The sequence below is a fragment of the Pinus tabuliformis genome, chromosome 2_1 (genome assembly GCF_031772625.1).
Source record: "Pinus tabuliformis cultivar Carrire ecotype Pingquan chromosome 2_1, CPIR1, whole genome shotgun sequence".
In the NCBI taxonomy this organism is placed as follows: Eukaryota; Viridiplantae; Streptophyta; class Pinopsida; order Pinales; family Pinaceae; genus Pinus; species Pinus tabuliformis.
Window position 1 is genome coordinate 513113423 of NC_142299.1, and position 288358 is coordinate 513401780.

Genomic DNA, 288358 nt, shown 5'->3' on the forward strand with positions numbered 1-288358 from the left:
ACCATCTAGCATTCGATACACTTTGAGAATTTGGTACGACATTCAAGACAAGAGTAGTTGTGGACCGATATTCTTTTATGATTAGCTACCCAAGATAAGAATAGTCCAACGAGAGGCCATACTCTGGGAAGACCTATGTGGGTTATGTACTTTGGATAGACAATGATGATGGTGTCTACACATCATTTTTCTTGCCAACATTATGCTTTGATCTAGTGGAGAGATGGAGTTATTAGTCAAGGCCTTGCTATATGACAATATTGGTCATTACGATGCTAGACAGATGAGTTACCAATCTGACTCTTCTTATGAGATCTCTTCAAATTGAGAATGACCATCTACCTCCTATGAATACCCCCCTAGTTAAGAGGGAGTGTTGAAGAATGTGTAATTAGGTTCGATCTTCATTAGCATGAAATGTATTCTTGCATATATAAAATGAAAAAAAGAATTATTATTATTATTATTGAAGCATGGGTTTCATGCTCAAGTTCTTTTATTTTATAGGTCAAGCACCCATTGAGTGCTTATAGGGTTTCTCCTAGGTATAAGAGTCATTTTCATATATGAAAGACCCTATGGGAACATTGTGATTGTAAAAAGAAATTTTATTTTGTCTTGAAATTGTCAAAATACCTCCAAGATCAAGTCGCCCTACATGATTTGTCAAGTCGACCTAAGTGAAGAGACATGTCCACCCTTGAAGGAAGCCTATGTATAAGAGGAACTCATCCTCCATTTGAATCATAAACTCACTCATCTCTCACGTGAAGAAGGAAGCAACAAAAGGACAAATAATGAAGTACAAAGAAGAAGGACAAGAAAATTCAAAGTGTTTTAGGTCTCTCTAGCCCTAAGACTCAAATCAAGGCAAGCGAGATCAAGGGAAGAGCAGCAAGAGGGAGATTGAAGTCTCCTAGAGAAGAGAAAACAATTGCAACAATTGTTGGGGGCGGAATTTTGGATTTACTGGGAAGGTCGAAGATATTGCAGCAAGAGGCCGAGGAATAATTGATCTTGGAGGGTACTTGTCTGAGTCTAGGTCATGGTATTCGTCAATTGAAAGATCTGAAACATAAGAAGAGGGTTTTCCCCTCAAGAGGGGGGGGGGGGTGTTTGGCCCTGGCTTGCAGCCTACATATTGTGTCATTATTCTTATTGTTTTGGTAGTTGCTTGATGTATTGCACATTGGAATAAGAAAGATCAAAGATAATAAGTAAAAGGAAAACATAAGCAATTATCAAGTTAAGAGAATTAACATATACATTTCCCTATTGAATTCTCAACAGTTTGCCTCTCAAAGAGGCTATTTCTCAAGTTGTTGGCATATCTCTTATTCTATTTGTGAGTTGGTTGCATAACAAAGAGTTCGTGAAAGGTGTATCTACAACCATGTAAGATAAGGTAAGTGATCAACATCTGATAACAATAAGGATTAGCTATGAAATCTCGACAGAGAAGGTATGAAAATCCTGATATGTATGTTGGAGAAGGAGAACCTTATTAATGTATGTATTGGAGATGGATTCATACAGTATGTGAAATGATGTTGATATTCAAGAAGAAGACGTCATGACAAAGGGCCATCATAGAAAGGTAATGTTGATTTTATGTTCATTTCTTGATCTTTGAAAGAAAGCATCTAGTTGAGTTGTAACAGGGATATTGAAAGAGGATTGTAGAAGTTCCTCTACAACTAAGCTTGAATGGAAGAACCTGAAAGAAACATGACTTGGAAAAGGTAGCAGCATAAAGGATAGCTAGATGATGACAAGAAGGTCACTTTCTGATCAAGAGAAGGATGAAATGACTATAGGTTCAACACTATGTTTCATTGAAGGAAAGTGATGGAGAAGATGGTTGATTCCCTACGATTTAGTTATGAAAGATTATGGCTTCATGATGAAGACGTTGAAGTTCATCCATGACATGATGATGCAGAAAGGAAGAGTTCTATAAGCAGTTGATAGTACCATGATATCAACTAAAGAGCATATATTTGTTGTCATAAACAAGTCCCTAGTTAAGAGGGAGCTTGGGCAAGTCCATAAGTAAGAGTGAGCTTTGGTATATTCCTTTGATAGGAATGATTAGATCCTCCCTAGTTGAGAGGAAGAGATAAAAACATCATTCTAGTCTTCATTATGAAAAATGAATGGAGGATTGGGTAAGCATTTGAATTCTAATACTCTTTGAGGATAAGGTAGGCCATCCAATAGGCAAGAGTATTCAAAGTGGAAATTCCATGAGGATGTGTAAATCCAAGATGAGAATGGTCCTAAGAAGGAAATACCTTGTGAACATTCGGATGGGGCATGTTCCTTGAGAGAAAGATTAAATTTTCATTGGTCTCCCCAACATTTTGCTCTAATCTTGTGGAGAGATAGAGTTGTTATTCAACGCCTTGCTATGTGACAATGTTTGTTGATATGATGAGATGCATTGATATAAGATGATAAGATAGCTTATGAGGTGGCTTACAAATCTGACTCTTCTTATGAGAATTCTCCAGTATGAGAATGTCCATGTACCTTGTCTGTATTATGAATACCTCCTTAGTTAAGAGGGGTTTTTGAAATATGTAACTAGGTTCGATCTTCATAATCTATTATGTAATCATGATTTTATGTAAAAATAGAAATAGAAAAATTGATTATTGTTATTTTGTAGCATGGGTTTCATGCTCAATGTCATTTTATTTATAGGTCAAGCACCCATTGAGTGCTTCTAGGGCTTTTTCATAGAGTCAAATAAGTAAAAGAGTCATTGTCATAGGTAAAGACCCTATTGGGTATTTTTATTTAATGATTCAAACTCATGTGTAAATACCCTCCAAGATCAAGTCGTCCTACAAGAGGAAACAAGTTGTTCTCATGAAGGGCTATTCGACCCTCTCAAGAAGCCTATATATAAGAGGCACTCGAGCTCATTTGTGATTCATATGTAAAGCAAGAAGAAGTTTGTACAAGGACAAGAAATAGAGCAAGAGGAAGAGCGAAGAAGAGGAGAAGGAAGAGAAGATAAGACCAAAGTTTGAGAGGAATGTTGTGGGCTATTCCTACCACATGTGTGAAGATAATTAGGGAATATTCTAGTTTCAACAGGACCGAATTGCAGTCACATCAAAGAGCCAAATTTAGTTTCAAAGAGATCAAGTTTTGTAAGCCAAATTTCTAAGGAGGAAGCAACGATCCAAGCGGAGGAGAGAGAAGGATAATTTCACCATCCTTTCACACATGTGCGATTTAGGGTTTATGTAGTAGAGACCAGAAATTGCAAACTTGAAGCAGTGACTAAAAAATCTTAAGTAAGGGCCAAAAATCTGAAGTATTGAAGTAGTTTGACTAGTGTTGACTTTTTGGAAGAGAATTTAATCACAAGAGATGTTGACTTAGCCTTGTAGGGGTCTTTGTCAATGGTCTTAGGTATTGGAATTTGTCATTTGAAGATTATATAAGAAGAGAAAAATTCTTGTGTGTTTTCCTCTCAAGAGGATAGGTTTTGGCCCTAGCTAGCAACCCAAATTTTGTGTCCTCTTGTCTCATAGACATTCATATTTTGGTAACTATTTGATGATAAGAACACAATAATAATTAAGTAAAACAATAATTTAATTATGAGTACATCAAGTTAAGTAAAAATAACATCACAAGCAGTTATAAAAGTAAGAGAAATCACCATAATCTAGTTGCCCTTGGTTTATCAAAAAGAACTCCTCGTCTTCACTTGTTTGAACAGATCCAAACTTTCTTGAGTGTGTGACTTGAAATGCTCATTCTCGCGCCTATTTATAGTGCATTCAGGGTCTACACTAGGTTGAATTATCCACTAGTTGGGACGACTTATCCATTGGATGGACTAACTTGTGCAACTAGAAGAATGTATAATGAATATTTGAAAAAATCATTTCTCCTCAACAGTAAGGAGTTAGAGAGAGTGTCATATATTATTGGAAAGGTCTCGGAATAAGATTTCCAACCATATATGTTATGCTTTCATTTCAACTAGGTAAATGGAGTAAAAGTTCATTCAAATATAGGGCATACAAATGGGGCATCAAAAATCCAAAATCAATATTTCATAATTTGTTATTTAAAATGTAATTTTCACCTTCATTTGGAGAACCTTTAACATCGATGAAAACATCTTTCAACAATCTCCCACTTTTTAATTGATGGAAACCATCATATTCCCCCTATGACCATGTTCCCCCCTATCTTCATGTTTCTTGATAGTTCTCTCCCCCTTTGAAATCAATGGCAAAGGGAAAATTCCCATGGCATTGTCCCTCCCCTTTTCTTCCTTTGTTGAAGAATGTGTAAATAAATTTGGAGCAAAAATTATTTCCAATTTCTATCAGAGGTACTCAAATGCATCTTTGGCAAGTGGTTTGGTGAAGATGTCTACAATTTATTCCTTCATCCCAACATACACTATATTGATATTCTTTTTTATGACATGCTCCCTTCAAAAGTGAAACTTGAAAGGAATATGCTTGGTCTTGGAATGCATCACTGGATTCTTGGAGATTTTTATTGCAATCGTGTTGTCACAAAGTATCAAAATAGGCTCATCATATTTTACTAGCATGCCTTGCAAGGTTTCCTTCATCTAGAGGACTTGAGTACAACATGGTGTTTCTACAATATATTTTGCTTCTATTATAGATAAGGATTCTGAAGATTGTTTCTTGCTCAACTGAGATACTAAACAATTTTCCAAGTAGAAGGCTACTCCACTTGTACTTCTTCTACATCTATACTCCCTACCTAATCTACACCCATGTAAGCTATTAGTGTCAATTCCTTTCCTTTTAGATACCACAACCCATTTTTTGTTGTTTGTTAGAGATATCTAAATATCCTTTTCACTACTGGAACATAAGTTTCCTTCAGTGTTGCTTGAAATATTGCAACCTGTCCAACTGCTTGAATTACATCTGGCCTTGAAGTTGTCACGTAGTGTAGGCTACCAATCATTGATTTATAGTCTTTCATCCACTTCATTGGATTCATATTCTTTTCTCAAGTTTCATTTGGTGACCATAGGAGTGTTCATAGTTTTGCAATCTTCCATTTTCAACTTCTTCAACATTTCTTTGATGTACTTGTCTTGAGGGGTTAAAATGTCTCCATATAGATGAGAAATTTGGAGTCCCAGAAAGAAATTCAACTCCCCAAGCAAAGGAATTTCGAATTTATTCTACATGTCTTTTACAAAGTTATCACTTCCAAAGATGATGTCTTCAACCTATACTTCAATGATGATCATATTTTCTTGATATTCCTTTATGTAGAGAAAATTGTCTGCATTTCCCTTTCTAAATCCTTATTGTTGCAAATACCTTTCCAATATTCAGTACCAAGCTCTAGGGGCTTGCTTAAGTCCATACAGGGATTTCTTTAATCTAGAAACATAGTCTTCATCGTTTGATAATAGGAATTACATTGGTTGTTCTATGTATACTTCTTCCATCTCCCCATTAAGAAAGACTAATTTTACATCCATTTGATGCGCTTTGATTCTTTATGAAAATGCATAGGCCAAGATAAATTTTTTTTCTTCTATTCTGGCTATTGGAGCAAACATTTCTTCAAATTCTATCCCTTCAACTTGGGCATATCCTTTAAACACTAGCCTTGCTATGATTTATGCTCTTGTTTCCATCTTCATTTAGTTTATTTATGGAGACCCATATTGTACCAATCACATTTTGTTCTTGGGCCTTGGAAAAAGTTCCCATGTTTCATTCTTCTCAACTTGATTTAAGTATTCTTCCATGGCCTTGATCCAATGTTCATCATTTCTAACCTCCTCAAAGTTACTTGATTCAATTGTTGACAATAGTGATAGATTCCCTTGCTCCAATGTTTTTTCTTGTTTTCTTCTTCTGGTTTCTACTCCTGCACTCTTCTCCCCAATGATTTGTTCTAGTGGATAATTCTTCTGATACTAGCATTTAGGTGCCTTGGAAGGTGTCTGGAAATTTTGTTGATTGTCTGCTTCTTCTTGTTATGCTTATGGTTTCTTCTCTTCTTCTTTTTATTCCTCTTGATTTGGTTCTTCCTCTTCCTATTCTTCAAATATGTGTGGATTTTTTCTTTCCTTCTTGGTCTTCAACAAGTTTGTTTCATCAATTTTTACATTGATGCTTTCTACTATCTTGTTGAGTCTAAGATTGTAGCACTTGTATGCTTTTATTTTACATGTGTACCCAAAAAGTATTCCTTCATCTATATGGGAGTAAAACTTTCCTAACTTCTAGTCATCTCCCTTTATGTAACATTTTCTTTCAAAAATTCTAAAATGCTTGGCACAAGCTAGTCTTCCCTTCCATAATTCATATGGAGTATTTTCATTATTCCTTCGGAGCAATCCTCTTTTAAAAATGTGAACAGTTGTATGTATTACTTGTACCCAAAAGATATTACTTAGCTTGAATTAGTGTAACAAAGCTCTAGCCATCACTTCCACAATTATGTCTTTCTTTCAAACCACTCCATTTTATTGAGTTCTCACTTTTGAGAAGTGTTTTCTTATTCGATGTTCTTCACAATATTCATTGAATTCATTTGAAGTAAATTCCTCCATTATCTAATCTCGAGCATTTTATTTTTAAATTGGTTTCATTTTCCACAAGTTCCTTGAATATTTTGAAAATTCCAAAGCTTCTGACTTCTTTTTAAGAAAACAAACCCAAGTCATCATTATTTAGTCGTAACAAACAACATGAATTATTTTTCGCCATATAGCCCTTTTCTTCTTGTTGGCCCACATAAATTAGTATTTACAAGTTCTAGTGTTAGTGGAATCTTCCTTAGTTTTGAACTCAACTCTTGCTTGTTTTCCACGTTGATAATACTTGCACATAGTATTTGAAGGCTTTGTAATTTCAGGCATATCCCTTACAGCTTCCTTATTGTTGATCTTGACAAGACTGTCAAAAGTGTATGTGCTCCTATGCCAAATCCAACTTTCAGCTTCCTTTCCCATGCAACATCTTTCCTTTCCAAACTCATTTACAATGTATATGTTGTTTGGAGTTATTATCATTGTGCAACCAATTTCTTGGATCCTTCTTTCTTTATTTCATATTATTTTGAATTGAATAGAAGTGTGGGTCCCTGATCACACATTGGGTTAACACTTGGAAAAATATACTTCATATCTTCAAAAGTAAAACATTTTCTACCACCGCATCTTTTCTTCCAAGGCTAACTATGCCTTTCCCTAAATTTTGGCAAAGTTATCGTTCCTAAAAGTGAAAAATCATTCTTTTTCTTTCATCAATGTTACAAATATGTTTTTGTCTCCAATCATATGCTTTTAGAATCCACTATTAATATACCATTAGCTTCTTATGCTTTGGGCTTATAGAGCAAGCCTACATTCCTCAACCATGAAATCTTCTTGCTTCTTCTTCCAAGTTTTTGGTTGTTTGCCCATATGATGGTTAAGAATTTGCGTTGTTTCCCTTGAAAGAACTATCAAATTACTTGTAGGATTTTCGGTTGTGTCCAAAATTGTTGCATTTGTAACGTTCAGTTTCACAGCTAAGTACACCAAAACTGTTATAATTTCTGTTGCAAATTGTTAAGTTATGGTATGTTCTATGCTTAGATCAGTTTACTTATCTTTCTTATTATTATCCGCAGATTAGAAATCGCATGTGCATAAAATAAAGTGCAAATAGAACATTAAACGATCGACAAAAAACAAGCCAAGACAAGAGACACAAGATGTGGCAGCTAGTCAGGGACAAACCCCAATATGGGGAAACCCTTTGATAATTCTTTTATATTCAATAATTCAACAGAGAGAAATAGCACAAAAATTTAATTTACATCAGCAGCAACAAACCCTAGATCATCCCTCAACTAGGGAACAAAATATCTTGCAAACCGACCATCGGATCGGATTGATTCCTTCAACAAAAAATGCAACCTTCTGAGGAGATTCAATTCCACCTACAATGCAATTCTGAGAGAGAGAAAGATGGTCAACGCTGGTCAAAATTATGATCTGCAGTTGCAGCCCTAAATCTGCATCCTTCCTTCCACACGTGTGAGAGAAGAGTCCCTTTCTGCGCGGTAGGAGAAGAGCCTCTTTTCTGCGCAGGAGAGAGAGAGATGTGATGAGAGAGTGTGTCCAAATGAGGAAAAGAACTCATGTGTTTATATACAAACTTTGATGATTGAATAGATGCAACTATTGGGCTTCTGAGCCTACATGAGTTGCTAGTCGGCTTGATAATTATTCCATAATCAGAATAAATTCATATCTCCATAAATACTTATCGGAATCGGATGATCTTTAAATCAATCCTACACCTCTCGACGAGAGGAATCTAAGAAAAATATTATCATCCACGAATAATATGACCCACATGGAGTTTGGCCCTAGTTTCCAATTTTAACACTCCCTCTCAACTAGGGAGAACTCCATCTGCAATCCGTCTGCCGATCACTACTATTCATCCATCAAATGCACTGCCCTATACAGCTTGACCCATGTTCTGCTCTATACAGCCTGCTCCACTCTGTTCTGTTCTACCCTATTCTGATTTGCTCTGCTCTGATTTTCTCTACTCTGCTTTGTCTGAATTATCAAGAAGAAGAAATGATCAAGGATGTATCATACCATCCTCCACTGACTCAAAGTCAGTCTCAGAGTATGTACCACTGGTCCCAAACCAGTCCTCAACCGACCCGAAGTCGGTGTCAAAGTGGGTACAACTCCTACCACTGGTCCCAGACCAATATCATTGATCCTAGATCAATGAATGTCATCCTAGCATAGGGAGTACAATAGATACAACAATGCATCCATCGGTACTACTATGGTCCCTATCCTCATTTCCCTGCTCATTATCAGATGAGAGGTACTTCCCATGAGTCCCAGACTGCATGGGTAGGATTCCTCGACAGGAGAACTAATCACTGTCCACAGGAGAGCGAATCATCCTATCCCACAATTACTATGGAGAACACATCATCTAGGCCTCATAGGAGAACTAATCATCCTGCTACACAATCATCATGGAAAGCACATCATCCAAAACTCACAGGAGAACTAATCATCCTGCTACATAATCTTCATGGAGAACACATCATCCAAACCTCACAAGAGAACTAATCATCCTACTACATAGGCGCCACGGGGTGTCACAGGGAAAATTTTGATTCTTTTACCCTGTACACGTATACCACCAGGGGATGGTGAGTCACCCTGTGGTCATATGTCACTCCAAGAAGTACCTCGTGCCCCCCCGGAGCTCGCAAAGCTCATTACATCATACAGGACCCTCATCATAGGGTCTTTAAACGACACCAAGTCGTTCTCAGAAAGTCAGGAATTTGACCTTCCCTAGGGGTTTTGTCAGGATGTCGGCGACTTGTTCATCTGTACCAATATGTTGGAGCCTTATTGCTCCTCGCTGCACCATATCTCGAATATAATGGTACCTGATATTGATATGCTTGGAGCGATCATGAAATATGGGATTCTCTGAAAAACGAATCCCACTCTGGTTGTCACATAGGATCACGATGGTATCCAATGTAAATCCAAACAGCTCACTGAAGAGCTTTCGTAACCAAGTTGCCTCACAGGAGGCCATGCTAGTAGCAATATACTCTACTTTGGTGATGCTCAAAGCCACCGACTTCTACTTCCTGCTCATCCAGGATATTGAAGCAGATCCCAAGGAGAAACAACACCTTGAAGTGCTCTTATGGTCCACCACACTGCCCGCCCAATTAACATCAATGTATCTAAGTAGTCTCACATCTCCAGCAGTGTATCTCAACCCATAAGTAATTGTGCCACGAAGATATCTTAACAAATTCTTGGCACCAATCCAATGTATGTGGTGAGGTTCAACCATATGTTGACTTAATGTGTTGACTGCAAAGCATATACCTGGATGGGAGTTCACTAAGAACATTAATGCTCCGACAAGTTACCGATACTCGGTGGCATTTTGTAAAACAGGTCCAACAGCACTACCGCTTAACTTTTTGAAGTCAAGCTCCATCGGGGTAGTTATGGGCTTGCAGTCCACCACACCGAATCTTTCCAGAATCTTCACCGTATATTTTCCTTGAGATAGGAAAATTTCCCCTGGCTTCTACCAAACTTCAAGTCTTAGGAAATAGTGCATCAGTCCTAGGTCCTTCATTTCAAATTTAGAAGCCAACTCCTTCTTACATTTGTGAATGAGAGGATCTGCACCTATTAGAAAGAGGTCATCCACATACAACACCAACATGAGAGGTTTGTTATCTTCAACCTTAAAGTAAAGGTTAGGATCGGCTTCACTCCTAGTGAATCCTAGCTTCATCAAGTAGCTATCGATCCTCTCATACCATGCTCGGGGTGCTTGCTTCAACCAATAGAGAGCCTTCTTCAACCTGCATACATGAGATTTTCGATCATAAATCTCAAATCCTTCGGGTTGCTCCACGTAGACCTCTTCTTTGATCGAACCATGCAAGAACGTGGTCTTGACATCCATCTGATGTAGGTTCAATCCTTGTGAAGCCGCAATGGCTATGATCGAGCAGATGGTGGTATATCTGGCAACAGGTGCAAATATCTCATCATAGTCTATACCTTCCTTTTGGGAGAAGCCAGGAGTGACAAAACGAGCCTTATACTTTTCCGTACTTCCATCTGTTGCATGCTTTATCTTGTAAATCCATTTAGAAGTGACAATTGTCTTGTCCTGGGGTCTGGGAACTACTTCCCAGACATCATTCGTCATAATAGACTCATATTCGTCGGTCATAGCATCCCTCCATACTTGATGCTTGACAGCATCTAAGAATGATGAAGGCTCATTTTGTATGATCGTGCTCATGATGGTCAAGTATCCCTAATACCTGTCAGGTTTCTTACTTTCACGGAAGGTTCCTCGAGGTGCAGTGTGTCCGTTAGCATCATCGAGTAGCCCCCTAAGCCAAGAGGGCCTCTTCTTAGAAGAGGAAGGCTCAGGTGGATCAATAGGATCCATGGGTTCTTCCACATCAGGCATTGTTTCATCATCCTTTTCTTTCAGTTCCCTGGTGTCGGCTTCTTGAGAGCTCCTTAAAGTAGGAAGATTGTTCACCTTGCTGAGAGCCATATCTTCATCAAAGGTGACATCATGACTAATCACGACTTCCCTTTGACCAGCTACATAGATTCTATAGCCCTTAGTATTTTCACGATAGCCCACGAAGATTCCTTTCTTTCTAGATGCACCCAATTTATTCCTTTTCTCTTTCGACACACAAAAATATACAGGGTTTCCAAAAGTTCTAAAATGAGATACGTCAGGTTTCTTGCCGGTGAACATTCCTTCAGGAGTCTTGGAGCCCAATTCTTGATGAGGGCATCGGTTTTGTACATATGTGGCGATGTTTGCAACTTCGGCCCATAGAAACTTCGGAAGTCTTTGATCATGGAGCATGGCACGGACAGCTTCCACAATCGTACAGTTCTTCCTTTCCGCCACACCATTTTGTTCAGGAGTATATGGTGTAGTAGTCTCCCTCTTAATGCCAGCCTCTTTACAAAAGTCATGAAACTCGTTAGATTCATATTCAGTCTCATTATCAGTCCTTAAGATCTTGATCTTCTTTTCAGTTTGATTCTCGATCAAGGCTTTGAAGTGTCGAAACCAAGAGAACACTTCATCCTTCTATTTCAAGAAGTATATCCAAGTCTTACGAGAATAGTCATCTGTAAAAGTAAGGTAATATGAATATCATCCCAAGGAGTTCACAGGCATCATACCAGATATGTCTGAGTGAACCAACTATAATATATCGGAGGTCTTGCTTTGGCTTGAGGGGAATGGTCCCCTTTTGAGCTTTCCTTCCGCACATCCCGGACATACACCTTCTTTCTCTACTCGGAATTCGGACATCCCTGTCACCATTTGTCTTACATTGGGTAGAGCTTTATAATGAAGGTGGGAAAACCTCCGATGCTAAAGTTCGGATTGAAGAGATGTGTCACAAGACATGACACCTAGCGGACTTCCACCAACCTGATATAATGAATCAACTCGAAACCCAAGAGTAAAGGCATCTTTAACATTGTTTTTCCATACACATACTTTTCCATCGTTGAAGGTCACCTTGTAGCCTTTTTCCTCCATTGCTAAGATGTAAACCAGTTCTTTTTTAGGTCAGGTACATATAATACATCTTGTAAGTGGATAGTATTACCTTAATTCAATTTAAGAGAGACATTGCCTACAACTTTCACGGGATATTTCATATTATCTCCAAGGACAATTTCCAAGTTAGTTTCTTTCTCTATCAGATTATGGAGAGCTTCTTTGTAACCAGTGAAGTGCCTTGAGGCACCACTATCAATAAGCCAAATTCCTAGCGAGTCTGCAGGAGCACAGGTAGATAGAGCAGCTAGTAGATAATATTCATCCTGCTTATTGTCAACAATGTTAGATTCATACCTGGAATTTCTAGCCTTCTTGAATGGTTGTCCTCTTCCTTGATTTCCAACACTCCTTTTACCTTTGCTATTAGATTTTCCATTCCTTTGATTTTCAAGAGAGGGATTTTGATCATCGTCTCGGTGTGAGTCTCTTCTATCAGGGAATTCTCTTGCATAGTGACCTGCTTTATCGCAAGTGTAACATCGTCCTTTTCTTCCACCCTTAGGTCTGGCCTTTCTTTTTTATTTAGTCCCAGAATTATTTCTTTTCTTAGCACGAGAAGAAAAGGCAGCAGGAGGACCTTTAGGCATGAGCATTTCTTGCTCTTCTATCCTTATTTCTTCTTGAATACATCTTGCCATTAATTCCTCGAATCCAGGAATAATGTTATTGTTGAGAAGAGTAGTCCTGAACATGTACCATTCGGATGGTAATCCTCCAAGAGTCGTGAGTGTCATTTCCCTATCAGTAATAATCTCCCCAATAGATAGGAGATCATTCTTGATCTCGGTGATTCTTAAGAAATATGCTTGCATGCTCCCATCTTTGCCCTTCTTAATTTCCTTTAGCTTATTTCTAAGAAACAAAACTTGATTTGCATCATTAACTTTAAATAAACTCACCAGTCTATCGTAGATTTCCTTGGAGGTGTTCAGGTTGGAGATGTAGGCTACCAAACGCTTGTCAATAGAGTCCCCGATGATCTTCTTTATTTTGACTTCACTGGTTTTCCATTTGTTCCTGGCAACAATGGGAGCATTTGATGGAGGCTCAACAATAATTGCCTCTCACATGGTCCAACACTCCTTGATCTTCTAAGGTTAGATTGAGAGACATCTTCCATCCGTGATAGTCAAACTTCTCACGAAGCTTTTCTTCGGCAGGGAAGAGTGTTGAGAACCCCATAGTTCTTTTAGGATAGCCTTACCAATCTTCTGTTCGGTGATTGCTCTTGCTCTTGCTTGGGCTTTTTCTTCACCTCAGCTTTGATACCATGTTAAGTTATGGTATGTTCTATGCTTAGATCAGTTTACTTATATTTCTTATTATTATCCACAGATTAGCAATCCCATGTACATAAAGTAAAGTGTAGATAGAACATTAAACTATCGACCGAAAACAAGCTTGGACAAGAGACACAAGATGTGGCGGCTAGCCAACGACAAACCCCAATATGGGGAAACCCTTTGATCAAATCTTCTTTTATCTTCAATAATTCAGCAGAGAGAAATAGTACATAACTCTGATTTACATCAGCAGCAACAAACCCTAAATCAACCCTCAACTAGGGCAGACAATATCTTGCAAACCGGATCAGCTTGATTCCTTCACCAAAAAATGCAGCCTTCTGAGGAGAGTCAATTCCACCTACAACACAGTTCTGAGAGAGAGAAATATGGTCAACGCTGGTCAAACTTCCGATCTGCAGTTGCAGCCCTAAATCTGCATCCTTCCTTCCACACGTGTGAGAGAAGAGTCTCTTTCTGCACAATAGGAGAAGAGCCTCTTTTCTGCGCAGGAGAGAGAGAGAGATGTGATGAGAGAGTGTGTCCAAATGAGGAAAAGACCTCCTGTATTTATATACAAATGTTGATGATTGAATATATGCGACTGTTGGGATTCTGAGCCTATATGAGTTGCTAGTCAACTTGATAATTATTCCATAGTTGAATTGAGGCTTTTGTGATCCATAACATTTATTAAGAAGAGTTTCGGCGTAAATCACATGAAGAAAACCTTTACGCCGAAACTCTTCTTAATGAATTATTCCATAATCAAAATAAATTCACATCTCCATAAATACTTATCGGAATCAGATGATCTTTGGATCAATCCTACAGCTCTCGACAAGAGGAATCTAATAAAAATATTGTCATCATGAATAAGATGACCCACATGAAGTTTGGCCCTAGTTGCCAATTTTAACAGAAACCTCATGGGGTTTTTTACCATAACTACCTTCATAGTAGTTCTTAGGATTTTCATAGTTATTTCTTGTATTTGTACCACTTGCATAGGCTCTATAGTTTATAGCCTTATGCCCAAAAGTACTACAAGAACAACACACTCCAAGAAAAATATTTTGGTACCTAAGTGTAGGTGGGCTTCGTGATGGTGTTGTCGATGTGAAAATTCCTAAGCCGAAATCCCTACTACAGCAAATTGATGTTACTTCTCCTACTTGATTAAACCATGCAAGTTATTTACTGTATTCTATGGTAAATATTGAATCAAATACATCTGAAGCGTTTAATTAATTTACATATATGCGAAAACAAAATATTGAGCAACAAAGAAAAGTACAACACATAGGACACAGTTACTTTTGGACAAATAGTCCCCGGAAAAACTGAATGTGGGAAAATCGGTGCAGCCGCTCTAAGGGTTTATTATTATTAAGCATTATTTATGAATTCAATTCCCTTCCGGCTATCCAACTACATAGAAAAAGACACTGGCAGAAAAATTAGTGAGATTACCTCACTTTACGCGGCAAATCCCTCTGATTCGGCAACTGAACTGACGATCCCTGACTACAACTGTTTTTCCCCTTCGTAGTAACTACGTGGGCCTTCATGGAGCTCTTTGAGGCTCTGCGTCAGCTTTGCGTTGGGTCTCACTGCCTCCTGGGGCTGTGACGTCAACCTTCTCAACTGATCCCATTGTTCCCCGGCTAGTTTCAGATTTCTGCAGGAGGACAACTCTTGCTCTGCGTTGGCTCTTCTGGGATTGTGTCAAGCACTGTGTGGGCCCTACTGGCCCTCCAATTGTGCATCTCTTCCTCTCTTCTGAGTATTAAAGGTTCTGGAGAAAATACTCCAGCCCAACTATCCCTGCCCCTCTACTGCAAGAGATCTCCTCAATTGATTTTTTCTCCTGAGAACTTCTCACTTCAAAAAAATCGATTTCTTGATCTCTCTATGTGTATATTTTCCAAATGACCCTCAATCCCCTTCTTATGTCTTCATGTTGGACAACCAATGGCCTAGATTACATCTTAATCAAAGTCTCAGATCATTTTGGCTTAATCTGTGGCTTTTTCTAGAAGTTTCACCCCTGATTAGATTAATACCCATTAATATTTTAATTTTCCTAAGTTTAGACTTAGGAACCCCATTACAAAACTTAATTATTTTAATAAAATCACTTTTTGTTGGAATTTCCCAAAACACTTTCTGGGTTCTTTGGGATACATGTGCCCAAGCCTTCCTACAAAATTTGATGCTTAGAGCACATCCGATGCTACCCCAAATCTACAATCCTTCTAAAGCCATGATCTTCTTGAATCTTCTTCATTGTTGGTCGTTGTACATCCTCCCTTAGTGGATTTTATTATTGCTTCTTGATAGGACCCTTGAGCACATCAATGTAACTTCATTTCTTTGCTTCATTTCCTTTCATAATAGAACTTGAACCTTTATCAACATTATTTTTATTTATACCCTTTTGATTGTTGATGATTTCATCCAATATTTTGGTACTATTGCCAAAGTTCTACCGAATGTCCTTGTTCCATAGTTCCTTCCTAAAGGAGATCATCTTAGCTTCTAGATTCTTGGTTATTCTCTCCTCTTGTAGTTGTCTCTTAAGCGATTCTCCAATCACTATGGATTCTTCTAATTGTACATTCAAATTTCTAATATTCCTCTTTGTCTCTTTAGAGTTCCTACTAGGACCTTGTAAACATTCTTTTAGTTTCTTTACCTCTTCCTTAAGTATGAGATTTTTCTTCCTTGCTCTTCTAATATCACTTAAGGAACTAATCAATTCTACCTCAAGATCCACTTCTTCTTCTTCGTGAGTGCCTTCATAGTTTTCAGGAATTTCATTCTGAGCATTTAATTCCATGAAGAACACTCTATTGAAATCATGGTCACTATCATTATCTTCATTAGATGAGCTACTATCTTCCCTTGAATCGATACTTTTCTTCTTGAAGAAAAGTCCCTTGTTCTTTCCCTCATTTCTTTTCTTTCTTATAACTTTCTTATTTATCACTATCCAACCCCTTTGTAAAAGGACATTTAGAAGCACAATGGCTAATTCTACCACATTGAAAACATTTTAAAGGAAACTTACCTTTATATTTTCCACTTACTCTTTTCAACTTTCTTAAAAAGTTGGCTTCTCTACATCATCTGAATCATCATTACAACTAGAGCTTGTTTTTCACTTTTGCTTGTTCTTCCTTGTCTTCTTCGAGACCTTAAAAGTTGCTTCCTTTTTAGATGGATTTTACTATTTTGTCCTCATTTCATATGTTATAAAAATTCTATGTAACTCATCCATACTCAATAGAACTAGATCTTGTCTTTCTTCTGAAGTTTAGATTTTATAATAAAATCTCATTGGGAGAGATCTTAATATATTTTGCATGATGATTGTATCTACGATCTTCTCTCCCGGTCCTCTCAGTATTCACGATCTCATCAACCTGGAGAAAATAAGCTACAATGTCTTCATTTTCCTTCATCTTGAGGTGCTCAAACTGTCCTCTAAAGTTTGAAACTTGGCCCCTTTAACTTTTTCATCTCCTCATACACATTCGTGAGCTTGTCCTGGATTTTCTTTGTTGATTCACAATGCTATCCCTTGACAAATTATGATCCTGACAACCCTCCTAAAATTGCATACATAGCCTTTGGATTGATTTCATATAGTCTTCTTCCAACTAGATTTGTTAGAGTAAAGGTTGGTACTATTGATTTTCTTAGTGCAATAGCGACTAGCACAATATTTCTGAAAATCTGATAATCACTTTTGATGTTGATATTCTTTATATTATTCCAATATATAATTCAACAATTATACTTCATAAATTCAACCACACAAGAACAATAAAACAATATAGATCAGATTGCAAAAAGGGAAGACGAGGTTTACCCTAGGAAAAACCCAACAACCTTTTCCAATAGAGAAATCATTTTGTTCAACAAGAGACACACCTAGACCTATGGTCAAACCTAGTCAACCAATGTCCAGCCTCCCAATCTGATCCAGAATTTTGCCTCCTACAAATCATGCAAACTTCCTGTGACTTATGCGCACTTCATGTTACTCATGAACTTCCTATTACACATGCACACTTTGTGTTCTTCACGCGGACTTCATGTTACACATACACACTTCTTATTCATCACGCATACTTATGTTACATGTGTGCACTTCATGTTCCTCGCATGGACTTCCAGTTACACATGTACACTTCCTGTTCCTCACACAAACTTCATGTTAACATGAACATTTTTGGTTCCTCACGCAAACTTCCCATTACACATGCACACTTCCTATTCCTCATATGCAAGCTAGAAGAGAGAGAGAGAGAGAGAGAGAGAGAGAGAGAGAGATGAATTTTTCCTTTTTCATCCTCCTGGTCCTTCTTGTCCTTCATTTGCTTGCCCAAAATATGCTTATGAGATTGAGATGCAAATTTCCCTTGTGGAGGAGGTCAAGTTGTCTTTATAAAATGTCTTTCTGGCTTGAATGGGTGTGGCCTTTGCCCTGGGCCAACTTAACTTGGATGGAGGTAGACTCGACAACATTTGGAGCCAAAAATTATAATTTCAAAATTCAAATTTTCTTATTTTTAGATGTCGCAATGGGACTTTGACTCAAAATAATTTTATTTTGGCTCTAGCATTTGAAATATGTTTTACAATAATTAATACAAGAACATCAAGTGGCCAAATATACATTATGACGATTGGCCATAGTTACAAATTCAACAAGAACCTTGTATTCGTTTAGAACAGCGTGCCAAACAACAACTCCTTATGCTTGTAAGAACAATCTCATCCTTGTGCTCCAGAAGACATAATTGTGTCCATTAAACAATGACAAACCATGTTTGGTGTATTTTACTTGCTTTTCCACGAGTCTTATTCATCTCTACCATTCAATGGTCAAATTGTTTTTGAAGGAACCCGCTCTTATATCAATTGATGGACTATTTAGCAATACTAAGAGGGTGTGGGGGCAAAGCACATATCTTATATAGAGAATAAATCACAAATATAAAGCAAAGCACATACATATATAGAGAATAAACATTTTTATGTGGAAGCCCAAAGCAGGGGAAAATGATGGAATGGTTTTCTTAATATATATTAAGAGTACATTCAAATTTATCAACACCAACTAAAAAGAAGCAACAATTTTTCGATTTATTAGCATTAATTAAAAGGAAGCACCAACTCGGTTTATCAACCCCAATTGAAAGGAAGCATGAACTCCCTATTTTATTAGCACCAAAGCTTATACAAGGTCAATATTAGTCAAAGAAATTTGTGCCTCTTATCTGCCCTCCTGGCAGTTGCACCTCTATACTTCACACAAGCACTCAATTTCCCAAACATAATTTTCTTTTCAAAAGAACTTCCCTCAAAAAATGATCCTTGAACTCAACCTCCTTATCAACATAACTCAACCTCAACAGGCCCCAAACTAGGACTGAAACTTGGAATTTAATGCACCTAAACTCATCCCTTAACAAATCAAAACATGGCTTCTAGAACTTTTCCTCATCAATAGAGAACAATGTTAGATAATCAAAATAGACCAAAAGCTTGCCTTTAAACACTCCAAGATTTGACCCTCAAAACATGCTCAAGTTTTGCCTTCTTTGTACCAAAACTTCGCCCTCAAAACATGCCTGAGATTAGCCTTATTTATACCAAAAATTCTCTCCTAAAATTTTGCCTCAAGAGGGGCAAGTGACTACTCTCAAGACAGACATGAAACTTGACCTTCCACACTGAAATTCGGCCCTCTACATAGATCTAAAATTCAGCCTTCTAGGCGGACAAAATTCAACCCTCGAGAATAAGTTCCTAATCAACCTTCTAACCAAGAACAAAAGCCTTCAAAAAGTGTGCCAAAAATCCTTCCATAATATACCAAAAAACCTTTCCAAAAAGCCAAAAAACTCTTCAAAAATGTGCCAACAATCCTTCCCAAAAAAGTCTCTCCAAATTAACTCCTTTTCACTTCTGGTTTATGGGGTATTAACCTTACAACTCCTTTTCTTCACTTGTTTGAACGGATCCTTGCGGCTATTTATAATGCACTTGAGGTCTAGACTAGGCTAACATGCCTACTAGTTGGGCCAACTTGTCCACTGGTTGAACTAGCTTGTTCAACTGGAAGAATGTATAATAAATATTAAAAAAAGCATTTCTCCTTAACTAAGGAGCTAGGAGTGTCATATATTATTGGAAAGTTCTGAGAATGAGCTTTCCAACCATATATGTTAAGCTTCCATTTGAGTTGGGTAAATGGAGTAAAAATGCATTCAAATATAAGGTATCCAAACGAGGCATCAAAAATCTAAAAACAATATTTTGAAATGTGTTATTGAATATATATCTTTCATTTGGGCAACCTTTGACATCAATGACAACTTCTTTCAATGGAAATTGAGAGTTATAGGAAACAAGAGAATAGTAAATTTAATTTCTTATTCACATAATTACCAATTTATTCTTATAATCTACATGCATTCCCACTTTGTGTTATGAATCTACACACGCACCATATGTTTCCCAATAGACACAATCAATTTTTATCTTCTCTCTATTTTTGAATGCCTTCCCAACTTCACGATATCTTCTACCCTGTTTTCTCTCCCTTCTCGACCTCGTTTGCTTTTTGTTCTTAAAGAACAATTTGGATGTTGAATATTCATAGTGGTTCAACTTCCTCATTTGTTTCCCAAACCAACCATTATTTGCTTGCATAGGTGGCCTAACAATTTTCCACGAAGTCCCATAAGCCAGATGGAATCACACAAGGCATGATCCATAATTTGTAGCAAACCGGAGACATTGTAACAAGAAGGCAAGGTCACAACACTATAACAACGAGATGGAGTTTCAACACTATGGTAGCATGGGGGAGTTGCAACACTATAACAAGGGAAAATCACAACATATAATGGCAAGGTGAAGTTGTAGCATTGTAGTGGTAATGTCGGAGTTGCAACACTATAAAAACAAGGTAGAGTCACAACATTGTAACAAGGGAAGTTCCAGTGGTGTAACATCAAGGCGGAGTCACAAAATTGTAACAATGAGATGGAGTTGCAACATTGTAACGAGGAGGCATAGTTACAACATTGTAACAAGGTAGAGTCACAACACTTATTTAATCCTCTAAACTACCAACTAAACTTGATTGATGTAGCTTGCTTAGACCAAGGATATTCTACATCATTAGTATTCATTTCACATCTCTAATGTTCTAAATTTGGAGTGGTCATGAACCACGAGATGTGATTCACTACATAACTCAAGACAAGTCTAGTGTAAGCAAGATATATCAAACTCCTTACTAGTAATAGATGGATTGGTACATTAGCTACTTTAACATCAATGTTCGCTAAAAGTTCAAGGCCTTTCTCCATAAGAGTAGATGATGTTTTGCAATTTACCATCTTAAACCTATCTAACAAACTTTTGGCATATTTTGTCAAAGATACAAAAATATGTTTATCTACTTTCTAAACTTCTACAGCGAATCAATCATGTAGGAAGATGAAGTCAATCATGTTAAACCCCACACAAATTGGATTTTAGCTTGTGAAATTACATTTACCTTACTACCCATGATGATGATGTCATCTACATATATCGCCAAAATAATTACAACTCCAATGCTTTTAACATAAAGGTTAGGATTTGAAAGACTAAATTAGCATCCTTGTTCACCCAAATATTTGGTAATATTGATGTACCATGCGATGGGCCCATACTTCAAGACAGAGAGCTTTCTTCAATGAACAAAATAATGTCTATTTCCTCAAAAGCCTAAAAAAGCTATGGCTAGTACATGTATATTTCTTCCTCCAAATCTCTATTAAGAATGACACTCTTCATATCCATCTAGTATAGTTTCCCACTAAATTGTGCTACCATGGCTATAACCAAATGAATCATGCTCATTTATTATGGGAATAAAGTTATCTTTATTATCAATTCCTTCTCTTTATGTGAAGCCTTTAGCAACCAATCATGACTTATGCTTGTTAAGTGTCACCTTCGCTTTGCATTTGAATTTAAACACCCATTTGCAACAAATGGGTTTCCTCCTTCAACGTAGACCTCATGTCTTATTTATCATTAAAGTCTCATGTTCAACATGTGTGACATTTTCCCATTTTGCTTTCCTTTCGCCTCTTCGTATTCTTGAGGTTCATGTAAATCTTAAAGGTTAACCATCAAAACACAATTAACTCTATTAGATTTATTGGCTCTTCTTGATCTTCCTTCTAACATTGTCTCCTGTCATCAAACATCTTCACTGGTGTAGTGCCTCAATTTTGGTCTCCTTTCCAGATCCTCTTCTTCCAAATGAACTTGCCATGGATTTCTTATTGGGAATTTCTAAAGGCCATCCTCATAATTCTCACCCCCTTTAGGTCATGGTTGTACAAGTTTCCTACTTGAGCTACTAGTCGAAATTTAGTTTGGTTCATTTCTATTTAGAGATCCATGCATATGCCATTGAACCCAAAATATTGTGTTGTCGTACTTGTGGCCTTCATCCCAACCATGCTTCCTCTGGAGTGTTCCTTTGCATTGTCTTTAATGGAGATCCATCAAGTGAATACACTAATGTGTGTACAATTAGTTCATCCCATTGTCCAATCCATACAATAGTACAATTATGCCTCTACCAATTCATTTTGCAATGGACTATAAGGTGTTCAAGTGCATCTTAAAATCTTAATGAGTACCAAAAGTTATTATATTCCTCACAAATATTCTCCACCATTATCAACCTTGAGAACTCTAATGCAACCCCCAAATTGTTTTTCCACCATTGCTTTAAACTTCATGAACTTGTCAAATGCTTCAAGTTTTAACCTTAAAAATTAGAGCTACATTTTTCTAGCAAAGTCATCTACAAGCAAGAAATAGCCAACATTGGACTATTGATATCTTCACAGGCCTACAAACATCCATATGAATCAACTAAAGGACCTCCTTGGCCCTCTTCAACCATGTAGCATGTATGGTTATTGAAAATAGCATGTAAATAGGGGCTACGCTTCATAAGTTTCCTTATTGAACACAAATTATGTTCCATACTTAGAACATTATAGACACTAAGGTTGGTTCAATTCTAGCCTCAAACCAATTGTATCTATTAGTGTAATGACATGTTACACGAAAAGATATATACCAAGGGAATTGCATTCCTTGATCTACTTTCTTAGCCATGAAAATGAGAAGTGCAGTCTCTTCATTGTGCTCTACAAGATGGACCCTCTTGTTTTTTTTTTTGTTGATGAGTGAATCCTGAAAATCACTCTTACCCTGTGGCTGAGAGGCCACAACTCAGGGGCATCTAAGCCGTCAAAATCACCCGGGGATCGCACCCGGCCTGAGCCGCACCAGCGGAAACCATGCTGGATTTTTTAGTATCAGCGAGACTAGAACCGGTGACCTATGCTTACGGAGCGCCTTAACAGCGCGCTCCTTCACCAACTGTTCTAAATCTCTTTGATAGATGGACCCTCTTGTTAAGATCCTTTGTAATTTTGTTTCTTATCCCACAACCACATTGCACAAAACTTCTTATGGTCCAACTTTCCACAATAATGACACATGAAAGTATTTTGTTTACTGTATTTATATATGTTGCCTTGACTATTTATTGCATCTTTATTTTTTGAAAGCTTGCCTTTGCCCCTTAAGTTTGTTGCAAATGCTAGTTTTAAACTTGTTATTTCACTTTCACTATCAAATTGTTTTTTGCACCTATCTTGTGACGAGGCTTATGCACATCACATCAAGTTTCAATTCTTTGTCAACAACAATAATATGACTTGTTTTAATAAAATAATTAAATGCAACTAGTAAACTTCTAAAAGTGATTACCATGATGTCTTCTTTCATCTTTTGCCCAAGGGAATTCAACATCTCACATTCTACATGTTTTTCGTCTTTTCTTTGTATGTGGTATGCTTGCATACTGCTTTTGTTCCAAATCCTTGTATATTCTACTTGTTAGAAATCAAAATAGTTTCATAGATACCACTATGTTTAACAAGGCCCACACTCCTAATATCACTAAAGGTGGGGAAGCTTAACCTTTAACTCCCTCAAATGTTCCAACAAATATACTCTTTAGGTCTATAATTTCCTTGCCATTTTTAAATGAATCAAACTCTCTTCATTTCTCCCTAAAGAGCGAAAATTATGTAAAGTAAAAAGAACATATATACACAACTTTGAGAAAACATAAAGAACAAAGAACAACAACATCAATAAGATAATGAGGATTTCATGAAATTCATTTGACTCATAATCATGTATGATGTATATGTATACATGTGATACATGCCTAGAATTGTTTACCTAGTGGTTGCAATGATTTAAAGCTATGCACATACAAAGGTCTTTCACTTTATGAAATTCATTCAACTCATATGAATATATATATGATGCATGGTATACAATTGTGACCTCCACTCTTGGTGATAATTAAAAGCAAGAGGTGTCATTTAATGTACATAGAGGTTAATGTACACCATCACTAGAGCCAACCTTTCACTCAGTTGTGGAACTTTTTAATTGGTACTTCCTTTCACAATCTTCATAAAGATGATATCCATTCAACATTATAAAAGTATCAAAATACTAACATGAAATGGTTATTCCACTATCCACAAGTATACATTTATAGACAACAAAAATGGGTACATGAAAAGCTCTAATATATTGATTAATATAGAGCTAAGTATGATTTACATAAAGAATACAAAAAAACTTTGTAGAAAATGACAACAAAGGATAAGCCCATAATCTAATTGAGTTTGATTTAACAATGCCAAAGGAAACATAAGGAAAATCTAAAACTAATGCGTCACTCTTTAAGTAACATACTTACTATTCAAAATGAGATCTTGTAAGAAAGACAAAATTGAAGTACATATGGGTGAGTTCATTAAAAATGTGGTAAGTGTTGAAATTTCTAAGTCTATCTGTTAGAAATTTAATCTGTATTCTTCTGATTTATTTCTTCTACTTGTTAATTTCAAACAAGTTATTTAAAACATATAAATAACGAAATAAACACAATACAGGCTCAAAATCTACAGATCAACAGTTGAAAGAAAACAAACACACAAGTGACACCGTTATTTTTGGACAAGTGGTCCCCGGAAAACCCAATGCGAGAAAACCAATGTAGTAATTCTGAGGGTTGATTATTATGCAGTATTTCCTTGAGTACAATCGGGTGCCAAACTGGCTCACCCAACAGACAAAAACAACCAACAGTAATACCTCTCTATTCGGAAACAGGTATTCAGAAAACTTGTCCCACAAAACCCCTCTCCAACAACTCTGAAGCATTGTGTTGTCCCTTCTGGCCTCTGCGTTGGCCTCAAACCTCTCTGCATCAGCCCTATGAGGCACTACACATCCTCTAGGACCCTCTGCGTCACTCTTGTTTCCCTCTGCATGGATAACGCGAGCCCTTTGGCCTCTACGTTGTCTCTGTTGGGCTCTGTGTGGCCTACTCTGGCTCCTGCGTCTGCCTCTCTGCTTTTGCACTGGTCTCTCGGCACTATCACTCCCTCTTTGTCCAATATTCACTACCCGTCACTATCGATCACTAATTCGAGTTTACTTAGCACACCCCGCTCTAGTAAATCGAATGATTGATCACTCTGGTGTATTCTCTAACTAGCCCTCAAGCATCCAGTAATCATTTTCATGTTGGTCCTTCAACGGCCGAGATTAAATCTCTAATCAACGGCTAAGATTAGATTTGTCTTGATCCATGTCTTTTGGAACCTTCTAACCCAGTTTTATATTAATACACATTAATATTTTATTTTTATTCCATTCAAAATATTAATTATTTTAATGTCTCCCCAAATCGGTTAGAATCTGCCCAAACCATTTCTGGGTCTTGGAGATCTCATGTGCTTTAGCCTCTCCACCAATTTTCATGGCTAGAGCACATCCGATGCTACCCCAAATCAATAGTAAACACCCAATAGAAAATTGCATTGATAGACAAATTGTTCAAAATGTGATCTTGTAAGAAAGACAAAATCGAAATACAGATAAGTGAGTTCATTAAAAATGTGGGAAACACCAAATAGAAAATTGCATCGATGGGTAGACAACTTTTATTTCAACATCATAGAAGGAAGCAACAAGCATTACAAGGAACTCTTAAAGTATGAAGATATTGAAAAAAGCAATGAAAAAATCTTCATGTAATTCAAAATAGTAATGTAAGTGTAATTATTCACATTATATGTGTAGTCATTTAATATAGTTTTTATAATTAATGAGTTCGTGAGATTTATTACTCAAGAGCAACTAACTAATATTTTAGTTTTTCATGATATAGTCTCATATTTTACAAGTCAAAAGAATTTAGTGTAAAGTGAGCACTAGTGAAGATTGATGGTTGTATACTCCTATTAAATACACTAAACTAAAAAAAACAATAATAGCGCAAGAAAAGAAAACAAGAGTGGATGATGCAGGTAAGAGCTATAGGTCATCTTAATTGGAAGAAGGCCAAATTGTCATACATGTAGATATCTTGACCGAAAACAAAATATTTAATGCAATGAATAGAGATGAGCAACAATGGAATAAATAGTGAATGCAATAATATATAAGAGAAGCACAACTCCTGTAATATATTGATGTTACACAACTCCTAAGAAATAGGAGAGTATCTCTCAATAACCCTAAGAGGTAAAATAACATATTATCATTTACAAATATTTTTGAACAAGTATGATAATGCTCATCCTACCATTTATACATACAAGAGGCCCCTTGCATTGCCTAGAAGGATCATACTAGGTGTCCTATCCCATTTGAAGCATATGACATTTGCTGAAATTACCAAGGATTTAAAAATAAATCAATAAAACAAGTTGGTTAAATAAATATAGGTTTAGTTTATGCACCCAAAAGATATTATGCGATGAACATATATTTGTTATCATCTAAGACATTTTATAAGTCTCAGTAACTATCAATACAAGGGGTTAGCTCAATTGGTTGTCACCAATGTTTCTAGGACTTTGGCTAGTTCCATGACAATAGGTGCTTAGTTCATATCCCCATAGGTTAGGCACACTAGTTTCTACCACCAAGTTTACTAAATGTAGAAAAACATTCCTTGAGTTTCTCAATGAGGAAAAAGATACTCTCAATGATATATTTTTTTATGGTTGACACAAATTGATCAAACACCCTAGGTGGATCTTTAATCCGCAGAAAGAAGAGAAAGAAGAGACCATGCAGTTTAGCTTATTTCCACAGCTGGAAAAACATTGCATCATATCATCACAGCTGGAAAAACATTGCATCATATCGTCACATTATAGTATAGATAATGAGCATCAACCCCAAGAATGTAATGAACATATATATTTGAAGTGTCACATCCTAACTAAAGAGATGACCTAACGAAAGCACATGACCCCAAAAATGTAATGAACATATATATTTGAAGTGTCACATCCTAACTAAAGAGATGACCTAATGAAAGCACATGACGCATCAACCTTGTGATCCTTCAATGTATATATATACACCATCATATAGGTCATTGTAAATGCCATATCATTCAATCTATCCTATTCGTTATTTTATATTACTTATATTACTTGTCCTACATGGGTGGTAGAATTTTTAAATATATTTGAAGTGTCACATCCTAACTAAAGAGATGACCTAATGAAAGCACATGATGCATCAACCTTGTGATCCTTCAATGTATATATATACACCATCATATAGGTCATTGTAAATGCCATATCATTCAATCTATCCTATTCGTTATTTTATATTACTTATATTACTTGTCCTACATGGGTGGTAGAATTTTTAAATTTCTTCTTCTATATACCTTTTAAATGCTTAATTGCATACATGAAAACAATTAACTCTGAAAATAGTTCTATAACGAAAATGCTGTGCAATATTTTGCATGGTGATGGATCAGAGATAATTATGAGAGATGCTCATCTATTTTCGTATTGCATTTACATATTGGTGAAAGGCAATATCTGGTTCCATTGGGCTAGACAGTTATAAAATATGCACCAGGGTTCCATCCTCATTTGTTCTGCCCCCACCTGAATGGCACCTTATAATACAAAGTGTTAAGGCTGAGTGGAAGCCCTGGTCTATTTTGACCAAATAGATACTCGTGAGACCCTAGGACGTAATAAAAAGGAACTAGTCTCATATAGAGCATCCCCTCGGAGCATATTTTTAAGAAACATTACATCATATCCTCACATTATAGTATAGATAATGAGTATCAACCCAAGAATGTAATGAACATATATATTTGAAGTGTCACATCCTAACTAAAGAGATGACCTAACGAAAGCACATGACGCATCAACCTTGTGATCCTTCAATGTGTATATATACACCATCATATAGGTCTGTAAATGCCATATCATTCAATCTATCCTATTCGTTAGTTTATATTACTTGTCCTACATGGGTGGTAGAATTTTTAAATTTCTTCTTCCATTTACCTTTTAAATGCTTAATTGCATACATGAAAACAATTAACTCTGAAATAGTTTTATAACGAAAATTCTGTGCAATATTTTGCATGGTGATGGATCAGACATAATTATGAGAGATGCTCATCTATTTTCATATTGCATTTATATATTGGTGAAAGGCAATATCTGGTTCCATTGGGTTAGACAGTTATAAAATATGCACCACGGTTCCATCCCCATTTGTTCTGCCCCCACCTGAATGGGACCTTATAATACAAAGTGTTAAGGCTGAGTGGAAGCACTGGTCTATTTTGACCAAATAGATACTCGTGAGACCCTAGGACGTAATAAAAAGGAACTAGTCTCATATAGAGCATCCCCTCGGGGCATATTTTTAAGAAACAGCCTGCCCCCTCTCTCTCTATATATATAGAGTACGTGAAGCGAAATCTCATAAGAATCAATGAAGAGGATGTAAAGGGCCAACTTTGATGCAAAGACTAAAGACTACCCAAAAACTTACGAAATTACACTGAACATTACTACTAAATTAAGCAAAATTATCTGAATTTCGGACAGCCATTGTGTATGTGTATATTGAAAAGAGAGTATATGAAGCAACTCATAAAGAATCTTCTGGTGAGGATGTGAAAGACCTGTAACTTCAATATAAAGATTAACCTAAAAATTAACGAGATTGCACTAAACTTTACTACTGAATTTAACGAAAAACTTGGACATCGATCATCCAGATAATTTAACAAAAGTCCACAATATTTTGAGAAGTGAGCATGGTTGAAACCAAGAGGAAATTGTACATAACATTAGACCCCGTATTTGGAAGTTCAAAAGATTCATCGAGGCAATGCAGGTTGATACAAGAAGCACTGGCACAAATACAAAAGCTTCAATAGCCAATAGTTGAAGGAAAATGTAACAAGCATCCAAGGATGTCAAATGGTAGTTGTTCTATTACATTAGTTCTGCAACCCGACACCTTTTCTAATTCCCAACTGTTAATATGCACCTTCGACACTAATTCATGCCAAACTATTAATATGCATCTCCTACATCAATATTTGTAACAAAAAGTGAACTCACTCTTTCTAAAATATAACGGCTAGTGTTCCCATGCTGTTGTCATGTGTGGATTTTTCATAGCTTGCCTGTAATCAGCCTCTAAAAGCTATGAGTAGTAGTAGCCAGGACTAGAAAACCCAAAACTGTAACAACTCACTATCGCCCATACCTATCATGCCGCCTGCAGTTGAAACCGTATGAGATCAAATCAAACTTGTCAATTACATAATGGAATGCCTTCTTACACAGTTCCAAATTCAGAAATACCATATACCTATAGTGGTCGCTCCTGTCCCTTGAGGACCTTTCTCGATCTCTCAAGCGTTCTCCTGATATTTCCCTTGAACGTGAACGAGACCTTTCCAAAAGCAAAATCCGGAAACAGAACAATGTATAATATCTGATGGAAGCTATTTGCCAAATGCATCAAAGACCAACAAAATCTAAAAGCAAGTACTAAAGACATGGCAAAACACCCTCAATCACCCTCTACTGCTGGCAATTTCAAAGGTACTCATTACACAAATCACACAATTAGTGAACAGCATTACCTCTTGTGACTCCTAGAGTTATCCCGTTCTCTGTTACGGTCTCTATCATATCCACGTTCTCTTTCTCTGCTTCTGCGATCACGGTCTCTTTCTTTGCTTCTATGGTCACGGTCTCTTTCTCTGCTTCTGCTGTCACGATCTCTCTCTCTTTCCTTTTCAACTTCTCTTTCTCGGTCCCTGCTGGATGTTCTATCGTGCGGTCTGCATTCAAAATTTCACTTCTTAAAATAATAACAAGAATTCACTGTAAAATAAACCATACAAGACAAAAAGAAACAAAACTTATCACCAAGCCAATTGTCCCAACTATATACGCCATTCAAATCCAAGTAGCAATAAGCAATACTTTTAGAAAAATGCCACATTCTCCTCTTTTTCGATGCTAAGTTGGGTTTCAATTTGAGTTGAACCACAAGAGCCTGTTGGTCTCCTAGCACGAATACAAACATTAAGAAAACAAACCGACTATGAACACTAAAAGACAAAACCCAAAAAACCATGTGAATTATTTACCCTTTCGGATTTGTTTAATGAAAGGTCACAGATGCTTAAAATCATGGAATATGTGTCCAGGCAACTATCACTTTGTCCTTTTAATATCATTTTTTAAGCAAGTGGTGCTAATAATAACTTACAGCTGTCCTTTGGCTAATAAGCTGCATCGCTGAGGGGCATTTCTATGCCGTCAAAATCAACCAAATGACCCAGGTTACAATACCCTCCAAATCGTGCTCTTGATATCTTATGTCTTGGGCTTGTATAAATTTACCCAGTTTTTTCCATAATTCTCATTTTTTTTTGTAAGTTTGGTAGGCTCTCTGATTTTCGAGTTTTACATGTCCATTATTCACCCCGCCACGGGGGGAGGGTAGCACAAGATTCGAACCCAAGATCTCTGGTTCGCTGAGACTTCATTCCACGGCTATCGCCACTTAAGCTACCCCAGGCAGACCATAATTCTCATTTTTGAACGCAATCATTACTGTGATTCAATATTAAAGTTCACAAGAAATATGAAGTAATGAAGATAAAGAGACAAGTATTGGCTAATGATGACAAGAAAACAGATAGAGAATTTAGTAGTTACCTTTCAACATCTGCAACGCGATCAAGTTTTCGCAATTTATTTCTCTCTTCCTGCAAAACAGAACGAACGTGAACTTGGTGATACCAGTATTTTCAAGCAACTAGATCAAACAATTGATGCTCTTTAGAATTACAAGCAAACCACATTTTTAATCAGAAAGTCACCATATGCCAACAATTATAAAGCACGACATACAAGCACTGCAAGAGAGATATATAAAAGTTTGAAGACATGTTTCAATATTAAAATAGTATAAATAAAAAGGGGTGGCAGGAGTGGCGGGGGGGGTATTCTCTGCCCTGATGAAACAATTGAATTAACATTTTCGTTGAACCAAAAATCATGCCGAGGAACAAGCTATCCTAGTCTTTAGATCATTGGCGATTCTCAACTCATCATTCAAAACCTGATTAAGGAAAATCTGCCAAAAGACATGATTTTAAAGGCAGACCTGAAGAAGGTCTGGGGGATACTAAAGAGCATCAACACTTCTGAGATCCATCATATTTCGAGACAAAATAACAAATTAGTTGATTCTTTGGCTAAATCAAGCACCTCATTAGCCCAATGAATAATCAGGATTAATGACAAGCAAACAATTACAACCATACCATCATCTGATGGTTAATAAATCGAAGATTAATTGTAGAAGGCATGTGGACTCAAGGTGGAAGTCATGTCATGCAAAAGAAATTATAATTCAAGGTGGATTGTTCAGTGTTGAGAGACTCATGTCCATGTTGTTATTACTCCAAGTGTGTGGGGCATACAAGACTACTGTGTGTATGCAGCATCTCCAGTCCTCTCATGCAGGAATGTGGAGAATGAACGTGCCAAAGGCCATCTCGCATGAGGAATTTGAGATACAAAGGTCCTCCCTTCACTGGATTTTGGTTTTGGGCAGTAATTGTTACACGCACTTGGCCCTTGGGTACAATATTTGTGGTCTGCGTCCATTTGAGAGACGTTGTGCTGATGTGTTACAGAGCACGGAAATGAAGCTGGATATGCAGGAGGGGCATCATAACAATCATGAGGGGCATCATCACAATCATGAGGGACATCCTCAGATAAGGATAGCGCTCCAAAATTATTGGAAGGAAAAGAGGTGGTTCACAAGGTCTGATCCAAAAATTGACAATTTGAATGGTAGCTGGTGGGGCAAGTGTGGTTATGCATGCCTTTTCCCTTTGCTGACTTTCTGTTTTGCTCCACTATGCAGTGTGGTTCTGAACATTGTATGGCTCAACTTGCGATTTGGAAGGCTAGCTTGGGAGAATTGGGTAGAGATTGGTTCTGCATTCGCCTCCTGACATAATCTGGTCTTTTCTTTGTGTGGGTTGGGAGGGGTGAGGACAACTAGAGATAAAGGGTCTACAAAACTCACTCTGTGATTTATAGCAGTTATAGGTGCAAAAGGTTTTTATTGCTATGTCGAGTTGGCCATATGTTTCTGGTCTGAGAGTTCATCGGTGAACAGGACATCAAATGAACAGCAGCATCTTCCAAGTGTAAAATTACTCTTGTTTCATCAGCCATTTCCCTTTGTGCCAACTCTAAACGTAAAAATAGCACCTGCTCCTATATGGCAGCATTGGTTCAATCAGGTGCCTGATCTGCTTCAGGGAACGCTCTCCCTACAATTATTGGTTCTCTATTTGCGCATTATGCTCAGAAGCCTATTTGGAATGGGAAAGGGCAGGTCTTAAGCCAGTCCTGGCAGCCTCACTCCCTCCATGCCACTGTAAGGGATTATAACCAACTTTTAAGTCTATGAAACAAGACATTTTCTTTTCACTCCAACAAATTAAACAGAGGGAACCACGGGAGTGAAGTGAATATGTTGCATCTCCCCATCAAGGAATATAGGCAGCTAATGGAGAAGATATCTCACCTTCAGGAAGATATCCTCAATTTGCATATTTGGTTCAATCAGATGGTTGCAAGTGTAACTACATCCATGGAATCGCTAACTGACCATAGAACTATTATGCAGAGAACCAAAGATAAAGAGTCGAGTCTCTGTCAACAAATTGAACCACAATTCTCCATCAGCAAGACTTCTCTGCAGCACACTTCATCCAGCAACTCCAGTGCACACAAGCTGTCAGATTTAAATGCTCCACACCCTCTTACCAGTTTGGGTGTTCAGGGCTTGGGAATGCCATACCTCCACCTTACAACAATTTGTTTTGCAAATTTTGTAAATTTTTTAATGTATTTTGCAGTATCTAGTCTTATTGACATAATAGCTTAAGATTAGATATCATAGATGTTGGAGAAAGTAACTAGTTTCGGTCTTCATAATTTGTGTAAAAACAAAAGAAAAGAAAAAGAAAAATATCATTATTTTCTAGATAAGCATGTTCTTCGTGCTTCTAGGTTTTTGAGTTAAAGAGTCAAAGTCTTATTTGGGACCTATTGTAAAAAAAATGGAAAAGAAATTTTAAATGTAAATTTTGGGACAGAAACCGCCCTAGATGCCAAGTCAGCCTTGCCCCAATTGACATGTCTATTCACCCCCTCCAAACTGTATAAATAGAGGATGGATGGAGCTCATTTGGACCAATGTTACCAGACTCGGAATGGGCAATAAATCAGCAAGGCAAAAGAGCGAAGAGTTTTAACTAAATCGCGAAAAAAATCGGGAAAAAAACAGTAAATTCAATAAATAAAGATATACACATATATTGAATTTGAAAAAAAAAAACATTTTTCATTGATATTCAATAAAGCCATGTCCAAACAATGCATAATATCAATAGATGTCCAAAATATCATGAATGAATAAGTATCTCATATATGTTGTAAGTCCAAACATGATCCAAAGAACTGAGCACTGACTCCTAACCAATGACTACATAGAACCAGAAGCATCTGCTTCTAAAAGTTTATAAAATACTGCATACTAATCAGTACAAAAGTGGTAACTGAAATCTCTTGATTGCTGCTAAAATCACACGATAATGTTTTGCTATTGAAATCTATGACAGAGCACACACAGAAGCTAACGCTGGAGCACATCACACACTACATCTTTATTAAACTACACCTCTATTACGTGAAGTAAACTGAAATTGAAACCATGCCTCTATTACCTTCTCGGCATATGAGTTGTCGGGTCTGAGCAGTGAGAAGTGAGTTATGGACCGACGTCTAATTTTTAACCTAACAAAACCACACGGCAAACAATGTGGCAACGCTAAAAGTTAAAACATGTGCTCGCCAATTTGAGGGCTGAAAATCATCTTAATCGCTTAAATCGCAATTAATCGGTGAGTTGTGAGTCAAACCCTTGTTGAACATGAGTCAAACTCGGTCAACACGAGTTTGACTTGGCCAGAGTTTGAGGGAAGAGCAGAGTTTGACTCGCGATTAATCACGAGTGATCGGAGATTCATGTTTGGAAATATACTTGGATGGATTTTTGGTCTGAAATATTGCAGAGAAGAGCAGAGACAAAGTAGAGGGCTAAAATCTGGAAGAGAGGATTTCTATTTGAGGCTAGGGTTTGTGGAGGACCTATCTTGGTTTGCCTCTTGTTGTTGATCTCTTGCTAATGAATCTATTGCAAGGAAGGTTTGACTTGACATCTAGAGGTGGGAATTTTTGTGGTCATGGGTCTTGGATATCTCATTTGATTTGATTCTATACAAAGAGAATTTTCCGGGTTTCCCCTTGGAGGGGTTTTGCCCTAGCTGGGAGCCTATATCTTGTGTTCTAATGTCTTCTATGATCTTCATGTTGTTGGAATTTCTAACTCTAACCCGTTAGAAACCCTTCATGTACTTTACTAATTTATTCCTACCTACTTGTTATGTAAATTAACAAGTTATTTACCATGTAAATATTGGAAATAAATACAAGTAAATGTTCAACACATTACAGATCATCAACTGAAGGAAACAGAAACAAGCACACAAGTGACACCATTGTTTTTGGACTAATGTCCCTAGAAAAACCCAATGCGGGAAAACCGGTGCAGCTATCTGAGGGTTTGATTTATTAAGCAGTTTCAGAATAAAATCTGGGTGCCAAATCCGGCTCACCCAACAGAGAAAAATCTCGGCAATAGTACCTCTCTCCTCGTAACTAGATATTCCGGCTGAAACCCCCATAAACACTCTGGCAGCTCCACAGTTCAAATCTACCCCACAAAACCCCAGCGTCAGCCTCTAGGGATTGTGTCAGTGTCTCTTTGGCCCAGCGTTAGCCTAGCATCACTCTAGCTTGGCCTGCGTCAACCTCTGGAGGCACTGCGTCAGTCCTCTAGCCCTCTGCATCACCCACGCTGGCCCTCTGAGACACTGCACAACTCCTGGTTGTCTCTGCATGAGCCTTGGCTGGCTCTACGTGAACCCTTGCTGCTTTTGTGTCCCTCTCTCTGGCTACTGCGTTGATCCTCCTGGTGCCATCTTTGCCTCTCTCCTTTTGTATTCACTGCCCTTTAGGTGCAACTCTGAACACTCTCTCAACTTTCTCAGCAAACCCAGCCCCAAAAAGTCGAAATCTTGATCTCTTGGTGTTTTCTCCAAGTGACCCTCAAGCCTCCTCTTATACTTTTCTCGTTGACAAATCAACGGTCGAGATTAAGTCCCTAATAAATGGCTAAGACTAGATCTGGCTTGATCCATGATTTTTGGACCATTCTAACACAGTTTTATATTAATTCACATTAATATTTTATTTTCCCTAAGTTTAGACTTGGGGACTCCATTAAAAATATTAATTATTTTAATATCTCCCCTGTGAGCATCACCCGATGCAATGAATGCTAAGTGGACTATTCAAAAATCATGAGAAATTAGTCAGTTACAACTACCTCTCATGGAAATGGTCATAGATGAATTGCTTAATGCACTTGAATCCCAAAACATGATATCTATTTTAATATCTCTGAAGCAGAAACTTCTCGATATACAGAAGATATATATATATATATATATAATATTTTATTAATAATGAATAGACAGATCATGCTGTTTACAATGGGGTTTCCTGGCTTATATACTGCAATGGGCACCCTTTGGGGAAAGGGCATGATCTTATGATCGCTTTAGTGTGATCTTGGAAAATCAAAAACATTGAGGAAAATATCTAGTTTCCAGCTAAAGTTAACTTCACGCTGCAATTTTTTTTTTATATGTCCATGTTGGGTTTTATGTTTTGCAGGCAAAAAAGAGCTTTCTCAAGTAAGCACGCACCACAAAGCTTCAGTGACTCCAAAAAAAAACCCCCTTCCTCTTTTCCAAAAATTACTAACCTTTTAATCTAGCTCACTTGGTCCAAAGCTACTTTATGAGAATAGAGGTCTTGAGTTCAAGTCTTTCTTTTTGTTGAGCTAATTAGATTAAGCTTGGAAAGGGGGCGGATTTTTTTTAAATATAACATTATCATTCATTTTCGCACATTCCCGCACTTCATCGACATCTTCAACAACTTTTCTTCAAAAAGCCATAACTTCTTCATCTGGAAGCCGTTTTTAGAGCCATTTTTTTTAATCAACCTTATTTTTCGAGATCTTTCCATCGGAACACTTATTTTCAGCATTAACAGCTTCAGTTTCTGTTAAAATGGAAAGTCCACGCCATGTTATTCTTGACAGCACCAACTTCTTCCAATGGTGGTCCTACATTGCGGATTTACTTAGAAGTAAAGGTCCTTACAGAATAGCCTCATGCCAAGAAACCAAACCGAAAGATGAAGATAAGGCAGCCAAATGGGAAAATAGGGAAGATCAAGCATGTGGGTTGATAGGGATGTCTGTTTCTCCAGACCTTAGATTCCATATCGCAGAACTTGATACTCCTAATGAAGCAATGAAACTGATCACTAAAGTTTTTGGAATTAAAAATGAACTTAGAGCCCATCAACTCGAAAATTAGTTGCTTACAATGGACCCCACTAATTTTTCTTCCATTGAAGATTTTTTGTCCAAGTTCAAGAACCTTAGACTTCTCTTGGAAGGTGTTAAGGTTAAGAAAGAAGATGGTAACCTTATCTACTCCATTCTTGCTAAGTTGGGACCAGCCTACTCTATGTTTGTTTCCACCTTTCATTCTACAAGAGAAGCCTTCATTTCTCAAGGACAACACTACAAGTCCCCTTCCTTTGATTCCTTTTGTGATTCTTTAATAAGAGAACAAGAAAAACTCTTACACCTTGGTATTCTTAATCTTGGAAACTCTTCTAAGAAAGCCTTAGCTGCCCAGCAGCAACCAAATTCAAAGAATCCTAAGAAGTCGTATCCTAAAAAGAATGGTCCTAAACCAAACAAGGGTCCTAAGCAATTTCAGCCTCAAAATGAAAAATCATTTCAACAAAATGATAAGGCAAATAAAACAAAGGGAAGAAGGCTAAGAGACATTGCCACTTTTGTCATCGAGATGGCCACTTAGAATCCAAATGCTTTAAGAAGATGGAAGCCTTGGAAGCAACAATGAAGAAGCATAACATCCATTTGGAGCACTCTTCAACTTCAACTTCATCTTCAGGAATAGCACTTTCTGCATGTGGTTGTCAAACATCTCAGTTTGGATATGCACTAAATGTATCTTCTTCTTCTAATTCTCATGAGTGGCTCATTGATCTTAGAGCTTCTTATCACATGGCCAAAAACAAAGCCATGTTTTCTTCTTTAAATGACTGTAACACCAAAAATATATATGTTAGTGATGATAGATCTCTTAGTGTTGTAGGGACTGGAACTGTTCATATAAACAATGGTCAATTTAATGATAATTGTTCCAACTTTATCCTGCAACCTTCTATCTGTATATCAGATAACTCATTCAGGTGAAGGTAAAATAGTTGAATTTTCACCTCACGATGTTGTAATTAAGGACTTAAGAGATCCTAGACAGATTTTAGCTACTAGCATTGCTAATGATTCTACAAGGTTGTATAAGTTTAACAACTTTGGGTCATCAAATCTTCCCTCGGTATTTGTTGCTCATAATGATGAAGTGAGCAAACTTTGGCATGAGCAATTTGGTCACTTAAACTATCACTCCCTTCAAAATCTATGTAAAGAAAATATGGTGATAAGTCTTCCAATGGTATCTTGCAGAGATGGTGTTTGTTCTGGATGTGTACTCGGAAAACATCATCGGGATAGTTTTGAAAAACGTGCTTCTTGGCACGCCTTAGCGCCTTTACAGCTGTGCATAGTGATTTATGTGGTCCATTTCCAGTGGTTTTATTCTCTGGCTACAAGTACTTCTTAACTTTCATGGATGATTTCTCCAAACGCACTTGGGTATACTTCTTAAAACTCAAGAGTCAGGTATTTAACATATTCTTGGCCTTTAAGGCCTTTGTTGAAAAACAATCTGGACATCAAATTCTTAAGCTAAGATTTGATAATGGCAAAGAATATGTTAACAACAAATTCATCAACTTTTGCACTAAGAATGGAATTCAAATGCAACATACTATTCCATATACTCCACAACAAAATGGTGTAGCTGAAAGGAAGAATCGCACCTTAAAGGAAATGGCTAATTGTATGCTTTAATATAAAGGACTTAATCTTAATTTTTGGGCAGAAGCAATTAACTGTTACATAATAAATCGCACTCCTACTAAGGTTTTAAAGAAAATCACTCCAGAAGAAGCATGGAGATCAATTAAACCAGATGTAAGTCACTTTCGTGTTTTTAGAAGTGAAGCATGGGCCCATATCCCAGATGAGAAACATAAAGCTTTAGAACCTAAGAGTGAAAATTGTATTTTTGTCAGATATTCTGAAGATGTCAAAGGATATAGACTTATTCCACTTAAGTCCAAAAATGTTATCATTAGAAGAGATGTAAAGTTTGTTGAAAATATATCAGCCTACGAGCCTAGTTCGGCGAATGTTCCACCTCTCCCTATCTCTTCTACTTTTGAAAATATTTCTTCTTCCAATGATGAAAGCAACGATGACAATCCTCCCCCACCTTCTCAAGATCCTCCTTCAGCTCCTCAGCTTCCAAAATGGGTTCGTGCTACTCGGGATGCAGCTGGCGCTCTTGCCGGTGATCCTACAGATCAGCGACGTACACGTTCTCAGTTCAATAGAGCCTCTTCTTTACTAGCTCAAGCTTCAGCGAATTATGATCCTGACACCTTTGCAGAAGCTTTAGGCCATCCAAATTGGGACACAACTATGAATGAAGAATATCGTTCATTATTGGCAAATGATACATGGGATCCTGTTCCTCTACCAAAGGGACGAAAACTTGTTAGATGCAAATCGGTTTACAGACCAAGTATGGAGCAGATGGAAAAGTTGATAAACATAAAACTCGTGTTGTTGCTAAGGGTTTTTCACAAGTTGAAGGCATTTACTATACTGAAACCTTCTCCCCTATTGCCAAAATGAGCTCTATTCAACATGTTCTTTCCCTTGTTGCCTCTTTCAAATGGGAAGTCCATCAAATGGATGTTAAATCTGCCTTCTTGCAATGGGACTTGCATGAAGAAATCTATATGGAACAACCTACTGGCTTTATACAAACAAACTCCAGCCTTGTATGTCGGCTTAAGAAATCCCTTTATGGTCTCAAGCAAGCTCCTTGGGCTTGGTATGCCAAATTGGATAGCTCTCTTTTAGAAACTGGCTTTTCCAGGTGTCATTCTGACAATACTGTCTACGCCAAGAAAGTGGGCAAGTCTCTTATCATTCTTGTTCTTTATGTTGATGATCTTATCCTTACTGGTAGTGATCCCAACCTTATAAACCATGTGAAGTCCAACCTTAAAAAGAAGTTTGAAATGACAGACTTAGGACACTTACATTATTTTCTTGGTTTTCAAGACTTGCAATCCAAGGAAGGTATTTCCCTTTCACAGTCCAAGTATGCCTATGATCTTCTACGCCATTTTCACATGGAAGACTATAAGCCAGCCCCTTCTCCCTTTCAGTCTAGAGCAAAACTTTCAATCACTTGTACTTCCCCTGAAGTTGATGCTACCTTATACCGTCAACTTGTAAGAAAACTTTTGTATTTGACACATACTCGTCCTGACCTTTCCTTTGTTGTTGGCCTTATTGCTCGGTTTATGCAAAACCCACATGAAAGTCATTGGAAAGCAACTGAAAGAATACTTCGTTATGTTCAAGGTACATCTCATTTTGGGATACATTATAGTGCAGAAGCATCTCCTCTATTGGTTGGTTTCACTGATTCTGATTGGGCTAGTGACCCTGATGATCGGAAGTCTACTGCAGGTTATGTGTTCACTCTTGGTTCAGGACCTATTACATGGGCTTGCAAGAAACAAAGTGCCATTTCTCTTTCTTCAACAGAAGCAGAGTATCGTGGTGCAGTAGAAGCTAGTAAGGAAGCCCTATGGCTTCGTCAGATCCTGTCAAAGTTTGGTTTTCAGCAGCAGCATCCGACTATACTTTGGTGTGATAATCAAAATGCCACTCAACTATGCAAAGATCCAGTCCAGCATCAGCGCAGCAAACACATTGAACTGCACATGCACTTCATCAAAAAGCTCATTCAAAACCATGTTCTTGAAGTGCAATATTGTTCAACAGATGATCAAGTTGCAGACATCATTACAACGGCTCTCACAGAGGCAAAGTTTACTAAACTTCGATTTATGGTTGGAGTTCAGGAAGTTGTCACTAAGAGGGGATAAGCTCTAATGCATCCTTCCTTCTCCTATTGTGTCATATTTGTACATCCTTCAATCCTATCCCAAGTTGTTCTTAAGGGCGGATGTTAGGATATTCCAACACATAGGAAATAGTTAAGTATAACTTGGTCTAGTGTAGAGTTAGGTAAGGTGTGTTTCTTTACTATGTCCTTTTGTAACTTACAATCCGACGGTCATGATATGTAGTGATCTGACGATTCATTCTCTCCTCGATATTACCCACACTTGATCCATGGCTTAACACCCGATTGGTCCATGATCTCTATTTAAAGAGCATGGAGGGTCATTTGTAGGGTAACCGTTTCATGAGAGAAGCTTATGTAAATTTTCATTCTTTTATTAATAAATTGCATGAAGTGGTTGTGTTGGCTCAAGCCGTGGATTGTTTACCTCTTTGATGGTTTTAACCACGTCAACAATATTGGTGTATTGATCTGTGATTTGTTTGTGAGCGGCGTTCTTTGGTGTTCTGTCTGAGGAACTTACCCTGTAAATTCCTACATAATATTATGCAATTTTTGAATACAACTAGGGTGCCAAAAATGGCTCACCCTTCAGAGATTATCCTTGGCAAAAGTACCTCTCCTCGGAGACAAATATTCTGGTTGATCAGCAACCAGATGATGAACCCTACAGTGACTTCAACTGTTCCTCAGTTGGACAACAAAAGTTGCTCCAAGCTTTCTTCCGAAACCGCGTCACCCTCTACTACTCTGCGTCTGCCTCTCAGCTCTCAGTCTACTCCACAAAAATTCCTCATCGTTGCCTCTTCAGCCCCGTGTCATCTCTGCAACCCTCTGTGTTGCTTACGTCAGCCTCTGCGCCACCTGTGTTGGCCTCCTTAGCCCTGTGTCAGTCCTGGCTACCTCTGCATCAGCCTTCCAAGCCTCTGCGCTGTCTCTGCGGAACTTTCTCTGCCTCTTTGATAATGTATTCTCGGCCTCCTGTCGAACTGCTCCTCGCTACAACAGATCACTAACTCGATTTCTCAGCAAACCCTGCCCCAGAAAATCGAATCCTTGATCAACTTGGTGTATCTCCAACTGACCCTCAAGCCTCCTCTTGTACTTTTCCTGGTGACGATTCAATGTTTGAGATTAAGTCCCTAATCAACGGCTACAGTTAGATTTGGCTTGATCCTCGTTATTTAGAATTTTCTCACCCATATTATATTAATACACATTAAAATTTTAATTTTCCTAAGTTTAGACTTAGGAGCCCCATTAAAAATATTAATTATTTTAAGATCTCTCCATCCGGGTGGAATTTCACCAAACGATTTCTGGGTCTTGGAGATCTCATGTGCCTTAGCCTCTCCACCATTTTCAATGCTAGAGCACATCCGATGCTACCAAATATCAACAGATAGTAATACTCAATATCGCTTCGCTTTTTTCGGTAAAAGTCAATCTCTTATGCTCTCCCTGTGGTCAGGGCAGGGATAACATCCAAAATAAATCAATCCCACTTTCATCCTGCAGCTTCCAGCAACAAACCAAATGAGACCTCTCTTCCGGGCTCCGCAGGGCACTTCAAGAATCAGAAGAAATACCTCCCTTTGGAAACAACCAGTACTAAAGCCCACTTCGTAGGGTTAAGCGAGCATAAGTATGACTAACTTTTGTAGTATGGGCCTCTGCGTCCACTAATATGTATATATAGATTCTCTTTTTCTAATGAGTGAAGCATGAATGCAATACACATAGCTTTGTAATGGCCACCCAGGTGTATGTATAGATTCTGAACTAGCCATAAGGAGCTCCTTGCCTTAGATGCAGCTTGCCCCTATGGATACTTCCTTTTGTTTAGTGGACCCTGCCTCAATACGACTAATTTTGTTGTATATGCCTCTTTGTTGCAACCACCAAGATGTGCGTCGCTATGATAAGTTGCCCACTGCTACTAACCCGGCATGAGGCGTCCACCAAGGAGATCCTTGCCTTGGATGCAGTCGGCCCCACTACTAGGGAGAGGTGGGACACTCATTTGTGGAAAGGCTTAAAAAGGCTCTACTCTTATATAATAGAATAGCACGGTGAGGTCTTGTGGGCTATGGATATAGCGTAGCTTTCTCAGTGTCAAAAAGCTTATGAAAAGGGAATCCTCAGTCGGTCGTTGGGTCACTACGCGTTGTATAAACCCTCGGCTAGGTTGAGCACCAACCAGAGGAGATTGCGTAGGGAACAGTCAGCAAAGGTAAGGCAAACTAATGCATCTTCAAGGGAATTCTTTCTATAATAGAAAGCACGATAAGGTTTGATCTATTATTGATCCTTTTTCCTAGCCAAAATCGCTATAGAAGTATGAAAACATCAAATATTTCCCTAATATAGATCTATCCCCGAACTGCTAGCGAATGTCCCTTTCCTCATATTTCCCTCCTAGCGATGGTGGGTGTGGGATGCAGCAGTGAGAGTGTTATCATTAGTGTGCATAGGTAAGATCGTGTGACAGTTCTAGTTCAATGGATATCTATTCATTGGATGTCTTACGGGGGAAGGTTACTCAACGTAAGAAAGTATGGGTGGAAGGGATTTCTTTACTTTCGATGCTCATAGTGGGAGGGATAACGGAAGTCTGAGTGGAAGGTAGGAACCTGCTAAAGATATCATTCGTGGAAGGAATGGCTTGCAAGAGATATAGCATTAGGGGGATAGGGACTATAATAGAGGAAGTATAACAGTGTAAGGGACGGCTTGCAATAGAAGCATTAGTGGGTAGGATAGCATGAGGTAGTGTTAATCTGTTAAAGTGGTTATTCAGGAAGTGGTAATTGTTTGAAGTGGTTAATGTCAGCGGTAATCAGTTAAAGGGTTAATCAGGCAGTGTTGGTTAATCATTTGAAGTTCTTCATCCAATGGAAGTGGGTGTGAGTATGCCTAGCTTTATGGATGGAAAGGTCAAGGAACGTTGAAAGACTAATCCTTGGGTGGGTAACTATGAACCTGACCTTGTGCCGCTACTCCTGCTAGCTGTTAGGCCTCACAATAACTCATGCTTCTATCTATCTAACCTTCCAAGCAACCTTACCTGCCTACTTTGACTACTTCTACTGACCGAACCAAGCAATCTCACCATCTCTATAGTATATAGCCATCGAATCTAGCAATCTCACCTTCCACCTTCTCTCGTCTCGTCTACCAACCATCGGGGCTTAAGAAAAAACCAAAGAAAATCTATTCCTTCCCTCCCACTCATCCTGAATGTCGAGTGAGATAAATGTCAATTGGACAGGGGAGAAGAATAAGATTAACCCGCAGCCGAAAATAACCTCGAATAAGCAAATGTGATAGACAACAACAAACTGGAAAATCGACTTCAAGCGGGTGTGTCTCTTAGTAACACAGCCTATCAAAGTATCTGATTCACACAGATGCATTCAACGTTGCAAAGCGGATTCCAATTTGAGTGCCATAACCAACTCTATATAAGATGTGGATCCTACAATCGACCCCATTTATTCATAACTACCAAGAGCAAAGGCATTACCCGTAGCTCAATCTCGATCATGAAGAGATGTTGGCTAGTGAGGTGGTGTATATAGTTTGAATCCTTCCTTTCCTATGGCTGGTGAATCCACTGGGATTGTTGCTTGGTAGACAAGGTCCACTTCACTTGTCGCTAGTGAATTTTCTTGCTATGAATCTGCTAGGTCAACGAGTGAACTTGGTAAAATGATTCAATAAATCAAGTAGATTGGCTTGGCTACAGGGATGAAAAGAGTAAGCGTTCGTAACTTGTTATTCTGTCTCGAGCAGGCACAGCAGAGCCAATTCAAAGAGTGCACCTTGCGTAAGGTACAATCCGAACTAAATATTGGACTATATAGCATGAATGGTGCAGTGCCTAGAAGACAACCAATAAAAAGCACAACATACCCCAACCTATTTTGTATCGTTAGCAGTTGTTTTCATCAATTGTTCTTAGTGCTAGTTTCTCATTTGTCCCTGGTTGTATGGATTGCTAGGTTCTATCTCTATTCAAAGGTTCGTGATCGAGACCCCGATTGTGGCTTTAGTGATCCTACCTATGTTCCAGATGCTCCGTATGCTGTTACAAATAGAGACCTAGTTGCGGATAGAGATCCAACTTCTGTTCCATTTCCATATAAAAACCCAAAGTGAGCGTACCTCCCATCTATTAGATATCAAGGACCATTAGTAGACCCATTACCAACAATATCAGTAGCTTATCCACTACAAATGACAAGGGAACTACAGATGTACTGCCTAGTCTATAGGTTCCTTAGTAAATAGTGTACTTATCTTCATGTCTAATTCAGGGTTAGTTCGTTGGTTCAACCTCCCATGTTTCAGTTGTTTGATAAGTGAATTGAGAATGTGCAAGCAAGCTCAACCAATGGGTGCAGTGGTCATTCCTATTCTGTAATATCCACTAACTGCACCTCGATATGCTTACTCCAATGGTTTGTATCGATCTTCTCTTGGCACTCAATCAATTGGTTATGAATCAATAGGGTGAAAAGTGTAAACTGCTCGCTTTGATGGTGCATGCTCTGCCCCTGCCTAAGATGCTAGCTCTCGATCTCAAATTGGTTTTATGGTCCAGTTGTTGCCTTCAGTTGTAGCTCGTGCGGGTGCTATTGGTGCCACTGATGATACTCCAACTACATCTTTGTAACTGCATTTAGATGGGTGGAAAATCGACCCTTGAGTGCAAGCTTGAACCCTGCTTGAGAGGGCAGTACCCAGCTAAAGAAATTGCATTAGTTGGGTTGAAAATCAACACTTGAGTGCAATTCAGTGTTGACCAACCCCCCATCCCCCCCATTATTTGCCCATTCATGGACACCTGGTTTGGACCAACTCATAGACTCCATCAAAGCAAAAGAGCTGCAACAATTTTGAATCATGTTTTTCTGCTGCTACAGTTAATGCTTGATGTTTTATGGATTACAGCTTGAATGGTTAGATAACTCTATCAATGTACCTTCTGTACCAGTCATACACTAAGCACCTATTTATCGCCATTATCAAAATATATCAACAGAAAAGTCTGAGCAGAGATAATATTGCAATAATTTCTGGTTATTGAAATTTTTGCACAACAATTTCAATAATTATCATGGTAATATGGAGCTGATCACTGTTTACATCAATATCTCCTTGTAAGTTGTAACTGGATTCTTGGTCTTTTATCCCTCAGTTTGCAAAAGTGGGTCAGCAGATTGAACTCTGAGGATACTGTGATGATGTTCCATTTTCATTGCCATGATTCACCTCACGAGATACAATAATTTTTGTTTTTATATGGTTTTTCATCATCCTGTCAAGACTTATGACTCAGGAAAAAAATCATGTTTCAGTATCAATAAGCGATGTACCACTCGACATCTTACAGATCTTCTATCAGTTTTATTTTCATATTCATATAACAATCTGTTTGTTTGATGTTGTTGCTTTAGATGTTTACAATTTTGAAGCAAATATATATATATCTATATATATTATTTTTTGAAGTTTCCCAATATTTTCCTCAATATTGCTGCTAAATTATATTCTGGATCCTCAGCGATAAACTCGCCAAGCAAATAAATGTAACATTGCTCTGTACTGAGCCTAAGTTAGTTATGACTGCTTTATTTTGTATTTGTAACGAGGGAAAAAAATGTGCATAGGTAACACCCTCCTCGAGAGGGCTGTTATAACATTTTAGAATAACCAAAACTTCAGGCAAACTATCAAATCAATAAAAATATATTTCTACCCTTTTTCACAGCACATAATACATAATTGACAAATTATGTCATCCTAGACTAGCACATTTAAAAACTGAAAAATAATCACCATATAGATGCACTCCATAAACAACCTGCGCATTACTAATAAGAATCAAAACCACTGCTAAAAGAAGAAATGAACATACGATCATTTCTATCAGAAACCAGATCTATTTTCAGAAACATGAACTAGATTTAATTAAAAAAATGTGTCATGATCTTCTCAACATGCTGCTCATCTATATATATGCTGTCATTTTGAAGGCAACAATTTGGTATCAGTGCAAGAAAATAACTGCAAATATTCATGAAGGGAGAATTACCCGAAGATCGGTTAACTTTTGACGAATTTGCATGTATCCCAAATGCAGTTTCCCTCCAAAATGATCAGCCAATCGTCGATCACTGAAAATTAAATTACAGGTTAAACAAGCATAAAATTATCCTACAGCATTCAAGCAGACAGGTATAGTTAAATAGTGGTGTTGTTGTTTTCTTATCCTACAAGTTTATCAAACATAGACCTTCAAGCATTAAACAAAGGACACGCACATGCTGAAGCTGCAAAAAAATTTGTCGAAAAACTGGGCCCAAAGCCTGCTGGTAACGAGGAGGCATTATACGCCTGGTCAAAAGTTGGAAGTACTTCAGATTTTCCCAAATACCAATTTTTAAGGTTGGATCTCAATTGGATCCACATGCTGAACAAAAAGGCATAGGAACCTAGAACTGTTACCTGTCATAGATGCTCAAGAAAGCACCGCAAATGTCACATACTCGAAGCTTCTGGTCAGTCTGCAACATGCATGATGCAACCAAAATACCAGAATTAGAATATCATATTATTGAAGATAAAATTCCACTCTTGATGAATTGTGTTGCATATGCAATCCAATCCAATCCCCTGATCACAGTCATTACAAACTCCACAACAATGATTTCCATTACATTCAGTGTCTATACAAATAAACACCAGCATCAAATAAAAGATTAAAAATAAGTCGGTTAAATCTAAACAGATATGTAACTACGAGGTCAAAAAAATAACTCAAACTAAAATTAGGGAAACCAAACACTGTGCCTTGGATAACAAGCAGTTGCCAGTATTGCTTTAATATGACAGCTCTGGAGAAAAATATAATTCGACACTTGCAATTCTAAACAGAAAGGCTTTCTATTCAAAAGTTGCAAATTTATATAGCTAGGTGCTGTGCTACAAGGATACAGATAGTAACATGGATAGATGACTGGGGGAAACCAATTTTAAGAAGTCAAAAACCTTCGACCATTAGGGTTTGAAATTGGATTGGTCACATGGAAGCACCCCATCCCAACAACTTAGCCAGATGTGATTTCTTGGTCATATCAGTGTTAATGTGATTCTTGGCAATTTTTTGCCTTTTTTGCCAAGTTGATACCAAAACAAGACATTACACCAGAAACATTGTGATTTTGTGAAAATTGAAAAGAAAACTACAATTTTTTAAGAACAATCATGACTCATTTAAAAATCACAACTTTTGGGAAAAAACACCTGCAGTTTTCAATTTTTTTAATTTTAAGAATAAGACACTATTTTTTGTATCTTTTTAAGTCTACTAAGTTTTTCAGTGATTCTGTTTTTTCGCAAGCTTTTCCCCAAGAGCAAATTTTTGAAACCGATTTTGTTATAATAGTGTACAATTTTGTAACATTGGTGTGTGCACATATATATACACAAAGAGAGAGAGAGAGATAGATCTGCATACAGGTATATCGAGGTATACCATTACAATCCATATTGACATAGAAATGCCTCTGCATTTCCTAACACTACTTAAATGTCAATTTTTCAAGTGCAATAGATACAAGCACTAATTTATGAAATACTGATAGTTACTTATAATGATGTAAATTTTCTTTTATCAATTCCAGTTTATCACTAAGCAATTATACAAAGGCTATGTTCAGTCTCATCGTCGTTATTTCTAAAATAGGATGAAGATTTCTTATTTGGATCCAATTGCTTTTCATTGTATTTTATAAAATGGATTCTGAGCTTTGAATAACTCAAATCAAAAGAAACATTATTAATTTTGAATTTTATTATAGGTGTTAGAGTACTTGTGTCACTCGAAATTCTGTCTGCGTTCGACCGTAATATTGTTTTGCCACTCTTGCTGCTGAGTATTTCAATTATATGACTTCCATGTTGATTGGGCCTTAATATTGTTATGCTGCTCCTGTTGTTGAGTATTTCAATTATAAGGCTTTCATGTTGATTGATTTCAGATTCCTCCCCGTCCTGATCATCATCTTTATCAGCTATATTGTAAATGTCAATTGGATTTCATCATAATATTTATCCCGAAAATTTACTTCATTGTCATTTTGTTTCTCCTCCTCTGATAATTGTTTATAGATTTCGAACAAAAAGGGGGCAAAAACCATGCTACACAAAAATGATAGCCAAAAAAGTACAGACCCACATGTTTATCTTCCAATTCTTCAACTTTGACAACTTGTCCATCAGTTCCAATCAAGAAATTAGATTCCTCATTCCAAGGAAAAGGACTTAAACTCCTGTGGGTGGTTGCACAAGACAATACTCTATTTGTTCCATGAGGAATAAAGACTGAAAAAGTGCAGCTAGCTCCTTAGGTGTTTTTGGTTTCTTTGTTGAGATCACAAGAAATGTAAAAGTACTGCTCTGGTTTTGAATGAGTTTTGAAGAGCATGTAATTGGACTTAGATCTGTTGTATTTGTCATGAGTGTGACCTCAGTAGTGCTTGTGATCATCAAGGTCTCGAGATAATGTAAATTCATAATTACAAGTCTTCATCCAATTTAATGGGATGTCTTTTACAAGGTCAACAGACAACTTAATTCCACTCTCACATTCTACAAAGGAGAGAAACGAGCTCCCAAAAGTCTTGGCCATCAGATTCTTAACTGGACATGTTTTGAATTTTGCATGTCCATTGTAAACTCTATCGCCTTGCCCAGCATTATCTACTGTTTCTTCTGCCAACAAAACCATTCCATCATTTTGCTGCAATTATGGCTCAGGTTCTTTTCAGCTTCATCACTTTCATTGTCAGAATAGGACCCTTCAGAATGCTCATTATCAAAGCCTTTCTGCATGGATGTTCCATCTCTGCAATTGTTTTGTTGATTGATTTTATTCTCTATACTCTATGTTTGAGAATCATCTGAAGATACATGTTTCTTGGTATCCACAAACTTGGAAACATTAGGCTGTGCAGGTGGAGTAATCTCCAAAACCTCCTTGCTTAAATTTAGTGATATGGGCCATTTAGGCTACTTGGTCTTCTCTGTAAGGCCTACATCAAATTGCTTTGTTTGAATGTTTCAAAAAACCCATGTTGAATCACACAGCGAGTCCTCTCCCAGATAGTTTGATGAGTTGATATTTGAATTTGTTCACAAACATCAAAAAACTCCAAAGTGTAGTTTGCCCCTAAACCAATCTCTCCATGCACTGATGCATCATTTACATTAGGGGTATCAATGGGTAAAGGATCAACAATGACATTCAATTCATCGAATGCTGATAAGTTGAAAAACTCAATATTGTCCTTAGATTCAATCTTATCTATAGTTCCTACACCATTTTGTTACAGATCACATGCTTCATTTTCTTCATCGCCTCTAATCGAATCTGGCTGAAGAGTGTTCTCACACTTCATCTCCTCATATGCAGTCTCATCTATAGCTTCTACATCTCTAGGTGTTGAATCAAATGTTTCAATAAGCTTAATTGATTTTGCAAGTATTTCTCTCATTTCCAGTAATAATTCTCGTTTAGTTTTAGGGTCATTCAATACTGCTTGGGAATATGTTCCCATGATTTCAAGACCTAAACCTTAATGGGCAGACAGTGCAATGGTTAGCCAAGGAATGAACTGCTCTGATACCACTATAATAAACAAACATTGTAGTTGTCTGTACTTAAAATGTGGAATACACAATTGTATCGTAAAGTATATATATTGATAAGGTGAATAGAATGAGTAGGATGATTGTTACAATGAGGGGCCCCATTATAAATACTAGGCAAGGTTCCCTTTCGTATGAAGAGAAATGTCTCTTTGATAAGACACACCTTTACACATTTTAATTAATTATTACTTATTATTATGTTTTTACACAAAACTATGGTCAAACCTGGTCAAACAACCCTCTTGTCAAGTCAAACTTCTGCCCTTCCACTTCGGCCTCACTGATCTGCTTAGGCCAAATTTTGGCCTCCCAGAATATGCCCAGAAACTCGGCCCTGCTACCCAGAATATTCTACCCAGAATTTCGGCTTTGCTGCCCAAAAACTGCTGCTCAAAAATTTGACCTGTTGCCCAGAAACTGGCCAAATAATGACACATGTGAATTAGAAAGAGAGAGAGAGAGAAATCTCCTTGAGATGAATTCATCCTTCATGTCCTTATTTGTCCTTTATACCTTAGCTTGGATGCCTAGAATACTACCAGTCTTGTGAGATGTCAAATGGTGCCTTCTGGAGGAGGTCGAATGCTCTATATATTGTGTTCTGCTTGTTCAAATGGGTGTCTCTTCACTGGGGTCAACTTGACAAGTTTGCAGCAAAAAATTCAATATTCTCTTTTAAATCTGACATGAAGAACATGTCATATATAAATTATTCAACGGCTAAATAATGAAAATGACAAGAAGAACATGTCTTACAATTACAATATATATTTCAAGGGCTAAAATATAAATTATCAAGACCAACCATAGCTACAAATTCAACACTCTGTCTTAGCTAGGGAGGTATTCATAATGACTAGAGAAATGTTCTTTTATTGACAAATTTCTCTAAGAAAAGGTTATAACAAATCATCATCACTATTCAATCACCATAATCAGGTCCACAATTGTGGCACATGGTAAACCGATAGCATCAACTAATTACCATAATCAGGTCAAACACCTTGACACATGGTAAATCAACAATATCAACTAGTTACCATATTTCGGGTCAGTACTTGAGACCTATGGTATATCCTCAACATAATATGGGTTGGTACTCCAGACACATGGTACATCATTTAGCATCAACTAGTCACCATAATTCGGGTCTATTTGACACATGGTATATAGACTTGTCTTGGTTCACCATCATTTATGTCAAAATCTTTGATACCTGGTGAATCACTAAAGGCCACACTCTATCTGAGTAATTTGGAGCCTGATGTTAAACGAACCTGATGCTCCAAGACCATTCTTCCTAATTCAAGTCAACATACTTGACATAGAAAGAGTAACTGTCCTCTACTGGACCATTCTCCCTAATTTGGGTCACTATACTTGACATAGGGAGAATGTCAGTCCATAATGCTATTTTATCAGCACTCCCTCTCACTAAGAGAGGCATTTTCAACAAGTCCAAGCTTGTCCCTGAAGTATAAAAACTTCATTCTAGACAGAGGCTTTGGAAGAATATCAACTATCTACTCATCAGTAGAGACATACTAGAGTTCCGTTGCTCCCTTCTACACCATGTTGTTGAAAAATGGTAACTAGATTCAGTCTTCATAACTGTTTATGTACCATGACTTGATGTACTTGTGAAAGAAAAATAAAAGATAATTATATTTTGTTAAAGGAAAATTACTTATTGAAGAATGGGTTTCTTTCCCATTAATTATTTTATTAGATTTTTGCGCCCATTGTGTGCCCTAGGGTTTTGACAAGGTCAAGGTCAAGGTCATGATATAAAGTCCTTTAGAGGGCTCTTAGATCAATGTAAAAGAAATTATTTTTAAATGTAAAAGTGACAGGAAACCACCCAGTGATGGGTCGGCCCCACAGGAAGGCAGTTGCACCACACCAAAAGGCTATATATAGAAGAGCCATTCAACCTCCAAAGGCACTTATGAAGTTCACAGATATTGAAGTCTGAAGCAAGAATAGAGTGAGGAGAAAGAGAAGGGCAGTGAAGAAGTAAAGAAGAACCTTTTGGTTTATATTTGGCATCTTTTCTTTGTGCTAACAAGATCACACATGCGCAAAGGGATATTGTCTTCTGTTCAGATTTTTGGCCCAGCAAAGAAAAGCAATCTGAATTGCAGAAGGAAGTATTGATTGGGTGGCTGGCCCTCACTTGGTGAGTTGTCTTGGTCAAGGTCTGGAAGTCTTCCTTGAGAATTCTATAAGAAAGAGAAGTTTTGGGTTTTCCCCTATGGAGGGATTTTTCCCTGGCAAAGAGCCTAATTTTTTGGTGTTCTTGTCTGCATTGTGATCTTCTTTATTGGCATTGTCTTGATGATGATAAACACAACGATAATGATGATGAGTTAAACTAATATCACAAGAAATGTCAATGTAATACGAGAAACAAGTAAAAGAATCTTAATTATATTTGCCCTAGTTTTCTCAACATGGTATCAGAGCTAAGGTCACTTGAATAAAAGACCAGAAAGGGCAAGATACGGATCATAAGAGGTTACAAGTATGGTGAAGAAGTGCCTCCTCCTAGAGCAAAGTCTTGATCAAATTTTCAGCTCAATTTTTTCGAGCCCTAGTCACTAGATCCAAAACATAGACAGCGAAGAAGTGTAAAAGACATCACAAGCTCTGGTTCAAGGATCCGAGAAGTCTACCATCAAGAACCTTTTGAAGGTTGAATCCATTGCAAGGAGGATTGGAAGTCTGGGCTATATTCCATGTGATAAGAACCTCAGGCATGCATATATAAAAGTATGTTTTGATCCCTACTTCAAGGAGGTCGAAAGCCTAATTCACTAGCCATTAGAAGGTCAAGACTTTTGGCAAGAAAAGCGAACCTCTAGGTATCAAAGAGAAGGATTGTTTTCACCATTCCAAGAAATCAAACCTACAGTAGCAACCACGGATCCGAGATTCTGAGCATCTTCAGAGGTAAGTATAATTGTTTTTAAGTCTCCATTCAAGTTTGCATAAAAGAGCTGAGATCACCTAGCAAAAGTTGAAAATAAATAAAGGAGACTCTAAAAAGAAGGCACACTCTGAATTCATTGTGACAAGAAGGATCCCAAAATCTAATCTTCTTCTGGGCATGCATAGACTTGAAACTCAACTCAGTGAAATCAATTATGGGCATTCAAGCAACATTGAAGGACCTCATCTTGACATATATATCTATTAATAAAGATCTTTGTTGTAGGACATTGAGACAAGAAGAATTTTGAGACCTTATCCCCCTTTGGACATACGTATAATTGCACTCAGCCAAGGATACGAGCTTGTTGAAAATCCGCAGAGCAGATCCCTCTATCTCTGTGATAGCATAAATCCCATCTTCAAGACGTGTCCTTGTGACATAGCTACTCTACTCTATTTACAAGTTCAATTATGTGGTGACCGAGTCCCTGTGGCACAAAGAGTGCAGTCATCAATCACATATACATTTGTTCTCTGAGAATCGAACAATCAAAAGAAGACTGACCTTCAAGTGGTATTATAGAAGGATCTAATTTCTGAAGAAGTCCATTCACTGTAAAATTTCTTTGAAGGAAGTTGTTCGGCAAAAAGACAAAGTTCTGAGCATATTTGGAAAAATCCTATTTTAAATTAGCAGTTCAAAGATTGTCAATTTTGGGAAGGCTTTGTGTGGAAGAGATCAGTTTTGAGTATACATGTATGAGGTACTCATCACACCTCTGTGCATGTGAAGAGTCATATTTGGAAGGGAAAGTTTGGAAGTAAGGAAGTAGATCTGACGCAACATAGTCATTAGGCAAATGTTGATCATATTTGGAAGGGAAAGTTTGGAAGTAAGGAAGTAGATCTGACGCAACATAGTCATTAGGCAAATGTTGATCATGTACCATCACTAGAGGATTCTTGGCATAAGAAGCATTGATACACCTGTAGCTATCAGTCTTGCGTGAAGACCTGTGAAACTATAGTTAAATTTTGAGAGAGACATCAGTCCAAAGACAGTGAACAAGGTCTCTGTGGCAATCATATACTTGAAGGAAGGTTCTTGATGAACAGATGAGTACAGTGAAGAATATCTCAAGTAGATGCACACCTTAAAGAAGACCAAGGAAGATGGCATCTGGAATTGCAAGTCACCACGAAAAAGGTAAGTAACCATGAGGTATGTATGGCATATTTTATTAAGGATCCATCATAAGATGTTTTAGGGTTGAAGTTATGGCTCTAGGGTTTGTGATTATTTCAGTATCTTGGACTGTAAACTCTAAATGGTTTATGAGAAACCCTAGTAATTAGAAACCCTAATCTTAAGGTATTTGTTCCCTATGATTTGATTTCTAGGGTTTGTTAGTATTCTAGGGCAAAGGATGAACCCTAGTATGACATGACGAGGAAGATAATCTGATCTAGGCTTTGAATTTAAGAAACCCTAAGACGACGTCATGATTGCATAAAAACCCTAGAAAGAACTTGACATCATGTTTTGGTATCGTATACTTTGCTTGGGGTACTAGTCAATAAATGATGCAGCTACAAGAACTAAAGGAAGGAGAATGGGTTGATTCTCTATTGTAATCATGATGGAAAGAGGGAACTACAAGAACTCGTGGATCCTTGGGTACTATGACCGATGTATTTTGCAATTATGCATGCCAGATAAAGTTAAAATCAGCATTCGATTGAAACAAGAGCTCATGATATTATTAAAGAAGCTCGAAGTAGGAGTCTACATGGTTGTAGGAGTCCACATAGAAAGGAAGTAGCTCTTGGTAACCTCATCGAAAGCATAAGTAGTGCTGTCGCATAGATTGTTTGGGCAGCGCGACAACGCTCAGACCGAGGGTTGTCACCCTGATCCCTGATCTCTCTGTTTAAGTCGTCTCCCGAGGCTAAGGGGGGTAGACCCTATGGGATAAAGGAAGACCAATTGTAAACTAGTTGGGTCGGGAAACACAGCAAGACAATTTAGCACCTGATTGATTTTAGAAATTAATGTACTAGTGCCTTATGGAGTTAATGATTAAATGATTATTTATTAAATGTTGCAGAAATATGAACCTTGTAAAACAATCATTTATCATCAAATATCCCAAGCAATACAAGCTATTCAATAAACGCACAACACTTTAATAATGATCCAGCAATTAAATTTCTAAAGATTGAATACTTTAAGCAACGATGAAATTTAAATGCTAACCAGATTCAAATAGTTAATTTCCAGATATGAACATTTGAGCACATTTATCTCTACCACAACAAAAAAAAAGACTTTAAAAGGAATTTAAAAACCAAAAACAAAAACAAAAACAAAAAAAACATTTATATATATATATATATATATATATATATATATATATATATAAATTCTAAGATTACACTAAAATCTAAATTAAAATCTAGTCTAATCTAAAAACCTAAAAGAACCCTTTTTTATGCCTTTTTTATATTTTTATATTTTATGATTTTTTATTATTAAAATCTAATTCTAAAATCAAAGTCCTAAACTAAACTATGCGCTAAACTAATAAAACTTAAATCTATCTTAAAAAATACGCTAACCTAAGGAGGAAAATTTTTAAACTAGCCTCATACGCCTATATCACTGTAAAAACCCCAACCGTCATATTAAAAAAATCAAATTTGCTTTGCTTGTTTGCAAGTACGCTAAAGGGGTTTCGACAGCGGAAGACGCAGAAGCAAAAATGGCAGCTCTCGTGGGGAGGCAACACGTGAAGGAGACGGGGCAATGGAACTTCGACGGCAGCAAAAGGGAAAATCGAGCGAAGGCAGAAGGAAGGAATGCAATGAGGGTTCAGGCAGTGATTTTGTAGGTTTGCTGAAGCTGCAGAGGGGTGGTGGTTTTCACGCAGGTGAGAAGGGATGCATGCAGTGGATAAGAGACTGTGTAGATTTGAGCAGGCAAATATGCGGTTTGGATTTGATGATTGTGTGAGGGAATAGGGAGTGTTGGGCAATGTACGGAAGGGTGAGGAATGACCAACGTAGGTAGATAAAATGAATGTTGCGTAAGGCAATAATGGACTGCGCAAATGAGAGAGGAGCTGAGGATGGCACGCAGAACTATGTAAGAGTTTGAGGAAATGAGGGATTGGAAGGCAGAGCCGCAACTTGACAGAGGAGCGGGGTAATGCAGCAAAGAGAGGAAAGCAACATGCAAAGAAGGACGCAGCGTAGGAGTTGGGAACAATCCAGGAGCCTGCCTTAAAAAATATCGAAAATTTTCCTGCAGAAATGAAACCCCAGCAGACAGATAGATTGGAGAGCCTCGAATTTCTTCAAAAAAACCCTGCAAAAACTGATCCTAAGGCCAGATCTTACCCTCTAGGGCCTAGATCTGGCTTCAAACAAAAATTTCTTCTCAGACCTGTAACCTGCAATGGCAAAACAAAATACCCAAAAATAATATATGCAACAATTAAAACTAAAACCTTACAAACTAGTCAAACAATTACAATATTTACATATTAACTACTCTAAGCAGCCAGATTTGTCAATAATCCACATAAACATTTTCAGAATTTTAGATTTACTATGAGATACTTCATAAAATCTCTCATGCATTCAAAAGATAAATTTAAATGATAAACCCAGGATCAAAACTAGCTGGGCTCTTCAAAAAAGTGCTTCTCGGGAGTTGACTGGTTCAACCGAGAACTTCCCCCCAGGTTGGCTGGTTCAGCCGAGAACTTCCCCAAACACCCGTTGATCTTCACAATCTAGAATTTCCTGCACATCTTATTTCAACCATCAACAAAGAGGGAAAAAACAATACTAAAATCCAAATCTAATGGAGATACCTGCCATCACATTCAGAAATTCTACTACCATTCAAACCCTAGTGACTAAACAAGATACCTGTGTTTAAAATCACTCTTGATAAAGCTATTATTAATGGCTGAAATTAAAATCATGCAGAAAACTAAAACATCTTACAGCATTTTCAGAAGAGTAACACCAGCAAGATTTCAACCCCAAAGTCTTTCTTTATTGCACAAGAAAAAGATTACAAGAGAGCTTTCTTCAGCACAAGACTCACAGATCGAATGATTTCAAATGACCCTTGACACCCTATTTAAAGGAAAATTTCCCAACGGCTAGTTCAAGTGATCCATGTCAAAATGATCTCGACCGTTGATGAGGATCAAAATCCCTTTCAATCTCATTCGTTGAAATTTTAAATGCATTTTAATATATTATTTTATTTTATTTTTTAATTTTAATGTTTTATTATTTTTTAATTTTCCAATTTTTTAATTTTTTATTATTATTTTTATTGGACCCTCGAACTTGGCTTTGGAAAAATCACCCAAGACCTAGGACTTATGAAGGGATAAAACATTTTCTAACACTCAAGACACTTTACATCATGACTTTTACAATTTTACATCTCAAGGGGAAAAACCCATTTGACATAGACCCTCATAGACCACCTAGTTCTGCGACACAAATATAATCTAGCAGGTCAAGCCATTTGTAATAACCTAACCAAGTAGTCAGAATTATTTCCAAATTACTTTTACATAGACTCGACCTAGCACACTAGGATTCCCCTAAGATTCTAATGACAAAATCCATTCCGGCGTTGGGGTTAGGTTGAAGGAAAACTCTACCAATCATGGATCGGTGAGACAAAAAACCTTCCAGAACGTAGATCATCACTAGAAAATTAGGTTTACCTAGGCAAATACATACATGACACAGATCTGCTAAGATTATTTACAATTTACACATGCAGACTGGGTTTACAACATAACATGATCGGGCTGATGATGATAGTTGAATGAGACGGACACGTCAATCAAGTGTTGTCCCTTTTGCGGAAAAAAGGGGTGTACTGCTATGGGTAGTTGACACGTAGTGGTCAACAAGTAGTATGCGGGATAATCATCATACATCATCATCATTAGGAAGGAGCACTTGCAAAATAAGGATAATTAAGATCCTCCATTGGAATCTTCATTAGAAGGTTCACCTATCTTGGAAGAACCAACTGTCTCATTGATTCATTGTTTAGAAGGAAGATGGCATGATGACAAAGGAATGCAACGTTTCAAAATAGTTGAAGAACTTTCAAGCAAGGAAAGGAAGCTATCGAAGGAAGTCTCGATGACCAAAAAGAACAAAAGAGGTATGTATATATTTGATAGATTAAGTCATGTCATCACATAGCTGCAGATAGCATGGGTAAATGCTCGATCATATGAGCATGATGAAAGGAGAAGAATCTCTTCCTTTGGAAAGATGAATGAAGGTATATATCTTGAACAAGTTCACGTATTGATAAGATGAAATCAACATAATATGTCCTCATATGGAATAGGTGGTTGACAATCATGACGAAAGAACTATGTCAAAAATTTCCAGGGAAAGTAATATGTGAAGAAAGGAAGGAGAGTCCGTGAAAGTTGCAACTATGGTCACGTAAGATAAGGAATCAACATCCAAATATAATGTAACGTTTCCGTGGAAAAAGTACAAAGACTTGATATAGTCTGGAAAAGAAGACCCTTGACATTGGAAATCTTGGAGATGTGTTTATGAGTGTGCAAGATATTGATGATTCAAGGAACAGATGTCATGATGAAAGGCCATCTTAAAAGGTAACTTCGATTTGATGTTCATTTTGATTTTTGAACAGCATCTGGTTGGGGTAAAACAAGGCTGCTGGAGGAGAGTTGTAGATGTCACCTACAACTAGAACTCATGAGAATGGATGGAAGATCATGAAAGTAACGTGACTTGGAAAAGGAAGTTGGATGAAGAAAAGGCAGATGTGAGTCACTTCCTGATAAAGAGAAGGATGACATGATTGATATCGTTCGTGAAGGAAAGTGATGGATGGTCAATGCCGTGCGAATGAAAACCTAGAAGATGAAGCCTCCATAATGATGAAGCGAAAATTCATGGCATCGAAAGGAGGAGCTCTACAAGCAACTAAAGGTACAAGATCTCCACTAAAAACAAGTAGTTGTTGTTAAAAACAAGTATCTCGTTAAGAGGGAGCTTGGACAAGTCCCTGGATAAGAGGGAACTTGGGTACATTGCTTTTATAGGAATGGGCATATCCTTCCTAGTTGAGAGGAATTCTTGTCTTCAATTTGTGAAGAAAGAATGGAGGATTGCATAAGCATCTGGCTTCCGATACTCTTTGAGGATGAGGTAGGGCATCCAAGACAAGAGTAGTCGAAGAGGACCGATATTGTTTGAGCATCGAGAATCCAAGATAAGAATAGTCTAGGAAGGCCATACCCTGTGAACACTTGAGTGGGGTATGTGCCTTGAGAGACAATGATGATGGTGTTTATTAGTCATTGGTCTTGCTAGCATTGTGACAATGTTGGTTGATATAATGCAAAGAAATAAGTTGAACTGATAGCATATGAGATGGCCTTACCAATCTGACTCTTCTTATGAGAACTCCTCAAGGTTGAATTGTCCATTTACCTGTTGTTGTCAATTATGAATAGCTCCCTAGTTAAGAGCATAGTTTTAAAAACTGGACTGGTCCACCTAATAAACCAGGTTTCAAACCAGAACCAGTCAAACTAGGATTGGTCAGGTCTAAATGAACCTGTTTTTAAAAAATACATTAAATAATTAATTTTTAATGAAAAAAAAAACTATTTTTAAGATATAAAATCATGATTCCAAGCCAATAGAGACAAAATATGCGAAGTTTGCTCATTTATATACCATGTAAAGGTGAATATATCAAAATGGCACTAAGTGCAATACATATCATTGATAAAATACATAAGCAATGAGGCTCTAAATGGCCTATAAAGTCCAAAAACAATGTTAAAAGCTATGAGGCCATTGGCCTACTACAAGACTACAAGTCTAGACTCTATATTCTAGAGTCTACACATGATCAATCATCAAATTCATCACCACTACTAGACACATGATCATCATCATCAACAGGAGCTACTTAGACATCATCTGGTTCAGAGTATGGGGATGCCTCAGCCTCATCTACAACCTCAATAGCACTGCCACCAATAACAATAGAAGTGGACCTAATGGAAGCACGAGTTCATCGAGTTGCATGACTAGTACCTTCCATTGGTTGTTTTCCTTTCCTTGATGCAGCTACTGATCTTGGTTCTGATGGCACAACCAAATTTGCTTCATCCCCTACTAATGCCATGTCAATATCAAAATCAACATCAAACATAGGATCTTCAGTCTCCTCCACCCATTTTGATGTTGGATCAATATCGTCCAACACAATGGGATCTAGATCAGGTGTTTTGTTCATCATTTGGTTCTGTCTTAGTCGAAGTTTGTATTGCATGAAGACAATATCAATTAATCGTTTTGTTACGATTTTCTTCTTCGTGTGTATGCACTCAAAAACAGACCAATTGCGCTCACAACCTGAAGCACTGCAAGTTTGGCTAAGGACAGGCGACTCCTTCCCCCTTCTTCTTCTTCTCCTTCTCTGCTTCATCGCAATGCTTTGTTTTGTAGCCGAGAGCTTCTAGCTTCTACATTTACATTTACTTATATTATAGATGTATTTTCTGCAATTGAGGACATTAGCCGCCAAATGATTCCCACTAAAGGCTTGGAGAAGGTGTTTTTGGAGGGAAACAACCCTTATTTTCCCTCCAAAACATCCTAGAAGCTTTCGTAAACTACGTTGTGTGGGTTCTTCGTGACCTTGGCAGCGAACCGGCAGATTTACGACAAAACCAGTTGGTTTGACCATAAATCAGTCGGTTTCGCCCTAAACCGACAGGTTAGCACCGGTTTTACTATTTTTTAGGCAAAGGGAGGGGTCGAACCCAGATTTTCTGCCATATTTACCCAGTCAACTAGTGAACCAACCGGTTTCACCAGTTATCGGTTCAAAGCGGCCGGTTTTTAAAACAATTGTTAAGAGGGAGTGTTGAAAAATGGTAACTAGCTTCGATCTTCATAATTGTTTATGTACCATGACTTGATGTACTTGTCAAAGAAAAAGAAAAGAAAATTATATTTTGTTAGAGGAAAATTATTTATTGAAGAATGGGTTTCTTGCCCATTAATTATTTTATTAGTTTTTGGCACCCATTGTGTGCCCTAGGCTTTTGACAATGTCAAGTTCATGATGTAAAGTCCCTTAGAGGGCTCTTAGACCAATGTTGAAGAAATTATTTTTAAATGTAAAAAGCAAATGAAACCACCAAGTGATGGGTCAACCAGCCCACCAAGTTGTCCCCACAAGAAGGCAATTGCACCACACTTAAAGGCTATATATAGAAAATCCATTTGACCTCCAAAGGCACTTATGAAGTTCGCATCTCTTTAAGCCTGAAGCGAGAACAGAGCGAGGAGAAAGAGAAGGGCAGCAAGGAAATAAAGGAGAACATTTTGGTTTATCTTTGGCATCTTTTCTTTGTGCTAACAGGTTCACACGTGTGGAAAGGGATATTGTCTTTTGTTTAGATTTATGACTCAGGAAAGAGAAGCAATCTGAGTTGCAGAAGGAAGTATTGATTGGGTGGTTGGCCCTCACTTTGTGTGTTCTCTTGGTCAAGGTCTAGAAGTCTTCCTTGAGAATTCTATAAGAAAGAAATTTATGGGTTTTCTGTTATGAATATAAATTATATAACATGAAATAAATATAAATAAATGTAAATAATCAATAATCAAAAATAATGATTATCTTAAATAGTCACTAGTTAAGTGAATAGGCATGTCTAAAGGACATGCCCAACAATGAAAGGACACCTACTTAGGTATATAAGCAGGGCCTCATTGTAACATTCAGTATCACTTGTACATTTTTATATACAATAAATTATTATTACAAAATACCTCTTATGTATTTTTACATTAAAAACAACAAGCTACAAGTTTTGTTGCTTCAGTGGTATCAGAGCCATGCCGCACAATATAACCATGCGAGTCCTTGAACGTTGTTTGCCGCACAATATGTCATCAAGTTTTCACCCTGAATTCATTGAGCAATTTAGTAAAATTCAAGAAGCATTTCAGCGATTAGAAAAATCATGTGCAGAAGTTACAGCATGTCTAAAGAAAAGTTATCTAGAGGAAGACGATAGCGATGGTGAAGAAACGAAACAAGGTGAAGCAGGAGAAGAAGATTTTGATCATAATGATGATAATGAAAATGAAGGTGTAAGAGATAATGATGAATATAAGAATGATATAGAGCAAGATGATGATCCAGAAGAAGATGAACAGATATCAGAATCAAAAGAGAAAGCGAATGTTTTGAAGAATAAACTTCTAGCTTACGACCGTAATGAAAAGTCACAGACAACTATTATTGACGATCAAAGTGATTACTTAGATATCGATGGGAACTCTTGGTTATCACCTGAGGAGAAGAAGGAGGTGCAGAGAAAGGAACTTGAGAACAGTGAAAATGTATGCCAGAAAAGAACAATTTTGTTGTTGGATCCAACTGGTGGAAAGGTTTCAATTGCTACTAAAGATGATATTCATCAAGCAGATGTATCTCCCCATAGAGAAAATTTCCAAAAGTTCCATGTAGACCCAAGTCCAAACATCAAAACACGTCCAATTTATATTGATGTTGGAAAATCTCCACAGTGCATTGACTCAATTTCCTCTACAATTTTTGAAGATGGAAAGAATATGCTCTGGAAGGAAGATGGCATTTTGAGATTGGAAAAGGGATTTGAGAATGCTCTAAATGAAAAAAAATTATGCTAGTTCTATAGCAGCCAAAAGGTACATAGATTCAACTACTACGATATTGGATGTGAATGGTTTGGGCATAAAGGAATTTTACCAAGACTACACGCGATCTGGTTGTGCATATACAAAAAATTAATGGGGACAACTACCTTGAGACCTTGCATCGAATGTTCATCACCAATGGTGGTCCAGGTTTTAAGATAATTTGGGGTATTGTAAAGAAGTTCTTTGATCCACACACAAGTGATAAGATACATGTACTAGGGCATAAATACCAGAGCAAGATTTTGGAGGTCAATGATGCAAGTGAACTACTTGAATTTTTGGGCGACACATGTACCTGTGCTGATGAGGAGGTTGTCTTAGGTCTGATAAAGGACCATGCAAGGATCCAGCTATAATGAAGTTGGTGCTTAAAGGGGAGGCAATACTTGAGAAACAAATTGTGATTGTAACAGTAGATGAAGGCAAACCAACATCATTTGGTAAACCATACTCTACGAAGGTTAGGGATGGTGATACCTCTACGACATAGTCGGGATCAGAGGTTGAATATGTTATTTCTCCCTCTCTTGCACAACACTACCAATGTTCTCTGCTATCCACCCCCACAAAACAAATCCAATCGCCACGCTACCAATCGTCATTCGGGACCGTTTTACCTGTCCAGCATGCTAGCATCCTTACCCCTCGATCAAGTGTGCTACATCTCCACGATATTATTCCTACTGTTCGACATTCAAAATTTTCTACAAGAATGACATTCCAAGAGTCTTGCCTCGTTCTGTTGCCCCTTCTTCCATCACTTTCCCCTGCAGTCTCTCCTTCCCGTCATCGGTTTTCCCTCGACCTATCGCCCTCGGCTCCCACTGCAAAGTCAGCACCTCCAAACAAATTTTTGTCCATTATTTTGACGCAGCAACCCGCAATGTTCACAGCACAGTTAACATTGGTCGTTTTGGCCAACCCCTTCCCCGGCAGTTCTGACCAATGTTTTAAGACTCCGACTCGGCCGAGGATCGACTCCGACTCCGACTCCGAAACGGTAATGACTCGGCCGGCTCGATTTCAATGACTCGGTTGTTGTAAAAAATACATTAAATATTTATTTTTTTATTAAAAAACATAATTTTAAATATTTTAAACATAATTTTAAAGATTTTCATTCATGTTTCCAAACACACAGCATTATAATATAGATGGAAGACAACATATGATCAAAGTAGGCTCATGAACCAATCCACTATATCAAAATGGTACCCAATGGCAATACATAGTCAACTGTCATACATGATCAAAGACTCAAAACAAAATACAAATAACCAAGGAGGCTAGAAATGGCCTCTACAACAAAAGTAAACTGTGATGGTGACCAGACTGCAATACTAGTACTACTGGCTAGTAGCTACTGCCAGAGGAGCCAAGATCATCTCGACCAATCTCTGGATCATCATCATCAGAGTCAGACAAGGGGCCCCATGGCTCCTCCTCATCATCATCATCATCTCCAACTGCAACTGTAGAAGTGGTACCAGTACCACTAGCAGGCTGTGCAGCAGATGCAAGCTGAGATAGAGTAGATATGTGGTTGCGCTTCTGTCGTGGCTGAGCAGAGGAAGCACCTACAACTGGAGTCCTTGCTAGCTGTGAGACTGAGGCTGGTGGATTGGGATCTGCATTCAACTGAACAGGCTGAAGTTGAGCAACATGTTCAAGTTCATCAAGATCCTCATCAGGATCAAACTCTGGTGGACGACTCTCCACTACCCAATCTGATGTTGGATCAATGTCTTCCAACACAATGGGATCTGAATCAGGTCTTTTGTTCAGCAATTGGTTTCGTCTGAGCCGAAGGTTGTATTGCACAAAAACTAGATCATTCAACCGTTTTTGATCCAAACGGTTTCTCTTCTTTGTGTGAATCCTCTCAAAGACAGACCAATTGCGCTCACACTCAGATGCACTGCAAGTTTGACTCAAAATACGAATTGAAAAGCTTTGCAATTCAGGGCACTGGCCACCAAAGGCCTCCCACCATTGTGCTGCAAAAAACATAGGAGTGTAATGAATTATGAGTTAGATGAAGGCTGAAGCTTAACAAAATTACAAATTATATCTAACTTTCAAATTATAAATGATTTAACAAACTTTAATAAAAAAAGTAAAACCATTAAGAAATTGAAAATTGAAATTTTTGTTTACCTGGCTCATCTGCTTCTCTTGCAATCTTTGCTAGGTTCTTCCCAAAGGTACCTGTTGCATTGCTGAAGGATGTGACCTGTTGATGTATCCCCAGCTAATCAGACTCCGATGGGATCATGCGTTCAATGCAATCAACCAGTCCATCTCTGACCTCCCCCCTCAAAGCTCCTGACTCCTTAGCTTTATAATGATACCGTGGGTTCAAAAAATACCCAGCTGCATGTATAGGGCGATGGAGTTGATTGTTCCATCTTTCATCAATGATCGCCCAAATGGGCCCATACTTTGCCACTCTATCCTTGTATGCTGTCTTTATTTGCTCCTTTGCTTGATCCATAGCCTCATAAATGAAGCCCATAGCCAACCTTTCCCCATCCACCAACCGCAACACCTTAACTAGTGGCTCAGCAAGCTTCACAATCTCTGTTGCCTTTCTCCAAAAAGTTTCTTCATGGACTTTCCTTTTCAATTCTTTGCCTTCTGGTTTGTTAGACCAATTGCTTTGATTCCATTCATCACTGGAAAACATCTTTTGCAAGTTTCTATGTTGGGAAAGCATAGATTGCAATGTCAAAAAATGTGTAGCAAATCTAGTGATGGCAGGCCTAATAATATCCTTGCCTCCAGTGTGTTTCCTCATGATACTCAAAACCAGTGTATGATTGTAGATAAATTTTGTTATGCTTTTGGCATGATCTACAGTGTTTCTGACCCAATCTAATTTTCCAATATCCTCAAGCATGAGGTCTATGCAATGTGCAGCGCATGGGGTCCAAAAGATGGTCTTTTGTTTTTCCTCTAACAGTTTACCAGCAAGAACATAGTTAGAGGCATTACCTGTGATGATTTTAACAACATTAGCCACCCCCACCTCCTCAACAACCTGATCCAATAGCTGAAACAACAAGTGGCCATCTTTTACCTTATCAGATGCATCAACTGATTTTAAAAACATGGTTGGTTCCCTGTGGGCAGAAGACAAGAAAGTTTATGATGGTACGGTTTCTTTGATCAGTCCATCCATCTGACATGATGGTACACCCTGTTCTTGCCCATGAGTCCCTGAACTCTTGCAAATACTCATTAATGGATTGAATTTCTTTCTGCAAACGAAACCCCCTTAGCTCTTGCATAGTAGGGCCTTTGAAGCCTTTTCCAGCAGCATGTATGGCATCAAACATAGGCTCATAATATGGTGAACGAGCAGCATTAAAGGGGATATCAGCATCATACCACCATCTAGCTATGTAGTCACAAGCAGTCTCCCTCAATTCTTTCTTCTAATGGTCATCTAAAGTGGGTTGAATTTGACCTTTACTAACTTCAGGACCATGTGCATCTGATGGAGAGGAGGGAGTGAAATAACTTTTGATAGTCACATCACCCTTTTTCAAATTCATTCTACCCTTTCCCTTATCTTGAACAGAACCAAAAGAGGGAGGAACATAACGGAAAGGGTTGGATGCCTCAGTTTGAGGGATAGAGGAAGAACCCTCAAAATCATAGTGGGGGTTGGTAGCCATCATTTTTTGTATCTCCCTCTTCCTCCCAATTTCAGCCTGTATCTCTTTTTGCCTAGCCTTATCTTCTTTAAATTTCTCAAAGTTGGCCAACAAATTCTTTCTAATCTCCCCAATTTCTGATGAGGTACATGGGGTAATTTGGCCTCTAATCCCTGCCAAGTGTTGTTTCAGCCTATTAATGCCCCCAGGACCTTCCTTAATTTTCCTATGGCAAAATTTGCAATGCATCTGACTATCAACCATTTCAACATATGCCCAAGCAGGATCTTTTGCTCTAGGTGCCATTTTTTGACTAGGAAAACAATCTGAAAATGAAAAAAAAAAAAATGATTCAATGTTCATTTATTTGACAAAAAACACTCTCTAAGCTTTCTTGATATGCACCTAAAATTTACTAAGCAAAAACAGATTTATAGAGGTGGAAAAAAATACCTCCAGGCACAAACTGCCTCCTCAAGCTTGCTCCAAGAATCAGCTCCTCAATGCTGCTCCAAATGGCTGCCCAAGAAGCTCCTCACTCCAGCTACAATGCTCCTCCAAGACTCCTCACTGCTGCTCCAAAACAAGCTCAAGAACAGCTCACTAATTCTCAAAGAAGACTCTCACTCAAATGCATAAGACTGTTGTGAGTGAATGAGAGCATTTGGGTGTCTTAAATAGGGTTTGGGAGGGGGAAATGGACCCCAAAAGCATTTAACAAATTACTATTACCCTTTGGAGTCCATAAATTGCATTAAACATTTGAAAAATTACCAAAAAAATGAATTTTTTTTAACTTTTTATGTTGCCCAGCCGTCCCAAGTGTGACTCGGCCGAGTCATAACGGACCCGGCCGGGTTGACCGAGTCACACGACTCGGCCGAGTCATCCAATGACTTGGCCGAGTCATGTGTGACTCGGTCAACTGAACCGGTTAGGTGGCCGAGTCACTCCTCAGGCTAATGACTCGGTTCGACTCGGCCGAGTCGGTTTCGAATCGGCCGGCTTGTAAAACAGTGGTTCTGACACCCACCGTTTCGCATCCACTACAATGTCATGATCCGTCCAGTGCTCAGCTCCCACTGCAAAGTCAGCACCTCCAAACAAATTTTTGTCCATTATTTTGACACTGCAACCCGCGATGTTCACAATACAATTAACATTGGTCATTCTGGCCGACCCCTTCCCCGATAGTTCTAACACCCACCGTTTCGCATCCACCTGCAATGTCATGATCCGTCCAGTGCTCGGCTCCCACTCCGCTCCCTGACAACCACTATACAACACATCCGGCCCACGTCCGAAGTCAAACATCGTGATTCCCCAACCGTGACCCGCTGTCCAAGTCGTGAGAGTCTCCAACCATGACCGACCAATTGCGTCCCTTTGTCTGTCCTGGCCCTTGCGTTCCTCTGTCGTCATAATACTATATAGTTTGAGTTCCATATATTACCAAGTTGCAATTTAATTAATTATTTATTTATTTATATAATTTAATTAGTTTAATATATATATTAATAATAATAATAATATTATTATTATTATTTAAATGACAAGTTAGACTTATCAAAATGACGTGAGCAAAGTGAAGAAAATTGTCGACAATAAAGCTTTGAGGAAAAAGCTTTTGAAGGAAGAGGCAATGTTACGAATATAAATTATATAACATGAAATAAATATAAATAAATGTTAATAATAAATAATCAAAATAATGATTATCTTAAATAGTCATTAGTTAAGTGAAAAGCATGTCTAAAGGACATGCCCAATCATGAAAGGACACCTGCTTAGGTATATATATAGGGCCTCATTGTAACATTCAGTATCACTTGTACATTTTTATATATAACAATTATTATTACAAAATACCTCTTGTGTATTCTTACGTTAAAGACAACAAGCTACAAGTTTTGTTGATTCATTATCCCCTAGCGAAGTGTTCTTGTTTGCATTGTGATATTCTTTATTGGCATTGTCTTGATGATGATAAACACATAATGATAATGATGATGAGCTAAACTAATATCACAAGAAATATCAATGTAATACGAGAAAACAAGTAAAAGAATCATAATTATATTTGCCCTAGTTTTCTTAACACGTCACAGATGAAGTGGTACTTGATCTTGATGTGTTTCGCATTGTCATGGAAAATTGGTTTCTCTATCAGCTTCACACAGCTTTGTTTGTCACAATATGATTGGTTGCAACACATGATCAAATCGTCCTGAGTAACTTTCGAAGCCACACTGCTTCACAACTCGCTAAACTAGCCACAACGCATTCTACCTCGACAGCGCTAAGTGCAATACATTTCTGCTTCTTACTCATCCACGAAAACATAGCGCAACCCAAACTAAAGCAACCTCTGGATGTACTCTTTTTGTGTTCAGCGTTCCCTGCCCAATATGCATATGCATATCCTTGCAATTGTATATCATCGTTTAAGACATATTTTAATTGTACCATGTAAATATCTCAAAACATGCTTTATTGCAATCTAATGATCATGTCTCGGTTCCACCTTGAACTGGCTCAAGTTGTTCACTACAAAAAAAAAAAAATGGCCTCATATTAACCAAATACATTAGTGAGCCAATCATCTTCTACTACATGGATGGATCTACCAGATTTGACTCAAAGTCTCTCAACTTCCTTAAATTTGTCACCATGGGAGTTGTTGTCGATTTACATTTCATTATTACAAACTTTTTGCAAGATCTTGATAATATATTTTCCTTGACCAAGGAAGATTTCACCAAGCTTTTGCCATACTTCTGGTCCCAAAAGTAATGCGTCGACCAAATATCCCTCATATAGAATTCAGAAGACAACTTCCTCTTACACCAAATAATGAGATGCTCTACACCTCTCAAAAATAAGTCATCAACACACAATAATAAAATCACAGGTTCATTCTTCTCAACCTCAATATATAGATTGGGATTAGCATCACTTTCGGAGAAATCGAGTCTTGTCAGTTATCTATCAATTCAAGAATACTAGACCCTAGGTGCTTGTTTAAGTCCATACAAGGCTTTCTTCAATTTGCAAATGTGAGACTCTCTTCCATGAACCTCAAAACTTTTAGGTTGTTCTATGTACACTTCTTCCTCAATCATGGCAATGAGGAAAGCAGTTTTTACATCCGTCTGATGTAAATTCTAACCCATAGAAGAAGCAATAGAAATAATAGATCTAATGGTAGTGTACCTACAACCGGAGCAAAAATCTCATCGTAATCCTCTCCCTCTTTCTGGGAGAACACTCTAGCCACAAATCTCGCTTAGTACTTGTAAACACTACCATGCACTACATGCTTGATTTTATATACCCATTTGGAGGTCATCACTGATTTCCCTTCATGTCTAGGCACAATTTCCCATAAGTCATTCTTCATAATCGACTAGCATTCTTCCAACATCGCATCCTTCCAAACTTGTTGGCTAATTTCTACTTCAAAGGTGGAAGGTTTAGAATCAATGACATTAGTCCTCAATGTTGCATATCCAAAATACTCTCTTCGGTCTCTTCCTTCTACTAAAGGAGCCACATGGTGTTGCATGTCATTCTGCTTCCTACAAAATAGATCTAAGCCAACCTGGTCTCTTCCTGATTTCAAGAACAAAAATTGGGTCCACTACATCACTCTCGTGTATTCTCCAAGTGACCCTCAAGCCTCCTCTTATACTTTTCCTGTTGACATATCCACGACCGAGATTAAGTCCCTAATCAACGGCTAATATTAGATCTAGCTTGATCCATGTCTTTTGGATTCTTCTAACACAGATATGAATTAATACACATTAATATTTTATTTTCCCTAAGTTTAGACTTAGGGACTCCATTAAAAATATTAATTATTTTAATATCTCAAGATCTGTTTAGAATCTGCCCAAACCCTTTCTAGGTATTGAAGATCTCATGTGCCCCAGCCTCTCCACCAAATTTCGTGGCTAGAGCACATCCAATGCTACCCCAAATCAACACTCCCTCTTAGCGAGGACTGTGCTCTAGCAATACTCCTCACTGAGCATTACTCTGATCATCCTGCATCGGTACTTGTACTGATGCTAGGCCTTCCTGCCCAACATCCTTTGCACTGTTGCATCCTGCACTATTTCCCATGGTTTTGCCATTGCCACTGTTGCATTTGCACAGCAACTCCCTTTGCATCCGTGCTACTGCTCGTCCTTTCTCCCAGCACTGCACCTCCTCTCATCATGTTGCATCGTGCTGCTCATTGCTGCACTACAACTCAATTATTGAGAAGTAAGTAATTGATCTCTCAATCAGACCTCCCTGTTGGGCTAGAGACATCCACTGAAGTTGAAGCTCCCTTTGCCACTGACAAGTGCTCCCTCTCTGACCTCTGCACTGCTGCAACAACTCCCTACATCTCGCACCGTTGCACACCTCTTTGTGCCATCCTGCACTGGTGCAACACTCCTGTGCCTCTTGCACTGTTGCAGCCTACTAGCCTCGCGTTGTCTCGGGACTCCTGCACTGTAGCTCTCTCTATCGCTCCATCTGCATCCATCTCTACCTGAATCAGCCAGTCCTGCTACTCCTCTTCGAGGCTCCCGTAGCAAGGTCTAATCCAAGAGGTTGCGTATCTTAAGGATCCTGCCCCTCATCACTTGTAGTCTGCCTGACTAGAGTTCGATGTCTCCCCACTTTCGCTCAAGTGGTGCGTGTGCACTCGTGGCACAATCATCGTCTATCAAAACTTCCTTCTCTACCCGTGTTAGCGCTGCCTTAGTCTCGGAAGACTCTCCCTTCCTCTTCTTCCTTGGACACTTGGTCACATAATGACCCAGCTCCCCACAACGGAAGCACTTGATCTTGGAGAGATCATTCTTCTTCTGCTTTTCCTGCTTTCCCTCAGATGCTAGGGCCATGTCTTCCTCCTCCTGCTTGACTTTGATCCCCTTGCTACTGCTGCTGCTAACCGTCTTCGACTGCCATCTAATCTCTTCTTGGCGAAGAGCTGCCCACATCTCGCCCCAAGGTGGAAGTGTCCCTCTGCCTAGTATACTATGGACAAATACTTCCCAGTCTTCTGAGATAGCATTTAGGGTTGTCCTCACCATCAGTTCCTGATCCGGTGTCACCCCTATAGCAGTCAGCTGATCTCGGATCTCATTCAGTCCTCCTAGGAAGGTGTCAATCGGTTCTCCCTTCTTCATCTGATACGACCTCAACTAATTCTCAAGTAGCATTCTTCTCTGCACAAAAGTATGTTGGTACAACTTCGTAAGAGCCTCCCACATCTCAAATGTTGTTTCCTTCTCGGCTATGTGTGGTATTACATGTTCCTTCACCCCATCAAGGATAATGCTCTTGGCCCTCCCCATCACCTCCTCGTACCTGTGATTATTATTGGGGTCGACTGGGACAACTATTACCTTCAAGGCGAAGTTCTTGACACGATTCTTGTCAAGTACGGATAAGATTTTGACCATCCAAACTGCGAAGTTCGATGCTACGTCTAGTCTATCCTAGTCTCTTACTCCATGTAGTGCCATAATGCTCCACTACTTCCCTCCTGGAAGTTCTCTATTCGACTCCTTTGAGTCTCTACTTCCTGTCTGGAAGTTCTCTTCTGGACTCCCTCTGAGTCCTGATTTCCCTCATGGAGATCCTTCTGCCACTATCGAGATGCTCTCGACTCTGATCATCTTGTGCAACCGCACCACTGATCCGGGTTCCTCGACTAGAAACCCTCAATAACAAATCCTCTGGCCTTGCTCTGTCAGGTATTGTTCTGACTACAGTACCTCACCAGCTCCACTCTGCAATATTCTCACAGCCTTCTAAACCCCAGCAACTTGAAGGTGAGAGCTCCTAGGCTCTGCGCAATCCCGGCACCAGCAACTCGGCCTCCTCAGCGAACTGCATCAGCCCTCCCAGCCATTGCGTGGCTCTGCGTGAGGCTTCTTTTGCCTTCCTTAGCCTCTGCGTTGCCTCTTCCCGGCTCACCCTTTGATGACGCAGGCACTGCATCACCCTTCCTTGTTGCTGCTCTACTAGAAACAGCTTATGTCACCTTGGGACAGTTGTTTTCTGTTGTTATTGCTCCGCTTGGCTAATGTCCTTTAGTCCTCATGTGATATGCAATCACGCTCTGATACCATGTTGAAGTTTCTAAGTTTACTTAGTTAGAAACCCTCCATGCACTTTATCTAATTTATTCCTACCTACTTGTTATTTACTTTAACAAGTTATTTACAATGTAAATGCTGAAAATAAACACTAGTTCATGCTCAACATACTACAGATCAACTAAAAGAAACAGAAACAAACACCCATTATTACAACATTATTTTTGGACTAATGTCCCTGGAAAAACCCAATGTGGGAAAACCTGTGCAGCTATCTGAGGGTTTTCTTATTAAGCAATATCAGAGTACAATCTGGGTGCCAGAACTGGCCTACCCAACAGAGAATTTCCTTGGCAGTAACACCTCTCAGTTTCTGACAAATCTCTTGGCTGAAACCCCCGATAATCCTTCCAGCAGCTACTCAACACAATCTACCCCAGAAACCCAAGCATCAGCCTCTCTCTGGACTGTGTCAGCCCCTCTCTGCCTCACGTTGGCCATGCGTCACCCCGAATGGGTCTGCGTCAGCCTTGGGAGGCCCTGCGTTAGCTCTCTAACCCTCTGCGTCAGCAACACTCGCCTCTCTGAGGCTCTGCGCAACTCCCAGCTACCTCTGTGTGGCCCTGCGTGATCCCTAGTTGGCTCTGCGTCACTTTCCATGGCTACTGCGTTGTTCTCCCAGCACCATCTCTGCCTCTATGTTTCTCTGTACTCAAATGCCCCTCAACTGCATCTCCCGATCACTAATTCTATCTCTCTTAGCAAACCCCGCTCTAGAGAATAGAATGACTGATCACTCTCGTGTATTCTCCAAGTGACCCTCAAGCCTCCTCTTATACTTTTCCTGTTGACATATCAACGGCCGAGATTAAGTCCCTAATCAACGACTAAGATTAGATATGGCTTGATCCATGTCTTTTGGACCCTTCTAACACAAATTCATATTAATACACATTAATATTTTATTTTCCCAGTTTAGACTTAGGGACTCCATTAAAAATATTAATTATTTTAATATCTCCTGATTTGTTTAGAATCTGCCCAAACCCTTTCTGGGTATTGGAGATCTCATGTGCCCCAGCCTCTCCACCAATTTTGTGGCTAGAGCACCTCCGATGCTACTCCAATTCAACAACTCGGCCTTGCTTCCTAGATTATTCTGCAAGAATTTCAGCCCTGCTACACAAAAACTGCCGAAAATGTCACACATGTGAATTAGATAGAGAGAGAGAGAGAAATCTGCTTGATATGAATTCACCATTTTTGACCTTCTTCGTCCTTCTTATCTCCGCTTGGATGCCCAGAATATTATTTGTCTTGTGAGAGGTCGAATGATGCCTTGTGGAGGAGGTCGAATGCTCTATATATAGTGTTCTTCCTATCCTAGAATATTTCTTAGTTTCCATCACTATTCTTTTCCGCAGTATTTTTTGTGAAGATTGCACTGTGTTTATTTCGTTGTTACCATAACAATAAACTGCTAATTTAATTAACAGTTAGAAGAAATAATACCAATTGCAGCTATAGGATTTCAGTGGTGAAATTTTCACAAGAGACTCTGAATCAAATTCGGTAGATCCATCCATGTACCAGAAGTTGATTGGCTTGGTGATGTATTTGGTTAATACCAAGCTAGACATTTGCTTTGAGGTGAACACCTTGAGCCAGATCCAAGTGGAACCAAGATATGATCATTAGATTGCAGCAAATCATGTATTGAGACATTTGTGTGGTACAGTTGAATATAGTTTGAGATATGTCTTAAATGATGATATAGAGACGCAGGGATATACAGATGCAGATTGAGCAGGGATTTTTGAAGACAGAAAGAGTAGATCCAAAGATTGCTTCAGTTTGGGCTTTGTTATGATTTCGTGGATGAGTGGGAGGTAGACATATGTTGCACTCGGCATTGCCAAAGCAAAATATATTGCAGCTAGTTTAGCGAGTTGTTAAGTTGTGTAGCTTTCAAAATTACTCACAGGATTGTTTGATCATGTGTGCTCAAGCAGCTCGTGATATACAGTGATATTCAAAGTTGTGTGAAGCTAATACAAAATCCATTTTTCCATGAGGGGTTGAAACACATTGAGATCAAGTACCACTTCACCTGTGACATGGTGCCTATGGGAGCAGTGAAGCTCCAACATGTCTCTATTGATAAGCAGATTGTTGATATTCTTACAAAACCGTTGTCCAAGGCAAAATTTGTATACTTCAGGGAAAAGCTTGTACTTGTTGAGAATACCTTTCCCATTGAGAGAGTGTGTTGATCAAATAGCATTATGCACTGACATTCTCCCTGTGTCATGTATAGTGACATGAATTAGGGAGGATGGTCTAGCAGAGGACTAACATTCTTCTTGTTTCAAGTATGATAACCTGAATTACAATGAATGGTCCTAGAGCATCAAATTCAATTAGCATCAGACCCTGAATTACTTTGATAGAGTGCGGCCTTTGGTGATTCACCATGTATAAAAGATTCTGACCCGAATGATGGTGAACAAGACTAGTCTTTATACCATGTGTGAGATAGACCCAAACTATGGTGACTAGTTGATGTTAAATGATGTACCATGTGTCTAAAGTACTAGTCCGAACAATGGTGAGGATATATCATAGATCTGATGCACTGACCCAAATTATGGTAATTAGTTGATATTGTTGATTTACGATTTGTCAAAATGTTTAACGATTATGGTAATTGGTTGATGTTATCGGTTTACCATGTGCCACAATTGTGACCCAATTACGGTGATTGAATAATGATGATGATTTGTTATAACGTTTTCTTAGAGAAATTTGTCAACAAAAGAATATTTGTCTATTCATTATGAATACCTCCCTAGCTAAGAGGGAGCGTTGAATTTTGTAGCTATGGTTGTTCTTCATAATTTATACTTTAGCCCTTCTAATGTATAATGAATTTGTAAGACATGTTCTTCATGTCATTTTCACTTTTTAGACCTTGAAAACATTAATATAAGACATGTACATCAAGGAGGATTTAAAAGAAAAAAAATTGAAATTTCAATTTTGAATTTTTGGCTCCAAACTTGTCAAGTCGGCCCTCCCTCAAGTCACACCCATTCGGATAGGAAGGACACTATATATAAAGCATTTGACCTCCTCCACAAGGTACCATTCAATCCCACACAAGACAAGTACTATTCTGGGCATAGTTACCCACTACTTGTGGGTAGTAAACATAAGCGAAATTTTTCTCCTAGATTGTCTTTAGTTGGCAACGCCTTGCAGCCACCAGATAGCTCAATGTGCCATTATCTCCGCCACCTGAGCCAGTCATGTGGTCTCTCGCCCATCTATTATGTGTTGGAAAATGTAACTAGGTTCGGTCTTCATGTAATGTACTTGTCAAAAGAATAAAGAAAAGAATTCTTATTATTGTATCAATGACTTATTAAAGCATGGGTTTCATGCTTGGGTCATCATTATATTAGTCAAAGTCTCCATTGTGGACTCCTATGATTAATATTGAGTGTATAGAGTCATTGTACATTTAAAGAGACCCTTCTTGGGCTTTTGAATCATGTAAAAAAATTTAGTATTGAGTCAAATATAATTTATGTAACCTCCACACAAGTCGGCCTAGAAGAAATCAAATCGGCCTAAGGACACCAATTCGACCTCACTTGAAGCCTATAAATGGAAGGAACTCGTATTCATTTGGAGCATCTCATCTCAAGCTAGTTCGATATCTCTAAGGAACCTGGAGAAGTGCGAAGTAGGAAGAAGAAGCCTAAAGGAAGTGCAAGTTAGGTCAAGTCTAAGGAGAAGAAGAAAATTGAAATTATGGAACCTCTCTCTCTCTGTTTCGTGCCCTAGTTTGGGAGATCGAAGTCTTCCAAGTTTTGTTGTTGATTTTTAATGTACCTTGGACAAGTGGTTTCCCATGTGTTAATCTCTACCTAGGGAAAAGTGTCCAAAATAATTATTTTCCTAAGTGTGACTTTATAAGTGGTAAAGTCAATGTTAAATTATAAAGTGAAAAGCAACTTTAAACATAAAGTACAATGTGGGTACTTCATTTAATGGATGAGTTAAAAAATAGAAAGTGAGAATTAAATGCACATTTATTCTCATCCCTTGATCTAAATGAATCTGAGCCATTAGATCTTAGGGTTGCCCAAAAGTCATTTAGGGAAACAAAAGGGGGAAAAGAAAAGAGAGACTACATTCATTCTTCATGACCAAATTGGTGAAAGGAAGCTAAGAGCTAAAGAAAAGTTATGAAGGAGAAATTTGTTGTAGCAAGCTGAAGGAGTGATTTCTGGAAAAAGCTGGTCATAGAAATCGAGGCATAGAAGATAGCAGAAGGTACAGTATGAACAACATTTAATGTTGTGAGTTGCATGCCGTTCGAGAGAATGTTTTTGAAAAAAAATTGCAAAAACAGTTCATACAATGGTACAGAAATATGTACAGTCCATACAGAATCCATACAGTATAGATTGTACAATCGTTTCCGTACAGTACATATTTTCATCTTCAAGTGGGCACAAAAATCGAGGCAAAGTGGGCAAGGATTTCAAGGAGTTTTGGGCCGAATAGATAAGTTGTATTTTGTTGTTATGTTTTGTCTGCAAATGTATTTTTCCTGAACTTGAAAGATAAATAAATTTGAAGAGCTCTCTAACAAGTTTTCCCTAGAGAAGATTGAAGGGGTTTTGCCTGGGGGTCTAAGTTGACCAAAAATCTGTGTGTATTTTTATGTGTTGTTGGTTTGTTTATGCCCATATTTATTTTCAGCATGTGTTGACAGTCCCATGCATTTTAATCTAAAAATTTCATTTCCAGAATTCGATATGTTGAATGTATGTTTATGGGAAAGGGCATTTCACTGGTGGAAGTGATAAGGTGAAATTAAAACCGGGTTGGGATTGCAGGAATCATTTTAGTCATCAAATTTCAACATTTGTCGTTGCCTGATGCCGGAAGTTGCTACATAGTCAAAGTTGCTAGAAGGAAGTGCTGCTGAAAAAGGGATTAAATAGCCGGAAGGCTGACTTGGTGTGGAGGGAAGGTCTGGTCTTTGTCTAGGTTGAAGAGTCCCAAAGAATACTATTGAAGGAAGAGAATTTTGACTGGGTTTTCCCCTCGAGAGGGGTTTTTCCCTGGCATACTGCCCACATCTTGTGTCTCTTGTTTTGTGATCTTCATACATACTTAATATGGCAATTGCTTGATGAAAGATTGGATAATAAAGAAGTAAACGAAGCCAACATAACTCACAAGTAATTATCAAGAAAGAGGAATCAAACACTAATCTACTTGAATTGATTTCTAGACATGGTATCACAGCTAAGGTCAGGAAGAATTGAACAACTACATAAGAATGGGTATCAACACTGTTGCAAGCTGGATCAAGAAGGTCATCCACTACTTATTCAACAAGGTCAAAAGTCAAGGATTCTTGGCTACTCTTACAGGTTCTCTTATTGATGACAATGCATGGATCATTGATAGTGGAGCATCAAAACACATGACAAGAGAAAGTAAACAAATTCATACACTATCAAAGGAGCCATCATCTCATGCAATGGAATTGGGTGACAGTTATGTTGTTAGAGGCATAGGATCAACATCGTTGAAGCTGGAAAATGGATCAAAGTTGCACCTCGACAACATTCTATATGTTAAAAGTTTGAAAAAGAATTTGCTTTCTATTTTTTGTTTAGAAGATAAAGGGCCAAAAGTACTGGTTTGCGGAAAAGACTCTATCATCGATAAAGTTAGGGTTATTGGAGTTCGTGAAGGAAGCCTTTATAGAGTTATTACACCACCTCCTCAAGCTTTGGTTCATGTGGAAATCAATCCCATTGAGCTATGGCATAGGAGATATGGTCATCTACATTATAAGATTATCCCTACTCTTAGTAAATTGGTTCATGGCATTTCCAATATGAAGTTAGATCATGAAGGTGTGTGCAAGGAATGCTCTTTGGGAAAGCATACAAGAAATCCATTTCCAAATAATGAAACTAGGTCTAAAGAGATACTAGACCTCATTCATTCTAATGTGTGTGGGCCCATGTCTGACAAATCACTTGGAGGTCATCTCTACTATGTAACATTCATTGATGACCATTCTAGAAAGACATGGCTCTACCTTCTCAAAACAAAAGATGAAGTGTTTGAAAAGTTCAAGGAGTTTAGGTCTGAAGTGGAAACTCTAACCGAAAGATAGATAAAAACTCTAACATCCGTCAATGGTGCGGAATACATTTCTAAGGAATTGATTGCATATTGTAAGGAAGAAAAAATTAAGAGCGAGCTCATTGTTCCCTATTATCCCGAACAAAATGGAGTGGCCGAAAGGAAGAATAGGTTAATTGAAGAAGGCCTTCAAACAATACTATTGATCAAGACCTACCAAAATTCTTAAGGGGAGAAGCAACAATGGCAATCGTGTACATTCAAAATAGAAGTCCTCATAGAAGTCTTAATAATACAACACCCAAAGAAGTATTCAAGGGAAAGAAGCCAAGTGTGGATCAACTCTGAACCTTTGAAAGTCCAACATATATCCATGTTACAAAAGACAAGCGAAAGAAGTTGGATTCTACAATTATCAAGGGAATATTCATTGGATATTGTCTCTCTTCAAAAGCATACAAAATCTACATTAAGGAAGGGAGACATATCGAAGTATATTCGATGAAAATCAAGCCTACAAGAAATCAAAGGATATTCCTATTGACTCCAATGACAAAGAAGTTCCAATGTTTAAAGAAGAAGATCATCATGAAAACCCTACTACAAATCAAGAAGAAGGACCGAGTGAGCCTCTTCAATCTATGGTTATCCCAACCACTAGGAAAAGGCCAAATTGGTTAAAAGCATCATTAGAAGATGATGAAAGACATGAAGTTGTGAAAAGAACCTTAAGGGAAAGTAAGAGACCAAAAAGATACTCTGGTTATGTTGAATATATGACGAAGTTGATTGAAGCCGAACCATCTACATTCAAGGAAGTTGTTAATCAAGAAGTTTGAAAGAAAGAGATGCAGGAAGAATATCAATCCATTATGAAGAATGGGGTTTTGGGAAATCGTTCCTAGACCTAATGAAAAATTGATTTTCACCTCTAAATGGATCTATAAGATCAAACATGTTGTCGATGGAAGTATAGACAAGTATTAATCTAGATTCGTTGCAAGGGATTTCTCCCAAAAGAAAGCCATTGAATATGAAGAAACCTTTGCACCCACAACAAGATGCACTACCATTAGATCTTTGGTTTCTTTGGCTGCTACAGTAGGTCAGAATATTCATCAACTAGATCTGAAGACCGCATTTCTAAATGGGACCATTGATGAGGAAGTGTATATCGAACAACCCAAAGGCTTTGAAGTTAATAGCAGGGACTCTCATGTTTACAGACTTAAAATGGCCCTATATGGTTTGAATCAAGCACCTAGGGCATGGTATGCAAGGATTGATGCATATCTACTTAGAATTGGATTCGTAAAGAGTTATGTTAATCTGAATCTCTACATCAAGGTCGTGAATAATGAGCCCATCATTATTCTACGATATGTAGATGATCTATTCATTAGAGGTGTAGAACGAAGCATTCAAGAATGCAAGAAGATGTTGGCAGTTGAATTTGAAATGAAGGATCTAGGACTGATGCACTATTACCTGGGTCTAAAAGTATGGCAGAAACCTAGGAAGATATACTTGGGGCATGATAAGTACATTATCAAGTTGTTGCAGAAATTCGAGATGATAGATTCAAAGTTGATGACTACTCCTATGATCACCAATCTCAAGAAGTTGAGGGGCTCTGACTCTACTCTCATGGATCCTACCTCCTATCGTCAGTTGATGGGCTCCCTAATGTATCTGGTAAATACTAGGCCAGATATATGTTTTGCAGTAAACATTTTTAGTCAATTTCAATTGGAGTTGTTGATTTGGGGCAGCATCAGATGTGCTCTAGCCACGAAATTTGGTGGAGAGGTTGGGGCACATGAGATCTCCAATACCCAGAAAGGGATTGGGCAGATTCTAAACAATTCAAGAGATATTAAAATAATTAATATTTTTAATGGAGTCCCTAAGTCTAAACTTAGGGAAAATAAAATATTAATGTGTATTAATATGAAACTATGTTAGAATGGTCCAAAGACATGGATCAAGCCAGATCTAATCTTAACCATTGATTAAGGACTTAATCTCGGCCGTTGATTTGTCAACAAGAAAAGTATAAGAGGAGGCTTGAGCGTCACTTGAACTTCGAGGGTGCCATAGACTTAGGAACTCCATTAAAAATATTAATTATTTTAATATCTCCTGAACTGTGGTGCTATGGCCTGCGGCCAAGCACAATAATCTTGTACCTTACGACCAGCAAGATGATAGAATTTTGTCCACAAAACAGTGCCCAAACAGACTCAAAACACTCACCTCTGCCTCGGCCCTCTAGGGAGCTACCTCGGCCTCCCTTCCAGCAAATTTGGCCCTCAAACAAACCCTAGAAATAGCCCTAAACTCCACGATGTCCCTTCCTCCTTTGCTGCGATAATTTCAGAGTGCTCTTCTCTCCTTGACCGAGTTCTTTGCTTGAGGATGTGTGTTGCACAATGGATTACTAAATGACTCCAATTCACACTTTATTTATGCACCAATAAAGGGGCTCCACAAATTCATGAAGAGACACATCTATTGGACAATTTTACTTTAAGCCTACATGACTTGAATACCAATAATTATTTGTCAACTTCAAAAATTCATTTCTCCACTTCTACAACTCAAAATTTGACGATTCTCAACGCATTGGATTCTCCTTTTCACCCTCTATCGTCTCATGCCATCACATGTAAAAATGTGCTTCCGGAATTTCCCCAAACACGATTGGGTGCAAAACCCCATCCTTGGGTTCCAAGCTCACAACTGACCCTTGTGGCACTTTTCCCTCCAAACCCTATGGCTTGGAGTACCTCCCAAGCTACACAAATCAACACCATGCACAATAGAGACAGCAAATTTACCCTAGGAAAACCCAAACATGGGAAAAAAACAGCAACTTTTCTTCTTACGAGACATTATTCTTCAGCAAGAATCACAATTACAAAAAATTGTCTAGAAATTTGTGCCAAAATCCAAGTCCAAGATACTAGTCAAACTTGGTCAAATACCAGCCAACCAATGCTGGTGAAACCAGCAAAATTACCAAAATTCAATGATGGTCAACAATCAAAATGTTGATATGCAATCAGCTCGGACCTGCGGTCAGATCCATACTAGGGTCAACAGTCAAACTTGATCAAATCAAATTCGATCAAACTTGGTCAATTCATCCTCCTTTCTGTTCCTTTCTGCAGCTACTTCAAAAGATATCTTGTTTGGTGATGAGTGCTCAAAATGAGAATGTTTCCTGTGTATTTATACTTGTCAAATGAGTGGGTTTTGATCAAGGGTCACACCCTTTGAAGGTGGGGCCAACTTAACAGTTTGGAGCCTACATGAACCCCAAAAATTAAACCATCAATTTTAATTTCCATAATTTTCCTAGGCCGACTTAGGAGGCCTCTTGGCATGCAGGAATACATCCCAATGCTACACAAAAAAATCAATAGTATATAAGCAGGGCCCTCGTTTGTAACCAAATATATCATACCTCTTGTACATTGAACATTCTTATATATAAATATTACTTATCCTATGATGGATCACCAGACCTTTGGTCAGGCTTTAGCCACACTCGCAAAATTTTTTACAGTTTCTTGAGTGTCGACATCCGTAACGAAGCAAAAAATAAAAATAACAATTAGGCCTTTGGCCATTAAAAAAAGAAAAAAAATTACAATATATATATACATATAGAAAAGTCAAAACTATTATTGTTGTTGTTGTTATTATTACACACACACACACACATAATATATGTTAAATCCTGCTGAGAGGAAAAATTAGAAAAAGTTATATAAATAACATTAATAAAAAAGGTCAGTACGCCACAGCCGCCACTGCCATCGGGCCTCCCGCTGCATGCCACATGCTGCCGCCGCTACCCTGTCCATCATCGCCGCCATGCTGTACAGACCATCACACTACCCTGCATTGCCGCTACCATACTGTATAGAATTGCCACATTGTACCACCAAACTACCACGCTGTATAGAATCTATCTTACATCACCTATCTTAACTGTAACTCAAACAGCTTGGAATGGAGCCTGGGAAAAAGCTAAAAGTAAACCCTTGTATTAATACATCACCTATCTTAACTGTAACTCAAATAATCTGGAATGGAGCGTAGCAAAGAGCTAAAAGTAAACCCTTTGTATTAATACATCGTATGTTTTCAACTTAACGATAAGTGAAAGCAACAACACTGCCTCTGATTAATACTCCAAACCAATAGGCACAAATTGGAAGTAGGTAAACTCATAGATTTGGGTAGTGTATAGAGCATGTAACATAAAACTAATGCAGAAAAAGCACTCGAAGATCTCAAGTCAAGAGCTACTATATATATGTATATATATATATATATATATATAGAGAGAGAGAGAGAGAGAGAGAGAGAGAGTGCGTGTGTGTGCGCGCGTGTGCGCACTAATATATTACACCAAATTGCATTAGCTTCAAATGCAATATCCCAATAACCCAGCCTCAGTATTGTATTAAGATCCAATGTTGAAAGGCAGGCATAAAGCAGGGAATTCCAGATTTTGAACACTAGTTATTAGTGACTGAAACATTGATCAATCAAAAATCACAAAATTGAACTCACAATGCGAACATCAACAGCTGCAAGCTTTGACGAGTCTGCTCCTACTTCCTGCCTTGCTCCAAGCTGCAAAGCAAACTCTGTATTAGATAATATTATAGCATACTTAAAATTTAAACAGCATTTAACAGAAATACAAGTTTTTAATATGAAACCAACATTGAAATGTATGACAAGCCAAGTTACCAACAGCCAAAAGTGGTATGCTCAATAGCTCATTAGAAATATTTTTTTCAATGGAAGGCAACCATCATGAGCAATTTTAGAAATTTTAAAACCTTGCCATTCACATTGCAGTGTAGAATACACGTAATTGTCCTTTTCTAAAACATAGGGTTTCTATGCAGAGCTGTACCATATAAAACAAACATGGTGCAATTCATGAAAAAATAAGAATAAAAAGAGGAGATGCCAAAATAAAAAGTTTTCATTAGGAGCTCCACCAACATATGTGCTTTCTGCAATACTTTCAAACTTATCGATCCTCGAAAACTTAAAAGCCTTGGGAACCAAATTATTTTGGAACATGTATAAAAAACTCTTTCAAGCACTGTCCTGATTTTAAAATTATTATCAAATAAAAAACAGCAAGAAATATTAACAGAAATGGCCCCTAAAGGATGAGTTGCATACATGCATGCAGAATTGCCTGATTTTTGGAGCGTTTCATGGAATGGATACTCAACCACTGCTTATGGATTCAGCAATCTGAGGGACAGCTAAACACTATCCGCATCAACAGAAAACAAAAGTGGCAGATACTATAATGGATATGAGATGTATTAAGTCCTGGGAAAGAAATTAGGCTGGTTTCCAATCATGACATGGGATAAGTTGGAAGATATTTTAACAAGAACAAGATTAACCAAAAAAAAATATATATATATTAATATACAACAAATGACCAAAAAAGTAGGTGAATGGGACTAATAGCTACCTCCAGCGTGATAACAATGTGGGAGTACTAAAGGAACTACTAGACAATGCTGAAAGCAAAAGAAATAAAACAAAAAGAGTTCATCACAAATAAATGTCTAGACAAGAAAACTGCTAAGTCCAACATTAAGATAAACAGTGGCATTAGTGTAGGGATACAATGGAGGAGTCCAAGACTGGAAATATGGAAATCTGGGTGCTGATCAATAGAGAAAGATGAAGATGATGTCAAGGTTTCCTGGTACTGATGATTAATGGCAAGCACGGGTGGGAGGGAGGCAGCATGGAGGTGAAGAGGCTATTTTGCCACTCAGACTATGAATATTATGACAAGAGTAATACTCAGTGGGAAAGAGGCCAAAAGAATAGCTACAGCCATTACCTTGTTGAAAAGTGTAACTTGGGAGGTACTCCCACAAGTCCTGGGTACTTGATTTGTGGGGATTTGACCCACCTTGTGGGGTAAGTACCCAAGACAGTGTGTTTTGGACCCAAAGTCATGGGTTTGAGACCCAAAGATATTACTAGTTTATTCTAATTGTTGTGGTGGGCACCTTTAATGGAGCTAAAGGGCTCCTAAGGCAACATTAGAGAACTATATAAATTAGAGACCATGAGAGGTCATTTCATGGAAGAACAAGTGTGATCTTGTGAGTAAGAAAGTGCCCTAAAGAAGCCACAGCCTAAAGAGATAGCCAAGCAAGAGGATAACTGTTCAAGAAGTGAGTTTGGATGCTGATCTGAGTTTGCAAGCTAATCTGTGGATGCCGAGTTCTGTCTCCCAAAGAATGTGTTATGCCCAATGTTCCATGGGGATGCATCCCCCAAGGTCGGGTGTGCGCACCCCACACACCCGGGACAGGGGAACGTCTGGGGAAACGTTTCCCCACTTCTCCCTTTTGGGGAGACATGGCGAGACGCAGAAGGGGACATTTCCCCAATATGGGGGACGCGACTCCCCAAAAGGGGGACACTTGGGCATCCCCCCTCAAAATGGGCTATGCATCCCCCCTTAAATTTGCTTGTAAACAATGATTTATGACAGGGGAAACCTAGTATTTGACCATATTGCCCTACTAATGTTATGCAATTCATGGTAATGTTAAATTCTTAGAGTAAAAGTGACATTCTCTTTTATCTTTCATTTTCATCATTTTACTTAAATTCTTAACATTACCATGAAATGACTCAAGATGTTTGAGAGTGGTTCCGACCTCATTGGATTTCATATAGAGAAAGTAGAATTTTAGATCTCACTCAAAATCTAGCAGACTTAACAGTTTTTCAAGAATTCAGGATTCGATGGATTGCAATGTTTCCATTGCATTTTGTCATGTACAAGGGTATGGAATTAGTATTTAATCAAGAGCACCAAGCCCTTTGTGTACTTTAGAGTGACTTTTAGACTCGTCACTCCACTATTTTTGAGATTTAGTTATATCAATTTATTGTTCAGTCTTCAGAATTCAGTATCTATTATAGTCTATTTTGCTTAGTACTAATTAGATTCTAGAATGATGAATGATAAATTTAAATTTTAAATCAATTTAGAATGTTGAATGATGAATTTATTTTTTAATCAATGTAGATTCTAGAATGGTGAATAATGAATAATGAATATGGATCAGAGTATTTCATTATTGAATCTCGTGGTCAATGGATGAATCATGTATGTATTAGTAAGGATGATGAGTATGGATCAATGTATTTCATTATTTAGTTCAATTATGAATTATCATTGTATTTATGCTTTCATTATTGAATATGAATTTGATATATATATTAAAAAAAAAATTATATACCCCAACGTCCCCCCTAAATTTCCCTCAAATTGGGGGTACTCGCACACGTGCCCCTTGTGCATCTCCCCGCACCCGCATCTCCCCATCCTGGAGTCTTGATGGAACATTGGTTCTGTCACTAAGAAGAGGGCCGAGTTCAATTATAGTTAGATCTGGCTGCAGTATGTCTAGTGCAAGAAGCCTGGCCACAGCCCTAGAAGAAGGCCAAAGGCCTCAAGACTAGTGCCCAGGCAGGCCAATGAGCTCCAGGACTAATACAGACCTGACGGAGACTATTTCTGAGCAGGCCGAGGGCCTCAGGCTCTGTAAATTTAAAATAAGCCAGCCAATAGTCTTTGTGGGGGACCGAGTGGCCTAACAGCTGTTGGAAGGCTGCTATAGGGAAGTTTGACTGGCTGCGTTTTTTGAATTGACAGAAGGAAGGTTGTTGAGCTGTGTAGGGCTGAGACAACTAATAAAAGAAGTTTGTTTTGGAGAAGATGTCCTAAACAGCAAGGGTGATGCTGGTTAATGCAGTGGACTGAAGGATTTGTCTATTGTGAGCAGCTATATGACAGATCTGAAAGGAGCCAAATCTCTGTGTAAAGAAGGCAAAGGACAGCCAGGTAACAAGTGACAAAGGAGAACTCAAAGGACTGATTGTGAAGGGCTACATCAGCAAGTAAGTAAAATTGTCTTTGTCAGTGTTTTGGGTATATGGAAGGTCAAAAGGAGCTGACCACAAGCCCTAGGTGTATATTATTGTATACTAGTCTTGTATCAGGATTCATAAAGGGCCATGATCCCTGGTATAGGAACCCTATGAATTTCTTGTCGATGGACTATAAGAACTGTTTTGGGCCATATATAAATCTGTGTACTTTATTGTTTCACTACCGTTACAATTCTTCTGTGCAGAATTTTTTCTGGTTGAGCACTTCTAGTGTGTTTGTGTGCTTGGTTAGCCATAGACCAGATCTAGGGTGTAAAGAAAATTCTCCATGGTACCAGTGCTACTCTGAAGGGACAGCTGAATCAGAGTTTTAATAGGAAGCCGCCTAAGAGGGAGCTGGTTGATTTGTTGTTGAAGGACTAACAGCATGGAAAAGTTGATTGCTAATCTGAAGTATGAGGACAGGTTGGATGGGCTGTCCAACTATGGTCCTTACAAAGAAAGCATCAAGCTAGTGTTGTTGGTGAAAAAGATATGGGAGTTTGCTGACAAGAAGGTTTCTAAACCAACACATCCTAAAGACTTGGCTGAGTTTCAAGAGTTGGATGCAAAGGCCAAGCTGATCATCCTAGATGGAGTAAAGGATCACTTGATTGCTCATCTTACCGAGAAGAACACTACACATGTTATGTGAAAGGTGTTGATTTGGGGTAGGTTCTAAATGACATGGATCAAGCCAAATCTAATCTTCACCGTTGATTAGAGATTTAATCTCGGTTGAAGATTCAATAGACAAAAGTATAAGAGGAGGCTTGAGGGTCAGTTAGAAATACACAAAGTTGATTAGTCAGTTCGATTTTTTGGAGCGGGGTTTGCTGAGATAAATCAAACAGGTGATCAGAGTTGCAGCGAAGGGCAATGAGTGCATAGCAGAGAGGCAGAGATAGTGCCGGAAAACTAGCGCAGAGGCGGAGAGGTAGACGGAGAGCTAGCAGGAGCCACACAGAGGGCTAGAGTGACTGCGCAGAGGGCCAAAGGGCCTGCGTGAATGACGCAAAGGGCCAGAGAGCCAGCGCAGAGCATCTGTAGGCTAATGTAGAGGGTTCTAGGTCGACGCAAAGCCCTGGAGGGCTCACACAAAGCCTCAAAGAGGCATTGGAGAGAGTTTTGTGGAGCAAACTTTCTGAATATCTGCTTCCGAAGAGAGGTATTACTGCCAGATAGATTTCTCTGTAGGGTGAGCCAGTTTGGCACCCAGTTGTACTCAAGAAAAGTTGCTTAATAATAAAACCCTCAGAATTGTTGCACTGGTTTTCCCAAGTTGGGTTTTTCCGGGGACGATTGTACAAAAATAACAGTGTCCCTTGTGTGTTCGTCTATTTCTTTCAGTTGATGATCTATAGATGGTTGAGACTGCATTGTGTTTATTTCAACATTTATATGGTTAAATAACTTGTTTAGTAATTCTTACAAGAAACCAGTCCAAAGACTCCCTCTACTCCTTAGATCTTCACAAAAGACAAGGAAGAAAGACAAACAAGGAACTAAGAGATGAAGTTGCAACAAAGGAAATGGCAATGGGAACACAGTAACTGATGGATTCTTTCCTCAAAAAAAGTACTGGAAACAAGGAGAAAACTCACCACTCTATTCAAGGGAAAGGTCCCTCAGCATCAACCCAAAATAAATAATGATCCTAGTCTCCTGGAATTGCAGAGGATTGGGACACTCCTTCAAATTCAACTCAATCAAAGACATCCTAACATCTGAGAATCCAGACATATTCATGATCCAGGAGACTAAGATAAATGAAAAAGAAATGGAGAAAATTATTCAAAAAACAAGGGAATATGATGGAACAGCTCTCCAAGTTGTAGGGGCCTCTAGAGGAATTTGAACTTTATGGAGGAAGGACATCTAGGATCTACAGCACCAACAAAAAGGTCTACACTGGATAAAAATTGAATTAAGGAATAAAACAAATGAAGAGAAAATTTGCCCCTTCAATATCTATGCACCAAATCACTACAGAGAGAAAGAGATATGCTGGAATTCTCTCAAAAACATTATACATCAGGAACACAAGAAGAACATTATTTTAGGAGGCAACCTAAATCTGATAATGAATGCAGAAGAGAAATCTGGAGGCACCTTCCACGCTAATCCTTCTCGTGATATGTTAGAAATCATAATCGAAACTCAAAATCTTATGGACATTCCTCCGTGCAATGGGAAGTATACATGGAGCAACAAAAGAATAGGACAAAGAAACATTAAGAAATGTTGGATTGAATTCTAATTCAGAACAGCATAATAGCCAACTATAGTTCAGTCATATAAAAAATTATCCATACCTCTACATCCGATCACCTTGGGAAATCTAAGACCCCTCCCATTCCGTTATTGTCCATCATGGAACAGCAATGAAGTAGCAAAGCAAATAATCGCTAAGGTATGGTCATAGGAAATCACTGGATCCGAAACAAAATTAAAAGCAGTGAAAAAAGATCTAAAAGCTTGGGCCAAGCTCAATCACAAACAAAGAAACAAACAACAAGAAAAGGGATCTGCAAAAAGAAATGGATTCATTATATCAAGGACCTCCTCTACCTTTTCCCTTATTGTCTTAAGCAACAAAGGCAGTCAGCTCTCCTTCTTCATTCTTTTGAATTCTTCCACAAGCAATCATCCTCGCTTCCTCTTGGATACATTATCCAATGAGCTCATCAAATGTTGGGAGTTTGATGATGTTGCTTAGGGTAGTAATGAAGGTTTCCCACATAAGAGGAAGACCTTGAAGAGTGGTCATCACCAACTCTTTATCATATACAGGCTCACCAGCAGTTTGTAGTTGATCACTTAGTTGAGATACCCTCACAACATAGGCTTGTGCTAATTCCCCCTTGTTCATTTTCATTTCTGAGTTTGTTCTTCATGGAGAGGATGTGGTTCATGCCGTTGACTTGATACATCCCTACCAGCTTATGATACATATCCTTGGAGTTCTTCAAGTTACAAACAAGTAAATGATCTTGAAATCCATCAATAAGAATTTTCTTAGCCTTGATCTTACCTTTCTTATACTTGGACATGGTGGCAGCAGGAGCATTCTCCGAAGGCTCAAGAATATTTCCTTGCACATATTCCAAAACAACATTGTCATCCAGTATAACTTCTAACTTGATCTTCCATGCAACAAAGTTTAATGAGTCTCCTCGCTTCTCATTGTCCTTGAAAAAAGAGGTAGTCATCTTGCCCAAATCAAATAGGCTCCTTCAGCTTCTTTAAAATATCATTGCTCTTGTCTCTTTGGGCTCCACTCTTCATCTTTGCTCTCATACCATTTTAATTTTCCGTCGTTTTATGTTGTTACAATTATTTTTGGCCCAATTCTTAACTTCAATTACCAATCTCTTCAAGAAATCAATAGAAATTGTAGATAGAACAGTGAATGCAATGAAAAATAAGAGATAATCAAAAGCAATGACAAGAGATACAAGTATTGGTCAAAGACTAGGGAAAAACCCCACAAGCAAGAAAACCCTTTCAAATTCTTCTCCTTATTATATTGTCATAAAATGTTCAGTTGAGAGTACAACAATCCAATCCAACAATGAGGCAAAGTCAACCTTTGACTACCCAAATAGAAAAGCCAATATCCAACCAATGATGAACCTCAGAGTCAATTTTGGTCAACTGTCAAAGTCCACAATTCTTTCCAAGTCAACAGTGGTCAAATGTGCCCTACCCAATCCAAGTCAATGGTAAAAAAAGTCCTTCAAGAGCTTGGTCAATAGTCTACAAATTTGGCCCTCAATGTTGGTCAAACAAAGGTCATAACAGTCCCAATCCAAGTGGTCAAACTTGGTCAACAGAGAGAGAGTCCCTGTGGTCAAAGTCTGCAATCAAGCCTATAGTCAACGCAGTTCAAAGTGCCCAAAATGCCTCAGTTCTTGGGCCAAACAATGTGGCATGGCAAAACAAAATTTCTCCCAAAAGATCAAAGTCAAAACATGCCCAAAACATCAAGGTCAACGCTAGTCAAAGTCTCCCAAACAAAAAGTCAACGCAGAAATTTCAGAGTTGCCTCAAAGACCCTTGCACGTGTGAAATCAACCCACAATCTTTAGAGTTGTACGAACCAATGAGAAGAGGAGAGAGAAGAATGATGTGTTGATGATGATGCCAAATGATGTGTGCCTTAACTTGTATTTATATGCATTGGAAGGGTGCCAATTTTGCTTCTAGGTTGGACTTGGACAATTATGCCATTGGGGTCTTTTGCATCAGTAATATATATTTTTCCTTAACCAAATTAGGTTCTTCCAGGGGCAATTTTGGGTCCTCTCTGAAGGACGAATTTTGCCTAATGAAGGGAATTTATTCCTAAGTTGCCAAATTAACAAGTGATTGAGATCGGAATATTTGCTTCCGATAAATATTTTATGTTAAGTATGTGTGTCTTTATTTAGTAGATCAGTTAGCTACTATGAATCAAGTGTCGGGTGTTAGGTTTGTTGGAAATATAACATGGAGCAGGAACCTTGAAAAGCAATCTTTGAATTGCCTAAGGAGCCAAGTTCATACAATATTGTCGACACTAGGTTGCGGCCACGATCATGCATGATGCAGATTTTTTCTTTTTCTTTTAAGAGCCAAAGGAGATCGACTATATAGATCCATACCATTGTACGGAAAAGATAATTTTTTTTACTGCCTAACGGGGGCCAAAGAATTTTTTTCCTTTGGAACAAGTATTAATTTCAAAAAAAAAAGAAAAAAGAATGTAGGCGCAATGTGTGGCAGACAAGATTGACAAGCCACCCATCCACCGACGCAATCCAATTTAGGAAGCAGAAACAGCTAGCAGCCACCAAGGAAAGTGCCACATGAAGCCCAGGAAAGTCAATTCGTAGGGTTTGGTCATAGCCACCAGTAGCTAGACGTTGCGAGAGGACGCATGGGGTCAGCGCTAAGGAAAGAACGGATGCAGTGGTTCCACAAACAAAGCAGTGCACGTAGTGGTTGAGTTAAGTTGCCACAGCAGAGAGAGCATGGGGAGTGAGCATTTGCATTCAACAAGGCATAGCCAATCACGAGGTGAGGAAGACAGACCAACAAGGGACCACCCAACAAATCCATCTGCAGCGTAAAATGTTTGTGCGTGCATTTCAAGCGGCCGCAAGGAATAACCATCAACTAGAGGTGGCACAAGACCCCCGCGGAAGAGCTTGGATAGAGGTGAGGGGCTAAAGGCAATATTAATCACAGAGAAAGGGACGTGACAAGCCACTTTCAATTTTTAGAATGCGGTTGCATGAGTATGAGGCTATGGGTAACAACAAGTTGATAGTCGCTAGAGCCGTGAGGTGGAAGACCAAGCTAAGACAGTGTAGTCACCAAGGGATGGAGTCATAATTCAAAAAGGGGGATAATTGCAAGCTGAAAGGAAAGGGCAACAACGAGCATACAGATAGGTGCTAGAGGCCACAATTAGTAGCACAGTCGAAGTCCAAACAAACCAAAGACAATGAAGAAGTGGTGTTAGAGGGTCATTGATAGCACAAGTGGACACAACAACAATAGTCGGCAAGAGTGACACTATTCAGAGCCGCAAGTCGTGGTGGTGGCTAGACAACAACGCAACTGGATAGTCAAGAGTGACCACGTTGGATGTGTGCAGTCGATGCGGACAAGTTGTGTGTCGAGTGCACGCTGAAACCTAAGTGATCCAACATTGGCCAGCAAAGGGCATAGGAATGGCCGTGGAACACCACAACAGATCCATTAACAAAGTTAACACAGGTGTAGTGTGGGATAGGGAAGCTAGTAGCTGCAAAGGAGAACAGATAGCCACCCAAGTTTGTGGATCCACTAGACAGGCTACTAAGGATCATGTCATGGGCAAGGTGCGACGTTGGGCATGATCGAGTAACTACAAGATGCAATGGGAAGCAAGGAGTTGCTAGGCAAGAAATCTAACACAACATGCTGTGAGTAGAGGTAACTACAAGGCTCAGCCAACAGAGCATGGCACAAAGGATAGTACCAATAGTGTAGACAGCAAGATCTACGCATTTAATTGTTTCATTTTTCTTATATATCCGTTGTGCAACGTTGTTTTGGTTGAACACTACTAGTGTGTTTGTAAGCTAAGTCTAGCCATAGACCAGACATAGGGTGTAAGAAATTTCAACACTCACCTCCTGTGAAACTAACCTCAAGTCCTTTGTCCTACATGGTCAAAACTGAGACTAAAGTATTTTCCAGCCTAGGTACATACATCACCTCCTTCACCTTTATAAGACTCCCTAAATATAGTGCCAATGTCGTCTACTACGTACTGTTGTCACCAAGCTCCACATATAGATCTATGTGCTCCTTGGCCATATTGGTGAAGATATCACGAGATTTGTCATGTGACGAGACAGTCCATTGTCCACAAACCACACCCCTCTTGTAATGGTGCAAAAAAGACCTAGAGCAAATTCCTTCTAGGATTTTTCAGCCAACTCATCCATCTATGTAAGATGCAGTTGTTGTTGTTGTTTTCCCCTTGCTTTTCTTCTTATTTGGACCATAGTTGCAGGAAATGCCCCCCCCCCAAAGGATCTGGAGGCAAAACCGCATCCTGTATGGATCTGCCAATGATCCTTCGGCGAAACCGCGGATTTGAAAATTGGATTAGTGGTTCCGCCCTTTTTTGGCAATTCCTGGAAAATTGGATCCGTGGGGGCCCAAGCTACGGTTCTTGTTGCCCGATTTGCGAATACAGAAAGGAACGAGTGCAAATTTATGAAGGTTTGGGCACGTATCCACTGCAGATCGTGAGCAGATCCGAGAGAAGGTGGACGGTTCACACGATTCCGCGGGCCTTTTTTTTTTTTAAATTTCGAATTGTTATGTGAGGAACTACACTTTCCGAACACTGCCAAGGTGCCACTTGATGCTCCCTAGACGCTTCCTAGATGCTTCCTAATGGTAATGTTAAATTCTTAAAGTAAAAGTGCCATTCTCCTTTATCTTTCATTTCCACCATTTTACATAAATTTTTAACATTACCGAAATGACTCGGGGTGTTTGACAGTGGTTCCAACCTCATCAGACTTCATATGGAGAAAACAGAATTACATATCCCATTCAAAATTCAGCAGACTTAACAGTTTTTAGCATCAACGGGATTGTGGTGTTTCATTGGATTACATCATGTATCAGGGCATCTGGTTAGCATTTAATCAAGAGCACCAAGCCCTATACGTACCCTAGTGTTGGTGTTGTTGATTGTTGAAATCCTTTGTCATGGCCTTAGCAATTATGTACCCTTTACTCAAGTCAAAATCATTTATCAGGCATGTTAAGCTTTCTTTACCCTATTATCAGGCTTGGATTAGGTTGTTTGATCAAAATTACACAATGTTGACTAATATCCCTATAAAATTGAAGTAGAGGCAAAGGTTAGACAAGAAGAGGAATCTAAATTCTAGATGGTTAACGTTGGAATAATTAGTCATTGATGTACAATGGATGTGTTAAAATTGGCAACTAGGCCCAAACTCTTGGACAGCTCATATGATGGTGATGATATTTTTATTGGATTCCTCTTTCTGAGAGGTGTAGGATTGATCTAAAGATCATCTCATTCTGACAAGTACAAATGGAATTATGAATTTATTTCTTCTATGGACAAATTGTCAAGGTCGGCCAAAAGTCTAATGTAGGCTCATGAAGCCCAACAGACGTGTCTCTTCACCCTCAACGTTGTGTATATATAGAGGAGTCATTTTCCTCATTTGGTCACTCATCATCACTCATCTTTCTCTCTCCTCTCCTCATTGGTTCGTATAGCAAGAAGGAGCAGCTCTTCTTCTCTATGCGTTGACTTGGGTTAACTAAAATTGCAGGCCAAAAATTTCAGATCTGTTTTTGGGCTATTACAAGGATGTTGACCAACGTCGACCAAGGGTCATACTTCATCTTTCGATTGTGTTTTTCAGGTAGGAAATTCATTTTTCTTAAGCCATAGCTCCTTGCACAAAAATCGAGGTGTTTGCAGTTGCTTGACCAATGTTGATTGCAAAGTTGTTGACCGTAGAAGTTGATTGTGTGTTGAAAAGTTCGACTATAATTTTTGGGGCTGTTTTGGATTGATTTGGCCTATCTTTGGCGGTCGAGTTGACTAGGATCGACCGCACTGAATTGGAGGAGAATTTTTGTTGGTTTGACTAGCATTGACTTTCTAGTTAGGGCATCCTATTTCAGTGGTTTGACTGGACTGTTTTGATAGTGTTTGGGCAAGTGAATTTTGTATATTGTACTCTCTCTCTCTGCTGAACTTTTGAAGAATAATAAGAAGATTTGACCAAAGGGTTTTCCCACATTAGGGTTTTTCCTTGGCATCCGCTAAATATTGTGTCCTCTTCTCTTGGCGTGTCTTCTTCTTATTGTTTATGTTCTATCTGCATTTACTATCAATGTTAATGTGATTGCTAATCTAGAAAATTGATATTGGGCTAATAAGAAAATTGAACTAAATTGCTCTAAAGCATTGAACATGCCACTGTTATCTAAAATCAACATGGTCTCAAAGCCGAGGTGAAGACAAAGCACAAGCAAGAGTGAGAAGAGAAATCACAGAGATTTGTTGATCAAGGACAAGATTCAATGGCCTCCTCATCTTACCTCAGATATGATGACAAGCTTAATGATAAGTTTGATTATCATGCATGGAAGATGTCTCTTGACTTGACTTTGGAAGAACCTGATGCTATGGACTATGTGCAAGGAAAGATTACTGAACCTCCTTCAAATGCACCGGTTTCCGCTAAAACAAAGTACAAGAAAGGTGAATTCAAAGCTAAGAAGATCATCAGGGATTCTATTCATAAGCATTTTTAATAGATGTATGATTTGGGCACATCTAAGGAGATGTATGACAAGTTAGTTAACATGTTTAAAGCTAGCAATGCAAACCAAGTTTGGTCTTTATAATGACATGTAGTTATGATTGATGTAAATGATGTAATAAATAGAACAAAAATTATTCTAATTTGTATGCCTTGCTACATGGGTTTCATGAGCAAGAGGTTTATTTATTAATGGCTCCCATTGAGAGCCTTAGGATTTATAAGTAAGTCAAAGAGTCAATGTCGTGAATGAAGAGTTGTTCTTGAGCCTATGTTCAATGTATACAAGTCTATAAAAATGTCTAACAGCCCTCCAAAGACAAGCACAATCCCTCTTGAAGAAGTCGGTTAGCAAATCGAATTAAATACACTCATGTCGGCTTGCATAAAAGGACACATCTCTTCACACTGTCATGTCGGCTCAATATGTGGGTCGAACTACTATAAATAACCACCTAGGGTCTTCGCAAAAGGACAAGCTACAGAGCTCGGATTCTCTACAATATTCGGATGGATACAAGGTCTGAGATCCGCATTACAGGAGTATACATATCGGAAGTCTCTACAACTGAGATAGGTAATTACAGTGACAAGTATCTCTATGTCTCGGCCTCCTCATGATCACTATCTCGGCAGACTAAATGCAGTCACTGTCTCGGTGATCTCTCAGTAATACACTCTCGGCATACTATCTAGGCACAGTTACAGTCTTGCATAATTATGATGAAGAGGATCTCGATGATCCCACAGTAGCACACTCAGTCTCGGCATATTTGTGATGAACAGATCTCACAGTGACACGCTTTGGCTCGGCATACAATCTGGATGCAGTCATGATCTCGATCTCAGTCATGAGTTTGATGAAGACAGAGTTACAAAGTCTTGATCAGGAAAAGGATCTCGGTGCAGCTCTCATATACATATACATATCTCAATATTATGGTGATGATCTCAGTGAAGGTGCAGAGATAATCTCAGTGAATGTACAATGATGATCTCAGTGAATGTACAATAATGATTTCGGTGATGGTGCAACTATGATGACCTCAGCGGTGCAATAATAATGACCTTGGTGTAGCAGCAGTGATGATGATGATCACAGCAGTGACAAAGAAGAGGGTTGGTGTCTTGGTCTTGGAGTGGCTTAGTAGGTCAAGGGTCATGGTCTTGGTATTCGTCAATCGGAATCTCTATAAGAAGAATTTTGTGTGGGTTTTCCTCTCAAAAAGTGAGAGGTTTTGGCCTTGGCAGAAAGCCAACATCTTGTGTTCTTGTCTCTTTTGTTTTTGGTAACTATTTGATGAATTAAGCAAACACACTCTAATAATAAGAGAAGATTGTACTAATAAGGAAAAGTTAGAAGAACCTCACAAATAGTTATCATGAAGAGAAGAATCTCATTAACCCCATTTACCCTAGATTCTTCAACAAGCTCCACTAGAAAATTCGGTCTCAAGGATGTCAGCCCCTAGAAATCGACCTTCATGGAGGAACTCAAGCCTGGAATTAGACCTATCTCACCAACAAAACGGCCCCTTTTCTTCTCACCTCGTACAAGCCATGCGCACCTGAGAAAAGCAGCCTCATCAGATATTTCAGCGTCCTCCATAATTTGGCCCTCCTCTTCAGCAACTCAGCCTCGAGCTCCCTTAATTCCTCCCAAAAATCCTTGTTGCATTTCTCACTTCTCTTCAATCTATTCAAGCCTCTCACTCTAAAGAAAATTGCTTCTTCCACAATTGTGTCTTCACCTCTACCTAAGGCTTATTTTATAATCTCATTAAGCTGAAATCCTTAACCCTGATCTCATAAGTGATCAATAGCTCAAATTAAATCCTAAGCCTCATTTGAGATCAACAATGATATCATATAGAAGTCACTTAGATTATTTTATTGTTTATCCTTAGAACTTTTAAACAATAGTCCACAGTAGCTTATTGGATTGATTATTGTACTTTTCTGAAGTTAGCCTTAGGAAGATCATAGTATCACTTAACCAACCAAGAACCTAAAGAGGCAATCAAATATCTTCTACATGCTAAGACACCAAGCCAATCTAGAAGTCTTTCCAAGGCTACAAAATCAACATATCCAACCTTGGCTCAACAAACATTATAGATGCTCATCAAAAGATAGTATTTCCAAGATCAATATTAGGAGATCTTGCCTAAATTTTACATCATGGAGGTGAGTATCGAACCCATGATCCTCTATGGTTTAAAGATATGGGGTTTGAGCTTGATACAAACAGACTAGGTGTTAAAATTGGCAACTAGGGCCAAACTCCATGCGGGTCATCTTATTTATGGCAGCTGATATTTTTCTTAGATCCCTCTCATCGAGAGGTATAGGATTGATCTAAAGATCATCCGATTCCAATAAGTATTTATGAAGATATGAATTTATTTTGATTATGGACAAATTGTCAAGTCGGCCAGCCACTTATATAGGCTCAAAAGCCCAACAGTCATGTCTATTCAACCTTTACGTTTTAGTATAAATAGAAGAGGACTTGAAGTCATTTGTCACACACATGTACTCTTCAAGTGATCTCCTCCTCTTCACGTCTTCGGGTTTTGGTGGACGAGAGTCACTAAGAGTATACGTTGGCCGCAGTAAAGATGATGCCCTAACCGCAATAAAGATGATGCCCTAGCCGCAATAAAGATATGCCCTAGTCGCAGGCTTATGAGGAGATCTACACACAGAAAAAAGGAGACTTATATGTAGCATAAATAAGCCCCTATACATTGTCCTAAGGAGATCTAGCCACAGTAAATGAGGTCTCTTCACAGCTGAAAGAAAGACCCTAATATGCAGTCCCTTGTGCCCTAACTATTGGCCTTACTCCTCAGCAAAAGAAGGTCCAAATGCAGCTCTATCCCACAACTGAAGGAGGCTCCTATGCACTGCATAAAAGAGGTCTAAACGTTGGTAAAGGAGACCTGATCTATACGCTGTTGAAGTGCCCTAATCCGCACTATTGTTGAAGACTAAATCACATTCATGGAGGACCAATTTGCTGCCTGAAGAAGTTCCTTCTTAACGTTGTCAAGGAAAGGCCTTTGACACAGTTAAGAATGATGCCCTGCCACTATTAGTGCAGCCCTCATTTAGCAGCCAAGAAACCTTATACACAGCAAGGAAAGAGACTACTCATCCGCAGCATAAGATGGCACTTATTCACAGTATGAGGACGTCTGAAAGGACATCATATAAACTCGGATTGCTATAGGTGACAACATGGTGATAAGTCATTGTTACATAGTGAAGGAATGCATCTGCTCTGGATCAGCTTATGTAAACAACTGGGTGTTTGAAAGGGCTGACAGCACAATCAAGTTCTTATGATGCTTGGATGCTAGCAAGATAAAGTATTGGAGGCCTATCTTGTTGCTAGGCTAGGCCACAGGCCATAGTCAACAACAAGGCTATTCTCAAGATTGTCTATCAGATGGACAGAGCTACTATGTTTGAGGATTAGTCAGATAACAAGGATGCAACATGGTGATGGTTGCAGCAAGATGGGGGCAGCAAAGTCATGATGGATGCTATATGATGAGCGAAACATAGAAGTCATTGAGTGCAGATCAGCAATGAGTACAACATTGGGTGCAGATCCATGATAAAGAGCAGCTCAATGATTATAGTAGCTCAGTGACAGAAGCAGCAACATGAAGTGGATAGCATGGTCATGATAAGTGCGGCATGGTGCAGCACGGAGAGGTGCACCAAGTGGACAAGATGCAGCACTATGATAGGTGAAGCAATCACCTTGGAGAATCAGTTGAAGTAACATGTCTTCAACTGATCTCAAATAGATATAGAAAGTCAAAGTGTTGACTTCTGTTGTAAATGTACTATCTCTCTCTCTCTCTCCGCTCAAGTATTGAAGAACATAGAAGAAGAATTTATCCAGGGTTTTCCCACATTGGGGTTTGTCCCTGGTTAGCGCCACATCTTGTGTCCTCTTGTCTTGGCTTGTCTTCTGCGATTTATGTTTATGTTCTATCTGCAGTTTACTTTAATGCTAATGTGATTTCTAATCTGGAAAAGATATTGAGCTAACTGTGAAAATTGAAATAAATTGCTCTAAGCATAGAACATACCTAAAATTAACATGGTGTCAAAGCTGAGGTGAAGACAATGCCCAAGCAAGAGTGAAAGAGAAATCACCAAAGACAATTGGGAAAGGACAAAAGTATCAGCGGATTCCTCATCCCTCTTCAAATTCACCAAGGGTGAAGTCGAAGTAGAGAATTATCAAAATGGCGTAGCAGAAGTTTCTGAAGGCCTACATAAGGATCACTTCAATGGGAAGTCTGGATCTAAGGGTGGAAGGAAAGGCAGATGCCTTGGTTGTAATAAGTTCAGCCATTATGCGAAGGAGTGTCCGAATGGCAAAGACACATCTCTTGATGAAGATAATAATCATTCCAGTGACATATTCAATGATCAAAGGAATGAAAAGTAATGCAGGACATCAAGGAAATGGCCGACTCTTCAAAGAAAGCAAGGAACCCCAGGTATGAAGAATCAAATGTTGTTTTTTGATAAGATAAAGAAGCATTATCTTGTATTGGCCCTCTCCTTCAGATTCTTTGGGAATCTAGCTTATTGATTGTAATGGTTCAAGGCACTTCATCGGATAGAAGGGTGCACTCTCTAATTTGGTAGAGATGGAAACAATCATGGGATTATACTTGGAGCCGATGCCACCTATCCCGGAAAGGGTGTAGGGAATGTTACCCCTCAATTAAAAGAGGGTAACTCGATTCATTTACAAAATCTCTTTTATGTACCTGATCACAAGAAGAACCTGGTGTCCATTTCAGCGATGGCAGTCGAAAGTTACAGGGTGGCACTCATCGATGGAAAGGTATGTGTTTGAAAATAGAATTTTCAAAGAAGTTTTTGAGTTCAAGGTTGTATCAAGTTGCAGAAAGTCCATTAGGGACCATGTCCATTGACACATAGCACCAGAGGTCTGTGAGTTAGATAGTGACAGGGATGCCTGAATTCAAAAAGAGCATGAAAGTACATGTCTGAGATGTACCGAAGAAAATCTTACAAGGGAACCATTCCCCTCATATAGCAAGTCCACAGGTTTGGAACAACCTGAGGGGTTTGAGATTGATGATCAAGAAAGAATCTCGCGTATGCAGGTGGAAGAAAACCCTCTATGGCTTGAAGCAAAACTCCCCGGGCATAGTATGAGAGGATTGATAGTTGTCAAATGAAACTGAGATTCACTAAGAGTGAAGCCAATCCAAACCATTGTTTGAAGGTTGTGGATGATAGACCTCTCATACTAGCACCTTATGAGGACGACCTATTTCTAATAGATGCAGACCCTCTCATTTGCAGAAGTAAGAGGGAGTTGGATTCCGGACATGGAATGATAAACTGCAAGCCTGTGACTACCTCAAGGATCTTAACTTTCAGAAGTTATATGGTCATGATGTCGGACTAGATTTTGGAAATGCCTCTGAGTTTCATAAACTCATTCGCTTTGATGTTCTTGGTGAACTTCCATCTAGACATATGTTTTGCAATTAGCATGGCCAAGAATCATCTGAGATATCTTCAGGGCACAATCTCTCATGGATTAAGATACACTGCCGGAAATATGAAACTGCATGATTAATCGAACGCTGACTGGGCAGGGAGTGTGGAGGATCACTAGAGCACTTCTCAGTGCTGGTTCTCTCTGGATTCTGCTTTAATATCAGGAATGAGCAGAAAGCAAAAATCAGTTGCTATAAGCACCACCGAGACCGAATACACTGCTACGAGTATGATCTCATGTGAAGCTGCATGGTTGCAGAAGCTCGTAAGTGAGTTTTTTGTACACATGATGAATACCAGTGTGATTCTCTGTGACAACCACAGGTGGGATTCGATTATTGAGGAATCCTGTATTCAATGATTGCTCCAGCAAATAGACATCAAACACTGCCTTATCTGGGATATGGTAAGTCGATGAGTGGGGAGGCTCCATCACATTGAGAATGATGTACAAGTTGCAGACATTTTTTGTCAAAGCCCCGGAGAAAGGTCAAATCTGTAACTTTCCCGCACAACTTGGAGTCGTTGAGAGACCTTATAAGGGTCCTGCATGTTGCGTGCATTGAGCTCTCGAAGCTCTGGGAGGCTTGGGATACTTAATGGATTAACATACGACCACAGGGCGACTCACCCTCCCCTGGTGGTGCGCTATGGAACAGGATGATTCGTTCTCCTATGGGCCAAGATGATTCGTTCTCTGTGGCGACTGTGGAACAGGATGATTCGTTCTCCTGTGGGCCAGGAAGATTCGTTCTCCATGACGACTATGGAACAGGATGATTCGTTCTCCTGTGGGCCAGGATGATTCGCTCTCTGTGGCGACTGTGGAACAGGATGATTCGTTCTCCTGTGGGCCAGGATGATTCGTTCTCTATGGCGACTAAGGAAAAGGATGATTCGTTCTCCTGTGGGCCAGGATGATTCGTTCTCCATGGCGACTGTGGAACAAGATGATTCGGTCTCTTGTGGACCAGGATGATTCGTTCTCCGTGGCATCCACTAACAGGATGATTCGTTCTCCTGTGGACACGATGATTCGTTCTCCTGTCGAGGCATCCTACCCATGTAGACTATGACACATGGGAAGTATCTCTCATCTGATCAATGAGCAAGGAAATGAGGATAGGGACCATAATAGTTCTATCGATGGATGCATCATTGTATCTACCGTACTCCCTATGCTAGGATAACCTCCACTGATCTGGGATCAATGAAACTGATATGGGATCAGTATGAGTGGTTTGAGACACTCTCTTGTGATATTGATCTGGGATCAATAAAACTGACTTAGGGTCAGTAAGAGTGATGTGACACACTCTCTTCAGATGAAACTGACTTCGGGTCAGTAGAGAATGGTATAAGACATTCTCGATTAATTCTTCTTATTCATGGTTCAGCAAAGCAGAGTAGAACAGAGCAAATCTCAACAGATCAGAGTAGAGCAGAGCAGTGCAAGGCACTGATGGCAGAGATAGTACAGTCAGACATATGGATCAGCGGATGGAGTTCTTCCTAGCTTAGAGGGAGTGTTAAAATTGGCAACTAGGGCCAAACTCCATGTGGGTCATCTTATTTATGGCAGCTAATATTTTCCTTGGATCCCTCTCATTGAGAGGTGTAGGATTGATCTAAAGATCATCCGATTCCGATAAGTATTTATGAAGATATGAATTTATTTTGATTATGGACAAATTGTAAAGTCGGCCAGCAACTTATGTAGACTCAGAAGCCCAACGGTCATGTCTATTCAACCTTTACGTTTTAGTATAAATAGAAGAGGACTTGAAGTCATTTGTCACACACATATACTCTTCATGTGATCTCCTCTCCACGTCTTTGGGTTTTGGTGGACGTGAGACACTAAGAGTATACGTTGGCCTACGTAAAGATGATGCCCTAGCCGCAGTAAAGATGATGCCCTAGCCGCAGTAAGGATGATGCCCTAGCCACAGTAAAGATGATGCCCTAGCCGCAGTAAAGATTTGCCCTAGCCACAAGCTTATGAGGAGATCTACACGCAGAAAAGAGGAGACTTATATGCAACTTAAATAAGCCCCTATACGTTGTCCTAAGAAGGAGATCTAGCCACAGTAAATGAGGTCTCTTCACAGCTAAAAGAAAGACCCTAATACGCAATCCCTTGTGCCCTAACTATTGGCCTTACTCCTCAGCAAAAGAAGGTCCAGATGCAGCTCTATCCCACAGTTGAAGGAGGCTCCTTTGCGCTGCATAAAAGAGGTCTAAACGTTGGTAAAGGAGACCTGATCTATACGTTGTTGAAGTGCCCTAACCCGCAATACTGTAGGAGACTAAATCAGATTCATGGAAAACCAATTCGTTGCCTGAAGAAGTTCCTTCTTAATGTTGTCAAGGAAAGGCCTTTGACACAGTTAAGAATGACGACCTGCCACTATCAGTGCAGCCCTCATTTAGCAGCCAAGAAACCTTATACACAGCAAGGAAAGAGACTACTCATCCGCAGCATAAGATGGCACTTATTCACAGTATGAGGAGGTCTAAAAGGACATCATATAAACTCGGATTGTTGTAGGTGACAACATGGTGATAAGTCATTGTTACATAGTGAAGGAATGCATCTGCTCTAGATCAGCTTATGTAAACAACTGGGTGTTTGAAAGGGCTGACAGCACAGTCAAGTTCTTATGATGCTTGGATGCTAGCAAGATAAAGTATTGGAGGCCTATCTTATTGCTAGGCTAGGCCACAAGCCATAGTCAACAACAAGGCTATACTCAGGATTGCCTATCAGATGGACAGAGCTACTATATTGAGGGTTAGTCAGATAACAAGGATGCAGCATGGTGATGGTTGCAGAAGGATGGGGGTAGCAAAGTCATGATGGATGTTGTATGATGAGTGCAGCATAGAAGTCATTGAGTGCAGATTAGCAATGAGTACAACAATGGGTGCAGATCCATGACAAAGAGCAGCTCAGTGACAGGAGCAGCAACATGAAGTGCATAGCATGGTCATGATAAGTGCAGCACGGAGAGGTGCAGCAAGTGGACAAGATGCAGCATTATGATAGCTGAAGGAGTCACCTTGGAGAATCAGTTGAAGCAACATGTCTTCAACTGATCTCATATAGATATAGAAAGTCAAAGTGTTGAATTTTGTTGTAAATGTACTATCTCTCTCTCTCTTTGCTCAACTATTGAAGAACATAGAAGAAGAATTTATCAAGGGTTTCCCCACATTGGGGTTTGTCACTAGCTAGCGCCACATCTTGTGTCCTCTTGTCTTGACTTGTCTTCTACGATTTATGTTTATGTTCTATCTACAATTTACTTTAATGCTGATGTGATTGCTAATCTGGAAAAGATATTGAGCTAACTGTGAAAATTGAAATAAATTGCTCTAAGCATAGAACATACCTAAAATTAACACTAGGCCTGTATGGAGAGTTCAAATTGTGCTTCTCAAACTCATTATCTAATGCAAATGCACAATTCCCCACCCAGTTATTCAGGCAAAGTTCAAAGTCCATCTATTTCAACTTAAGGTTATTTTCTGTCTACCTTTCCGACATAGAGTTGAGACACTTGGGGTCTCTACCAATAGGAGAGAGGCGCCCAACCTTGTACTCTCCTCAATGACCTTTACCTAAATTGCCACATCCATCTAAAATGAGGTTGGTTTTTAGAGGCCTCTTAGCTTGTTTGATCAATGACCATCTCCCTAGAGCGCCTCTGCCATTCAAGTATTCTCTAGATGCACCAAGCCATTTATTGCCAATTAGACAATATCTAAATCAGATCATGTAAGAGGACATCCACAGATTATACATCTAGGTCACTTGGGCCTCACCTTCAGATAGCTTAGGCCCAAAGATGTATTTCTACCTTGAGAATTTCTTGGACTTGGGGAATGGCATCATTCTCAACCGCCTTACACACGTAGACACTGGATGCATTCACGCAAGATCCCTTTAGGTCAATCCTAGGCTAGCTCAACAATTTCAGATGGAGAACAATCACTATATTCCCCAACCGAATAGGATCTGCCATCAGAAAACACTATTACTACCTCTATAGAATCTCAAGGAGATCCCCTTCCACTTTCTTTTTATACCACAAAAAACTTCACCTAGCCCTCTTCATCAAGGAGGATAGTCACCTATAAATCTCAGTTCTTGCACAACCCACCCCACCATGGGACCACCAAGACGACAACCTCATACTTTTATGTTTCTCTGTTAGATCAGGGCAACAAAGATGGACACAGCTACATAGTGCTTCAAAGAAAAGAGTGGTGAGACCTCGAGTCTCCTCTCCACTTTCCCTTAGCGATTTTGACTGACATCATCAAAGTTCGTTCACAAGTGTCGAACAACTCCTGATCATGTGAATCCTCATAGCAAGAGATGTACCAACTCAAGAGTCATGAGAGATCCAAAGCAAGGGACCCCTTGCACATCATAAGGCTTCTTAGCCTCAACCAAACAACCAAAAACATCTAAGGTTTCTTTCCTTCAACCTTCGATGATAAGACAACAAAGCTTCGTCACTCCTAGACCTTATGATTGTACAGTCGAATCCTCTAATCCACTTGAGTACTTTCATTATCAATGCTTTTTTTCTTGTACTTGGTCTTCCATGTAGATATGACAAGAGTACTCATTAATGTGTTTTTCAAGTGGAAATGCAAGAAAATCTTCAATGGATTCATCCTCATAGTCAATGGGAGAACAAGGTGCTTCTTCACATAATTGATGACTCTCTTCAACAAAAGTTTCTTCATAATTTTCAATGGTAAAATGAGGTGGTCCTTTAGCAAGGACTTCATACCATATTACACTTCCCTTAGATATACTCCTCCAAGGATACCAGCCTCTCATATTGTTGTGTAATATCGATTAAGCAAGCATTTAAGGGGCTTCTTTTAAATTAAAAAATTAGTTGTCAGATCTTGACCCTTTTATGTTTGGAAGCTTCAATTTGGTCTTCAACATTTTCATGACTAGAACCTCATCTTTTTCACTCAATCAAACTACAAAGTTACAAACAATGATATGCCTCAATCAATTCATTGTATCCCCTACCATGATTCTTAAGAATAACCTTATAATGTCAAAATCTGAAATGAATCTCATTAAATATAATATGTGTGATGTGACTGAATCATTATGCCCATAAAACTCCAAAATATAACCTGAAACTATATTTGGCTACTCATGAGGACACTGTGGGATATTTGAGAAATCAATCAAAGCATACCAATTGACCAAACATAAAGGCCTTTACGTTTTACTTCACTTCTAAATCTTCAATATAAGGTTGAAAATAGAAATCTAGAATGAATAAATATTATACCTCTTAACAATACCAAAATGTTGAAACGCCAAGATGAGCTTTCAAAAGGCCTAAAAATTGGCAGATGTGCTCACCTCTACAACCAACAATGCCTTCAAAAACTATAATGAACAAGATTTGTATTCCTTCAGGCTTCATGGAGTCACCATATTAAATAACATCTTCAATAAACATACTCTCACAAAAATGTCATCAAACACGGTCTCTAAATTTCTATTTTGCCAGATCCGGCAAAGGCAGGAGGAGTATTGTCGAATCCACGGATCTGAACCGGATCGGCCAAAAACACCTCTAAAATACGTATTTTTTATATTTTGACTTTTTAGAAACAGCCAATTTTCCGAGGAAACGAATCGCAATGGTGGCTGCCGAAAACATCGAAATGGTTTGCTGAAAAAGTCAGAAAAGCGACTTTTTTCTTTAGGTTTCGATTTTAGTTTTAGGTTTCAATTTTATTTTTCATATAGTGTGGTCCCTGCTCCCCTTTGTAAGCACTCAGCAACCATAAACATTGGACCCCTACTTCCCTTGTCGGCATTCACCCTCGGGCTCACCATCAGCCCCCATGCACACAGCCATTTGTTCTGGGCTCGCCATCTGCCCCCCTGCACACAACCACTTCTCCCAAGCTCACGTCGGCCCCCCTGCACACAACAACGCAGGCCCCTTGCACACAGTCACTCTCATTGTTCACGTCGGCCCCCCGTGTTGCACACAGTGGCGGAACACGAAACAAGGAAAGCAACGCAACAATGAGGTTTACCATTTACGGTGTATGTTGGTTGTATAGATTCAACCAGAGGAATCGGGCTTCAGCAAGGTAATTAATAATTATATTATTTCCTGTAGTGTTTAGTTGTATTTAATTAGTTATATTTAAATTTTAAATTATAATATTCATTATAGTGTACTGTAATTATAATATTTATGTAGTGTTTCAGTTTAAGTCATTATAATATTTAGAATATTTACTGTAGTGTTTAGGTAATTATAATATTACTGTAGTGTTTAAATTTTTAATATTTTTTTACTATTATCCATAATATTACCTGGTCTCTCCATACTAATTTAAAGAAAAAAAAATTAGTGGTAATTTTAAATTATTAATTTAACTCTAAGGAGTGGAGTGGTGTTAATACTTGGGCTTTTGTGGACAATGTTTGAGCTCTATTTAAATTTTAATGTATTTAAATTTTAATTTTTTTTATGTATTTACTATTTAATTTTGTATTTTAATTTTTAATTGTTTATTGATAATATATTATAATTTGAATTTTATATGCAGTAACCAATAGTTGAATAGAGTCTATACCATTATCATTATGGAACCATCACAGCATGAGCATAGTGAAAGGGAAATCATCAAAACAGACCCAAAATCTCCTCTGTGGCAGTATGTGGAGATTATTGGAAAAAATCTCGGAAGTGGTTCATTTAAATAGAAGTGCAATGAATGCCAAGATATAAAAAATGGTTCATATACTAGACTGAAGGCCCATCTCACTGGTCAAACTAACACAAGGGTGCAAGTATGCACCGGACCAAAAGATGTAAATGGAAAACCTGGCCAAGGTTTGAGTCCTGGAAAAATGAAATTCTATGCATCTTTGCAAGAAGTTGTTGATAGGAAGCTTGCTAAGGGAAAACACCTCCATTTCCATCTAGGCTTGCCGCCACATCTAATAAAAGGCCCACTCTAGGCCCTCTTGAAACGTGTTTCAATAATCAAGGTAGAGACATAGTTGATGAACATGTAACTCGTTGCATCTATGCAAATGGGCTAGCATTCAATTTGTCGTGTTCCGCTTATTGGCAACAAATGATTAAGGCAGTTAATGAAGCACCAAAAGGGTACAAAAGCCTTGGATATGAAAAGATCCGCACTACTTTGTTGGCATCAAAGAGACAATACGTGGATAGACAGCTGTTGATTTGGGGTAGCATAAGATGTGCTCCAGCCACGAAATTTGGTGGAGAGGTTGGGGCACATGAGATCTCCAATACCTAGAAAGGGTTTGGGCAGATTCTAAACAGATCAAGAGATATTAAAATAATTAATATTTTAATGTAGTCCCTATGTCTAAACTTAAGGAAAATAAAATATTAATGTGTATTAATATGAATCTGTGTTAGAATGGTCCAAAAGACATGGATCAAGCCAGATCTAATCTTAGTCGTTAATTAGGGACTTAATCTCGGTCATTGATATGTCAACAAGAAAAGTATAAGAGGAGGCTTGAGGGTCACTTGGAGAACACACCAGATGATCAGTCATTCTATTCTCTAGAGCGAGGTTTGCTAAGAAAGATAGAATCAGTGATCGGGAGAGCAGCTGAGGGGCATTGAGTACAGAGAAACAGAGAAGGCAGAGATTGTGTCGGAAGAGCAACGCAGCAGCCAAGGAGGGTGACGCAGAGCCAGCAAAGGGCTCACACATGGCCACGCAAAGGCAACCAAGTGTTGCGCAGAGCACTAGAGGGGCCAGCATAACTGACGCAGAGGCTACTAGAGCTGATGCAGGGCCTCTTGGGGCTGACGCAAGGCCAGCATGAGACAGAAACGGATTGACGCAATCCAAATTGGGCCGACATTGGGGTTGCAAGAGAAGTTTTGTGCTAAGGAGTTGTCGAAAGGGTTTTCTGGGGTTTCAGCGAAGAGATTTGTCTCAAACTGTGAGCTATATATGCTAAGGAAATTCTTTGTTGGGTATGCCAATTTCGACACCCAGATTGTACTCTGATATTGCTTGATAAGAAAACCCTCAGATAATTGCATAGGTTTTCCCACATTGGGTTTTTTCGGGGACATTGGTCCAAAAATAATGGTGTCATGTTGTGTGTTTGTTCTTGTTTCTTTTAGTTGTTGATCTGTAATATGTTGAGCATGCACTGGTGTTTATTTTCAGTACCTAAAAGAGTAGGGCCAGAGGAGTTGACGCAATTCACAGAGAGGCAGTTTTTGGAGTCTAGAAGGTTGCAGAAATATTACAGAGTGGAGCCGATGAGGAACTATAGTCAGAAAAATACCTAACAGAGCAAGGCTAGAGGAGTTGTTACCGAGGGTTTCTAGCTGAGAAACCTAAATCAGCAGTGCAATTGCACAAGACAACCAGGGTAGGGGACATCTCGACAAGCAGCAGAAGGAATTCTAGGAGGGAAATTAGGACTCAGAGGTAGTACAGGAGAGAACTTCCAGACAGGAAGTAGAGACTCAAAGGAGTCGAACAGAGAAATTCCAGGAGGGAAGTATAGGAGCGTCATGGCACTTCACGGGGTAAGAGACCAAGATAGACTAGACGGAGCATCGAACTTCATAGTCTGGAAGGCCAGAATCTTATCAGTGCTAGACAGGAATCGTGTCAAGAACTTTGCCTTGAAGACGATAGTTATCCCAGTCGACCCAAATGATAATGACAAGTACGAAGAGGCGATGGCGAGGGCCAAGTGCATTATTCTTGACAGGGTCAAGGATCATGTGGTACCACATATAGCCGAGATGGAAATAGTAGGTGAGATGTGGGAGGCTCTCAAGACCCTATACCAACATACTTCTGTGCAGAGAAAAATGATGCTCGAGAACCAAATGAAGTCGTATCAGATGAAGGGTCAATCGATTGACACTTTCCTCGGAGGACTGAATGAGATTCGAGACAAGTTGACTGCTATAGGAGCGATACCGAATTAGGAGCTTATGGTGAGGACAGCACTGAATGCTGTCTCAGAAGATTGAGAAGTGTTTGTCTAGAGTATCCTGGGAAGAGGGACTCTCCTACCTTGGGACGATATGCGGGCAACTCTTCGCCAAGAAGAGATTAGACGGCAGTCAAAGACAGGTAGCAGCAGCAAAGGGATAAAATTTCAGCAGGAGGAGGAAGATGTGGCCCTAGCATCTGAGGGAAAGCAGGAGAAGCAGAAGAAGAAAGATCTCTCCAAGATCAAGTGCTTCGACTGTGGGGAGATGGGTCACTATGTGACCCAGTGCCCAAGGAAGAAGAGTCAGGGAAAGCCTTCTGAGACTAAGGCAATGCCAGCACGGGCAGAGAAGGAAGTTTTGACAGACAATGATCGTACCATGAGTGCACACGCACCATTTGAGCAGAAGTGGGGAGACATCGAGTTGTAGTCAGATGGACTACAGGCAATGAGGGGCAAGATCCTCGAGGTACCCAGCCTCTTGGATTAGACCTTGCTACGAGAGCCCCGACGAGGAGTAGCACGACTGGCTGGGTGGGTAGAGATGGATGCGGATGGAGCGGCAGAGAGAGCTACAATGCAAGAGTCTCGAGACAGTGCAGAGCTAGCAAGCTGCAACACTTCGAGAGGCACAGGAGTGTTGCACTAGTGTAAGAAGGCACAGTGAGGTGTGCAACAATGTGAGATGCAGGGAGTTGTTGCAGCAGCGCAGAGGTCAAAGATAGGGAGCACTTGTCAGCGGCAAAGGGAGCTTCAGCATCAGTGGGTGTTTGTAGCCCAACAGGGAGGTTAGTTGGGAGATCAGTTACTTACTTCTCAGTAACTGAGTTACAGTGTAGTAGTGGGCAGCACGATGCAGCTTGATGGGAGGAGGTGCAATGCGGATGCAGTGTTGGGAGAAAGGACCAGCAACAGCACGGATGCAAAGGGAGTTGTCGTACAGATGCAGCAGTGGTAGTGGCAGAACCATGGGCAGAAATACAGGAGGCGACAGTGTAGAAGATGTTGGGCAAGAAGGCCTAGCATCAGCACAGGTACCGATGTCAGATGATCAGAGTAACACTCAGTGAGGAGTATTGCTAGAGCACAGTCCGAGTGTTGATTTGGGGTAGCATCGAATGTGCTTCAGCCACGAAATTTGGTGGAGAGGTTGGGGCACATGAGATCTCCAATACCCAGAAAGGGTTTGGGCAGATTCTAAATAGATCAGGAGATATTAAAATAATTAATATTTTTAATGGAGTCCCTAAGTCTAAACTTAGGGAAAATAAAATATTAATGTGTATTAATATGAATCTGTGTTAGAATGGTCCAAAAGACATGGATCAAGCCAAATCTAATCTTAGCCGTTGATTAGGGACTTAATCTTGGCCGTTGATATGTCAATAGGAAAAGTATAAGAGGAGGCTTGAGGGTCACTTGGAGAACACACCAAATGATCAGTCATTCTATTCTCTAGAGCGGGGTTTGCTAAGAGAGATAGAATCAATGATCGGGAGAACTGTTGAGGGGCATTGAGTACAGAGAAACAGAGAAGGCAGAGATTGAGCTGGGAGAGCAGCGCAGTAGCCAAGGAGGGTGATGCAGAGCCAGCAAGGGCTCACGCAGAGGCAGCCAAGTGCTGCGTAGCTAGAGGGGCTAGCATAGCTGACGCAGAGGCTCCCAGGGCTGACGCAGGGCCAGCATGAGACAGAGAGGGGCTCACGCAGTCCAGATTGGGCAGACACTGCGGTTGCAAGAGCTATTTTGTGCTGAGGAGTTGTTAGAAGGGTTTTCTGAGGTTTCATCCAAGAGATTTCTCTCAAACTGTGAGGTATAGCTACTAAGGAAATTATCTGTTGAGTAGGCCAGTTTCGGCACCCAGATTGTACTCTAATATTGCTTAATAAGAAAACCCTCAGATAGCTACACCGGTTTTCCCACATTGGGTTTTTCCTGGGACATTGGTCCAAAAATAATGTTGTCATGTGGTGTGTTTGTTCTTGTTTCTTTTAGCTGTTGATCTGTAATATGTTGAGCATGTACTCGTGTTTCTTTTCAGTATTTACTTTGTAAATAACTTGTTAAAGAAAGATAACAAGTAGGCAGAAATAAATCAGAAAAAGTGCATGAAGGGTTTCTAAGCTAAGTAAACTTAAAAACTTCAACAACAGCGACAAACAATCTGGGATACATGGGCAGAAACAAGGGTGTCCACCATTTTTGATGGATGGAGAGACCAAAGAAACCGCCCATTAATTAATGTTGTTGCAGTATGCCCCCAAGGGGCAATGTTTTTTTTAAGTCTGTTGATTGCAGTGGAATAGAGAAAGATGCATCTTTCATATCCACAATTCTTTGGATGCAATAGAAAGTGTGGGGCCACATAATGTTGTCCAAATCATTACGGACAACGCACAGGTTTGTAAAGTTGCAGGTTTGATTGTGGAGGGTCGATATATTCACATCTTTTGGACTCCATGCATAATACATTCATCGAACCTTATGCTTGCCAAGATTGGTGAGATTGAATGGATCAATGAAATATATATAGCATCAAAAAAATCCGGATGTTGATAACAAATCATTCAATGTCCCAAACCATTTATCGGGGTTTTAATCAACATTATTTGTATTGGAAATTCTTATTTTTAATTACAAATTTATATTTGGTTTCTCATTTAAAATTTGACTTTTTGAAACTTGTAGGTTGTTGAAACTCGTTTTGCCTCCCACACTCTTGTCATAAAGAGACTTGTGGAGGTGAGACAAGCATTACAAACAATGTTTGGGAATAATGGAGAACTTCCACTTCTGATAGAGGGCAAAAAATCAAATCAATCATTCTTGATGATGCATGATGGGACAAGGTCCAATACCTTCTACAGTTCATTGAACTAATCTTGACCTTGATCAGGGCATTTGATACAAATACACCTTGCTTGGGGAAAGTTTATGAAAACATTGATAGTATGTTGGAGAGGATAAGGGGAATTATCAGGGCAAGTGAAAATGACCCTTATGAAACATTCTATTATTTAGTGAAGGACATAGTTACAGAAAGGTGGAACAAAATGACCACACCATTACAGCTTTTGGCATATGCATTGCACCCTAAATACTATCATTCTAAAATTTTGTCTTTACCTGGTAGAACAGCAACAAACAAAGATTTTGAAGTGGTACAAGGATACAAGACAACTTTGGGGAAAATTTATAGAGATATGGGAGTTGCAATGGAAATCCGCCAAGAATTTGGAGGGTTTGTATAGTCTACTGGTACTTTTTCAGATCTAGTGCCTATGCATGATCGAGGGTTTGTTGATCCTATTACTTGGTGGGGCTTCCAGGGTGGGGATAGCATATATCTCTCTATTCTAGCCACCAGGTTGTTAGCACAGGTTGCTAGTTCCTCATCAGCGAAGAGGAATTGGAGTACATATGGATTCGTCCATTCAGTGAAGCAAAACAGGTTGGGAGTGGCAAAGGCTTAGGATCTTGTTTATGTTCACTCTAACCTCCGTCTTCTATCACATGTTGAACCAGAGTACAAAAAAGGTCCGAACAGGATGTGGGATGTGGAGCCTGAGATCTCCGACTTGAACCTAACACTGAATTCCATGACTTTGTACGAGAGAGGACGCATCATTTTAGTGTTTCAATCTTCATATTTATTCAGGGTTCTAAAAATGTTTGATGGTTTCATGGAGTATTTGATCTTTTAGCTCTAAAGTGTTTTTTAAATTTTAAAAATTACTATTATTATTATATTGTACGTGACGTATCCTTGTCGTATCCGGATCTTGGATTTTCAAAAAACTAGCAGATCCAGATCCAAATCCGTATTCAAATCTTGGTAACATAGCTAAATTTTCCTAGTCTTTAGCACTGACAATGGCACCAAAATATTACCTCCCCAACTTGCACTTCATGACAAAAGCCATAATTCACAAAATGCAAACCAAGATCAAACTTCTGTGATGGCTACCACTGTCACCTAAGCAACCTACCATCTTCAATTTAGGCCGGCTCTCCTCTAGCTCAAGAAGGATATCTCTGATTAGGATTACTAAAGGTAAGCGATGAGGAAAAAGGTAACAAGAGAGTAGCTTTAGCAAAACAACGTTTTTTGTGTTTTGTAGAAATTAGAAAGGATGATGGAAGAAAGTAATATTAGTGTCAATCCAACAAAAGCAATGGAGTCAAAGGGGCATCTTAGGGGGCTCATATTCTTATGTATTTGCAATGAAAATAAAGCTTGAATTCTCACTATATCACTCATTGACTCCATTGCCCTTGTTGGATTGATATTAACCTCCACTCCCTTCCACCACCTTATTTACTTGTTAAAAAGTACAAAAAACATTGTATTGCTATATTTACTATGATGTCACCTTGAGCCTCATTGCTTAGCTTTAGTGATCATACTTACAAACAACCCCCTTGTGCCAGAGGAGAGTCTACATAAAGTGAAGGGGATAGGTTGCTGAGGTGACAATGGTAACTATCCTAATAGTTCCCTTTTGGGTTTCACCTTGTGGATTTGGGTTCTTATCACTAAGTGCAAGTTGGGGAGGTAACAATGTTCATATTGATTTCATTGGTCAATGGCCAAGTTGTCTAACTAAAACCAAAGAATTGCCAAATACTACTATTAAGAACATTTAGAATTTCTATAGTCATATATGCTCAAACTAGCAAACGAATCTATGGATTGTACCAAACATTTAACAAATCCTAACGTTGCCACCTGACCCTTTTTGTTTAATAGAAGAGGCCTTGAGCTAGACCACTAAATCATATTACAGAGGGAGCCCTGAAATATTGTGCATGCAAAACCTTCCCAATATTAGACTTGAAATATCATAGCAAAGCGTATTCTCACAATATAGTAGTCACCATGATGCATCTGCATCTTAATTGTCCCCACCTCCAAAAGAATATGTATAGCTATTAGCAAGCTGCAAGACATAGTGATTCATCACATTTTCAAAGTAGAATTCAAAGCAACCATTGGTTTACAAATAATACAATTCGTTACAGACTTAGCTTCTCAAAAAAACCTAGAAAGCCAAACTTGATGTTCCTTGATTGGGTATATGCACAACTAAATTAAAGCGCTTATAAGCACAGCTAAACAAAAAAACTACTTGTTATAAAGAAAAGGTTTGAGTCATTAAGAGATCATTTTGACATTTTATCGCCTCGATAAAACATATGAATCATATTATTTCACCCTTTTGCAAACACATCGAATAGGAAAGCATGCAGTGAAATATTTTTAGGGATATCGATAGCTTATCACCAATTCAAAATCCAAAATAAGCATGTTCCTTCAAATATTTTATAACAAAATAAGCTCATTTGAGTATTCTACTATACAACATCCAACAAAAGAACAATAAGCGTGCTGCGTTATGGAGATATAACAACCTTTTTAAGAGCTTCTGCCTCCTCCATAAACTTTTGTGCTTCATCAACCCTCCCCAATTCTCCTACACAAAATATTAAAAACAATACATTCAGATCCCGTATACTCATTGTTGTTACAAAAAATTGAAAAAACTCTCAAAATCTTTTACCTAAATCCACACCCACATCTGGATGTGCTAGATTCATTGAAAAGTCAAGGTGCAGATACAAGGAAATGAAACACATGTATATCATCAAAATATATATATATATATATATATATATAATTTAAAGAATCAAAACCGTTCATAACTATGAAAATATAACAAAAAAAGGAGTTCCTAGTTATATTAGCCGTACCAGCAAAGACATGATTTGTAATACCACACATACAAAATGAGTCGATAAAAATTGTATGTAAACATGACCCATACAAAATGAGTGTGTAAAGATTGACATAATATATAAACATTGCACATATTGCACTCACTGCAAACTCAGAAACGAAGACAGCTATGGAAAACTCAGATTCATGTGTTCTTGAAAAGGGGGAGGGATTAATTCATAGGAAAAGTTTAGGGGTTTAGGGCCCATAATTTTGCCTTTGTATTTTAATTTTGCTAATGTACTTTAAAACGGTGATTTTTCCAACTGTGCTCCATTTCCAATAGACTGGAAGTGGATGCCATTGGATCCATTGGCATTTCGACTCCCGAAATACATCCTTAGCACATCCATCATGGATCCTGCACTGGATATAGACAATAGGGGATCTTTGAGCTTAAAAATGGACCTCAACAAAAAATGTACTATCAAAATTAACTTTAAAACAATCAGAAGGATTCAATATTTTGAAGGGAAATGAAGAATATTTTTTTAATCATATTTTTGACTCATCTCCTCATAGATTTATTAAATTTCAAGAGTAGGCACTCATTGGGTACTGAATTAAATTCTGCATCCAACGAGCACCAAGTCTGCATACTTTTGGTATACACCCACAGAAATACATGAAAAAACAATAGAGCCGTAGTGAAATGCTAAAATTGTAAGGCAATAAAAGCATTAAAGTTTGCTGTTACCAAAATAACTGAGCAAGAAAGGTTTATTTGACCTCATCCCTTGAAGACATGAAAATTCATTGGCAAATTAATTCCTAGCTGTCTGATGAAAAGCTTCCAGGTAAAAGAGTTAATTTTATCCCACTTATTAGTGAGTTTTACCAGCTTCCAAAGCTTCATTTCTCTAAGAAGAAGTTTGTTGGAAAAGGAGGAAAGCAGTTATAACAAGAACAGCATTGATAGGGAGATCATACAGGTCATAGCAGGTCGCACAAACTGTTGTGATAGAACAGCAACAGCAGATTGGTTGTCTTTTTGGCAGCAATTTGATCCTCTGCACATACCGTAATAAAACCTCACGTCTCATAACCAGCTAGTTTCCAGATTCGTGGACTCTTATGCAACAAGTTTGTTTTGTAATGGCAGTGGTTGATAGGGATTTTATTGCCGTCAAATGTAGTTTCATTTGTAAAATACAGTCGCCAGAAAACCATAAAGCAAAATTACAGCTTTTCATGTCATAAAGTAATTGGCAAGCATGCAAGGGATTGCAAAATTTGGCAGCTTTCCTTCCTTTCTTCATGGGCAATTAATGCACATCGCTTTCATCCATCAGTTACTAGCTTTCTATATTAGTGTTATCAGAACTGGACTAGTCATCACACTAGCCAACCCCAAAAACTTGAACTGGACTGCAACTAGGGCATACACAAACACGCAAGGTTTCTCATGTATATAGCAAGTAGGGGTGCATATAACCAAAATAGCACTGGGTGCAATGCATCTCTAAACCAAAATACATATGATCAAAATAATTGCCTATATTGGGATTCTCATTATCAGTATCACCCACTATTACTTAAAATAAGATAGAATAAGCTTAACATACCCAATAAGTGATTTTGCTTTTGTGAAGGGCACATTTTCACTGGGGTCATGAAGGAATTCAACAACAATGCCACTTCCATCGAGGTACGTAGAGAGATTGGTGCTCTTGATTGAATTTTAATTCCATACAATCATACATGATAGAATCTGGTGGAAAAATTGCAATCCCGCCAAGCGTGAAATCCTAAAACCTGTAAACTCTACTGAATTTTTAATGGCATCTAAAATTCCATTTTCTCCATATGAAATCCAATGAGATTGGAACCACTCTCAAATATTCTGAAACAATTAGAGTAATGTAAAAAATTAAGTGAAAGTTGACAATCTCATTTATCTTTCACTTTCTATCCTTTTACTTTAAGGATATAATATTAACATCAATTCTTGGACTCAGTGAAATGGAAAGGGACCCTTTTAAATTGCATAAGTAGGGCCCAGTGTTAGGTATTCTGTGTGCAAATAACTTAATTTATTGTTTTGGGTTTTGGTGGTCCTTAGTTGTGTTGTATGGCACTGTACCAAAATGGCTGGTTTGGTACAGAAAGGCCAAAGACAGTCTGAAACCCTGAACCAGACCATATTGACCCCAAAATCAGTTGAAACAGCAGACTTTGTTGGTTCCAGTCCGATCCTAACAACAATTTTCTATATAAGCAGGGTCAAGTGAATGCAATGGGGCTGGATAATTTTTGGCTTTAAAGAGATTTCACCAATGGAATTCTCCTTCTTCTTCATCCACCAAATTTTGACCACCACCTCTATTGCAGAAAAGAAAATCAAATGGCAGCCAGTCACCTATCACTCACTTTGATTCAATTATGCTTGGTTCTAGTTCTCTAAAGTCTCTTGCTTTGTTGATTTAATTTTTATTGTAAATTAAGGTTTTTTGTTGTTCATTGGCTTTCAATTTGTTTCACTTATAATGCACAATCTTTCATACAAAGTTTATATGTTTCATTGTTATACATATCTCTAAAATTTGATCCCAAATTGTAACGTCCCCAATTTTTGCTTTACCTTGTGACAAGATTAGGAGACATTTCCAGAGCTTATGTCAGTTAGGTCACAGGAGAGGGATTGCATTATTGGTGGGCCAGGAGGCTTTTGAGGAGTTTTCCGGGGTCCGACTGGGATTGCTTGCCATTTTTCATCATCAGGATCAGTTCCACACAGTTCGATTTTGGTTCCGCTACAATCTGACGATTTCTGTAAAACAGAGTTATTAGCGGGCATATTTTAATAAATTACACTTCAGATGCAATTTTGGGCTGATTACTTGGAGAAACACCTTAGTGTAATAACTTGTTGGAAGCGGGACAAAAAGATCTACAAGGAAGGATGATAAAAAGAGGCTTTGGATGGCCAGTGTGGTCATGATGGCTAATTAAGCATTTTTTGGAGTTAAAAGTGACTTTAATTAGTTAATAAAAAGTATCTTTATTAAAGTAAAAGGTAAAAAGGTAGCAAAAGGGTCAAGTGAGTTATGAAAAATGGAAATGAGGGATCTCTCCTCATTCTTGCATTTGCTCACTTGAAAATGATGGCTAATTACGCATTTTTTGGAGTTAAAAGTGACTTTAATTAGTTAATAAAAAGTATCTTTATTAAAGTAAAAGGTAAAAAGGTAGCAAAAGGGTCAAGTGAGTTATGAAAAATGGAAATGAGGGATCTCTCCTCATTCTTGCATTTGCTCACTTGAAAATGATGGCTAATTACGCATTTTTTGGAGTTAAAAGTGACTTTAATTAGTTAATAAAAAGTATCTTTATTAAAGTAAAAGGTAAAAAGGTAGCAAAAGGGTCAAGTGAGTTATGAAAAATGGAAATGAGGGATCTCTCCTCATTCTTGCATTTGCTCACTTGAAAATGAAAATTATGGAGAGCTCTTGAGAAGAATTCTAGGGTTTTTGGAAACCCCCATTGTTGGATGCTAGTTTTAGTGTTGAAACTATACACCCTAGCTATTTGGGGAGCAAGATCACTTGGATTTCCCCATCGTGCTTCAAAGATAAGAAGATATTTGCAAGAGAGAGTAAGTTGGTGGTGTTATCAATTGATTTTATAGACTAACTTTTACTCTTGTATATTTCTTAAACAGGTTGAGTATCTTTGTCATGGAGAGTCAAAATATGAGCAATTTGGTCGATGTCAAAGTTTATTGCTCCTTGTTGGTCAAAATCCACAAATTTGAGCCACCAAAGGAACAAGTTCACTGTCAAGGAGGTCTAAATATCTATGTTGTAGTTGGTCGTAGGCACCAAGTACATTTCTAGGCAAAGTTTTGTCATATATAAGGGGGTTGAGTTTTTTGTTATGTTTGTTGGTCAAATATGTGCTTAAGCGCTGAGTTTGTCCTCCATTACTGGTCGAGTTCTGGCAATTCCATTGGCTGAACTAATTCACTGGAACAAGGTTAAGAATCATATCATATTGTGAGTCGTGGTCATGCCTTGAAGAAGGCTCAAGTTCCCATTTGTATCGTTGGTTGAGTACACTTGTGAAAGGTTGTCAAACTGATAATCATATAGGGGTCGAGTTCTACTACAATGTTGCAAGTGAAATTACCGGACTTTACCCATCTAGTCAAACCATTACAAATGACTAAATCAAAATCCCCACATAGAGTAAGCAATTGTTCACCGAAGAGATTGCAGCCCTTGTCCTCTGAAATTCTTTCCCACAGATGATTACTTTCTTCTGTAAGCCAAATAGGGTCACAATCATCTTTACAACAAAAAATGCTATCTTGCTCACTTGCAATCCTAGCATTGAAATCACCCACTATAAGGACTTCACCTACTTACGAATATGTTGCAATATCTGCCTTTAAGACTGCAAATGGATCTTTGTGGTCAAGCCCTCTACCTTTATAGATTTTTGAAACCTGCGGCGCAAAATAGCATGCTACAATTCTGATGTAGTTTCCATTTTCTGATATTTTAAACTAAATGAAATGCTTATTTGAGTCTTCCTTTTCTAACTGAATGAAACGACCTTCTTTCTCCTTTACTAAAACCATGATACCCTTATGCCCTTTGCCATTCCCTACTACCTTGTTCCACACTGCTATCTTCCAGTATCCTTCAAATAGAAGTGTCTTCCACCCTTCATGCTCATGTGTTTCTATGAGGCAAATTATGTCTCTATCTTCCGCAATAGGCCCTAACCTAAGTCCTCGTCTCCATGGGTAACCTCTGTAGTTCCAACAAATTAGTCTTAAGGAAACTTGGGTATGACTTGATTGCTATTTATTTTGACATGCAAGACTCACATTTGAGTCTTTGTCCCTGCTTTCCCATACTGACCTTGCTTTCTGATTTCCTGTTGAAGAGTTTGTTGCCTCTTTTTTATTACCATCTTGTTGCTCTGTTTTGGAAGGAGGTCCAAATCGCACTATCACAGCTTTGCCTTTATAAATCCATGCTCTCTTGTCTTCATCTCTTGCTGACCTAACCTTTAAAACTTCCTCCCTTCTTTCCTTCTATTGTTTTACAGTTAAATCTTCTTCTAGGAAAAAACGAGAACCCCTCCAAAGATGTTTCTTGCTTAGAATGATATATTTATCACGCAAGCTAGGCATAATGACTTTTATGGGCCTGGCTCTCTCCCCGTTAAACTTACCCACCCTCCATGCTTGGCATATTTATCCTTGCCATAGCAACTTGTCTTTCAAAAAGTCTCTTGCAAGCTCAAGAGTACATTCATTTTTCCCATAGTCTTTCACCCTTTTAATAATTATGTTTGCTGCCCTATTTTGTCTTTCTTTGCCTTCAATATCTTGCATGTTGTCAACTTGAATATTTGTTTCTCCTTCCTTATTAGGAGAATTGCTAATAACTTGAGCCAAGTTTTGGAAACTTTGGTAGAATCTCCTTTCGTTTCTTCTCTTGCGTTCTCTTCATGGTTGTTTATTTGGACAATCATTTTCCCTTTATCCTGGGATGATTTCACATTCACCACCTCTGTACTTTCCACTACATATTTCTTTATGTTTTGCACATCCGCCTTCATGCATTGCCATTTTGTCTTCTCTATCAGGAGAGCTTCCTGTAGCAATGCCACTCGTTCTTTTAAAACTTTATTGCTTTCTGCTAAAGCCTTGTTCTCAACTATTATTATATGAATTTTATGATCTCTTTCCTACCCTTTAGCTTCTAAAATTTCCAACCTTTGTTTTGCTTTTAACAATTCTTTCACATAAAGATCAGATGACCAGGTGAGAGGTGTGGATGTGGGACTATATAAGGCAAAATCATCAATGACTTTTCCTCTGGGACTATATAAGGCAGAATCATCAATGTATTGCACTTGGTGATATTTGGTTATATACACCCTTACTGCCTATATATCAATGTGGAAAAAGTCGAAGTCAAGATTAAATCAGCAAGGGTCCAGAAGTTTAAAAAGTCAATAAAGTTGGGAGTTTTTTGAAGAAGTCGGCAAAAAGTCAACAAAATTTAAAAAACAAAAAACAAATATATTCATTTTTTAAAAAATCCCGACTTTTTCAATAAAATCCCGATTTTTTCAAAAAAAAATTAAAAAACCGTTAAAGAAACTACCTCATTCACGATTTTTTGGAAAAAGTCCCGATTTAATCCCGACTTTTTCAACTGGGAAAAACTTACCCGATTTAATCGGCCAGCCAAAAAAATCGCATTTTGGGGATTTAATCCCGGCTTTTTCCACATTTCTATATATAGGAGACACTTTGCATATTTTTGTATGATATTTTGGAGTCATATGGATATGAAAATATATGTTTTTTTTTAATTGGAATATTTTATGTATTTGTTAGTCAACCAATTTTTCTCCAATTCTGGTACAGTTCACATTTTTTGGGTCAATCGGTTTGATGACTAGTCTTGTACTGATAACATTGATCTGAAGAAGACTACAAATATATTTACCAAGTCTTTCAACTCAAATAAATTTGTGTACTTTAGAGAAAAGTTTCATAATATGAACATACAGGGAAGATGGTATATTTGAGATTCATCAAAGAGAGAGGATTGAATAGAACCAACTAGAGAAACCTTAATTTTGTGATACGGAAAATAAACCCAAACATAAGTGCACAAAAGTCAAAAATATGTGAGCTCCCTAGAGAGAAATAAACCAAGCACAATATAACACAACAATTTGATGGTGCCCTTATGCATAATGCTTTACTAATGATGAAAAACATTCCACTTAAATGAATATAACAAATGAGAGGTGGTGTGTGTGTGTACATACAACTAATAGGGTAGCGCGCTCCAAGAAGGGTTATGAGCTTTACATTGACTAGGTCGGCCTTACCCAAACTTGAATATAATAAATGACACAATATAGGGTCAATCATGATCAAAAGTGAAGCTTATACCATTTACAACATAGGTCAATTTTGTTAGAAAGTGTAAAGTGGCAGCTTATTATAATTATTTTCTTAACTTTGATACTTGCTTGTGAATCTTAGTTATCTTCTTTATGTTCATTAGTTAGATCTATTCATCAAACAATATCAATACACTGCAACAATAAATGAGCACACAGATATAGGTTCACAGCCAGCGCAAAACCCCTCCAAGGGGAAAACCCAAAAACTCTTTTCTTAGAATCTGCTTCAAATGAGATACAAAGACCCAATCCCTAGATCAAGTCCTTCTCTCATAACCAAGTCGGCCCTTTCCTCAAGATCTTCCCTTAATCTCCTTCTTCGCTGCAACCTTGTCCTTCCAGTAATTGCCCCACTATTTGATCTAGGAACTTTGTTCTACCATCAACTTTGTCCCAGCAACTACAGCAAAAACCCTAATTTATCTTCATTTAGAGACCACCCTGGAGCAAAACAAATCTCCCCAAGGTCAATAAGGTCAAGAGAAGGATTACACTCTATCCAGCAACTTGTTCCTGCTATTCTTCTCCCCAGCAATTCGAACCTACATCTTTGGCCTCTTTCTGGTTGCAGAAACCCTAGCTTCTTCGCACATGTGAGAGAGATAGAACCCAAAGACAAGTTATTTCGACTTCCCAGCTACATATTGAACTTTGTCCTTGATAGATCAAACTTGTGGGTGAGTGATACCAAATGAGGTCAAGTTGCTTCCTTTTACAGCCTTCTCAAGGGGTTGAATTCCCTCCTTTAGGTTGGCGTGAGGATCCCAAGGCCAACTTCTACTCTTGGAGATTCTAGGACTTTCTAGGCTCAAAATATTTTTTTGGCAATTACAAATCGCCCAGAAGGGTTATATAAACATGATGTTGACTCCTTTGACTCAACAATAAATCCTAAGACCTAACTAACCCTAGAAGCACGAAAAACATGCAAACCTAGAAGACCATCAATAATGAGCACGAAACCCATGCTTTAATAATAATATTTTTTCTTTCTTCTTTTCTCGTTTTTTACATAGGACGCATATTGAAATGAGTACAACAATTATCAAGACCAAAACTAGTTACATTTCTCATCAAATTTTCTCAATAGTAATTTCATCTTGTGGAGCAGTTCGGTTGTAATAGATACTTTCCAATTTGGAAGTCTTATAAGATGACCTTACTACATTTACAAGCAGAAGCAGCATATAACAAAGAATCATGCTTTTCATGACTAAACAAGGCATACAAAAGTTTAATGTCAATTTATCTAACAGTGGGCAGACAACGAAGTAATAAAGAAGCAATAATATGCAACTCTGAAGTAGTTTTATCAGAACCAATTAGTCCAACTAGTTTGGAAGCAAACCCACTCCAACTAAGTCCTCTAAACCATTTTTGGCTGGTTTGATATGGGACCAGGCTTAAAGAACCAAACCAGCTGATTCCATACAGCGTCATATTGTCTGGTCAAGGACCACCAAAACCTAATGTCTTTTAAAACAAAAGCAATACAATGACTCATTTGCAAGCACAATGTTGAACACTAGAACCTTCTGACGCTATTTAAAGAGACCCCCGCCCCTTTGTCAATTTGGCAGCTCAGGGACAAACTCCCTTCTTTGGACAATCTTCCTCATCAGGAAAGACCCCTCCTAGCCCTTGGAAGAATTTAATTTGGTTAAGGAAAAATGTATTTTGAAGGAGGAAACATAGAAGTGCACAAAAGTACAGGTCGGCTTTAAAGAAAAATTGGGCACCCTTGGAAGCATATAAATACAAAACAAGTTAAACTCATTTGGACATCATCATCAAGTATCTTCTTCTCTCTCTTCTTTGGATTGGTTCATACAGGTCTGAAATTACAAGGTCCGAGCTCACACGTGCGAGGAGAAGAAATTGATCTAGAGCGACAAGGTTGGAACGAAGAAATCTCGACTACAAACACTCGCTTGATAGGGTGCTCCCTACGGCTGGAGAGATACAGCCGCACAGATGGTCACTAGCTCCCTACGGCTGTGACCTAAGATAGTTTTTGGTTGTTGAACACAGACTTTGAACGTTGACCGCAGGCTTGAAAACTCTAATTTTGATCAAGATTTTCTATTGGCTCATCTCTTGGACATTGTTTGGTTGGTTTGTTGGATAGTCCTTTGATTGGTAAATTGGAACATTGTACTCTCTCTTTGCTAAACATTTTATGACTATCTAATAAAAAGAAGAATTTGAAAGGGTTTTCCCCATTATGGGTTTTTCCTTGGTCTTTGACCAATCCTGGTGTCTCTTGTTATTGCTCTTGATTGTCTTCTACTGTCTATTGCATTTACTATTTTATCTACAATTGCTATTGATCATTGGAAGATTAATTTGTTTTTAAAGATTTCTAATTGAAGAAAATAATTGGGCTAAAAATGATTGTAATAACATAGAGCAATGGAAAATTAACATAGTTTCAGAGCTAAGGTGAAGACTGTTGAAGTATGTGACTAGGTTCAGTCTTCATATTGTCATTATACATGTCATTGTATACTTACTATAAATTGTAAAAAGAAGAAAAAGAAAAAAAAAATTAAGCATGGGTTTCATGCTCCATTTATATGGTCATCTAGGTCAAGCATCCATTTAATGCTCCTAGGGTTTGTCAAAGTCAAGAAAATATTTCTTTGAGCCAAGAAAATCCTAATCATATGTAAAAGACCCTTCCGAGCAATTTGTAACCAAGAGAAATTATTATTTTTATGTTTAAGAGTGTCTAAAGGCCTCCAAGACCAAGTTAGCCCAGCCAGTGAAAGTCAACCCAGTTGTGGCCATTCAAACCCCAGAAAAGTGTATAAATAGAAAAGCATTAGACCACACATTTTAAGACATATACACTCATAAGTTTGATCTACAATAAGGAGAGAAAAGAAGAGCTAGCGAAGGACAAGGAAGGAAAGCAAAATGGGAAGAAGGACGAAATTTTGTCTCTTAGTGATCTCTCTCTCTCACGTGCGAAAATTAGGATTTCTAGGAAAGTTGCAAAGCCGAAATTCTGGACAAAAGTTGCAGGGCTGAATTACAGAATTGCAGGGCTAAAATACAGAGTTGTAGAGGACCAAAATCTGCTGGAGAAAGGATTGGCCCTGGTTGACTTTGATCTTTTGGAGGGGCTTTGTTGGAGAGTTGGCTTGGTGGTTGAAGGTGGTCTTGGTCAAAGGTCTTGGATGTCTCATTTGATCTGATTTTATAAGAAGAGAAGAATTATTTCTGGGTTTTCCCCTTGGTGGGGTTTTGCCCTGGCATGGAGCCTATATCTTGTGTCTATTTGTTCTCTTGTGATCTTCATTATTTATGGTTTGATAATTGTTTGATGAACAAAACATAATAAGAAGAAAAAGAATTCTAATAATAATCACAAGCAGTTATCAAAGTAAAGAGAAATCACCCTTATATGTTGCCCTAATAGATTTCTCAACACAGTATCAGAGCTAAGGTCAAAGGCATAGGCAGTTGGAAGATCACTGGTGTTTAAAAAGGATTCCAAGTCTACCAAAAAAGGATTGTCAACATTACCGAGCCATATAGAAGCAAATCCAAAATTATGCAACGTGACCGAAGGTTTCTAAAATATTGAAAGAGGCTGAAAACCTTTAGAGGCAGTCCTAGAACAGGCCTAAACTAGGTCACAAGTTCTGTTTTCACTTATCAAGAAATGTGAGTTCTAAAGTTTGAAGTTTGGAAGGCCTACAGTGGGCTAGTAGGCCAGCGAAACAAGGTATCTTAAAGAGGATGGAAGACCGAAGTAGGTAGAAACATCTGAGGCCTATTTTGGAAAAGTTATAAAAGTGATAGCTAGAAGCCCTAACCAAATGGTTGAGGCTACAAAATGAGAATTAGTCGGAATTACATAAATTAGTACCAGATCTACTATTAAAGACAATGAAATAAGTAAAGGTCTTTATCTAAGTATTGCTTGAATCAAAGAAGCAGTAACAGAAATTGGGCTAGAAGAGTTGTAATGCTCATTGCTAACTAAAGTACACCCTAACCAAAAAACAAAAGGAGCAACAGCTAGGCATCTTGAATTAGCATCAAGTATCATGGGATCATTTGAGGCAGACCTACAACTGAAATGAGTCTGGAAGACAGTGCTGATAGAAAGATTGTAATAACAGTAAAAGTGACAATGCTTTGCATTGTAATCATGGAAGACAAAGGCAAAGGTATGCATATTGTAAATAATTCTTCAGGAAAAAGGTTCATATCTATTATTCTATAAGAATGCTGCAAAAGAAGTTGGATATAAAATGTGCTTGTCTCCGAAAGAAAGAAAGGAAGTTAAAATGAATGAATAAAGAATTACTTCAATGATGTCTAGATCAATACAAGATCCAGAGGGAGCCATTGTTGTTTATAAAAGATAAGTATTCTATTTATTTTCTTTCATTACATTGTTATTGACTTCCTTAATATATCTAGCTTTATTGTCACTTGATTATAAATTGTTCTTTTATGATCTCCCTGAAAAGGATTACAGGTAAATGAAGTCAAAAGATTATGGCTAGATTCAGAGGGAGCAGTTCAACTCTCAAGTCTGAAAGTTAGCAGTTAGAATTGCACATACGGTTGCCTCGATAAAAGAATTTTGGCATCTTTGTAAGATGCAAACATCCAGAAAAGCATGGAATTGCAACACAAAGGAAGTCTCAGTAGTACAATCCAAAAGGAAGTAGAAAAATTACCGAGGTATGTTTTTATGATTATTTGAAAATATGAGGTTTTTTAAGCTATTTTGTAGATCTTGAGAATTTAGGGTTTGTCAGTATTTAGGGTTTCGAAACCCTAGATGAAAGTAAACCTTAGGAACAAAAACCCTAACCCTAATTGATTATTACCTCTATGAATCCCTAGTTCTTGGAATATGACATCTAGAGTTTGCTAGCTGAATGTTTCTTTGCTAAGTATCTCAAAACCCTAATAGAGTTTTGAGTAGGGTTCTAGGGTATGTACTATACCCTACCTAAGGTTGGGATGCAGATGGATCTTAGGACCCTAGAACCAAATGTTTCTGCTATAAGGAGAAACCCTAGACTAACAAAATTGACATTATGTTTGGTTGTACCGAGAATTGAGGTACATAATAAGGGGTTGGAGCAAGATAAGAAGAATAAAAATATTCATGCATGTTGATAACTATAATCAGCTTGATGGAAAGAGGGAGTTGTAAAAGAAGCTTGTTGATATTGGTCAACATTCGTTGTAAGATTCTTGAAGAAAGGGAGAAAAGACTTCTATGGAAGATATAAAATCCATCTTGGATCAGATATCTGAAGCTTGTTGGCTAATTCATTCCAAAAACATGATGATTGACATATGCAGGCTGAAGATCTTTAGATCAATGTGAAATTCAGAAATCTTTGACCTCTGAAGAGGCAAGCAGGAATAGAGTCTATCGTATTGACTTGACATTGTTGAACAGGTATCGATGAGACATGATTTTGCTACCCAAAAGGACACGTTGCTAGGATGTAGATGACAAAAGGATGTCTGGATTGAGTGGATGTCGCAATAACATGTGGCACAACAGATAGCTAGATTCAAGACACTGATGAAAAGGTTCACTCTCCCAAATGGATAGAAGAAGCTTTGGCCTAGCTCTATATTGGTACCTTGGCAGATGGCTTAGATGGCACTGAGATTTGTTAGGGTTGGTATCTTGGCAGGTAGCCTAGATGATACCTAGATGTTTGTTGGATTGGTACCTTGGATGGTGGCCTAGATGGTACCTAGATCCCTGTTGGTGTCTTGGCAGGTGGCCTAGATGGTACCTAAATCCCTATTTGTGTCATAGCAGGTAGCCTAGATGACACTTGGATCCTTATTGAGTTAGTGTCTTGGCAGGTAGCCTAGATGACACCTAGATCCTTGTTGACTTGGTGTCTTGGCAAGTAACCTAAATGACACCTAAATCGCTTGATGGGTTGATACATTGGCAGTTAGCCCAGATGGTATCAAGATCTATAGCATTGTATATGTTGATTGTGATACTCTTCTTAGAACATTTCAATTTGAGAATATCCTTGTACCAGTTGTATGAATACCTCCCTAGTCAAGAGGGAGTGTTGAAGTATGTGACTAGGTTCGGTATTCATATTTTCATTATACATATGTCATTATATACTTATTGTAAATTGTAAAAAGAAGAAAAAGAATATTTTTTTTAAGCATGGGTTTCATGCTCCATTTATATGGTCATCTAGGTCAAGCATCCATTTGATGCTCCTAGGGTTTGTTAGAGTCAAGAAAATATTTCTTTAAGTCAAGAAGGTCCTAGTCACATGTAAAAGACCCTTACGGACAATTTGTAACCAAGAGAAATTATTATTTATTTTTAAGAGTGTCTAAAGGCCTCCAAGACCAAGTCAGCCCAGCCAGTGAAAGTCGGACCATTTGTGGCCATTCAAACCCCAAAAAAGTAAATAAATGGAAAAGCATTTGACCACATTTGAAGAAATATACACTCATAAGTTTGATCTGCAATAAGGAGAGAAAAGAAGAGCTAGCGAAGGAAATGGAAGGAAAGCAAAATAGGAGGAAGGATGAAATGTTGTCTCTTGGTGATCTCTCTTCTCTCTCTCTCACGTGCAAAAATTAGGATTTATGGGCAAGTTGCAGAGCCAAAATTTTGGACCAGAGTTGCAAGGCCAAATTACAGAACTGCAGGGCTGAAATACAAAGTTGCAAAGGGCCGAAATTCTACTAGAGAACGGGTTTGACCATCGTTGACTTTGATCTTTCGAAGGGGCTAGCTTGGAGGGTTGGCTTGGTGCTTGGAGAAGGTCTTGCGTCTTGGTCAAAGGTCTTGGATGTCTCATTTAATCTGATTCTATAAGAAGCGAAGAATTATTTGTGGGTTTCCCCCCTTGTTGGGGTTTTACCTTGACATGGAACCTATTTCTTGTGTCTATTTGTTCTCTTGTGATCTTCATCATTTATGGTTTGATAATGTTTGATGAACATAAAATAATAATAATAATCACAAGCGTTTATCAAGGTAAAGAGAAATCACCCTTATATGTTTCCCTAATAGATTTCTCAACAAAGACAAGCCCACGGAGAGAAGAGACAAGAGCAATCATCTTTGAAAGAAACTGAACGAGCCTATTTGATTTGGTCAAGATATCTACCTCTTAATTCAAGGATAATGAGAAGTTGGGTGAATCATCTAACTTTGTTGCTTGGAAGATAAAGTTGGAAGTTATTCTAGATGACAACGATGTTTTGGAATATGTGCAAGGAAAGGTATCTAAGCCTTCGGCGAATGCTTTTGCTACTATAAAATCCAAGTACAAGAAAGGTCACCTCAAAGCTAAGAAAATTATCATTAATGTTTTGCAAGATCATTTGCTTGTTTGCGTTGGTAGCTTGAAGAAGTCTAAGGATATTTATGACAAGTTGGTCGGGGCGTATGAGGCTAACAACTTGAATCACAACCTCTCTTTGAAAAATTAACTCAAAGAAACAAAGATGAACAAGGGGAAATTTGTGCAATCCTAAATCATGAAAGTATCCCACCTAAGGGATCAATTGCAATCCATTGGTGAACAAAAATCTCACAAAGAGCTAGTGGTGGTGACTCTTCAAGGTCTTCCCCCTATTTGGGAAATCTTCATTACTACTATAAGCAACAATAATGTTCTTTTGTCATTGATGAGCTCGTTGGTCAATGCACTTGAGAAGAGGTCAGGATGGTTGTCAAAGGAAGGATTCAAAAGAATGAAGAAGGAGAGCCCTTTGCATTTGTCACTCCAAAGTCCAGAAAAAAGCGAAAAGGAAGAAGACAATCTAGTTCAAGAAGGCCTCACCATGAATCAAAGGACTCTAATAGAAGAATAAGGTTTGTTGAATGCTCAAATTGCCACAAGCATGGTCACTATGCCAAAGATTGCCCGAAGAAGAAAAATGCTTCAAGATCCAATTACAACAACAATCGTGGCTTTAACAACAATAGGTTCAATAATAGAAGAGGTGATGATTGAAGAAGCGGAGATGATAGCAGAAAAATGGATGATGATAGAAGAAGAAAGACTTTGGATGACTACGAAGAAGGTTATCATCCTCAAAAGAGGTCAAGGAACTCCAAGTATGAAAATAATGCAACTGCTAGTCAATCTGAATATATTCTTATTTCTTCTCTTTCTAGTTCTTCCCCTCTAGATTCGTATGATAGTTGGTTGGTAGATAGTGGGGCTTCTGGACATTTCTCTAGGTACAAGGAAGTCCTCTCTAACCTGGTTGAGAGGGAGACAAGTTTGAAAATCATCCTTGGAGACAACACTACTCATCTTGTGAAGGGTTATGGTTCTGTCAAATTTCATTTGGACTGGTGAATTCGTTCTTCTTCATGATGTGATGTACGTTTCGGGAGTAAAGAAGAACTTGGTATCTATGTTTGCCTTGGAAGACAAGGGTATGAGAGTAGATTTCATTAAAGGAAAAGTCCTCACTTGGCCTATGGAATCTCGCATGAGGATTGCTTTTACCTTGGGATCTAGAGTTGAAGATATAGAGTAAATGGAAGACCTATACTAGCAATGGTCCATGACATCAATCATCAAAGTGAGTTATGGACGGTTGGCACATCTACAGTATGAAGCTCTACCGAAATTGAAGTTATTATATGGGATGCCTGATGTTTAAGCCAATCATTATGGAGTATCTCTGAGGTGTGCCAATGGAAAGAAGACGAGAGGACCATTCCCCTCTAGCAAGAACATGACTGACGATATTCTTCAACTCATTCATTTTGACCTATGCGGACCCATGCTTGTGCACTCTATTGGTGGACATCTCTACTACATAATCTTCATTGATGACTTCTCTAGGAAGACATGGATATACTACTTGAAGCACAAGGATGAGGCTTTTGATATGTTCAAGGACTTCAAGGCGCTGATAGAAAATCAAACAAGGAAGAAAATCAAAGTCTTCAGGTCCGACAATGGTGGAGAAAATATTGCAAATGAGCTTGTTGACTTTTGCAAGCACGCTTGAAGCAAGAAGGAAACAATTGTACCTTATAATCCCGAGCATAATGGTGCGCCTAAAAGAAAGAATAGATCCATCATGGAAGTTGCCTAAGCTACATTGCATGATCAAAAGTTGTTGAAGTTCCTCTGGGAGAAGCTAAACATACAACAGTCTATGTACAAAATAGGGTTCCTCATCAAGCTTTGGATAACATGACTCCCAAAGAAGTTTTCACAGGAGTGAAGCCTGACATTAGACATCTTAGGATATTTGGTTGCCTCGTATATTTCAACGGCCAAAGGACAAGAGGAACAGGGTAAAAGCCACCAGAAATAAAGGTACATTTGTTGGTTATTGTGAGAATTCTAAAGCATTTGGAATATACATATCTATTCAAAGGAAGATAGAGTTTAGCAGGGAGGTAACTTTCAATGAAGATGTTGGCCTTGGAAAAGCATGGGACTTTCCTCCACCTCCTCCTGTTGAGAAGAGTGATGGTGACATACTAGAAGGTTCTTTTGTATCAGAATCTCAGAAGGATATTGTTGATGATCCCATGGAGCCTATGGACCCCTTGGATCCTCGTCCAAGTGATCCACCTCCCAGGAAGAGACCATTATGGCTTCGTGATACATTACAAGATGTTGAGAGATATGTTTCTATCAACAGGGCCTTTAGAGAAAGCAAGAAGCCATGTCACCTCCAAGGATACATTGTAACTATGAGCACTATGATCCAAGTTGAGCATTCTACCTTTTTAGAAGTTGTGAAAGAACAAGTTTGGAAGCATGCCATGGCTGAAGAATATGAATCAATTATGAAAAATAATGTATGGGATGTTGTTCCAAGACCTAAAGGAAAATCTCTCATAACGTCAAAATGGCTATACAAGATCAAGCATGAAGTCGATGGGAGCATTGAGAACTACAAAGCAAGGTTTGTGGCCTGAGGTTTCTCCCAAAAAGAGGGAGAAGACTATGATGATATATTTGCTCCCATTGCCTACTACACCACTATTAGATCAATCATTGCCCTTGCTGCTAGTCAAGGGCAAACTCTTCACCCAGATGGATGTGAAGACAATATTTCTTCATGGCATACTACAAGAAGAAGTATATGTTGAGTAGCCTTAAGGAGTTGAAGTGAAGGACAAGAAGACTCACACTTGCAAATTGAGTAAAGCACCATATGGTTTGAAGCAAGCCCCCAACGCCTGGTATGCCGGCATTGACAGTTACCTAGTGAAGCTTGGATTCACAAGAAGCAGTGTCGACCCTAACCTCTATTTCAAAGTGGTCCAAGGTATGCCTTTGATTTTGATTCTATATGTTGACGACTTATTCTTGACATGTAGTGAGCCTCTGATGCTTGAGTGTAAGAGAGAGTTGGCCTCTGAGTTCGATATGAAGGATCTTTGTATGATGAATTACTTCCTGGGATTAGAGGTTTGGCAAAGACCCAGAGAGATTTTCCTTTCTCAAGGAAAATATGTCGTGAAGCCAATGGAAAGATTCAGAATGGCAAAATGCAAATCCTTGGCTACCCCAATGCAGATAAACATGTGGAGAAACTACTGAACCTGACTTGGCTAACCCTTTTGAGTACCGACAATTGATTGGAGCATTGATGTTCCTTGTGAACACCCGTCCGAATATATGCTTTGCAGTGAACACTTTGAGTCAATTCATGATTGAGCCCCTTCATGCACATTCGGTTGTTGCCAAACAGGTACTAAGATATTTGCATGGGATGATTAACCTTGGTCTAACATATACTGTCGGAGATGTACAACTTCATGGTTACACTAATGTTGACTAGGCTAGAAATGTTATTGATAGGAAAAGCACATCAGGGTGCAACTTTGGTTTGGGGTTTGTAATGATATATTGGATGAGAAAGAAACAAAAATCTGTGGCTTTAAGCACGGCCGAGGAAGAGTACATTGCTGCTAGCATGGCTAGCTACGAGGCATTTTGGTTGAGAAATATCTTTGGAGAGTTTTTTTAGTAGGTTCTGGATACAACAGACGTATATTATGACAACAAGAGTAGGATCCAATTGGAAAAAAGTATCCCATATTTCATGACAAGTCCAAGAATATTGAGATCAGGTATCACTACATTCAAAACATGGCGCAGAGAGAAGTCGTGAGACTCCATCACATTTCGACTGATGAGCAGATGGCATATATACTCACCAAGGCATTATCGAAAGGAAAGTTCTTGGTCTTCAGAGAGCAGCTTCCACTGGTGGACATGACCCTCCCGAGTAAGAGTCCCAGTAGATCTAGGACATTGAGTTATGTTCTTCCCCCCTGTCTGAGCTCCCAGGGTGAGGAATTGAGCCTTAAAGCTCCAATGGTTGAGGGAGCTCTAGACATTATGATAGTTTGTGATCCTTACTTCATGGTAAGGCATGTTCTGTCTATTGTCAACAATAGGATAGTCTGTGATCCTTACCTCTCAGTAAGTCGTATCTTGTTGTTGACGGTGTTGGTCCCACCAACATTCAGGGGATCACCCCGGTATGAAGTCCCAACTAGACCTCACACCGTTTGGTGTGGGAGTCCCATCTGATATGATGGCCCGATTGCCACTGTCTTAAGGATTTGCCTCAACACTTGCTTGTCAGCACAGGAGAGTGGTCTGCTTTGTCTTCAAGAAGTGAGTTTCGCATGCCTAGTGAGTGTAAGTGTAGTCGTGTCAATGGTTCTTTCACTGTAAAAGGGGAAGATGGCGAAAGTGAGTTCCAGGTTGGATGGTATGCAGTCCCAACTCGACTAGGAAAACACAACACAACAGGGCATGCACAACTTCTGCAGGAACAGTCCACACAGATGCGGCAGTCACAACATACAAGGTAAGATAATACGTACAACACTCAATGGATCAGTCTGAACAAGTGCAACAGTTGTTACAGCAAGCTTCATGTGAAAGGTCTATCTGATGTCCGGGAGAGCAGTCTACACGGGCGAGACAACGTTAACAGCATATACAACACATTTCCATTAATATATTATGCATTACAACAAATGAAACAGTTCAGATGTAGAACACAGGTTAAAGCAACATGCATTACAAGTGTTAAAGATCAGTCTTACAACAGACAATACATGTGTGAAAACGTGTTGGCATGTAGCAGGTTCTGAATTAAGCGAAAGTTCCAAGTCACAGCGTTACACCATACATCACTAACCCTGAGTGCAAAGCGTTGGAGCCACTGCTTACTCCTCAAAGAAAAGATTACAAACTCTCTTGGCTATGTGGGAGGAGCTGAGGTGAAAAAGTCCCTTGCATGTACAAATGACGGGGTATTTATAGCCAAGGGTGAAACTGACCCTTGTGGCTGTTCGACTACCCTCATGGTCGTTTGACTTCCATGACTTTTCGACTTACATGACTCTTTGTTCAACAAGTGGGTCTCTTGGACTTCCACGTTACATCACATTGATTGACAACATAGCCCATAGTAGAGATGTAGGCAATATGACTCATGACATGACAGTGTTGGTACATTCGTGTTGTTGCTGAAGTGCATGTCGAACTTCAGTGCTGCTGGGTGATGGGTGTCTTCATGGTGTATCACTACTTCACCTCCGCATGCGAAGTGCGCAGAGTCTTTGATGGTCCTTGGTTCGCTTGATGAAGCTCAAGCATGTTGTTCCTTGCTTGCATGTTTGAAGGCTTGACAGGCTCATCTGTTCGCAAAGGTGCATGTTCGTCGCGTTCGTCTGTTTCCCATGCATCGTTCATTCATTCGCTGGTGAACTTGTCCTTTTGCATGTGCTCCCTTCGTTCATCCCATTTGTCATCTTGCCATGTTTGTCGGTGTACCTGTACCTGCAGTCACTCATGACGAGACGACATCAAATCCAAAACCTCCTAGTCTACCATAACACATGATCATTTCGGATTCAAGTGACCGGGAGAGGCAGCAAGGTTACGAAGCGGGATGATGGCTTTGAGCACTGTTGATGAAAACTGCGCAAGGGTCACTGAGTGATGGAGACAAGAAATCTGAGTCAACAGTGACTGTCTGCGAGGTCTCGCTCAACTAGAAGGAAAAATTGAGCAAATTTTAGGAGGGACAATCCGGGTTGCAAGAAGGCAAGGTAGGCAAGATCTACGCAGTTTCCGGAACGAGCAGGCAGCAGGGACTGGGAGGCCAAAAATGCGCAATTTTCTGGAGGAACAGGCCGGGCTGAGAGGAGAATCAGCAGGCAGGGATTACTCAGCTTTTGGGAGGAATTGCAAAGGAGATTGGCAGCCAAAATTGTGCAATTCCTAGAGGGAACTGGCAGTTGGCTGCTGGGGTCACTGGCAGCCAAAACTGCGCAATTCCCAGAGGGAACTGGCAGTTGGTTGCTTAGTCACTGGCAGCAGAAACTGTGCAATTCCTGGAGGGAACTGGCAGTCTGCTGCTAGGAGCTGCTAGCAAGGGAAACTACACTTAGGCCGAGAGGTCGGCCTGCTGATCATCTCTACGCAATTTATGAGTTGAGTTGATTGATGGGCAGCGGAAGGCCTGCTCATGAACACTGCGCAATTTTTGAGATGAACAGTCGGCCGACTGTCAGGATGACTAACTGGGAAAACTGCGCAATTCCCTAAAGGAGACAGGGACGGGCACTTGGTGTCTGTCCGGCCTATCAGCGCAATTTCCTCAGACAGCTAAGCCAGTAAGGTCAGTGGCCTTTGCCCAAATTTTGAGGAGTCAGGCCGGGGGTGACTGCCGAGTCCAACTGTCCGGGTGGCCAGCATGAGGGTTGATTGAATTGCTTGTGGGCAACGCAGCTTGAAAAGACTGCCTAGTGCTTCTGCGTTGTTCTGGTTGACAATCAATCGAGTCGAAAGCAGGGTGATGGCCTAACTGTCAGAGGGGACTCTGGTCGTCAGAACTTCAACAAAAATGACTAAGTGTGTGAACGATCGAAAGACGCATAGGTGATCATACGAACACACACTCACATGACTCGACAATGAAATGACCCAAACCATCCAGACACACATGTTCAACATGACTGACCGACGGTGCAAGTGACAAGGACAACACTCGTGAATGACCATTCATTGATCAAGACGACCCTTGCACGACAGTGAATGTGACTCTGTGTGTGAGTGCGACAGATGTTTTCATAGCAAACACAACAAACACATACAAAGCGAAGACTTTGAGCATAACCAGAACATGGTCGCAAACATGGCTTAGACACCAGCATGCAGAAACTTGAACGAAATGAAGAAGCAAGGCGAACGTAACGACTCACACGAGCTCATGGAGTCAACCCTAGTGTGTATAGCCATCAAGTGAAAATCTCAAGGGAGGCTCCGAAATTGTTGCAAGCCAAAATTTTGGAGGGTGGTTGTAGCCGCTACAACACTTGCCTATTGTCTCTCTTTGTTGTTGACAAAGTATACCGTAGTTGGCATCCTACCCACAAGTTGGGCTTGTTGGAATTGTTTTCCCACCCATCTGGCCAATGGGTGTTCCAAAAAGAATTTGAAAGGGTTTTCCCCGTTGTGGGTTTTTCCCTAGTCTCTGACCAAACCTGGTGTCTCTTGTTATTTCTCTTGATTGTCTTCTACTGTCTATTGTGTTTATTGTTCTAACTACAATTGTTATTGATAATTGGAAGATTAATATGTTTTGAAAGATTGCTAGTTGAATTAAAGAATTGGGTTAAAATTGATTGTAATAGCATAGAACAGTGGAAAATTAACACCCTTCAATTCACCCAACATGAGTCACGGACTTCCCCTCCACGACTAGCTCACGACCCTCTATGTGCTCTCCATGTTGTTGTAGTTGACTATCATCTGAGAACTCAGTCATGGCTATATGTACCTCTGTGTCACCTGGAGCCCCACCTAAGAACGACACCTCATCAACAAGTGGCTCTATGGATGTATACTCTACTCTCTCCACCAAGGTGTCAATCGGTGCTATCAAAGAGGTCCCCAACAATGGTGCCTCTTGTGCCACACTGAGTATATCAATGTGCTACTTGTTCAATTTTGTGCAACTAAGGGAGAGATTTCCTTATTAGATTTCAAAAAAAAATGAACTCCAAGAGTTAACCCCTTTCGCCCTTGAAGCAAATTATTTTCAAGTGGCTCCACAAGTGCTAGGCTAGCTCTTCTAGATGGTCAATTCGACTTGCCTAGAAACTTACAGGATAGCTAGTTGGCTTGCCTTGAAAGTTGACTCTCATTCAGATCACATGATGGCTATATAAAGAGGTTAATCCGCTTTCCTTGATAAGTAATTTGATCATGCATACATTGTTCATATGCTCTCCTATGCAAAGGTATTCAAAGAGATGTTTAAGGATCAGATCAAGTGAAGAAATTTCTCTTCTATCTTTTAGCGAAGACTGTGATTTCGTTGTTCATTATTTAGTGATTTGAACTCATTGATTGGTAAGAGATTATAACTGCTCCATGCCTATAACTAGGCCGGGATTTACTTCAGATCTGCTTCCATCTGATACATTTCAGATCTGCCTCACACAGATCTATATCCAAGCCACCTCAGGATGCCTCCATTGATTTAGATCTGAGCCATTTTTGAATTGTGATTTGGTCCGAGCTTATGCCTTCACATAGTTGTATTCTATCTCAAGTTTGAGCCTCATAAGGGAAGAAGATTTGAGATCTGTCTACGTGATATGGTTATTGGAACAGCCTCTTGTTTCAGATCTAGCTGGAAGACCTTGTGAAGAAGACATTAAAATTTGTGGAAGCTATTTTGATTGATCTCTTATTGTTAGCAGATCTATTACAGATTGGCAGATATCTTATCATCATTTGCAAATCTCTTATTATCAATGGTAGATCTTTGATTATCAGTGGTAGATCTCTTATCATCATAAGTGATCTCTTTCGCATTGGTGATAAAGCCCTTGCGTCGGTAGTTTTATCTCTCTCACTATTAGTAGATTTATTGAAAGCATGTTATTTCGTTTCATTATTAGCAGATCTAGTGGAGATTTCTCTCTCAAATTTCTGGAGATTTCTTTCTTGCATTATTGTTTGGCATATTTCATATTATTGGCAAATCTAGTGGAGATTTCTCTCTCGCATTTCTAGAGATTTCTTTCTTGCATTATTGTTTTGCATATTTCCTATTATTGGCAAATCTAGTGGAGATTTCTCTCTCGCATTTCTAGAGATTTCTTTCCTGCAGTATTGTTTGGTATATTTCGTATTATTGGCAAGATCTCTATCTTGTATTATCATTAGCGACAGATCTCCCTTGCATCAGTCTTTGCATTTGTGATCAGATTTCACACTTCAGAAGATCTGTCCTAGTTGGAAAAGGAGTAATGTTGTTGAACATTTGAAGACGATCTAATAGAAGAGCATTTTAAAAGAGTTTTCCCCCATAGTGGGATTTTTCCCTGGTCTTGGACTAAATCCTGTGTCTTGTTGTTCATTGACAATATTGTATGGTTTATGATCTCAGAAATTAAATTTTAAATCTACAAAATTTAATATGGTATCAGAGTCATGTTGAAGATAAGCTCAAGAACAGTAAGTTGAAGGCAATTATCTGTTGAAAAACCTTATTCGCTGCTCAAAAATAATAGTAGATCAGTTCAGATGGCTACATCCTTCTTCCAGGACAACGAGAAAATGACAGGGGCTTCAAATTATGTTGCTTGGAAACTCAGGCTGGACACCAACTTGAATGGAGAAGATGTTATAGAGTATGTCTAAGGAGGTGTACCCCAGCGTCCCGAAAATGCCATTGTTGCTATTAAAGAAGGATACAAGAAAGGTGAGTGTTAGCGCTTGAAATTTCACCTCAGGCTGAGAAAGGTAAACCTCAAAGCAACATCAAACCATTTAGCCTCGTAGCTAGCCCTACGGGGCAGGAGAAGGCTCTCTCCGGTCTATCTCGGTAAAATCTTCAATAGATGAGATGACCAATAATGGCAACACTGATATTAGGCTAGTAAACTGATCAAAAGGGTTGATTTGGGGTTTTTTGGGTTTTTGGTGGCAAATTGAGGAGAGGGCAATTTTGGGTGCGGGGATTGGACACAGTTTCTGCAGGGGGTTCTTTGGGGCAAGGTAGGAGACAGTATTGATGCCTTTGATCTGAGGTGGATAGTCAGGAATGAAAGGTGAGGAGCTAAAGAGAGCAAACAATAAATTTGAATTCTCTTTAGACAGTAGAAAACATTGAAATTAAACAAACTTAAAAGCAGAGCATGGCAGGCATGAATTCTTACTTTAACACTTCATTTGTTTAATGTGCAGAAATAAAAGAAAGGAAATAAGTCACATAACAAGCTTACAAGTACATTGAGAAACACACCATCAACACATGATTCCACAAGAATCCCAAAGAGGACTGCAAAACCCTGGTCTTCCTTAGCCAAAAATTGCAGAGATACAGTGAATAATACAATGATAGCTTCTCCCTCAAGAGTCCAAACTTCCAACCTCTGAAAATGATTGAGAAAATACATAATATAGGCAAGCCAACCTCTTTCCTTGCCTCTAGGGGTCGAGCTCACTATCCTAGGAGTTGTTTCAACCACTTCTAAACTAAGCACTACAAACTAGGCAGTCAAAACAACTTGCCTCTATAAGCTAGGAAACCAATTCATTCATTTAATTTTCACCTTTTTCATGAATGAATCTTCTAGAAGAGGTACATAAGAGTAAAAGTGTCATAAAAGTACATTAATTACATCAAAGAGGATAATATTTCACCCCAAAAAGTCAAACAGGGTCAAACTGCGTTTTTCTGAGCTGTACACTGAAATTTGGAGAAGTTTGCCTGACGGGTCGCGTGCCTTTGGGACCACATTTGGGGCACTTCCAGGTGTCCAAATTGAGCAAGAGTAGGCTTGTTGGAAAGGTCTGTGAGTCTACTTTCCAACCCAACTGGAATTTTTGAATTTGGTGGTCATTTGCCTCTCCAAAATTGCAATCTCCCAAGACTGCTTTCTGTGTGTCAAAAATGTGGCAGAAAGTCATTTTTTGCTCCTTTTTTGACTTTCTGGAGGCCCAAAACTTCATAAAATATCAAGTCCATTGATGAGCATATGTAACTTCTCATGACAAATCTGGAAATGCTGAGTTTTTGCAAAATGGAGTTGCCGGGATGAAGGGTCGCGCGGGGGGTGAGACCCGTTAATGGAGAAAACCTGTAAATTGCCTGAAAAAACCAAAATTTACCCAAAATGCTCAAAATTTCTTGGGATTTGTGCTGTGGCTAGGCTATTTAGTGCCTTGGTCCTTTAGTGAAGCCTCGGCCAAGATATGGAGGGGATCGGGCCTCTTTCTCCTTTTTTGTGCCTTGGCCAACCTCCTTGGATCTGGCGATTGCAATTTTGACATTTCTCTAAAACCATGACACCTGTGCAAAAATTGAAGGAGGTTTTTCTTCTTTGGCATGTTATGGACAAAAACCTCTCTCAGTTTTCCAAAATTCATCTTTTATTGCTCTGGAACATCATTTGAGTGCGACTTGTCCTGATGTGTGAAACAAGGAATTTTGTCGAAATGGAGCGAAATGAAGGGGGTAGGGGGCTTCTAAATTCTTGGAGAAATTTTTGGGAGTGGGGAGGGATGTTAGGAAGCAGGGGAAAGTGGAATCTCAGAGATTGAGCGAGGGGAAGGGGTCCAAAAGGGCAAACACAGGCCAAACCTAGAAAATTGCCAGGTTGTAGCTAGAAACTAGGGTTTGTGCAAAAATGAGGATTTTGGGGGATCTCAGGGATGGGAAGCATTTGATAGGGTATTTTAAGGATAGGGGAAGGTGTATGAACATCTGGATACAAGTTTTGCCGATGATTTGACCGTCCAAGAGAAATTGGCTTTCAAAACCCTAGGAGAGGGAAATGACCTTGCCAAGGCACAACTGAAGCATGAACAAGGTGTACAATGACTCATTAGACACTGAGATGATAATGACAACCCTATGAATGATGATAAACTCAGCTGAATGATGACATAGACTGACATTTGGGCAACTTTGAAAAGAGTGGGAGCAAACCCTAAACCTAATGCCTAGTGACCAAATTTTGCTTGAAAACTCTTTGAAATGACAAAATTTGACTTGGAAACTCTGAGACCACTTTGTAAGAGCATATTTGATCACTGGAGGAAGGCTGGAAAGACTGACACTAACAGTGAGATCAAAGCCTGCTAAATTATCATTGATTCTTTCAAAGATCATCTTCTTACATGTATCTTCACAGTGAAGACATCTAAGGAAATGTAAGACAAGATTGTTTGCAAGTTTGAAGTCCAAAATCTGAATCACGTCCTTGACCTGAAGAAACAACTCAAAGATATCAAATTGAATAAGGGAGAATCTATTCAGTGTTTATTTTAGAAGGATTACTGAACTCAAGGACCAAATTTTGTCTGTTGGTGAGCCCCTGTCTGATAGGGAATTGGTACACAACCCTCGATGGACTTCCTGCAGCTTGGGAAGTATTCATTACTACTATCATCCACCTTTTAATGAATTGATGAAAAGATGCAAGCAAGAAGAATCAAGGATGATTTCACAAGGCAAAATTCAAAGACATTAAGAAGGAGAACCATCTGCCTTCGCTACACAACCAAAGAAGAAACGAAAGGGAAAATCTTCTAAGCCAAAGTCCAAACCCAAGTTTTTCAAGAAGAGCATGAGGAATGTTGAATGCTTTAACTGTCTAGGGCATGGGCACTATGCTCGAGATTGTCCAAAAAGAAGATCCTCTTATAATCAAAGGAGTAGCAGCAACTACAATAATCGGTCTCCTAATCGAAAAAGGAGGGATTATGGAGGAAGAAGACATGAAGGAAGAAACAATGCTCACAGTGATTGTGATCCAAAGCCTCAACCTCAAAAGAGAAACAGAAATACAAGGTATGAAAATAATGTTGTTGACTCTCAATCGAAGTACTTTCTGATTTCAGCTTTGTCTAGTGCTTCTCTTCCAGATTCTTTAGATAGTTGGTTAGTTCAGTTTCTTTTCATTTGGATCTTGGAGAAACTATTCACCTTCAAGATATTTTATATGTACCTGGTCTAAAGAAAATTTGTGTATCTATATCTGCTCTAGAAGATAAAAGGAATGAAGGTGGCTTTTATAAAAGGAAAGGTGTTAACCTGGCCAGAGAAAACAAACATGAAAAATACTCTCTTGGATCGAGAGTCGAAGGGCTTTACAAGGTCAATGGGAGACCTATTAAACCTATGGTTCAAGAATGACATTTCAATCAGATTGAGTTACGGCACCGCAGATTTGCTCATGTTCATTATAAGGCATTGCCCATAATAAAGAAGATGGTTTCTAGAATGCCAGAAATCCAATCAAAACATATGGTGTTTGCCCTGGTTATAAAAGTGGAAAGAAAACGAGGGCATTTCCCCTCTAGCTGTACCAAATCTCATGGCATCCTGCAACTAATTCACTCAGAGTTGTATGGACCTATGCTAGTGACATCCATAGGTGAATATTTGTATTAAATCACCTTTGTGGATGATTTCTCTAGAAAAACGTGGATATAATTTCTAAAGCACAAAGATGAAGCATTTGATATGTTTAAAAATTTCAAAGCATTGATTGAAAACCAAACTAGAAAGAAAATCAAAGTCTTCAGATTAGATAATGGAGGAGAATTCATTTCAATTGAATTCAATGGCTTTTGCAGAGAAGCCAGTGTCAAGAAAGAGACCACTGTACCTTATAATCCTAAACAGAATGGTGTGGCAGAAAGAAAGAACAGAAATATCATGGAGGTTGCTTGTGCAATTCTACATGATCAGAATATGCCAAAGTTCCTATGGGGAGAAGATGCCATCACTGTCATATATGTATAGAACAGGACTCCTCATCGAGCAATATATGACAAGACTCCTGAAGAAGTATTCACATGCAAGAAACCTGATGTCAGTCATTTAAGGATCTTTGGTTGTCCTATTTATTTTCATGTACCAAAAGACAAGAGGAACATGCTTGAGGCCTTAGGTAAGAAAGATATGTTCGTGGGCTATTGTGAAGATTCTAAAGCATTTAGAATTTATATACCTAGTGAAAGAACAATAGACTTCAGCAAAGATGTAACATTTGATGAATAGTCCTCCGCCTATCTCTTCTAAAGAAACAAATGATGATGTGGATCCCTCTACTCATGAACTTGATCATGGGACCTAGATGAACCTGCTGAGCCTATGAATCCATTAGATCCTCCTCCATATAGGAAAACGCCTGTATGGCTTCGTGATACTCTATAGGATGTTGAAAAAGATATTGCTCCCAGGGGCACTTTTAGAGAAAGCAAGAAGCCCAGTCTATATCAAAACTATGTAAGATACTGCTCCCAGGGACACTTTTAGAGAAAGCAAGAAGCCCAGTGTATATCAAAACTATGTTGTTGCTATGATTTTTATCATACAGAGTGAACATCAATCATTTGAAGAAGCAGTAAAGCATCAAGTATGGAAATTTGCCATGACAGAAGAACCTGAAACCATTATGCAAAATGATGTATGGGAGGTTGTTCCTAGACCTCAAAGAAAATCAGTTGTGACTTCAAAGTGGCTGTTCAAAATAAAACATGGCATGGATGGTCGTATTGAAAAACATAAAGCAAGATTTGTGGCTCAAGGATTCTCTTAGAAAGAGGGAATTGGTTATGAAGACATCTTAGCTCATGTTGCTCGCTATACCACCATTCGCTCTATTATTGCTTTAGCTGCTAATCAATGGTGGACTCTCCATCAAATGGATGTCAAGATGGATTTTCTCCATGGTGCTCTTCAAGAGGAAGAATATGTTGAACAACCTCAAGGCTTTGAGGTACATGACAGAAGAACCCATGTATGCAAATTGAAGAAAGCACTGTATTGAAGAAAGCACTCTATGGCTTAAAGCAAGCCTCCAGGGCTTGGTATTCTTGCATTGACAGCTACTTAGTAAAGTTGGGATTCACGAGGAGCGGTGTTGATCCAAAGCTCTACTTCAAAACTGTACAAAGTATGCTTTTGATTTTGGTATTATATGTTGACAATATGTTTTTGACAGGTAATGAACCTTTGATGATTCAGTGTAAGAGGGAGCTTGCCTCTAAATTTGAAACGAAAGACCATGGGATGATGCACTTCTTTTTGGACCTAGAGGTCTGGCTGAGACCTGGCAAAATTATTCTCTCCCAAGGGAAGTATATTGTAAAGATATTGGAAAGGTTTGGAATGGTAGAGTGCAAATCCATGAGCCCTCCCATGGAGATGAACTTCAAGAAACTTTGTGGTGATGAAGTTAGACCTTATTTATCTGATCCATCTGAGTATCGTCAGTTGATTTGTTCCTAGTGAGCATTGTTGTCCTGATATTTACTAAACACCCTGAGTCAATTCATCACCAAGCCATTACATAATCACTAGGTTGTTGCTAAACACATGCTTAGATATCTACATGGGACAATTAACTTTTGTCTTCGATATAACGTTGCCTGATTGGGCAGGCAACATTATTAACAGAAAAAGCACTTTAGGATGTTGTTTCTGTTTGGGATCTGCCATAATCTCTTGGATGAGTAGGAAACAGAAATCAAGTGCTCTCAGTTCTGCTAAAGTTGAGTATATTGTTGCTAGCTTAGCTAGTTGTGAAGTTGTTTGGTTAAGAAAACTCTTTGGAGAGTTATTTGAGCAAGTCCTGGATACTATATTGATATTTTGTGATACTGTGAGTGGGATCTGATTGTCTGAGAATCTCGTATTTCATGACAGATCCAGGCACATTGAAATTAGTTATCATTTCATTCAAGACATGGTACAGAAAGGAGCAGTGAGACTTCACCATATTCAGATTGATGAGGTGATTGTTGATATACTTACTAAAGCACTGTTGAAGAAGAAATTTCTTGTCTTTTCATGACTGAGCGGTATTCATTCCGGGTGGTAGCATGAGTCTCCCCAACGATATTTATTCCAGGTTGTAGCATGTGGCTCCCTGATGTTGGGTGGAAGCATCTAGCTCCCCGGTGATATTTAGAATGGATTGGAGCTTGAGAATCTTTGATAATGGTTTCTTAGCCTTTATTTGGTTGACCTTGGATTCAGGGTGGTATTTGAGCCTCCCCTGCCATGAGTATGCTTCTTTAGATTTGAGAATGTTCAGCATGAGCCATGATGATTTGACAAGTAAAGCAGTTTTGACACTTTTGATGGAAATTCCTCCCTAGTTGAGAGGGAGTGTTGAATTTTGTTCAACTAAGGGAGAAATTTCCTTATTAATTAAAATAAAATTATAAAATAAAAATAAAAAACCCCTTTCACCCTTGAAGCGAATTATTTTCAAGTGGCTCCACAATTGTTAGGTTGGCTCTTCTATATGGTCAATTCAACTTGCCTAGAAACTTACATGATAGTTAGTTGGCTTGCCTTGAAACACTCTCATTCAAATCACATCATAGCTATATAAAGAGGTTAATTTGCTTTCCTTGATAAGTAATTCGATCATGCATACATTGCTCATATGCTCTCTTATGCGAAGATATTCAAAGAGATGTTCAAGGGTCAAATCAAGTGAAGAAATTTCTCTTCTATCTTTTGTTGAAGACTGTGATTTGGTTGTTCTGTGATCTGAGCTCATTGATTGGCCAGAGATTATAATTGCTCCAGGCCTGTAACTAGGCTGAGAATTACTTCAGATCTGCTTCCATCTAATACATTTCAGATCTGCCTCACATATACCTAGATCCAACCCACCTCAGGATGCCTCCACCGATTTAGATCTGAGCCATTTTTGAATTGTGATTTGGTATGAACATATTCCTTTACAGAGTTGTATTCTATCTCAAGTTTGAGCCTCAGAAGGGAAGAAGATCTGAGATTTGTAACTGTAGTATGGTGAGAGGATTAGCCTCTTGTTTTAGATCTAGCTAGAAGACATTGTGAAGAAGACCTTAAAACTTGTGGAAGCTATCTTGATTGATCTCTTATTGTTAGCAGATCTATTGCAGATTGGCAGATCTCTTATCATCATTTGCAGATCTCTTATTATCAATGGAAGATCTCTGATTATCAGTGGTAGATCTCTTATCATCACAGGTGATCTCTTTCGCATTGGTGATAAAGCCCTTGCATTAGTATTTTTATCTCTCTCATTGATAGCAGATTTATTAGAAGCTTGTTATTTCCTTTCATCATTAGCAAATCTAGTGGAGATTTCTTTCTTGCATTATTGTTTGGCAAATTTCGTATTATTGGAAATATCTATATCTTGTATTATCATTGGTGGCAGATCTCCCTTGTATCAGTTTTTGCATTTGCGATCAAATCTCACACCTCAAATGATTTGTCCTAGTTTTAAAAGGGGTAATGCTGTTGAACATTTGAAGACGATCTAATAGAAAGGCATTTTAAAAGGATTTTTCCTCATGCTCAACCTCCTCCTCATGTTGGTTATATCTAAAGTCAGGTCTCCACCAACATAAGTGGCCCCTGGTCTCAACCCTAACTGCCCCTGTCCTATCCTCTCCTTTTGAGGAGGTCAGGTGCCCTGATTTTGTCAACTTGCCCCACATGGTGTAAATGGGTTCACCCCCATGGCCTGCGTACCTCTGGTGTCTTTGTCGTAAGGGGATGAAGATGGTCTTGGTTTATCTCCTTACTGCTACAAAACTGGGCACACATTCTTTTTTATTCTATTATTTTCTCTTTATATTTGTGGATTTCTTCCCGGATCCTCTGTGTACTCCATCTTTCTTGTGGCATTGGGATGTCCATACTTCCACCAATCAATGTGCATGCATGCCCAACACACCATGATCTTGCTAGCTTCCCACACAGTTGGCCAAGATCATGCTTTGATACGACTTTAATGTTCCAAATTGAAAGCTATAGCAAATAATAGATGCATGAACTAAGCTATAGCAAATAAATTTTCCTACATAGGTACTAGTCAATAAAACACAAGAAATAGGGTGAATAACTGAGCCATTTTATTAATGTGGAGAATGAAGTACATCTGATAATAAGAAATATAGAATTTGGGCTTACTACAGCAAGCAAGGCAAGATCCCAAGTGAATATGATGGTACCCATATGCTAGAAATGGCTCTACTACCAAATCTGCATCCACCCTAGAAAAACTATTGTTGTTGTTGTAAAGCACTCCAAACTGCTCCAAAAATTTTGAGAAATTAGCCACAGGCACTACTCCACCAGCTCAACAAAACCCAAAAATGTCTCGTGAACCCAAGTGGTGGAGATGGTCCCAGAATAAACTGCGTCCTCCTCCAACAATTTTTGTTGTTGACTACTAAGTGGAACTAGGAATTCTGCCCTCAGGAGTGCTTAGACAAATCTACAAAATTAATCCTAGCCTCCTCTTATAAAATCCACAAAAACCTAGAAAGTTTACGGCCAAATTCCAAATCGCCCAACAAGCCCAAAAATTGTAAATTCCTTAGCAATTTGGCTCTGCATCCCACAAGGTAAATACTGCTAAGACATGAGTTGAAACCTCCCACCAACAACTGAGAGTTGGTCAAGCAAATAGCTCCTGCTGATAGGCATTTTTCCCAGCAAGAAGTGCTAGCTATGCCAACTCCCCAAGCTACCACGAAATCATTGTTTCTCCAACTTTGCGCAGGCCCCAGAAAGCACAATTACGCCCTCCAAAAATCTCCACAACTCCGACCTATAAACTCCCAAATTTCCTTGGCAAAATTCTGCAAGAAACACTCCCCAAACCTCACAGACCAAAGCTGCTATGTAATTCCTTCCAAGGAGTGCGAAATTTTCTCTTATGCCCAGTCTGCTCAGAAAATGGCTAGAATTACCGAAGAATCACCTCCGGAACAGCTTTGAATTGAGTAGATGAACTCCCCTAGAGTAGCACTCTAAGTCCACTGAAGATTGAGGTGAGATTCCCACTCGGAAACCTCTTGTGTTGAACAGCACAACGTTGACTTGGGTCAACAGCTCAAGCAAACAGTAGTATAATTTTTTGATTGACAAAAAGCCCCCAAATGATGGCTCTCATCTCCTATTTATGCTTCTTGCCCTCTTCCTCTCCTCGTGGACCCCATTTTCCACTAGTATGCCTTCCCTCTCCTTCCTTCTCTCTCCACAAGTGTGTTTTTCCTAAGGGAGTGTGAATTCCCTTTGTGTGTGGCCCCCACAACCCACCAAAAATTCGATTTTCTCCTTCTCCTAAGTCAAAATACCAAAAAATGTTGTTAATTTCAAAATTGTCAAAAAATGTAATATTTCCTAATCGTCTTAGGAAAATTGGGGATATTACATTGTGTCTAGGCATGTAGAAGTCGCCCACCTTCTACCTTGAACACTTGCTCTAGGTTCAGCAAGTTGCTAATGCAAATTTCAAATGAAATGTTAGGCGGAACGTCATATATATGTGTGTGTTTGTGTGTAGTATTTTTACAAATAAGTTAATAATGCATCATCTTGCAAGAAAAAGAAAAGAATGAGACACATAAATGACATTTTAGAAGGAAAACCTAGTCAATATTAACTCTCATACATGTTTACATGATTCAAAATCCAAAATTATCCTTTATAGATGAGGTTGTAGATCCAAGATTCGAAAACAGCGTTTACACATGAGGCTTTACATCCAAAATCAGCTTTTATAAGTGGCTATATATGCTGAAAATGAAATAAAACATGGGCTAATGACAAGTACAATTACATATCTTATAATCCTCATCCTTGTTTTCATTTTCATTAACAAAAATAGAACAAGGTGTTTTTTTGGCAGAACTAAAGCGTGGATTCATTATAGATAAATTAGTTTGAGTGATTAAAGATAAAATTTAGTGGTAGATTAAATCATTTTTGGCCATAAAAGGGCCCCACACCCTTCTTGGGTGCTTGAGGGAGCCCGCAAAAGCAAACAAATCACAAAAAAACGGAGCAGATTTTGTTGCTTTAGTGGCATTTCCAAATCAAAAAATACTACCAAGGCATTTTGATCATGTTGCATCGGCATTTTGATGTCTCGGGTACGAGTACGTCAGCTTGGGGGTTGTTTCATGCAACATAGATGTTGCCTTATTAAGCTAAAAGAAACTTAGGAAAAGTAAAATAAATGACTAGTGATTTTTTTTAATCTTAGCCATTGATCTCAAATGAGGTGAGATCTAATCTCGACCGTCAATTACTTTGAGATTAGGGTTAGTATTAGGGTTTTGGCTCAATGTAAAATTATAAAAGTAAAGTTGAGGAGAGGAGATAGACACACGACAACAACACAAGATTGAGAGCGGAATCTTAGTGAGTGTTGTGTTGGATCTGAGGAAGTCCAGAGGGGTTGGAGATCTAGATCTGCAAGAGACATCGAGCAACGATCTAAGGCAAATCTGCTAGATTGGATCCAGGGTATTGTATTTGTATTTTCTCAAGTGGGCTATTATCCTAGGACAAGAGCCCACGAAATTTGGATTTGTTAATGGAAAGCTTGTTGGGCAGAAATTTGTATCATTGTGATTCAGATCATTATTTGCTTCCGTTGAATATTTTGTTAAGAACCTAGCTATGTTTTTATTCAATAAGTTTTTTCTATGAATTAAATGTCAGGTGTTGGGTTCATGAAAAACTAACAAATAGAAGGTCATCCCTAACTATAAATAAGAGTGGATTAACATGTTGAGGAATCATCATAGAGGGAGAGGATCAAATGGAACCAACCAAAAAACCCCAGTTCTACAATAAAGAGGGGAGAGCCCGCACTAGGGCAAATAATCATAGAGAGAAAATAGATTCAACCATCAGTACACTGCAAAGAGAAATAACCCAAGTCAAGGCAATCCAACACTTTGATGTTTCCCTTAGGCACAGCACTTTATTGTTGATGGAAAAGAATCCATTTGAATGAATATTACAAATGAGAGATGGTGTATATAAACACACTCAAGGGGCAAGGCAGAAGGGTTGGAGATCTAGATCTGCAGGAGAGATTGTGCAATGATCTAATGCAGATCTGCTAAATCAGATCCAAGTTATTGTATCTGTATTTTCTCAAGTGGGCCATTATCCTAGGACGAGAGCCCACAAAGTTTGGATTTATTAACGAAAAATTCGTTGGCTATAAATATGTGTGTATCATTGTGATTCAGGTAATTATTTGCTTCAACTGAATATTTTGCTAGGAACCTAGTTGTGTGTTTATTCAATATGTTTTTGCTGGGATTTAAATATCAGGTGTTGGGTTCATGGAAAACTAACAAATAGGTCATCCTTAACAGAAAATAAGAGCGGATGTACCCAACTCTCTATAACATGTTGAGGAATCATAAAAGAGGGAGAGGATCAAACTGAACCAACCAAAAAACCCTAATTCTGCAATAAAGAGTGGAAAACCCACACTAGGGCAAACAATAATAGAGAGAGAAAATAGATGAACCCATCAGTACACTGCAAAGAGAAATAACCCAAGTCAAGGCAATGCAACACTTTGATGTTGCCCTTAGGCACACCACTTTATTATTGATGGAAAAGAATCCACTTGAATGAATATTACAAATGAGAGATGGTATATATAAACACACTGAAGGGTCAAGGTGTTTTCCCCAAGAAAGGCTACGAGCCTATGTTGACTAAGTTGGGGCTATGAGTCTATGTTGACAAATTTGGTCTTAGCCAAACCGAAATATAATAAATGATACAATATACAGTTGTTTATGGCTGAAAGTGAAGCTTACACCATTTTCAACAAGGGGCAGGGTAGCTTCCCCAAGATTATGAACCTATGTTAGTTAAGTTGGCCTTAACCAAACATAAATATAATAAATGATATAAGGTTGGTTCTCACTAAAAGTGAAGAAGCTCACACCATTTTCAACAATATGTAGCATGGTCATAACTACTGCATATACTAGTCACTTAAGTTATAAAGTACACGTTAGAAGAAAAGACGATATGTTGAATTTTAGATTAATTTGATACTTCTTACTTTTTCTCTTATTAATTGGAATATAAATGATTTTTTCAAAAAGTAATGCACTGCTATCCATATGCTTGCTTTCTTATTTTATTGGTGTAAAGTTTAAACTTTCAACCATGTAATATGCATTTTTAGTTACCATCACTTTTTAAACATTTAGGCTTTCTTATGCTTCATTTATTTCTGTAAAGCTTGATTTATTTAATCTCTAGTTCACTTTTTGTTTCTACCTTTTTTGGAGATGCTTTTAGAACTTAGCACATTTTGGTCATTGTATGTTTTGCAGTCCTATTACCCATATTTGGATAACATGGGACATTAATATTTAAAGCAAATTAAATTAAATCATAGGCTGATATAAATTAAGCTATCCAACACAAACATGCAAGGGCAAACATTAAATACACTGCTGAAACATACTCAAAGCAGGTATAGGAAAAAGTTAAACAAAGAAAGAAGTGACAATTGCAATCAACCCATGATATCAATCATTATCAGAAAGAAATCACCCTTTGCATATCAGAAACAATGACTTGTATGAAACAATCTATATGAAATGAACTGAATTCTGGATTCTCTATGACCAACCTAAAAATTACTGCAATACTATTACTCACCAAGTTCTTCAGCCTTCTTAAGCCTCTCTATGATCATTTCCTGGGTGCGTGCATCAGTGGGCCCTGGCATTGGCAAAGGAGCCAATGGTGGAGGAGTTTGGAGAGGTTGTGGCATCGAAGCTCTGTCTTTATTAAAAGCTTCCAAAAGCAGCATAGCCTGTTGATGATGAACAATAGGACAATACATTAATAACATAACACATATAACTCAAGAACTAAGCTCTTGGTGCATAAAACTACTGCAATGATACCATGATTATAAGATGCTTAATTTAATGTCTCCAAATCATTGGAGGGAGAAACCACCAATTTTCGTAGGATACTTTAGTAAACAAAACTTAAAATAAAAATCCACAATCAAAACACTAGGAAAAGTTTACTGGAAATGAATGAGAGAAAACCAGCACTACTAGGGTTCCTGATATGATTAAAAATTGTGGTGTGATACACTGGTTAAATCCATGTTAATTGGCTTTCCTTTTTCATTTACTGCTTTGGTTTAGATAGTTTGAAAGCACACATTGATAGGGTATTTTGTCAGTCACATGCCAAATGATCATATGATCAAGTTTTGGGCCAAGAAGACCTTGGAACCTTATGGGTGGGGATTTAAAATTTTAAACATGGCCATATGAAGCCTCACTAAGCGTTCTTTTCAATTCACTTTTGTCAAAGAGAGCCATTGTCACGAAGTGTTTTCCCGTGACACATGGATACCCTAGCTGCCCTCACTGAATGGGATGAAAAATTCTCAATTGAAGAAGTCTCTTATCTTTGCTTCCCATTGTAGATGGAATTCCTTGGGCTTCCCTCATGATTCTAGGACTCGCTGGAACATATTTTGTACCTATACACAAATTCATGAGTCATGAAGTTGTGCATTCTTTAACTCGTGACCTAAAAAAGGTGCATCTCTGAGTATACAGCCAAGCTCCTCCATGGTTTTAAAAGACTCCAACAACAAGCCAATGCCCAATTCGGCCCCCTAGCCCTTGGCCATCAAACTAAGGAGACCTTTACATCATTGACCCCATAGTCCAATCTCCCTCTTTCACTCACTCTCTTGATAGGTTCTTGTGTTGGGTTGTCCACCTTTCTAGTTTGGACAAACTCACTTAGTCTTTTATATCATCGTACCTCTGTCACAGTAATATACAAATATGCAGGTTTCTCTCTTTGAATTATTTTTGGCAGCCACGTCACCCCCACCTCAGTTGCCAACTAGCCTCCACCTCAGCACCATTGCATCACTCCAATTCCTCATCAGCAACTGCCACATTAGACTGGTCCACATGGTCAAACCCCCGCTTAACTGAATATCTACGATTTTCAGTTTTTTCTAGATTTATTTGGATCCCATACAAAACCCTGATTCCATCACTTGACAGATCCCACTAACATCGTCTACAACTCATAACAGAATTCAGATCTCATTCCTTTCTAATCAAGCTGACAAATCATTGGGCAATCGAGTCAACAGGAAAACAAAGAAAAGTCTCCAATGTCTTGGGGCAGTCCAAATGATGAACCTCCATTGACAGAAACAACAAACTCCATCAACTGACAGACTAATAACCAAGCACCAGGCCCTTAATTTGACCTTAACTTTGCTGCAAATAAAGACAATCTCCAGTCCCCAAACAACAAGCCACAGAGAGAATTAAGGAAGTCTCCAAAGAGACAAAAGTTTAATTTGGCAAACACACGCGCTTAAGCCCCATGTGTGGCCAAGCCCTCAATCATGGCTCTTGTCGAGCCATATGACTACGAGTTAGGGCTAATGACCCCTGATCCCCAAAATTATAAATCAAACCTGAAACCAAGCAGATAATCCCTGAATTTCAAAACTTTCACTGCACTTACAAGCACATTCACAGGACTAATAATGCCCCCTAACAGGGCAAGAACACGTTCCCTCCCAAAAAGTGTTGCAACTAAACTTGTATCCTATCAAGCTCAGTCCCAAGGTGTGCTTGAACACTTGGCCTAGTTCACTCTAGACCACCACAACTAAACTCTGCAAGTGTCCTAAGATACAGTCTCTTAACAACTTAAAAGCAGCGGAATAAAAAACATAGAGATAAAAACACATCACACAAATATTGACACATTTTTCTCAGGAAACCCAACAGGGAAAACTTGCTTGCTTGATGTGGTAATTTATTGATAGTCTTGGAGTAATTGAATCTATTACAAAGCAATCAGTCCCTCTTGAGAAAGCGTTTTGCTTGATACAATTGATCTTGGCCTTCCTTGATCTCGGTTCTTGCACACAATTCTTCCTTTGTTGCCTCCTTGACCTGCTCTACAAACCCTGTTGTCATGCTTCAGTTTTACTCCTTCCTTGCGCACTTGGCCTCCTTATTCCTTGTGCTAATCTCTTATTTCCTAGCACATTCTAGGCCCTATTCTTTAGCACACTTGAGCTCCTATTTTTTAGGACCCCAGCTTCACACGACCTGCGCACAACTAATCCTCCTAAATCCTAGCACACTTGTGCTCCTATTCTTTAGGACAATTCCTGTGATCCACAATCAAGGCTCTCTCACACTTACTCGTGAACTTTGTATTGTCGATTTTCCATGCACAAAACAATTGTGTTTTACTTGTGCCTTCGTCCTCTCATTTATAGGTTTGATACATGCCAAATTAGGCTAGTTCAAATTTAAAACTCGAGTTGTGATAGCAAGTTAACTAAGAGTGTTACACGCTCTCCTTCCAATCAATATTGGAGTTGTTAACTTGTGCTCTCTCCAATCAACATTGGAGATCTAACTCGCTCTTCCTTTAATCAATATTGAAGACTAACTCGCTCTTCCTTTAATCAATACTAAAGACTAACTCGCTCTTCCTTTAATCAATACTGAAGACTAACTCGCTCTAACTGAACTGCTAATTGCCACCTCATTTTGTAGTCAAAGTGATGAAGACTCCACTTAACTGAAGCTCCAACTCTATGCATCCTAACTTGATGATAATTCCAGTAAACTAGAAATAACTCATCCCAACTGAAGTCTAACTCATGAGAACAACTCAAGGTCTTCACTGGTTAAGGCACAAGACAGAAGACCTTGCTCGCTACATTTTCAACACATTGTCTGATGTGCAACTCTGCAACCCAATGAGCATATTATCTCATGAATCTCATCAAACTGCGATCCATATGAAGCTACCTCGTCCATGCAAGAGAGCTCGTTGCCAAGGCACTAAAGCAAAAGGCGGGCCACACGCTCCAAAACTGGCGGAATATCGGAGGCATATTGGGCGGTAAGCAGATTTGGAAGAAAACGAGCGATTCCATACATTGCACGACACGTGTCCAGCGGATGAGAGAGAAAATTGCCTCTCATCGCGGGCTAATGGTCGAGCAAGTCAACCGCGCGATAAGAGCGAACACAGTAGGATCCGAGGGCTCCAGATCTGACGGTGGAGATTGCACCGAATGGGAAACCGGATTTGACGGGGGAATTAAACTGCAGCATATAAAAGTCTGAAGTCCAATTTGACCGCTGAGTTGGCAGATGAATCATTACACAACGCAACCGAAATACCAAACCGTTGAGGAAGAGCTGGCGCAATTCGTGAGAGGACAAGTGGCCATTTCCCTGTGGGACGTTGGTAATGACGCAGAGGCAGGGAACTCCAAACGAACAGCAGCAGGCGATCCGAAGGGGCGGAAGAGGAAGCGAACAATCAAGAACAGATTGGCTTTAAGCCATGAACAGACAAAGATCAGAAAAAAGGAAGAACCAAAGAAGAGAACAGTGAAAAAAGACGAAAGTGACAGAGAAGCAAGAAGCAGAAGATAGAGAGTTGAGCTAACCAGCAGGGTTAAGGCAACACCGAGCAGACAGAACCAGGCTTGAGAGGTTCAAGCAATCCCTGTGAGGATATCTATCGGGAATTGAGCACCACATTGGACTGATCCCATTAGTGGCTTGGGGAATAAAAGAACCACCATACTAAGCATCCTTTGTTTCAAGAGACCAAGTTGAGCTCCTCATTGTAAATCTCTGATTTAAAGACACAATAAAAGAAGGCCACCACTGAGAGCTGGACCGGAGACGTAGCCCTGGAGAATAGGGTGAACTCCTTATGAATGTGTTGTGTTCTTGTATTGCTTACTGTGTTTCTCTTACTGTCTTTCATTTTTCCAATGTCTGTGTATTTTGCAATCTGATCGATCCGTTGCCTAAGATAACATAGACACACATCAGCACATGAGTCTGTAATACCTTCATTCATTAATTAGTTAACTGAGATCACACACGAGTGATTTTCAAATCAAGTGGTATCAGAGCTCAAGGTTGTTAAGGTTAAACAAACTTGTGTTGGATTTAGCTGTTCAATGCTAACTAGATCAAAGCTCAAATTAGGAGAAGGAGAGTTGGTCAAAACTAACCCTGAAATTGGGAGAGTCTATCCTCAGATGACAATGTCAGAGGAAGGTTCTATGGGGCCAGACTCTCAATTCATAGCTAGTTTCCTAGCCATAAAGTCCATGGTAGAGGAAATGTATAGGGACTTTAGAAAGCACAAAGATGAAGATTCATCGGGCTCCAAACAAGACAAAGGAGAAGATGAGTCTCAATTCCATGACCACTCAAAAGGCAAAGGGAAAGAAGAAAGCTTTCTCACACCTCCTAATAGCCCTGAACACAAAAAGAATGCATCTTTGATTAAACTAGATGTTAAATTTGATTTACCTATATATGATTGAGAGTTGAATGCAAAAAAGCTAGACAATTGGATTAGACAAATTGATATTTATTACAGAGTACAGAATATCGATTCGGACAAGACCAAGATTCAGTTGGCAAGCCTACGCCTTGGAGGCACTACCTTGGTTTGGTAGGAAGGCAAGACCCAAGCTGACATGAAAAGACATGGTAAGAGTATCTCTGTCTGGAGTGAATTTGTTTCTGCAATCAAAAAGCAGTTCTATCCATTGGCCTACATGCAGCAAGCCATGATGAGCTGGCAAACTCTTCGACAGTTGAAAGGGCAAAGTGTACAGGGATACACTCAAGAATTTAGAAAGAGAGCATTGATTCTAGGAATCTCATTAGACTCACCTGAGACTCTGTTGAAGTACATTGGTGGTCTACACAGCTACATGAGGCACACCATCCTCATGTTTAATCCCACTAGTATAGATGAGGTATCTGTACAAGCTACTCATCACTGCAAGCAAGAATAAGGAGAAAAGAAAGCAGAAATGGAAAGCAAGGAAAGCTAACACTGCACAGAAAAGCAAGGCTTCATGCACTCACTCTAAAAAGGATGGGCATGATGATGAGCACTACTGGATTCTGCATCCAGAGCTGAGACCTAAGAAATTCGAGGGCAAGAAGAAGAAGATTGTTGCAGCTATTCAGAAAGAATTGGGGTCAGACTCGGGAGATGAAACAACTATTGCAGCCACAAGCATAAGAGGTTGTTCGCTTTAGAGGACGCAGAAATCAAGAAGCAGGTGCAGGAGTTGCTCGAGAAAGGGTTCATCAGACCTATCACATCACCATGTGGGTCACCAATCGTTTTGGTGAGAAAGAAAGATTGCTCGTGGAGAATGTACATTGATTACCAAGCACTGAATAAGATAACAATCAAAAATCGTAATCCCCTTCCTCGCATAGATTATCTTTTAGATCAATTGAAAGAAGTTGTTTATTTCTCCAAGCTAGACTTGCATAGTGGATACCTTCAAGTCAGAGTTGCAGAACAAGATGCATGGAAGACTGCTTTCAAAACAAAGCAGGGATTGTATGAGTGGCTGGTTATGCCTTTCGGCTTAACTAATGCTCCTGCTACTTTCATGAGATTAATGAATGATGTACTCAGACCTTTTCTTCATGATTTTGTTATTGTGTATCTGGATGATATTCTGATATTTAGCAAAAAGTGGGAAGAACACTTAAAGCATGTTAAGCAAACACTAGATGTTTTGAAAAGAGAAAAACTTTATGTTAAACTCTCAAAACGTGAATTTGGCAAAACATCTCTGAATTATTTAGGTCATATAGTAGGGGGTGGTGAATTGAAGATAGATCCCTCTAAGGTGGCAGTCATTGTAAACTGACCTAAACCCAAATCTGCTACAGAAGTTAGAAGCTTCTTAAGAGCAGCAAATATTGGAGAAAGTTCATTTCTAACTTTTCCTTAATTGCAGCTCCCTTACATGCTTTAACAGGATTGAACAAAGTGGGGAGGCAAACAGCAGAAAGCCTTCGACACCTTGAAAGAAAAAATTAGTACAACACCTGTACTAGCACTGCCTGATCTTCAGAGACCATTTGAGATCCAAATGGATGCCAGTGACTATGCCATGGGAGCAGTGTTGACACAACACGGCAAACCCATATGTTATCATTCTGAGACATTTAATTCTGCAGTAGTTAACTATCCTACATATGATAAAGAATTGTATGCATTAGTACAGAGTGTGAAAAAGTGGAAACATTACTTAATGGGTAAAAAGACAGTAATACATATTGATCATCAACCACTTCAATATCTACACTCCCAAACTAACTTGCAGCAATCAAGACACTATAGATGGATGGGTTTTCTACAACAATTTCACTTAGTCATCAGATATAAAAAGGGCATACATAATAAAGTCGCAGATATGTTATCTAGACCCATTATAAATGCATCTACTATACTTAACCATAATTCTGTGTTACATTGAACAGTATGCTCAAGATATAGACTTCAAGGATGTATATGCAACTTTAAGTCAAGGCAAACGAGTAGAAGAATTGGATTATCATGTAAAGGACCGACTCTTGTATCATTGTGGGAAGTTATGCATTCCACAAATTGAAAGAGTAAAGATAATTTGAGAAGCACACACTTCTCTAATATCAGGTCACTTTGGGGTAAGTAAAACAATTGCACAGCTGCAAAGATTTTGTTATTGGCCAAAAATGAACGAGACAGTTTCTAGATATGTAAGAGGGTGTACTATGTGTGCTAAAAGCAAGCCCAGCAATAGATCTCCTTTTGAGACCTGCTTTGGTTTCACCCCAAGGTCTCCTTTGGATTTTGTCTTTGGCAAAGACACCACAGTTGAGGGGCACGGTGATGTGGACAGAGCAACTAGGTTCATTGAACAAATCCAAGAGATCCACCAGGCAGTACAGAAACAGCTGGAAAGGAGCCAAGTCAAATACAAAGCAAGGCATGACAAGCATCGGATGGAGCATAGTTTCCAAGTTGGTGACCAAGTCTGGCTGTATATCAGCAAGGACAGGATGCAAGGTGAAGATAAAAAGCTAAAGCCTATCAGGTATGGACCCTTCAAGATACTTGAGAAGATTGGTGAAAATGCTTTTCGCCTTGATCTACCAGCTTACATACACATCTACTCAGTCGTAAATGCAAATTGCTTGAGATTGTTTGAACCTTCACTAATTGAAGATCCCAAAGAGCAAAGTCAATTGCCTTCTATTGATGACCTGCTACCTGAATATCTTAATGAATTGCAAGAAGGCACAGTTCTAGACAGGAAGGTGAGGATGACGCGCAGGGGAGATGTTGAGTACCTCACAGTTGGGCTCAAGGGTTCAAAGCCGAGCATTGAAAAGTGGATAGAGATTGGACAAGTGAGACAATTGTACCGTCACTTAGTGGATGCTTGAAAACCAACTTTTGGTGGTCCAAAAGATTTTTCAGTGGGAAGGCCGTGATCCAAATTGGATCCATGAAAACTAGCAAAGTGCTATGACTGTATCGAATCAGGATAGACTTCAAAAATTTATGAACAAAGAGCTATCAGGAAGACCTCTCGACAGTGGCAGTTTGTAGCCAGCAAGAAACGACAAGGACCTCGGCCAAAGCGCGCTGATCGAGGCCCATAGAGACCGCGCAGGATGCAAACTGGCAATTAGGAAGTCTGGATCAGAAAACAAAGGTTGTTTCTGATGTGCGCACTAATCACGCATCGCTGGGCAAAACCCCTCGAGAAGGAAAAGCCCCAAAACGCTCGGTCGCAAGGGAAGCCGGGAAACCGTAGGGAAAGCGCTAAAGCAAAAGGCAAGCCCCGCACTCCAAAACCAGCGGAATATCAGAGGCGTATTGGGCGGTATGCGGATTTGTCAAAAAATGAGTGATTCCATACATTGCACGACGCGTGTCTAGCGGATGAGAGAAAAAATCGCCTCTCATCGTGGGCTAACGGTCAAGCAAGTCAACCGCGCAATAAAAGCGAACACCGTAGGGTCTGGGGGCTCCAGATCTGACGGCAGAGATTGCGCCCGATGGGAAACCAGATTTGACAGAGGAATTAAGTCGCGGCATATAAAAGTCTAAAGTCTGATTTGATCGCTAATTTAGCGGATGAATGATTACACAACGTAACCAAAATACCGAACCGTTGAGGAAGAGTTGGCACAGTTCGTGAGAGGACAAGTGGCCACTTACCTATGGGACGTTGGTGATGACGCAGAGGCAGGGAACTCCAAACGAACAGCAGCAGGCGATCCGAAGGGGCGGAAGAGGAAGCGAACAATCAAGAACAGATTGGCTTTAAGCCATGAAGAGACAAAGAACAGAAAAAAGGAAGAACCAAAGAAGAGAACAGTGGAAAAAGACGAAAGAGACAAAGAAGCAAGAAGCAAAAGGCAGAGAGTCGAGCTGACCAGCAAGGTTAAGGAAGCATCGAGCAGACAAAACCAGGCTTGAGAGGTTCAAGCAATCCTTGTAAGGATATCTATCGGGAATTGAGCACCACATTGGACTCATCCCATTAAAGACCAAAGAGGTCGAGACTTGGAAGGGAAAGACTCTGTGCACTCTAGTGGCTTGGGGAATAAAAGAACCACCCTACTAAGCATCCTTTGTTTTAGAAGACTCAAGTTGAGCTCCTCATTGTAAATCTTTGCTTTAAAGACACAATAAAAGAAGGCCACCACTGAGAGCTGGATCGGAGACGTAGCCCTGGAGAATAGGGTAACTCCTTATTAATGTGTTTTGTTCTTGTATTGCTTACTGTGTTTCTCTTACTGTCTTCCATTTTTCCAGTGTCTGTATATTTTGTAATCTGATCGATCCGTTGCCCAAGATAACATAGACACACACCAGCACGAGTCTGTAATACCTTCATTCATTAATTAGTTAACTGAGATCACTCACGAGTAATTTTCAGATCATCCTTACACGTACCTTGCCATCGATGAAGGCCACCTTGTAGCATTTGTCTTCCATTGCTGAAATGGACACCAAGTTCATTTTGAGATCAGGTACATATAATACTTCTTGTAAATGAATTGTATTTCCCTTATTCAATTGAAGAGTGGCATTCCCTACACCTTTCACGAGATATTTTGAGTTGTCCCCAAGAACAATTTCCAAGTTGGTCTCCTTCTCTATCAGATTAGAGAGAGCTTCTTTGTAACCAGTGAAGTGCCTTGAGGCACCACTATCAATAAGCCAATTTCCCAACGAGTCCGAGGGAGCAGTGGTAGAGAGGGCTACTCGTAAATAATATTCATCTTGCTTATTGTTAACAACGTTAGATTCATACCTGGAGTTTCTTGCCTTCTTGATGGGTTGTCCTCTTGATTTATGGCATTTCTTTTACCTCTGCCATTGGACCTACCATTCCTTTGATTGCCTTGAGAGTGATTTTGATCATCGTCATGGTGTGAGTCCCTTTTATCAGGGCATTACCTCGCATAGTGGCCCATTTTGTTGCAATTGTAACATCGACCTTTGCTTCCATCTTTTTGTCCAGCCTTTCCTTTGGATTTAGCCCCATAATTGTTTCTTCTTTTAGCATGAGAAGAAAAGGCAGAGGGATGGCCTTTAAGTGCGGGCATTTCTTGCTCTTCCATCCTTGTTTCTTCTTGAATGCATCTTTCCATCAATTCCTCAAATCCAGGAATTACATTATTGTTGAGAAGAGTAGTCTTGAATATATACCATTCAGGTGGCAATCCTCCAAGAGTTGTGTCATTTCCCTGTCAGGAACTACTTCCCCAATAGATAGGAAATCATTCTTGATCTCGATGATCCTTAAGAAATATGCTCGCATACTCTCATCTTTGCCTTTCTTAATTTCCTTCAACTTATTTCTAAGGAACAAAACTTGATTTGCATCATTAACTTTAAATAAACTCACCAGTCTATCGTAGATTTCCTTGGAGGTGGTCAGCTTGGAAACATAGGCCACCAGGTGCTTGTCGATAGAGTCCTGAATGATCTTCCTTGCTTTGACTTCTCCCTTGGTCCACTTGCTTCTAGCAGCAGCGGATGCATTTGATGGAGGCGCAACAATATTGCCTCTCACATGGTCCAACACTTCCTGCTCTTCCAATGTTAGATCGAGAGACATCTTCCATTCGTGATAGTCAGACTTCTCACTTAGTTTGTCTTCTACGGGGAAGTGTGTTGAGGACCCCATGACTTCTTTAAGATTGCTTCAAGGTAGTTTCTATGCTTAGAGCAATTTACTTCTTTTCTTCTTATTAGCCACAGATAAGCAATCATATATACATTAAGTAAAATGCAGATAGAACATTAAACAATCGACAGAAAACAAGCCAAGACAAGAGACACAAAATGTGGAGGCTAGCCAGGGACAAATCCCAATGCAAGGAAACCCTTTGATCAAATCTTCTTTTATTTTCAATAGTTCAGTAGAAAGATATAGTACTAAATCAAAATTCTGTAATTTTATATCAGCAACAGCAAAGTCTAGATCAGCAAAGTCAAACTTGGTCAAACAGCCCCAGATTGACTTCTAGTCAAATTGAAGAACTCGGTCTTCAACAGCAATAAGTAGCAGCCCAAAACAGTCCTCAAAACATGGTCAAAACAGCAGTCAATATATCAGCTCCTGCAGTCAGCCCTAACCAGTCAACGCTGCCCCAAAACAGTGGTCAAACAGAGGTCAACAAGGCTGATCTGAATTGCGGCTAGCAAGAGAGAGACTCCCCACACAAATCTGCAGTCAAGGGAGCCTATACGCTGGTCAACGCAGTCCTCTAGCACCCAAAACATGTTGCTGTACCTTCCTGCATCCTCCTTCTTCCACGTCACAGCTTGCTGCCCTAACTGTGTCCTCTATCTTCTTCCCACGTGAGAGAGTCTTCTTCCTCCTATGCATACCCAAGAGACTAGGAGAGAGAAGAGATGTGGAGATCAGATGATGAGAAAATGAATCAACCTCTCTTGTATTTATATGATTCACTGGGCATGTGTGCCACACATTTAACTGCTTGCCGACCTTGACAATTTGTCAAGTAAATACAAATAAATTCATATCTCCATAAATACTTGTCGGAATCGGATGATCTTTAGATCAATCTTACACCTCTCGACAAGAGGAATCTAGGAAAAATATCAGCTGCCATAAATGAGGTGACCCACATGGAGTTTGGCCTTAGTTGGAATCTCGAACAATAATGCTATTGCGATCTCTAGGAAGAAGATATGGACCCTTGAGCCATCATTGATCTGTAATCGGAACCAAGGCTGCTATTGCTCTGTCTCTCGGTACACCTGGCAGATGGAAGCACCAAAAAATGGACGTAATCATCCTAGTGGAAACTAGTCTAAGATGTGGCTAGAGAGTCTACGAACAGAATCTAAGGGTCTCATTGTATAAACTCAAGCACCTCTGGTCAGAGTACCTAAAGCACTAGATTTGGCCACAACCTCAGGCTCTAAAGGTCTCCTGATTTGACAAACTTCTGATCATTCCTCTAGCAATCTCTGTACCAAAGCACCCTGATTGACCCATGCTCGGCAAGCAATGTGAGGAGGCCCCATGTGATCAATCCTAACTCCACAATGGATGGATGGGGGCTGCCCCACAGGAACAAGTACCTCATGCTAGCCAGTGAGCCACAAGTATGATTGCAGCAGCTACTTGACATCTTACTCTGATCAGCTGGCCAATTTATTATGTCATTTAATGCTTATTGCCTCAGGTGTCACTTTTAATATGCCTCATTTTTTTTGTTTCCCTACAAGACAAAGTTAGTTTGGCCAGAATATCTTGCCCTTTTGGCCAGAATATCTTGCCCTTTTGGCCCTAGCATATAGCAGTTGTCTCCATCGCCTGTCCTTTTGTATGAAATGCATGTCATATTTTGCAATTAATAAACCAGAAGCATTTTAACAAAATGAAATAAATAAATAAAGGTCTACAATAGAGTCACAACTTACTTGTTTATCTGCTCGTTTTCCTCTCAATTCCTCAACCAGCTCCATAATTCTTATCTTATCATCACTTCTCCCTTCCAAGTCTGCTTGGCACAGAGTAATATTATGTAATGAAAGAATGCATAGCAGAACATTAGCATGTTATACAGATACCATGCATTCAGTTGGGATTCTATTCACAAGAAGTAAATCTATCTAAAAAATAGTTAGTATAACTAAAATCATGGTTATTTTACTGCCAAAAAAAATATCAGACTATAAATTCCATCAAAACATATAATTGAGACTATTAATTGCTTAGGTGATAAAAATCAATTATAATTATTCTAAATCCAAGTTAAAATAGGATATAATAGCAAAAGACAGGGCCCGAAAACAAAGTACATTAAACACTCTGAACATTTTGGGTTTCCTGCTAACAAAGCTGAAATTAGAATAAGCACTCTATCCAACAGGGCTTAGCTCAATATTGAGGTTGATGTAGTGTTGAGCAATCCATAAGAGCTCCATTCTCACCATTGTCTGCCCCTCCCAGATTACATGTTAAAAACTGAGCTTCCCAACACATTTACTAAATATGCTGAGTATTCTAACAGAACAATAGCAGTGGAAATAAATTCTTGAAGACACAAGCACACAATAATAGTACACCAGAAATTTACCGAAGAAACCCCAACTGCGGAAAACCTGCAACCTGTGTGCTCTCTTTATTTTTTTGAAGCCATAGCAAATTCAGAAAATTAAATAGACGAGGGTAAATCCTTCCCTTCATTCTGAAATCGATCCAGCGCCCTTCTGCGGCCAGCTGGACTTAATCTAGCTCACCTGGTCTTCCTCTGCTGCGCAGTACGAATTCCGTACAGTCTCATATGGCCTTTTGCACAGCTGCTTTGCGCAAGCACTCACGCACTGCAGCTGGAAGCACGAATCTGAAGATTGTGACACCTATGTGGCCACTTTTCTCATGGTGATCTGCATTGTAGATGAAGCCCTAGTGCTGGAATTCACTATAGTCTATTGTTGAAGAGGGAACGCACAATTTTGATGCATAATGAGCCAAGTTTGTGCCCTTTCCCCCTTGTTTTAAAGTCAACCTGGCGCACCATCTCCACAAATGGCTGAGATTAAATCTCATGGATGGCTAAGATCATTTTGCTTTTTGACTATAGGAAAATTAAAATTTTCCCAAGTCAAAATAAAGAGACAGTGTAAACTGCGCCTTAGGCCCACCTGTGAGTCCCTCTGCCAAATTTAGTGCACCTCTAAATTTAGCTGAACCTTTCCTCCTCTAACTCCATTTAACACTCCCTCTTACAGAAGAAGGTGTTTTGTACTACACCCAATTAATCTCTGAAGTAAACAAATATGCCCCTTGCCAATGCCTTGGTCAGAATATCAGCACTCTGACCCTCTATGGGCACATACTGGAGTCTGACTTTACCCCTCCGAACACAATCTCTGATATGGTGGTACCAGATCTTGATGTGCTTGGAGCAGTCATGAAACACTAGATTTTCAGAGAGCTTGATGCAGCTCTGATTATCATAGTGTATGATTGCGGGCTCCAACTTTGACTTAGCAACCCAACAAGTAGATTCCTCAACCATATGGCCTTGCAAGCTGCCAGGCTGGCAGCCATGTACTCAGCCTCAGCTGAGCTCAGTGCCACTGATCCTTGCTTCCTGTTGAACCAGGAAACAGCTACTGACCCAACACCAAAAGTCCAACCTGAAGAGCTCTTTCTATCTGTTGAACCCCTTGCCCAATCTGCATCTGTGAAACCCTGAAACCCCACACCATCGACCTGCCTATACAGCAATCCATAATTGGTTGTGCCCCTGAGATACCTCAACACAGTGCACTCTCGTCAACTCAACCATGAACAAGCTCAACTGGTTAGCTACAAAGCCAATGTTTGATCGTGTGCTTACCAAATATATCAATGACACTATGAGTTGTCTATAGAGAATAGCATCTACTCGCTCCGCTCTGGTAGCGTCCACCTTCCTCCAGTTTGTGACTAGACGCGTGGACACCAATCCTCTAAAGCAAATCTAGGCACCAACCTGGTCAATATGAGGACACCAATCCTCTTAGGCTCCAACCTGGTCAATATGAGGACACCAATCCTCTTAGGCTCCAACCTTTACAGCTACTTCAAATATACTTCAAAGTGTTGATTGAAACTCTACCAAGATAGTTCCAAGGTACTGCTTCAAGGTGTCTCAAAGAACTGCTCCAAAGTGGCTTGAAAGGCTGCTCCAATATATCTTCAAGAGGCTATTTCAAAATCTCTTCAAGAGGCTACTTCAAAATATCTCCAAGCTCTCAAAATCAGCTCCAAGGATGATCTCAATATCAGCTCCAAAATGGTCTTCAAGATTCTTCAAAAAACGATTAGAAACAACTCCAAGATAGCCCCTAACAAGCTCAAATCTGAACTGAGGTAATATAGCCCAAATACGAAGGTCCAAACTGAGGTAGATATAGCCCAAATCCTGAGGTCCGAACTGAGGCTACAGGTCGAGTTTCAGAGGCAAATAGACAGGTCCGAACAGAGGCTACAGGCCGAGTTTCAAAGGCAAATAGACAGGTCCAGACTCCAAGCTAAGGCTACAGGCCGAGTTTCAGAGGCAAACAAGATAGTTGCAGGGGCCGAGGTCTGCTTCACAAAAGCCCGAGTTTTTTTCACATGCATAGGGAAAAATATGTGATACAAAGAGGTTGAATTCTGCTCTTCAAGAGGTGACAAAAATGGCTCCAAGAATGGTTTCAAATTCTAATCAAAATACCCTCCAAGAAACCTTGGTCAAGAACAGAAATAGAAACCAAAAAATCCCTCCTTTAATCTACTTCTAGGTTCATGAGATATGAACCACTTCTTCTTCATCAAGTTGTTGGTCGAATGAGTGAGAGAGCTCACATATTTATATTGTTTGTCACACAAACTAGGCTGACTTGTCCACAGGGGGGTCGACTTGTCCTCAAGAGAGGTTGACTTGACTGGGGGCAAGATGTCTAGAATTTTGTCTTAGAAAATTCGTTTTTCCTCAATGGAGAGGAATTAAGGGCATGTTATACCTTGTTGGAAAGGGTTTAAAGCATTCTTTAAGGCTATGTAATTCTTCCCTTATGATGGCAACCTTTTGATAATTTCATGTTGACCCCCTTGACCTCTTGTTGCTTCCCCTTTGACATCAATAGCAAAGGGATGCTCTACTGGGATGGAAGAGAGATGACACCCGACTTTTGATGAAGATATTCAAATGCTTCTCGAGGCAAAGGTTTAGTAAAGATGTCCGCAATCTATTCTTTAGTGATGACATATTCCATTTTGATGTTCTGATCACTGACCTGTTCTCAAAGAAAGTGGTAATTGATTGGACTATGTTTTGTTTTTAAGTGCATGACTAGGTTTTCTGAGACACTGATTGCGCTGGCATTGTCACAGAAGATGGTGATAACGTAATTTATTTACATTTTGACATCCTTAAAGGCTTCCTTCATCCATAGGTCTTGTGTACAACAATCTATTGTGGCTATAAATTCGGCTTCATCTATGGAGAAAGATATAGATGATTGTTTCTTGCTTAACCAAGATACAAGACAATCTCCTAGAAAAAATGTATTTCCACTAGTGCTCTTTCGATCATCAATGCTTCTTGCCCAATCTGCATCGATGTAAGCTATCAAGATAAGATTTGTGCTCTTAGGATACCATAGTCTAAAATCACGGGTGCCTTTTAGATATCTGATTATCCTTTTTACGGCTTGCATGTGAGATTCCTTAGGGGCTGACTGGAACCTTGCCACCACAGCTACTGCTTGCATGATCTCTGGTCGTGAAGTTATCGAATATAAGAGACCTCCAATCATTGATATTCTAAAATCAAGGGTGCCTTTTAGATATCTGATTATCCTTTTTACGGCTTGCATGTGAGTTCCTTAGGGGCTGACTGGAACCTTGCCACCATACCTACTGCTTGCATGATCTCTGGTCGTGTGGTTATCGAATATAAGAGACCTCCAATCATTGATCTGTAGAAAGTTGCATTCACTATAGGAGATTCATCGTCCTTGCTCAGCTTACAACCTGTAATCATAGGTGTGCTTATAGCAGCACATTCTTCCATCCCAAATCGCCTGAGCATTTCCTTGAGGTATTTTGTTTGTCTTATGAACATCCTAACATTTGTTTGAGTTACTTGAAGTCCAAGAAAGAAAGGCAACTCTCCAATCATTGACATTTCAAATTCTTTTGAAGTTTCTTGGGCAAATTTGTGACTCATTTCATCATTGTAGCTACCAAAAATCAGATCATCCAAGTATACCAGTGTGATTAGCATATTGTCTTCCTCCATCTTCATGTAAAGGTTGCTTCCTGCAACTCCATTCTTGAATCCTTGTTGTTGAAGATAACGATGAAGTCTAGCATACCAAGCTCTTGGAGCTAGTTTAATCCATACAAGGCCTTCTTCAACTTGTATGTGAAGTCTTTATTTCCTGACAAGTCAAACCCTTTTGGTTGTTCCATGTATACTTTTTTTAAGTTTCCATTTAGAAAGGATGACTTTACATCGATCTGATAGAATTTTAACCCTTTTGAACATGCGAATGCTAACAATGTCCGTATGGCCTCTAGTCTAGCAACTAGAGAGAAAGTCCCTTCAAATTCAATTCCTTCAATTTGAGTATACCCCTTGCACACCAATCTTGAGTTGTGTTATGATGACTTGTCCATCTTCATTCATTTTGTTCTTGTCCATGTTCCATTATTTTAAATTTGGTTCATCTCCTCTTCCATTGCTTTTATCCAATGTGGTTCCTTGCCTGAGTAAAATCATTTGGTTCTATTTGGGATAGCAAAGAGATATCACAATTTTTTGGTGTGTTTGTCATCCTTCTTGTTTCTATTCCTATGCCCATATCTTCGATACTCTAGACCTTTGGATGGTGCTTTTGTACAAACTTGAGGTTGTCTTGGATTGTGTTTGAGTTGCTTCCTCCTTTTGATTTTCCAGCTTCCTGCTCTTATTTTGCAAAACCTTCTTCCTAATCTGCAAGGATAAAGTCTTCTTCAATTGTTAGATCTGCTCCTTTCTTGGGAAGAGCCTCATTTATTTTTACATCAATGCTCTCTACAACCTTCTGAAGACAATTATTTTAACATTTGTTGGCCTTGCTTCTTAATGAGTACCCAAGAAAAAATCCTTCATCAATGTGGGAATCAAACTTGTCTACTGAATTGTCATTTATTTCATAAAGCATTTTCTTCCAAATATTATGAATTGTTATTTAGCCACCCCATTCTGTTGAGGGTTATGAGGTGTGGTGAGCTCTCTCCTGATGCCCTCCTTTGCACACAAATCCCAGAAGGCATTGGAGATGTACTCCCCAGCATTTTCTGACCTCAGTGCCTTGATCTTCCTACTAGTCTAGTTTTCCATCAAGGCTTTGAACTCCATGAACTTCAAGAAGACTTCATCTTTCTTCTTCAAGATAAAGATCCAAGTCTTTCTTGAGTGATCATCAATGAAGGTGACATAGTATTTGTATCCCATACGGGATGGAGAGGAAAATGGACCACAAACATCTGAATGTACCAGCTCTAAGATGCTCTTAGCCCTATTGTCTCTGCCAAGAAAAGATGTCTTGGCATACTTGCCAAGTGTGCAACCCTTGCACATGTCATGTTGATCTACGCTGCATTGTGGTAGCCTTGTGGCATTTTTTCTCAAAATCTCCAGTGCTCATGGTGCAAGCAACCCATATGCCTATGCCAAGGTTCCCCTAGGTCACAGCTTTACTAACTAACTCCTGTGCTACTCAAGGTCGCGGCTATCTCAAACTGTAGCCTGTAGAGGTTCTTCACCCTAACTCAGATCTACTTAGTTGCTCCAGAGTTGAAAGGCTTAATAAAGGCATTTCCTCTGTTGAAGATAACCTCATAACCCTTATTCTCCAACGTTGAGATTAAGATAAGGTTTTTCTTCAACCTTGGGACGTAGATGACATCTCTAAGTTAGAGAGGATTTATACACCCCTCTCAAACTTGACAGTACCCACACCTTGTATTAGGTACTTGCCATCATCTCCCATCTCTATGTGAAACTGCATGCCCTTTGTCAACTAGCTGAAATATCCCTTGTTCCTGGTCATATGACAACATGCTCCATTGTCAATATACCATACTAGCCACTGAGCTTTCCATGCAAGTTATGAGCGAGAACTCCCTCTCAAACTGAGAAATGAACTCCTCCACCTCTACTAATGCTGCCACATGGTCCTTCTTGGACCCCTTCTTCCTGTTTGGACACTTGGTGGAGTAGTGCCCAAATTGGTAATAAGAGAAGCACTTTACTTTGTTGAGGTCTTTCTTCTTCTTGCCTCATGAACTGGACTCAACCCCTCCTACATTTTTCTTGCCCCCTTTGCAAACTAGGGCAAAGTTTTCCTCTTCCTCAGTCTTCACATTAGACCCAAATTTGACCTGCTTCCAGATCTCCTCTTGCACGCAATCACTCCATAGCCGCTCCCAATCTGGAAGTTTTTTTTTGTCACTCACTATATCAGTGAAGTTTTCCAATGACTTGGGAAAACCCAATACTACCAAGTCGACAAGGTCTTTGTTTGAAACTATCTCCCCAACTCCAGCTAACTCGTCCCTCACTTGGTTGAATCTGATGAGGTATGAGACCACGGACTCCGACTTGGTCATCTTGATATTTCTAAGTTTATCTCTGAGTACCAACTACATGGCCTCACTCGAACACTAGTACAACCCTAAGATAGTTGTCCACATGGCCTAAGTTGTCTTCTTTTCGGACAGGTGAGGTATGATGTGATCCTTGACTCCTTCAAGGAAAAATCTTTTCGCCTTTACGTCCTTCTTATTGTGTCGGGCCTGCTGCTGGTCTTATGGTTGGGCTGGTGGACTTTCCACAAATTCCCAAACTCCTTCCTCCTCCAGCACTACACATATCCTTTCCTTCCAAGAACAGAAATTTGAGGCTCCATCAAGGCGGTCCTCAAATCTCAGCCCTAGATACGCCATTTTGTTGTTCGTGTTGCTCAAAAACCTAGCATAGAGCTTGCTAGGAGAAAACCCTTGCGCAGAGCCAATTTTGGTAAACCCTAACATAGGACCTTTTGATAGATTGTGCTTTTTCACTCTCTTTAAGTTGCTCCTAAGGAAATAAACATGCTTCCTGGTCTTCGATTAGAGATTAGCTCTGATAACATGTTAGTTTTTAATACCCAACTACTAATTTAATAAATATTCTAAGATGAAAGAACTAAAAATTGAGCTTCCAAACACAATGATTCTCCTATTTTGGATATTGATTTCCAAATTATATAATTGCTAGTTGGACCATGGATATTTAGAGGATGGTCCCAACTTAACCTTGATATCCCTTGTGGTATTCCTTGAAATTTGAGGGCCTCTGACTATGTCCATATGTTCAAAAGATATGTCCATGTCTACCCTTAACTATTGTCATCATTAGAATCATTATCTAATTATGATTATCATCATGTAAATAACAAAGAGTCAAGCTTGTCACAACAAAGTATAGTAATGATTATCATTGTCCAGCATCATCTAGACAATAAAGAGCTAGGTCTATCACTGTCCAATGCAAAAAACGTAATTGGATCGTGAAGACAGCTAGCCCCAAACTTTTCTCCTATTCATGATATCCAGTCGGTCAGCCAGACAGCAAGCAGCGACTAACATCCACCACTAGTTGATAATATGCCATATACCTTTGCCACCTGCATAGCCAATTACTTCTCACCCATCTAGCATGAGCACATGGACGAAGGTAGGCTTCCACTCAAAAGGTACTTTGGTCATTTTATAATCGGGTGCTTGTACTTGTTTGTTCTTGGGTATTTAGTATGGATTATGGGGTGATCTAGAAGAATGATGGGTTTTGACAACAATTTTGTTCTCTCACCTTACTTGGGAGGTTAATCTTTGGCCCTAGCCCAATTGGACCTCCCTTAAGGCCTAATGGGTATAGGAGAGGCAGTATTTAAAAAGCCTTGATTGAAATAGCATAGTTCCATGTTCCCATATGTCATACTTAACACCATCCATCTTACATTACAAGTCCATATTTCACCGCCATTCCTCATGTTCAACTTGTCATTAGCTCTTTGGCATTTGGCACGCATATATCCACATACTTGGTTACGGCTCAAAAAAATTTCCCTAGGAGATTAATGCAACTAAAGGAAACAAAAAAGGCATACCATGGCCACAACAATTCTAAAGAAAGAAAAATCAAAATGCAAAAGATGGCCAGGGACATAATGATTAGCACGTAAGCAAAAGCATAACATGAGCTCTACCTCACTCATATGGCCATCACCTGATTCCTGAGCAATCATTGCTCCATCACATCAAAGGAAGGAACCCTTGCACGTCCTAGCCCCGATGAGCAATAAACTAATTCATCTACATCATTAAGGGGTAATACAACTGCTACATCGTTCAAAGCAAGCTCTAATACTTGAGTTATAAGCAGTGATACAAAGAAAAATCAAGAACAAGTAAAAGGAACACAAGAAAGGTGGAAAAAGAAAGGCCAAGTTGGTAACTCATGCATCCATGAATGCTCCCTCCTCACATCTATACACTCAGTATGTGGACTTCCCCATCGACTGGTCCCTTTGACCATGGCACTTAGCCATAAAGTCTTATACCCTTTGTTACCATCATTACTATTCACTAACACCTATCAATTAAATGGTGGACCAAGGAAATATTACTTCTCCTTCGGGGTTGGAAACACCTAAAAGGGTTGACCGTTAGCCACCCCTACCTATGGATAAAACAGCGTTGCGAGATTAGGGTCCTAATTTTGGAAAGAGATCCTTGTTTGAAGTAACCCATGACATTCAGGTTTGGTTCACTTGGATGCAATTATAATCTTTGTCCCTATTGCCACAAAATCTGTTCAAGATTGCTCTAGGAACTTCTATTGATGAAGTCTAATTGATCTTAGTCATCAATCGAGATTAAATCGTGGTCATTGAGACTCCAATGAAAGATTATAAAAGCATGTCAAAGGGCTTGGGTATAGCATCAGGGTGACCAGTTGTGAGAGGCAAATAGAACTAGCAAGTTTGCAATCTTCAACAAGACACAGTTCGAGCCAAAGAGAGAGCATTGGAGAGAGGGAGCAGCAAATAATTTGGGAGCAGGATTCTGAAGAGATTCCCAATGATTTTCCAGTGAGTGGCAGGAAAATGGAGGTCGAATTCATCTGCAGAGGAGGTCGTACAAGCAGTGCGAATAGCCAAAAACCCCAATGCAAGCTGCCAAAAGTGGGTTGATTCAGTTGTCAAAGGCCAAATCAGCTTCCAGGAGGCAAAGCGAGTCACTTTCAGAGGCATAGGGAGGCTAGACGGCCCAGTTGATCCAGGGATGTGCATGTTGCTCAGAGGCTGCAATGTATGTTCCAAGCAACAGTTTGAGTTGCCAATGTGGGGTGCAAGCAAGCTAAAGGAGGCAATGTTGTTTTGCAAAGGAGATCTAAGATCTCCAGATTATTTTGCTAGTGTATTGCCAGAGGATAGGTAGTTGGGCATCCAATTGTGATAATTTCCAAATTGTTGCATAATAAAATAAACCCTCATCTGTTGCACTCGTTTTTCCTTCAAGGTTTTTCTGAGGACGTTTAGTCCAAAAATATTGGTGTCATTTTTATTGTGTGTGCATTATATCTCAGTTCTTATTTTATAATTCCACAACATTTTTATTGTGAAGAATGCATCAATGATTTAATCGTTATCTGTTGTAAACAAATAAATTGCTAACAGTTAGAAGATTAAACTCCAATTGGTGTATTCGTGGAAATTTCACAATTTAGAGCCCAAATGAGGATGGCCTCACCATAAGAGACTAGGGAGGGCTTGTTGCACCTAGAAAGTCCTCAACGTTGGAGCAAAGGAGGCCACTTTGAGCAGTTTGAGACCCATGGAGACCACTTTGTGGTGCCCCAACTAGATCTTGACCCCTAGAGGAGACAATGAGGCAAATTTGAGGATCATCCCTAAATCATGAACTTAACATCATTCGACACCACCTTGGACACCTCGTCAACCTTGTACATGCCATTTGGAGCACATTTATTGCATGACATAAGCCCTAGCGAGATTACAGCTCACACGTGTGGGCTAATTAGGGCATATTTGTGAGAAACTAGTGGGTTGTCTTGTAACCCAAGGTTATATTGTCATCAAACTTATTTTTAGGGGCTTTATAGGCTACTTAGATGTCATCCTCCTCATAAAAAGAGAGGATAGGATCATTGTAGCAAATCATCATCACTTGTTACTTGAATTCGGCCTCTTAGAGATTTCAGCCTTCTTGATTCTTGAGGAGATGTGATTTTAGGGAGCATTTTTGTATATTGGAGCTACTTATTAGCATTGGAGAATAAAGGATTTTTCATGCATTTTTTCTTTCAAATGAGCCTTGCTTTTGATAAATCTTTGATATTTTGTCTAATGTACAGAATGAATTGGTTATCTAGGTTTTTTTATTCTGCCTTTTATTTATTGAAGATCAATTGTATAGAATCTAGATAACATCATCATATGCATTACTCATGCATGAAATGTGAATGGCAATCCCCTTGGTGAATCTTCGGAATAGCTCTCCCAAGTGACCTCGATCCCTCAGAGTTAATAGTTAGGGTCTTGATCTAGGGCATCAAAATTCCCTTACTCCTTAGCAAGATTTGGCCAATCTTTCACATCCATAAACTCCATCATCCCAAGGACTAGGCACTAGCCTTGTCAATTTGGTGATCACCCATAAATTCATTTGTAAACTTGAATTTTGCTCTCTTTTTCTAATGCTGGCCCTTTCAAGGATAAGCTGCTAACTAAGACTCGGTGCAAATTGGCTTAGGAGAATTTTGTCTTGTGAAGAGATTCAACATTTGGGGATGAGTTGATTGCCTCAAAATCTTCCTTTAGTGGCAAATATTTCAATTTCAAGGCCTAATTCTCTTGTCCTAGGAAACCCTATTTTGTGCAAAAGCTTCAACTTGGTGACTTGTTAAAGGTTTATTGGAGCATTTGCTTGTTAATACTCATTGTTGGGAAACCTTTTCTTCGCCTATTGATTCTACGCTAATCCATTTGGCTTGCTATTTCTCAAGCCCTAGGCCAATTTCTATCAAGACACAAGACAAAAACAAACTAAAAGTAGAAATAAATAGAACATGTCAAATCACAAATGAGCATCATGCTCAAGGCAATGCCCCACTAACCTCTACAATTGGTTGTTGCATGAAGGATTCAAGATCAACCATGGGAATGTCACTATTTAAATAAGAATCATTTGCATTCCTAGACATTTCCAATGCCATACCAACCAACCAAAGTTGTGCCTCATAAAGTCCCTCATTCTCATCTACTTGTGCATCATCCCCCATATTAACATGTCATCATGTTGTTGGTTCCTTTGAATACTAAGGTATCTTACTATGCTTAAGATGTAGGGCACTATTCACAGAAATTGACCTATTCACTCTTCCCTCTTGATAGAGTCGATGAAGAAAAATGTGGACCAATTCTTCTTTGTTGAAAAGGAACTAGCAATTTGAGATAATAAATGAATAGCAATATGTCTGAGCTATAGAGCATCATCCCCATTCACCCTCCACCACCCAGCTAGGTAATCTTGACCTAGATATATGTGATCTTCCCAAGCATCAGCGTTCATGAAGGAACCACCAAGACCTGCAAACTAAACAAATTGCCTTTGAAGTTTTGCCACTTCTTCCTCACTGTACATCTTTACAATTGCTTCTTGAAAATCGTTTATTACCTAAAGATCATCAATGGAGGAACTCTCCTAGGCCTTTGCACATACCATTTTGGGTTAAGTGCATATTCTTGCCACGTGCAAAAGTGTGTTCATGTGATCCCATCTACATTGAATGATGGTTTGAATCTAGGTCATATAGAACTTTAATGAGGGCTCCCTCTAATGAATGGTTGCCCTCATATGACCTAATGTGCTATCAAAAATCTTAGATTTATGCAAGTTAAAGAGCATCTCAATCAATGCAAAATATGGCCTCCACAATCGGGGCTAATAATAGCACCAAATAACCATAATCTAGCCCTCTATCATTGTCTAAAGCCTAAATCCTAACCTTCTTCTCATGTCTATCTTGGATTCTAACCACCACGTCTACACCAGACTTAAAACAAAGGACTACAATGGTGGTTATACCTCCAACATCCTCTCCAACAAGGGAAAATACTAGGCATATAGTGAGGAGAAGACTCTTGAATGGATATTTAGGACTTACAAAAGCCATTGAGATTATGGATCCTTCAAATGTTGTGAAGTCATTACAAATAATGTAATCATAAAGAAACCACAATTGCATCCCACCATGTCATGAGTCAATAATGCTCATGGGACATGTGGGCCATTACTATGTCTTCCATGGTGGTTAGACATAGTGGCTAACATGGAGACAACCCAAGACCAAAAATGCAATATGCATTAGAACTATCATTCTTGATAAGGTTTGGAGGAGTCAGTTTGAGTTGTTTCTTCCCCTATTTGATAGACAAGTTGATTGGTTGCAACATTGTGAGACAAATGTTCCCAAGTTGGGAGACATATATGAGGGTACAAACTATATGTTGGAAAAAATTTGCAAATTTTTGAAGAGTGAAGCCTTATTTTGTATAGCACCAAAAAGGAAAACAATTATTGATAAACAGTACTAATACAATACTCATTTGCATTTTCTTGCATGTGCCTTGAACCCAACATACTATGATGAGGCTTACCCGACAAAATTTGTAAGTAAAAAGGAAGGCTCCAATCAAAGACATAGTTGTCAACATATTCTAAAAAGGCAATTCCTAAGATTTGTCATGATTTGATGAAGCTATCAAATCTAATGAATCAATTATTGTTATCAAGTGCCAGGGTTCCAATGCAAGAGGGGCGTCAAGCTTTATCTCAAAGATTTACAACAATCCAATTGCACTATGGACAATTAGAGGAACAAGGGTTTAATAGGTTTTTAGGTCTACCCCTCAGGCTCTTACAAGTTGATGACCATTCAATGTTTCAAGGCATTGGGCCTAAGACCAAAAACTCCAATAAGCTTCCCCTAACTTAGACATGGGCTAGACCATACCTATCTTCGAGTTATAAAAGACATACAGGGAATACCCAAAGGTATGGGATTTCCTCCTCCGATGATCATGATCATTCAATATTTGACAACGCCATATGCACTTCATGGAGTGGGCCCCCATTTTGGAATTGAGAATAGAGATATAAAGAGCCATTACATATCAAGTTACTCTTCTCAAAACCTCCCAATGCCTAACTCAAAAGTAACCAAGTCTTTGTTCCAATTGAGGGTGTTGATTTCCAAAGGGTCAACTACTATCTACCTAAGGCCCGATGTCCTCAATGCCCCAAATATATTGCAAAGTCAACCCCACATCTCATCGATCTTAGGAGTTGTGTCTGTTTGACTTCATCCATTGATTAGACTTATTTTGACTAAAGGTTCTTTAGGTTGAAGATAATGACACCTATTCTAAGAAGGATCCCCCCTTGCCATCAAACAACAACACAAGAAAGGGAGGATTACATATGCAGATTTAAGCCTTTTGCTAAGCCAATAGCTAAAGGTTTTTGTATTGAAGGTGCTTATGCCTAGACCTTCTTGATGACCGATGAGAAATGTTTAAAAGGATTTCTAAAGGAAAAGAGTTCACCTTCAAGCAATAATGGGTTTCACTCTGCATTTGATTTTAACAATTCAAAAAATTAAGACCTGGTAACTCTTTTGAAATGAAGCAACAAAACCTTCCCAACACGATGCCCAATTGGAAAGTCATTTGGCCTTCAAGATGTGAAGGTCTACTGAAATATTCTATTCCAAAAGGAACTTAAAAAGGTATGGTCCAAAGATGAATTAATAAGGATAACTAAAGTGCCTTTCTTTTATTTTCAACTTAGAACATCTAGTGGAACTTTTGGAAAAACTGATCGAGTACCAATTTTCACCTTTTTGGTTCACAATCTAGGGGCATAAATTCAAATATTATGAAATGAAATGAACATAAAGGACTAAGAGCGTCAAAATTTTAAAGTGATCACATATCAAGTATATCAATGTTGACGATTCAACAAAATCTTATGGGTTCATCCATTCAGTGAAGGGAAACAAAATTGCATCAACGACCACACAAAAGATCTTGTTTACATTATATCTTGGTCGAAGGATGAATATAGTAAAGGGCCTTCAAACTTGTGGGATGTGATTCCTGATGATACAAACTTAGATACCTTGGAATGCTTGCTGGCTAATCTCTCACTGGACGCTTCTTCTAGTGAACTCCAATTTGTAAAGTACACAAGAAGATAGCCCAAGTTTGTTGTTCCCTTTATAGATTAGCAACGTGCTACTCTCCTTTGTCCAAGGTATTGGCAATGCTTCTAATAATCATTTGAGAAACAGATTTGATGATGTTTCATTAGAGGGTGTGAATTGTGGAGACTATGATGATGACAGCATGATTACTAGACTATGGAGCTTCCTAAATAAGCTCAATTTTTGTAATTTTTGACATTTTGAAAAATTAATATCATATTCTTGTATATAAATAATAAATATGATTCACGAGTCATTAAACATTGAAGTTTGGTGTATCATATCCTCCATTTTTTGCTTTATAAATTTATCTGAATGTTTATAAATGGATCATGGCTTTAGCCCGGTGGGTTAGCTTAAGTGGTTGATTGCTGTTAATTTTTAAATCAGCAATAGCTAAAAGGAAATAAACCAAGAATGAAAATGCACTTGACTCTTAACAGGGAGTAAACCAAACATAAGCAACAAATAGTTTACTGCATAGAAAAGTCACTATTTATACCTAGATATTCCGCTTCTTTCAGCTTCTCCTTTATTTGTTTTGTGTAGTCTTCCACCTCAGGGGACTACAAACATCCAAAGAAGTCAGGATCAACAACTGAGTACTGTCAATCCTTATTGCCAAACATATATATTGCTAAGCATATACACTTCTAAAGTATGCCCACATTACATCAAATATAAGCAGCAAGTAGACACTACCTGTGTAACTGCAGATACAGATATTGCTGTTGCAGCCTTAGCATCGTCATCCTCTAGGCGTCTTAGGGCTCTTGTAATTTTCCTGTCACACTCACCAATATGCCTTTCAAGAACATCTTCTAGCTCCCTGTCATAATTATCTTTACCTTTTGCCTTTGCACTTTCATATCTTTGACATGTAAAGGATATATCTAAATACCAAACTCAGTTTCCATACAAATTGCAAATAAATAATTCAAAAAGAAAATCAATGAGCATTTTTGCAAGTATCAATCACTGTAGTATTACAAGGTGAGACAAAAATTGGAAGGAGCTGCTCAGAGTAAACAGTGCCAGAAGACACACAAAAGAAAATCCATGTTTGCATAGTGAAAGGATACTCTTTTCGTAGTTGTAAGGAGTGAACTTTTGAGCAAGCACCTAAATCCATTTTCTGAAGCCAAAAAAAGAAAATTACATCAGAGATGCAGATTATAATACGACATTTTTTTTCAAAACTGAAATCAAAACAATAATTTTTCATCATATTCATGTTCAGATTCAAACTAAACTTCAAAATGGAGCTCTCCTAATATTATTATTTATGAGTCACATTTTACATATAAGACCAAAATGCAACAAAACAAGATTTAATTATTGGAGAATGTGAACCTTTACTACGAGAGAGAGAATAACTGGCACCATCTTCATGTCAGATATGCTTACACATAAGTTGTCTTTTTAATTTTATTGTGGAGTTAGTAAATTATAACATTTTGCGGTAGTTGCATACCTAATTCCCATATTATATTAATGTCTATATAATAATCTGCTGTGAAATAATGTCTTAATCACAAATCTCTAATTAGTAATCACTAGATAAGCATCATCTCCTAACAACCCACCTTAATTTCTGTTTTGGTTACAACCAACATTTTTCTAAAAAAAAAAATCATTTTTTATTTTCTGAGCGCAATTGTGAAAATGCCCACTGCTTTATCTTCTGTTTGTCAATAAATACAATCTCCTTGTTCTTGATAGACTCTCTTCTATAACAATAGAAAACTTCAATGTGCTTCATTTGATTACAAAAAAATGGATTCTTCGCCAACCTGGTGGTAAAAAAGAGAAAAAATCATTGTCAACTTTCTTGATACGTAATTGCCTCTCTCCAAGGAAGACAGTCTTTCAAAGTGGGATGAAAATAAGGTTTAGAGGGGTGGAACTCCCCTCTTCGAGTTCCTTAGTTGACTTCCACATGGGTAACCAGAGGGAGTGTTTTCAGATTTTCTGGTTGATGCTCAAAGCATGTGTTCAGTCTCAATACTCAATGTGGGTAATTCATATCCAGAGGCTAATGTTTACTACAGATAGCTTACTCTATATGCAATGATGCTTTGATTATTGCACTTCAATGGTGTAGGTCCAGTTTGTCAATGATTTGGTTATTACGCATGAGACAAGAGATGAGGCAATATGACAGAAAAAATAGCTTCTATTATCTTCATGTCAATTGTCTGTATACATCATTGTGTAACATGTATTATTGTGGGGTGAATTAGTTCCAATGTCTTAGGGTAGCTGCATAGTTACCCAATTATTTCAACACTTTTAAGTTAGCATGAGAATAGTTGTGATCATCATGTGTGTATCTCTATTGTATTTAGTCGTTTTGTACAGTGAGTTGTCTTTAGCATGGTCTGTCTTCTAGAGAAGTTTAACTTTCATCTGAAAGGTTAAAGTTCACATACAAAGTGTCTTTCTGTACTTAATGGGTCTCACTTTGTATTTGCGCCAGTCAAATATTATCATAGTTCGGTAATCTGAATTAGAATTGTTCACACTGTGTCCCAGGGGGGCTGCTCAAATGGTGATCAAAGAAATGTGAGTCCTGAGAAAACTGAGAGATCCAGGGTTCAAATCCCCACGGTTGTGACCCAGTTGATGGAGAGGAGGACAGGCCATAGACCCCCAGAGGTTTACTAGTAACTACTTGTCAAGTGGGCTGTTGGGTTCCTTTGAGATACAAAAAAAAATGTTCACACTGTACAGCTTTCCTCTATTACTAAGTTTGTCTATCACTCCTGGAATCAGTGGACTTTATTTTATTTCTTGCAGTTTTCCACCAATAATAAGTTGTCTCTCCTCTTGCAATTAGAGGAATTGATTTTGCTTCTTCTCACTGTTATCCAACTTGACTCGTATTATTTTGGCGCTACAGCCTGAATATTTAATGATGCTATCTACTAGCGATTACAGTCATTATATACTTAGCAAACTTGGTTGTTTTGCCTCTTTCCCCAATTGACAATTTTAACATGAACACAGAACAGTTGATATCCCTTGATTCAGATTTTATTTTTTTCAATATAAAATTTAAATTTTATATATAAAAAGAATTAGGGCTGGTGTTCCAATTCCCCAATTCCTGCATTCCAAAGGAGTGCTGCACCAACACCAAATTCTTCTACTAATTCTAATCACACCCGCGGTTCATGTAACTTAGTCATGTTTTGCAGTTGAAGTTTGTCTTCATGAAATCACAGTTCAACAACTATCAAAATTTTCCTGTTTGAAAAGTAGCCAAATCTCTAAAAGTCAATTGGCTGCCACCAAATCTCCAGAAAAAATTCACAGCCATCTGATCCATTAATCATGACCACACTTTGAATTCCCTGATATTTGCTCACCTCATTCACATTGTTTATCTCATCAACCAAATTTCCAGTTCTCATTTGCTTCCCTACTGTTGTCAACCATACTGTTGTGAGTCAACCATACTGTTGTGCCCTCAACAGAACCCAAAACTCTCGGTCTGCAGACCCCCGCTTCATGATTCATTAATTTCATCAAGATATATTCCATGTTTCATGAAAGCGAAGGGTGCTTATCTGGATGGTTAGCATATGGCAGTTCACTGTGTCTTCGATATTTAGTCCTGAATGACCTTAACTCACCCTTTGCTTTTGCATAATTCTGATGGTGATGAATGAAGCACCTAAATAGCATTAAATGTAACTTTGAATATTAAACAATAGTTGCACATCCCATTGACCTACACTAGTGGTCACCCGAGGACATTAATCAAATTATGTTATCTTATCCAAGCACTTAATGTTGAAAAAAGTGTAACTACGTTCGGTGTTCATAATGACATTATCTTTGAAAATGATGAAATAAAAGAAATGAAATTATTTTTGTATCCCTTGCTACATGGGTTTCATGAACAAGACGTTTATTTGTTAGTGGCTCCCATTGAGAGCCTTAGGATTTATTATTGAGTCAAAGAGTCAATGTCATGTATGAAGAAGCTCTTCTTGAGCCTATGTTTAAATGTATACAAGTCTATAGAAATGTCTAGAAGCCCTCCAAAGACGAGCACAATCCCTCTTGAAGAAGTCAGCCTCCAAAATAGCTAAAGAAGTCATGTCGGCTCAACCAATAGAGACATACCCGTTCGGCATGTCATGTCGGCTCAAATGTAGAGGCAAACCACTATATATAGGCGGGTAGGGTTACCACAGAAATCACATGCTTCAGAAAGCATGTGTTCAGTCTTCTGGTGAATCCAAGTCAACTTCGGGTGAATCCAAGTCAACTTCAGGTGAAAACACATGGCAACCTTGACGCAGAGCTAGGAGGGCCAACGCAGAGGAAGAACTGCCTTCCACGCATAAATTCAGGGAGCTACAGGAAAATGTCGGAACAACCATGAGAGTTGACGTAGTGGGTAGAAGCGTTGATGCAGAGACTCAAAGAGCCCCACGCAGTTACAACGAAGGGGCAACGAAGTTGTAGCCGAGGCCAAAGAGTTTTGTTGCCGGATCAGGTGGATTCTGTCGAGTAAAGTGAGGTAAAAATCACTCAAGTTCTTTGCTATTGTATTTCTATGTCACTGGTTTGTCAGGACGGCAACCAGCATTTGTATTCAAAACTTCTACTTAATAATAGAAAACCCTAAGAGTTGTTGCACCGGTTTTCCTGCATTGGGTTTTTCCGGAGACATTTAGTCCAAAAATAAGTGTCCTTTACATGATGTCTCATTTATTTTTCAGTTCTTGATCTGTATAGTGGTGTTGGCTGCAATGTGTTTACATTTATATTTTTTGAATATTTCCGAAAATAACTTGTTAAATGAAGAAAACAAGTAGGTAATGTAAATCAGTTTAATGCAGTAGGATTTCTAGTTTATTAGATTCAGAAATTCTCACATGGTTTCATAGCAATTGCAGATCAAGGAGGACTGAAGCCATCAGCGAAAGGACAGAGGAGAATCTATGTTGAAGACAGTTGTCTCGAGAGATAGCGCAATTTTTAGCCGAGAGAGTAGAGGAGGGGTGATGCAGTCACCAAGGGAGGCTCATGTAGAGCCTTCGTTAGCCTGTTTGTGTGACATTGTAGCTGCAGAGGGCAATGAAGTGATTGTTGGGCCAGCGTAAAGACTATTGAATCTCATTTCCAATTGTCGAGGCTAGAGGTGCAGCGCAGACTTCATCTGGAGTTGCTGGTGGGGTGCCGATTTTGTTGGTGTAGAACAATACCTAGTGGGGCAAAATAAAAGTAGAGGGAATTAGTTCCTCAGAAGATTTCTTGCCAAGAAATCTAGATCCAGTTCTAAGCAACAGCGAATAGAGATCAGAGAGGGGTGATTCGACAGTTGTTGGTAGAAGGATTTTCGTGAAGGAAATCGAATTTCCGAGGGAGCTTGTTCCATAGAGGATTTCTAGTGCCAAAGAAATCCAGATTCGAGTTTTGCTAGGGCGACAGCGAAAGAGCGAGAAGAGAACCTTTTCGACATTCATTTGAGCGAAGATGGTAGTTAATGGACTGAGGGATCAAGACAGGTTGGATGGAGCATCCAACTTTGTCATCTGGAAGGTCAAGATCCTGGCAGTTTTGGACAAAAATCGCATCAAGGATTATGCCTTGAAGACAGTTGTTGTTCCGGTTGATGATGTTTTAGTTGATGTTGATCCTCTCAAGAAGTACGAAGAGGCTCAGGCAAAAGCTAAGTGCATGATCTTGGTCGGGGTCAAGGATCGTGTGATCCCACATATTGCTGAGAAGGACACAGCAAGGGAAATGTGGGAGGCCTTGACACCTTGTACGAGAGAACTTTCGTTCAAAGAAAGATGTTGCTTGAGAGCCAGCTGAGATAGTATCAGATGCAGAAGGGAGAAGAAAGCAATCCCTTCCTTCTCAGGTTGCAAGGGATCCGAGACCAGCTAACTTCCGTAGGGTCTACACCAGATCTTGAATTCATGGTTTGGGTTGCCCTGGATGCAGTCACTGAAGACTAGGAAACCTTTGTCCAAAGTATCTTGGGCATGGCTTCTCTCCCCAGTTGGGAGGAGATGTGGGCAATGCTTCGATAGGAAGAGATCAGACTGTTGACCAAGGCAGGAAGCAGCGGCAAAGGGATCAGAGTCAAGGAGGAAGAGGAGGATGCAGCTCTCGCATTAACGGGACAACAAGGGCAGCAGAAGAGAAAACAGAAAGATATATCCAAAGTCAGATGCTTCAAATGTGGAGAACTGGGTCATTTCGCCACTAAGTGCCCTCGGAAGAAGGGCAAGGAAGAGAAGTCTGACTCAAAGGCTACTCCAGCGCAAGCTGACAAAGACGATGATGATGATCATTGCGCCATGAGTGTTCATGCACCTCTAGAGAAGTGGTGGGGCGATATTGAGCTGTAGTCGAGAGAACTACACTGGAGCAGGATCCTTGAGGTGCCCAAACTCTTGGATCACATAAGACTACGGGAGCCCTTAATGACAGTAGCAGAATGACAAAAGTCAGTTGGTGCGAGGGTCCAGGGATGATGGAGCGACAGCGGCAGAGCTAGAGTGCCAAAGTCTAAAACAGCGCAGTAGAGTGTTGCAGCAGCCCGGGAGGCACAGAGCAGATACGACAGCTACACAGTAGCATCAGACGGTCAACACAGATTAGCAGCAAAGGTAGCTTCAGCATCACGGGGCATGCAAAATAACCAACATGTCAGCTTTTTGGGTGGCTTTTCAATTGCTTCCTCTCAGCAACTGAGTTGCAGTGCAGCAGTTATCAGTGGCAATGTTATAGGCAACATGATGCAGCATATTGAGAGGAAGTTGTAGTACAGATACAACAGTGGCAGTGGCAGTGCCATGGGTAGCAATACAGGTTGCAGCAGCGTAGTGGATGAAGGGCGGCAGGCAGAGCATCAACAGTGCAGAAGACCACTGTCATGGATCAGTGTGATACTTCTACTCGGAAGTATTGCTAGAGTACATTCCTCGCTAAGAGGGAGTGTTGATTTTGGGTAGCATCGGATGTACTCTCACTCCGAAATTTTGTGGAGGGGCTAGAACACGAGATCTCCAAGACCTAGAAATCGTTTGGTGAAATTCTAATTTAATCTTAACTGTTGATTAGAGACTTAATCACAGTCGTTGATTTGTCAACAAGAAAAGTATAAATGGAGGCTTGGGGTCACTTGGAGTAGACACACAAAGAGATTGAGGAAATCGATTTTTTGAGGTGAGAAATTCTCAGGAGAAATATCGATTGGGGAGATCTTGCAACTAAGGGGCAGTGGGAGTTCGAGAATACAGACAGAGAGGCGGACAGAGACTTGTGGAGGCAGCGAGTAGCCGGGAGAGCTGACACTGGGCCAGTCTGGGCCCACGCAGCCTTGACGCAAAGCCAGGAGGGCCAACATAGAGGAAGCACTGCCTTCCACGCAAAAAGTCAAGGAATTGTCAAAAACAGTCAGGAAAGCTGATGCAGTGGGTAGAAGGGTTGACGCAGAGCCTCAGAGAGCTCCACATAGGCCCACGCAGTTACTGTGAAACGACGGCAAAGTTGTAGCCAGGGCCAACAAGTTTTGTTGTCGGATCAATCGGATTCTGTCGAGTAAAGTGAGGTAAAACTCACTCTGGTTCTCCGCTATTGTATTTCTTTGTCACTTGTTTGCCAAGAGGGCAACCAGCATTTGTATTCAGAACTTCTGCTTAATAATAGAAAACCCTTAGAGTTGTTGCACCGATTTTCCCGCATTAGGTTTTTCCGAGGACATTTAGTCCAAAAATAAGTGTCCTTTGCATGATGTCTCATTTATTTTTCAGTTCTTGATCTGTATAGTGTTGTAGGCTACAGTGTATTTACATTTATATATTTTCAATATTTTCTGAAAATAACTTGTTAAATGAAGAAAACAAGTAGGTAATGTAAATCAGTTTACAGCAATAGGATTTCTGGTTTATTAGATTCATAAATTTTCACAGTGATCATGGTCTCGATCATAGTCTTGATGAAGACAAGGTCATGATGAAGATCTCGGTGCAGCTCTCATATGTATATATATACATATCTCAATATCGAGATCTCGTTGTTATGGTAAAGGTCTCAGTGAAGGAGCAGCAATGATCTCAGTGATGGTGCAGCTGTAATGACCACCGTGGTGTGATAGTGATGACCTTGGTGTAGCAGCAGTAATGATGATGATCTCAACAATGACAAAGAAGAGGATTGGTGTCTTGGTCTTGGAGTGGCCTAATAGGTCAAGGGTCATGGTCTTGTATTCGTCAATTGGAATCTCTATAAGAAGAATTTTGTGCGGGTTTTCCTCCCAAAGAGTGAGAGGTTTTGGCCCTGGCAGAAAGCCAACATCTTTTGTTCTTGTCTCCTTTGTTTTGGTAACTATTTGATGAACTAAGAAGACGCACTCTAATATTAACAAGCAAAGATTGTGCTAATAAGAAAATTAAAATACCTCATAAATAGTTATCATGACGAGAAGAATCTTATTCACTTGACTTGCCCTAGATTCTTCAACATGGTATCCGGGGTAAGGTGTTGAAGTCAAAGAAAGGGCAGAAAAGAGACATTCGAGGATCATGTTTCAAGAAAGGCAACAAAGCAAGTTGAAGGATATCAAAGAAAAGGATCAAGATCTACATTGAAGAATCAAACCCTGATTTTGATCAAACCCTAATTTTGATCAAACCCTAGATCGAAGAAGTAGTCTACAACAGCGAGAGCTTTTGTCTCCATTATCATCATCAAAAGGCCACCAAGACTCTCATCAAGTTGAAACCCTAGAAGCAATCTTGATCTACACTACAAGAAAAGGCAATGTCACCTTCACAAGCAAGGATCATCTCCTTACCCTAGAAGAAGATTATCTGAGGAAGCAGCAAATCATCCTCATCAAAAGAAGTAACCTTTTCTATTGGAGAAAGACTTTTTCATTTGAAAGAAGATCATCCAAGAGGAAACTCTAATATATCTTCTTCAACCAATGATCAAGTAGAAGAGTTCATCTTCACTTGTCAAGTAAGTATCTTTCATTCATTGATTTATTTGGTAAAATAACTTCGTGGTTGCAAGGAGATCTATAAGTTGGATAAGTCATCGAATTTCCTTGCATAAGAAAGGAGGATAGATATCCTCTCCAAAAGAGAAGTCATTTATATCTATGGAGAAGTCTCTGAAGGTCAAGCATTGTTTGAATGCATGGAAAAGGATCAAGGGACTCATAGGATCCTTATGAAATCAGCCAAAGGTCCTCTCATCCCTATGTAGCAGAGGAGACATCAAAGAGATATATGAAATGCTAGAAGAAATATTCTCTAAAAATGTAGTAAAGAAGGCCACATCACTTAGACTTGATCTACACAAAATCGAAGGTATCAAAGATTGAGGGGATGTCTTTATAAGATCTCAATTGGGAGATCTGGGAGAGAGGATAAGAAGATAATCATCATTTTTTAATTGTGCTAAAGTTAACTCATTAGACAACTTGTGGTCTCTATGTTAGACAGAGAAAGACAAGTTGAGGGCAAAAGCGTTGAAGGTTAAAGGACTCAAACATTTGTTGAAAGGAAAGGGAAGTTTGGTCCAAAAACAAGACAGAACAGTATAGCTACGATTCAATGTTATGGAAAGAAAGCTCATATCACCGAAAAGATGGAGGAAGCTGAAGAAAAAGGCCAAGGAAAGAGGGAGCAACAAATCTCTACTATGATTGAGGTGATGTCCTTCACAAAAGGGTCTTATCATAAGCTCCTAAATCTTTTGTTATAGATATAAGCATGATAAATAATAAGATGCATTGTGGCATCATGGAAGCATTAGAAACAAGAGCTCGTGACATCACCATGGGAATTATGAAGGATAGAAGGAGCAAAATCCATGGGAGTCAAACTTGAAGGATATAGCTCTTGGGAACCTCATTGGACATTGAAGGAAAGGATGAAGTCATCTAGGACAAGGCTCATCATACATCAAGTCAAAAAGGAAACACCTGCCAAATGAGGATATGCAAGATTCTCTAATGGAATCCTCATCGAAGGGATCACTAATCTAGAGAGGAAGCAAGTGTTAAAAAAAAACTCCAATTTGTGAAGTTCATGGGATGATGGTATGATGACATGAAAGATGAAGCAAATCAAGGGGTTGAAGATCTTTTCAATCAAGGAAGCTACAGGAGGAAGCCTAGATGACCTAAAGGTAAAATGAGGTATGTATGCTTGTATTTAATATGATAAAGTCATGTCGTGTGGTTGCAAGTAACACAGATCACTACTTCTATCTTAAGAGGCATGATCAAGGGAAAAGGAAGAGATCGTGAGATATGCAACCATGATGAAGTGGTTGACTACAATTAAGAAACTCTGATTGAAAGCTCCTGGGAATAGAATGTGTGAGGAAGGAAGAGATCGTGAGATATGCAACCATGATGAAGGCGATCAACATCCAAAAGACCAAGAAGATTTGACTGGGAAATCTCCCGGAAAGATATGAGGACTCTGATGGAAGTCTAAAAAAGATGGAGACCCTTGACAATGGATATCTTTGGGAGATGTGTCAAAATGTATGCAGGACGTTGATACCTACTGGAAGATGTCATGATGAAGAGCCATCTCGTAAGGTACTATTTGATTTAATGTTATGTTTTTATTTCCGGATGAGTTCATGCAAGGCTACTGGAACAAGAGTTGTAAGTACAAGTACAACTAGCATTCATGTGGTGGATGGAAATTCCTAAAAGAAACATGATGAGGAAGAAGTAGCCATACGACGAAGGTTCCAGTTATGTATCAAGAAGGTCACTTTCCATGGAGAAAGGAATGACATGATGAACTAAGAAGGAAAGTGTTTGATGGTCGATGCCCTACAAGGAGAAAGCTCCACTGAATTTCATGACATCAAGGAAGGAAATTGATCAAGCAGCTGAAGGACCCACGAAGAAGAAGTTGTTGTTGAAAAGGAGAGTCCCTAGTTAAGAGGGAGCTCTGACAAGTCCCTAATTGAGATGGAGCTTGGGCAAGTTCCTGGCCAGAAGGAACTTGGGTACATTCCTTTACAGGAATGGGCATATCTTCCCTAGTTGAGAGGGAGAGATAGACACAACATTCCTGTCTTCACTTGGGAAGAAAGAATGGAGGATTGGGTGATCATCTGGCATCTGATGCTCTTGAGGATGTGTAGGGCATCCAAGTTAAGAGTAGGCAAGAGGACCGATATTCTTTGAGGGTTGGGAACCCAAGATAAGAATAGTCCTAGAAGGTCATACTCAGTTAACACCCAGGTGGGTATGAACCTTGAGAGACAATGATGAAGGTGTCTATAGTCATTGGTCTCACTAACATTGTGGTTTGATCTAATAAGAGATAGAGTTGTCGGTCAAGGCCTTGTTGTGGAAACAATGTTGGTTACTATGATGCTATACAAATGGGTTACCAATCCGATTCTTCTTATGAGAAATTCTTCAGATTGAGAATGACCAAGTACCATTATGAATACTTCCCTAGTTAAGAGGGAGTGTTGAAGAAAGTGTAACTAGGTTTGGTCTTCATAATGACATGATCTTTGTAAATGATGAAATAAAAGAAATGAAATTATTTTTGTATGCCTTGCTACATGGGTTTCATGAGCAAGAGGTTTATTTGTTAGTGGCTCCCATTGAGAGCCTTAGGATTTATTATTGATTCAAAGAGTCAATGTCATGTATGAAGAAGCTCTTCTTGAGCTTATGTTTAGATGTATACAAGTCTATAGAAATGTCTAGAAACCCTCCAAAGACAAGCACAATCCCTCTTGAAGAAGTTGGCCTCCAAAATAGCTAAAGAAGTCATGTCGGCTCACCAATAGAGACACATCCATTCAGCATGTCATGTCGGCTCAAATGTAGAGGCAAACCACTATATATATGCGGCTAGGGTCACCACAGAAAACACAGAACTCGGATTCATCTAAAGTTTTCAGAAGGCTGTCACAGGAAGATTTCGAATGTCACAAAAAGAGAGGGCAGTCACAGGAAGGGTTTTGTATGCCACAGTGAGATATTTCAGAAGTCTGTCCATGGTGCAGGATGAGGTTATCTCTGTGGTTTTCGGATGGGTACCACAGAGATAAGGTTTCGGCCTCCTCACAAGTCTTGGTGATCACTGTCTCATAGTCACAGTCTTGGCATAGTTGTGATGATGAAGATCTCGGTGCAGGGAGAGGACACAATCACAGTCTCGGCATAGTTGAGATGAGAAGGATCTTAGTGATCCCACAATAATACACTCTTGGCATACTAGACACAGTCATGATCTCAGCATTGTGGTAATCATGGTCTCAATCATAGTCTTGATGAAGACAAGGTCATGATGAAGATCTCGATGCAGCTCTCATATGTATATATATACATATCTCATTATATAGATCTCGTTATTATGGCAAAGGTCTCACTGAAGGAGCAACAATGATCTCAGTGATGGTGCAGCTGTAATGACCTCAGTGGTGTGATAGTGATGACCTCGGTGTAGCAACAGTAATGATGATGATCTTAGCAGTGACAAAGAATAGGATTTGTGTCTTGGCCTTGGAGTGGCCGAATAGGTCAAGGGTCATGGCCTTGAGATTCATCAATTGGAATCTCCATAAGAAGAATTTTGTGTGATTTTTCCTCTCAAAGAGGGGGAGGTTTTGGCCCTGGCAGAAAACCAACATCTTGTGTTCTTGTCTCTTTTGTTTTGGTAACTATTTGATGAACTAAGAAGACACACTCTAATATTAACAAGCAAAGATTGTGCTAATAAGAAAATTAAAATACCTCACAAATAGTTATCATGACAAGAAGAATCTTATTAACTTGACTTGCCCTAGACTTCAACACTTAATTCATTAATGCTCAGTAACTCATGCATATCAAAATTAAATCCAATGGATGTTAAACTAGGCATTTAGTCACTAATTAATGATTAAAAGTTGCACATACACGCTAACTTAAGCAAGAGGAAGAAATAAGGGTGCAAGTTCAAAGGTTCAAGCAGAAAGTCGAGAAAAAAGGGGAAAAATTACTCAATTTTACTATTTTTGCCAAGAGATGAACCCATTGCACTCCAAAGGGCCCAACAAGTTGCATAAGATATTGCCTCTTAAGCTTCTCATTGCTTTTTAATCTTGCCCAAACCTTATCCTTTCATTCTTCCTGCCTTATGTCTATTTTGGAGTTGCTACAGCCATGAAACTTCAAGGCCATAGCTTAGTACATCAAAGAGCTTGCTTCTATGTAGGTGTGTCAATGTAGATCCTAGAGCTTGTTTTCCCATGCAGATTGAACAAAATAGAGCCCAGAGCCAATGCGTATCACATACAAAAGTCCACAACTTATTTCGAGCTTCAAGGATGAATTTTTATTGGCTACTACTGCCATGGCCTCTTCATGAGATGTGTGTTGCCTCCTTAAAGGGAATTTTTTAATGTGCATGTAGGTGAGCTTGCAACCCATGCTTGTGTGCATTAAATAGGCAAATCTAGAAGATGAAATGAAAGAAACATACCAGAAGTGTTGCTACAACCACTAGTTTCTCTTTCATGTGATTTGTTGTACAAAGAGATCTCAGGGGCCTATGCATTGTTTGTGGACTATCAAGCATAAAATGTTGCTTTACAGAAATCAAGGGCATGCATTGGAGACAAAACTATGCCCAAGATCAAGCCCAAAAATGTTTAAGTCTACAACGCATTGTCCAGAATTTTCATTAACAATGCTTTTTATGAGAATTTATCTTAGATCTTAAAGAACACATGAAGGCATATTCTTCTATTGATTTCCTGCTTCTTTTATTTGCAACACTCTCGAGGTTTAAGCTTTCATGAATAGCTCTTGTAGCTTCCTCATAGGTTTCTGTGCACTTGCATATAGTTGGATGCTTGGTAAATCTCGTTGCATTCAGTGACAAGATTGTTTTATTTTGTAGCCCGGACAGGTGTTCTAGTATTTAGAGATGTCATTAAAATTTAAGGCTAAGAACATGGAGGAATTAATTATCTCCAGGCCCATGTAATTTTTCAAAGGGAAATATCTTAATTATGTCATTTAGTGAATCTTTAATTATTTCCTAAGCCTAACTTAGGGAAAGTGAATAATTAATTGACATTAATTGGGAATTGGGATAAGATCGATTTGCCTCTAGAAGCTTGTAGAAAGTTTCTAAGATGATCTAAGCCATAGATTGGATCTAGTGAACTTCTAATCATGGCCATTCATTTTTGAATGAGAGATTATAAAGGGAATTGATGAGCAACATTGGAGATCATTCAAGTGGGTGATTTTCATAAGACATCAAAGGGTTTCAATAGCAATGACTGAGGAGAGATATTTCAGAGCTTATTATTCAACAAATAGATATCCAGATTTTGAGTTCCAAAGGGAGTTTATCAAGGCCAAATTATTTCTATAAAAGGAGGTCGAGTTTGGTAGTGTGGTTTCGCCAGTTTACTAGTGCAAGTTGCTAGATTGTGAAAATTCTAAACTGAAATTCTACTGCAGCAACTAATTTATTTCACTAGATTATTATTCACAATAAATTATTCACAAAATCCCTTCAGCAAATATTAAAACAAATTCTAATGCAGTTATCACACAATTACCTAGAGAAAAATACAAGCATAAGAACCAATCACATCAACACAGTTGTTTTTGGACAATTGTCCCCGGAAAAAACCAATGCAGGAAAACCGATGCAGTGGATGAGGGCTTTATTAATCTTCAACAGCAATTGCTTTTACAAGGAATGATTTTACAGAGAATCTAAAAGAAAACACCTGAGACTTTTCCTTTCAGACTTTCTGACACTTTGGAGACCCTGCTCCCACTCCTGGGTCAACCTGCGTGGCTCTGTGTCAGCCTGCGTGAGGGCTACGTCTCTCCTCTAGACTATGTCTCTCTCTGCGTTGTCTCCCACTGTCTCCGCATCACCTCTTCCTTAGTCACTGCCTCCTGCTGATGCCCTCCTCTTCCTCCACCTTGCAACTCTCCCTCTGAAATCAATCTCCTTCTCTTAAGAATCGATTTTCCTTGAGATATTGAGTATCTGCCAGTGTGTCTCCAAATGATCCTCAAGTCTTCTCTTATAATTTTCCTGTTGATGTATCAACGGTTGAGATTAAGTCCCTAAGCAACGACTAAGATTAAAACAGACTTGATCCTTGTCTCTTAGAAGCTTCTCACCCTTATCTTTGTTAATACCCATTAATATTTTTATTTTCCTAGGTTTAGACTTAGGAACTCATTAAAAATATTAATTATTTTAATAGCTCCTCATCCGGGTGGAATTTCTCCAAACGATTTCTGGGTCTTGGAGATCTCATGTGCCTTAGCCTCTCCACCAATTTTCAAAGCTAGAGAACATCTTATGCTACCCAAAATCAACACTCCCTCGTAGAGAGGAATGTGCTCTAGCAATGCTTCACCATAGAACCATCACATTGATCCTCCGCATCGGTCCTCTGTGTTGATGCTTGGCCTGCTGGTTCACATCCACTGCACTGTTGCTACTTGTACCGCTGCCTATGACACTGCCACTGCTACATCTGCACTACATCTCCCTCTCAAAATGTTGCATCATGCTACCCATAGCACTACCACTACTACCTGATGCACTGCAACTACCAACACTTATCCATTTCTGCTACTGAAATGGATTCTTCACCATCCGCATCTTCTCTCTAAAATAAATGAACTTTGTTCTTCCTAAAGCCTTGGTGAGGATGTCTACCACTTGTTCTCCTGTGGGAGTGTACCTCAACTGTACTGCTCCTCGTTGGACATAGTCTCTGACAAAGTGACACTTGATATCAATGTGCTTCGACCGATCATGAAATACTAGATTCTCAGAGAGCTTGATGCAACTCTGATTATCACACAAGATCCTGGTCGCTTCCATCCTTCTCCTGAACAGATTCACAAGCAATTTCCTAAGTCATATGGCTTCGCACGAAGTTGTGCTAGTTGCCATATATTCTACTTCAACTGAGCTAAGAGCCAAAAATTTATGTTTCCTACTACACCAGGAGGTCATTCCTGATCCCATGTTGAAACAGTACCCAGTTGTACTTTTTCGATCTACTGAACTTCCAGCCCAATCTGCATCAGTGAACCCACTCAAGCTGTTGTCATTGCCTCAGGTGTACAATAGTCCATGCTCGATTGTTCCTTGTATATACATGAGAACATGTTTGGTTTGTTGCCTAGTGCGCCCTTTTGGGTTCCACCATGAACTGATTAAGGGTGTTGACAGCATAACAAATGTTTGGCTTGGTATTGACCAAATAAATTAGGGACCCTATAAGCTGCCTGTACAAGGTGGGATCAACAACTTTATCTTCTGATGCATCAATCTTCTTCGAGTTGGTGATCATTGGAGTAGCCATAGGTCTACAGTCCTGCATCCTGAATCTCTTCAAGATTTATGTAGCATATCTCCCTTTTCCAAGGAAGATCTCACCCTGCTGCCAAACTTCCAACCCCAGGAAATAATGCATCTATCCCAAATCCTCCATGTCGAATTTTGTAGCTAGGTTCTTCTTGCAGTCTTTGATGAGCCTGGATGATCTTGTCAAGAAAAGAACATCCACATATAACACTAGGATTAGAGGCTCATTATCTACGACAAGATAGAAGAGATTAGGGTCTGCGTCACTCTTGACGAACCACACCTACTGCAAGTAGCCATCAATTCGACCGTACCATACTCTAGGTCCCTGTTTAAGCCCATACAAGGCTTTCTTTAATCTGCATACATGAGATTTCCTCTCATGTGTCTCAAAACCCTCTGGTTGTTCAATGTATACTTCCTCTTCTATTACCCTGTTCAAAAATGTCGTCTTGACATCCATCTGATTAATCTCCCACCCATTTGTGTTGCAAGACATATCATGGTTCTAATAGAAGTATACCTGGCTACTAGGGCGAAAGTTTCTTCGTAGTCTATCCCTTCCTTCTGAGCATACCCCTTAGCCACAAACCTGGTTTTGTATTTCTCCACATTGTCGTCTGCAGCATATTTGACCTTGTAGATCCATCTTGAACTTGCCACTGACCTATCTTGAGGCCTAGGTACCACTTCCCAAACATCATTGACCATTATAGAGTTGTATTCCTCCACCATAGCATCTACCCATACTTGATGTTGAACGGCCTCCTGAAAACTAGAAGGTTCCCCAACCTGAGCTACTAAGGCCTGGTATCTATTTGGCTGTCTTCGCTCCCTTTTATTATTCTTGGGTGCACCAATGAAGTCCTCTGCATCCCGTAGAATCTGTCGGAGTTCCCAGCTTGTTCTTCCACTGGTGGTAGGCAAATCTATCAGCTCTTCCTCTACCTGAGATTCCTCTTGTTCTAAAGCTTTGTCTTCAAGAGAATTTTTGGCACTAGTTTCTGTTGGTCAAAGTGGTTGGACCAACGGCTCATCTTTTGACTACTCCTCGAAAGTAGGAGCATTTCTCGGGTTTTCCTAAAAGCTTTGTCCTCCATGAACTTACATCCCGTCGAACTACTACCTTCCTACTTCCTGTAAGATAGACTCTATATGCCTTAACATTCTCGCTATATCCCACAAGATATCCTTTCTTAGTAGTTTGATCTAGTTTCTTTCTCTTTTCTTCGAGTATATGGCAATATGCTAAACTCCCAAATATTCTAAAATGACTGACTTCAGGTGTCTTCCCGATGAAGACTTTTTCCAGAGTGATTTTTCCCAATGCCCTGTGTGGAGTCCTGTTATGGACATAAACTGTCGTGTTGCATACTTCTGCCCACAAGAATTTAAACATATCCTGATCATACAACATTGCCCTAGTTGCTTTCACAATAGTCCTATTTTTCCTTTCTACTACTCCATTCTGCTCTGGATTGTAGGGAGTTGTCCACTCTCTTTTGATGCCTTCCTTAACGCAAAAATCAGTGAAGTCCTTGTCAACATACTCTCCACCATTGTCTTAGTGCAACACTTTTATCTTCTTTCCTGTCAAGTTCTCCACTAGAGCCTTGAACTCTTTGAATCGACCAAAAACCTCATCCTTTGTTTTCAGAAAGTAGATCCAAGTCTTCCTGAAATGGTCATCGATGAAAGTGATGAAGTATTCAGCACCACTAAGAGTTTTTGTGGACATCGATCCACAGAAGTCTGAGTGTTTCAATCCTAGCACACTCTTAGCTCTATTGTTACTTCTGAAAAATGTTGCTTTAGCATACTTGCCCAGAGCACACCCTCTGCATACATCATCTCGTTCGGTACTTAGTTTTAGAACCCCTGATACTATTTTCTTGAGAATTCTCAAAGCCCCATGGTGTAAGTGCCCCATCCTCCTATGCCATAGCTCATGCAAATACTTGTCTCCATTACTGCCTATCAGTGCCATTACTGCCTATCAGTGCCATTGGTGATTCTAGTTGTAACCTGTACAACCTGTTACTTCTAATTCCAATCTGGGCCTTCTTTTTCCAACTCGGGTGTTTGACATATACATTCTCCTTAATGAAGAAAACGTCATAGCCCTTGTTTTGAAGTTGAGATACAAAGAGTAAGTTCATTCCCAATCCTGGCACATGCAGTACATTGGTTGCACGAAGCCACTCTCCTACTTCAGTTTGAAAGACTACAATACCTCTTCTTACAGGGGTACACTTTGCCTTATATCCCATGGTTATCTGAAAATTCATCCTTTCTTCCTGATAATTTGAAAAACATTCACGGATTCCTGTCATATGCCAAGAAGCTCCACTGTCTATATACCAAACCTCAGAGGAGGCAGAGCTTGCTAAGCAAGCGACTTCTTCTTCCAATCTGGAAACTAACATAGAATAATCGTAATTCATGTCCCTTGTGCATTCTTCAGGAAATTTGCGTGAATCCCCTTGAGTGGATGCCTCTTCATCATGCTCTTGACCCATAGTCGATTTTCCTCTTTTGTTGCCGAATCTCTGCTCTAATACCATGTGAAAATTTCTAAACTGAAATTCTACTGCAACAATTGTTTTATTTCACCTACTTATTAAACACAATAAGTTATTTACGAAATCCCTTCAGCAAATATTAAAATAAATTCTAATGTAGTTATCACACAATTACCCAAAGAAAAATACATGCACAAGAACCAACCACATCAACACAATTGTTTTTGGACAATTGTCCCTGGAAAAACCCAATGCAGGAAAAAAGGTGCAGCCATTGCTTTTACAAGGAATGATTTTACAGAGAATCTGAAAGAAAACACCTGAGACTTTCCCTTTGAGACTTTCTGACACTTTGGAGACCCTACTCCCACTCCTGTGTCACCTCTACGTAACTCTGCGTGGCTCTGAGTGGCCCTGCGTCCCTCTGCGTCAACCTGTGTGAGGGCTACGTCTCTCCTCTAGACTGCATCCCTCTCTGCGTTGTCTCCCACTGTCCCTGCATCACCTCTTCCTTAGTCACTGCCTACTGTTGATGCCCTCCTCTTCCTCCACCTTGCAACTCTCCCTCTGAAATCGATCTCCTGCTCTTGAGAATCGATTTTCCTCGAGATACTAAGTATCTGTCAGTGTGTCTCCAAATGATCCTGAAGTCTTCTCTTACACGTTTCCTGTTGATGTATCAACGGCCAAGATTAAGTCTCTAATCAACGACTAAGATTAAAACAGAGTTGATCCTCGTCTCTTAGAAGCTTATCACCCTTGTCTTTATTAATACCCATTAATATTTTTATTTTCCTAAGTTTAGACTTAGGAACCTCATTAAAAATATTAATTATTTTAATAACTCCTCATCCAAGTGGAATTTCTCCAAACGATTTCTGAGTCTTGGAGATCTCATGTGCCTTAGCCTCTTCACCAATTTTCAAGGCTAGAGCACATCCGATGCTACCCAAAATCAACACAGATTGAGTTGTCAGTTGCCAATGCGAATTGTTGCAAGTAGTGCAAGTGGCATGTGCTAGTTGCTAGCGGCAGTATAACTTGCTAGCAATTTCCCAGAGGCAATGTGAATTGTCAAGAAGCACAGTGCAAGTTCACAGTTAGCTAGTGTGATTGCACTGCATAGGTTTAAAACTCGAACTCAAACTCAGAACCGACCGAGGTCAACTCCGACTCGGTATCGACTCGGACTAGTTGATTCCAATGACTCAGTCTTTGTAAAAAGTACATTAAATATTTAATTTTAATGAAAAATCATATTTTTAAAGATTTTCATTCATGTTTCCAAACTCAAAGCATTAGAATAATAGAGAGAAGACAACACTTGATCAAAGCATGCTCATGAATATATCTATTATATCAAAATGGCACCGAGTGCACTATCCAATACATGTAATATATAGAGATCAAAACAAAAACACATAACCAATGTTGCTCCAAAAACCAACTCCTTAATGTTGCTCCAAAGATCGCCCAAGAACCTCCTCAATGTTGCTCGAAAAACCAACTCCAACTGCTCACAAATGTTCACATAAATTCAATGAGATAGTTGTGAGGAAATATGAGGGGGTTGGTTCACCTTTATGGGTGTGGGAGAAAGTTAAAGGGGTTAGGAAATAGTTTAAACAAAAAAAAATGATTTCAAGTCTGCCCAAGCCCGTCTTTTTTCCGGTCGTCGAGACCAACCGGTTTAAGTCTGGCTCAGTTGGTTCGGTTGATCCATTACCAAACTCGTTGAATCAATGACCAGCTTGATCGATTCGGTTGGTCCATTACCAAACTGGCCAAATCGGTGACCAACTCAATCGGTTCAGTAACGAACCGGCCGCTGAACTGGATAATTGACCTAGTCGGTTTGGGCAGGGCTATGGCTCGGTCAACCCAGGTCGATTCTGAGTCAAACCGACCTAGTTTTAAAACTATGGATAGCACGAAGGGAGTGTGAATTGCAAGAAAGGACCGAGTTGATCCATAAAGGGAGACAGTGAAGTTTTCTAGTTCGATTTGTTCAGAGATGGAGATAAAAATATTACCGGAGCTTTGCCAATGTCAGGCAAGCAATTGTAATTTCTCAATAGCAATTTTTGTTGAAGATATTAATGAACGCCCTCAGATCTAAAAACTAGTTTTCCCCGCACTGGGGTTTTCCCAAGGACGTTTTGTCCAAAAATAATGGAGTAAATTGTGTGATTGGTTTCTCATATATTTCCTGTAATTTTATGTGATTGGTGTTGTTCATGTTATCATTCGTTACTTCCTGCAGAAGAAATAATATGCAATGAATACGTAACAGGAAATAATTAACTGGGTTAATAGCACCTTTTGGGTAGCCAGAAATTTCACAAAGATTGATGTTATATGGCTTACATTGCTTTAATAATTATATATCGTAGAAATTGTCGTCTTAAAACCCTTGTCAATTAAAAAATATCCATTGAAAATCAATGTGCTTGAACAAGCACAAAGCAAACACAAGCAATGAACAATGCTTTCCTTCTTCTAAACATGTGATTTAAAGATCCAAGAATCCCTTTTTTTGGTTTTCTATCGCAAACATACTTGTCTTAGAGGATTTATGGTTTATTGGTGAGGATTCCTGAATGCAGTGGAGATATCGTAAAAAGCCCTTGACAAATGTATGGATCTCACTATCAAGTTGCTATTGAAGCATCTAAACATGACAGGTAAGAAGAGAATTGTTTTGAATTTTTAAAACAGGGAAGATCCATTCCAAATGCTATTTATCTTAAATAGGTGATTGCTAATTTTTTTTCTTTGTACAGTTATTTAATGAATAATCAAGCCAAGGAAACCCTGCAAGCATAATAGCATATCCCTCTTGGCCTCCTGGATTGTTTTCTTTTCTCCTTTTTTTGCCATAAAATTCCACAATCTTTGATTTGTTTGAACACATATTAATTTGTTTCATTCATCCTATCGATTTAAACTCATGAAAGACAAGCATTTATAGCTGTCCATGTTTCTTTTAATTAACGGCCAGATATATTTTAATAACAGCAACTATATTAACAAAAAAATTATAATCACTAGTTTGTTCAGTTTGTTGTGTATGCACTGTCATGTGCAAGTAATAGCTTGCTTACACTTTGTTATGCAAAACAAGAGAACGATGGACTCTCATTGTTATTCCTTCTTCATTTAATTTCATTATCGTTCATCAAAAATATCCCTTCTTGTTTCAAGAAAAAAACAAAGGAATGGCAGCCAAGGAATATAGCAAATGACTGAAGAGAGAAAGAAGAATGGAGAGGGAATGTTTGTTGTTAGACATTCACTGCTGAATGAAAGCTCTTCCCTTTCACAAAACTTCTAGAGTTGTGCCTAGCAAGCGGAAGGAATCATTCTCAAGAATCTCTTAAATTCAAGCTTCTCTTGCCAAACTAAAACTGTTAAGAGTGAACAAACCAAAGCATGCTGTGCCATCAGAATCTTAGCCTTTAAGTCTCATTTCGCATGAGCACAAATATTTATATTATTGAGTTTTATTGAAGTTTTGAACATTTATTATTCATAAGAAAAATGCCTGTTTGAATAGTCCAACTAGAGAATTACAAATGTAGCAAGGAAAAACTCTTTGAGAGTCAAGAGCCTTGAAACGCCAAAGAATCCCTTCAAAAGTTGAAGAGTCTCTTTTGGTAGATGAAGGATTCGAGAATTAAAAGGCCATGAGCCATAGGCTTGGCTTATAAATAGGACCTTGCTTCTCAAACAAAGGGCTCTCATTCCTTCATTGTAAGCGATATTGTTAGAGAAGGTTAGGAGTCGAAGTAATACTAGACTACTCCTTATAGATGTGTCTTACTGTCCTGTGATCTTAAGTGGTTGTATCAGATGGGCTATTCTCTTAAGCAATTGCACTAGTCTGATTTCATTCATATTGCTAACTTTGGTCTTGGGAATAGGGAGCTTCATTGTGGTGATGGATTGTTTCTCAATACAATGAATCTCTAATTAAGAATAAACTTTAGTTGTGGACTATTTTCTCATCTATTTTATGTTTATTATCATTGTGTTTCCATCCTAGTTTTGTGACAATGAAAATTCCCTAGGATTTGAACTATTTCACAGTTATTCACTTCATTCAGCACATTAGATAAGAAAGTTTCGTTGAATATCAATTTAACATGCATATGTTGGCCAATACCATAAATCAAAGAGTTCACCTTCAAGGGTAGGATTGCTAAATGGGTGCTTTAGCCCAGTAAGTCTATGTGGTTGACAACAATCTAAAGCCACATCTATACATACCCTTGCTATGTTAGTATCTTTTCCCCCATAATGCTCTTGATCTCAACCCAACCTCCAATCTCCTCTCACCACAACCTGTGATTCCAACAATTTTTACAAGCATGCTAATTTCTCAAATTCATAGTTGTTATAATGCTTTATTTCCTCCTATTTCCTATCCCTCCAAGCATGTTGTGGTTATCTAAACCACCAAACAGTGCATCTAGAACTCTCTTACATTTTCTCATCCTCATTTGGCACCCCCAAATGTAGGTTCCACAACAACTTCCTCACAACTTAAAAATATCCCTAGTTCACTTGGTGTCAACCTCTTCATTGCAATGTTTACCCCTTACCCATTCCTTCACCTTCAACAATCCTTCCCAACTACATCTCCTTTCCCAAGGTAACGGTGGAATGGTATCTTGTGTTTTGCCTTCAAATGACTCTAATACTACATATGATTAACACTTCCTAGGTGCAACCATCTCATCATAGCTCGTCATTGTGCATTGTCTAACTGCCATTTACAATCATCCTCCATTCATTAGAACATGTTCATATGATTTTAAATCTAAATTTAACACCCTCCCAATTCCTTTGTGATGCCAAACTTAACAAGTCCATTTATTATTCATGACTTGTCATCTAACATTTGGTTCTCTTAGTTTTAGAAACACCATTATAATGGGAATGCATTAAACTCTATTATTCCTTCTCTCTGTTCCCAGCCTGTTAAGGTTCTAACCAAATCATCTCTAATCCCCACACTCTCCCCGACCCCTAATCTCACACAACACCTATCTTTTCTTGATATTCATCCTGCAAGATGTCAAATCCTCTTCTCCTATCTTTTCATCCTACAACATTAACCTTTAACTAATAAACTTGTTGACCATAATATCTCAACTATCCTCCTACTTACAAATAAACTTTTCCATCTGACTTCCCTCTCTCCAATTAACCCTAGTAATCCAAGAATTCGAGATACCACTACCAATATAAACAACTCTTTAGACCCTCTTCTATGGTTAACATCTCTAAGTTTGAGATTGACCTTCCTACTTGTTAACACTCAGTTTTGCAATCATATTCAAACCTCATGATCACAAGCAGAAACAAAAATCCAAATTTCATGGAATCCAAACCTCAGACACTGATAAATCACCTATTAAATAACCAAAACATGAGCCATCCATGTAGTCCAAAGATAGCAAACAAATGCATTCCAATGCATGCACCCTGCACCTACAGTCCATCATCCATGATCCTCCACCTGTTGTCTAGAATAGCATGAAATCAGCCCCCTAAAACGTCTGTTAAACTCTAGCATGCACATCTCTCGGACTCAGTTTAGGATGCACTCCAATCATGTGCAAGTAACCTTTTGTCATTTGTTACTAAAAAGGGAAAGAACTACTATTTCACAATTGTTGCATGCCCCAAATATAGATGTCCCCTTTCTGGTTGCACCCTCTTTTCTTGCATGTATACTAAATCTAGATTACACAAATTCATTTCAGCTTACAGCAGTTAGGGAGAATGTTGCAAATGCAAAGCTAGTGAGCACGGCACTGAATAGTTTCCCAACTTCATAAAAACCATTTGTGAAAGGCATTTTTACTTGGGAAAACATTCCTAACTTTGATAGGATTTTGAATGATTGTATCCAAGAGGAGATTCAAATGGAATCGAAGGCAGGGAAAGAGGATGGTGATGAGAACCTAACTTTATTTCGTCAATCAAATAAGGGTAGAGGTAAAGGACCAAACAAGTGTAAGGGAAAGAATGAGGAGTCAACCTCACAAACAGGATAAAAGGACTTGAGTAAAATAAAGTGCTTTGTTTGTCATAAGCACAGTCATTGTGCATCTGGTGTCCTGAGAAGAGCAGCAATAGAAGTAGATAGCAGTTTATACAAAAACTAAATTGAATGATTTTGCTATGAAGTTCGAGAAGGGTTTCTCAATGATATCTTGTCTCTACAAGCACAATTCCAAAAGATGCATGATATGTGCACAGCGGGGCATCTTAACATATGACATCACGGTGACAGTTGTTTTCTAATCTGAAGAAACAAGAGTCAGGAGTACAAGTTGAGCTTGGTGATTATGCCATGTACCCAGTAGCATGAGTTGCTACTGTTCCCCTCCAGCTTGAATTCTTTAGATCTTGACAATGTCTTGTTTCTTCTAGGTCATAGCAAGAATTTATTTTCAATTTCAGTTGTGAAGGATAAGCAGTTCGTAGTGGAGTTCAAGAACTAGCAAGTCCTCATCAAGCCAAAAGATTCTGTATACAGCTTAGGTAATAGAAGTTCGAGAAGATAATTTTGCACAAGTTACAAGGTGAACCTGTTTATATTTGGTGCATAATAGTGATATCTTGTGCAAGTTATGGCACAAAAGGATGGGGTGCTTGCATCATAGGGTATTGCCTATTTTGAGGGAGATAGCCACAAGTCTTTCATAGTTTAGCATTTATCAGCATGGTGTATGCGGAGGGTGCACGCATGGTAATCATGCCAGGGTTGCTTTCTCAAGCAGCAAGCAAAGGTCTAACAAGGAAATGGATGAGAAGCAAAACACTTTCTGGCTCAGATACATCTTACGTAATAGAGGTTGGAGAAGCTACTTTGTACAAGTTGCAGGGTGAACATGTTTGATCTTTGGTGCATAATAGTGACAGCTTGTGTGAGTTGTGGCACAAGAGGATGGGGCACTTGCATCACAGGGCATTGCCCATTTTGAAGGAGATAGTCACAAGTCTTCCATAGTTAAGCATTGAGCAGCATGGTGTATGCAAAGGGTGCACACTTAGCAATCATGCCAGGATTGTTTTCCCAAGCAAGGAGCAAAGGTCTAACGAGATTCTAGACCTAGTGACAAAGGATAAGAAGCAAAAAGCTTCAGAGGTTAAGCTGGGATCACTAGTGATTTCCAAAGCAGGACAACAACCTTCAAGTAGAGAAGGAAAGATAATATCTCCTTGCACTTCTGTTAGGAGACCTTGATGGTTCACTCATACATAGGGGCACAATGGAGTATGGTCTAAGATATCTTGGAGATGGCAAAGTGGCAGTAAATGCAACAGACAGGAAGAGCACCTCGTTTTACTTTAGCTCGGGACCAGTGATGGTATCTTGGCTCAACAGGAAGCAGAATTCTGTGACACTTGGATCAAGAAAAAGCAAAGACCACTTCATAAGAAATAGTGTTTAGACAGGAGTACTGAAGCTATGGCATATTCCTATGAATCAGCAGGTAGCAAATATTCTAACCAAGCCCTTGACAAAAGGAAGTTTGAGACTTTCAGAGACAAACCTAGATTGGTGCAGAATTAGATATTTTCAAAAAGTATTTTTGAAAAGTAATTCTATTTTGGAAAAGTATTCTATTTTGTAATTCACTTTAGTGAAACTCTTATATTTAGTATTTGAGTCTAAAATTATATCTCATGAATGACTTAGACTAGGAGAAATCTTAAAAATAGATTATTTATTAAAAATATAAAGGCAATGCAAGATAGAGGCTTTTAACACATACAACTGAGCAAAAGAGAGAGTGAGAGCAGGAAGCAAAAGAGAGAGTAAGAGGAGGAAGCCAAGGAAGAGACATTCCTAGCAGGCATGCAGTTCAATACAGCAACCCTTACAACCATACAGAAGCCCATATACTCATACAGATGTGTCACCTACGGCTTGAAATTCTAACATTATGCTCACAGGAAGGTGTCTTATTAGGGCTGTTTTATCCACGTTTTCAGCACTAACTACAGAGATTTTTTCCATCAATTTAGTTCGCAGCACTAGGGTTGTTTTATTGGTTGTTTATGTTTTTGCACCAGCATCTTTATTTTCAGCCTTCTATTCGAAGCTAATCCAAAGTTCTCGAATCAGTATCTACAGGGTTGTGAATTGGGCTTTACCATCCTACAAAGGCCAGGCTTCTACTCTAGGGCTTCTTGGGCATCTCCAAGTTTATTCATTCCTCTGTACAATAGAGTGCTCTCCTTCCTTGGATGTTTTAACTTTTCCCACTCCTAAAATCCAGCATTACTTCTAGTTTGTTTTTTTTGGCAGCAAACACTTATAGCGTCATTTATGCAATCGGCTGCCCATTAATGTAACCATTTATTGTATTACTAAATTACAATTAAGGCTAATGCAGCCAACTTTGATATGTTTGCTCAACAACCCTCTTGGGAAGTGCACCCCACTTATGTGGGCTCATAACCCCTCTTGTGAGAATGTCCTACTTTGAATTGTGTATTCATTTGTATATTATCATCTTCAATGATCTTGCTAAGGCAAATGATCATTCTTTAGCCTATGGGAATAATTCTTTGATGTAATAAGTGTTAACCCTACGAGCACACACATCTTATGTCCCCTTTTCATGTTTGGCATATTTTCTCTTGGAATGCTAGGGCTGGTTTATCGTCTTGTGATTGTTAATTTTTTTCTCTTGATGCACATTGTCATTTTATGCCAACACACTAGGCAGGGTTGCCATTTTTCTCTCCTATTGGAGGTTTTTGGGTTGGAACTTGGTTTTGGTTACATTTGATTCCCTCTTTGTTTGTGATCTCAACAATTCTCTCAGCCTAAACATCTCCTCTTCTAGATTGAAGGTCTATTTATATTGATGCCCCTATAATCATTGTAATTGTTCCTCTTCATCTTCCATTATTTCCATCTTCTGATGGTATTCCTTTGTCAAGGACATCCAGTCAACAAACCCTCCTTACCTTGTCAATGGTCATCTTGTCATTCAACACTTTGTTGACAATTCCTTTGTAGATGAACGACCCATGGAGAACCCCTCTATCCACAAAACCCTTGTCAACAAACATCTTGTCAAGGATCACCTTGTCAATGATGTTATTGTTGACAAATCAATTTTTGGTACACCATGTTGTCTGTTGTTAGTGAACCTTATGATCAATGAGGTTGTTAATTGGGACTCTGTTGTTCATGAGTCCACTTGTTGAAATTTAGGTAGCTCAAAAGGTATTCCCTGTTAGATTTCTTTAAACTCAGGAATATAATCTGTGAATTATGTTATGCAAAGAGCTGAAAACTGAACTTTAACTTCAATCTACTGAGTTTACTAACTAGCATGTGGCAGAAAATAAGGAACAAATGAAGACAAACACACCATAAAACTGTACACAACAAATTTAGCCAGGAAACCCCATGTGCGTCTACTTGTGCTCTCTCATCAAGGAAACTTTGGTGGAATATTGGTTGCACATATGAAAAATTGCAAGCAACATGTGCTTACAATCAATTTAACAAATATGGGATAGTATGGAGGAAGATAAAAAAGTTGTTGCAAACATATTCATAAATGCAACATTGTTTCAATCCTAACAGTTTGGATAGGATGTCGTTGTGGAGTTACAACTTGTAAGGTAAAAAAAAGTTAAAACCCTATCGATGAAGAAGAAGAAGAAATTATTTTAATGTCCACAAGGCTAAAGATAGCCTAAGGGACAGATAGCTTCTCCATCCAACTCTTGTATTTGACCCTTTTCATGTGAAGTCTCACAATAAACGCTCCTAGCTTCTCAACAAACCCCTTGCTAAATAAATTATCCCAAGATCAAGTTGCTAGAATATCTGCATAACTTTCTTTTCTTTGAAGGTCTTGCATCCTAAAATGAAATGCTTTTCAGTTTCCACTTTTCCAGAAGAGCAAAAAATACACTCTTTCCTCCCACACTTCTTTTGGCCTTTTCCGGCACCTCGTTTTACAACGGAGTTGATGAGAATTAGTCCTTAGTTGAGCAATAAGAATTTTGGCTATCCAAGAAATATTGGCCCCTATGTAGGCTTTTGTTCATGATTATGAGTGGAATTAAACTCTTCAATATAGTACTTTTTCTTTCTCCCTAGCTCCTTCTCCCAAGTACATTTGTGGAACTTATCCATAACAAAAGCTTTTATCTCTTTTTGTTTATGTACACATGCTTAAGAAAATACCCCACTTACCAAACCATTTGTTATTTTTCCGAATCCAAGTCTTCTTTCTTTTGCACAATATGTCATTAAACACAACCTTAGGCCATCTGTTCAATTTTTTTTTAAATACCTTATGACTCGCACCATAGCAATTGTTTCAATAGGAGCAGCTCTTATTTCACTTAACAAGAAAGCATAAGGAACTGCACTTTTAATTTTGAATTTGTTTGTAATCAAATGCCTATGAATTTTCTCAATTTATTTCCACTGCATGTCGGATGTAATGCTAGCCCACAGTTCACAACCATAGAGAATCATTGGAATCATAACTCTACCCGTACTCCAATCCCATAACTCTACCCGTACTCCAATCCCATAACTCTACCTCTATACACATATTTTGAAAAGTATAAAATGCTTTCCAACCCCCTAAAGTTCTTTTCTTTCTACAGCCATCCCGGCTTCAATTTCCGTTGAAGTCAATTTAGTGGTATGGAAGAAGTTGCCTTCAAAGTAGAACTTATGCTAGTTATGTTTTCTTTTGTTAGAGAAAACCACTATTTTCGTTTTGCTAGTATTAACTTTCATCCCCACCCTTCTACAAAAATGCTCAAGGGAAAGTAAGTGCTCTTGCAAAATAATAGCAGATTCAGCGATTTGAATAAGGTCATCTACGTACAACAAAAGCCTTATAACAAACTCGCCCAAATGGATACTGTTACCCCCTTGCGAATTTAGCCACTCTTTAAACTTATCCGATATATAAACCAAAAAGGGTAGGAGACAATGGACAACCTTGCTTGACCCCGATATTGCTTCTAAAACTATCAGAAATGCCTGCTGAAGTTCTAGTTTTGACGTTCACCTCTTCATACAACCTATTCACAACTGCTCCCAAATGCCTGGGAACCCCAAGTTCCTTCATTCTATGCCAAAAGCTTATCCCTAGGAAACATGTCAAAGGTTTTTCTAAAATCGACAAAGCAACAAAAGGCTTCTTCCTTTTTCTCCAAAACTTTTTCAATGATGTGCCTTAAAGTTATACCATGATAAACTTTAGAATGTTTAAGTCTAAAACCTGCTTGCCCTTTAGCATGTTTATCTCATTCTTATGCGCACTTGCTGATTTTATTTTCTAACATGCTTCCAAATAACTTTGCACACAAGGGGTTTATCATTATGGTCCTATAATTGGAGGGATTATTGACATTCACTCTTGAAAAGAGGTATTGCCAAACTAGTTGTCCAATCTATGGAGAACCCCTATTGTTTGATGTTACTAAAAAAATTGTAATGTGAGGTGCAAGAATTTTTAAGCGCCACTTTAGATACTCTACCTGGAGTTCAACTAAGTCTTTTGCTTTTGCAAGACCCAACTTCTTAATACCCATCTCTACCTCTTGCACCCTGAAGAGTTTTGTATTAGTGTTGGCCAAGGGAGGAGGGTCAAACTTGGGATCCTGCTCATAAAGTTGTCTTGCATAGTCAAACCATTTAGAAGTTGTAATATTGTTTGCAGTTTGCCTCTTTCTCGATTGGAGCTCCTTCCAAAATAATTTGGGGTTATTTTTCCCAAGGAGGATTAGTCCTTCTCTCCTCAAAACCATGAAATTAGCTTTTTTCTTTCTTAATATCTGCTTGTAAGCTTTGAGCTTTATGTTATCCTTGTTTGACTCTTTCCACATTCTCCTTGCCTTTTTGCATTCCTCGCCAAACCAAGCATTTCTTAATTTTTGCTCTTTTGCACTCTACAAGTGTGCTTTGAATTTAATGTGTTAATTTATGAATATGAAGGTCGTGAAATGGGATTTTCTCCTTCTCGAAGAGCCTCTCTATCGCTATTTTGAAGGTATTACAATTTTCTGGAGTCAAAAGAATTATGCCCTTTGGGATATTTTGTTGAACACATTGAGTATTTGACCCTAACTACTTCTTTCCAGTCCAAGAGAAACTTAAATAAATTGGCTTGTGATCTAATTTTAAGTCCCAAAGTTGATCTCCAATCAAAACCTCCTCCAATTTCTCACACAAACTATGCAAGCAAATTATGTAATCTACTACACTTGCTCCATTGTAAGTATTGCAAGTGAAATTACCAGAATTTTCCCATCTAGTCAAACCATTACAAATGACTAAATCGAAGACCCCACATAGAGTAAGCAATTGTTCACCAAAGAGATTGCAGCCCTTGTCCTCTGAAATTCTTTCTCCCTGATGATTACTCTCTTCTGTAAGCTATATAGGGTCACAATCTTCTTTACAACAAAGAATGCTAGCTTGCTCACTTGCAATCCTAGCATTGAAATCACCCACTGTAAGGACTTCACCTAGCTGAGAATATGTCGCAATATCTAATTTTAAGGCTACAAAGGGACCATTGTGGTCAAGCCCTCTACTTTTGTAGATTTTTGAAACTTGCGGCGCAAAAATAGCATGCTGCAATTCTGATGTGATTTCCATTTTCTGATATTTTAAACCAAACGAATTGTTTATTTGAGTCTTCTTTTTCTAGCTGAATGAAACGACCTTCTTTTTCAGTCACCAATACCATGATACCCCCATGTCCTTTACCATTCCCTGCTACCTTGTTCCACACTGCCATCTTCAAATACCCTTCAAACAAAGGTGTCTTGCACCCTTCATGCTCATGTGTTTCTATGAAGCAAATTATGTCTCTATCTTTTGCAATAGGCCCTAACCCAAGTCCTTGTCTCCATGGGTAACCTCTACAATTCCAACAAACTAATCTTAAGGAAACCTCGGTATGACTTGATTGCTTTTTGTTTTGACATGCAAGACTCAGTTGAGACTGTTTGATTCTGTCCCTACTTACTCATACTGACCTTGCTTCCGAATTTCCTACTAAAGAGTTCCTTGCCTCTTCTTTATTATCATCTTGTTGCCCTGTTTTGGAAGGAGGTCCAAATCACGCTATCACAGCTTTACCTTTATAAATCCATGCTCTCTTGCCCTCATCTCTTGCTGTCCTAACCTTTGACATTTCCTCCCTCCTTTCCTCTTGTTGTCTTATAGTTAAATCTTCTTCTAGAAAAAAGTGAGAACCCCTCAAGAGTTGCTTCTTGCTTAGAATGATATATTTATCACGCAAGCTAGGCATGATGACTTTTATGGGCCTGGCTCTCTCACTGTTAAACTTACCTACCCTCCATGCTTGGCATATTTGTCCTTGCCATAGCAGCTTGTCTTTCAAGAAGTCCCTTGTAAGGTCAAGAGTACATTCATTTTTCCCATAGTCTTTCACCCCTTTAATAATTATGTTTGTTGCTCTATCTTTCCTTTCCTTGCTTTCTTTATCTTGCATGTTGCCAACCTAAATGTTTGTTTCTCCTTCATTATTAGCAGAATTGCTAATAACTTGAGCCCAAGTTTTGGAAACTTTTGTGGAACCTCCTTTGCTTTCTTCTCTTCGTGGTTGTCTATTTGGGCAACCGCTTTCCCTTTATCCTGGGATGGTTTCACATTCACCACCTATGTACTCTCCACTACAAACTTCTTCATGTTTTGCACATCTGCCTTCATGTGTTGCCATTTTGTCTTCCCTATCAAGAGAGCTTCCTGTAGCAATGCCACTTGCTCCTTCAAAGCTTTATTGCTTTCCACTAAAGCCTGGTTTTCAGTTGTTATTACATTAATTCTATGATCTCTTTTCTACTCTTTAGCTTCTAAAACCTCCAACCTCTTTTTTGTACTTAACAATTCTTTCACATAAAAACTAGATGACCAGGTGTGGATGTGGGACTATAGAAGGCAGAATCATCAATGACTTTACCTCTAGGCCTGTTGTTACCACATGCTTGCAAAGGGGTGTTGTTTGAATATTGCTTATTGCGAAGGGCCTGAGTACTTTCCCTTTGGAGCCCATTTCTGATGGTGAATAGTTCGAGATTACCCCACTGAACTCAAAGAAAACAGTAATACAGATTGATCGAGGAGCTCCACTTGGAACACTTCGAACGCTGAAACTTGGAACGCTTCTCAATTTGGTCCGATGATGAGTCAACTATTGTTCTTAGAAACAAAGTTGGTTATGAAAAATGCTACGACATACAGTGGACATGTTCCCAAGTTGATAATGCTCTTAATTCCCTTAGAAAGGGATCCTTCCACCCCTGGTATTGGTTCCTTTGGAACATCCAGTGAGTGTGAAACAGTTCCACGAAAAACTAAAAAGTTATCATTGTCTAGAATAAAGTACCTAGAGAAAAATAAACAGAAAAACAAAAGAGGAAAATACATAGGTGTGTGAGTATGTGAAAACATAAACAAAAAAGCAAAATACATATGTGTGTGAGTATGTGAAAACATATATTGTTTTAGCATGCTTTCAGTGAATATATCTTGACATATTTCTTATTAAATTTGAAGTTTTAAAAAAGTTGTATCTTCGTTAAAAATATATACAAATAACCAAATTCACCTAAATCTCCTTGCTGAACGTAAAGAAAGATTTTATCCTTTTTTTCAGAGACAATTTTTTCCAGTGTCACAGAATTTGAAGAGGAAGACATACCAGGCGACTTACGTCAAAAATTAATCCTATAATCAGTATCAATTCTAAATTAAAGATGTCATGTTACAATAGTCTAAACCACACTCAACAATCTACGTAAAGTATGTCAGGCATTACTTAACATCAGACGAAACTCTGAGCATTTTAAACAAATTTATTTCGACTGGGCGTTAGCATAAAGCTTAACATTTCTCTGTCTAGAGGCACCATTGAAATGAAGTTGATAGATTGGCCATAATTCCGTGGCTTTACATCCACTTGAAACTATGATGTACTGTATATAAGCTAAATTAAAGAGAGAGAAAATTGAGAGAAAAAACAATGGAGGAGGGTTTCTCACAGTTAATTGAAAGAGGTCGTGAGGGCAAAGTCCGGCTAAATAGAGACGGCAAACATCCCGATCATAATAGTTGCGTTTGATTTCTGTTACGTCCCCGTTGCGATTGGTTCCCATTAAAGCATCTAATTGCTTGCGAAGCGAATCCATTTTTTTTCTATTTAATCCTTCCTTCTATATTACACAGCGGCTATGAGAACTTGTCACTCGATCAATACCAATAGGCAGAAAATCAGCTTCGTCTGAGCTTTAAACGCGAATCCGCGACATATACATCTACATTCGCATTCGCATTCAGGGTCGCGATTCGAACCCTTCAGATGTGTGTTTTTGTGCAGAGCGAATGAAACAATTTTCATCCACAATTTCTTATAGTTGGCAGTTATAAATAGAAAACTAAAATAACATGTCGTTTTAACCAAGGAAAGTAAAATGGGAAACTGCGGTCGGACTTGTATTAATGGTTCGACTTGGGTTCAAAAACTCGTGTTGAGTGGGTGGAGTGCAAGGTTTTAGTTCAAGGATTGTTGTACGGAATCTATTATTCCAATAAAAAAGGGGGATAACCTAATTTTGTATTTTAGTTCGGTGGATTAATTTGACTAATCACGTGTTTTGTATTTTAGTTCGGTGGATTAATTTCACTAATCACGTGTTTTGAGTTTTATGTAGGATTATGTTTGGGTTAATTTTCTAAATAAGTGTATTTATTTGAAAGAAAGAAAGAACAAATATTAACGTTTATGAGGCTAAAGATAGTTTATTGGACAGATTGCTTCTTTATTTGCTTGATGTATTTGGCTATTTTTCTGTTAAGCCTCACAATAAATGTTCTCAGCGTCTCGACAAACCCCTCGCTAAATAGATTATCTCAAGAGCTAGTTGTCAGCGTATCTGCATAAGTTTCTCTATTGTCTTTGAAGGTCTCACGTTCTAAAATGAAATGTTTTTATGTTTCCACTTTTCCGGAAGAACAAAAATTGCATAATCTTTCCTCCCACACTTATTTCGGCATTTTCCAACGCCCTGTGTCACAACGGAGTTGATGAGAATTAGTCTTTAATTGAGCAATAAGAATTTTGGCTCTCCAAAGGATATTGGTCTCTATGTATGCTTTTGGTTGATGACTATCAATGGGATTAAACACTTCAATATAGTACTTTTTCTTTCTTCCTAGCTCCTTATCCCAAGTACGCTTGTGAAACTTATCCATAACAAAAGCTTTTATCTCTTTGTTGTTTATGGGACGCTTGTTCAAGCAAATACCCCATTTACTAAACCATTTGTTATTTTGTTGCATCTAAGTCTTTTTCCTGTTGCACAATATGTCATTAAAGACAACTTTAGGCCATCTTCCCTCTCCCATTTGCTCAAATTTTTTTAGATACCTTATGACTAACACCATAGCAATTGCTTCAATATTTATATTAATATAAATTTTTTGTAATTTTTTCTAAAAAATAAATTTATATTTTCACTATAAGATAGTATTGAGTTTCACTAATTTTATTTGTATTTTCAATGTATGATAGTATTGAATTCCACTCATTTTAATAATGTATTTAGATTTTATTTTGTAGTTTTTAATTTTTGGGAAAAGCTAAGATTATCATGTTATCATCTCATTACTCATTATGATTATTTAAAGGAGTTTATTATTAACTTGGTAGTAGTTAAAATTACGATGATTTCAACTTAACATACATGACATTTAATTTATAATGTGACAAATTGATTTAGTAAACTTCAAAAACCACGAATAAAACATGCATATTATATATATTAATGTGGCAATATTAGATGATAAATCTACTCTGAATTTTCATTAATTGACTAATATGTATGACAAGAGTGTGAATAAGATAGAGCCTTAAAAAAACAATGTTTAATCAGGTTGTAAACACCTTTATAATATGTTGAGTCTTTAATGGTTTCATGATGAAAAAAACATGGGTCTCTTTTTTTTTTCACTTATAAACATGTCTCTAAAAGATTTCATTGACAATAAGGATAGTGTTATGTTTTTGACCTACGAGAAATTTATAATACTAGAAATACGAAGAAATATAGCCTAGAACATAGAATTATAACATGAAATGAGAAAAACTGCAAAATATTTTATTATTCAGAAACAGATTCAATGTTCACTTACCTCTTCGAGGGGACAACTTCCAATAGAGCAGAGCTCAATGACAATAAGACTCGATGACCTTTCCCTTACTAACTAAGACTATTTATAGCTAAATGACATCCAAAACCCTAACTACTAGTGGTTCCTTGCATAACATGGGTTAACCACTTTATTTATTAACTATGGTTTATTTACAACTAATTATGGTCCTTTTCTCTAATATAGGTCAACCACTTACAATTATTAATGCGGGCTTTATTGACTCTCTAATAAGTATGACCCTAACTTGGCCCATTGGGCTTATTACATAAATAAAGGGGTTAGGGTTGGACCCTAACATGCCCTCCCCCATCAAAAGCAGTCTTGTCCTCAAGGATGAAGATGCGGAAATTGTTGAAGAATAGTGGTTGGTTCCTAGGTCGCATTTTCTAGAGAGGTGTCTTTCCACTTGATGAGGATTTCCTTGATCATGCATCCGCGGAGATGTCTTTCACGAGTATAGAGGGCATGTTCTAGTCGGAGCCAAAGTGAGCCTTCCTCATCCAGTTTGGGTAGACTTGTTTGAACTCTACAATTGTTCCCCACCATTTTCTTGAGGCATGATACATGGAAGACCGGATGGATTTTTGAAGTAGGCAACAAGGCCAGTTTGTAGGCAACTACTCCTATGCGCTGAAGTATCTAATAAGGCCCATAGAATTTTGGTGCTAGTTTTTGGCAGCCCTTTTCTTTAAGAGATGTTTGCTTATATGGTTGGAGTCGCAAGAATACCTGATCCCCTTCTTGAAATGTGCGCTCGAAATGATGCTGGTCTGCATGTTGCTTCATTCGGTTTTGAGCTTGATGTAGATTATCTTTGAGATGAGTCATCATGGTAGCACGTTTCTGTAGGAGTTGATCAATTGCTTGTATTTTAGAACATCCAGGGATATAAGAAATGAAATAAGTGAAGGTGGGAGTTGGCCATACACTGCCTCATATGGAGTCATCTTGGTGGCTTCATGATAGTTAGTATTATACCACCATTTAGCTAAAGGCAGCCATTGTACCCATTGATGTTGCTTTTCTGAAGTGAAGCACCTCAGATATGTCTCCAAACATTTGTTGGCTGCTTTTGTTTGACCGTTGGTTTTGGGATGATATGCAGTACTTAGTTGGAGTTGCATGCCTTGTAGCTTGAAAATTTCCTACCAAAATTTGATGGCAAAAGGGGGGCCGCAATAATTCACAACGGAGGTCGGCATGCCATGCAGTCTAAAGATCTAGTCCAAGAAAACTTAGGCCACCAAAGTGGGGGTAAATGGGTGTTGTAGAGCACAAAAATGAGCATATTTTAAAAAGTTTGTCCACGACCACCATGATGACTGATTTGTTGCCTGACTTTGGTAGACTAGTGATGAAATCCATGGAAACATCCATCCAAACAGAGGTAGGGAGTGGCAATGGTTGTAAGGTTCCCGGTAACTTGATTATTTCCCCTTTGTTGCGTTGTCACACATCACATTCAGCTACAAAAGTAAGAATGTCATTTTTCATGCCAGTCCAAAAGAAAGAATGACATGCGCGAGCATAAGTCTTCTAAAAGCCTGAATGTCCTGTAATTGGAGATGAGTGCAGCTCATCCAAGATGTGGGTTTTGAGGGTGGAGGTCGATGATATAACTACTTGATCCTTGTAGCAAAGAATCTCATCCTTCCAAGAGTAGTTTGTTGAGGAGTGAGGATCTTCTCTTAACTTATTAATGAGTTGGGAAAGAGAGGGGTGGGAGAATCATTCCTTGCGGACCTCTTCAATCCAATCTAGTATGGGTAGAGAGATTGATAGCAGGGTTCTCTCATCCTCAAATTGGCGTGATAAAGCATCATCCACTACATTGTCACGCCCTTTCTTGTAAATTACCTCAAAATCATATCATAGCATTTTGGTAAGCCATTTATTTTGTTGTGGCGACGATAAACTCTGATCCAGGAAATATTTTACGATTTAATAGTTTTTGCGGATTTGGAAATGTTGTCCTAGCAAGTATGGTCACCAGGTGTCTACTGCATGTAAGATCGCCGTCATTTCTTTCTTATAAGTAGATTGACCTAGATGTTTGTCATTGAGTTGTTGGCTGGTGAAAGCCAATGGTCTACCTTCCTACATTAATACAGTGCCAATATTGGTACTGGAAGCATCACATTCAATCACAAAAGATTTGGTGAAGTCTGGTAGGGCAAATACGGGAGTGGAGCACATGGCCTGTTTGAGAGCCAAGAAGGCCTACTGAGCTGCATCAGTTTAGAGAAATGATTTTTTCTTTAAAAAATTTGTGAGGGGTCTAGCAATGCAACCATAATTGCAGACTAATTTGCGATAGCAGCCAGTGAGGCCCAAGAATCCCCTCAAACTCTTCAAAGTTTTTGGTTGAGGCCAATCTTGCATTTCCTGAATCTTTTTCGAATCAAACCTCACTCCTTCACAACGCACAATGTGTCCTAAATATTCTACTTCTTCCACGCCAAAAGATAACTTGGATAATTTAACAGATAATTTGTGATCTCGGAGCAGTTGCAATATCTGGTCTACACACTAAAGATGTTTGTCCCAGGTTATACTATAGATGAGAATGTCATCGAAGAAGACCAGGACAAATCTGCGGAGATATGGTTTCAACAAGTGGTTCATGAGGCTTTGAAAAGTAGAGGGAGCATTATAGAGACCAAATGGCATGACCATGAATTCATAATGTCCTTCATGAGTTCGAAAGGCAGCCTTGGGAATGTCTATTTCCTTCATGCGTATTTGGTGATAGCCCGAGCGAAGATCTAGCTTGGTAAAGAATTGATAACCATGCAATTCATCAAGCAGATCATGAACAACCAGAAAATGAAATTTGTCCTTGACAGTGAGCTTGTCAAGGGCCCGAAAGTTTGGACACATGTGCCATTCTCTATCATTTTTAGAACCATGACCACTAGAGATGAATAAGGGCTGATGATGGGACAGATAACACCCGCTTCGAGGAATTCCTTGATGATTTTTTCAATTTCATTTTTTGGGCAAAAGGCTATCTATATGGGCGTGCATTGTGCGGTTGGGCACCCAGGACCAAAGGGATGTTATGATCATGTTCACCCCTAAAGGATGGAATCTCTTTAGGTTTGTCAAGACCTGATGGTGGTGATCTAATACCTGTTGCATATCATGATGAATATGAAGAGTAGTGGATTCAATGGCCTGAATGGCATTAAATTGGGCGACTACTCCATGATGGCCCTTTTTTAAAAGTTTCTCCATTTGATGTGAGCTGATGATAGTAGGAGCACTTGCCTGGAGTCCCCTTAATGTATGAATGTGGTCGATCTGCTTAAAGCTCATATATAACTCATGGAAATCCATTGTGATAGGGCCTAGTGTGCGAAGCCATTCAACACCCTTTTCAATAGAAACCATTTACGCCTTTAGGTGGTAGCCACCCATTTCAAGCAAACATGTAGGTCTTTAGGTGGTAGTCTCCCATCTAAAGCTTAATATTTTCACAATGGCATTCACATTTCATGGTCCCCCCATTAGTGATAAGGACTTGGAAATTAGATGTCGCCCACACAAAGCAATGATTAGCTTTTGCGACTCTCTTATGGACAAATTTATGAGTGTTGCCACTATCAATCAATACCACTATTGGTCAATGTTTAATAAAGCATTAAATTTTGAGAGTCTGAAGTGAAGAAATGTCAGCCAAGGCATGTAGTGATATAACCGACTCATCTGGCGTAGCTGTGAGATCATTGTCGATTTGGGTTTCCCCTGCTTCTTCCTTGGGCACCTCAAGGGATGGATCTTCATCTGCTGATTTGTTATCAGTAGCATCAATTTGAAAGAATTTGGTTCCTTTCATTTATGTCCAGGGGAGTAATTGTCATCACAGTAGTAGCACAGTCCTTGTTTTCGTCTTTCGGCCATTTCTGTTGGTGACACCTTTTAAAACTTAAGTGTTTGGGTGGGGTCCTGAGCCTAGGTGGGACGTGCCTTGGTGGTGAAATTTAGATGATTAGATTGGGCATTTAAGGCAATTTCCACATCTAAGGCTGACATGCGTCCAGCCAAGTAACTGGGTGGTGCATCTAGATATGGGTTTGGATGGCTTCTTTTAGGCCACTAATGAAACATTCCAAGTAGAAGTAATCTCCTAGACCGTCAATTCTAATGGCCAATTGCTCAAAGGCTACAATGTAGTCCTTTAATGTACATGTTTTTCAGAGCTTTGTGAGACAACCCAAAAATTAGATTCCCATTCAAAGCGATCACATATGGATTTTCAGAACATGTTCCAAGTTGCTCTCCCTGGATAACAGTTCTGATGCCACATCCACCACTACCATCTCTCTTGATCACAAAGGAGTGTCGGGTGCTACATATCGTAATATACGCATGGGTCCAATAATAGTACTCGACCCAATCTTTAAGGGCGCTAACTAAGGAGGATCAACCGTACCCTTAGTCATACTACTCGATTGCCCTATTGTACGTGCGAGTAATCTCCCCGAGTGTTGTACTTAGTGTATTGTAACAGCAAGAAAACCGAAGGATTCTCTAGGGTTAGGTTTTAGGTGAGCCTAAAGGGCTTCCAATATACCCAAGGGTACAAGGAAGTGTAGTCCATGTGTGGTTCTGTCTAATGCGCTACTACTCGAAGGGGTACCCACAGGGGTTATAAGGGAGTCCAATGAGCGTCACCACCTCTTATAGTTCCTGAGTGCATGCCTCCCCAAATCCGCAAGTTTATGCACTTAACGACAGATCCCGTGGTTTAAAGACATCGGAACACGTCTCTAGCCTAAAAAAAAAAGAAAAACTGCAAAAATTGGAGGTACAACTGGCCGTGAAAAGTGTTATGATACCACTTGTTATGCTCTTGACCTGCGAGAAATCCAGAATACCAGAAATATGATGAAATATAGCCCAAACACATAGAATTATCACATGAAATGAGAAAAACTACAAAGTATTTTATTATTCAGAAACAGATCAATGTTCACTTGCCTCTTCGAGGGGGCAACCTCCAACAGAGCAAAGCTCAACTACAATAAGACTCGATGATCTTTCTCTTACTAATTAAGACTATTTATAGCTAAATGACATCCAAGACCATAACTACTAGTGGTCCCTTGCATAACATGGGTTAACCACTTTATTTATTAAATATGACCCGTTTACAACTAAATGTGGTCCTTTTTCTCTAATGCGGGTCAACCACTTATAATTATTAATGTTGCCTTTATTGACTCTCTAACTAAAGGCCATCTAAAGCTTAATATTTTCACAGCGGCCTTCACATTTCATGGTCCCCCCATTAGCAATAAGGACTTGGAAATTAGATACCACCCACTCAAAGCAATGATCAGCTTTTGCGACTCTCTTATGGACAAAGTTATGAGTGTTTCCACTATCAACCAATACCACTATTGGTCGATGTTTAATAAAACCTCATATTTTGAGAGTCTGAGGTGAAGAAATGCCAGCCAAGGCATGTAGTGATATAACCAGCTCATCTGGCGTAGCTGTGAGATCATTGTCGGTTTGGGTTTCCCCTACTTCTTCCTCGGGCACCTCAAGGGATGGAGCTTCATCTGTTGAGTTGTTATCAGTAACATCAATTTGAAAGAATTTTGGTTCCTTTCATTTATGTCCAGGGGAGTACTTGTCATCACAGTAGTAGCACAATCCTTGTTTTCTTCTTTCGACCATTTCTGCTAGTGACACCTTTTCAGCCTTAAGTGTTTGGGTGGGGCCCTGAGCCTGGGTGGGACGCGCCTTGGCGACGAAATTTGGACGATTGGATTGGGAATTTAAGGTGATTTCCACATCGAAGGTCAACATGCGTCCAACCAAGTAACTGGGTGGTGCATCTAGACATGGGCTTGTATGGCTTATTTTAGGCCACTAATGAAACATTCCAAGTAGAAGTCATCTCCTGGACAGTAAGTTCTAATGACCAATTGCTCAAAGGCTGCAATGTATTCCTTTAATAAACTCTTCGGAGCTTTGTGAGACAACCCAAAAATTAGATTCCCATTCAAAGCGATCACATATGGCTGTTGAGAACATGTTCCAAGTTGCTCTCCCTTGATAACATTTTTTATGCCACTTCCACCACTGCCATCTCTCTTGGTCCAAGTAAAGGGCTCCCACGTGTATTTTAGTTTCGTCTTCGTGAATATCATTAACGGAGAAATATTGTTCCATTTGTGCTACCCATACTCAGGGATAGCGCCATCAAATTTGTACATGTCCAACTTAGGTGTGCGGTAGTTGGAAGAGTGGTGATTTCCATCGAAGTGAATGTGATAGCTAGATTCTCCTTCTATGTGTGCATCAACACTAGGCTCCTCTATATGAGGCAATCTTATAAGGGTTGCTATTGCTGAGAGATATCGGGTGATCTTGGTCTCGAATGCCTCGATTTTGTCTTCAAGGTTGTTGACCCTCTCGATTGCCTTTTCCGCAGCCATAACTTGAGATCTGGTACTCAACATACACCAATTCTGGTAAACTTTTTGAGCTTACTTAAGAGTAGTATGCTTGGAAAGAGGGCAAGCTCGAAATCTAATGACGTTGGTCACTTGAAGTCGCGTTGATTAAAAAAAATTGGGACTGCCAAAAATTTAAGAGCTTACAAGTGAATGGTACCATTGCGATCAGTTCTTCGTCCTAAATCTTATGGGCTAAGTCTCTTGCAAGTGTGGCGGGATGGTTTTTTTTTTTTTACTCCCTACTAATCAATACTGCAGTGGCCGAAATCCAAAAAGCTTGATACAACCCAATGTCCTACGAAAATCAAGCCTGGACTGTAGTAGCAGAAACCCCAAGGTTTTGGTCCTGCGAATGTGCTGTGGCAATATGATCTGGACTATGGCGACCAAAACCCTTACTGCACAAACAATATGATCTGCACTATGAAAACCGAAATGTTGAATCTGAGTTGTACCGCGGCGACAGAACCCTAACTACTGGATCTGATCTGGATGAAAAGGTAGAGGACGATCTTCAGATAGTAGAGGGAACTATGGTCATAAAGGAGTGTCAGGTGCTACAGATCATAATATACTTAGGGGTCCAACAATAGTACTCGACCCAATATTTGAGGATGCTAACTAAGGAGGATCGACTGTACCCTTAGCCGTACTACTCGACTGCCCTATTGTACATGCGAGTAATCTCCCCGAGTGTTGTTCTTAGTGTATTGTAGCAGCAAGACGACCGATGGATTCTCTAAGGTTAGGTTTTAGGTGAGCCTAGGAGGCTTCCAATATAACCAAGGGTATAAGGAAGTGCATTCTGTGCGCGGTTCTGTCTAATGCGCTATTACTCGAAGGGGTACCCACAGGGGTTACAAGGGAGTCCAACAAGTGTGACCACCTCTTGTAGTTCTTGTGTGCATGCCTCTCCAAATCCACATGTTTATGCACTCAACGACATATCTTGTGGTTTAAAGGCGCCGAAACACATCTCTAGCCTAAAAAAAACTGCGAAAATTAGAGGTACAATTGGCCCTGAAAAGTGCTATGATACCGCTTGTTATGCTCTTAACCTACGAGAAATCCATAATACCATAAATACGAAGAAATATAGCCCAAAACACAGAATTATCACATGAAATGAGAAAAACTACAAAGTATTTTATTATTCAGAAACAAATTCAATGTTCACTTGCCTCTTTGAGGGGGCAACCTCCAACAGAGCAGAGCTCAATTACAATAAGACTCGATGATCTTTTTATTACTAACTAAGACTATTTATAGCTAAATGACATCCAAAACCATAACTACTAGTGGTTCCTCGCATAACATGGGTTAACCACTTTATTTATTAACTATGGCCCGTTTACAACTAACTGTGCTCCCTTTTCTCTAATGCGGGTCAACCACTTATAATTATTAATGCGGCCTTTATTGACTCTCTAACTAACTATGACTCTGGCTCGGCCCATTGGGCTTATTACATAAATAAAGGGGTTAGGGTTGGACTTTAACAGATAGCCTAGAGCAATGAAATTCAAGCACTCATTGTTTCCTACCTAGACACTTTCAAGTTAGTGTGGCAATGTTTTGGATGTACAAGTTTTGTCACACACCTTTCATGTCATTTAGAAAGCAAAGGTTATCACCTCTTATGTTTGTTGTCACATCATTAAAGGTCACATGAACTATTTTATTTGCAAGTAACAAACTCTCTACCTAGCTATGTCATCAAACATGTCTTCATCATATGATATCGATAAAAGTTCATTGTCAAGCAACATCCAGAGTCCATCCTTAAAGTTTGTCTACTAACCTGATCATTTATAATCATTTGACAAAGGTGACTTTTGACTTCATGTTTTACACCACTAACATGTCACCAGGGCTCATTTTTCCTAACACTTCCTTCAGTATGTCTCGACATAGAAACTCCCTCTATATTTGACTTACTTTTGTACTTATGCAACTTTGATGTTTGTGAAGCTCGGAATACCTTACCACGCACTCAATTGACACAAGGTCATGTTTATCAAAGATGTTTTAATTAAGACAAATTCTTAGCAGCAAAATGAGATCTTCTTATTAACAAGGTCTTGAGATCAAGTTGTTATGCACCTTGTCTATCAAAGTGCATGTTGATCATGTGAATATTTCATGTAATCACAAATCATGACTAATGATTGATGTAGTGTCTATCTCACATTTAAAAGCCTTTCCCAATAATTTCTTTAAAATAATTGAGACCATTGATCAAGTCTCATCATTATTGTGAAATTTTTATTTTGCATAATTAATTAATAATCTCCATCATTTAATGTCAAGACATCCTCTTTTAGCCTACTGAATACCATGTTTACAAATGATAATAAAAACTAGATTGAAAAAATCCAAACAATCATTAAAGTTGTTAACTCACATCATATTAACTAGTCCACATTTGATCTAGTTGAGTGGGACAATAGTGCATTTCATTTAAATCCTCATTCAAATAACTCCATCTCTATTGTGCATGTCAAGAGTCTAGACAAGTGGGATAGAAATAATATCTTCAACACGTGCTTTCGATTATGGAAAATACTTGCAATAAGTTTTCAACTAGGTTATAACAAAATATTGCATTGAAATTTAACTTTACAAAGAGCCATCTAGGGCTTCTAAGCAAAAACAAAATTGAAAATAACTAGCAATTACTACACAAGGTGCAAAGAGCTTACTATTGTAATATTAATTTTTCAAGATCGATTCAAATATGATCTTGAATGATGTGAAAGCACTAGTTCTAGGGGAAAATAAATTAACATTTCAAGAGATGAAAATTTTGTTTTGGAGTCACTGAGATAATTACTTAAATTTTAAAAGGTAGGAAATACAAAATGGAAGAGAAAAATAAAAAAAATTAGGTAAGATATTCCCAACTCTGTCATTGACCTGAGAAAACTCCAATAAGAGCTTCATTATTATCCTCTTATTTGTGTTACTAGAAGCATCTTTTTCATTTGACAATGTTGAGCAACATCTGGAGCATATCCTTAAATCTCATCAATTGATTCGATGTTATACAAGCAACATAGGTGAGTTAATGTTTTACACAACCAGCATGGAAATGCTATCAATTTTTCTAAGCTCAATTTTCATTACATTTGACATGTCATTCAATTGGTAATGACATAGAAGTTCCCTTTATTTTAATTGGTTCTCTTTTATGTTGAGGCTAGCTTGACATTCATGTAAGGTCACAATAGCTCATTGAGTAATCACTTTATGTAAGGGCATGTCAAGGGAATTTGGTTGTGACAAGATCACCTTTTCAAGGATGTAACAAGATTATTTTCTTATAAGCATAATATCTTAACAAAGTATTCTCTTTTATGCTAAGGCTAGCTTTGTCAAAATTGTTGCAGAAAGGTATAATTTCATTGACAGAAGATTAAAAAACAACCAACAACAAATCACATATCATAAACACAATATTTATCCTGGAAAAACCCTAGTACGGGGAAAAACCAGCTAACAGATTATTCTATTAGTCCCTTGGCCAAAACTCGACCAAGACGACCAAGTGAGCCTTCATCGCGCACCTCCCTAACATATTGCAATGAAGTCTTTCCAAGCCTTTTAAAGTTTTCATTACATGCAATCCATGGGTAAGCAAAACCACGTGCTTAAAACCATTGTTTTTTAACTGAGCAACTTTGACTCTTTCACCGAGTCAATTTTACTTAACAAGCTTGACATTCATAAAAGGCCACAATAAGTGATCGAGTAATCACTTTATGTAAGGCGCATTGAAGGACAATTTTTATGATAATGACAAATTTTCAATGATGCAACAAGATTATGTTGTTATAGCACAATCTCATAATAAAGTATCAAGAGCAAGTTTATACTCCCCTCATTTACAACTGCACAATTTGATTGTGTAGGTCTCTTATTTCATTACATGAACTAATCATAGAGATCCAAGGAACATTATGGCATGCAAATAAAAGGTTGCCAATGGATGGACTATGGTTTGTTCATGTAAGCATAGATGGACTATGGTTCAACCACAAGTTTGAACAAATCCAATGCAATAATTAATGTACAAAATATCTAGGTGTTGTAATTCCATGTTCATCCCTTCCTTTCAAGGTCTATTCATGCAAAAATTCCAATTTAGAGTTTAATGCATCCTGAGGAAGCTAAAATTCATTTAGTGGTATCCAAGTGATAGTTATACCCATACTAGCATTTCATTATCATGGCTTTGAGCATGCTATTGCTCACATTACCCATGTTCAAGAAGAGACAATTATTAGTGAATTGGGATTATTTGATTATAGAGAGGCACAATTAAATGAGTTATTATGACATCCATGCCTTTGATAGGGCATGGTACATCAATAAATGTTCATTACAAAGCATGGTGATATTAATCGATGGAAATAAGATAAGGACGATTATAGAAATAAGAATGACATAAAAGTTATACTCACAAACTTATAAGAGCATAAGCAATGTAATTGGCTACTTCTCTATCACACATATTTGGAGTTGATGCTCGCATAGCTCTAAAAGAACAAATAGGCAGCCTAAATGTTATCATGGGTGTGTTCAACAATAGTTATGTTATATTTAATTGTTGCATCTATTTTGTTTGACATTCCTCTAAAAGAAGGTCATGATGGATTCTATTTGGAAAAAAAAATGCATTAGCTTGAATTTGCAAAAACAAGGGCAATTTACAAACAATGAAACACTAGTGTGCTACAAGCACTTGGAGCTCTGCCTACACCCATTGATGATTGAGTAGGTGAGAATGAAATGGGTGTTGTGTAGTTGATTATAGAATATTGTTCTATCAATAAAAAGGTTGGTTATAGTTTAAGAGAGATTCTTTCGGCATAAATCACATGATGTTTCATTTGTCGACATGTTTCGAACCAACTAGTGTGGTTCATCGTCAACCACACTAGTTGGTTCGAAATGTGTCGACAAATGAAACATCACGTGATTTATGCCGAAAGAATCTCTCGTAAACTTGATATGGATCACAGAAGCCTCAATACAACAAGGTTGGTTATAATTGAACACCAAGGGTTTAAGAAATATCCATCTATCTGCAAAAATAATTTATCAACATGATAGAAAACTACACTAGACATGACATTCCAAGTATAGTGATTTTATATGCACATGGGAGTTATATGTATGAGAAAAATCAATGTGAATGGAGAGTGGGAATGACAAAGAAAAATTATAAATGGGTGACCAAGATTGAAGGGATGCACAATTATGTTAACAGCGTCCAACAATTGGTGGCATCCACGAGGTCGAAGCAAATAGCAAAGAAACATGAGTTGTTAAAGAGATGGACACTCTAGATTGAATTCACAATTATCTAAGAGGTTTGATAACCTTGAGCAAACTAAAAATTGACGTTTTTTTTCATTGAATTTCACCCTTGTAATTTGCAATACATTCAATTTGTTTTATAACATTCAATATTAATTGGAGAATTTTATGTATGAAATGCAAAATTATGTAGGGGGTCACATAATCAACTAATCTTGATGCACAAGTCTCAAGTAAAGGCTTTACATCAATAATGGAGAGGCATAGTAAGACTTCACACCGAACAAGTCTTACTATACTTAGATCAAATACGAAAGTCTAAAATTAGGAGGAGATAATAACTCATCCACATTCGATTTTGTGAGTCCCACCAAATGTGACAACTATTACTTCAATAACCTGATAAGTGAGCATGGACTTAAAAACGTAGACAAATACTTGTTCACTAAGTGCCAAGGGAAGACGACAAAGTTAGTGAAAGCTTATGCAAACACGAGGAAGTATTTCTCAAACAATTTATAGTATTAATGATGGAGATAGGGAACATCAAGCCTCTTATAAGTTGTAAGTGAGAAATCAAGGTGAATTGTCACACCATTCCCAATTGATCAGTTGAATTTAATCAATTTCCATTGTTTGCATTACAATACATCCAGCTTTCTAGATATTTTTCGTCAAAATGCATTACTGGATAATCCTTCCATTTGCACTTCGTTATCACATGTTGAATAAAATTGTCACTTACGAATTATTAAATTTATAACATGTATGATGTAATGTACCCAAGGAGGATAATATGGGGTATCTAAGGAGGTACCTAAAGGAATATTGAACGTAATGTGGCCATAGTAATGTAATTGGCCCACTTTGTAATTAGCACGAAACATTCTAATAATATGGGGTACTTGGCATAAGATCCTTAAGAATACTCGAGGAAAAGTATAAATACACATGAATATCATTGCATTGGAGGCATATTGAGTTCTATTGTCTTGTAGCAAGAATGGCTTATGGAATGATTCCTTCCACAATGAGTATTTGATGGTGTTACCTTACCTTAAGGGTTCTTCTCTCTACATTCTTCGTGTATTTCATGGTGAATGTGTTTGGGGATTATATTAGAAATTTTCACGGTGGATTATATCATATATCTTTGAATTTTTACACAAGTGGTATCAGAACTCTTCCGTGTGCATGAAGTGTGAGAATTTTGGGGCACATATTTGGAGAATTTGTTTCTTTCTTGTTGATTTTTGTTGGGTAAAAGAGGATGTGAGGATTAAAGTATTTTTTTGATTTTTTTTTGTGTGGTATTAGAAGAATCCAACACATCGAATGAATTTTATTGAAAAGATACCCAATTTCAACAAAATAGAAAATCGTCCAAATCAAAGTCTAGGAAATGAGGTTGTCAATAAATGATAATCAACAAAATTTTAGGGCTTTCACAAGTGTGTGTTTCAATGGTGAATTTTGGTCAATTTTTGAAATATTTTGTGAAATTTTTTCATAATATAATATAAGCATTGAATTGTTCTAAAACAATAGCAAATAAAAAAAATCATCCAAAATGAAGCCCCGAAAGTGAAGTTATCAACAAATGAATTTTGACAAATTTTTAAAGGATTTGTGTAGAATTTGAAGAATCTATTCCAAGGGTTAAATTTTTCTTAAAAAATAGCAAATTTCAAAAAAATAAAAAATAAAATCCAAAACGAAGTTCGAGGAATCAACGATTTAGAATCGTCAATTTTTAGGGTTCTTTTGGTGACGACCATGGGTTTTGCATATTGGATAACATTTGATAAAGAACACAAATTTTAGTCGAACCAATTCTAGAAGGCTCAGAGAAGTGGTGACATTTCATGGTTGGTATTCTAATAGTAAATCCAAGGTGTACAACACAAGTATTGGTTTTTTTTACTTCTTTGGCCTCAAACCCTGACTACATAAAGGAACTCCATTGAAAAGTAAGTGATTCTCTTTAAACCGTGGTTCTACTTTTGGCTTTTCAAATAAGGTGTATTTTACAAGTAGAGATGATGGCCCTAGTATTGAAGAATACATAAACAAATGAATTCCAAAGGGGGGAAGAGATGGAAAACATGGGTATGTATGTATTTAAAAGATTATGTATCCATAGGGTAGAACTCAATTAAGCATGACAATGTATCAAAATTCTAGATGAAAATTTTGAAATGTAATTTATAAATAAGTGATCTCATGTTGTGAAGAAGGATAAGAAGAGCAATAGGTATTTATTTTCACATGACAACTTCATAGTACATGCTCATGGATGTATTCAACAAGATAATGTCATTGTTTCTATTAACCCTAGTTGCAAGCATAATTCCATTTGGCTAAAAATTTGCAAATTTCCACAAAAATATTCAAAGCACACAAATTGAGGGTGAACTTATTTTCATGTGACAACTTCATAGTATATGCTCATGGATGTATTCAACAAGAGGATGTCGTTGTTTCTATTAACCGTAGTTCCAAGCATAATTTCATTTGGTTGAAAAATTGTAAGTTCCCACAAAAAATATTCAAAGCACACAAATTGAGGGTGAAAATGTTCAAATTTTAAAAGATTTGAAGGTTTCCATGGATATATATGTGTTGCATTTAGATTTTGATGTTGTAGATATGGATAATGTGGATATTGCTTTGGGAAATCCTTGGATGGACTTAGCAGGTAATATTAATATTAATGTGAAAAAGAAGTTTTTAAAACTTTGGTACAAGGAAAAGAAGATCACATTGAATGATATGTCTCTTAGTAAGCCACAAGGGTCTAAAGGGCCATAGGAAGAAATCCCTACAAATAAAATATTTGCAGTACCTAATGACATATCATATGAAGAATCCATGGTTGAATAAGAAGAAGAGATTACAAAAGTACTAGAAGAAAAGCCAAAGGGAGGACATGAAAAAGGAAGATGAAGCTAATGAACCACATATTGAAGGGTTACAGAAAGAAGAATCAAATGAAGAGTTAGAGCTTGAGTTAGAAGAATAACCTATAGAAGCACTCGAAAAAAATACATATCAGATGAACGATCCATGGTTGAATCAGAAGAAGAGATTATAAAGTACTATAAGAAAAGCCAAAATGAGGACTTGAAAAAAGAAGATGAAGCTAATGAATTACATATTGAAGGGTTACAAAAAGAAGAAACAAATGAAGAGTTAGAGCCTGATCTAGAAGAAGAAACTTTAGAAGCACTCGAAGAAAAAACACCTGAAAGGGCATAAAAGGAAGAAGAAGCTAATGAACCGCATATTGAAAAATCAAAGAAAGAAGATCCAATAGCTATGGTTACTATATATTGCCACCCACACCAATCAGAGAAACAATACTAATTAAATCAAGGGCATGAGCATCAACAAACTTACCATGGATTAACATGGAACTATACAAGCAATCGATATGGAGGTATATGGAGGAATAAAAGTAATACATGGAGATATCAGAGCAATGCAATGAAGACATGGATCCTGAGAAGAAATTAGAACCAAGATCAAGGAAAGGCTATTGGACCCCACATTTGCATTTCACCAGAATGGATGGACATTCAATGCATGGTACTAGTTGGCTACATTGCTTAGTAGATCATATTATATGACTTCTTCCCATGTTTCAAGGACGAAACATGCTAAGGGGGGTGGAATGTAATATACCTAGGGAAGATAATATGGAGTACTTAGGGAGGCACCCAAGGGAATAATGAATGTAATGTCATTATGATAATGGAATAGGCCCATTTTATAATGAAAAGGAAATAATATAGCAATAAGAGGTATTTGGCATAATACCCTTAGGAATACTTGTGAGAAAGTTTAGTTCACAGGTATCATTGTATTGGAGGTGTGTTGAGTTGTATTGTCTTGTAGTAAACATGACTTGTGGAGTGATTCCTTCCATAACGAGTATTTTATGGTGTTACCCCTATGTTAAGGGTTCTTCTCTCTATATTATTGGTGCATTTCATGGTGAATACCTTTGGTATCCTTGGTGTTTTAGGCTTATATTGGAAAATTCCATGGTGTTTTATCTCTTATGTCTTTAAAGTTTTTCTACAAATGATAAATGAAAACTTCAATAGCCACATTATTTTCCATGTAAGAAGTATCTCTAAATAATTAGATTAGAGTGACATGTTAATATTCTTGAACAAAAAAAGCACAACTCATCTCTCTATTTCTCTTAATTTCTGCACATGAAGTTTTTAAAATAAATATTGAAGGTTAGGATTTCTTGTACTTGGTATGTTATTTGAATATAAAATTTCACACCAATATGTAGATATCCAAGCATCTCAAACACCACTAAAATATTCCATATAGTATTAGAAATATACATCTAAGTTGTTTAAATTTTAATAAATAAGATTATAAAATAAATAAGTCAATTCATACATACTTTAGTAGTGGTACATAAACCCATAAAAGAATTTATTGCTCAAACACAAAGATAAGGTAATTTTGAGAGTGGCGGAGGGTTGGGGGTCAAACCCTTGTTGCCTTGGCCCTCTGGTTTGTGCCACCTTTCAATAGTGAGGTCGATGCTTTCTTCTATTTATGCATAGGCAATGTCTTTATTTCAGGGCTCTCTATGGTGTTCAAGGTTCTTTGTGGCCTCCTACCTGCTTGCTCTATTATGGTTTTCTTCTCGTGGGGTTCCTAATGATGTTCTAGTCTGGGATTTGCTACAACTCAAGGTTGTGTTCTGCAGTGTTGTATTTTTTTTGTCATCGCTCTTGGCCTTCTCGTTTGAATTTGGTATTTGCTTCACTGAGATGCTGCCACAACCTTGTCGCTGGAATCTGATGCCCTCTTTATTTGTTGTTTCATCTCCCGGTTTTGGGTTATTTTCTTTGGGTTTTCCTAAGCGGCCTATGCCCAGGTTATGGGTTTTTTGTTGGGTTTTGTCTGCGATTTATTGTGCCTAGTCTTCTGTGTGCGTAAGATGAGGCCTGTTGGAGCATCTCCAAGAATTTCTTGCCGGTTAGAGTATCTTCTAGCGTTATTCTCGATGATAAATATCTTTTGGTGTTTCCAAGGTGCCTTTCTTTACTTGTGACATAGTCCATGATGGTTTGTGGGTTTCCTTCAGTGGTGCATAGTTTGGGTTGGACTTCCTCAATTATTCGATGTTTTCTGTCGCTTGATTTTTCGTATAGTTGCTACTTGTTGGCCCCTCCTAATGGCGCATATGTTCTTCATTGGTGTGATGGTTTGTTGTGGATTGTTATTGAGCCCTTCGACTATGTTACTTTTTTGTAACGCACGCTTCCCACATTTACCCACTTTAACCATCCTGTCAAGGTAAACATGAGTTGAGGGCTACTATGACATGACTCAACCTCCTAAGTAGAGTTAAGGAAGTGGAGTTGACAAACTAGAACTTTATTGACCTTCCTCGGGAGCTAAAGAACACCCAAGAGCTAAACAACCACTCCTAGTGCCCAAACCCTGAATTGGAATGCTTTTTCATTGACATGGGCTCTAACCCGCATGCATTACAAGGTCTCCATGCGGTTGAGGGGCTCCAACATCATGCACAAGGCTACCAGGGTGCGGTTGTGACCTAAATTCTTCAATTTAGAGGGTGGGTTTTGAATTCTAAGCCACTATTTCAAGTTGGCTTCCAGACCACTGCCCAGAACTCAATGAGGCTTTACAAAATGATAAATAACATCAGGACAAATCCATTCATATGAAGGTTGACTTAATGCTTGACCTAACTAGGCCTAACCATGACAGTCATTTCGTCAAACGTATTAAGAACATGTAATCTACATGACATGAATGCATATCTTAACATAGGGGTTTGATACTTATCTACAAATCATCAAGAAGGTCTAATGCCCTCTCATAGTATTTGCAATATTATTTTTTAGCTCATGTATTCATTAACCATTCATCAACTAAACAAACATATCATGAGCCATAGTTAGAACCTATTATGGAATGATGCTTATAACCAACATATAACTAGAATAATAACCATGATAGAACAACCATGAAACCACATAATAACAAGTACAAGTACTCATGAAATACAATACGAAAATAGCTCTTATTAACATATGCAAAAGTCAACCGATTCAGGGACTTCCATGTACCACCTGACCATAGATTGAGTTGAACTAAATCTTTCTTTCAACCAATCACCCCCGTGCCATATTCCAAGCATGAATGTGAGACTCAAGACATAAACAACCAAGGCTTCTTGGAGATTAAACCACCTCTACCCTCATGCTCCCATTATCTCACCAAAACTGGTTAAGAAATCACATAAGAAAACCAATAAATAAACAACCAGGGCTTCACAGAGATTAAACCACCTCCACCCTCGAGCTACTACGATCCCGCCAAAACGGTCAAGAGATCACCGAGCCCAAAACAATCTTGGATGCCTCAAAATTTCTTCACCATTACCTTGAGGAATTTTATTGTCTCCACCCACTTGTTGAGGGCTTCCCAAATATTAAACCACCGCCACCCCCAACCCTTGGGAATTTTCCTGAGACAACCTCACCCAATTCCAAAACCTTTTGGCAATCCATAGCTCAACTAACTAAAAGAACCCCATCACACCATGGCTATCGAGAAATGGAAAGGCAAGACAGAAACCACTGTCAAACCCAGAAAAACCCATGCCAGTTATAGCAAGAGAACCAAATACACAAATGCATGCACCATGCATTCACAAACCAACAAGGAAATCACACATGACACCTGTTACCTGAAAGTCTTCCTGTTGAAGCCGCTTGATCCAACGTTTCCTTTCTTGTCCATTACTTCCATTGTCCTTCCTTTACCTTACTTTGCTTGCTTTCTCCTCTTGGTGCTCTTCTCTCTCTGGAATCAATTCCAGAGCCAAACTGATAAAAAGTTGTGAATTGATCCTCAAAATCCTTTTTATTATCGAGGCCTCTATTTTCTTCAATTTCCTCTATTTTTCCTTCAATTTTCCTCTCATGCAAATTTGTGACCCTTCATCTCCCTTTTCTCCTATTTTCCTTAATTTTCATAAATGAAATGCCAATTAATGCCTCTCTGCCATTATCAATTTCCTTAACCATAATAAACCAAAATGAACACCCACTAGGATGTTTTGCCCACATTCAACTTGGAATACTTGTCCCAAGACCTTGGTCTTATTTTGCATTTATTAACTTTATTACATGAACTTTTAACCTGGGCTATTACAAACTCCTCCCCCTTAGGGGAACACTGCCCTTGGTGTTCTATGACACCTATGACAAGCAAGACCGCTGAAAACCAAAACATATTGCTTATGGAGTTTTATAACTTAGCTCAATGCAGTATTTACAATGAACAACCAGTTAAGAAGCAAAACCAACATGCCAACCATACCACTTATTGGAGCTTTATAACACAACTTATTTGTAACACCCTCCTCCCACTCTACCCAAGTAACTGACCAACTGAGGTAAACATGCGACGAGAGGCCACTATGATATGATTTGACCCACTAAGTTACATTAAGGAAGTGGAACCGATGGAAACACACCATATAGACCTTCAACATCAGCATTAGGATCCTCAGGAACCATCCCAACCTATTTTCCAACCAGCCCTTAGGTCCCACTGAGATTTTGGACCACTTGACCCCCGAATGCTCACATGTTATAGGCTTGTCAACGTCTAGGAGGCTCTGGACGCTCTCATGACAAGGCATGCCAACGTCCAGGGACTATTTTGCTTAGTGTTGTGCCAATGTCCCTGGGATTTGAGCCACTTTTTCAGGCTCAAAGCCTAAGTCACTGCCTAGAATATATTGACACCTTCAGAAGAGTAAGATAACAAGGAAATGACAATACAAATGAAATTTCTTGAATACGGCCTTGACTAGACCCCTATTAGCCATGACATGCATTTCATCAAACATACCACAAATATGTAATCTACAGGTGTAAAGAACAGATCTGAGCATAGGGGTCTCATACTTAGTTGAGAATCGCTAAGAAGCATTCATGCCTCAACACATTAACTTCCATTTCATCCATTATATCATAGATACATTGTTCATTCATTTAAAAGTATAAACATGATGAGATCCATATATAGCTATTGTCATAAAACATATAAATAACTAGCATAATAGCAACATAAATACCAAGGAAATCACTACCATATAATCCACATATAAACTAGTATAATACTCATATAAATACAAGGAGAAATAACCACATATTGGTGATGCTAAATACAAACCTTGGATGGGACTACCACATTCTACTTGAACGTAGAATGACTGAACCAAATCTCTCTTCAACCATTCACCCATGTTCCATATTCCAAGCATGAATGTGGGATCTCATAGAACACATCAATCCAAAACCATCTAGGTATTCTAGAGGGCATCAACCTCAACCCATCAAACAGTGACTCCACCTCACAGTCAGACATCACAAAACCATCATCAGATTGGTCTCTATACAAGCCTTCTAGGGCTCCAGAGCGTTTTTCCAACCAAGGCTTCTATGACTAGTAGCTCAACCCATAACTTATTTCGGGCTTCCAGATCGTTTGTCCAACTAGGGCTTCCGTGACTAGTAACTCAACCCACCAAGGGCTTATAGAGATTTTGTCAAACCAAGGCTTCCAAGACTAGTAACTCAACCCAAGCTATTACAAGGCTTCCAGAGCGTTTGTCCAACTAGGGCTTCCAGGACTAGTAACTCAACCCAATCTAAGGAAACATGAGAACCAACCAAAACAAAACAAGGAAATAAATCCACAATCACCATGGCTATCTAGGAAATGGCAAGGCTAGGCAAATCCATTATCAATCCTGACCATCTTCCAATGCCAATGACAAATCATGACCAAACCACATGCATATGCCATGCCTGCTAAAAATAGTGAGAAAAACATATATGTAACTCAGTACCGACAAGCAAAACTCATTGTAGCTGCTGATACCGATGCCCTCTTGCACTTTCCTACTCTTCCTTTGCCTTCTTGCTCCAAAAATCCAAGTGCGCCACACCCTCCAAGAGTGCTCCAAGAAAACTCTAAGTATCCAAGAGTACGAGAGAGATAGAATAATAAGAGAGCTCCAAAACAGAACGGACAAAAGTCTATGATTTGATCATCGGAAGCCTTTTTATGAATGAGGCTTCTATTTTCTTCATTTTCCTCCTCACATGCAACCTATGAACTTTCACCTCCCTTTTCTCCTGATTTCCATTATTTTCATAAATAATTGTGCCAAAAATGTCATTTTGCCTTTGCCAATTTCCTTATCCATAATAAACCAATGAACACCCACACTAGGATGTCTTGCCCAACATTCAACTTGGAATAAGTGTCCCATCAACCGTGGTTGTTATTTTACCTTTATTAACTTTTATTACATGGAATTTTCACCAGGGTTGTTACAGAACACTCACCCTTCGGGGAACACCATCCTTAGTGTTCAACAACAGCACCTATAACCACAAGACTACTATAAGCAAAACATATTATCGATGGACCTTTATAACTTAGCTCGTTGCATTATTTACAATGATCAACTTGCTGAGAATCAAAACAACATGAAAAACACAACAAACATAACATCATAATGACATGACACCCATACCGCTTATTGGAGCTTTATAACATAGCTTGTGGCGGTATTTACATCCATATACATATGTACATATACCAAACATTACCAAAACATGTACCAAAACATATACCAAGACATATACCAAAACTGCTTTGCCTCAACCGGTAAACAAAGAAGGATACATAGCACACATCTGATCTGGCATCTCCCATGTAGCTTCAATGGGTCTAAAGTGATTCCATTGCACTTTAACCTGCTTGATTGCTCGGTTCCAGAGCACGAGTACCTTTTTTTGCAATATGCACTGAGGCCCCCACTGAAATTCTCCATTTGGCTCCACCTACAATACAGACTAGTCAATCACATGATCAACATCTTTAACATACTTCTTAAGCAATGGAACATGGAAAACATCATGGAATTTCACTGTCGAAGGCAGTGCAAGTCGACAGGCTACTAGCTCAATCCTCTCAATAATATTGAAGGGTCCACAAAACCAGGGTGCCAACTTGGCACATGATCCAATCAGTAAGGAGCTCTTCTTCAGTTTGATGCACAAGTACACCTGTTCCCCAACCCGAAACTCCTTGAACAACATGTTATGATCTGCATAGCTCTTCTGCCTTTAGATTTTTCTTGATTACCTGCATTTCTTGTTCCATGTCCACCAACATGTCTGGTCCAATCAACACCTTGTTAACTGGAACACTCCAACTGATAGGAGTATTTTAACTCTGCCCATACAATGCCTCAAACAAAATCATCCTCAAAGATTCCTGATACCCATTGTTGTAAGTGAGCTCTACCAGCGGAATATACTCTTCCCACTTTCGTTTTTGATGCATCACATACATCCCCAACATGTCCTCCAATATTTTGTTGACCTTGTTTGTCTGTTCATCTGTCTGCAAATGATAAGTTGTATTGAAGACCAACTTTGTGCCCAAACTTGCAAACAACTCCTTCCGAAACTTGCAAGTGAACTTTGCATCCCTGTCTGACACGATCTTCTTCAGAACACCGTGCAATTTGACCACATCTCTCACGAATACTTGTGCTACATTGCTAACTGAGAATGTAGAATTCACTGGAATGAAGTGCGCAACCTTTGTCAACCTGTCCACAATAACGATGATGGAATCATGTTGTCTCATTGTCCTTGGAAAACATGTGATGAAGTCCATGGAAACGACTTCCCATTTCCATTCTGGAATCACAATTAGCTCTAACAGTACACCAGGATGCTTACATTACGCTTTCACACGCTGGCAATCAAAATGCCTAGCCACATACTCAACTACATCCTTCTTCAGATTCAACCAATAATAAAATTTCTTCATTGTTGTCATTGTCTTATGATAACTTGGGTGACCTAAATATTGTTTTGCATGAAACTCTCTCAAGATCACCTTATTGAGCTCATTGTTATCTAGCACATATATCATGTCTCTAAATCTAACCAATCTGTCTGTTGTAAAGCCATATTCCACATCATGTGCACCTACACCCTTACATGTACTACTACCTGTACCTGTACCACCACATGTACCTGTGCTATACTATAGCCTGTGCATAATATCCATATACCTGATATCCTGCTGACCTACCTACAAGATCCTATCCTGTAATACTATCCCATAGGAGTTCATAACTGCTAAGTGATTTACCTGTATCTTCATGCTAAGAGTATCTACCACCATGTTCTCTTTACCTTTGATGTATCTGATCTCGAAATCAAACTCACTGATCGTGGCCAACCACCGAGCCTGCCTACCATTCAGGTTCGGTTGGTCAAATAGATACCGTAACCCACTATGATCACTCATGAACACAAATCTCCTGCCCAGAAGGTAGTGTCTCCACATCTTCAATGCATGTATGATCGTTGCCAACTCAATATCATGTGTGGGGTAGTTTTGTTCGTGCTTTTTCAGTTTTTGCGACTCATAGCATACCACCTATGCATTCTGCATAAGGACTCCACCAATTCCTTTCTTGCAAGCATATGTGCATACTACAAACTCTTTGTCCAGTTCTGCAATCTTTAACACTGGTGCATGTGTCAACAACTGCTTAAGCTACTCAAAACTAGCCTCAGTCTCCTCTATCCACTCAAACTTCTTACCCTTTCTCTGCAATGATGTAATAGGATAAGCGATATGTGAGAAGTTCCTGATGAACCTCTTGTAATAACCTGTAAACCCCATGAAAGACCTCACCTCATCTACATTCCTAGGAGCTACCCACTCCATGATGGCTCGTATCTTTTATGGATCTACTGTAATGCCCTCCTTGGAGATAACATGCCCCAAGTAATGTACCTTAGTCTGAAAGAAACTGCACTGTTGCTAAGTGCTCGATGTGCTCTTCCTCATTTTTAGAATATACCAATATGTCATCAATGAACATAATAAAACTTCTCCAAATAGGAACGCAACACACTATTCATCAAGCACATAAAAGTAGGTGGAGCATTAGTCAAACCGAATGGAACTACAACAAACTCATAATGTCCATACCTGGTCCAGAAAGTTGTTTTGTAAATATCTTCCTCTTTGATGCGTACCTAATGATATCCAGATCTCAAGTCAATCTTGAAGAACACTGCTGCTCCCTTCAACTGATCGAACAAGTCATCAATCCTCAGTAATGGATACCTGTTCTTAATAATCACTTTGTTCAACTACCTGTAGTTAATGCATAATATGAGAGTACCATATTTCTTCTTCACAAACAAGACTGGCGCACCCCATGGTGATACACTTGGCCTAATGTATCCCTTTTCTAACATTTCCTTCAACTGGGACTTGAACTCTACCAACTCAGGTGTGCTCATCCTGTAAGGTGCTTTTGGTCCCGGAGTTGCCCCAGGCACCAAATCCATTGAAACGTATACCTCCCTATGAGGTGGGAACTATGAAATGTCCTCTGGAAATACATCCTGAGACTGTTTTAGAACTTGGTACCTTCTCAAAACATCTGCAGCCTCAACCTCCATACCTTTGCCACTAGAAATGTGCACTACGAATTACATATATTGTTAGGTCCCTATAATACTAGTGATTCCCCCATTACTATTGTCATTGTAGCCCTTATTGTTATTATTGCGCCCCTATTGTCCCCATATTATTATTATTTTGCCCCACAGAAGCCCACTATTGTTGTTGTTATGCCCTTATATCATCATTGTTATGTCAGCTTTGATTATATTATGATCCCTCAGACTCCTATATATAGAAAGGAGGTTTTGGCATTTGTATCATCAAAGAATTATTCATTTATGTAATGTAAAGGAGGTTTCCCCCTCGAAGAGGCTCATTTTGAAGTCGTTTATCTATCCTTTTTTCTATTTTTTGAGCTGGCTACATAACATTTGGTATCAGAGCTTTGGATTCTAGAGTTTCGCTGCTCCAAACAGGTCATCGTGGAATTTTCGCTATAAATTTTTTTCTATGATGTTTCAGAAGCAAAAATTAACACCCATCTGATCCAAAATATCGATGAACCTAGGGTCAAAATTTCAGATCTTTTCTTGCTATATTTTCAGAGATAGGATCCAAGGAAGTTAGGGTTTTTGCAGGCTCCCGAATTATATCTCAAACAGGTGACCTGGGGAAAATCGTCATAACTTTCTCTCTGAGCATCAGATTGAAATTTCGTAAAAAGTTACAGAAAGAGGATGGCCTATAGTTTTCTGTGTATCGGTTTCAGGTCCTAAGGCTGAAGTAGTGACATGTGGCACTTCATACAAGTTTTCTCTACTGAACTAGTCTATAATCAGGTCATTGTGGGAGATTTGGCATAACTCTTCCTTGGAGAATCCAATCTTGATCAGAATTGCGGGGTTGGAAAGAGGACTCATAGGAATACCTTAGGATGCAATTTCAAACCTTGAAGATCTGAATTTATAGAGATACAACAGATTCAATATCGAGCTCCTACAAAGTGAAAAAAGGTGTGTAGTTTTTTAAAATTTTTACATAAGTTTGGTTTGAAAAATTAGTTTGGAAGAATTCAAAGGGCATAGTGAAGCATTATTATCATTAATTGATGCCCTGAAGAAAGAAAATGGAAACACCTAGTAAGCAACCTGAAATCTCTAGCATGAATCATGAAGAAGAGGAAGAAATGCAACATGATATATCAAAATTACGAGACCAAGTGCAACAAAATTCACTCTCACAAAAAGTAACAAAAGCTAAGATGGATGGTGTGGAAGCTAAGAGGGATGGTTTGAAGAAATGCGTGGAAGATAAGATGGATGGCATAGAAGAAAAACTTAAAGGCAACATGGAAGATTTGAAGATAGGCGTGGAAGCTAAGATGGATGGTATAGAAGAAAAACTTAAAGGCAACATGGAAGATTTGAAGACAGATTTGACAAATTTGCTACAAGAAATGCTTACTAATGGCGAAAGGGTAGTAAAGGAAACTCTTGAGGAGAAAAAAAGAAATGATAATCATTATTTCATAGACTCTAAAGGTGGATTGAAGACCCACCATGTTCCAAAGATCGATATGAGGAAGTTTGATGGCAGGGATCCCATAACATGGATACTACAGATGGAGAAATATTTCGATCTCCATAATGTGCAAAACACACAAAAGGTACGGGTTGCAACTTTATATTTGGAACCAAATCAGTTTGTATGGTATCGATGGATTTGCTCTCATAAACAAATTGTCACTTGGGCAATTTTACGGAAGAAATAATAGCGCATTATGAGGATACAAAAGCAACACTTTTTTTAGTCAATGGATAAATCTCAAACAAAAGGGTTCAATGATGGAGCACATCAAGGAATTCCAAAAATTTAATATAAGGGTAAAAGATATTCCAGAGGAGCATAGGATTGATGTGTTGAAAGGGACTTTAAAGGATAACATCCAACATGAGGTTCGCATTTGGGAACTTGATTCATTGGAGAAGGCATTCAGGTTGACAAGAAAAATGGAAAGAAAAATTATGGCAACAAGGAAGCTTACGACTCACAATTATAAACATGGAAGTGTTGTTGCCCCTAGCCTTCCATAACCTACAAGGTTGACACCATAAGAATTGGAAGAAAAAAGAGCAAAAGGGCTTTGTTACAGTTGTGATAGCAAATACACTAAAGGTCATAAGTGTATTGAGAATAAATTATTTTACACAGATTGTGAGGAGGAGGAAGAAAATGAACAAGAAATGTCAAAAGAAGATGATATACACTAGGAACAAACCCTAGAGAAAGAAGAAATGAATCCGGCTATATCTTGTAATGCATTGGCCAGAATTACCACTCCTCAAACTATCAAGATAGAAAGACATATCAAGAATAAAAAGGTAATAGCTTTGATTGATTCGGGTAGTACCCATAATTTTATTCATTGTAAGATAGCCAAGGCATTTGATTGCTTACTATATCTAGCACCAGTGTGTCAAGTGATGGTTTCAAGTGGAGGAACCATAAATTGCTCTAGAAAGTGCCATAATATCGATCTATCCATGGAAGAATATGTATTGAATAGCCCAATGCTTTCCATTCCAATGGGTGGTGTTGATGTTGTACTAGGAGTCCAATGGCTACAATCCTTGGGTACAATAAATTTTCGATTTGAAATTGATCCAAGACAATAAATAACGTATTACAGACTCATGTGCATGGATGTGTCTATGTTAGTTTATGCAACAGATCGATAAGATTGCGAAATGCACAGACACTGAAGCAGTTAAAGAAAACACAATAGGCAAACATATAAACACAACAAGTTTAATAGGGATTTCACCCAATACTCCTGGGCTACATCTCCTGGTCCAACCTTCAGTGGTGGCCTCTCTATTATATTTTCAAAGCAGAGTTTTTTTTTTACAACAATGAGTTCAATTTGAGTCTCACTCAACAGATACAATTCAGCAAGATTGTACTTGGATCCCCCAAGTCCCTGGAGTACATAGACTCTCCTTACTAACTCTTAACCTCTACTGGTCACAATGGTATGAGTCCAATCTGAGACTCAATACATGACAGGCATATACAGAGGAGTTCGCTTGAACCTCTCAAGCCTTCTCTGGAGTACACAGACTCTGACTCTCTCTGTCTCTGTCTTGACTCTGGCTCGATGCTATCTTTGCTTTTGCAGGTCAGCTCGGCTTCTTCTCTTTGTTCTCTGCTCTTAGCTTTCTTAACTCGCTTGCTTCTCTCTCTGTTAGTTCATGGCTTTAAAGCCAATATGCTTTCTGACTGTTTGTTTCCGCTTCTCGGCTTTCCGATTCCCCTGCCTCTGTTCGTTCGAATTTCTCTGTTCTGCGCCATCAGCCACTATATAATGCCTCACAGGCAGGTGGCCACCTATTTCGTAATGGATGAGTGTCAGTTCTCTTGGACATACTCGAAATGACCATTTTTACCGTTATCTCCAAGAATGCCTACGAAACACGACCTTCTGCCAACACATCGTCCATATCAGACTTCAAATCTTATACAACTCTGCCTATTAACCTCATCAAATCTGGTCATCCATCGAAACGCATCTCCGCCATTGATCTGGGGGCCCCAGATCCTACGGTCATCGTTCATATTGGGCGGCTAAGTCGAGTGACGTTTACCCGTCCGATGTGAGCGGTTTTCTCTCTCCCCGCCGGGACGTGTGGTGATCGTTGTGTGGCATCGGGCGGAACTCAGCTGAAACCGCTTACCGCTCGAAGCCCTTCCGATATTCTACCATTTTTGGGGACCCTGCTTCTGACGAAATTAGAACGATATCCATTGCATTTTATGATTTTTCGGGTTCGGGTGCTTGCGGCCTTTCCTTCTTTGAGGCGTTTTCCCTGTGATATGCGATAAGAAACTACCCCCATTTCTTGAACTGGCCTCTGGAGTTGCTAATTTGTTATAGCGCACGTTACCATGGGCCGATGGTCTGCACTCTTGACCAACAGTCCTCGTTGCTCCGCGCTGATCACCAATTGCAATTGTTACGAGGATACTTCTGATAAGCTTGATCTTTATAAGACTTTGAAACTTTGGCATGATTTTTAAGGAGTTCATGGAAACTTAGAGAGTGTTCTAGGATCCAGTTTGGATCACAACCTTCCCTCTGAAAAAGCTTTTGGACCACCAAAAGTTGGTTTTTAAGCATCAATCAAGTGAGGGTATAGATTCCTCGCTTGCTCAATTTCTATCCATTTTGCACTGCTTGGTTTTGAACCTTTGAGTCCAATCCTGAGGTACTCAACATCCCCTCTATGTGTAGTTCTCACCTTCTTGTCCAGAACTGTATCTTCCTGCAATTCATTGAGATATTCGGGCAACAAATCATCAATAAAAGGTAATTGACTTTGCTCTTCGGGATCTTCAACCAATGAAGGTTCAAATAGCCTCAAGATTTCTGCATTAACTACCGAATAATGTGCATGTAAGTTGGCAAATCAAGGCGAAAAGCATTCTCACCAATTTTCTCAAGTATCTTGAAGGTCCATACCTTATTGGCTTCAACTTCTTACCTTCACCTTGCATTTTTTATTTGCTGATATACAGCTAGACTTGATCACTAACTTGGAAAGTATGCTCAATCTGATGCTTATCATGCCTTGCCTTGTACTTGGCTTGGCTCCTTTCTGATTGTTCCTGTACTGCCTGGTGAATCTCTTGGATTTGTTCAATGAACTTGGTTGCCTTGTCCACATCACTGTGTCCATCAAGTGCTATGTCTTTCCCAAAGACAAAATCCAAGGGAGACCTTGGTGTGAAACCAAAACAGGTCTCAAAAGGAGATCTCTGTGTAGAAGAAAGTTTAGCACAGTTGTAAGCATGTTGCACATAACATAAATGTTCATCCCAAAGCTTGGGATGCTTGCTGCAATAGCCTCTGAGCAACTGGATCACTGTCATGTTTACCACTTATGTTTGGCCATCTGTTTATGGATGAAAGGTTGTGCTTTTCTTCAGTCCGGTTTCCATCAATTCCCACAGACTCAACCAAAATTTCCCAACAAATCGGGATTCTCGATCAGATACAATGGAAGTGGGTAATCCAAAATGGACCCATACATGCTGAAAGAACAATTTTTTTGTTTGTTCAGCTGTAATTTGTTTGTTACTGGGTATTAAAATACACATTTTTGTTGAACCTATCCACAATAACATATAAATAGTCATGACCTTTTCTAGATTTAGGCAGTCCCCCAACAAATTCCATGGACACACTTTTGCAAGGGTGAGAAGGAACTGGTAGTGGAGTGTACAAGTCTAGTTTTCTATTGCTGGGCTTGCTTTTAGCACACATGGTACACCCTCTTACATATCTAGAAACTGTTTCATTCATTTTTGGCCAATAACAAAATCTTTGCAACTGTGCAACTGTTTTACTTACACCAAAGTGACTTGATATTAGAAAAGTGTGTGCTTCTAAAATTATCTTTACTCTTTCGGTTTGAGGAATGCATAACTTTCCAAAATGATACAAGAGTTGGTCCTTAACATGATAATCCAATTCTTCTACTTGTTTTCCATGACTTAAAGTTACATATACATCTTTAAAATCTATGTCTTGAACATACTATTCAATGTTGCTATCATGCAATACTGAATTATGCTGAAGTATAGTAGATGCATTTATGATTGGTCTGGACAACATATTTGCAACTTTATTGTGTATTCCCTTTTTATATCTGATGACAAGATGAAACTGTTGTAGAAAACCCATCCACCTATAGTGTCTTGATTGTTGCAACTTAGTTTGTGAGTTTAAATATTGAAGTGGTTGATGATCAATATGTATAACTATCTCCTTGCCCATTAAATAATGTTTCCACTTTTTCACACTCTGTACTAATGCATACAATTCTTTATGATATGTGGGATAATTAACTACTGCAGAATTAAATGTCTCAGAATGATAACATATGGGTTTACCGTGCTGCATCAACACTGCTCCCATGGCATAGTCACTAGCATCCGTTTCAATCTCAAATGGTATTTGAAGATCGGGTAGTGCTTGTACTGGTGCTGTACTAATCTTTTCTTTTAAGGTGTTGAAGGATTTCTGTTGTTTGCCTCCCCATTGAAACACCTTGTTCAATCCTGTTAAAGCATGTAAGGGAGCTGCAATCAAGGAAAAGTTAGCAATAAACTTTCTCCAATATTGTGCTACTCCTAGGAAGCTTCTAACTTCTGTAGCAGATTTGGGTTTAGGCCAGTTTACAATGACTGCAACCTTAGAGGGATCTATCTTCAATTCACCACCCCCTACAATATGACCCAAATAATTCAAAGATGTTTTGCCAAATTCACATTTTGAGAGCTTAACATAGAGATTTTCTCTTTTCAAAACATCTAGAGTCTGCTTGACATGCTTCAAATGTTCTTCCCATGTTTTACTAAATATAAGAATGTCATCTAAATATACAATGACAAAATCATCAATAAAAAGCCTGAGTACATCATTCATTACTCTCATGAAAGTAGTAGGAGCATTAGTTAAGCCAAAAGGCATAACTAACCACTCATACAATCCCTGCTTTGTTTTGAAAGCAGTCTTCCATGCATCTTGCTTTGCAACTCTGACCTGATGGTAGCCACTATGCAAGTCCAACTTGGAAAAGTAAACAACTTCTTTCAACTGATCTAGTAGATCATCTATGCGAGGAAGGGGATAACGATTTTTTATCGTTATCTTATTCAGTGCTCGGTAATCAATGCACATTCTCCATGAGCCATCTTTCTTTCTCACCAAGACAATTGGAGATCCACATGGTGACGTGCTAGGTCTTATGAACCCTTTCCTGAGCAGCTCCTGTACCTTCTTCTTGATTTCTGCATTCTCTAAATTAGACAACCATTTATACCCGTGGTTGTGATGGTTATTTCATCCCCTGAGTCTAACCCCAAATCTTTTTGAATAACTGCAACAATCTTCCTCTTTTTGCCATCGAACTTCTTGGGCCTCAGCTCCAGATGTAGAATCCAGCAGTGTTCATCATCATGCCCATCCTTATTGTAGTGAGTACATGAATGTTTGGTCTTTTGCACAACATTTGTCTTCCTCTCTTTCCATTTCTACTTTCTCTTTTCCTTGTTCTTGCTTGCAATGGGTTTTGATGATCCCCCAACTTTTGGGTTCACATTCTTGCCTCTAACCTCTAGATGTGTAGCCTGAACAGATACCTCATCTATGCTAGTGGGATTAAACATGAGAATGGTGTGCTTTAAATAGCTGTGTAGACCACCTATATCCTTCAGCAGAGTTTCAGGTCAGTCTAAAGAAATTCCTAGAATCAAAGCTCTTTTTCTAAATTATTGGGTGTAGCCTTGTACACTTCGACCTTTTAATTGTCGAAGAGTTTTCCAGCTCATCATGGCTTTTTGCATATAAGCTAGTGGATAGAATTGCCTTTTAATTGCAGAAACAAATTCACTCTAGACAGAAAGAATTTTACCATGCTTCTTCATGTCAGCTTGTGTCCTGCCTTCCCACCATACCAAGGCAGTGCCCCCAAGGCATACGCTGGCTAGATGAATCTTACTTTTATCTGAATCAATGCTCTGCACCCTGCAATATACATCAATCTGTCTAATCCAATTATCCATCTTCTCTGCATTCAACTCTCCATCATATATCGACAAATCAAATTTAACATTTAATTTAATCAAGATGTTTTCTTTTTATTTTGAGGGCTATTAGGAGGTGTGGGAAGCTTTTCTTCTTTCCCTTTGCCTTTAGAATGGTCATGGAGAAGAGATTTTTCTGCTCCTTTATCTTGTTTGGATTTTGATGAATCTTCATCTCTACCTTTCTTAAATTCTCTATACATTTCCTCTACCATGGCTCTCATGGTTATGAAATTATCCACGAATTGGGAGTCTGATTCCAAGGGACTTTCTCCTACCATTTTCCTCTTAGGATAGACTCTTCCAATTTCTGGGTTAGCTTCAACCAATTCTCCTTCTCCTAATTTGAGCTTTTTCCTAGTTAGCATTCAACAACAAAATCCAGCACAAGCTTGTCTAACCTTAGCAACCTAGACCTCTGATACCACTTGATCTGAAATTGATCCAAGACAATTAATAAGGTACTACAAACTCATATGCATGGATGTGTTTATGTTATTTTATGCAACAGATCAATAAGATTGTGAAATACACAAACACTGAAGCATTTAAAGAAAACACAACAGGCAAACATATAAACACAACAAGTTTAATAAGGAGTTCACCCAATATTCCTGGGCTACGTCTCCTAGTCAAACCTTCAGTGGTGGCCTCTCTATTATGTTTTCAAAGCAGAGTTTTTTTTACAACAGTGAGTTCAATTTGAGTCTCACTCAACAGATATAATTCAGCAAGACTGTACTTGGATCCCCCAAGTCTCTGGAGTACACAGACTCTCCTTACTGACTCTTGACCTCTACTGGTCACAATGGTATGAGTCCAATCTAAGACTCAATACATGAAAAACATATACAAAGGAGTTCGCTTGAACCTCTCAAGCCTTCTCTGGAGTACACAGACTCTCTGACTCTCTTTTTCTCTGTCTTGACTCTGGCTCGATGCTGCCTTTGCTTCTGCAGGTCAGCTCGGCTTCTTCTCTTTGTTCTCTGCTCTTAGCTTTCTTAACTCGCTTGCTTCTGTCTCTGTTAGTTCATGTATTTAAAGCTAATATGCTTTCTGACTGTTCGTTTCTGCTTCCCGACTTTCTGGTTCCCCTGCATCTGTCTATTCGAATTCCTCTGTCCTGCGCCATCAGCCACTGTATAACGCCTCACAGGGAGGTGGCCACCTATTTCGTAACATATGAGTGTCAGTACTCTTGGACAGACTCGAAACAACCGTTTTTACCGTTATCTCCAAGAATGCCTGCGAAACATGACCTTCTGCCAATGCATCGTCCATATCAGACTTCAAACCTTATACAACTCTACCTGTTAACCTTGTCAAATCCAGTCATCCATCAGAACACATCTTTGCCGTTGATCTGGGGGCCCCAAATCCTACGGTCATCATTCATATCGGGCGGCTAAGTCGGGTGATGTTTACTCGTTCGATGTGAGCGGTTTCCTCTCTCCCCACCGGGACGTGTGGCGATCGTTGTGTGGCATCGGGTGGAACTCGGCTGAAACTGATTACCGCTAGAAGCCCTTCCAATATTCTGCCAGTGTTTGTCGGACCCTACTTCTGACGGAATCAGAATGATATGCATTGCATTTTATGATTTTTCGGGTTTGGGTGCTTGCAACCTTTCCTTCTTTGAGGGGTTTTCCATGCGATATGCGATTAACGACTTGTCGCTAATCACATATCAGAAACTACCCCCGTTTCTCGAACTGGCCTCTGGAATTGTTAATTTATGATAGCACGTGTTACCATGGGCTGACAGTCTACATGCTTGACCGACGGTCCTCGTTGCTTCATGCTGATCACCAATTGCAATTGTTACGAGGATACTTCTGATAAGCTTGATCTTTATAAGACTTTGAAACTTTGGCATGATTTTTAAGGAGTTCAATAAAACTTAGAGAGTGTTCTAGGATCCAATTTGGATCACTTTTACTTTTAATTAAGGGGTATCACAGGGAAACCAAGAAAGATAATCAACTTTAATGGAATGACAAAGCTTCTAAAGAAAGAACAATGAGGCGTAATTGCACAATTATGTTCGCTAGAGGTTCCCACATCGAAATCATCTATTTCTCAAGATCTCCAAAAAGTCTCGGACAATCATTCCAAGGTATTTGAGACTCCCAAGGGCCTCCCACCTATTCGTGATCATGATCATGCTATTCATTTTATTCCAGGGAGTGTTCCTCCAAACAATAGGCCTTACAGATATCCCTATGCCCAAAAGAGTGAAATTGAATGTATGGTTGGAGACATGCTAGAGGTTGGTATAATTCAACCTAGTCAAAGTTCTTTCTTTGCTGCAGTAGTATTGGTGCACAAGAAGGATGGGTCATGCTGCATGTGTCCATATTATAGGGAGCTCAACAAGCTCACTATTAATGATAAATTTCCCATTCTTGTCATTGATGAATTATTGGATGAATTTCATGGACCAATTTACTTCACCAAGTTGGACCTTTGTTCAGGATATCATCAAATTAGAATGAAGATTGAAGACATTCCAAAAACAACATTTAGAACTCATGAGGGTCATTATGAAGATTTGGTCATGCCTTTTGGCCTTACCAATGCACCTTCTACATTTCAAGGTTTGATGAATTCCATTTTCAAACCCTTCCATAAAAAATTTGTGTTAGTATTTTTTGATGATATACTAATCTACAACAAGTCTTGGAAGGATCATGTTCAACATGTTGACAGGGTGCTCAAACTATTGGAGGAAAAACAATTATATGAAAAAATCTGCAAATGTTTCTTTTAAGTACAAGAGGTGGAATATCTGGGTCATATTGTACCTCATGAAGGTGTGAAGGTAGACCCTAGCAAAATCAAAGCCATTAAGGAATGGAAAATCCCCACATCCAAAAAGCATTTGTGAGGATTTATCAAGTTGATAGGGTAATATCGTAAGTTTGTTAAGAATTATGGTCGAATAACAACACCTCTAAGAACATTATTGAAGAAAGATGCATTTTCATGGACTCTAGAAGTAACAAAGGCCTTTGAACATTTTAAAGAGGCATTGTGCCAAGCACCGGTCTTAGCTACGTCAGACTTCACAAAAACCTTTATTATGGAATGTGATGCCTCAGGAAATGGAATTGGTGTTGTTTTAATGCAAGAAGAAAGACCTATTTCTTTTGAAAGTCATCCAATCAAAGGAAAGTATTTACACAAAGCTATTTATGAGAAGGAAATGTTGGCAATACTACATGCACTTAAGAAATGGCGACCCTACCTAATGGGAAGACACTTCAAGGTAAAAGTGGATCATGATAGTCTTAAATACTTTTTAGAACAAAGATTATCTTCAGAAGAGCAGCAAAAATGGGTCACAAAGATGTTGGGTTATGACTTTGAAATCATCTACAATAAAGGGAAGCAAAATGTTGTGGCAGATGCACTCTCAAGAAAGGATGAGGATGTGGAAGCATTGCTTTGAGCCATTTCTATTATCCAACCAGATTGGATAAACAAAGCAAGGGATGAATGGAATAATGACGAAGAAGTGTGGGAACTCATTCAAAAGTTACAACAAGGTCCGACTACATCTGATACATTTAGCTGGAAAAATGATTCGTTATGCTACAAAGATTGCTTATACCTATGTAATAATTCCCAACTCAAACAAAAGATTCTTATGGAATCGCACAGCTCTCCCTTAGGAGGGCACTCAAGATTTTTAAAAACTTACCACAACATTAAGAAGGATTTTTTTTGGGATGGCCTTAAATCGGATATTCAAAAGATTATGGTGGAATGTTTGGTTTGCCAACAAAATAAAGTGGAAACAATTAATACCCCAGGTCAATTAGAACCTTTATCCATTCCAAGGCAACGTTGGGAGGAGGTTTCAATGGATTTGATCACAGGCTTACCCAAGTCTGAAGGAAAGAGTGTCATCATGGTGGTAGTTGAAACACTTATCAAATATGCACACTTTTGTGCATTATCACATCCATTTAAAGCCAATACAGTTTCTACTGCATTTATGGAAACAATTCAAAAGCTACATGGAAACCCAAAGATTATTGTAAGCGACAAAGATCCCATTTTCACTGGAAATTTTTGGACAAAATTATTTTCTTGTCTTGGTACTCAGTTAGCTCATCGATCATCTTATCATCCTCAATCTGATGGGAAAATTGAGATAATAAACAAATTTTGGAAGGATATCTTCATTGCTTTGTATCTGATAAGGAGACAAAATGGGTCAAATGGTTGCCTCTATGATGAGCCTAGGTATTGCAACAATAATGCTGCAACTACCAGGGCTACCAGCTTTACTTATCAACCTGGGGTTCGTACAAACTTGGAGGTGACAGTGCTATATGCACAAGTAGAAGTGAAGGTACTGCCTGTTGTCACTGCTCATCTGGCAAGAGACTCCAGGGGTTCCAAGCCAGACTTCTATAGGGTCAGAAGAAGCTTAACTCTTTGATGGAAGAAGAGGAAATCTATCCTAAGGTAGAGCTACTTCTACTACAGTATTGAAGAAAACAACATGTAATGATAAACCACACCATAACCTAGCCAACCAATTAAACAGCTATGCTAAGAAGAATTGATAAATTAACACTAACCTAATGCTAATTATCTAAGTTACAGAAGTAAACAACATCAAAACTAAACTAAGGTGTAACAAAGAAACTTAGGCTAAATCGGTTTTCAAACGGAAAAATCAATCGGAGGTCGAAATCTATGGAAAGCGGAGGTAAGGACATAGGAGCGCATACGGACCGTTGGATCGATCAATGACCAGAAGATGGACGATGGAGATCTTGTCGCAGGGTTTTAAGCGAATAAACGGATGAACGAGGTTAATGAACAAGATGAACGACTGAGGTCTTATCGCGAAGGCTTAAGCGAATGGATGGAAAAACAAGGGAACAAAGCAAATGAATAGTGGAGATCGTGTCACGAGGGATTAATTGAGTGGATGGATGAACGAGGTTAACAGAGCGATGAATGGAAAAGATCTAATCGCGTGGGTGAAGTCAAGAGATGGACAGACGAGGCTATTAGGAGCGATGAACGACTGAGATTTGATCGTGCGGGTGAAGTCAAGAGATTGATGGTGGAGATTGTATCGCGGGAAAAAGGAACGTGCGGAAATGAGGGAGCGGGTTTCTAAGGCAGTACGTAGTTTCTCGGGCACCCTTCAGGATGTAAGAAGTATTTGGAAATTTCACGCGATTAGCCTTACTGCACGACACGTAGCACGAGAAAACCCCTTTTCTCGCGTGCTCTCGGGTGGATAACGTTCGCACACCAATCCGCGCGATAGTCGTTTGATCAGGTGGGGCTGATCAATGGTGGAGATCGGCTAAGCTAGTTGGCGATTGGGTGAAGCAACAGCCATCGGATCAGGAAACATAGATCGACAGTGGGGATTTAAAGCACCTAAAGTGATTAGGTGAGGCGATAGCCATCGGATTAGGCGAGGCAGATCAACGGTGGGGACTTAAAGTTCATAAAGTAAATGGTGGACTCCACGCGAGGAAACAGTTGGAGAAAATAGTGAATCAAATGGTGATTTTGAAGGTTTGTTGGTGATCGGACGACGAGGAAGCGATGTAGGAGGAACGTGTTGAAGGTGGTTTCAAATGAAAATGACAAAGAAAACTAGTGAAGGTGAACAGATACTTCATCAAACAACGAACTCCATAGCTCATGCGAGAACCAGCAACTGTGTTTTTGGGGTTGTTGGAGGGTCTCTTCCTCAAGTCATGGTCCCAGAGGGAGGAGATGAGGCTGAGACACCTGCGCACAACCTAATAGTGATCGTTTTCCTCTAACTAATCTGTGAACTGAAAGAAGGCATAAATGAAAGTAGCCTACAAAAAATGTAACTACTTAAGAAAATAAACAGTGAAAACCATAAATCCTACTCAAGTAAATAAACAAAACCAAAAAGTTACTTAAGCAGATAAACAATGAAAAACCATGAATCTATTTAAGCAAATGAACAGAAATCTATACTAACAAATATGTACAATGAAGAGGACCTTTGGCTGCTCGGGTCGGGCCCCAACCCAAGAACTTCAGCCCTCAGAGTTAACTTAGAGCTAGCTTAAAACAAAACTCATTCTCATTATGAAAACCATGGATTAAAAAAAAACTATCACAAGCCTTTGCAGCTCAGAAATAAAATAGAGTTTTACAATATAAGTCTGAATCCTCCTGAGGTCCTAAGCCTCTCTATTTATACATTTGAAGTCTATAACGACTTTCTTCCCATTAGGGAGGCTTGGCCTATAACTCAAGAAAAATTGGTTTCTGTCCCTTTCCCTTGCTCAGCTGTCTTTTAGTCTTCAAAGTGATGGTTGTGTGCACTCTGAGCTGATGGTGGAATATTCAAATGGAGGGGTAGTAAATGAGGAGGATTTACCTCCTATAGTTACTCTCCCTTGTCCCGTTCGAGTCTTTACCAAGGTCTTTGCCATAGTTCTTTGCTCTTATCCTTTATACCTGCATTTTCCCCTGCTTTTGTCCTTTATTCCTACATTACATGCACATTAGACCACAATGCCAAATATCCAACTCTAACTCATTTCATAAACAAAATATGATCAAAAGTATGCAATAAGTTGTGAGAATAGTTGGTTTGACTAAGTTAGGAGGTGAATTAAGGCCAATTAAGGCCCATATAATTACTCAATGAGGAGGCTCAACATCACCCCCCTACGGAAAGTGTTGCTCATTCTCTGAGCAACTTAGTCAGTGTCCATGTCCTTCATGGCTTTGGTAGCCTCTCTGACATCCCATGCTTCTGTTGGGGTCTCTTTTTCTTGTGCATAGAAGCTTGCTTTCCTTTCTACTTCTTCCCACCACCTATCTTCTTCTTTTTCTCTCTTCTAGCATCCCTAAGAGTAGTGGTGGACTGAGTTTTAGGCCTATCCAATTGACCTTCAACCTTTGCATTGATTGCTTATACATAGGTGTCATGTTGAATGCATCTCTCAACCTTTGAGGGGAGTGATATTCTCTAATCTTCAAGATGTGTGGCAGTGTGTTCCATCTCCTTTAGTAGGCCTGCATATGTTCATCTCTTAGCAGTCTAAACATATCCTCAAAATGTGAAATTGTTTGCTCTTGGGCAGTAAGATATCTAAGTGCTAGTTGAGGATTATTTGCAATTAGATTATGGGTGCTGATTAGGGCCATAGGGTTTGATTGTCCAGCTTTGATGAAAAGAGGTTCATTTTTCTCTCTGGTCAATATCCTTTTCATCTCTGCAGCCCTTGACTTCTCATGGTTCATCGATGATGCCAAAGCCATTAATTGTAGATCTCCTAGATCTACATTAGGATCCTAGATATTCATGTCTGTGAGGGGCGTGTTGTGCAAGTAAAACTTAGCCATTTTGGCCCTATCCTCTAGTGCACTTTGATCACAAAGATCAATAAACTGTCTGCAGTCCTGAATTGACATGGTGCTCCTTTGTGCTAGTGTTTTAATATGAAATTGCAACCATTGTTCTTTGAGGTAAAGAGCATAGAATTTAGCTGGCATCCTACACTGAATGACCTCCAAGGAGAGGTTGGCCATATATGCTAGTTGGTCTTTCTTTTCCTACAGTTGTCCCCTCTATTTTTCTTATCTTCTTCCTTTTGTTGTTCTTTTGCATCTCCATCAATTTCTTACTTTGTTTCCTCCTCTTGTTTCAACATCATCGTCCTTGTCTTCTTTCAACATGTTCCTCTGTATTAGTTTCTTCTTCACCCATCTCGTCCCCATCTAGCTCTGTATCTTCTTGTTCTTGTTTTGCTTCCTCCTCACTGACAGAAGGATTAGAATCATAGGTGAGGGTTTTGATTTCATCGTCTTCTGGTAATTTTCTGAAGACTGACCATGTGATGGGGATCCCGAGGCTTTGGAGGGCATCCTTAATGAGGACCCTAATCAACCCATGGTGAACTAACTGCTGGGAATTTCCTTCCTTTACTTTGTTGCTGGAGTCTATGAGTGATTGCATCAAGAAATAGGATATGCTGAGTCTTTGGTGAACTGGTGTTTCAACCCCAAACCTTAATTCTTCAAGCATTCTCAAATGGTTGCCATAACAACATTGTATCTATGGACTCTTGCATTCTCTTTTGACTTATTAAAGAATTTCCTTTTTTCCACCTTTTCACTTATAAACCAACTACCTCTTAACCTTTACAACTTTTGATCAAATGATGCATGAGTAAGTGAGTGGGATACTTACCTGTGGTCTTGATGCCATGCTGCAGTTGTCAAAGACCAGAGGTGTTGTTGATGGTCATTCTTCTTCCTCCTCTGTTGTTTGTTGATGGTTTATTAGCTTTTGCAAGTGTTTGTGACTGAAGATCTGATGTTGTTGCTGCAGTTGTGGAGCTATTGGATCTGATTTTGCTGCTACTGTGGAACTCCTGGATTTGATGTTGCTACTACTGTGGAGCTCCTGGATTACCCCTTGGCAATGTTTGGTGTCTCCCTTAGAATTTCTTGATCATGTTGTTGGATGGTGTTGTGAGCATGCTGTAATGAATGGATAGAGGGAGTAGGAGTGTATGTGGATGCAGGGATGATGGTAATGGTTGAGGTGATTATGTTAGAAAACACAATCTTCACCTGAATTGAAGCAATGAAGTGAAAAACAATAGAATTGATGGAGGGATGCACGGTCAGGAGTGGAGGAGATGAAATATATGTGAGGCAGTGTTCCCTTTGGATCTTCTCTTTTCTCCTTAGTTGTCTTTATTACCCACCTGCAAATAACAATTATGTTTTTTTCTTTTATTATTATATATATATTAAAAAAAAAGACCTAAGCTACCTTAGAGAGGTTTTCACCCTAGATATCTGCCCTAGGCGCCTCAAGGAAGGTTTTCACCTAGGGATCTTATCCTTTTCATTTTTCTCATCCTTGGGCCGCCTCACAAGGTTTTAAACCCAAAGATGGGACTCAGGCACCTCATGGAGGTTTTCACCTGAATCCTTATTCTTTTTTTTCTCCTTTTCAGTGACCAGATGAGGGAGGAGCTGGAACTTGCTCCACCATCATCACTATCTTATTGATACTATCAATGAACTCTTGTTTTGATAAAGGCCTCTTGTACATTTTCAATCGGTGTCCATTACCTAGCAATGGAATGGCTTCTTCATCAATAGTTTTGATTTTCACTGAACCATTGTCATGGCATCTTTCCACCACATAAGGTTTGAGCCATCTTGTCCTTATCTTGCCCTTGAAGTATTTAAACCTTGAATCATATAACAATGCCCAATCTCCCTCTTGAAATTGCTTCTCCTTGATATGTTTGTCATGCCAGATCTTCCTCTGAAGCTGGACTATCTTTGTATGTAGGAGGGCATGCATTCTGAATTCATCAAAGCCATTTAAATGTAACAGCCTTTCTTTTTGTGCATGACTGAGATCCAAATCTAGTTGGGCTGCCATCCTCAATGTGTTATATTCAAACTCAATGGACAACAAAGCCTTTTTCCCATAGACCAGCGCATAAGGTGTAAATCCAGTGGTGGTCTTCCATGTTGTATTATAGGCCCAAGTGGCCTCAACTAGTCTCTCTGCCCAGTCCTTCTTGTTGTTGCTCACTACCTTGGTTAAGATGTTCTCCAATGCCCTGTTGGTCACCTCCACTTGCCCATTAGCTTGTGAATGATAAGGAGTGTAGGTCCTATACTTTATTTTGTGATAGCTGAGTAGTTCTTCAATCATGCTGGAGGTAAACTGGCTGCCTTGTTCTGTGACTAGCTCTCTATGGTACCCAAATTTGTAGAATACATTCTCCCTTAGGAAATCAACCACCTTCTCTTTTGTTGCTGCCTTAATTGCCTTGGTTTCAGCCCACTTAGTCAAATAATCAGTGCACAGAATGATGTGATTTTTTTTGCTTTGAAAGAGGGTTGATAGGCCCAATGAAGTCCATGCCCCACTTGTCAAATGGCTCGAAAGTCACTTGAGGTTGTAGGGGCATTTCATCTCTTGGAGTAGGCTTTCCCATCCTCTGGCACCGATCACACTGACTAATGTACTTTTTCTCATCCTCATGAAGAGTAGACCAATAGTAGCCTTCTTGCAACACTTTGAATGATGTCCTCTTTGCTGCAAAGTGACCTCCACAAGGCCCATCATGATAGGTCAGAAGGATGTCAAAGACTTCCTCTTCCCTTACACACCTTCTCAAGATTTGATCTGGGCCAAGTTTGAACAAATTGCCCCTAATCCAGGTGAAGGGGGCACTTTTCCTGACTATCTTGCTCTTTTCCTTAGAGGGCAAGTTTGGTGGGAACTGTGCTGATACCAAATAGTTTTGTATATCAGAAAACCATGGGGAGAGAACTGAAATAGCAAACAAATGCTCATCTGGTAACTAGTCATCCTCCATTCCTTCTTCACCTGCAGGCAGATTCATCCTAGATAGAAAGTCAGCAACAACATTTTCCTTACCAAGCTTATCAACAATAGTTAGATCAAACTATTGTAATAAAGCAACCATCTTATAATCCTAGCATTCACATCTAGTTTGTTCATTAAATATTTAATTGCAGCATGATTAGTATGCACAAATGTTTGATAGCCTGTAATGTAATGCCTAAATTTGTTTAATGAATGCATGACAGATAGGAGTTCCTTTTTCGGTCACAGTATAGTTTAGCTCAGCCTTTGACAGGTTCTTACTAGTTACTGATAAAATAGATGGCATAGGGAAATTTCTCCTCTTCCTGATCTAAGGCTACTCCTATGGCTCTGTGTGAGGCATCAACATGAATATGAAAAGGGAGGGCTCAATTTGGGCCTCTAAGGTTTGGTGCAGTGGTTAACTTACCCTTTAGAATGTCTAAGGCCTCTTGACAGCTCTTTGACCATATAAACTTAGAATCTTTGGCCAACAACCCAAACAAAGGAGAGGCCAACTTGCTGAAGTCCTTTATGAACCTTCGGTAGTATCCATCTAACCCTAATAAACTCCTGACATCTCTCTACTTTTGTGGAGGTGGGACCCTTTGGATGATTTCTATTTTGTTTGGGTCCACCTGTAGTCCTTGCTGAGATATTGAATGACCTAGCACAATCCCTTCAGTCATTAATAATTCACATTTTTCTGGACTGAGAGATAGATTCATTTCAATGCATTTGTGTAATACTTTGCCTAGGTTAGTCAGGGCTTCTTGAAAATCATAGCCATAAGGTGTAAAGTCATCCATATAGATTTCCACTGCATCATGTACTAATTCAGCAAAAATACTTAAGACTTCTCTTTGGAAAGTGGTAGGAGCATTGCATAGGCCAAAAGGAAGGACCCTATAGGCAAAAATACCCCAAGGACAGGTGAATGTGGTCTTATCCTAGCCTTCTGGCAGATTTGGATTTGGTTGTACCCATTAAATCCATCTAGGAAAGAAAAGAACTTCTTCCTTGCCAGGCCATCTAGCACTTGGTCAATGAAGGGTAGGGGAAAATCCTTCTTTGTGGCTTTGTTCAACTCCCTATAATCAACACAAATCCTCCACTTACCATTTTTCTTGGGAACCAACACTAAAGGAGAGATCCACTCACTGTCTGAGATAGGGTAAATGAATCCTGCATCTAGCAGTTTTTGTAGTTCTCCTTTGACTATGTCTTTAAGAGCTGGATTCATCCTCCTTTGTGGTTGCCTGATTGGCTTGCAACCTTCTTTGATGTATATGTGGTGAGTACACACTGAAGGGTGTACTCCCTTCATTTCCTTATAACTCCAAGCGAAGGCTTCTAGGTTCTCTCTCAACATGTTGCACAACTTTTCCTCTTCTAAAGCAGAAAGAGATGGATTAATGTTCAAAGTTTTCTATAGGCCACATTCTATGGTTTTGACACAGAGTGGGTTGGAACTAGCCAAGCATAAGTCAATTGGATGATTGCTCTAGGTTTCCCTTACTTCCTCTTCTAATGGTAATGAACTAGGAGTTGGACTTTGGAGCAGGTGTTTAATTAAGTCATCCTCATCTTGTTGTCCTCCTCCTATGGTTGCTTCCAAAACATAAATTTGGGAAGAATAAACCTCATCTTCTTCCTCCTCCTCTAAATAAAGGTAAATCATGCTCTAGGGTAGGTTGAGTAGGAGGGCATAAGACTAATTGTTTGGACATATGCCCATTCTTGATGGTCATATTCCTAGCTCTGTAGCTAATGTAAGCATCAATTGTGGCCAACCATGGCCTCCCAAGGATGAGAGGGTAACCATTAAGCTTAGCATCTGGTTGGAGAACTAGGAAATCTGTAGGGTACTCCTAGGAGTCAATGGAGACCATCACATCCTCCACAATTCCCTCAGGGGTGACTGTGGAATGGTCTGCAAGTTGCAAAACTGTTGTGGTCTTCCTCAATGACCCTTGGAGGTTGAGTTTGAGCATGTTGTCCTTGGTCAGCACATTAATGGCAACCCCAAGATAAATCAGAGTGTGTGGGACAATGGTGCCATTGATGTGCACATCTACTACAGGGCTTCCAGGGTCCAAATATTTTGGACATATTACCTTCCCCAACATTAAGTCAGACAACTGCCCAATGACATTAATGGTAGGGGCATCCATTTTTCTTCTTCTTGGATGCTTGAATCATTTCTTCTTAATCAACTTATTGTAAATGGGAACATCTTTGATTGCTTGGAGAAGAGAGATCTTTACACATAGATTTTTCAATTCTCCCAGAAGTTCAGTTTCTTCTAGGGTAGGTTGGAGTGGTTGGGCTAATCTCTCAGGAAAGGGTGGATTTACTTTAAGGTTTATTTCCTCTGTTTCTTCCTCAATCTCTCCATGTGGAGAGGGAGGTTGGTTATCAAGGAGAATTCTCCCAGATCTCAGGTTGATCTCCTGGATTTCTACAACATAAGCTGGGTATGATGTGTCTCCACTGTATACTTGTTGAGCTTGCCTATTGTTCGGGTTCAGATTTGGCTGGGCAGGCATCTGTGGTTGCTTAGGTGGAGCAGAGTGCGGGAGTTGTGGTTGGGTAGGTGGTGGAGGCAATAAGGCTAGAACATTGTTGAATTGGGGCCTCCACCCCTAGAGTGGTGTATTCCACTGAGGTTGTGGCTGAACATAAGGTTGAAATGACTGGCTAGCTGGCTGGGAATGATACTGAGATGCATAGGACCAAGGAGGGGGTGTAGACCAGGAAGGATGAGCAGGGGGTCCCCAAGAAGGTATAGTTGTGGTTTGGTTGGGGTTGTAATATGCATGGGATGACCCTTGCATACCTTGCTAGTATGGTCTAGGCCCAGGAGGTCTCCTTTGGTTGATGTATAAAATCTGCTCTGGTGACACCTTCAGCTCCTTGATATACAACTTTGAGTCTAGTAAAGAAGGGTACTTGTCTGTGGAGTGGTTTTCTTCACAGACTGAGCAAATCTTAATACAGTTTAATGGACATTCATTCCTAGGATGCCTCCTGGTGCATCTAGGACAAAAGATGGCCAAGGCTCTCTCTGCTTCCTCTTACTTCCTTTTGATGTTCATGGTGTCCAATTGCAAGGCAAGGGTTTGTAGCATATCACTTTTGAAATCTTTCGGCATGTTTCCAATTTCACACTTGATGGATAAGTTGGAGGATGATGTACTAGCCATAGGTTGACTACCCCTACCCTTTTTCCTGGCTGCCCTAGAATGGTTTCTAAAGACAGTCTTAATATCCTCATAGGGTAATTGGTAGACATCTCCTCCTGCTATCATATGTAAGGTATCCAGAAGATCCTCCCTTACTCCTCTAAGTAGGACCAACTTTAGCGACTCAGGGTCAAGTGTGCACCTATCCCTTTTGTAACTGAGTTGGAATCTTTCTTCATAGTCCTTTAAGGATTCATCCTGGCCTATGGTCATCATGAAAATCTCTTCTTAAGTATCCTTTGACCTACAATAGTCCCTATATTTGTTGTTGAAATTATGCTGCATCTGAGCCCTTGTTGTGATGCTATCTCCAGGTAAACCCATGAACCAGTGCAATGCTACATCCTTGAGGGTAGATGGAAATAGTTTTAACTTTTTCTCATCATCTGTATAGTCATAGGTTCGACATATAACAACAAATTCAAATAGGAAAGTGTCAGGGTCCTCTGTGGTCAGGCCATGGAAATGAGGTAGAGCAGAGGGGCTTATATTCTTCATCTTAGTGTCCCCATTGGTTTCCCTGATGGGGAAGGCACTCTCAATTCTCTCTCTATCTCTCATGTCATTTTGGTTTCCAACCATTGGTTCAATAGGAATGGGTTCTTCCTCTTCTTCTTCTTCTGTAGGTTCCTCAAATAGTTAAGGTTGCTCAGTTAGAGGATCTTCCAATTCACCGTCACTGAAGAAGAGAGAATGTCGCCTGTTGGATGCAGTGGGGGTATTTGACAAGAATTTCCCTGAATTGTCCCTAATCCTACGAGGCATGAAAGGAAATGTTTTTGGGTTGGTTTTTGTAAGATTTTGTTAAAGCTAGAAAGTACTTGCAGAATGGAAAGGAAATCAGATAATAACAACTGAAAGAAAGAAATAAACTAGATTACTCTTGCAGAAATAAACTGATGGAAGAAAGTTGAAGACTAGAAGTAGAAGAAAAGAAAGTTTGGAGACTAGAAATAGAAGAAAGCAATAATTACTTCTACTTAGACACCTCCCTAGTAACGACGCCAAAAAGTGATGAACCTAGGTATTGCAACAATAATGCTTCAATTCCCAGGGCTACCAACTTTACTTATAAACCCAGGGTTCATACAAACTTGGAGGTGACAGTGCTCTATGCACAAGTAGAAGTGAAGGTATTGCTTGTTGTCACTGCTCATCTGGCAAGAGACCCCAAGGGTTCCAAGATAGACTTCTATAGGGTCAGAAGAAGCTTAACTCTTTGATCGAAGAAGAGCAAATCTATCCTAAGGGAGAGCTACTTCTACTATAGTATTGAAGAAAACAAGATGTAATGATAAACCACACCATAACCTAGCTAACCAATTAAACAACTATGCTAAGCAGAATTGCTAAATTAACACTAACCTAATGCTAATTATCTAAGTTGCAGAAGTAAAGAGCATCAAAACTAGACTAAGGTATAACAAATAAACTTAGGCTAAATCAGGTTTCAAGCGGAAAATCAATTGGAGGTCGAAATCAATGGAAAGCGGACGTAAGGATGTAGGAGCACATACGAACCGTTGGATCGATCAACAACCAGAAGATGGACGACAGAGATCTTATCGCAGGGCTTTAAGCGAATAAACGTATGAACGGGGTTAATGAATAGGATGAATGATTGAGGTCTTATCGTGAAGGCTTAAGCGAATGGATGGATGAACGAAGATCGTGTCGCGAGGGATTATAAGTGAGTGGATGGACAAATGAGGTTAACAGAGCGATGAATGGCCGAGATCTAATCGCGTGGGTGAAGTTAAGAGATGGACGAACAAGGCTATCAGGAGCGATGAATGACTGAGATCTGATCGCGCGGGTGAAGTCAAGAGATGGACAGTGGAGATTGTATCGCAGGAAAAAGGAACATACGTAAATGAGGGAGCGGGTTTCTAAGGTGGTAAGTAGTTTCTCGCGCGCCCTTCACGGTGTAAGTAGTATTTGGAAATTTCACGTGATTAGCCTTACTGCACAACACGTAGCACGAGAAAACCACTTTTCTTGTGTGCTCTCAGGCGGATAACATTCGTGCACTAATCCACGCGAGATTGCACGATAGTCATCGAATCAGGCGGGGCTGATCAACGGTGGATATCGGCCAAGCTAGTTGGTGATCGGGTGAAGCAAGCCGTCGGTTCAGGTAAGGCATATCAACAGTGGGGGTTTAAAGCACCTAAAGTGATTGGGTGACGCGATAACCATCGGATCAGGTGAGGTAGATTGACGGTGGGGACTTAAAGTTCATAAAGTAAGTGGTGGACTCAACGTGAGGTAGTAGTTGGAGAAAATAGTGAATTGGATAGTGATTGTGAAGGTTTTTTGGTGATCGGGCAGCGAGGAAGCAATGTAGGAGGAACATGCTGAAGGCGGTTTCAAATGAAAATGCTAGAGGAAACCAATGATGGTGAACAAATACTACATCAAACATCAAACTCCATAGCTCATGTGAGAACCTGAAACTGTGTTTTTGGGGTTGCTAGAGGATCTCTTCCTCAAGTCATGGTCCCAGAGGGAGGAGATGAGTCGGAGACACCTGCACACAACCTGATAGTGATCTTTTTCCTCTAACTAACTTGTGAACTGAAAGAAGGCATAAATGAAAGTAACCTACAACAAATGCAACTACTTAAGCAAATAAAAAGTGAAAACCATAAATCCTACTTAAGAAAATAAATAGAACCATAAAGCTACTTAAGCATATAAACAATGAAAAACCATGAATCTATTTAAGCAAACCAACATAAATCTATGCTAACAGATATGTACAATGAAGAGGATCTTTGCCTACTCAGGTCGAGTGCTAACCCAAGAGCTTCAGCCCTCGGAGTTAACTCAAAGCTGGCTTAAAATAGAACTCATTCTCATTATGAAAACCATGGATTATAGAACAAACTGTCACAAGTCTTTGCAGCTCAGAAATAAAACAGAGTTTTACAATAGAAGTCCGAATCCTACTGAGGTCCTAAGCCTCTCTATTTATACATTTGATGTCTCTAACGACTTTCTTCCCATTAAGGAGGCTTGGCCTATAACTGAAGAAAAACTGGTTTCTGTCCCTTTCCCTTGCTCGGTTTTCTTTTAGTCTTCAAAGTGATGGTTGTGTGCACTTCGAGCTAATGGTGGAATATTCGAATAGAGGGGTAGTAAATGAGGAGGATTTACCTCCTATAGTTACTCTCCCTTGTCCCATTCGAGTCTTTACCAAGGTCTTTTCTTTTACCTTTATACGTGCATTTTTCCTTGCTTTTATCCTTTATTCCTGCATTACATGCACATTAGACCACGAAGCCAAATATCCAACTCTAACTCATTTCATAAACAAAATATAATCAAAAGTATGCAATAAGTTGTGAGAACAGTTGGTGTGACTAAGCTAGGAGGTGGATTAAGGCCAATTAAGGCCCATATAATTACTCAATGATGAGGCGCATTACTCTGCTTGAATGGTGGTATAACACTTCCTTCCATACTGCAGCAAAAATGACCCCATTTATGGCACTTTATGGATATCATCCACTGTTCATCACATCATATTTAAGAGAAAATTCTAAGGTTCAAGCAGTGGAAGATCACATCGAGCATCAACAAGTTCTCCAACTCTTAAAGGATAACCTCACTTTGGCTCAGAATAGAATGAAACAACAGGCATATAAACATTGCAGCGAAATAAGTTTTGATGTAGGTGATTGGGTATTCCTACGGCTATAACCATATAAACAAATATCTCTCAAGCAAGCTAAGAAGGATAATAAATTATCACCAAAGTATTATGGTCCTGTTGATGCCTCGAAAATCGCTGCAACAACATTGGGGGATAACCACCCGGTCCGGACCTTAAAAGCAGCTCCTTTTCCGTTTGGTGTGGTGGCTTCGACTGTTCAACTAGGTCCAGTTACCTTTTCCCTATTGCTATTTGTTTATAATGTACCTTTAACTACCAATAGACAGGGACATCAGATCACTTATTCTTGCTGATCAGGCAAGAGAATGACCCTTAAGCTGATTTGGGTTCAGCCAAGCCACAACTAAAGTTTTGCCTCTTTGAGGAGAGGACTTAAAAGAATGTAGAATTTACTCTAAATGCAAGCTTATTCTATGATGCAAGAAAAAGAAACTAATCTAAATCCTATCTTAATTAGGTAGATATAGATCTAACCCAACTAAGAGCAAGATAATCAAAATATTGAGATTTAGATATGTCTTGTTTATAATGAATACCAAGTTAATGAAGTAGTTCAATTAACTGATATTATAGATATCAAAACACATCCTATTGAGACCTTTTAACTGAAATAATAAACCAACAACACTCAGGAAGTAGTTCACAAAATGATATTGATTATCAAATCAATAAATCCAATAATTGAATAATGATATGTGGAAATAGTTCACAACACATTATCATTCAATAAATCAGTTTCATAAGACAGATTTCAGAGTAAATAGTTACTCAAAAATGAGAAATTAATCCATAAAAACAGAGATACATAATAACAAGATTGAGACAAATTACCCATATTGACAAAAGTGCACAAACATGAATAAAATGACACATTCCTGTCACCTTAAAATTAAAATTGATATTTGAAACAGTAGTATTAGAAATACCAATTTATTGCATCCATTTCTCTGTCCTTGGTCTCCAACAGCCCTTTACATTGCTTGAACTTCTGCTTTCAAAAATAGAGCCACAATAGTGCAAGCTTTGTTCTTCATGCATAATTCAATATACAAAGGGAAAATCCTCAATAATCCCTAGATCTGAGATTTTCTCTCCTCTCTCCTACAACTCTAAATTCCTATTACAGTAGTGCTTTTAGAAGTCTAGCATTGCAGAGGAGAGCAGCCCTTTTTACATTCTGCAATCTGTTATTTATAATATTTGTGAAGGAATTTTGGAGAGGAGAGTTTGTTGAAGAGAAATCTGCCAAATATAATTTTACTTGCTCCTAATTCTGATCTTCAATTGTTGGAGCATTCTCATTGCTTGAAATCCTTTTCTCCATATCTTTTCCACTGTTTTCCTGCAAAAGAAATCAAAATAAATTAAAATGCAATCAAAATATCATTTTTGGCAATTGAATCAAACCCAATCAAATTCTATTTTAAATAAATAATTGAAAATAAAATATAAGCTCTGCATTGATGCTTGGAATGATTTGATTGGCAAAGGATATTATTGACCAATGGATCTGCAATTAGAAGAGGCTTTGGATAAATGAAATTGAAGAAAATAACTCAGAAATTTGATTTTGTTTTTCAAAATTCGGAGCCTGATCTTCTACCTGATTTTTGACCCAATAAATGAGTAAATTTGTTGGTGAAACCTCTTCCAAAATGTTCTCCTTGATTTTCTCTTTCCAATGAGCCGTCATGGGCCTCATTTGGCCAAGTATAACTCAATTTGTGAGCTTCCAAAGTTGATGGGTCAAATCTGGCATGAATCTGGAAATTCTGTTGCTGAGCTAAAAAAAATCAAAATTCTCATTAAAAATTAAATCCTAAATTAGAATTCTAATTAATTCTAAATTAATTGTTAATTATAATCTAAACTAATTATTAATTAATATTAATCTATTTATTAATTAATATCTAACTAATTGATATCATTAACTCTTTATAACTCATTAAAATCTAAATCATATTTAAATTTAATCTATTTAAATTGATTATATTATATATATTAATTAAGTTAATAAATATTATTTATAATATTAAATCATCTCTACACTATGCCATTTTACATACCTTTTTTCACTTATTCAAACCAACGTAAGTGTTAGTGAATTTCGAAATTCAAACCAACGCAAGTGTTATACTAGTCATGCTTTAATGCCCCTTTGTTTAATGCACATGGTTTGATGTTTTATCGCCGATCGGGAGAAGTGAGGTATCGGGTATCTCAAATATGTTATAATGTTAAAGTCCCCGATGCGATATCGCATCGGGGCATCGGCGGCATGGTTTATGGGGTTTTGAAATATGTTGCGAATCTAAACTTGCGACCCGATATCGCATAAACTTCCGATGCGATATATATTATTTATTTATTTTTTATATTAAATTTTAATTTAATTAAATTAATTATATTAATTAAATTTAATTAAATTAATATTTAATATTATTTTTTATTTTGGTTTTGATTTTATTTTAATGAATTTTAATTAAGTTGTGAAATTATCTAAACTACAGCTACTTGAAAAATAATTAAAAATAAAAATAAACTATAGCCACTTGAATGTTTGGGTTTTTTAAGTTTAGGATTTGTTTTGGAAATTAGAGTGAATTTCTTAAAACCCCGATAATTAATAATTTAGCTGCATGACTAAAAATGAAAAATGTTAGTAAAAACTTGCTACGGGTTAATATTTAAAATGAATGCCTTATTGAACTAATTTATTTACAAAATGCAATATTGTACATTTTATACATTTTTAACCCAGGCTAGATAAATGATGAGACTTCAAAGGAGTGCCATTTTCAAACCAGTTGACCAAATGAGGCGAAACAAGCGTCAATGTGAAGCTTATAAAAAATCGATTCTAGCAAAGCAATCAAAACAAGAATCCAAAGAAAACTAAAAATTAGCAAAAGCGTAGGGCAATCAACTAAAATAAAAATCCAAAAAGGTATTTAGCCAAATTTTTATAGAAAGGGTCCCCATTATTTGAAGTGAACACATCAATAATGGGGGGTTGTGTTTTTACCACAACAGGTCCGTACAAGGTGTTGCAAAAGATTGGTACTATGGCATACAAATTGGAGCTTCCTGCAGCTTCCCGAATGCACCCATTTTTCCACGTTTCATGCTTAAAGAAGGTTATAGGTGACAAACTCCCAGTTCAAACAATATTTCTAGAACTTGACGAGGAAGGAAAAATCATATTGGAACCCGAAGCAGTCACAGAAACAAGAACTTGACAGCTACGAAATCGATCAATTTTAGAGTATCTCATCAAGTAGAAGAACTTACCCACTTAAGATTCCACATGGGAGGGTGAGAATTTTATACAGAAGCATCCAAAACTACTCAAGCATTGAGGACAACAATTTTTTGAAGGAGAGGGGCATGTTAGGTGATCTAATATTCACCCTATGAGTGAAATCAACTAAAGATTTATTGTTTAAAGGTATTATAGACTCCTCTACTGGTGTGTGTTCTGTGTTATTGAAGCAACGGATCGATCAGATTGCCAATACATAGACATTTAAATGGAAAGACAGTAGAGAAATACAATAAGAAAACACAAAGACACAAGAATTTTAATAAGGAGTTCACCTTATTCTCCAGGGCTACATCTTTGGTCCAGCTTTCAGTGGTGGCCTTGTTTTATTGTGCCTTTAAGCAGAGAATTACAATACAGGGACTCAATGTGAGTTCTCCTGAAGCAGGTTTGCTTGGCAGGGTGGTTCTTGGATTCCCTAAGCCACTGGAGTACACAGGCTCTTCTTCTTCCTACCAGCTCTGTGACCTTCTGGTCTACAGTTGAAAGAGCCAAATGTGATGCTCAATCCAGACAGATTCCTCTACGGGATGGCTTGAATTTCTCAAGCTCTCTGATGCTCGATGTTGCCACTGGTTAGCTCGACCCTCTGTCTCTTTCTGCTTTTGCTTTACTGCCTTCTTTCTTTGTGTATTCCATCCTCCTCTCCGGATTCTAGTCTTTCCTCATCTCTCGAACTGTTCTCTGACTTGACTTGTGTATTCTGTCTGTGTTCACAGTTTTTAGCCATTCGAGCTCATGTCTGTTCGGTTCCTCTTCCACCTCTATCGATTCACCTTCTGCAGCTATGCTTGGAGTTCCCTATTCAGCATCAACATGAACGCTCAGGGAGTGGCCACTTGTCCTCCTCTAAACAGTGCCAACCTGCTTCGTCGGTTCGTTTCCTTAGTTACATCGTGGATGAAGTCTTTCCTCCACTGTGGCAATCAAACGGATTTGAAATCTTTACAAACCACGGCGTATTCCCTCGTTGATTCTGCTTCCTCCATTGGGTTTGATCTCAGCCGTCCGATCTGGGGCCTCCGGATCCGACGCCATACGCACATCCCACACGGTTGACTTGCTCGACCGATAACGCGTGATCAACGATGGTTTTCACTCACCTCCGCTTGCCACACGTCGCTCGTTGAGTGGGATCGCTCCACTCTCGTCCAAAACCATTTACCATTTGAGGGCGCCCTGATTAATACCGCCAGTTTCCAGATCGTGGGTCCCGCCTTCATATGTCTAGCGCTTTTTCCTTTTTGCCTGCGGTTCTCCTGTTCGCCATACGTCTGTGTGCTCGGGCTTCCCCCACTTTGGCCCTGGATCAAAAACCTCCTTATTTTCCTGATTCGGGGTTCCCAGGGGCTACTTTGACCTCCTGCACAGTCTCCATGGGCCTCAGTCAGCGCGCTTTGACCGAGGTCCTCGTCGTTCCACACTGGCTGCCATTGCCACTGGTTCAGGGGTGTTTTTGATCACGTCTCTGAATGATCCGGATCTTGGGAGGAGGCCCCCAAGATCTAAAAGATTGAAATGGATCTTGGGGGGAGAGAACCCCAAGATCTGAAAGATTGAAATGGATCTTGAGGAAGAGACCCCCAAGATCTGAAAGATTGAAATGGATCTTGGGGAAGAGACCTCCAAGATCTGAAAACTTGAAATGCTAGAAGAAAAAGAGGAGAATGCCCAATAAACAAAACCACAGAAACTTTTTTATTAAAACCGATAATAACTGTAAAGGCTACATTGTGGCGGACAATCTGTCCTTTTACAAAATGTGACTTGTTACTTATAGTATTTTTCAGTTACAATACCACGGGTCAATTCCATAGGTGAATGAATACCATGGGTGGATTTTACAATACCACATGCAGATGCCATTTACAATACCATGGGTAAATTCCATGGTGAATGAATACCATGGGTGGATTTTACAATACCACGGGCGGATGCCATTTACAATACCATGGGTAAATTCCATGGGTCGATGAATAATATGGGTCGATGAGTACCATGGGTTGATGCCATTTTCCATTCGGATCATTCCTCCCTCCTTAAGAAGCAATGGTCCCCATTGCGTAAAGTTCCCTCATGCAAAGCCTTTGTTGAATATGAAGATCCACTGAAGATAAGGGTTTTACGTGGTTAACCCAAAACCCTAATAAATGAAGATCCGAGGATAGAGATACCCTGTAATGCTTGTGACCAACTGTGATTCTGACAGTGTGTGGCCTAGCAAATGGACTTCGATAAACTGTGGGTTTGTGGATGACCCATAACCATGAAGAACGAAGATCCGAGGATAGAGATACCCTGTAATGCTTGTGACCAACTGTGATACTAACAGTGTACGGCCTAGCAAATGGACTTCGATGAAGTGTGGGTTTGTGGATGACCCACAACCATGATGTTGGTTGCTGATGAAGTAGCAGGTGCCTACATAGCTTGGGGTGGGAGGGCACATCTCCAAATAACCCAAGCCGATTGCTGCTATGTTGAAACTGATGAATGTGAAGCAGGTGCCTACTAAAGTGGGGTGGGAGGGCACGTCTCCAATGGAAACCCACTCCGAATGCTGCTCCAGAATTAAAATGGACATAACTCGGCCAATATAACTCAGAATATTTATTATAACCTGTTTTTTGAAGCAGAAAGACCATTTTGCATCTGCCCGTATGATAGAAATCCTGATCCAGGCACTAGAATTCCAGATCTGCGCTGCAACTCTCTCGCCGTCACCAAAATTTCTGCAAAAAAGAGCTGATTTTAAATCAACGATATCTCCCTCATCCGGACTCCGATTCGACTGATTTTTTTTTTGAAGTTGGGTAGTTTTTCCCAAAAAATCCAGATATGCAATTAGATTTTGCAGATCTTGTACCAGGACATCTAGATCTGCGCCGCAAAATCGCTGCCCTGAAAATTGTCTGCAACCCCACTGATTTTTAAATCAGCGATATCTTCTTCATCCGGATTCCGATTCAACCGATTTTTTTTTTGAAATCGGCTATTTTTTCACCAGGAATACAGATCTACAATTATATTTTGCAGATCTTGCACCAAAATGTACAGATCTGATCTGCAAAGTCGCCGCCCAAAAAAAAATTCTGCAAAAAAATGAGAAAAGAAAAATTCTTCCTGCGTGACCCAAGAAAGTGCTCTGTGGAGGTTGTAGCACATGCCTGATGTTTGTTGAATATTGCTGCAAAATTTGAAACTGAAACATGCATCAAACCCTCGTTCCCATGGAATCATAACCTGCTCTGATACCACTGATCCGGATCTTGGGAGGAGGCCCCCAAGATCTAAAAGATTGAAATGGATCTTGGGGGGAGAGAACCCCAAGATCTGAAAGATTGAAATGGATCTTGGGGAAGAGACCCCCAAGATCTGAAAGATTGAAATGGATCTTGGGGAAGAGACCCCCAAGATCTGAAAACTTGAAATGCTAGAAGAAAAAGAGGAGAATGCCCAATAAACAAAACCACAAAGAAACTTTTTTATTAAAACCGATAATAACTGTAAAGGCTACATTGTGGCGGACAATCTGTCCTTTTACAAAATGTGACTTGTTACTTATAGTATTTTTCAGTTACAATACCACGGGTAAATTCCATGGGTGAATGAATACCATGGGTGGATTTTACAATACCACGGGCGGATGCCATTTACAATACCATGGGTAAATTCCATGGGTCGATGAATAATATGGGTCGATGAGTACCATGGGTTGATGCCATTTTCCATTCGGATCACTGAATTCTTAGAGATTTGTCCTGACCTGATACAATCATTGTTCTTAACAGTCTTTTATGGATCCAATTCGGATCACGACCTTCCCACTGAAAAAGCTTTTGGATCACCAAAAGTTGGTTTTCTTTCAAGCATCGACTAAGTGAGGATACTGCTGTCTCACTTGTCCAATCTCAATCCACTTTGCACTGCTCGGCTTCGAACCTTTAAGTCCAATTCTAAGGTACTCAACATCTCCTCTATGCATCGTCCTCACCTTCCTGTCCAAGGCTATGTCTTCCTGCAATTCATTAAGATATTCAAGTAGCAAGTCATCAATAGAAGAAAATTGACTTTGCTCTTCAGGATCCTCAATCATTGAAGGTTCAAACAATCTCAAGCATTCTGCATTTACAACTGAGTAGATGTGCATGTAAGCTGGTAGATCAAGGCGAAAAACATTTTCACCAATCTTCTCAAGTATCCTAAAAGGTCCATACCTGATACGCTTTAACTTTTTACCTTCACCTTACATCCTGTCCTTGTTGATATACAGCTAGACCTAGTCTCCAACTTGAAAACTATGCTCCATCCGATGCTTATCATGCCTAGCCTTGTATTTGGCTTGGCTCTTTTCCAGCTGTTCCTGTACTACCTTGTGGATCTCCTGGATTTGTTCAATGAACCTAGTTGCCTTGTCCACATCACTGTGTCCATCAACCATAGTATCTTTACCAAAGACAAAATCCAAAGGTGACCTTGGTATGAAACCAAAACAGGTCCCAAAAGGAGATCTCTATGTAGAAGAGTGTTTGGCTCTGTTGTAACCATGTTGCGCATAACACAAGTGTTCATCCCAAAGCTTAGGATGTTTGCTGCAATATCCTCTCAGTAACTGGATCACTGCCCTGTTAACTACTTCTATCTAGCCATTGGTTTGTGCATAAAAAGCTGTGATTTTCTTCAGTTGGGTGTCTATCAGTTCCCACAGAATTGACCAAAACTTCCCCACAAATCGGGTGTCTCGATCAGATACAATAGAAGTGGGCAATCCTAAATGAACCCATAGATGTTCAAAGAATAATTTTGCAGTTTGTTCAGCTGTAATCTGTTTATTACAAGGTATCAAAATACACATTTTGTTGAACCTATCCACAACCACATATAAATAATCATGACCTTTCCTAGATTTAGGCAGTCCTCCAACAAAATCCATGGAAACCCTTTCCCAAGGGTGAGAAGGAACTGGTAAAGGAGTGTACAAGCCTAGTTTTCTATTACTGGGCTTGCTTTTAGCACACATAGTACACCCTCTTACATATCTAGAAACTGTCTCATTCATTCTCGGCCAATAGCAGAATCTTTGCAGCTGTGCAACTATTTTACTTACGAGAAGTGTGTGCCTCTCTAATTATCTTTACTCTCTTGGTTTGTGGAATGCAAAGTTTCCCACAATGGTATAAGAGTCGGTCCTTCACATGATAGTCCAATTCTTCTACCTTTTTGCCTTGACTCAATGTTGCATATACATCTTTAAAGTCCATATCTTGAGCATATTGTTCCACGTAGCTTTCATGTAGCACAGAATTATGCTTAAGTATAGTAGATGCATTTATAATGGGTCTAGATAACATGTTTGCAACCTTGTTATGTATGCCCTTTTTATATCTGCAGACTAGATGAAACTGTTGTAGAAAACCCATCCATTTGTAATGTCTTGATTGCTGCAACTTAGTTTGGGAGTGTAGGTATTGAAGTGGTTGATGATCAGTATGTATTACTATCTCTTTTCCCATTAAGTAATGTTTCCACTTTTTCACACTCCGAACTATTGCATACAATTCTTTGGCATATGTAGGATAGTTAACTACTGTAGGATTAAAAGTCTTAGAATGATAACATATGGGTTTATCGTGCTATGTCAACACTGCTCCCATGGCATAGTCACTGGGATCAGTTTGGATTTCAAATGGTCTTTGTAGATCTGGCAGTGCTAATACAGGTGTTGTACTGATCTTTTCTTTCAAGGTGTCGAAGGCTTTCTGATGTTTGCCTCCCCACTGAAACACCTTGTTAAATCTTGTCAAAGCATGTAAGGGAGCTGCAATTGAGGAAAAATTAGAAATAAACTTCCTCCAATATTGTGCTTCTCCTAAGAAAGTTCTCACTTCTGTAGCAGACTTGGGTTTAGGCCAATTTACAATGATTGCCACTTTAGAGGGATCTATTTTCAATTCACCATTCCCTACTATATGACCCAAATAATTTAGAGATGTTTTGCCAAATTCACATTTTGAGAGTTTAACATGAAGTTTTTCTCTTTTCAAAACATCTAATGTCTGCTTAACATGCTTTAAGTGTTATTCCCATGTTTTACTAAAAATCAGAATGTCATCCAGATACACAATAACAAAATCATTAAGAAAAGGTCTGAGTACTTCATTCATTAATCTCATGAAAATAGCAGGAGCATTGGTCAAGCCAAAAGGCATAACCAGCCACTCATACAATCCCTGCTTTTATTTGAAAGCAGTCTTCCATGCATCTTGCTCTGCAATTCTGACCTAATGGTATCCAATGTGCAAATCTAGCTTGCTGAAATAAACAACTTCCTTCAATTGATCTAAAAGGTCATCTATGCGAGGAAGGGGATAACGATTTTTTATTGTTATCTTATTCAGTGCTCGGTAGTCAATGCAAATTCTCCACGAGCCATCTTTCTTCCTCACCAAAATGATTGGTGACCCACATGGTGATGTGCTAGGCCTGATAAATCCCTTCTCGAGCAACTCCTGCACCTGCCTCTTGATTTCAACATTCTCTAAAGCAGACAACCTGTACATCCCAATGTTAGGGAATGGAACATCCTGCTGCAAAATAATATCATGTACTATTCCATTTTTGGGTGAGATACCTTTAGGTTCCTGAAACAGGACATCATACTCTGAAACAATGTTTTCTATATCAGCTTGCTGCTGAGCATTACAGCCCTCCAATACATTGGTTTTATCAGTTTCTTTTCCTTTACAACCATTAGTAAGAATTGTTTGCATGAATTTATCATTCTTTTCATCTGCCTAGAATTTATGAGAGTATAATTATTCTTGAGCTTGTGAGCTCTTACAAAGTATTCGATTCCCTCTTTAACAAGTAGATACTTGTTCTCAGCTCTATAGAAAATAGCCTTTCTATCATACAAGTAAGGACTTCCTAAAACAATTCCACATATATCCAAAGGAATTATGTCTAACTCAACCTCATCTACAAATGCTGACCCAAAAGAAAACTTGAGTTTGCACTATCTAGTCACTTGTAGTTGTCATTTATCCTTCAACCATCCTAATGGGTATGGTTTCTTGTGAGGTGTAGTTGCTAATCCCAATTTCTTTACAATTGCTTCAGAAATCAAATTTACTTGTGAGCCACTATCAAACAAAGTATCAATCTTTTGATGTTTGGACATAACTCGAATATGGAAAAGCTCATGTCTTATTCTCTCATGTTCTTCATCAATAACAGTTTGATCGAATTACTAGTAGATGCTTCAAAATTCTTACCTTTTATACCTATGGCTGCAATGATTGTTTCATCTCCCGAGTTTGACCCCAAATCTTTCTGAATAGCTGTAGCAGTCTTCTTCTTCTTGCCTCGGACTTCTTAGGTCTTAGCTCTAGATGCAGAATCCAATAGTGCTCATCGTCATGCCCCTCCTTTTTACAGTGAGTGCATGAAGCTTTGCCTTCTTGTGCAGTGTTAGCTTTCCTTGCTTTCCACTTCTACTTTATTTTCTCCTTGCTCTTGCTTAGAGTGGGTTGGGATGGTCCCCCAACTTCTGGATTTCCATTCTTTCCTCTAGCTTCTAGATGAGTAGCTTGTACAGATACCTCATCTATACTAGTGGGATTAAGCATGAGGATGGTATGCCTCATGTAGCTGCGTAGACCACCAATGTACTTCAAAAGAGTCTCTGGTAAGTGTATTGCGATGCCCAACATCAATGCTCTGTTTCTGAACTCTTGAGTATACCCTTGCACACTTTGCCCTTTCAACTGCCGAAGAGTTTGCCAACTCATCATGGCTTGTTGCATGTAGGCCAACAAATAGAACTGCTTCTTGATTGCAGAAACAGATTCACTCCAGACAGAGATTGTCTTACCATGTTTCTTTATGTCAGCTTGGGTTTTGCCTTCCCACCAAACCAAGGCAGTGCCTCCTAGGCATAGGCTTTCCAGCTGAATTTTACTCTTGTCCGAGTTGATGTTCTGTACTCTGCAATACACATCAATTTGTCTAATCCAATTGTCCAACTTCTCAGCATTTAGCTCTCCATCATATATAGGCAAATCAAATTTAACATTTAGCTTAACCAAAGATGCTTTCTTATTATGCACAGGGCTATTAGGAGGTGTGAGAAAGCTTTCCTTTTTCCCTTTTCGTTTTGAGTGGTCATGGGAATGAGACTCATCTTCTTATTTATCTTGTTTATAACCCGATGAATCTTCATCCTTATGCTTTCTAAAGTCCTTATACATTTTCTTCTACCATAGACTTTATAGCTAGGAAACTTTCTATGAATTGAGGGTCTGGCCCCATAGAACCTTCCTCTGACATTGTCTTCCGAGGATAGACTCTCCCAATTTCAGGATTAGTTTCCACTAACTCTCCTTCTCCTAATTTGAGCTTTGACCTAGTGAGCATTCAACAACTAAACCAACACAAGCTTGTCTAACCTTACAGCCTAAAGCTTTGATACCACTTGATCTGATATTCACCCTATGAATGACATCAGCTAAAGATAATTTATTGTTTAAAGGTATTATAGACTCCTGTGCTGGTGTGTTTTTTGTGTTATTCAAGCAACGGATCGATCAGATTGCCAATACACAGACATTTAAATGGAAAGACAACAGAGAAATACAATAGGCAAACACAAAGACACAAGAATTTTAATAAGGAGTTCACCCTATTCTCCAGGGCTACATCTCCAGTCCAGATTTCAGTGGTGGCCTTGTTTTATTATGCCTTTAAGCAGAGAATTACAATACAGGGACTCAATGTGAGTTCTCCTGAAGTAGGTTTGCTTGGCAGGGTGATTCTTGGATTCCCCAAGTCACTGGAGTACACAAACTCTTCTTCTTCCTACCAGCTCTGTGACCTTCTGGTCTACAGTGGAAAGAGCCAAATGTGATGCTTAGCCTAAACAGATTCCTCTATGGGATGGCTCAAATTTCTCAAGCTCTCTGATGCTCGATGCTGCCGCTGGTCAGCTCGGCCCTCTGTCTCTTTCTGATTTTTCTTTACTGCCTTCTTTCTCTATGTATTCTGTCCTCCTCTCGGGATTCTGGTCTTTCCTCGTCTCTTATACTGTTCTCCGACTTGACTTGTGTATTTTGTCTCTGTTCACGGTATTTAGCCATTCGAACTCATGTCTGTTCAGTTCCTCTTCCACCTCTGTCGATTCACCTTCTGCAGCTGCGTTTGGAGTTCCCTGTTCGGCGTCAGCATGAATGCTCAGGGAGTGGCCACTTGTCCTCCTCTAAATGGCGCTAACCTGCTTCGTTGGTTCGTTTCCTTAGTTACACCATGGATGAAGTCTTTCCTCCACCGTGGTGGTCAAACGGATTCCAAATCTTTACAAATCACGGCATATTCCCTCGTCGATTCCGCTTCCTCCATTGGGTTTGATCTTGATCGTCTGATCTAGGGCCTCTGGATCCGATGCCATACGCACGTCCTGCGCGGTTGACTTGCTTGACCGATAACATGCGATCAACGACAGTTTTCTCTCACCTTTGCTGGCCATGCGTCGATTGTTGAGTGGGATCGCTCCGCTCTCTTCCAAAACCGTTTACTATTTGAGGGTGCCCCGATCAATACCACCGGTTTCCAGAGTGCATGTCCCGCCTTCGTATGTTTAGCACTTTTGCCTTTTCGCCCGCGGTTCTCCGGTTCCATGTGTTCAGGCTTCCCCCACTTTGGTCCTGTTTGCCCAGTGATGCGCTAATCGCGCATCAAAAACCTCCTTATTTTCCTGATCCGGGGCTCCCAAGGGCTACTTTGATCTCTTGCGCAGTCTCCATGGGCCTCGGTCAACGCGCTTTGACCGAGGTCCTCGTCGTTCCATGTTGGCTGCCATTGCCACTGGTTCAGGGGTGTTTTTGATCACGGTTCTGAATTCTTAGAGATTTGTCCTGACCTGATACAGTCATGGTTCTTGACAGGCTTTTATGGATCCAATTCAGATCATCAGGTCCCTATAGTACTAGTGATTCCCCCATTACTATTGTCATTGTAGCCCTTATTGTTATTGTTGTGCCCCTATTGTCCCCATATTGTTATTATTGTGCCCCATAGAAGCCCATTATTGTTAGTGTTGTGCCCTTATATTATTATTGTTATGTCGGCTTTGATTATATTGTGACCCCTTAGACTCCTATATATAGAAAGGAGGTTTTTTCGTTTGTATCATCCAATAATTATTCATTGATGTAATGTAAAGGAGGTTGCCCCCTCGAAGAGGCTGATTGCGAAGTTGTTGATCTATCTTTTCTTCTAAGTTGGTTACATAACATACACCCTTTCCTGGGAATGCACTTTTCCTGCATAGTTGTTACCATCCTAACGGATGTGTATTTCTTCATTCCTTGTAAGAGTCTTGGTTCTCCATTGTCATCCGAGCACTCAATGGCCTTGCCATAACAATCAACCTTGGTTTTATGATGGTACAACCAATCCATGCCCAAAAACATACTATATGATCCCAATGGTAATACATTCAAATGTGTTATGATAGGCATAACATTCAAATCAAATGCACAAGCTCTTACCCAATGGTGAACTCGCTTCTTTGTACCTGTAGCCAACTGCACTAACCAAGATTCTTCATGCAATTCCTTACTCGCACAACACTTATCCACCAAGTCAGGACTAACATAGCTATAATTCGATCCAAGGTTAATCAAAATAGAAATAGCTTGATCACAAAGCTTATCGTCCATCTCAATGATAAATGCCCGATGGTCTGCCTGTTTGTTATCCAATGCCGCATAAAGACAAGGAATGCTCTGACCAACATCCCCAACAGTCTATGCCTCTTGCATACTATATATTTGAGGCCTACCACCCTGATTTTGCAGATAGTCTCTCCTACGATGATGTTTGCCACAAGTCCAACACTCTATAGGCATCTAGCATGCATCGTTATTTTGTTCTTCTAATCGAAATACATGTCCTCTGTAAAATGCATTAAACTTCTTTGATGGCGCTGCTTTCTCTTTATTACTTGTGCCCTAAGGTCTTACTCCCTTCTTGTCCCATTTTCATTTATTCTTTGCATTACCTTTCTAGCCTGGTTTAGTCTTGGATTCACAGTTCGATTGTTCATAGCAATACTTTAGCTTTCAGATGGCCTCCTCCAATGATCTAGGCTCATAGAACTCAATTATGTCTTTGAATTCCATCGGTAACCCACTAGTGAATCTCTTAATCTTGGCCTTCTCCTTCTTGAGGTAAGGCACATACGTCAATAGCTCCAAGAAATTTCTAGTGTACTCATCATCTGCCATAGATCCCATCTTTAGCTCATAGAATTATTTTTCCCTGTCATCAAAGTATCTCTCCGATATATACTTCTTCTTGAATAACTGCTCAACTCATTCCAAGTCAAGTCTTCCTCATGTATACCTCTAAAATTCTTCAAATATTCCCACCAAATGCATGCTTTACCTTTGAGAATGAATGTAGCTATTCTGGCTTTCATGTTCTCTGAATAGTTAGGCAACCCGAAGAACTTCCTCATACCAAGCAACCATTCTTGTGCGTCCCGTGATTTCTTCATCTCTCCATCAAATGTTAGTGGCTTTCCTTTCTTAAAATCATCTAGCAAGAATCCCCTATCACTTCTCTTGTACGGATGACAACGATATTGATCATCATGCATGTAATAACCAAAACTAGAATGGTACATGTGTTTATACCCTCTCCTATCTAGAGTGTCCAATAATCTTCCATCTCTGATTGTGTCATCTCTATCTTACCTGTGACCACCATGCGACCTACTGCCATATGACCCATTAGTTTTTCCTCCTGCACATGGCTGATCTATAGTGGTCCCTGTTGCTGCAAATATGAAAAACTTTGAAGTATCATTGCATTTACCTCTACTAGCTTCTCCTGTGCCTGTATGATTCTGTCATTATCTGTCTTATAACTCCTTATTTCTTCCTCTAAGATCCTCAGTGTATTTGCCAAATCAGAAGAATTCCCAACACCATATTGCTCATTTGATCCATAGGGAGAGTCTTTGCAGTCAACCATCTTGCTAGCCATTTGATATTTCTTGCTGCAAGGTATATCATGTCAGCTAAACCAAATTACAATAAACCAATGTACCTTAGTATAGTTCAGGGAGGATACCTCGTCTGCAAGATCAACAAACTAGTGTGATACATGTATAACATAATCATGACAACATATAGAAACATAACACATAAGCATATAACCATGCAACCATCATTCTAGCTAAAACCCAGTAACCGATGCATGACCATGTGAACCACACATACTATGACCTCATGCATGATGAAATCAACTGTACAAATGTACGTGGACAATACACAACCATACATGAAGAAAATACACCAACATACATGCGGACAACACACAAGCATAACCATGGTCCACACACATGCATAAACACATATAATCAAGCATAAGCAAACAATACTTGTAACAACAGGCAGCAACATGTAACCAAGCATACAAGGACAATACATGTAAGAGACATATAACAGCATGTAACCAGCCATACATTCATAACGATGCATTCCACAACAACACCATCAACTTCCACATGGCTACATAACTACAACTATGATCAACACCATGTAAATGCAACAAGCACATGAAATACAAGCATAAGAGACACATATGCAACTGACATCAATGCATGAACAACACACCCAACTCATCCATTTTGAGGTGTGAACCATGCTCTCATACCACTATGTAACACCCTCCTCCCACATCTACCAAAGTAACCGGCCAACTGTGTTAAACATGTGAAGAGAGGCCACTATGATATGATTCGACCTCCTAATTTATATTAAGGAAGTGGAACCGATGGAAACACACCATACAAACCTTCAACATCAGCATTAGGACCCTCAGGAACCATCCCAACCTTTATGCTAACCAGCCCTTGCGTCCCACTAAGATTTTGGACTAGTTGACCCCTGGACGCTCCCATGCTATAGGCCTGCTAGCGTCCAGGAGTCTTTGGACGCTCTCATGAAAAGGCATGCCAACGTCCAGGGAATATTTTTCTCAGTGTTATGCCAACATCCCAGGGATTTGAGGCACTTTTTGAGGCCCAGAGCCCAGCTCGTTGTCTAGAATTGAATGACACCTTCAGAATAGTAAGATAACAAGGAAATGACAGTACAAATGCAATTACTTGAATATGAACTTGACTGGACCCCTACTAGCCATGACAACCATTTCATAAAATATATCATGAATATGTAATCTACAGTTGCAAATAACAGATCTGAGAATAGGGTCTCATACTTAGTTGAGAATCACTAAGAATCATTGATGCCTCAACACATTAACAACCATTTCATCCATTAGATCATAGATACATTGTTCATTCATTTACAAGTAGAAACATGGTGACATCCATACATTGATATTGTCATAAAACATATACATAATGAACATAATAGCAACAAAAATACCAAGGAATTCACAACCATATAATCCACATACAAACCAGTATAATACTCACAGAAATACAAGTATAAATAACCACATATTGATGATGCAAAATCCAAAATCGGGGTGGGACTTCCATGTTCCACCCGACCGTAGAATGGTTGAGACAAATATCTCTTCAAAAATTCACCCCTGTGCCATATTCCAAGCATGAATGTGGGATCTCATAGAACACAATAATCCAAAACCATCCAAGGCTTCCAGAGGCCATCCACCTCAACCCATCAAACAATGATTCCACCTCATGGTCGGACATCACAAAACCATCAACAATTTGGTCTCTATTCAAGCCTTCCAAGGTTCCAGAGCATTTGTCCAACCAAGGCTTCCAAGACTAGTAACTCAACCCACAACTTATTTTGGTCTTCCAGTGCGTTTGTCCAACTAGGGCTTCCAAGAATAGTAACTCAACCCACCAAGGGCTTCGAAAGCGTTTGTCCAACCAAGGCTTCTAGGACTAGTAACTCAACCCAAGATGTTAAAGGGATTCAAGAGCGTTTGTACAACCAGGGCTCCCAGGTCTAGTAACTCAACCCAAGCTAAGGAAACATGAGAACCAACCAAAACAAAACAAGGAAATAAATCCACAATCACCATGGCTATCTAGAAAATAGCAAGGCTAGGCAAATCCACTATGAATCCCGACTATCCTTCATGCCAATGATAGATCATGACCAATAAACCACATGCATATGCCATGCATGCCAAAACTAGTGAGGAAAACATACATGCAACTCAGTACCTGCAAGAAAAATCCGTTGTAGCTGCTGATCCTGATATCCTCCTGCGCTTTCCTTCTCTTCCTTTGCTCCAAAAATGCAAGTGTGCCACACACTCCGAGAGTGATCCAAGAAAATCTAAGTATCCAAGTGTATGAAAGAGAGAGAATAATGAGAGAGCTCCAAAAATGAACTGACAAAAGTTTGTGAACTAATCCTCAGAAGCCTTTTTATAAATGAGGTCTCTATTTTCTTCATTTTCCATTATTTTCCTTCATTTTCCTCCTCGCATGCAACCTATGACCTTTCACCTCCTTTTTCTCCTAATTTCCATTATTTTCATAAATAATTGTGCCAAAAATTCCATTTTTCCTTTACCATTTCCTTTGCCATAATAAACCAATGAACACCCACATTAGGATGTCTTGCCCAATACTCAGCTTGGCATAAGTGTCTCATCAACCGTGGTTAGTATTTTGCCTTTATTAACTTTTACTACATGGAATTTTCACCAGGGTTGTTACATTATTGTGGTATTTACAATAACAACCATACATACATATGTACATATACCAAAATTCCTTTGCCTCAACTGATAAACAACGAAGGATACATATCCTTCATATGATCAATCATATCCCACGTAGCTTCGTAAGGCCCAAAGTGCTTCAATTGCACTTTAACTTGCTTAATTTCTCGGTCCTAGAGCATGAGTTGTTTCCACTGCAATATGCATTGAAGTTCCAGCTAGAATTATCCTGTTGGATCCACCAGAAATACAGTCCAGTCAATCACATGATCAACACCCTTCACATATCTTTTAAGCAATGAAACATGGAAAACATCATGGACTTTCACAGTCGGAGGAAGTGCAAGTCTGTAGGCCGCTGGTCCAATCCTCTCAAGGATATCAAAAGGCCCACAATAATGAGGTTCCAATTTGGCACATGACCCAATCTTCAAGGAGCTCCTCTTGGGCTTGATGCGCAAATACACATGCTCCCCAACCTAGAACTCCTTAAAATAAATTTTTTATTTATCCTGTGTTGCCTTTAGATTCTTCTTGATAACCTGCATTTCCTATTCCATCTTTGTCAACATGTCTTGTCCAATCAACACCATGTTCACTAGATCACTATAGTTTATGGGAGTATTACAACTCCGCCCATAAAGTGCATTAAACAGAATCATCCTCAATGACTACTGATAGCGATTATTGTAAGAAAACTCAACAAGGGTAATACAATCCTCCCACCTCCTCTGCTGATGGATAACATACATTCTCAACATGTCCTCTAGAATCCTGTAGACCCTCTCTATTTGTCCATTTGTCTGCAGATGACAATTTGTACTGAAGGCAAACTCTATACTCAAACCTACAAATAACTCCTTCCAAAACTTGGAAGTGAGCTTGGAATCTTTTTCTAACAAAATCTTCTTAGGAATACCATGCAATCTCACTATCTCCGTGATGGAGACCTGAGCTACCTCACTATCTCTGTGATGGAGACCTGAGCTACCTCACTAATTGAATTAGTAGACTTCATTGGAATGAAGTGAGTTACCTTAGTCAACTTGTCAACTACAACCATGATGGAATCATGCTTTCTAGATGTCCTCGGCAAACTTGTGATGAAATCCTTAGAAATGCCCTCCCATTTCCATTCCAGAATCCAAATCAACTGCAATAGACCACCTAGATGCTTGCACTTTGCTTGTACGTGTTTATAATCAAAACACCTTGCGATGAACCTGACTACCTATTTCTTCAATTTCAACCAATAGTAGAACTTCTTTACAGTTGTCAATGTCTTATGATCTCCCGGATGACCTGAATATAGCTTAACGTGAAATTCCTTCAAGATAAGCTTCTTGATCTCATTATTTTTCGACACATAGATCCTGTCAGTAAATCTCACCAAACCCTCTGTCGTAAGATGATAATCCACATCCTGATCACCTATATCCTACCGTTGTAACCTGTGCTTAATCTCCCTGTACCAATCATCTTGTTGTCATGCTTGTAGGATTTGATTATGTAAATGTATCCCATATGAACTCATAGTTGCTACGTGATTTACTATGCATTATTATGCTAAGAGCATCTGCAACCCTATTCTCCTTACCCTTGATGTACCCGATCTCAAAGTCAAGCTCACTAAGCTTGGCCAACCACCCAACTTTCCTGGCATTCAAATTAGGTTGGTCGAACAAATATCTTATCCCACTATGATCACTCATAAAAAAAAAAACCTCCTATAAAGAAGATGGTGCCTCCACATCTTCAATGCATGAATGATCCTTGCCAACTCAAGATCATGAGTCACATAATTATGCTCATGCTCATTCAATTTCCTTAACTCATAGCATACTACATGTCCCTCCTGCATCATGACTCCACCAAGTCCCCTCTTGCAAGCATCTGTACATACCACAAACTCGTTATCTGGATATGCAATCTTTAGAACTGGAGCATTTGTAAGCAATTGCTCGAAGAGAGTTGCACATTTCTTTGTTCATGCAAATTTCTTTCCTTTCCTCTACAAAAATGTAATAGGATAAGAAATCTGTGAGAAGTTCCTGATGAACCTCCTGTAATAACCTGCTAGCCCCATGAATGATCTGACCTCATCCACATTCCTAGGAGTTTCCCACTCCATGATAGCTCTAATCTTTTCCGGGTCCACTATTATACCTTCCTTGGAAACCACATGCCCCAAGTAATGTACCTCTGTATGAAAGAAACTGCATTTACTAAGCTTGGCATACAACTGATGCTCTCTCAACAGTCTTAACACCACTGCCAAGTGTTCTGCATGCTCTTCCTCATTCTTATAATATATCAAAATATCATCAATGAATACAATCACAAACTTTTCCCGATAAGGAAACAACACATTATTCATCAAACACGTGAAAGTAGTTGGAGGATTAGCCAAAAAAAAAGGAACCACAACAAACTCATAATGCCCACACCTAGTTCGGAAAGCAATCTTGTAGATGGCATCTTTTTTGACGTGTACATGACGATATCCTCATCTTAGATCAATCTTCGAGAAAATTATTGCCCCCTTAAACTGGTCAAACAATTCATTAATCCTGGACAAAATGGTACATGTTCTTGATTGTCACATTATTCAACTTCTTGTAGTCAATACATAGCCTAAGAGTACCATCCTTCTTCTTCACAAACAACATTGGTGCACCCCAAGGCGACACACTTGACCTAATGTATCCCTTGTCAAGCATTTCCTTCAACTGCAACTTCAATTCCACTAACTCTAGAGTGCTCATCCTATAAGGTGCCTTTAATGTCGGTTCTGCTCCTAGTACTAACTCAATAGAAAATTCCACTTCCCTGTGAGGCAGAAACTCTGAAATATCTTCTGTAAATACATCCTGAAACTGCTGCAAAATAGGACACCTCTTCAATAATTTTGCATCCTCAACATCCTTACCTTTATCACTTGAAACATGTACTGTGAACAATACACACCCTTTCTTGCAACTGTGCTTTGCATGCATAGTTGTAACGAATCTTACTGATGTAAGCTTCTTCTTACCCTGCAAGATTATCTTCTCTCCATCATCATCCATGCACTCAATAGCCTTTTCATAACAATCCACCTTAGTCCTATCAAGGTACAACCAATCCATACCCATAAGAATACACTCATATTAGCATCACCATCAACACTCATATTCTTATCTCTCCTTCTCTCATTGGTTCATACAACTATAGAGCTCTTATTTTCTTTGACACGTGTGCCACAAGGAGGATGAATTTCAGAAGCTAAATTACAGGGCTGAAATTACAAAGTTGACTTCAGTGTGACCAACGTTGACTTTGGCCTTCCAAGGAGAGTTTGACTTTTATTTTTTTATGAGATTATTTGTCTAGGCAGGCCACATATTTTGACATAGAAATTGAGATATTCTAAGCACTTTGACCTCAAACCAAAATTGTAGGTTGATCGCAGATTTCAGGACAATAGTTTGACCAAGTTTGTCTCATGACTTTTTCACTATTTTGGGCTAACTTTGACCTCCTGATAAGGCTAAGTTTGACTGGGGAAGATCGAGCTATTTTGAGGACATTTTGTTGCTATTTTGACCAGTGTTGACTTTCTAGTTAAGGTTGTTGACTTCTCCAAAAAATTGCAGATTTGACTGGGTTGTTTTAACAATGATTTGGCAAGTCAATTTTGACTCTAACTCTTGTATTTGCACTATTTTTGCTTGCTGTTGAACATTTGATATGATAATAAGAAGATTTTATCAAAGGGTTTTCCCCATATTAGGGTTTTTCCCTGGCATCCACCAAATCTGGTGTTCTCTTATCTTGACTTGTCTTCTACATATTGTTTCATGTTCTATCTACTTTTATTGTTAATGTGATTGCTATTGGAAATGTAAATCAGAAATCAGCATTGGTTTGCTAAAGGAACATTGAATTAATTGTGCTAAGCATAAAACATACCATAGTTATCTAAATTTAACATGGTATTAGAGCACAGGTGAAGACAAAGCCCAAGCAAGAGAGAGATAAGAAATCACGAAGGGAGATTTGTTGGTCAAGACTATTTATCTATATTCAATGACTTCTACATCTTACTTCAATTCCGAGGATAAACTCAAGGAAAAATCTGATTATCAAACATGGAATATTACTTTGGAAGAGCATGACGCCATGGACTATGTGAAGGGAAGAGTGGTGGAGCCTCCTTCAAATGCACTTGCTGTTGCAAATACTAAGTACAAGAAAGTTGACGTTAAAGCTAAAAGAATCATTATAGGCTCTATTCAAAAGCATTTGGTTTTTTATATTTCTGATTTAGAAACATCTGAGGAGATGTATGATAAGTTAGTTGGGATGTTCGAAGTGAAAAATGAAAATCAAACCCTCTTTCTCAAAAACAAGTTAAAGGATATCAAGATGGACAAAGGGGAGTCTATCCAATCCTATTTCATTAGGATTATAGAAATTAAGAATGAACTTATATCTATTATAGAAGTTGTTGCTGACAGGGAGCTCACTCTCATTTCTCTCATAGGTCTTACAAGAGCATGGGATGTGTTTAACACCAACATTCTCAACAATGACATGATTCCTAGTTTCAATGAATTATTGGCTAGATGCACTCAATAAAAGACGAGGATGATGGAAAGAGACAAGTATTCAAATGGAAATGAACCTACTGCTTTCTACACTCATGATAAGAGGAATAACAATGTTGGTCCTGTTAGAGTCGGTCTTGAGCCCTCCATCAGCGATCAAAACTCTTTGCATTTGCATATGTAGGTGTCTCATCAGTGTCAATTTTTGCATCCCATTAGGCATGCCAAAACCTGATGGAGGAGCTGGTGTGTTTATACCCCTCTTGGCATTGCTGGCTCAGGTCATTTCAGTCATTAAGCTCTTTTAAGGCTGTCTTGTCTTGTCTTGAGGTCAATCTCCTAGGTCTAGGGTTTTGGTTAAGAATGTTTACAAGATCATGTTTCTGAAGGTCAATAAATGTTCAGCAAGCCAGAGGGATGATTGTAAAGATGTTTATTCGAGATTTTTTATCCTGTACCGTTAATTTTCACCTTGGATTTAAAAACTCTGTTTTTAAAGCCAAGGTCATTTTTCAAATGTTTGTAAAAAGTGATGAAATTTCAAAAGACTTCAGTGGACAGTATGCAACCCTGGTCCCCTTGCCAAGATCCCTCAGATGATCTACCTGCAAAAAGAATCAAGTCAAAGCACTAAATGACTCAATTTCAGGACAAAGGAAACCAAAAAGTCAATTTTATAAAGTGTCAAAGAGAAACATTAGAAAGTGGGTTTGAGCATGAAATTTTTTCAAATGAAACTTATAAAAGCTCAATCTCCCTCCTTTCACTCTCATTGTGCATCCAAAATACTTGCAAGAGAAGTTTGAGTGAGTGATAGAGTGAAAGGGGCGAAAGCAGAGCAAGTTCGGGCGAGTGACAGGCGCGCGACCCGTCAGGTGCGCGCGACCCGTCAAGCTGTCTCCTTTCAAACCTATTTCAAATTTGCTCAAACGCCCTCCAAGCCATCAAATCGCTCGAGGTAGGTTCTCTAAGCTTGGAATGATTGCTGGTTATGGTTAATGGATATTATGAATGTGTTTTTAATGATCAAAATGTTCAAGAGCAAGACCTCCATATGACTGTATGTTACATTGTAAAAGAGTGCTAGGGTTTAGTGCTGTTTCATGGTTTTTCCCTTGTAATTATTTTCCTCATTCCCATTTCATTTTCCCTATATTTCTATGTCCATTTCCCTTTTAAATTTGTAAAGCAAATGAACCCTATCCCCTTTTCCCTTTAAAAATAAAAATGAAATCCTAACCCTACTTCTC

At 38.9% G+C, this 288358-nt stretch overlaps 1 protein-coding gene across 1 annotated transcript; it reads right to left on the minus strand.

Moving 5' to 3' along the window:
- Positions 1–28749: 28749 nt before the first annotated feature.
- LOC149201211 (U1 snRNP-associated protein usp106-like) lies at positions 28750–213378 on the minus strand. The gene is made up of 14 exons (XM_089402885.1): positions 212993–213378; positions 180099–180151; positions 179719–179887; positions 179519–179582; positions 164579–164658; positions 152405–152561; positions 115570–115631; positions 83275–83337; positions 46803–46861; positions 46390–46471; positions 30673–30722; positions 29586–29786; positions 29309–29392; positions 28750–29215 (listed from the first exon to the last, which is right to left on the minus strand). Exons 1-14 carry the CDS (start codon positions 213137–213139, stop codon positions 29191–29193), a joined length of 1296 nt encoding a protein of 431 aa, XP_089259011.1. The 5' UTR covers positions 213140–213378; the 3' UTR covers positions 28750–29190.
- Between the last annotated feature and the right edge of the window lie 74980 nt (positions 213379–288358).

Excerpts from the sequence above, each read along its gene's own strand:
- LOC149201211 (XM_089402885.1), bottom strand. The coding sequence starts at position 213,139 with ATGGATTCGCTTCGCAAGCAATTAGATGCTTTAATGGGAACCAATCGC. Across the intron at positions 152,562-164,578 it reads GAAAACGAGCAGATAAACAA|GCTATGCTGCTTTTGGAAGC; the intron begins GTAAGTTGTGAC and ends CATCATCAACAG. Across the intron at positions 29,787-30,672 it reads CGCGTTGCAGATGTTGAAAG|ACCGCACGATAGAACATCCA; the intron begins GTAACTACTAAA and ends TTTTGAATGCAG.